This window comes from Heterocephalus glaber, unplaced genomic scaffold (genome assembly GCF_053883595.1).
Source record: "Heterocephalus glaber isolate CG9 unplaced genomic scaffold, H.glaber_assembly_v1.0 deba00001600, whole genome shotgun sequence".
Lineage (NCBI taxonomy): Eukaryota > Metazoa > Chordata > Mammalia > Rodentia > Bathyergidae > Heterocephalus > Heterocephalus glaber.
Genome location: NW_028258372.1, coordinates 36,426,471 through 36,697,216, shown reverse-complemented (window position 1 = coordinate 36,697,216; position 270,746 = coordinate 36,426,471). Strand labels below are relative to the sequence as shown.

Sequence of the window (270,746 nt, the reverse complement as noted above, 5' to 3'; positions counted from 1 at the left end):
TAGAACTAGCTCTGATTCATTGATTCTTTGTATTTTTTAGTCATCTCAACTTCATTAATTCCACTCTTTATAATTTCATTCCTTGTACTAGATTTGGATTTGGATTACTCTTGTTTTTCTAGGACTTTGAGCTGCATCATTAGGTTATTTATGCAGGCTTACTCTTTTTCTGATATAGGCATTCACATCCATGACCTTCCCTCTTAGGACTGATTTTGTTGTGTCCCATTCATTCTGGTATGTTGTACTGGTATTATTATTTGATTCTAGGAACTAATTTATTCCTTGATTTCTTCTGTGACTAATTGATTATTCAAGAAGATATTATTTGATTTCCATGTGTTTGTATTATTTCTGTGGTTTATTTTGCCATTGATTTCTAGTTTCATTGTGCTATGATCTGATATTCATGGTATAATTTTGATTCTTTCACATTTACTGAAGCATGCTTTATGGACTAGTATGTGGTCTATTTTGGAGAAAGTTCCATGTGCTGTTGAGAAGAATGTATACTCTGTTGTTGTTGAGTGAAACACTCTGTAGATATCTTCTAAGTCCATTTGTTAGAAGATTTGAGTTATCCCTGATATTTCTTTGTTGATATTTTGTCTGGTTAATATGTACATTAATGACAGTGGTGTATTGATGTTCTCCACTATAATTGTATTTATGTGATCTTTTCTGTCCAGTAGTGTTTGTTTTATGAAGTGGTGTGCACTGGTTTTGGGGGCATATGTGTTACTAATTGTTACCTCTTCCTGTTGAATTGTTCCCTTAGTTAATAAGTGGTGATTCTCTGCCTCTTTTGATCAGTTTTAGCTTGAAGTCCACTTTTTCTGAAAATAGGATTGCTACTGACACTTGTTTATGGATTCTCATTGTGTGGAATATTGTTTTCTATCCTTTGATTTTTTAGTCTGTGAATGCCTTTGGGATTAAATGTGTTTCATATATGCAGCATACTGTTGGGTTTTATTTTATTGATCCACTATGCCAATCTTTTCCTTTGATTGGGACATTGAGACCATTCACATTGACAGTTATTACAGAAAAGTATTGGTTAATTACTGTCATTGCATTATTTTTCTGTTGCTGATTCCCCTTTTTTGCTCTTCTGCCTAAGTACCCACCCTTCCTGGTGTATTCATTCTATGGGACATTTTGGCATTGTTGGCTTTATTGTCTCTAAAATATCCTTGAGAAGTTTTTGGAGTGCTGATTTTGTGGTCATGAATTTCTTTTTTTTTTTCTGGTACTGGGGATTGAACTCTGGACCTTGCGCTTGTGAGGCAGGTGGTGGAGCCAGTGAGCTAAATGCCCGGCCTGAATGTGTTTACTTTTATAAGTGATTTGTTGCTTTTCTCTAACAGGTTTCAAGGTACTGCATTGTATTGGACTTCTGAGGTTTTGACTATGATGTGTCATGGTGAAGTTTTTCCTAATCCCTCACTTCAGTTGAAATGTTTAATAATGTTGGATGCAAGTCTACCATGCTTGCCTTGTCCCAGCTTCTTTGTTATTTCCTTCTTCCATTTTTGCCTTCTTTTGGGTAAACTGAATATGTAACAATAATCCATTTTGTCTTCCATTGAGTTTTTACCTCTACCTCATGTGTGTTCTAGTAGTCGCTCTAGACATTCCAATGTGCATCTCTAACTTATCACAGACTACCTTCACATAATGTTATATTATTTTTCCACCATCAGTTCAGATAGTTAATTTTTCATATGATTATGAGGGAAAGAAATCAATGCTGTCCCCATTAAATGTCTGTGGAGATTAGCTGCATTTGGATTTGCATTTTACATTCAATGTGGTGCAGATTTTCCTCTGCCTAATCACAGGATTTATTATGTAGGTCACATACATTCGTATGGTTGTTGGTTGTGGGTTTACTTGATAATTTGATTTTTTTGGAGAAAAATTCCACTTTAGTTTTTCTCTTTTGAAATGAGTGCAAATTAGGAAGGAATGGGGAAATGTTAAATACCAATCTTTTCTTTTTCAATCTTTTTTTTAACAGAAGCTGAAGGAGGGCTGATAAAGTACATGGCACCGTGTAATGACCCTTTTTACAACAAATGTGATGAGAGATTTTTCCTCCTAGCCACTGGTACCATTTTACTGCAGTTTAAGTTGACTAACTCAGTGTGGGAATGCAAATGGATTTGCAAGACTCCATGTAAGGGTTGCTTTCCCTTGGCATGGACATGTATGCCTTTTGTAAATGAGTCTCTTCTAGTCTTCCTGCAAGGGATGCCATGTCTCGTTTAGCACCTCTGTGTGTACCTTAGCAGTCAGTGTCTTATGGGCCGGAGGCGGGGCATGGCTGGGCCTCTGGCTCATGGCATGCACACTTGACCTGTTTAGTACCTATTAGTAATCAGAAGTGGATCCTATGAACCCACCATTCCCCTGGATTGCCTGAGATATTCTCTATGCACCGGCCATCTTTGGAAGCTGGTTCTCTTGACCAGCAAATCAACAATTAAACAAACTAGGTGCTGATACAAATAACATGGTGGAATATTGTTCTTGCTTATAAAATGCCTGGCTTGAACCTCAAGTATTAAATTTTGTATTAAATTTTGTAAAATTTCACTTACAATGAACAGAAATTCATGGTCCATGTCATGGAATGTGCATTTAATTTCTGGGGTTCCATTTCAGCAGCATGTCTTTAGAGCAGTTTATGTGTGAATGGTTACTTTCACAAAGTAACATTTTTAGCAAAGTTAAAGGTAGAAACATCATGAGTATGTTGACTAAGAAAGGAAAGAAAAGCATATTTATTATTCACAATTAATTTTCAAAGTATGTTTACCTGTTTCACACATGTACATATTTTGAGTCCTAATCTCATTTGATTAGTCTTTTGCTTTTAACAATCTGAAATAGTTGCCTTCCAGGTTCTATCGGGGAATATAATCTCAAACTCCCTGCCATTAATACCTCTCCAAAACTCTGTCAAGAAAAACACTATTTATGGAGCATAGCCTGAAGCATTTGTTGTCCATCCATTTTTTAGATAAGTCATCACCAGCCTGTGGTCTTGCAGACCCCTGGGAGAATGTGGAGTTATTACAGGGTTCTCTGCAAAGCCTCTCCTGCAGGTATTATTGTTTCTGTCATAGTTATCTGTAGGACACAACAGCGACATTGAAGAGTCTGTTTAAAGGAACAGAGCCTTTTACAACATCAAGGTCTTTATTCAGAAGGAGAAAATCATGTGAAAAATGCAGTCAGTATCCATATTGGGATGTGGAACGGGAGTCTGCAGGCTTGAGCTTCACTGCTTGTGTTTTAGGCACCCCTGTGGCACCATAGGACCATGGAACATTAGTGTTGTATGTCAGTCTCACAACACCTGCACTGCGTGTGCTGAGCCGCATTCAATGGGAGAGCGAGGTGTTTCCCTGCGTGTGCGTGGTTGCACACTTTCTGGGATGCTCAAAGCTGTTCTTTGTAGCCCCATAGGATGAAAATACATGCTTTCAATATCTATTTTTACTATATCAGTAAAGAAAGTAGATTTTTAAAAAATCCTACATTTGAAATGGAGCAGAGAGAGCAGCACCTTCCAAGGGGGAGTTCTGTACAGATGCCCAGTGACCAGGTGCTCAGGGGCCCCACTGTGACCTGGCTTCCAGAATGGAACTACAGGGTTTTGTGTGGCCACACTTCCCTCCATTTATGCCCAGAGGGGACCATGCATTAGAGGAGGGAAGCTGAAGGAACATGATTTGGAAAAAAACATGTTAAAAGGAGCACAAAAATGATGGTAATTCTGCAATTTATCTCCAGATGCTCCTCAACACATCTGTAAAATTGCATCAATCTGATCTGCATTCTAATAGCTGCACTGAGATGCTTCTGATTTCTCAAAGCCAGTGGTCAAAAGGGGAAGCAGAATGGTGATCATATTCAATTTAGTTCTTCATTTACTGAGAACGAGAGCTATCCACACAGGCAGTGTGGAAGTGCTTGCAATTCATAATGCAAAACCTTCTTCACCTTGTCATTTAGAAATAAAATAGCTTATAAACATAACATAACCGTTTTAATCTGGGCCTGGTGGCTTATGGCTATAATCCCACCACTCTGTGAAGACTGAAAATTCAAACCAAGCCTGGGCAAATTAGAGACTTGGTAAGAACCTGTTTCAAAAAATATAAAAGATATGGGGATGTAACTCAATGAAAAGGCCCTGGATTGAATCTCCAGTACTGCAAAATCAAAAACATAAGATGCAAACAACAAAAAAACCCCTAAAAGCACAGTAAACTTAATTGAGTGGTATTTTTTTTTTTTGGTACCAGGAATCAAACTTGGGACCTTGTGCTTACGAGGCAGGGGGTGGAACCACTGAGCTAAATCCCTGGCTCCGATTGAGTGGTATTTTCTAAAAACTAAGATCCTCAAGAGTCTCAAAATTTTTATATGTAAATGGATGTTAGGCAGTGACCTTTTCACAAATATTTAGCAACTAATTTGGAGAGGGGATGGATATGCAAAAATATATGTACAGAAATTTATTATAAGTTTCACTGATATAAAAGAGGTATAGGATATAATTTAGAAATAATAATAAAATATCAATATTCTTAATTGTAAACTCCATATAGCCAGTTGATTCTCACTGAATACTTTCATTGATTTTTTGCCAAACTCTCCTTTCTATGGCTAGTCTGATTTGAGAACAGGACTTGTATCCCAATCTAGTAACATTTTTCCTAATAAATTTATTGTCATTGCATCTCAGATGTGAGCCATTGTCAGCGTATTTCTCATTCTTGGACAACTAGTACTCATTAAACTAAAATCATTTGGCATTTAGTTTTTGAATTTAATCAAAAGCACTATTTTTGAGTTTAATTTGCATTATTAACATTTTTCCTTCACTTTCTTAAATGTACACACTGAGAGAAATAAGTCAACCCCTGATTTGTAGTGTTTGCCAATTTCCATAGTGTAAACACTCCCTTGATTTCAACCTAGCAACATGGCGCCACCATGTTGTAGCTCACCATTATGTACCACTGCCACCTTATAGAGTGATAGCCCTGCACAACCTAGAGCCCACAGATAATCATAGATAGTAGTAAAATAACTAAAGGTTGATGAGTTTCGAGTATTCTTTCTCTTCTTCTTTTAAATATGCTCTATCTAATTGTAAGTATTCGTAGTTTATTTTACTTATTTATTTATTTTTGTGGTACTAGGGATTGAACCCAGGGCCTTCACACTGAGCTACATCTTCAATCCTTTTTAAAATATATTTTATTTTTGGGCAAGGTCTTGCTGAGTCAAGTTGCCCAGCTGAGCTCAAACTTGTGATCCTCCTGTTTCAGCCTTACAGAGGGCAGGGAATACAGGTGTCCACCACTACACCTGGCACATAATTTACTTTTTAACACTGGCTAGGTATAACTACGAGCTTGCAGACATCTTCTGAATGTACCCACTTGTCTCTTGGGAGCTGGTACAAGTTTACACCACTAATAGGAAAGGATGGGATGGCTTGAGTTTTAGAGAAATACAGTGAGCCAAGGGCCCTGATGACTAAAGAGTGGCCCAGAGGAGGTCTACCAGTGACAGGAAGAGGCTGCAGGAAAGGAGACTCAGCCAGATGCCAGGGCTCCTCAGGGAAGCTGAGGTTTGGTGGAGTCTCACTTTCCCTTTTCAGTGCCACTAACATTGGTTCCTGGTGTCCATCGTTGACACCTGACTGATCCAGAGCTAAGCTTTCAAGGCTGGATTGTTGTTCTGCCTCTCAGCTTGCTGTCCCGGCACCAGATTCTCCCTACACTAGTTTACTCTACACATTTTCGCATGCATTCTTCTCCGTCGGCTCGGCCCCATATAAGACGAATTCTATATGAAGAAAACTGGTTTTTATGTTTTCAAAACCACACACCAGCTTTCCCACTGTGCCTCTATCTGTGTGAGTCCCTCCTCACCCCTGTGATGCTTAACTGTGATGTGCCAGCCTGACCTGGGCAAGAACTGCCCAGCACACGTGTAGAGCTCTGGGTGTGTCTGTGAGTGACTGATGGGTAGGCCACAGACAGAGGAGGGAAGACTCACCATGGAGTTGGGTGGCACCAACCACTAGGATCATAGCCTGCATGGAAGAAAAAGGGAAAGAAGAAGGAAACTGTTCCTTTTTTCTTTGGAGGAACTCCAGTCTTCAACATTGCCCTTGGATGTTGGTCTCCAGTTTCTTTAGGCGTCCAGTGCAGACTCTCCAACCTTTCAACACAGCCCTTTTGACTTTCTGACTCAGACTCCCACCAGACCCTTCACTGAGCTCGAGGCCTTCAACCTTTAACTGGATCCTCTGGGCCTCCAGGGTGCAGGAGGCCATTTTGTAGTCTTCCATCCCTGATTCCGCAAGTGTCCATTTTAAGTCCACCTTGTAACTCCTTTGCATAGTGGATATCATGGGTACCTCACCCTAGATGAGGAAGTGGCCTTTTGGCTGTTGGTTATTGAACGTGCCAGTCACATTGGGCTGCTTATGCTGCACAAGTACCACTGGCTTGTGTTGTCTCTCACTCATAGGACAGCTTATTTGCAACCCGTTCCTCCTTTATGAAGCACATCGAGTCCCAGGTGCTCCACTAACCATAGTGGGGGTGAAGGGTCCTCCTCTGACCACTTGTGCCACTCTACAGACTTGTAAGAGCCTTGCAGCCTTCGATGTACAGAGCTCCCAGCTCACATCTTGCCGAATGTATGCCTAACCAGACCATAGACTCCTTGGGGTCAGAGAGAGTAGACATTTAACAACTATTCCTTGTTGATTACAAGAGGGCTGGGGATTTAGCTCAGTGGTTCCAGCGCCTGACTCACAAGTGCAAAGTCCTGAGTTTGATCCCGGGTACAAAAAAAAAAAGTGACATCTTCTTGGTTACAAGAAATTGATATGCCGCCAAATGGAGTACTCCCTGATGGAGGTGTAAAGTTTGACCAAACTAGTTTCCAGCACATGCTTCTTCCTATTGCTTATTTTTCAGTGTGCAGCTTGTATTTGTAGTAGGTGGAAACATGAAGCTTGCTGGCACAGTACACTTTGTATGAGTTTGTTTGGGCTTCCTTAACAAGATACCACAGACAGTGGGTTAAACTGCAGGTAGCTCTGGAGGCTGGAAGTCAGAGACCAAGGTGCTGTCAGGAGAATTTCTGGTCAGGGCCACCTTCCTGGCTTGCAGATCGGCACCTTCCTGCTCTATCCTCCGTGCCCTTCCTCTGTGTGTGTAGAGCGAGAGCATTCTCTGGTATGGCTTTCTCTTCCTTCCTTCCTCCCTTCTGCCTTTCCTGTCTCTCTCTGTCTCTGGGAATGGTCCCAGTTGCAAAGGCAAAGCAAGCTCTCTGACACTGAATTATATCCCCATGACTTTTTTTTTTTTTCCCCCAAGTAGCTAAGATGACAAGTGTGTACCAGCACACCTAGTTTTTTCCTTTTCTTATAATGACAACAATCAGAACAGGGTCCCATGGTTTGGTCTCATTCAAACATTACCTCTCTGAGGTCCCCATTTCCAAATATGATCACTTTTGAGGTGACCATTCTTTCTTTAAAATTTTATTGGTACATTTTAGTTATACAATATGATGACATTCATCATTGGAAATTTGCACATTTGCATAATCTCTCTTGGTTCTTATTGTTTCCCCATTCCCCTGCCCTCCCTTCAACCCCTCCATCCCTCCCTATTTACAAAGACTTTGTGTTTCCATTTTCTCGTATTAATTCCATTCCCTTCCTTCCCTTCCCCTACCCCTCCCACTTCCCCTTCCCCTTTGCCCCTCTTCTTCCTTTTTCACCTTATCTATTATACCTTTTAGTCCTTATTTACACTTTCAGTTTCTCATTCTAGAGAAACTATTCAGTATTTACACATGTGTGTCCTATTTATTTCACTTAAGAGTGTGGCCTCAATGTGCATCCTTTTAGCTATAAATGTCTCTAATTTTTCATTTTTTATTGCTGAGTAGTACTCCATTTTAGAAAAAACCCCACATTTTCTTTATTCAGTCTCCAGTTGATGGACATTTGGGCTGTTTCCAAGTTTTAACTATTATAAACTGTGCTACTATGAACATGGGTGCACATATCTCACTGCGGTATGATTCTTTTAATTCTTTGGGGAAGATACACAGCAGGGGAATAGCTGGGTCAAATGGGACTTCCAGTCCTAGTTCTTTGAGGTATCTCCATACTGATTTCCACAGTGCTTGCACAAGTCTGCACTCCCACCAGCAGTGGACCAGGGTTCCTCTTTCCCCACAGCCCCACCAGCTTTTGTTATTGGTTGATTTCATGATAGCAAACATTCTTTCTGGAGTGAGGTGAAATCTCACCTTTGTTTTCATTTGCATCTCTCGAATGACCAGCGACGTTGAACATTTTTTCATGTATTTATTTGCTATTTCTACTTCTTTGTGTGAGAAATGTCTGTTCATTTCAGGTGCCCATTTTTGGATTGGGTCTTTAAATTTGGGAGGTCTGATTTTTTAAAGTTCTTTGTAGAGTCTCGATAGTGGACCTTTGTCTCAGGAACAGCAGGTGTTGTCTCTTCACAATGCTAGTGGTTTCTCTTGCTGTGCAGAAGCTTTTTAGCAAGAAGAGATCCCACTTGCTGATTGTTTGTGCTAGTTCATGGGCAACTGAGGTTTTGTTCATAAAATCTTTTCTACACCAATGTCTTCAAGAGTTCTACCTAATAATAGATAATGTGAAATAGGAAGAAAAGAGGCAAAGGGGAAGGGGAAGTGGGAGGGGTAGCGGAAAGGAAAGAAAAGTGTGGAATTAATATGAGAAAATGAAAAAATGGAAACAAAGTCTTTGTAAATAGGGAGGGATGGAGGGGTTGAAGGGAGGGCAGGGGAAGGGGGAAAAAATAAGAACCAAGAGAGATTATGTAAAGGTGAAAATTTCCAATGATGAATGTCATTATATTGTATACTTAAAATATACCAATAAAATAAATTTTTAAAAAATAATAAAAAATAAAATACCTCCAACTGAAAAAAAAAAAAGAGAGATCTACCTAACCTCTGTTCCAGCCGGGTCAGCAGTTCTGTTTTACTATTTAGATCTTTCACCCATTTTGATTTTAGTTTAGTGCATGGTGAGAGATACAGGTCTAGTTTTAATCTTTGGCAAGTTGAAATACAATTTTTCCAGCACCATTTATTAAAGAGGCTATTTCCTCCAGTGAGGGTGTTTGGCTCCTTTGTCAAAGATGAGGTGGCTGAGTGTGTCTGGAATTGTTTCTGCATCTTCTAATCTGTTCCACTGGTCCTCAAGTCTGTTTCTTTGCCAGTACCATGCTCTTTTTATCACAGTAGCCTTGTAGTAAAGTTTCAAGTTAGGGGTTGTGATACCCCCTGCCATGTCTCTGTTACCTAGAATTGCTTTTGCTATTCTGGATCTCTACTTGTTCCAAATGAATTTTTGGATTGTTTTCTCAAGGTCGGTGAAGTATGCTGCTGGGTTTTCAATTGGGATTGCATTGAATCTATATAGCAATTTTGGAAGTATGGCCATTTTCACTATATTAATTATTCCTACCCAGAAGCAGGGGATGTCTGTCCCTTTTCTGATATCATCTTCAGTCTCTCTTTTCAGAGTGCTATAATTTTCAGAGAAGAGGTCTTTGATTTCTTTTGTTAGGTTGATTCCTAGGTATTTCAGTTTTTGGATGATACTGAGAAAGGAATTGTTTGCCTTATTTCTGTCTCGGTGAGTCTATTGTTCATATAGAGGAAAGCTATTGATTTTTGTGTGTTGACCTTGTATCCAGCTACTTGACTGAATTTGGTTAATAAGTCTGGAAGACTTTTGGTGGAGTTCTTGGGGTCTCCTATATAGAGTATCATGTCATCTGCAAATAATGACAATTTCACTTCTTCATTTCCTATCTTCATTCCTTTTATTTATTTCTCTTGTCTAATTGCCATGGCTAATGTTTCCAAAACAATGTTGAACAGGAGTGGTGATAGTGGACATCCTTGTCTTGTTCCTGATTTTAGTGTGAAGGATTTCAGTTTTTGACCATTTAGTATGATATTGGCTATTGGCTTTTCATAGATGGCTTTTATCAGATTGAGGTAGAGACCGTCTATTCCAATTTTTTGTAGGGTTTTTATCATAAATGCATATTGGATTTTGTCAAATGCCTTATCTGGATTTATTGAGATGATCATATGGATTTTGTCCTTGGCTCTATTGATATAGTGTATTACACTGATTGATTTGGGTATGTTGAACCATCCCTGCATCCCTGGGATGAATCCCACTTGGTCAGGGTGTATGATTTTCTTGATGATCTTCTGCATTCTATTTGCCAGTATCTTATTAAGGATTTTTGCATCTATGTTCATTAATGAAATTGGCCTATAGTTCTCTTTTTCAGTTGGGTCTTTCTCTGCTTTAGGAATCAAGGTTATGCTTGCTTCCAGGAATGAATTCAGGAGTATTGCTTCCCTTTCAATTTCATTGAAGAGTTTAAACAGTAGTGGCAGTAGTTCCTCTCTAAATGCCTTGTAGAATTCAGCAGTGAAGCCATCAGGGCCTAGACTTTTCTTAGTTGGTAAGTTTTTAATTCCATTTTCAATTTCATTGATTGATAGTGGGTTGTTTAGAATTTTTATGTCTTCTTTTTTCAACTTTGGTAATTCATACATATCTAGGAATCTGTCCATTTCTTCTGTGTTTTCCATCTTATTGGCATATAGGTTCTCCAAGTAGGCATTGATGGTCCTCTGGATTTCTGCTGGGTCTGTTGTCATTTCACCCTTTTCATTTCTAATTGCATGGATTTGGGCCTTTTCTTTCCTTTTTCTGACAAGGTTGGCTAAAGGTTTGTCAATTTTGTTGATTCTTTCAAAGAACCAACTCTTGGCTTCATTGATTTTTTTGTATTGTTCTCTTAGTCTCAATTGCATTGATTTCTGCCTTGATCTTTATTTATTTATTTGTTGGTACTGGGGATCGAACTCGGGTCCTTCCGCTTGCGAGGCAGGCGGCGGAACCACTGAACTAAATCCCCGGCCCTGCCCTGATCTTTATAATTTCCTCCCTTGTATGAGCTTTGGGTTTGTCCTGCTCTTCTTTTTCTAGAAGCTTGAGGTTCAGCATCAAGTTGTTTAATTGGGCTCATTCTTTTTTCCTAATATGAGTATTCACTGCTATGAATTTCCCTTGTAAGACTGCTTTCATTATGTCCCATAGATTCTGCTATGGCATATTATCATTGTCATTTAATTGCAGGAACTGTCTGATTTCTTCTTTAATTTCCTCTCTGACCCATTGGTTATTCAGAAGTGTGTTGCTGTTTATGAAGTTTTCACAGTTTCTTTTGTTATTGATCTCCAATTTCTTTGCACTATGGTCTGATAATATACAGGTGATAACTTCAATTCCTTTGCACTTACCTAGATATGTTCTATGAGCTAGTATGTGGTCTATTTTGGGGAATGACCTGTGTGCAGCTGAAAACAATGTGTATTCTGATTTTGTGGGGTGGAAGACTCTGTAAACATCTGTTAAGTTCATGTGTTCATGAGTTTGATTGAGTTCTAGTATTTCATTGCTCGTTTTTTTGGCTTGTTGATCTATCTATTTGTGGCAATGGGTAATTGACATTTCCCACTATTATTGTATTAGTGCTTATATGATTTTTCATGCCCGTTAGTATTTGTTCTATATAGTTGGGTGCACTGGTGTTTGGTGCATAGATATTTATAATTGTCATCTCTTCCTCTTGGATTGTTCCCTTTACAAGGATGTAGTGTCCTTCTTTGTCTCTCTTAATCAGTGTCAGTTTGAAATCCACTTGATCTGCAAAAAGGATAGGTACTTCTGCTTTTTCTCATGTTCCTGTCACATGGAGTATTGATTTCCACCCTTTAACTTTCAGTCTATGAGTTTCTTTTTGAATTAAGTGTGTTTCTTATATGCAGCATATTGTTGGATCTTGCTTCTTGACCCATTCTGCCAGTTTATTTCTTTTGATTGGTGAGTTGAGACCATTAACATTTATGATTATAAATGATATGTATTGACTTATCATTGTCATGGCTTTTTTTTGTTGGATTCTCCCCCTTTGTGTTTAATTTCTTGTCATGCCCAGTGGATTCATTCTGCTGGGTTTCCTGGGGTTGTGATCCTCATTGTCTTTTTCTAGGGTATTGTCTAAAAATTTGTGGAGTGCTGGTTTGGTATTCATGAAGTTCCTAAGGTGCTCTTTGTCATCAAAGTATCTTATTTCTCCATCCATTTTGAAAGATTGTTTTGCAGGGTACATCAATCTGGGTTGGAGGCTGTTTTCCTTTAGGGCTTGGAATACATCACTCCAAGCTCTTTTTGCCTTGAGGGTTTGTGTTGAGAAGTCTGCTGTGATTATGATGGGCTTTTTTTGTATGTGATTTGTTTCTTTTCTCTAACTGCTTGCAGAACTTTGTTCTTCTGTTGGGTTTCTGGAATCTTAACAATTATATGTCTATATGTAGATTTATTTTGATCCAGGCTTCTTGGAGTCCTATATGCCTCACTTGTCTGTATGTCAAGCTCTTTTCCCCTGCTTGGGAAGTTTTCTGCCATTACTTCTGTGAAGGGGTTTTTTATGTCATCTGTACTCTCTTCTGTTTCTTCATTGACTCCAATCAGTCTTATATTACTCTTCTTTGCATTGTCTAGCAGCTGCTGGATTGATTTCTTGTGGTTCTTACAATTTTAAAGCAATTTTTCTTTTCCTGGTCACTAATTGCAATCTTATCTTCTATATCTGAAATTCTGTCCTCACATTGGCTCATTCTGCTGCGTAAACTTTCAATGGAGTTTTTAATCTCCTGGAAATCTATTTGCATCTGTTTTATGGATTCCATTTGTTTCCTATGTTGGGATTCCATCATGTTCCTCAGCTCCTCTCTAGATTTATTAATCATGTCTTGAATTATGGGCACAATCTTTCCCGTTATCTGAGAAATTATTTCTGATTTCATTTTTTCCAAATCCTCTTTTGTTGCCAGTTCAGGGAGTCCAGGTGGTTGAATATTACAGCGTTCCATCTTGTTTTCCTTTGGGGTTGCTGTAGGTGATCTGGAAGTCTGGTTTTGAGGCTCGTTTATGTGTCTTCTCATTTCAGTGTGGGGTGGTGGTTGCTGCTGGCACCCGTGCTTCTCACCTCCTCTGTGCTTGCAGCAGTGGTGTGTCTGCCCTGAAGCCTCCTCCTCTGTGCTGGGAGTGGTGGCACCGGCGATGACCATTCTCAAATGAATTTTAGAGGGACACAGTTCTGTTTATAACACCTTCCAAATTAAGTTTTTATTTTCCTTTTATTCAAAAATGATACTGTATACTCTTCCTACCAAAAAAGGAACCCAGTAAGTGAATTTATTATTGCAATTAACAGTCCACAGGTGCTGGCTGTGGGAGCAGATGCACCCCTGTGGCAGTAGCAGCATTAACTCGATGGTTTGGAGCTGAGGCTTCAAGGTGAGCTGTGGTGGCTTCAACCTGGCCCTGCTATTAGTAACTGTGTAACCTTTGCTTCAGTTTTCTTATGTGCAAAATGGGGATGATAGCAATGCTTTTATGCCATATGAAAGCCGTGACTGCTGTTGGGATGTTAATGAGATAATGTGTGTAAAGCACCTGGCACATTATTTGCCTTAAAAATCTTTTTTTTCAAATGCCTGTATTGGTATATAAGTGTGAGGCTGGGTGTAGTGGTGCATGTCTGTAATCCCAGTACTCAGGAGGCTGAGGCAGGAGGATGGCCATGAGTTCAAGGCCAGCTTGAACTACAAAGTGAGATCCTACACCTCACTGAGGTCCCCAGTTGCATGGAACACACGCGTAATCACCCCGCTGCAGACAGGCAGGTCTGCCCACACCTCACCGAGGTCCCCAGTCACGTGGAACACACGCCAAATCAGCCCGGCAGACAGGCAGGTCTGTGTATGCCCTACCGAGGTCCTGAGTCGTGTGGAAGATGACTAATCACCCCGCTGCAGACAGGCAGGTTTGCCCATGCCCTACTGAGGTCCTGAGTCACACAGAACATGCCGAATCAGCCCACTGCAGACAGGCAGGTCTGCCCACACCCTACCGAGGTCCTCAGTCGCGCAGAACACACGCCAAATCAGCCCCCTGCAGACAGGCAGGTCTGTGCATGCCCTACCGAGGTCCTGAGTTGCGCAGAAGACACCGAATCACCACGCTGCAAACAGGCAGCCACCTGATTCCACAATACAAAGATGCAGAGGACACCAGACCACCAGACCAAGGTACTGAGTCCCACTGTTCCGGGCCCAGAGGAAGGGGCTTCTGAGCCAGCATCCCACTGCTCCTGGTCCAGAGGAAGGGGTTTCCTGTCCAGCATCCCTCTGGCTGCTCCCAGCCCGCAGGAAAGGGCTTTTGGGTCACCATCCCTACCGGTGCTTGCGGCCCCTGTCCCACCTCACCCAGATCAGAGGAGGTAAACTGTGCAGGCAGTAACAGCCCCCTGCCCCAGTTGAAATGAGAAAACATGTAAATAAGTCTCAAAACCAGACTCCCAGATCACCTACAGCAACCCCAAAGGGAAATGAGATGGAACACTCTGATACTCAAGCACCTGGATCCACTGAACTGGCAACGAAAGGGGATCTGGAAAAAATGAAATCAGAAATAATTTCTCAGATAACAGGAGAAATTGTGCCCCTAGTGCAAGACATGATTAATAAATCTAGAGAGGAGCTGAAGAACATGATGGAATCCCAACATAAGAAACAAATGGAATCCATAAAACAGATGCAAATAGATTTCCAGGAGATGAAAAACTCTATTGAAAGTCTACACAGCAGAATGAGCCAATGTGAGGACAGAATTTCAGATATAGAAGATAAGATTGCAATTAGTGACCAGGAAAAGAAAAATTGCTTCAAAATGATAAGGGAACATGAGAAATCAATCCAGCAGCTGCTAGATGATGCAAAAAAGAATAACATAAGACTGATTGGGCTCAATGAAGAAACAGGAGAGAGTGCAGATGACATAAAAAACCCCTTCACAGAAATAATGGTAGAAAACTTCCCAAGCAGGGGAAAAGAGCTTGACATACAGATAAGTGAGGCATATAGGACTCCAAATAGCCTTGATCAAAAAAAATCTACACATAGGCATATAATTGTTAAGATTCCAGAAACACAACAGAAGAAAAAAGTTCTCCAAGCAGTCAGAGAAAAGAAACAAATCACATACAAAGGAAAGCCCATCAGAATCACAGCAGACTTCTCAACACAAACCATCAAGGCAAGAAGAGTTTAGAGTGACATATTCCAAGCCCTAAAAGAAAACAGCCTCCAACCCAGAGTGATGTACCCTGCAAAACTATCTTTCAAAATGGATGGAGAAATAAGATACTTTGATGACAAAGAGCACCTTAGGAACTTCATGAATACCAAACCAGCACTCCAAAGAATTTTACACAATAGCCTAGGAACAGACATTGTGGATCACAACCAGAGGAAGCAAAGCAGAATGTACCCATCTGGCATGACAAGAAATTAAATGTAAAGGGGGAGAACCCAATAAAAAGAAAAAGTCATGGCAATGACAAGTCAATACATTTCAGTTATAACCATCAATGTTAATGGTCTCAATTCACCAATCAAAAGAAATAGACTGGCAGAATGGGTCAAGAAGCAAAATCCAACAATATGCTGCATACAAGAAACACACTTAATTCAAAAGGAAACTCATAGACTGAAAGTTAAAGGGTGGAAAACAATACTCCATGTGACAGGAACTCGAAAAAAAGCAGGAGTAGCTATCCTCTTGACAGGTCAAGTAGATTTCAGACCAACACTAATTAAGAGAGATGAAGAAGGACATTTCATCCTTGTAAAGGGAACAATCCAAGAGGAAGAGATGACAATTATAAATATCTATGCACCAAACACTAGTGCACCCAATTACATAAAACAAATACTAATGGACATGAAAAGTCATATATACACTAATACAATTGTAGTGGGGGACCTCAACACCCCACTGTCACAAATAGACAGATCAACTAGACTAAAAATAAGTAATGAAATACTAGAACTCAATCGAACTCTTGAACAAATGAACTTAACAGGTGTTTACAGAGTCTTCCACCCCACAAAATCAGAATACACATTCTTCTCAGCTGCACATGGGTCATTCTCCAAAATAGACCACATACTCACACATAGAACATGTTTAAGTAAGTGCAAAGGAATTCAAGTTATCCCCTGTATATTATCAGACCATAGTGCGATGAAATTGGAGATCCATAGCAAAAGAAACTCAAAAAATTTCATAAACATGTGGAAATTGAACAACACACTTCTGAATAACCAATGGGTCACAGAGGAAATTAAAGAAGAAGTCAGACAGTTCCTTCAATTAAATGACAATGACAATACAACATATCGGAATCTATGGGAAACAATGAAAACAGTCTTACAAGGGAAATTCATAGCAGTGAATACGCATATTAGGAAAACAGAACCATCCCAATTAAACAACCTGATGCTGAACCTCAAGCTTCTAGAAAAAGAAGAGCAGGATAACCCCAAAGCTCACACAAGGGAGGAAATTATAAAGATCAGAGGAGAAATCAATGCAATGGAGACTAAGAGAACAATACAAAAAAATCAGTGAAGCCACGAGTTTTTTCTTTGAAAGAATCAACAAAATTGACAAACCTTTAGCCAACCTTGTCAGAAAAAGGAAAGAAAAGGCCCAAATCCATGCAATTAGGAATGAAAAGGGTGAAATGACAACAGACCCAGCAGAAATCCAGACGATCATCAATACCTACTTCCAGAACCTATATGCCAATAAGATGGACAACACAGAAGAAATGGACAGATTCCTAGATTCAGATGAATTACCAAAGTTGAACGAAGAAGACCTAAAAATTCTGAACAATCCAATATCAAGCAATGAAATTGAAAATGGAATTAAAAACTTATCAACTAAGAAAAGCCTGGACCCTGATGGCTTCACTGCTGAATTCTACAAGACATTTAGAGAGGAACTACTGCCACTACTGTTGAAACTCTTCAATGAAATTGAAAGGGAAGCAATATTCCCAAATTCATTCCTGGAAGCAAGCACCACCTTGATCCCCAAAGCAGAGAAAGACCCAACTGAAAAAGAGAACTATAGGCCAATCTCACTAATGAACATAGATGTAAAAATCCTTGATAAGATAATGGCAAACAGAATGCAGAAGATCATCAAGAAGATCATACACCCTGATCAAGTGGGATTCATCCCAGGGATGCAGGGATGGTTCAATATATGAAAATCAATTAATGTAATACATTATATCAATAGAGCTAAGGACAAAAACCATATGATTATCTCCATAGACACAGAAAAAGCATTTGACAAAATCCAATATGCATTTATGATAAAAACCCTACAAAACATTGGAATAGATGGTCTCTACCTCAAACTGATAGAAGCCATCTATGAAAAACCAACAGCCAATATCATACTAAATGGTCAAAAACTGAAATCCTTCACACTAAAATCAGGAACAAGACAAGGATGTCCACTATCACCACTCTTGGTCAATATAGTTCTGGAAACATTAGCCATGGCAATTAGACAAGAGAAAGAAATACAAGGAATAAAGATAGATAATGAAGAAGTCATATTGTCATTATTTGCAGATGACATGATACTCTATATAGAAGACCCCAAGAACTCCACCAAAAGTCTTCTAGACTTAATAACCAAATTCAGTCAAGTAGCTGGTTACAAGGTCAACACACAAAAATCAATAGCATTCCTCTACACCAATGACAGACTCACTGAGAGAGAAATAGGGCAAATAATTCCTTTCACAATAGCATCCCCAAAACTGAAATACCTAGGAATCAACCTAATGAAAGAAATCAAAGACCTCTTCTCTGAAAACAATGGCATTCTGAAAAGAGAGATTGAAGATGATATCAGAAAATGGACAGACATCCCCTGCTCCTGGGTAGGAAGGATTAATATAGTGAAAATGGCCATACTTCCAAAACTGCTATATAGATTTAATGCAATTCCAATTGAGATCCCAGCAGCATACTTCATAGATCTTGAGAAAACAATCCAAAAATTCATTTGGAGCAAGAAGAGACCCAGAATAACAAAAGCAATTCTAGGTAACAGAGACATGGCAGGGGGTATCACAATCCCCAACCTGCAACTATACTACAAAGCTCCTGTGATAAAAACAGCATGGTACTGGCAAAGAAACAGACTTGAGGACCAGTGGAACAGATTAGAAGATGCAGAAACAATGCCAGACACACTCAGCCATCTCATCTTTGACAAAGGAGCCAACCACCCTCATTGGAGGAAAGATAGCCTCTTTAATAAATGGTGCTGGGAAAATTGGGCTTCAATTTGCCAAAGATTAAAACTAGACCTATATCTCTCACCATGCACTAAACTAAAATCAAAATGGATTAAAGATCCAAATATTAAAATGGAAACTCTGAACCAGTTGGAACAGAGGTTAGGTAGAACCCTTGAAGACATCGGTGTAGGAAAAGATTTTATGAACAAAACCTCAGTTCCCTGTGAACTAGCACAAACAATCAACAAGTGGGATCTCTTCTTATTAATAAGCTTCTGCACAGCAAGAGAAACCACCAGCAGTGTGAAGAGACAACCCACAATGTGGGAAAAAATCTTCACCTGCTCTTCCTCAGACAAAGGTCTATTATCTTGAATCTATAAAGAACTTAAAAAGGTCAGACCTCCCAAATTTAAAGACCTAATCAGAAAATGGGCATCTGAAATGAACAGACATTTCTCACACAAAGAAGTAGAAATAGCAAATAAATACATGAAAAAATGCTCAACGTCACTGGTCCTTCAAGAGTTGTAAATGAAAACAATGCTGAGATTCCACTTCACTCCAGAAAGAATGGCTGCTATCATGAAATCAACCAATAACCAATGCTGGCGGGGCTGTGGGGAAAGAGGAATCCTGTTCCACTGCTGGTGGGAGTGTAGACTGGTGCAAGCACTGTGGAAATCAGTGTGGAGATACCTCAAAGAACTAGGACTGGAAGTCCCACTTGACCCCGCTATTCCACTGCTGGGGATCTTCCCCAAAGAATTAAAAGAATCATACCGCAGTGATATATGTGCACCCATGTTCATAGCAGCACAGTTTGTAATAGCTAAAACTTGGAAACAGCCCAAATGTCCATCAACTGGAGACTGAATAAAGAAAATGTGGTTTTTTTATAAAATGAAGTACTACTCAACCATAAAAAATGAGAAATTAGAGACATTTATAGCTAAGTGGATGTACATTGAGGCCATACTCTTAAGTGAAATAAATAGGACACACATGTATAAATACTGAATAGTTTCTCTGGTGTGAGAAACTGAAAGTGTAAATAAGGACTAAATGTATAATAGGTAATGTGAAATAGGAAGAAAAGGGGCAAAAGGGAAGGAAGTGGGAAGGCTAGGGGAAAGGATAGAAGGGAATGGGATTAATATGAGAAAATGGAAAAATAGGAAGAAAATCTTTGTAAATAAGGAGGAATGGAGAGGTTGAAGAGAGGGCTGGGCAAGGGTGAAAAATAAGAACCAAGAGAGACTATGTAAAGGTGCAAATTTCCAATGGTGAATGACATTATATTGTATACCTAAAATGTACCAATGATTAGAATGAATAATGGATAATGCAAAATAGGAAGAAAAGGTCCAAAGGGGTAGGGGTAATGGGAGGGGCAGGAGAAAGGAAAGAAGAGAAAGGAAAAATGGTGAGAAATGGAAAAAATGGAAATAAAGTCTTTGTAAATAGGGAAGGGTGGAGGGGGTGAAGGGAGGGCTAGGAATGGGGAAAAAATAAAAACCAAGATGCATTATGTAAAGGTGCAATTCCCAATGAGAAATGTAATTGTGTTGTATACCTACAATGTACCAATAAAAGAATTTAATACAAAAAAACCCAAACAAAATGAGATCCTTTCTCAAAAAAAAAAAAGGTATATATGTGTGTATACACTGGTCCAGCAGAGAGCAGAGTGGAACATTAATGGATATTTATGTTGCTTTCAACAAAGACTCAGCCAGAAACTGACCAAAAGGATTTGGGCAAAGGTCTTGCAAGCATGACCTGCCACTTATGCCCAACAACCCTGAACTCAGAAAATATTTATCTGTAAGATTATGGCCACTGCTGAGAAGGCTCTTTGCCCAGTTGTCAGTGAGGATGCAGAGAAGAGTTCTTAGGCTTGGACTGAGGTGCTGGTGGCTGAGAGGGCTTCCTGGGAGTGGTGACATCTGATTTGATATCTGAAGAAAGAGTACAAATCAGAAGCAAAGTATCTATTATCACTGCCCATGATATACTGAGCTTCAACGGTAGTTATGTATAAGGCAGAGGATTCCAGCAAAAATAGTGGAAACTATGACTTCTAAAAATACTCTGAATTTTTAAGTTGACTTATTAGAATGAATCCATATCTCATTTTTAAAGATGAACAAGAAGTAACCCCTAGTTAGGTGATAATTTTAGATGCCATTCAACCATGAATTCGATGTATTTATTTACTCAATGAATACTTTGGGGGTGCCTTTTGTGAATCAGGGGATGAAGATACGGTGAGGAGTGGATCAGATATGTGGTCTTAGCTCCATGAGACTCTGGGAACTGGAGGAACACAGGTTTAAAAATGAATGTAGTGATAGCTGGGCATGGGGCCTATAATACCAGCAAGTTTGGAGGCTGAGGCAGGAGGATTGCAATTTTGAGTGCAGAATGGGCAATTTTTTGAGATTCTGACTCCAAATTAAATGAATGTGCCTGGTGTGCTGGTGCACACTTGTGATCCCAGCCCTGGAGAGCCTGAGGCAAAAAGATTGTGGTGATCTAGAGTCCAGCCTGGGCTTCAAAGTGAATTGAAGGCCAGCTTGAAAAACATAGTGAGACCCTGTTTCAAAATAGCAAACCAAAAAAAAAAAGAGGAGGGCCAGGGATGTTGCTCAGTGGGAAGATTCCCATCTCAACTTCCCACTACCACTACACACACACACAAAAGTGAATAAAGGTGCAGAGATTCTGAGAAGCTGGCAGCCTCTCCAAGATTTGGGGTCCAGATGCTGGAATACAGGAACTCAAGGAAAAGAAGAAGGAGGGAAGTGGGTCCCCAGGAACCAGCAAGGATCTGAAGTGAGAACTGAATCCCACTGAGAGAGCAAAGAGAGACTTCAACAAAGAAGAAGGAGGTGGCAAGTGGTGCTTTCTCCCTGAGCCCTGAATTACGAGTGGGAAGGGCAGCATGAACATGCAGACACTTGGTGACTACTGGCAATTGCAGAGGCCTACACAAAGAAATGCACCAGTGGAATGAAGCAGTAGATGCAGTGGACTGCAGTGCATGTTGAGTTATTTGGGTTCAGACATCCCCTAGGAGAGGGTGATTAGCTGGTAGCCATCTTGGAGAAGGGCCTATTGAGCTCAGTACTCAGAGTAACTGCTGGCTCCATCTAGCATCTCCCAGCATCAGGATGAGGCAAAACTGAGTTCAAGTTAGCAAGAGATCAAGGAGCTGAGTTCAACCTGACATGAAGCCAAGTTCAAGCCAGCAGGAGGCACACGGAGTGCTGGAGTCTGCACAAAATGGGTTCTAGCCTCACAGCCAAAAACCAGCCTGAACTTCAGTAGGACTGGAGGTTGCAGTCTTTCTGGGATTGTCCACTACCCTGCCATAAATCTATTGATGGATTCCTCAGAATAATCAACATGGATCTGGGCTCTGTTTGCCTATTTGCCTACTGGTGACAGAAGAGACACATCTTGAAGTAGGCATTTCCCCCCTATTTTCTTTTCTTTTCTTTTGTTTTCTTTTTTCTTGTTTGTTCTTTCTTTATTATTGTTCTGTTCTGCTCTTATTTATATTTCTTCATTCTCTCTTTCCCTCCTGTCTTCTTCATTGGTTTCTCAAAGTTTGCATAATCTTCCTTTATCCTCCAGTCTTGCTTCTAATTGCTTCCTCCTCTTCTTTTTCTCTATTTTTCCCCCAACCCCTTTTAAATTTTCTTCTTTGAGGGTAAAATTGCCATATTGAGGGCATGTTTACTGTATATGATTTTCTGGTTTGTTTTACATTTTGTTATATTTTTATATATATATATATATATTTCATATAGTTAAAGGTAGCAAATCAATAGTTACCATAGTTTGTCATTTTCTGGGCTGTGTTTGATGCTATTTTTATTGCTGATTGTACTACATTAGTCAAGGTAACATAATTGATTTAATCAATTCTTTTTCCTGGTGTGGCAAGACTGAGATTGCCCAGGGTCATAAATAATATTGTAGGCCAGTGCCAAAAACCCATGGAGTAGGCCAAAGAAGCAGCAACTTCTCACTCCCAATAAATTGAAGAGGTAAGATCTTGCAACAGACTCAAAACCCAAAAACCAGCTACACCTGGTAGACATCTCTGAGAAGCAGTCATTCTCTAACGGTTCTAAATACTAGCAATAAAGCTACTTTATCTAAGCAATTTACAAGTATCAATGCAGGAATTAAACTAAAAAAAAAAAGAAAACAAGAAGACACTTAAGCAAAATCCAACCCCAGACTTCCAACTCACCAAAAGCAAACCCACAGGGCAAGGAAGTGGAACAATTCAAAAACCACTCACCTGGACTCTCTGAAGTGGTAATAGTGGAAACAACAAAGCAGAAGAATGATGGTCTAGAAAAAAAGCAAACCAGGAATAATTTATCAGATGAAAACCTCAGAGATGGCAACCATATAAAAGACTTAGTGACTCTAGAGAAAATGCAGATTAAAAAAAAACCAGGAACTTAGGGAAATGATAGAAACTATGAACACCCAGCATAGGAAAGAAATGGAATCCATTAAACAGATTCACAGACATCCAGATTAAAAATTCCATTGAAGGGCTGGGGATTTAGCTCAGTGGTTTCACCACCTGCTGTGCAAGCACAAGGACCTGAGTTCAATCCCCAGTACCAAAAAAAAAAAAAAATTCCATTGAAAGTATGTGCAGCAGAATAAGCCAATGTTAGGACAGAATATCAGATACAGCACAGGATTGCAGGTAGCAATCATTAAATATTTCTTAAAAATAGCAAGCGAGCATGAAAAATCAATCCAACAGATACTGGATGATGCAAACTAGTATAACATAAGACTTATCAAAGTCAATGAAAGTAGGAGATAGCACGAACAACATAAAAAACCCACTGACAGAAGTAATGGCAGAAAACTTCCTAAGCATGGAAAAAAATTTGACATATAGATAAGTGAAATATATAGAACTCCAATTAGCCATGATCAAAAAAATATCTACACCAAGGCATATAATAGTCAAGATTCCAGAAATTCAGCATAAGAACAGAATATTAAAAGCTGTTAGAGAAAAGAAATGAATCACCTACAAAGGAAAGTGCATCAGAATCACAGCAGACTTCCCAACACAAACCTTCAAGAGAACTTGGAGTGAAGTATTTCAAGCCCTAAAAGAAAACAACCTCCAACCCAGATGAATGTATGCTGCAAAACTATCTTTCAAAATCGATGGAGAAATAAGATACTTCCATGACAAAGAATACCTGAAAAAATTCATGACCACCAAACCAGCATGCCAAAAGGTTCTGAAGGACATTCTAGAAAGAGATAACAAGGACTGAATCTCCATAAACCCCATGGCAAGGAATTAAACAGAGGGGGAAAAAGGGAACCAACAACAGGAAAATAATGTGACAAGGATAAGTCAATACATATCAGTTATAACCATCAATGTAGATGGTCTTAATTCACTAGTCAAAAGAAAACAGACTGGCAGAATGGATCAAGAAGCATGATCTAACAATATGCTGAATACAAGAAACACATTTAATTCAAAAGGAAATTTATAGACTGAAAGTCAAAGGATGGAAAATAATACTTCATGAGAGAAGAACATGGAAAACAGCAGGGGTAGCTTTTCTATTTGCACACAAAGTGGATTTCAAGCCAAGACTGATTAAAAGAGACAAAGAAGGTCACTATGTTCTTATAAAGGGAACAATCCAAGAGGAAGAGATAACAATCATATATATATATATCTCAAATACCAGTGCACCCAAATATATAAAACAAATATTAACAGACATGAAAAATCAATTAAGCACTAATGTAATTGTAATGGAGGACCTCAGTACACCACTATTACAAATAGATCAACTAGACAAAAAAATCCATAAAGAAATATCAAAACCAAACCAAACTTTTAAACAAATGGACTTAATAGATGCCCACGGAGTGTTCCACCCCACAACATCAGAATACACATATTCTCAGCTGCACACTTGACTTTCTCCAAAATAGACCACTTACTAGCTCATAGAACAAGCTTAAGTAAATGCAAAGGAATTGAAAGTATCCCATGCATAATATCAGACCATAGTGCAATGAAATTGAAAATCAATGGCAAAATAACCCACAAGAAATTCATAAACACATAAAAATTAAACAACGTCCTCCTGAACAACCAATGGGTCACATATGAAATTAAAGAAGAAATTAGACAGTTTTTACAGTTAATAATGCCAGTACAACATTCCAGAACTTATGGGATGCAATGAAAACAGTCCTATGAGGGGAATTTACAGTGTTGCATGCCCATATCATAAAAATAGAGTGAGCTCAAATAACCTAATGTTGAACCTCAAGCTTCTAGAAAAAGAAGAGCAAGTCAAGCCCAAAGCTTGTATGAAGGAGGAAATTATAAAGATCAGACCAGAAATCAATGCAACGGAGATTAAGAAAACAATGAAAAGAATCAATAAAATGAAGAGTTGGTTCTTTGAAGGATTAAATAAAATTGACAAACTGTTAGCCAACCTTACCAAAAAAGGAAAGAAAAGGGGCCAGGATTTAGCTCAGTGGTTCTGCCGCTTGCCTCGAAAGCACAAGGTCCCAAGTTTGATCCCCAGTACCAAAAAAAAAGGAAAGAAAAGTCTCAAATCCATGCAATTAGGAATGAAAAGGGTGAAATTACAACAGATCCTGCAGAAATCCAGAAGTGCATCAATACCTACTTCAAGAACCTGTGTTCTAATAAGATGGAAAACACGGAAGAAATGGACAGATTCTTAGGATACCTATGAATTACTGAAGCTGAATAAAAAATATATAAAAATTCTAAATAAACCAATATCAATCAATGAAATTTAAGATGTAATTAAAAATCTACCGACAAAGAAAAGCCCAGGCCCTGACAGATTCACTGTTGAATTCTATAAGAAATTTAGAGAAGACCTAATGCTACTACTTCTCAAACACTTTAATGAAATTGAAAGGGAAGCAATACTCTCAAATTCATTCCTGGAAGCAAGCATTAACCTGATACCAAAATCAGAGAATGATCCAACCAAAAAAGAGAACTACAGGCTAATCTCCCTAAAGAGCATAGACACAAAAATTCTCAAAAAGATACTGACAAGCAGATGCAGCAAATCATCAAGAAGATTATACACCACAACCAAGTGGGATTCATCCCAGGGATGCAGGGATGGTTCAACCTATGCAAATTAATAAATGTAATACACTGTATTATCAGAGCCAAGGACAAAAACCATATGATCATCTCAGTAGATGCAGAAAAAGAATTTGACAAAGTCCAACACCTATTTATGTTTAAAAAAAAACTACAGAAAATTGGAATAGATGGTCTTTATCTTAATCTGATAAAAGCCATTTATGACAGAACAGCAGCCAACATCATATTAAAAGGACAAAAATGGAAAGCTTTCATTCTAAAATCAGGAACAAGACAAGGATGCCCACTGGCACCACTCTTATTCAATATACCTCTGGAATTTAGCCAGAGAATTAGACAAGAGGAAGAAATAAAAGAAAGAAGGATAGGAAAGGAAGAAGTTAAATTATCAGTATTTGCAGATGATGTGATACTCCAAAAATAAAAATACCCCCCAAATTCCACCAAGACTTCTATATTTAATAACAAGATTCAGCAGCACAGCTGGATACAAAGTCAACACTCAAAAACCAGTAGCATTGCTGTATAAAAATAACAAACTCATTGAGAGAGAAATTAGGGAAACAACACCTTTCACAATAGCATCCAAAAAATGAAATATCTAGGAATTAATCTCATGAAGTAGGTAAAAGAACTTTACATTGAAAACTACAGTATTCTGAAAAAAGAGATCAAAGAGGATATCAGAAAATAGAAAGATACGCCTTGTTCTTGGGTAGGAAGAACCAATATAGCGAAAATGGCCATACTTCCAAAATTGTTATCAGATTTAATCCAGTCCTGATCAAAATTCCAACAGCATGTCTCACAGAATTAGCAAAAACAATCTTAAAATTCTTTTGGAACCAGAAGAGACCTAGAATAGCAAATGTAATTCTGGGCAACAAAGGCAAGGCAGGGGGCATCACAATCCCTGACTTGAAATTATACTACAGAGCTACCATGATAAAAACAGCTTGGTACTGGCAAAAAACAGACCCGAGGATCAGTGGAACAGATTAGAAGATGCAGAAGCAACTCCAAACATACTCAGCCACCTTATCTTTGACAAAGGAGCCAAAATGCCTTCACTAGAAGAAAGATAGCCTCTTTAATAAGTGGTGCTAGAAAAACTGGTGCTTTCCACATGTCACATGCTGAAGAATAAAACTAGACCCATATCTTTTGCAATGCAGAAACACTAGGGGCCGGGGATTTAGCTCAGTGGTTCTGCCACTTGCCTCACAAGCAGAAGGTCCCTAGTTCGATCCCTGGTGTGAAAAAAAAAAAAGTAAAAACAGAAACACTAAATCTGCTGGTAGATAGAAGGTAGAACTCTGAAGACACTGGTGTAGGCAAAGACTTTATGAACAAAACCCTGTTCACACAAGAAATATCACAAAGAATTAACAACTAGGATCTCATTGTATTAAAAAGCTTTTGCACAGAAAAAAAAAATCACACCCAAAACCAAAAACAGAGTGAAGAGACAACCTAGAGTGGGAAAATTTTTGCCAGCTGTTCCTTGGTCAAGGACTAACAGTTAGAATATATAAAGAACTCAAAAATATCAGACTCTAGGGCCAGGGATTTAGTTCAGTGGCACTGTGCCTGCCTAGCAAGCACAAGGTTCTGAGTTTGATCCCTGGTACCTCAAAAAAAATCAGACCCCCCCAAATTTAAAGACCCAATCCAAAAATGGGCATCTGAAATGAATAGACATGTCTCAGATGAAGAAATAGAAACTGCCAATATATATATGAAAAAATGTTCAACATCATTGGTCATAGAGAGATGCAAATGAAAACAACACTGAGATTCCACCTCACTCCAGAGAGAATGGCTGCTATCCAGAAATCAACTGATAACGAATGTGGGTGGGGCTGTGGGGAGAAAGGAACCCTTCTCCACTGTTGGTGGGAGTGCAGACTGGTGCAACCACTGCGGAAATCAGTGTGGAGATTCCTCAAAGAACTAAAACTAGAGGTTCCATTTGACCCAGATATTCCCCTTCTTATTATCTTTCTGAAAGAATTAAAAGCATCATACCACAGTGATATATGCACACCCATGTTTCTAGTAGCACAGTTTGTAGTAACTAAATCTTGGAAACAGCCCAAATGCCTGTCAACCAATGAATGGATAAAGATGTGAGGGGTTTTTTTATACAATGCAGTGCTACTCTGCCATAAAGAAGGATAAACTTAATACATTTCTAGGTAAAATGATGCACCTTGAGACCATACTCTTAAGTGAGATAAATGGGATGCATATGTTTCAATACTGTATTGTTTCTCTAGTATGAGAAACTGAAAGTGTAAATAAGGTCCAAAATGTATAAAAGACATTGGGAAATGAGAGGGAAATGTTCAAATGAGAGGAGAACAAGGGAAGGGGAAAGGGGAAAGGAAAGAAGGGACAAGGAAAGAAATGGAAAGAAGGCTTTTGTAAACAAGGAGGGGAAGAGACATTGATGCAGAGAGAGGAGGGGAATGAGGAAAAACGCAAGATATGTCATGTACAGCTACAAATTCCCTGTGATGAATGTCATCATTATGTGTATCTAATTGTACCAATAAAAATAAGTTGCAGGGATGTAGTTCAGTGTGAAGGCTCCAGGCTCAACCCTCAATTCTGCAAAAAGAAAAAAAAGTGGTGGCTGTTCAGATAGTGGAGTTCAGCTCAGGGAAGCCATCTCTGGGGCCGATGTTCCTCAAGTCTAAGTGAGGAGTAGGAGATAGTGAGACAAAGGGAGGGTGTGGTGGTTGATTGATTGTGTCAGCCTGAAAAGTTTAGTGAAGAGAAGCTTAACTAAATCGGCTCAGCAACTCCACATCCTAGGGCGTGGAGGACCCACGCTAGGGCAGCTGGTCCCCTGGATGGTACAAAGGGGAGATGAGGAAGGCCAGATCTGCTCCTGCTTCTTGGGAGAGCATCCAGCCTTCCCCTTGGACGTCATCTCCTGGCTTCCAGCCCCGGCTCTTCAGCCTCCATCCCAGACCCATTGGCCTCCTGATAGGGACTCGCAGAGGGCACTGCAGTGAGCTCCAGGCCTTCCACTGAATCCTCCAATCTCCAGTGTGCAGAAAGACCCTCTGCACTCTTCCTCATCCAACTCTATGGGCAGTCATTGTAAGCTGATCTTATAAATTCCTATATATTCATATGTCTTGAGCTGTATCTATTTCTCTAGTAAACATGGACTGATACAGAGGGGAAAAGTTTTTCAGAATATGGAACAGCATTCTAGAAAACTTGAGAGATGAGCTGCTGATTAAACAAAAGCAGGCAGAAGGGCTGAGCTCGGTTAGGGAAGGAGGTGCTGACAGACAGGTCGGAGGCCAGCCTGTGCTGGTGAGAAGGCCCTAGTGAACCTCAGAAAGGAGGTTGGACTCCAGCTCGAGAGCAACAGCAACCTTTGAAAAGTCCTCAGTAGGACGTGACATGATCTGATTTACCTTTTCTTTCTTTCTGTCTTTTCTTTTATTTCTCTCTTCTCTCTCTTTCTCTCTCTTTTTCTTTTTGTGTACTGGAGATTGAATCCACAGCCTTTGCCCTGAGCTATGTCTCCTACCTTTTTTTTTTTTTTTTCTGAGACAGGTCTCAGTTTGTCCAGGTTGGGCTCAAATTTGTGATCCTCCTGCCTCAGCTTCATGTCCTACCAGATTTACATTTTCAAATCATCACTGTGGCTGCAGGCTGGAGAATTGACTGGATATTTACTGCACAGGAATGTGAAACTTTAAAATAAATAAATAAATGAATAAAACACCCTTTCCTATTTGAGTTGAGAGACTACAAAACCACAATGAAGGAAATTTTATTTTATTTTATTGTTTTGTGGTGCTGGGGATCAAACCCAGGACCTTGTGCATGCCAGGCAAGTGCTTTACCGCTGAGCTGTACCCCAAGCCTACTAAAGAAAATTTCAAAGCATGATGATAAAAATGACTTATAATTCTCTTGCCTTAACTACACTCCCTTTTTTCCCTCTCTCTCTCCATTTATTTTTAGTATTTTTTCCTTCTTGCATTGTCACACTCATGGTGTAAGGCTTCCTTGGCATGTGTTACCATGGTTAAATAAATCCCAGCTGCTCCTCACCCCTGAGCAGGCTGCAGAGTTGCTGAACTGAGAAGCATCTCGATTGTAAATCAATTTTCAGGAGCAGCTCTTATTTGTGACTTTGAATTGGGGGCTTGCATTTGATACTATTGTTTATTTTTTCTGTTCACAGTGACTTCATAATTGTCTCTCTCCTAGCTGGCGGTGGCCCGGGCTTCTCGTTTTACCTTAGAAGCAATCGCTGTGGGGCACGACAATCTGGGAGCGCTGAAATGATTGTTTGACAACAGCCCCTCCTCTCTGCTCCCGCTGTACGCATCGTGTACTTCCCTGTCCCCTTGACTCTGGAATTGGCCGTGTGGCTGGATTGCCCTGAGCTGAGGCCCTGCATGTGCTGCACACTGAGAGGACTTGGATCCTGTGGTGTGGGACCCGTGCCATGCTGGGTGTCTCTGGAAGCCTCGGTCTGGGGAGGATGAGGAGCCCATGGAGCAGGCTTCCCCCAGTCCACACCCAAGTCCAGCTGATCTGCTTGTGGAGCGGCCACTGGGTAGCTCAGCTTTGGCCCCTCTTGTCATGGACACTGAGTTTGTTCTACAGCATGATAGTGGCAAGAGCTGCCTCAGTTCACTGCCTTTTGGATGGGCCTTTCTCGGGCTCCTCTAAGTGACTCTCACATATGCTGCTGAGTCTACATATTAATACGATGTTTGAAAGCAGTCTCGCCATTTCCATGCATGCATTCAACAATTCATATTAAACATAGCGCGGATGATAGCTTGTCTCTAAAAGTCAATCAGTCTAAAATAGTGAGAGGTACAGCACAGAAGCTGGCTGATCATGCTTCTAAGATCTGTGGGGAACTATTAGAGTCATGGATGTCCTGGCCAAATAGCTGGAATTGGCGAACTTGGTTACTGTTCTGGACATGGCCTTTACTAATGCTTCTTGTGACCTTATTATTCAGATCTTACATACTTGATTGCTTGATCAAATTTGTCTCTTCTTGTTTGACAGCCTTCAAACTACTGGGGATGGCCCAAGCCCAAGAGCAAAGTGTGCCTCCACATTCACAACTCATCAAGAGACCCTGGGGGAAGAACTCAGCCCCCTTGATCTCATAGATTAGACATGGAGAGAGCCTGTGGGTCCCTATGTAGGTGGAGCCAGTGCTCCTACTCAGCCAGAAGTAGTCATGGAAGACAGCTCACAGATTTGGGGGACCAGGTCTCTCAGAGAGGAAGAGTGCAAATACAACACTGTGGCTGAGGAGAGCACTCTTCTCCACCCACTTGAGCCCAGGTGACACCCTAGCACCATCCTATACACCCCAGACCCAAGCACATGTGGCCCCCCTTTTGGACCCTTTTTCCCCTCTCTCATCCTGGCATTGCTTTTCTATAAGTGATCTTCAATAAATGTAGCTGCTGTCTTTCACCACAGGGCATAAGCATTGCAGTTATTTGCTCATGGTCCACAAGAGCTTGGAATCTGTCGGATCCACCACACGGTTACAAACATACAAAATCCAGATACTATGGTTATAAGAGTGATGATGACCACCCTTGATCTCTAGGACTTTAAAGTTTAGTAAGAGAGATGGCTTTAAGTGACCACATAAATAAATGCATAATTATAAATTAAGATAGAATTCCTTGAACACAATTCTATGCATGCATTAACAAGCAAATTTGATCAAGGCTGAAGAGTCGAGGCTTTGCTACCGACATCTAAGGGGCTGAGTTCCATATGCAAGCATGTGGGTGAGCTGGATACTGACGTTACCAGAATCCAGTGCCCCAACTGTCACCTCGGAGTACCCACATCAGGAGACAGGGCTGCTTGGAAGGAATTAGGTTTATTCAAGGCTGGCCCTGGAGAAAATAGAGGTGGGCTAACTACTCAAAGTTCCATTTTCCTGGACTCAGGGGTCTGTAGGGTTTTTATGGGGAGGGAAGGATGCTGCAGGTTGGTGGGACCTTCAACAGCAAGGGAATGTGTTTTGCTGTGGCCTCCTGGGGCGAGTCACCAAGGTTAGCATCTTAACTATCCAGGCGAAGCTTCTGGTAGTCTGGAACGACAGGTAGAAAGGAGGAGATGGTAAAGGGTTAAGAAGGGAAGGTGAGAGTAACCCTGAGAGGGGCAATTTCCTGAAGAGGCTGCCCTGTTACTCTCATACCAATACCAGTAATAAAGTTTTCAATGGAACTGGTACCAATTTCAACCCCAGACTGGGACCCTTTTCCCTCTTGGGATTGTGGAACCAATAACAAGACTGAGCAAGCACCAATTGAGAAATAAAGAAGACCTTTCCCCTGTACTAAGGATGGAACCCAGGGGGTGCTCTACCACTGAGCTACACCCCCAACCCTTTTTATACTTTATTTTGAGACCGAGTTTTGACAAGTAATCCAGGCTGGACTCAAGCTTGCAATCCTCCTGCCTCGGACTCCCAGGCAGACATGAGCCACTGTGCCAGGCATGGAGACTAATTCTTTGCTGAGAATAGGAGAAGTGGGAGATAAAACTCATAAATCTATTTCCCAACCAGATAGGGTAAAAGAAATGACAAGGAGAGATAGGCTAATAAAGGGAGGGAATTGTCATATATTTTGGAGGATGAGAGGAGATTTTTCTGAAATTGGGTGACAGCTGTTTTTACTCCTTTCTTGGTTCTTTCCAGTCATTGCCATGACTGTCGTCAATTTAGGCAGAGGCTTAGATCTACCCAGTTTTGCTGGCCTATCTGGAGAGGGACCACTGGCCTGCAGGGATCCCGTCCTCAAAGATAAGCAAGATTAGGGCAAGAGAAAAACTCAGCTGGGTCAAGTAAACTACAAGATTAGGGCAGAGTAACATAGCTTGGCACCAGGAGCTCTTCTAAAGGCTTTAAGCATTCTGATTCGTTTAGTGTTCACAACTCCTCTGCCATTGGTGGTGGTCCAGCAAAGAGAGGGGGATCTGAGGACAAATCCTCCAGCTGAGAGAAGGAACAGCCCAAGGAAGGGTCGTGGGATGTGTGGAGACTCACACATTTAGGGCGCTGAAAGGTTCCAGCATTGCTAGAGAGCTGAGAGCCCTCAAGGAGAGAGGAAATAGTGAGGACATCAGGGTTAGCCCTACAGGGCCTTTACTGGCTTTGGCAGGAATTTCAATCTTACCCTGAGAACAAGGGAAACCCTGGGGAATGTTTTAAGGGAGGTGCGGAGTAACTAATGTGCTTGGATTCACATTTAGCTCAGATAGTTCAGGCTGCTCTGTGACTGAATTGGAGAGGCCAAAGATGGGAGGAAGAGATGGGTAAAGCGGATTTTGCAACAAACCAGGTGTGAAATAATGGTAAATTAGATGAGGGTGATGGGCTCAGGAATGTAGGGAAGGGAACGTATTTGAATGGGGCCAGCAGGGAAGACTTAGGGAGGCTGCTTACACAATAGAGACCCTCAGATTTATTTATTAGATTCCCTGTCTAAATCTAAACATTATACATCTGTGTAAGCCCCGTTAGGTTTCCCAATGGAGGCACAGGCGTGGAGAAAGAAGCGGCTTCTGGTTCTAGTTTGGAGGCCGAGCAGGAGCCTGCTGCCCGCCGTGGAGGACGCGCCCGGCGCGGAGGCGATGAGTGTGTCGCCTCCTGGTGTGAACACGCTTTGACCCTGCATCTGGAGAGCGCCGTGAGGAGCTCGCACGTATGAACCTGACAGCAGAAGTGCGTAACAACCCTCGATTCAGGCACTGAGCACTCCAAGCTCGTAACTTTGGGTCCCGGTGGGTGAAGGCATCCAAGTTTGACTCGGAGAATACTGAGCAGGCGAGAAGGCTGTCTGCGGGCCCGCTGCCTGCCAGCGTGAAGGACGGATTCCTTGTTGCCATCCCAAGGCTGAGGAGCGGATTTGGGGCTTAAACGTGCCCCAGTTAAGTGTGAAACCTAGAATGAATACAAATTTAAGCGAATTTGTTGTGTTCTGTTGGCCTCTATCCTTATTGAAATCTAATTTGGGTTTTACAAGGCCTTTGGGAATGTATTAGAATATTTTAGGTAATGAATAGGCTAGAAAGCGATACCAATACTGTTTCATAGAATACTTTTTGTTCATGGTTCTAGGGATTGAACCTGAGCCCTTCTCACTGAGCTACATTCCCCCTCAGCATTTTTTTATTTGAGACAGGATCTCTCTAAATTGTCCAGGCTGGACTTGAACATGTGATCCTCCTGCTTCAGCTTCCCATGGTCCTGGGATTACAGATAATAATGTAATACTTTTAACCCAATGACTCCTAAGAGAGAAATAGTACTATTTTCCCACCTCAAGATGTGTTATTGAAGCCAGGCATTGCAGGACACGCCTGTAATCCCAGCACTCTGGGAGGCTGAGGCAGGAGGATTTCAGGAGGTACTGTTCCATTCCATTAGAGTGTGTACTGAGGCTGACTCACAAGTAGACACATTTTTAAAAAAATTGTGGTAACAACACATAAAAATTATCATTGTAACCATTTTAGGTGTAAAGATAGTGGGATTAAGTATAGTTTACGCTGGTGTGCAGCCAGCATCACCATCCATCTCTGGAATGGTTTTAATCTTCTCAATATCAAAATTCTATCCCCCAAATACAACAAATCCTTATTCTTCCCTCCCTCAAGGCCTAGGAACCAGCATGCTGCTGTCAGTCTGTGAATTTGCCCACTCTAGGTACCACATAAAAGGAGACTCACAGAGGTTTTTGTTTTGTTTTGTTTTTATACTGGGGATGGACCCCAGGGCCTTTGCATCGAGCCACACCTCTGGCCCTAAGATATCAAGATCCCCAGACCAGGCTGGAACTTGGATCCTCCTGTACCAGCCTCCTAGACCATGAATGTTGTGCACTAATCACGCCCTGAAGGAATCACATAGTATTCACCTCTTCTCACACTGTGGGGTGATTTTTAAACTTGCAGATCTTAATAGAGTACTCTCAGATCATGTAATTTGCAGTGAGTGTTCATGTGGCCCAGATAACCTCCAATGTCAAAGTGAGACACCACTGTGATAAGCACCACTGTCACTGGCCGTTAGAGTCTGCAGGGATGGCAGCTGGAATCGGCAGGAGGCTCTGACTTCTACCACTCCAGTAATAAGAAAAAGTATTAGAATTTCCTTTTAAAACACAGGGCTGATGTCAGTGGCAGTACTGTACGTGATTACATCTCCACAGTCCTTACATCCTGCTCTCTCTTTCTCTGTTCAAAGAATTGAGTGGGACTGGCATTGGCCTGCAGCACAGATGCAGAATGAATAGCTGCAAAATAAGCAGAGACTGTTCCACTATTCCTCACGGTTGCTGGAAGCGTGGAGTAATTATACAGACGTGCTCATGAACACCCTTGGCTGCTGTTCCAGTAAGAGGAGAGATGGGAACAATTTTCTCACCTCTTGACTAAGCTGCTGTTGTGGGTTGCTTAGAGACAGGGCTATGTTTTGAGAACTATGTTGTCAGGTAGTTTCATTGTTTAAACATTAGGAAGCATTCCTATGCTGACTAAGTGGCTGCAGCATCATACAAGGTGTGATCAAAGCATACTGTAAATATTTAAATTTTTTAAAATTTATTGTTGTAACAGATACATTGCCATTAATCTCCCTCAAGATACTTCCCCCAGCTTCAAATACACTCTATTGCATTGTTCTTCCACTTTCTGAAGTGGTTCTGCAGTCCTCTTTTGTGTGCCTTTAGTTGCATTGCTGTGGCTGCCTAGTGTCCTAAATTGATTCAAAAGGTTTATCTCTCATGATCATTTTGCCTTTGGGGAAATGCCAGAAGTCACACACTGCCAGATCTGGTGAATAAGGTGGCCGAGGACATATTACAATGTTTTTATTTGACCAAAATTCCCATAAATGATCGATGAATGAAGGGTGATCATAAAATAAGGTGAATATTTTAAAAGTTTATTACAGTAAAAGATACACTGCCATTAATCCACAAAATATTCCTTTTTGATTCAGGCACACTAATCCCACCATTCTAGGTAACACGTCTTTTACTGTAACACTTTATTTTTTAATGTAAATATTCCCTGTGTCTTTCTATGCCCCTTCTGCATGGTATACCCCTAGGAACACCATGGGAAAGAAGTAGAGGGAACGTGTTCCCCACCCTGCCTGTCCTGCCCCTGCAACTGCTTAAAAATTATTACTGAAAAATCGCTAGAGATAGACCACCCAATTGTAGCTCATGTAAAAATAAAAAGTGGGTATCTATCAACTGATTAGTCAGCTGCTCATTGCTTCAGTAATTCATTCATCACTTAGGTACTGGAGCATCAGAGGAGGGGAACGAGGCCAGGTGGGAGAGAGTGGCTGCAGTCACATCCGTCTATTCATTTGTCCATCTGTCTGTATTTATCCACCCATCCATTTACATGCTCTCCATGCCAAAAATCATTTGGGATAACTTACAGAAATATATAAAACAAGATGGAACAAATAAATGAGAGGAGGGGAGGCCAACTAGAAAAATAAAGCTGGGTGGGAAGAGATCTGCTAGCAAAATGGCTGTCATAGCACTTGTAAAGTTAGGAAAAGCAGTCTGCATGTTTAGTTCTGAGTTTCCTAGCAGTCAAAGCAAAGAGAGAAATAAGATCAGTCACGTGATTCATGGTGTCCAGCAGATGAAAGCAAACTGTTCTCTTAGAAGAAGCATTTTCCTCTGTCCTAAGGGTTGAAAACATCTTCCTCTAGTGTTGTAGAGCTTTTTATTGTGTCGACTTGGCTAAGTGGAACTATGACTCAGCATTCCCTTCCCTAGATGGCTCTGGGTGGAACTGGCTGAAAGAGAAAGGAAGTGAGACAGGATTTAGAGGACAGAAGTGAATCAACAGATTTACTTTGTGGAGCTTGGCAAAGTTAGCTGTAGGGGAGGGACAGTCACAGGGAGGCCAGCAGGTTCTAGTTTGCATTTGTTCTCCTCTGCTCTCCCCTCTGGCTTTTCTGCCACACTGCTGTCTGAAGACAGAGCAATGCCACACTTGTCACCAGGTGCAGCAGCAGCAGACTGCTCCCTGCAGTCTTTACGCCTGGCCTGAGCACCACCATGTGCCTTGCTTTCTTCAGCACCCAGTGAGCCCTGAGTGGCCACCACATCAGTGCTTCAGCAGAACTGGTTAAATTAAGTGCTGTCTTTTGAAGACCTTGTATGAAATAAAGCCATGCAGTGCCTCATTGTTAATTTCATATATATATATTTGGATTAAATAAAATGAATTTACAAGATTTCATGGGTTTCTTTTCCACAGGACGGCTCAGCTCTAGAACTCAAGGCCCATGGACACAGCCTGTCATTTGTTCATCTTCTGTCATCAGCAGGGACTGAGTCACCTCTTGGAACTGAGTCTGGAATTAGTCTGACACTTTGAAGAGGCCCCAGGCCTTGGTTCTCCTGGGCCAGCCAGGCTGGGTCGGACCTTGTAAAGCGTGGAGAAATTGTTCTGCTCTGGACCTGTGACACAGGTGAGAGTCGGAAGTATAGGCAGCTAAGGTTTCACAGGGGAGGCCAAAAAACCCCAAAACCCATCTCACTTTTTTTCCCCTAGGAGAAATGTTGCTGGGGATTCAAAATCTCCGTATCCACAGCTGCTTCGGAGAGCGTTTGTGTGCAACACGCTGTTCTCTGCTCTTCTGAGAGTCCTCAGGTCTTCGTGGGAAATCTCAAAATTCTGGGGGGTCAGAAGTCCTTCTGTGTTGAAAAGAAAAAGAGGCTCAGGGCATTTTTATCAATGCTGACATGAAGTAAGCATGAATTATATGCCAACGGATCCCTCTGGGCATGGAACGTGGAGGCTGGAATCGCAAAGTCTGCGGTGAAGGTCGCCACGCTAACTGGTACTTGCAGGATCAAACTGAGGCGCTTGAAAATAAGAACACAGCTGCCGCCACTTCTGAAACTGTCTGCATTAGTCAGTGAAGGCTCCTCGTCCATGGTGGTCGGGAAGGACTGTGGGCTTAGGATCGTAGGGATAGGCACAAGATGGCAATGGGCTCTCCGCTCTGCTCGAGACCTCCTGGGACTCTTATGGGGATCCAGTTGGTGACAGGAAAAGCAGTCCCCTTATGGCCTGTGTGGAGGCAAAAATGGACACAAGCCAGGAGAAAATGTTGCCGAAAAGGACATTGTACCACTTAGGAGTGGTCTCGCTGTTACCTGAAATCACCACTCATTCATTTGCCTCTTTATGGTTCTTCTTCTTCTTATTGTTAGTATTTTTTTTTTTTCAGAAAAAATGTGGCTAAGAGTGCAGGAGGAATTGGCTGTCAGGGCTGAGGGACAAGCCATTTGTGATGAATGGTAGCTGTTTGTGGAAAGTGCTTTACCTTACAATTTTCAGTGCACTTCACTGAGGATTTCCAGCAAAATCATACCCTTTATCCATGCGTGTCAACCTTCTTTGCTCCTCTCTTCACCTGGCCTCTTGAGGGTAACACAAGTCACTCTGGGAAATAAATTCTTGACCCATGCTAAAATGTGACCATCAGAAACGAGAAGGGCAGGTCAAGCCTGTAGAAATAACCGTGGTGTTAATCTCACAGGCTTGGAAGAGTTTTTGCAAACACAAAGCTTAAACTCTAGGAGTGGGGGGCACCTCCTCCCAAGTCATTCACAAATGAATCCTGTTGGCAGAGGAAATGTTCCTTCAGTTCACTGTGCTTATCTGCATGTCGTGGTTCCCTCCTCGCTTGTCTCTTCCTGATTATTACTGTAAGTCTCGCTGTGCAGGTGCTCAGACAGCACAGGATCAGAGGGCAGAAAAGCCTGGCTTGAGTACTGGCTTTTAACTCTAGACAATTTGCAGTTGTGCATTTTCCGTAAGAGAATGAAGAGAAGGAGACCCCATTGGATATTGGGCTGCCATTTATTATTTATTTATATATAAATTCATTTTCCTGTACTGTACATTGAATCCAGGGCCTTTGCACTGAGTTACATCCCCGGCCCTTTTTATTTTGAGACATAGTCACACGAAATCACTTAAGTCACCTAGCCTGGGCTCAAATTTGTGACCTGTGCCTTAGTCTCCCAGAGTGCTGGGTTTATAGCGTGGTCGGTAATCCGCCTGCACCTACCTGAATGGGTGTCTAACTATTGACAACCTTTACTTAAAGTAATTAGTGCAAATAATCAGAACACTTATACATTTCTGTGCAGAAATTCTAATGTGTTTCACTGTGTGGCATAGCCCTAGACCCCCTACTGGGTGTTACATAGTACATAGGACATGCGTGCACGCTACAATCTTGCTAAAACTGGAGAAGTCAGAGGCACATTTTGTTCCGAGCCTGTAGATATTTGGGTGGTCTGTTTTTCTTTTTCTTTAGTCAGGGTTTCACCATGTTCCAAGCTGGCCTCAAACTTGCTATGTAGCCCATGTTGTCCTTCAGCTTGAGGCGTGTACCACCACACCTATCCTGGGGGCCTGTTTTAGGCACTTTCTCATTGCTGGGACAAAATACCCAACACCCACAACTTAAAGGACGTGAGGTTTATTTGGGTTCAGGGCTTTTAGAAATTTCAGTCCACAGTCAGCTGGCTCCGAGGCAGAGGGGCCTGGGGGTAGAAACCTGCTCACCTCATGGTGACCAGAAGTAGAGAGAAAAGGGAGGAGCAGGAGAGGGCGATGAACCCTTCCGGACCACGACCCCAGTGACTGCCTCTTCCAGCCAGGCCTCATCTCCTAGTAGTAGTTAGCTGCGAGCATCGGTAGGTGAATCCACTAAGAGTGCAGCACCTCAGAATCCAATCACCTTCCAAAAGCCCTAGCTCTGAGCACGTGAGGCTTTTGGGGGACAATCTAGATCTAAACCCTAACGGGACCTGGAATGGTGTATAACTTGTAGATAAATAGTTAATTATTCATAAATACTGTTTATAGGTAAATACAATAGCGTGTGTTGCGGGTGTGGCCCATATGCTTCTGTCACTGGTAGGGCCATGTGGTCACCGTGGTGACTCTGATGGTGACCTCTGGGAAACTTGGCCCTGTCACTCATTGGGCAGTCGCACCAGGCACTGTCTGGGGACTTCTCCTGAGCACTCATTGATGGCTCTTGAGTAGAGACAGGTATGGAGAAGGACAGATGAAAGGTGCAAACCACCCAGAAAAAGATGCTAAGATCTATGTATCTTCATCACGAAGTCCTGCACCCTAAAGGCTGACCAGATATTTCTTAGGATGGGGGACTCGGGGATGAATTCTAGAAATTAGTATTTATTGTTTTAACCATGTAAAATATTGTGATTTTACAACTAATGGAAGCAGCTATTCACATTTTGAATGTGCGTGTGTGTGTGTGTGTGTGTGAGAGAGAGAGAGAGAGAGAGAGAGAGGGAGAGGGAGAGAGAGAGACAGAGAAAGAGAGAGTGAGAAAGAGACAGAGAGAGAGAGAACAAAACCATGGGCCTATAATTAAGAATTAGGTAGAGATTTCCAGTTTCCTGACTGTCAGGATGTAATGATAAAATCACTGCCAAAGAAGGACCAGAGTTTATAACCATATGAGCCGTGGTACAGCATCCCAAACCTCTTTAATGAGCTCTCCTCAGCATGTTCACAAGTTGTCCCATGTTTATTTCATAGTCGGCACCTTAAAGACAAACTGGCTATGATTCCGCAGCATTTTTCCCACAGACATTTGCATTTGCATTTTCGGCCAAGATGTCGAGATGCAGTGGCTCGGGTCCTTTCGGCTGTGGCACTGGGACATCTGTCGTGGTATCTACACCTCGAAGACAGAGTGGCCCTGCAGCATTTGCTCCTGGAGTTTTCCTGTTGACTCTGGGGACACTGTGTGTCATTCTGACTGCAGTAAGTAATGCCAGAGGCACAGGTAGATGGGTCTGACAGGCCGAGGACTAGCAGCATCTCAACTGCCTTTCTCCAATGAAGGCTATACATCAGCGCTTGGAATCTGCTGGAGCTGAAGAGGGTGACAAGGGAATAACATCCCTTTCTCTTCCATCGACAGGGGTAATAACTCCTCACTCCCTAGGGACAGATTGTAAAAGCCAATAGCCAGGAGCTGTGAAGCAGGAAGGGTAGAAGAATTGAAAATTAAAGAGGGAGTGGAAATTTTGTGTAAGGCTTTAGTGAGATGGAATAAACCATCAGATGTCAGGTTTTTAATTGCCTCATTGTTGACATGAGGTTTTGCAAATGTTCATTTTGATTGCTTAATTATTTTAAATAAATTGTTTAAAGTAATGTGCGTTGCCTAAATGCGGGCTTATGCTGTATGTGTGTGTTTTCCTGGTGATAATATGCTGCTACTTAATACCTGGAATTGTTGCAAGTCATTGTTGAAAAGTCCTTATGACAATATAGTTTAAGATGTCCCAGTGAAGAAAGATGCACCGAATGCATGAGACTGCTCAAATTGCTTAATTTGATGTCTTTATTTCCACTTGCATACCTGTGTATTTATTGTGGCTAATCTCTAGGGGGCTTAGTTTATGCATATCACATACACTGCTTTTTAATGGTTAGTAAGGATTTGTATTTTGAAGGAACCTTCAAAATGACTTCTGCACTCCATGGACATCGGCTTTCTCATGGCCACTGGTGAGAAACAGTTCCTAAAGTCCGCAGTATTCACGTTGCATTCGTGGCACTGCATGAATAAATGAGTCTCAGGCCCCAAGTGTCGCTTTGAATTACATGTAGCACCATGAAAGACTGAACTTTTTAGGAAGTCAAACCCTTCAGAAACAGATGCCTTTGAATGCCGCCTGGTTTATAGGAAACACACTTATTTAGTTTTTAAACTAGGACTGGTGTTTAGTTAAATCTCCTCTGGACTCAGTTCACTGAAGGTGACAGAAGTACTCACTTGAGCTCAATGAGAAGTAGACGCGACAGTAAATTTTTCAGGCAGCGACAGGAGATCTTGTTATAGGAGTCAGAACGGGGGTCAGGGCAGAGCCTGTTGATGATTGAGGAAAAGAGGAGTAAATTCATTCTGCTTCAGGCTCTTTGTCAAGTGCCAGTAGCTTACCATTGAGAACTAGTCACCCGTTCTAGTCTTACGGCCCTAGAGGTCACTCATTTGATATAAATCATAGCACCGCGGAGGCGCAGCAACCTATTGCCACTTGGGATGAAATAAAAAAGAGGAATGCTGCTTTCGGAATGGAAATGACGACGAATATCCCACCACATGTTGCTGTTTAATGCAATATGTGCTTAGATATTGATCTCCTGAATCAAGTCATTAAAATGTGCAGTTTTTGTTTATTGGAATGAAGCAATTAAATGGTTCAGTTATGCCAGACCTTACCTTTTCTGATGAAAACTATTGATTTCTTGCCACAGCTTTATAAGCGACAATGTTTTTGATTACTCTTGACAAACCTCCTTGGAGTGTTAATTAAAATTGTACCAGATGAGCAAGTGTGGGAGATCATTAGATCGCTGGGATCACACGTCTACACTTCATATTCTGCAGCCTTGCATAATGAATAGGGCACAAGAGGGGAAAAACAATATCTTCATCAGCAGAATAGCATCTTCACTTTTTACAAAACTAGGTGACATTACAGTTTATGGTACAGATGCTTTTGAATCATTGGACCACTCCTACCACTACACTGGATCAAAATTTGCACTTTACACTTTGTTTTAGTTTCTTGAGTGCCCTAATGAGGTACGGGTTTTGTTCTGAGGTAGCAAATATTTAAACACATATTTATACAGAAAATTGAGGAATCAAATAAGGCTCTTCCCATGGTTATTATGCACATAAAGTCATGAATATTGATATGATTTCCAGTTAACATTTTGAAAACTCCCCTCAGTAACATATCCTCAACATGCTCTTTAAAAATGTTTTACTATGTATTTTTGAGACCTGCATGAAGTGTGATTATTTTAGGAATATGCTTGTTTGGAGACTGCCTTCCTTTGCTTTATGATCATACGTTTTCTGTGCCTCTTTCAAGATTGCTGTGTTTGAAAAATTTAAAATATTCAGTGGTAATTATAAAATTGGAGGCAAATAATATTCGAGTTTTTGAAAAAGTAATGATCTTTATATTGGTGTTATTTATTATGAAATGCAATTTATTACTGTGTTAATATAGGCACCAAAGTGGATTTTTTCACTTTTGTATAAAGCACAGAATTTAAATAATTGAAATCAGATTTTAAATCCTCTGTGATCCGCTGTCTATAGATAGCAGGAAAGCTCATATTCCTCACATTCATAGGCCCTGAAAAGAACTTTAAAAGGTCATCTAATCCAATCCCCTGCTGCCAAAGTAGCTGTTTAAAAATGCACTATTTTTCATTAGTCTGGAATTTTAAAAAGGATTAATGAATTTATGAATGTATTATTTACAATGTTCTGAGCATGTATATTAACAAGAGCTAACTGCTAGTCTTTGAAATAAGATTGTATGTGTGTTCTAAAATCTTCTCTCAGGATAATTTATGGTTTACAAAGTGTTTTTCCATTTATATTCTTTAATTCAATCAATGACTGAGCTTTAGGCCTCAGGAAAATGTCTTATAGTTTTTTAAATGAACCTCTGGCTCAGTTTACTCAATTGACTTAATAAAAATCTGTATGCTCTAATTATTGGAAGCTACATTGTTGTTTCATAGCATCTCTTATGGCTGAGTTCTAGGATGAATACATCCAAGTTGTAGTTGCATTTTATGGGTGAAATGCAACATTCAGATAAAAGCTTCAATGCAATTTTCTAGTACGAAAATTAATCCACTATTTCTAAACCCCATACATCCTAATTGTGCTTTATCAACTGTTTAAGCAAAATGTTACAAACTAGAAACATACTTGATGTTTTGAAGAATGTAGAATTCTAATCTTAGAAACTATAGCTGCTTATCTATTTCTGCAAAGCAGTGTTTTACAACAAAGAGTTTTCATTTTGCACATGGCTCTCCATGTGAGCAGGGCCAGCATGGGATGACAGTCAGGGCAGCCAGAGGGGCGCTGGAGGACCCACTGTCCAGCGGCCCTTGACAGATGCCCAGCAAGTTGGTACAGAGGACCTTGGAGGAGATGTCCAAGTGGCCTCCCCAGGGCCAGGTGAGTCAGCCTTCAGCCTGATGACCATGTTCTAACAGCAAGAGTTCTAAGGGAATGAGATGTAGATGACATTTGAAAAGTCTAGCCTCGAGGCTGGGTATGTATCTCAGTGGTTTATGAGGCTGTGGGTTTAATCCACAGCACTGCAAACAAACAAGAAAAGAAAAGAAAAGAAAGCCTCAGAGCTGAGTGTGGTGATGCATGCCTGTAATCCCAGGTACTAGGGAGGTTGAAGCAGGAGGATCACATGTCCAAGGCCAGCCTAGGGAATTTAGTGAGACCCTGTCTCAAAATAAAAAATAAAAGGGCTGGGGATGTAACCAGTGGTACAGCACTTGCCCAGTGTGTGCAAGGACCTGGGTCCAGTGCCCACTATGAAGAAAAAAGGTCTAGCCTCAGAAATCACTCAGCATAATTTCCATGACGCTGTTGGGTTAGGCAGCCACAGAGGTCCCAGGGAAGAGACATAGACCCCGACCACTTGAAGGAATGAATGCCAGGTCAGAGTGTTGGAAGCTCTGGTAGAAGGAGAGGTCCAGCCATCTATGGGAGACACAGACAACACTTGTCCAACCCTGTTGTGTAATATATATTATTTTGGGGCCAGGGGTGGCGATGCACACCTGTAACCCCAGTATGTGGGAGGCTGAAGCAGGAGGATCACTGTGAGTTTGAGGCCAACCTGGGCTATGTAGTGAGTTCAAGGCCAGCATGAACTACATAGAGAGACCTCGTCTCAAAAAAACAACAAACAAGGACTGGGGAATTAGCTCAGTGGCAGCATGCCTGCCTGACAAGTGCAAGGTCCTGAGTTCAATTCCTGATATAAAAACAGACAAAGAAGCAAACAAACACAAGCCCAAAACCAAAAAAAAAAAGCCTCCAAACATTATTTTGAATATGACTTAATTTAAGAGAGGCAAAAGTAAAGGGGAAAAAAGCAAATGTGATCCTAATAATCCAACTATAGATATTCTTTAAATAATATACTTCTAAATATCTCTTAATGAGATGATGAGTGTAAAAGCATATATGAAATCTATAACCTAGCCTGTAAGATGTGATGTGAAATAAATACCATGGATTAAATACCTAACAAGCAAGGCATGGCCCTGCAGGGTGGTACTCCCAGCAATCTGGAGACTGAGGCAGAGAGGTCCCAACCCCGTCTGAGCGACCCAGTGACTTGACTGAGTCCCTGCCTCACAATCAAAACCAAAACCAAAACAGAACAGACGATCTGGGGATGGAGTTCAGTGCAAAAGCCCTGGGTTCAAGCCCTAGCACCACAAAACAAAAACGCCATTAGTTATTTATTCTGCGTTTACTTCACCATCCTTCGAAAGATTGTTTAAATTCTGATGAAAAGGAGCCATGCATTCAGAAGACCTTAACCACTTGGTTGGTGTTTGGTGGCAGCGTTACCTGTCTGCTGCGTAGAAATTCATAGCTCTACTCCCTGTGACGACTGCGTTTGATGTTTGCTGAAATTCAAGGCTGCTGTATTGTAGAGCTGTGTATCTGAGATCTTTTAAGAGTTCATTCATTCACTGAGCATTTATTCTGCGTCTCTAATGTGCCAGGTACCATTCCAGACACGTAAAAAATTACCCTCAATTACACAATAATACTCAAGTAAATGTTATTTATTAGACGTAATAAAGAACGCACTTCTGGTAATCCTTTCTGTATTCTTTTTATTTTTTGAGCTATTGAATAGGATTTCTGTTTAATTTGAAGTCATGAAAAAAATTAGGATAAAGACAAGTTTTAGAAGCCATGGGAAAGTTTATCTTGCTAATTTATCTTAATCCTTAGGTGGAACTCAGAATCTTGAATTTGGTGGTACAGAGGTTTCTCCCCCAAAAACTTACTTAGCTATTTATTATTTTTTACAGTGCTAGGCATGAACGCAGGGCCTCACACGTGCTCGGGAAGCCTGCTATGCCTTAGCTATATTAATGTATTTTCTCCATTAAAAATTATAATTATTGGCACACCTTAAGCATCCAAATTAATGGTCTTCACAGTGACTTTCCACCCTTGGATATAACGGTGCTCTGATTCCGTCCAGCCGTCCTGCCCCTGTCCTGCCCCTGCCCTCATGGGTCCCCTTCGCCTTAGATGTCCTGCTGCTGGGAGGCGCCCGCGCTGAGCATTAACAGCCCCCCTTCACGCAGGCTCTTCTTTGCCCGCTTCGCGCCGGCCCCAGGCCAAGACTGAAAGCACAGGGCCGTTTGTACAGCCACAGGGACCTAAGCCGTGTGCTCGGGCTCTCCGAAGCACAGGCTGCACTCAGGCATGGGAGTTCTGCCTTCATTTCCACTCTCCCTTGAGTCTCGGCAGGACTCTGAGCCCTAGAGAGACCGTGTTTCCAGCAGGAACACGAAGGGGGCGTGGCACGCACCGGTCATCCCAGCGCCGAGGGAGGATGAGTCAGGAGAATCACAAAGTCAAGCCCCGCCCCACTTGGGCAGGAAGGAAAAGACGAAGAAAAAAAAGGGAGGAGAGGGCGCCCCTAGGTTCCGTCTCCAGCATCGCAACACAAACGCCAATCTGAGATCAAGTTGTTCCTCACACGTTACCTAGTTTCTGCGCCTCCCGCAGTGAAACCAAATTCCGTTTACTAAACTGTTTTTAAACTGACACTGCTTTCAAAAAAATACTCCGAGCTGCGTTTTCCTGGGCAGCAGAGCCGGCTCCGGGGACCGGGGGCGGGCGGGTGAGGTGGCCGGAGCGGATTTCTGAGCCTTTTCGGGGCGCTGCCGAGAACCGGCTGTGCTGGTGACCTTAACACGCAGCAAGGTCGGTCGGTCGGTTTCCTTTTGCAGCCGCATTTCTCGTTCGGAGCCCCCGCCCCGCTCCACCGCGAGGACCAGAGAGGCCGCGCGCAGCTGCTGGGCTGCACAGCGCGCCTGGGCTGGGGGAGGGCGGACGCAGCGCGCCTCTGGCGAATCCCGCTGGGCCGCTGCTGAGGTTCTTCCGTGGTGTTTTCACGGCTTCTCGGCCGTGTTGCATATTCAACAAGCACGTCCTGGATTCTCTCCGCATCCGGGGACCCTTTCTTCTCTCCTCCGTCCCGAAAATCACTCCTGTGCCCGAGCTCTCCGGGCTGCCTGGAGGAACTTTGGCACAGTTTCCCTAAGCTCTCAAACAGTAAAAGCAAAGCCGGAGGACGTTGGCACGCAGCCACTAAGGATGCAGGCGACTCGGCTGAAGTCCGACCGAGTATTCCACAGAACGCCTCAAAGTTCCCGAAGGTCCCCAGAGTGGCCTGGGCACTTTGCTGGAACCTAACATATATCAACTGTCAGCCGGCGGCGGTCGGTGTTGGGCCGGACACAATGGAACATCCAGATGGTCTAAACAAAGCGAACAAATGCTCGCTGCTATTAAAAGCCGTTTACATCAACTTCCAGGATTTCATGCAGTGCAGTTTACATTGTGTCGTTCCTGGGCCGCTCGGCCCGGGGCGGCTGCGCCTGCTCCTCGCCGAGCGCAGGGCGCGGTCAGCTGGAAAACTGAGGTCGATCAGTCCTGCGATTGCGGACGTGTTAGACGACACCCCTCACTGGCCCCGTCCTGTTGCACCGATCGCCTGTTCCCCCGGTCTCTGCTAGGGTGTGTCGTGGACGGACGGATGGGTGGGTGGACGGGAGGACGGAGCGCTGACCGCTATCTGCCTGTGCAGACAGGGCCCGTCTGCCTGGCTCCTCCCGGGGGATGTTTATGTGGTAACGGTCGAGTTAGCTTCCTCTGAGCCTGTGCTATCAGGGCCGTCTCACTGGGGATTAATATACACGAGTGATAAACGAACATTTTTCTGTCTTCTTCCTTTGACCTCTTTATGGCGTCCACTTACGAATTCCAGACCCGCAGCCTGTGTTGTCAAAGGTTCGTCGTTGCCATGAGTAAGGACGCCACCCAGGGGGGGGCCCGGCTTATTCCGTGTTGAAGGAGAATCTAGAAAAAGTCCCTGGTGTCAGGTTGCTAATCTCTACCAATTTCTTTTACCACAACACACCTAAATAAATGAGTAAATACTTAAACGTATGTATTTAGTAATTTGCCCTAAAATGTAAGGAGTAGAAAATAGCCTTACAAGTGCAAGCTCAGTAATTAATTTAAAGAATTATTTTCTAAATACCCAAGTAATTTAAATACAATTTGGTCATTTGTTGGTTGTTTTATACATTTAAAAATAATTGTACATCATTCGTTGTATCATTTTTAAGTTATCATGCTTCAAGCATTTAATGAAGTCTTTTTGAAAATAGGTGACCCCATGAATGATTAAACTCGGATGATTTTTTGGTCTTATTTTCTGCAGAAATGACATTTTTTTTTAGGTTAAGCTCAGGATGGGTATTGAGCCATGCCATAGGCCATGCCAGAGCTGAATTTCACTCAGAGGAGAACTGGTGTCGGGCTGTCTGTGAGCGCAGTAAAATTACACGGGGAAACTTTCATCTTCACCGTTGTTCTGGTAAATCGGGCCATATCCATAAGCTCGGTAAGGAACAGGTTCCTAACTGAATTTTAGGGCTGCAAGGCTTTCTCACGTTATCACACAAAGTTCAGAGTTTGAGCTCCTAGGCTCAAGTTTGAGAGAAATGTATCACCCACAGTCAGCTCTGCACCCTGTACTTGGTGTTCACAAAGATACTCAGCACAAAGAACTCAGCCGCCCTCCCCTTAGAGCTTTCACCAGTTTGAAACTTCGCACTAATAACGGTTTCGTTAAATGTTGGGCAAGAAATCCACACGGCAGGTGGAGCGGCAGCGCCCTGTAACCCTAGCACTTGGAAGTCTGAGGATTCAGGGTCTTGAGTTCGAGCCTACATGGTGAGCTGCTCCAAGTCTCAAAAAGCCACGCACAGAGAAGTATCATATGAATCTCTGTAATTTGGACGGAGATGATTTTGTTTTGTGGGTTGTTAAATGTGTATGGTGTTTTTCCCAGGCATCTCAGAGCGATTGGATTGCACTTTGTAAACCTTGTCCCACAAATGTGCAAATAAAATATAACAAAACAAGAGCTTCAGCTTTTGCCAAGGGTCAGACACTATGGCCACTTCAGAGCGGCCATCCCTGCGCTCCTGACTGCAAAGGGGAGCTGCGAAGCTTCCTGTTTATGCCTGAGCAGAGTTCCACGTCCGGGCACGCTTGCCTTCTGCCCCAGATTTTTCCGCACACCCGGGGAGATCTCTTCCTTGAAATGGTTCATTATTTATCGTCTCAGTAAGCCATTGGAATTTTGTTAATTCCTGTTTTACTTAGCACATGCAAAATGCTATCATTATCTGGGCGGAGATAATGTTAACTTATAACTGCTACCCAGAGTACCAATTAAATGACCTTTCCAAACAAACCTGATCGGGGTCCGAGACAGAGGCCAAGTTTATAGTCTTCCAGGCCTTTGGGGGTATTACAGCAATTCAAACCAGGTTAGTTTTTTCAAGTAGTTCCAGCACTTTATTTTTGCCCTATGGCTCGGATTTAGAAATTGCTTTGGCTCCAGCCAAATGTGTAATTAGCAGAGGTTAGCTGGCATCCTCCTTTCATTTTGCTTCTTATAGGGATCTAGGTTCTTCATCATTTCTGTCTGTCCCTTAGCAACACTTTGCGACATTATGATAAACTAGCTCACACTCACATGTAAGTGACACTCTGCTTAATAGTCACACTTCCCTAGGATTATTTATAAGACAAAAGTCCAAGATAAGGAAATAAAATTCTGGCATTTATAGGTTTGAGTTTACTGCGCAGAAGTTTCTGGGGATGAACAGAAACTTCCCGGCACCCCTGTAATCATAGCAACTAAAAAATTGTGATCCTTGAAGTCAGATCTATATTGTATTTTCTTGGATTTATTAGATGGTGTGGTATACTTTTTTTTTTAGTACCAGGGATCAAACTCAGGACCTTGCGTTTGCAAGGCAGCAGGTACCACTGAGCTAAATCCCAGCCTGGTGTGGTGCACTTTTAGAAACATTCAGACTTAGACAAGTTCAGGTTTAGACTATGTTGTGAGAAGCTATGGACCTAAGGTTTCTACTCTCTCAGAAGTATTTTGTTTCCTTTTTCTTTTTATTCCTACTAAAAATACTAATTCAGCTTAAACTACATAAAATTATGCATATGTATGTATATATAATTGTACTGGCTTTTAAAAAAAAGTACCTATTTTTCTTTATTTATTCATTATTATTTTTTAAAGTACCTATTTTTAAATAAGAAGATAATTGCAGTTTCCAACTTGTTCCTGTTCACTGACTCCTAAAAGCTGGTAGAGAATGTCCTGGACATGAGATGCCATTCAAATATTTTTGGAATGAAAGTATAAAAAGTATATAAAAGAAATGCATATAGGCTGTTGTTAAGAAGCAGGCAAAATTGAACATTTTGATTTCTTATTAATGTTTGTATTGTTGCTTATTAATGTTTGTTTTGTTGCTTATTAATGATTTTGATTCTGTTTTAATTTTATGAGTCTAAATATTTATTTGCGGTGTCTGCTTTAATTATCACGCTAACAGAAACATTTTAGCTTTGTAGCAATTGATGGAGAAATCTTTCAACCCACTGTACCCTGATTTATAAAAGAGCACAAGATTAAAGTTGGGCAGATTGTATTACTCTGACACTAGGTCTTTCTGTACCACACCTGATATATGATGTGATCACAGTAAACATGTAATAAAAAGTCAAGGGAGTACAGTATATTCCAATACAACTGAAAACAATGAAAGACTTAGTGACTCTGCAAAGCATTACAATGCAACACTTATTTACCCGATTAAGGCTAAAGAACATCCAATAGCTAGAATATCCTTGTACTTCATCATTGTTTCACTGGACCTTTGGAATGTGTTTAGTCACTGAAGGCTTATGATCTGTAACTGGGTCTTCTAGTTCTAACACTGTGCCACTCTGTTCTTTCCCAAATTGCCTCCCTGTTATCTTTAGATGTATCCATAAGCTTTTTCAGAGAGTCCTCATTGCATGAAGTTCTCCCATAATCAGTAACTAAGACCTATTTTCATTTAGCATACTGGACAGTATTGCTTACCTTTTCTCTTTGTTTTTCCTTAAATAAATTCCTTATGAATTGTCATGATTCTGTGTTATATGGCTAACTGATTTAAAGGCAGTCAAAAGGCAATCAGTATCTCAGCAAGGACCCCACAGTCAGCCATATTCACAAACACAGCTTCATGAGAGGAGGGCGTGGTATTCTGCTGGACATCAAATGACTAAACATTGAAACCCTTGGAGAATCATGCTCATGTTGTGAAATACATCAGCACACATGTTTTATCTATCATCAGAAAAGCATCCCATTTAAGGCTTTTCCCCATGGTAATCAAGGTTGAAGTCAGAGAAAAATTGCATTCCCTTCAGAGGTACAGCGAGATGAGCTGAACAGTTTTAGAAGACTGGCCTAGTGGACCAATTCCTTTATATGATAAAATCATTTTAACTAAATTTGACTTTCCTGACTCACTACAAAGACATTTATTGACTCTTTTCTTGAGAAAACCTTGATTTCTATAACTTTGCATAGAGGCGGGAGTATACTATTTATTTTATTATTATACTTCATCTTTTTTTTTTCGATTGCTTGTCATAAAGGTTACTGCGAGATTTATTTGGTTCAGTGGTCACAGTTTCAACAGATTTTTAAAGGAATTTTTCAACCATTGTAATCATTTCATTGATTTTTAAAATGTTAGATGCTATAAAATAATTTTTAATATTCTTAGATTAATTCTTAGGAATAGTTAGTTCACTTAATATTGCTTCTAACCCTAGGTGCTTGCTTGGACATCAGTGAGTGGAATACATTCATTCAGCTCACTAGCATTGATTTAGACCTACCGTGTGTTATTCACTCAAGGCACAGTGGAGTAACTCATAGTCCTGGAAGCTTAGGATATAATAAGGGAGGCAGTGACATGCCCAGTGTCACAAGATGAGCAAGGGAGGGCTGGCTTTTGATCCCTGGAAGAGTTGGGGAGGAATTGCCACTTGGCTGAATCTTACGGTATGAATAGGAGTTGCTCATGTGGATGTGCAATAAGCCTTCTCAGTGGAGGGAAGAGCCTGTACCAAAGCCTGAAGGTAAGTGTGCAGTTTAGGAACTAACCACACACGCTGCCTATGGGAAAGGAGGGAGGAAGGGCTTCTGTTGGTAAGGCAGGGCCGGGATTGTGAAGGCTCTTTAGGGAAAATGATGGAGTTCTTGAGTCCTTGGAGTCCTTGGAGTCCTTGATTTTTGGTGACCAAGAGATGTAAGAGAGGGACAACTTGGTAGTGAAGGATGATGTTTTGTGGGTTCAAATCTTATTTCTGCCTGTCACCTAAAGGCCTCTGCTTATCTGTTTACTAGGAACAGCCATGACTCCAAAAATTATGAGGATGAAATGAGCTAATACATATAAAGTGCTTTGGTGGCACCTGTCACTCATACTCAACACATGGTTGGTATTGCTGTTAGGACTCTCCACTGGGGCAGGGAGATGAACTGACTTGTGTATTTGTGCAGGAGAGAAATGATGAAGATTAGAGCCAAAGACAATGGCATTGGGGGTGGTAAAGGTATAAATCATAGGGATTTAGAAGATACAGAAACAGGATCTGGTGATCCCCTGCAAGTGAGAGAGAGCATGGGGAGGATCTACTAGGAGGCAGGGGGATCATTGAGGTAGGTGGTGATGTTAATCAGCTGGGGTTGAGAAAGTAGGAGAGGCGCGGATTTTGGAGAGAAGATGATGAGTTCAGCTTGGCTTTGAAGGATTGATGGTGATCAGCTAATCTGATATATGGGGCTGGGGTTTAGGAGGAAGATTCTTGATGGAGATGGAAAATTGATCATCAATTTATGGGTGGTAACTGAAGCCATATGTGTCAGTTAGAACACTTTGGATTGAAAGTAATTGTAGATAATCTGCTGAAAATGGGGGCGGGGAGGGGAACAAGCTGGAGAAGATGAATTCACTCAGAAAAATGAACAGACCTAGAGGCGAAGGGCTAGCCAGTCTAGTTTCACCTGGGGCTCCTCCCTGGTTTTTCGGGTGCACCCTGTGTCTGCCCCTGACGTACTTGCTCCTCTGGCTGGTGGCTGATGGCTCTATCAGCTGCAGGTTCACAGTTCATTCAACGATGACCCCAAAGCAGAGAACATTTTGAAATGTCTCTCTGGAAAGAGCCAGATACAGAAGACTTTCTAGAACAATGGCCACCATTAGGTCATGTGACCACTTCTGAATCAGTCCCTGGATCAGCTGATGATTATGCTTTCTGAACCAATCATTGGCAAGGAAGATCTGTTCATCTAAGATCAGGGCCACCTCTGGAGCTTGGGTCTGGTCAACTGCTCTAGAAGCAATTGAGGGAGAGGTGGATACAGTAGTTGGATGGGAATTGGGGCTCTGCCCGGTAAAGGAACATGGTAGGTAACCAACTAGTGTCACTGTACTACAGAAGGGCATGAACCTCCTCTAGGAAACTGAATTAGGAGGAGACAAGGAGGCCCAGGACTGCATCCTGGAAATGATGTAGACTTCAAGTGTGTTTAGAGAAAGAATCTAGGATTGTTTTGAAAATGCATCTTAACTTTTGTGTGACTTTCTGGTTAAAATGAGAAGGGTGATGGCATGCTACAGAGTGGGTAGAGAAAATATTGGAAATACGTCATGGATAAACAAGGGTCTGTGGGGTACAGAAGATCATGATAACTGGAAGAAAATAATGTTAGGTCATATATGAATAATATCAATAATGATTGTCATTTATGGAGCCCTTCCTTTATGCTGTGTTCTATGTTGAGTTTTTATTTAGTTTTCTCACTAATTCTTGTGAGTTTTGTACTTATAGGAGTGTTACCCTTTATAGCCTCACGGAGACTGTGTAGCTCATGGTCTCACGTTTAGTGAGTGGTAGGGGGGCCCTTGAACCCAGCCTGTCGGCCACCAATATATGTCCTTAAGGGCTGCTCTTCAGTATTTTTGTGAGTAGAAGCTGGCCCATTACTTAAGATTTGCTGTGTCACCTTAATGTTCCGATCTCTTTGGAGCCTTTACCTCAGCCAATTATAGAGTAAGTTGATTTGTATCTATTGGACCTTTTAGGCATCGTGCTCCTTTTCAGGAAGCTCACTAAAGCCCTTCAGTCAAAGGGGAGGGAGGGACTACTGGCAAGAGAAGGATGGAGTGGGGATTTCGGGGTCTCTTGTAACTCAAAAAAATTTTAACATAGTTTCAATCAGAACAAAAATTAGGTTGCAAGGTCCCGGGATTCAAGCAAGAGGCAATTTTGCAAGGAGTCTGTGAGTCTATGTGTGGTAAGCATCTCATGTCTAGAAATGAAAACTCATGGCTTGGCACATACAGTGCGCTCAGGAAATGGTAGCCATGGGTCCAAGACAGTGAAGAAAGTTTGGTTCCATTTTCTGTTGCTATAACTAAGTACGCTAGACCAGGTAATTTATAAACAATTGGAGTTTATTTGGCCCATGATTCTGCAGGTGCTAGTATCTGGTGAGGACCAGCAGCTCATGAAGGACTTGCAGGTGCAGTGTGACATGGTGGCCAGCATCATGTGATGAGACAGAACAAATTTTTGAGCTTGGGTTTCCCTTATAAAGCCACAATTGCTATCACGGGACCATACTGTCCTGACCTCCCCAAGGTCCCTGCTGCCAATATAATACCATTAATGTATGAATTTTGAGAGCGTGTCTCCAACACACTAACTTTGGGGGACACATTCACAGCATAGCTCCGTGTATCACAGAGGAACTGGGTTGTCCTCTGAGGGGACTAACACTGCTGGAATCCCACAGGATTTTGCTACAGAAGAGCATGGTGAGCATTTCTTTTGAGTAGAACATTTTGGGGTCAGAGTCTATTGTGAATATATGTGGCCAGCTGGAAGGCAGCAAGGACACCTAGGGGAGCTATTTATTATAGTCTAGAAGAGCTTTTGAGGGCTACTGTCTTGCTGGAAAGATAGAGTTGGGTGTCAAGAGGGTACAGATTCTGGTGCTATTTAGAAGTTAAAAGGATTCCAGGCTGGTTCCTGGAATTCTGGGCCTGGTTACCAGGGAAATAATGGTGCACCTGAGATCTGGTACACCTGAGCAGAGCAAGAGGCTGAGGAGCTGGCTATGAGGTCAGATTTAGACAAAATGAAAAGACCACAGGACAGCCAAATGGAATGTAGGAGGTGGGATGTGCGGACCTGGGACAGGGTGGAGAAAAGTGTTACAGTTGCTGGGAGTTGTGACACAGAACTTTAATCCTAGTACTTGGGAGCCTGAGGCATGAAATCACCAATTTCAAGGTCATCGTAGACCTTGTTTTAGAAAAAAAAAAAGAGTATGTTATGTGCATGTACAAATTTGCCTAAACGAAACTCATTAATCTGTATAACCAGTATGCACTAATAAGAAGGTGGGGGAAAGAACTACGGCAATTTCAGCTGGACGTGAAGCCAGCACCTCTGATCCTCATTCCTAGTCAGTTCTTGAGTTGGCTGGAACTCTTCAAGGAAAAATACCTGGAGCCTAAACTGAGTGCCTTTTTGAGAGGAAGCAGAGCTGCAGAAGAGACTGTGTTGTTGGTTCGTCAAGCAACAGGGGACAATCTGCCACTTCTTTAAAAATGTGAACCATTACTAGAGTCCGGCATAGGAAGTAGGGGGTGAGCGGGTCGGGATGTGTGACTGGCTCTGAAGCCAGGCTTGTCCCTTGGGCATGAGGTCAGTTTCTTCCTCTTCCTGGTACAGCTCAGGCAGCCTTGCTGCCGTGGCTCATCAGCCTCCTGGGCTCTCCACGATCCAGGGGCTGGTGATCTTTCCGGGGCAGAGCCAGTGAGAACACTGAAGAAAGACAGATGGTGAAAAGCCTCCTCTTTTGTTTCCCTTTCAGGCTCCTTTCCACAAGGTTGCGATTCTTGCAATGCCATACTTTAGCATAATAAAACTTTCCTGTGTACTGGACCCTAGCTTGGAAAATAAAAACATCTTGCAGCTCAGGTCTCTCCTCCAGATTTGGGGATAAATAGAATCCTCCACTAGCGCTGACATCTGTGTGAGAAACAGTCCCACAGGATGATGGAGCGCCATTGATTTTTCATAAAAGTTTAATAAGATGATACAGGCCAAAAGCTTTGCAAACTTTGCTATAAATTATAATGAGGAACAGAGCAAGATGTAATTTGATAAGAAAATGTAAATGAAACTCATTCATGTTTAGTGGAGATGATGAGAGGATCCTAAAAAGGCTTTCCCCCATCTCGGAGTCTCAAGTGAGAGTTTCTTTGGCTCCGGCAAGTCCCTTGTCACTGATGAGCTGGTGTAGTCGGGGGTCTCTCAGACTGGGGAACATCATGAAAATTCATCAGATATGCTCTAGTGCTGCAGATCAGATAGGACAAACAGTATGCTTTGCATCTAACTCAATTTTTAGGTCATGCTTGTGATCATGTTGTTTAACATCCTATTAAAGGCAGTGTAAATTGCCTTTAAAAAAACTGCTGCTCAGTTTCCAGTATTTGTAATTTATGTGATATTCATTAGATTTTCTAAATGAATACAAATATATTTTATTTTTTTGAGATACTATTTCTTTTTTTAAATGACTGCTCTGCTTTTCACTTTCATAATGTGTGTAGATGTAAGATTTTTGAAAATCTCTTTTCTTGCAGTTGCATCAAGAGTGATACCAACCTAGTTTTCTTTTTAAAATTAAAAGTGATGTGGGGTCTGGATGTGTAGCTCAGTGGTAGAGCACTCGCCTATTATGACCAAAGTCCTATGTTCCATCCCCAAGAACTGGAAACAACAGTAACAAACAAAGTGATGCTGATCTCTCTTAAGGCCTTTGGATGGTGTCTGCCATTGATATAAAATTTCTTGCTCAACAGTGCACACTGTACCAGATTAATCTGTTTATAATCAATTTTATGTCATGGAATCTCACATAGAAAGGAATGACATTTCTTACAACTGTTTTTCTGAAGAGGTAGAGAAAAGAGCGATTTGTTCGAGTTAATTCCATGTGAGCTCCTGTCCCTTATGACTTTCCTAGTTGCTACATAAACTTTCTCTTTCTCTTGCTGGTGAAATTTAGGATATAGTTAGATGACTTCAGAATCTCTCCTGTGATATGCAAAAAGCAGTGAGTTTTCATGCTGGCGTAAGAAATCCAGACTTCAGTGAGACGAGGAGGGAAAAATGACACAGGCAAAAACATTTTCAAAAAGCAGCCTTATAATTTAGGATACCAGTAAATTACTAGGAAATTGTGCAACTGCTATTTAATGGACATGAACTAATTATAGCCCAAGAGAGGTGAGTCTCATCCTGCGGATATACAATATAATTCCTTTTAGAGAAGCAATAACAAGTTGTTAATAACATGCCATATTAGCTCATATACCCGAAATTTCAAAGTGATTTCTTTAAAAGGCATGTGGAAAAGAATTGGCATGTGTAATATGAACAGTAGACTTTGAACTGTTCTTTGATAGCTCCTTTGTAATGCATTCACACAGCTAAACATTCTGAGCTGTAATTCTGTGGTCTTCAGCCTTTGCATCTCCATAACAATTCTCTTTTATTTGTGATGATAGTAATTATAATAGCTACCATTTATTGAGCCTCTTCTCTTTTCCAAGAGCTTTATATATCTTTGGAAATTTAATTTACCTCATTTAGCTCTGCCAATAATCCTGAGATAATATTATTCCATTATAAAATTTTTGTGGTTTTAAAAAATTTTTTATTAGTACATGTTTACAGTGCATAACGATTACATTCATCATGGGGAGTTGGTACCTTTACATAAAACAGAAGGATTATTCTATTACTTAACAGCAGATAAGTAATACTACTTAACAGAAGAATAGTAGCTCTAAGAGGTGAAGGTATTTGTCTCAGGTTACACAGTTAACAAGTGGAGGCCCCAGATTCAGACTCCAGTCCGTGTGTGCAGTATCCCTCCTCTTCTTCTGGAATGGTTAATTGTGATGTTGGTAGTCCTGAGGCTCAGAGTGCTGGTGAATTTTCCTGTGCTTTGTAGTTCTCAAGAGTACTGGATGCTTTTGGAATGACTGAATCAGATTGCCTCTGAAGGTCTAAAGTGATGTACTTTGTACACTTGATAAAGATTGTGCTGGGGAATTGAGAAGAGGTCTCATGCCCATGGTGATCTAGGTTTTGCTCCGAGCCTTGAAACCTGGAGATGTTCCTGGGATCTCTAATGTCTCTGTAGTGGGGAACATATTTATACTTCCTAACATCCAGGAAACACCCAAGTGTGCAAATCTCTGAGCTCAGTCAATTTGAGATATTCTGGTAAAACACAAATCCCTTTGGGTCCTCTGAGAACTCAACTCCATCTCCACAGCTGTTCTTACCAAGACCCTTGCCTGCTGGATTTTGCTGCTCCTCGGGAGCTGGACAGACTCTGGGTCTTCATGTGTTCAGGGAGAGACAGGTCCTCCTCTCGCCAAGAGTACTCCTCTTCCACCAGGCCAGCTTTCCAACCATCAACTGGACAGGCACCCCCGTCACCTAGAAGCTGTTCCTTCTTTTCAGAAGATCACGGCCCTGGTGTATGTATTCCGGGACAACTGGGGTGTGCAGACAACATAGAGTGAGTAATTTTACTATTGGTATTTGTTAGGTCAACCCAGCAGAGTTTCTAGCTGATTTTGAAGAATTTTCTGAGGATTTTCATGATAATTTTTGACTTAGATATTTTAGTCATTCATTTATTCATTCAACATTTACTATGTGCCAATGAGGCTTTAGTCTCTGGGAACACAGCTATGAAGAAGATGAACAAGGTGTCCACCCTCCTTGAGCTTCTAATGATGGCAGAGTGACAAAATAAATAGAGAAATAAAAGATCAGATGGCAGAAGGAGCCAGGCAGGGAAATGTAACAGGTGTTAGGTGTAACAGCACCTGATGTTAAATTCTTAGGTAGCTCCTTTAGACTGAGTGGCTGGGAGAGGCCACTCTGAGTAGTCAGATCCCACTGATAATGAATGACGAACAGCCTTCTGCCCCCATGCAGCCCTGGAGGGTGAGCTTTTAGGGAGGAAGGGGCTGAGCCTGTTCAAGGAATAGAGAGCAGACGGTGGACTGGATCGTGGAGACAGGGTCGATCAGTTCCACTGTTGGCACAGGAGCAGGTCCTCGTGGTCTTCTGTGGACAATAAAAGTGTTGAGAGCCTTAGAGGCCGTGCTCACGTCCCCATTCCACGGAGACACCGTGAGCACATCTACTAGAGGCCAAGCACTGTTAGGTGCTGGGTGTGCGGTGAGAAGAAACAGGGACGAGTCTCTGTCCCCAAGGAACCTCTGTCCTGGGAGGAAGTGGAGGCGGAAGCAGCCGTTTACAATGCGAGGTGATAAATGGCCTGATAAGGGGACATGCAGTGGGCTGTGGGAACCTAGAGGAAAAGCATCTGCCCTGGTAGAGAGGGATGGGGGCTTAGGGGAGGCTTCCTGGAGTAAGCAGCGCCTAACTTGAGAGCTGAGAGGCCACCGTGACTGGTCAGGCACAGGGTGGGGAGAGAGTTCCCGGCAGGGGCTCTAAGAGAGGTCAGGATTTGCACCAGCCCAGGCTCGGCTGGGTACAGAGCCTATAGTAAGGGGGGAGGGGGCTGGACCAGAGATGCTGGATCTAAATAACACACGAATACATTTAAACATTTTGCGATTTTCAGTAATTATAAAGTGAGATGGGAAATGACAGAATTTAAAAACATGAAAGAAATTTGAAATAGCTGTAGCTTTCACAGCAAAACTTGACTCTGGAGGAATTCTTGGATCTACAGAACAATTTTAAAAGTTCAAATTCTCTTCCTAAAAGAACTCACAGTCGGGAAAAAGAGCAAGAGCTAGTTTCTCGCTCAGTCCTGCTGTTTGCTTTTGCAACGCAGCCCAGGTAGAGCCTGTGTCACTTGTTTTCAGCGACTGATGGGAGCTCTTTTGTAAACAAGTTATCTTGGTAACAAAGGATATGGAATAGCAGGAAGGAAGGTCCAGAAGAGACCACGGTTACTAGGGAAACATAATGCCTGGCCACATTTTTTTTTTTCCTGGGGAGAAGTGTTTTGCTTCAGAAAAATGTCACGTGGGTGTCATTTTGTTCCATTAATGTATGCACTGAAGCTGAAATTTCGGAAGTACTGAGTTTTATTGTTTGTATCTGCCCGGCACACACCATCCCTGGAAAGTGAACAAGGAAAGGGTTCTGCTCATTGTATATGAAGTAAAAATGCTACATCCTGACCCTGGGGGGAAGCTGAATTTTCTTGTTGTTCCTGTCAAGTGTTTGAGTGCATTCAAATACTCCAAGGGAGAGAGGCACATACTCATTCTGGTTGGTGGTGTTAGGGTTAGTGACGTCGACTTCTTGGGTAGACTCGCTGGGTTGGTAGCCATGGTATCCCACCTTCTGTTAAGATATGCAGTGCATTACATTGCCGATGTCCTCTCCTAAGGATGCATTTTATAGACTCTAAAGATGAATACTTCGCAAGGAATGTGCCTTTGCTTCTATTGTCATAATCCCGTTGACTTTGAATGGCTAACTGGATGGTTTACAAGAAAAGTTAGAAGAATTAAGGTGCAGTCTTCTTTAGATGCATGTGAACTTGTGTTGACAAAGTAATTACTATTAGTTTGTGTATGACCATAATGACAAGTTTCCCGAATTGACAATATAATAATAACTGCTTCCTTATAAGAGTTTCAGTAAAGCCATCAATTTCTAATTTTCTTTAAAGCAGTAAGATAAAAGTTACCAAGTACTATGTAGTTTCTATTTGTGTATGTGTTTCAAACTATTTTTTAAGGTAGAGAAAGCTACAGACTGCATACATCTCTCTCTCTGTAACTATAACTCTATATGCATAAAGCCATATATTAAGATGATAGTGTGCAAATTCAACTTAAACTTTAGAAAGAAAAGATTGTAATCAAGAAGTGAAAAGAGAGGCCAGAAGTTCTGGGACAAAATATTTTATTTTGCATCATCCTTTAAGGGCCTGATGGCAGAGCTTCCTTCAGCTTTGCAAAGAACCAACACGGCCAGCTGGCCTATGGAGTAACACGTACCACAGCACTGAGAGCATCTTCAGGGCTTACAGAGACTCATATTAGGGAACCTGCTTCCTGGCCCTGTGGACACTCTGTATTAAAGAGAGGCTTGGTGAGTGCAGAGCATGCTGCTGGGGTGCTCTTTACCACCTCCTCTCCACACCTCACCCTGCCCAGAGCAGGTGCATGTGACCCCAGTGGATCCCCTCTCTGACATTCCTAAAGTTGAAGTTACTGGACATAAAAGAGAGAGGGCAAATAACAATACAAAGTAACAGTGACGAAAGATAAAGAATACTCGGCTCTGAGAGATCTAGGGGCACCGAGGGGAGACCTTACAGGCAGGGGAAGCCAGGTTGGCTTCCTGGAGGAGGTGGGGACTCACGTTGGGCCTTGAAAGGAACCGCTTCCGGGACAAGTGCTGCAGATGTGGACGGGGCAGCCACCCTCCCGTTTGACTGTGGCAGAGTGGAGTCAGGAGCGCCTCTGAAAGTGTCCTGAACTTGCAGCACTTTGTGTGCCTCATCTGGAAAGCCAGATATTCTGCAGCCCTCAGTAGCTCTGTGGTTAATTGTGGTTCATAAGCAACCAAGCTATCTTGCTCCAGCTACCTTGGAGAACAAAGTAGAAAAACATTTGGCACATTTTGTTTTTCCTTCAGCCCAACCTCATCACAAATCCCACATTTCTGATTTGAGGATCTTTGTCATTCTTCCCTTTTCTGCTGTGAATCTTCTTGGCTCTTCCCCAGGCCTTTTCTTTCTCTGTCTGCTGATTGAGACTAAACTGATCATTTAGCACATGGCAGGAAGCAGTGGGTGCTGAATCATCGTTTCTCACCTAATCTATTCTCTGCAGCTGGCTCCCCTCGACGCCGCTCAGCCTAGATGAAGAGAGAAAGAGGGAGAGAGAATTCAATTCCCCAGTTAGGCATTTGAAATGAGAAAAGGCTTTCCTGGCCCCGAGTGGGGTTCTGAGGGAGCTGGTATGACAGATGTGCACCAGGCCTATGCAAAGGGAGAGAGACACCACAACATCACATTCGTGTCATACAGGAGGTGACTGCTCTTGACACACGAACACCAGGAGCATAAACTCTCCCAGGCAGTGTTCAGAACCATGCTCCTGCTGCTGTCTAGAAACAGGTCATTCCATTCCTGATCTCAGGGTCTTCAGGAGGCCTGTGAAGTCCAGCTGTGGCCCAGTGTCTGGTCTGGTTTGTTCTCTCTCTCTCCCGTCTCCAAGTAAGTGGAACCCTTATTAAGGAGTTGAGATTTGGCAAGAAGATACAACCTAAAAGATTTTTCTACTCTTATTGATATTTTTCTCTTACAGTCCATTCACTTACACGCCTCTCACTCTTCATCAGTTGTCATTGTGCCAAAAATAGTGAAGGCTCAAGGTCGCCAGAGGAAAGATTTGGGTTTAGATCTATCTCTAAACCCTCTGACATCCTGGCAATCTCTCAGAGAGGATGTGTAATCTTATAAATAACATATGTATTCAACATATGTGTGTGTGTGAGTGTGTGTTATACACACTTGTGTGACAATCAGAATTTACAGATACAGGGCTGGGGATTTGGCTCAGTGGCACCGTGCCTGTCTTGCAAGCAAAAGGTCCTAAGTTCAATCCCTAGGTCCCAGATACAGATGATTCAGATGTCTTGTCATATAAAAAAGTGAACTTGCCCGACAGCTTGCTGAAGGACATGTCTTCCCAGATGGTTTAGGGCCCTTTGGAAAGGTGGGTGAAAACAGTTAAGCAACCGCTAGAAGAACAACCGCCATATAAATGTGTAATTATAACATTACACTGGAGTTCTATGGGAAACCCACAGAATTTCTTTTTTTTGGGTACCGGGGATTGAACTCGGGTCCTTGCTTGCACAGCAGGCAGTGAAACCACTGAGCTAAATCCCTGGCCCCCCCCAGAATATTTTTATAATATTAGAGCCGAGCATGTAGTAAACAGTGGGAGAAGGATAACCAAGGAAACATCTTGATGCTTCTTTATCACCAGAGCTTGTATCCTTTTATTTCCTTTGAACACATATTTTATTGTGGAAACTTAAAAAAAGTGTATTTACTGAGAATAAGTTTAAAAAATACAAACTTATCTTGATCTTTCTAGCTGTTGCTATGGTTTTGAGTAATATATCATTAAAGCTGTGGCACTCCAATGATGTATTAAAGTAATATATCATAACAATGCCATGGCTTTGATGATATATTAATGTAATACATCGTTAAGGCGCCATTGGTCACTTGATGTATTACTCACAACACTACCAATTGGTTAGATCAACACACAGGTCCCTGTGTGTTAGAGACAGGAAAATGGCAAATGATTTTGGACCAAAGCACCATTGAACTTCTCAGAGATGCCTCACCCACAAAAGCAGTTCTGTAAGACTGGATGGGCTTCAAAGCCTTGCTCAGGAGTGGCGGGCTTGGATTTCAGGGAAGAGCCTCAAAGGCATCTGCTCCAACTTCGTTAGAAACCCATGCCTGGAGCCAAGTTTTCATGTGGGGAAGAAGCCCAGGCCTACGTTTTGCCTAGCAGCACACTATATGCTTTCCTTGCATGATTTTATTTAATCCCCACTGAAATGTGACGCAGATATTGTGAACCAGATTTTCGAGGTCAAGAAACAGGTTCTGAGACGTAAAGTGTGACCTACCAAGTGGCCGAGCCAAGGTTTGAGTCCATGTCTGCCTGCCTCTGGAGCTGGGTATGATGGGATCCTTCTGATTTTGTGCCCCTAGTTGAGGAAATGCCTTTTCTCTCTTTGTAGAGGGAATATTAAGAGTGAACTGGCTTTCAACCTTCACCCTTTGTCAGCCTCCATTTCCCTGTCTATGCAATATCAGAGAAGGCGTCTGGAGAAGCACATCTAGAAAGAATCCGGTAATGCTGGACAGGCATCTGGCTGCTGTCTCATTTCCTCAAGGTTCTGCCAAATGCCTGATCTGGGGTCAGAGGAGAAGTGGCCCCCGAGAGGGTGGCTCTGCTGATCACCAACGCCTCAGCTGCGTCCCAGTTCTCCTCATTCTCCTCACGATCTCCTCCTTGCTCTCTCTCAGTACAGATCCATTGTCTACACAGAGACCAGAGTGACTATTTAAAAATGTCACCATCATGACACCATCATGTCACCATCTTGGTCAGTTCCCTTCAAAGGCTTTCCCACAGCACTTAGCATCAAATCTAAGCTCATTTCCTGGCCATCATCGAAGCCCTGAGTTTCTTGCTGGGCTGCATCGGTCCCCTTTTGGCTCCTTGAACAAGCTCGTTGCTTTTGTACCAATTGATGAAATTTGCATTAATCTGAGATCTTGGCCAGCTCCATAGCTGCTTCTTTCTTATTCCTATGGTCTCAGAGCGGCTGTCCCAGATCACCCAGTCATTCCTGACCACGTTTCCATGCTGTTCTTGACTTCTTACTCTCTGATATTTGATAATTTGTCTGCGCACTGTGTTTCTCCCAGTGCTCCCTTGCGAAGCCTGGATCTTACCTCTCCTGTTCTTGGCTGTGTCTCCGGGGCCTGGTGCAGCCTGGCACATGGGAGATCCTCAGTAATGATGACGGAAACCAAAGACTCCATGTTTATTAATTACAGCGAAGGCTGTTACCGAGCTTCAGGAAAGAGACCTAGATAATAACATCTACAGGGCCTGGACATGACAGCTGACACTTGCGTTCAAGTGGGCTCTCTCTGCAGAAGTCAGAAGAGAGCAAGCTGGCTAGGATCTGGTGGACGTGGAGATGCTACAGATAGTTCCCTCCAAGCCTCTGGTGCGATGGCATGTGTGTCACGTGGTCGTAGATTTGGGCAAAACTCGGAGAGATGAGAAATGTTAGCCTCTGTCATTCTCACTCTTCTGTGCATGTGGGGTGATGTTGGAGTAGCTGTGGGTGTGTGTGAGTGCATTTACATGTTTTTCTTACCAGATATCATACATTGTATTAGCTCCTGGTCCCCCTAAACCTAGATCCATGCCAGCTTGAAGGTAAGTTATGGGAAAGTTAGAATGAATGAAAGGAGTGTGATTTGTTTTGTTTTTTCCAGTACCGGGGATTGAACTCAAGACCTTATGGTCATGAGGCAGCTGCAGTACCACTGAGCTAAATCCCTGGACCGAAAGGAATGTGTTTATACACTGGCTTCTTGATCAATCTACCATATATAGAAAAGTAATTAATTATAAATAATCCTTTATTTTACTATGGAAAGGAATTACATCTTATCACTTATTATACCCATTTCTTGTCAGAGAAAGAGCCCAGAGCTTGGAAAAAAGTTGAGAAATCTCTAGGAGTTTTTTCCCCTTTGTAACGCCCTTGCTCTTTGTCTTATTTTGGGGAAGTCTTATAAGGCAATTCGCTTTCAAATCTTGGATAAATTAACTTGTATGAATATGATACTAGTTTACAGCATTACCCTTCCAGAGGTATTTTGATTTAGATGAGTACTGAGGGATAACAATGGAATATGGGAAATTTAGGGCAAGAAGAGAGAAGAATCTAGAGGCAAGAAGCCTTTAGTGTTCAAGAAGGTCCTGACTGAACTGGCTCTTAGTTAATAAATGAATGAAGCCAGTGCGTGCTCAGTGTCTTCCTGCACTAACTGTGGGAAGCCTAATGGTGGCCCACTTAGAAGCCCTTTCTGGACCTAGGGAGAGTCCAGTACAAATTGCCAACCCACCCTCACCCCACTAGACCTAAAGATGTGTGATACAGACCTAGGCACAGCTGGGAGGGGAGAGTCCGGGCAGGATTTTATCTGCAGGACACAAATACAATAGATGTAGCTCTGCTCACAGTAAGCTGTGGGAATCTGTGAATCAAATAATTACGCACTCAGCTGAGACTGGGAGGAAAAGCAAAGTGTCCCGACCATCCAATGACCATCAAATGCCCGGACCAAGGCACCAGCAAATCTCCCCCAGGGACTGCTCTTGACACTGAGATTCAAGGAAGAGGATGGGAAAGTGCAAGGGAGGATGTGTAGGGGATGTCACTTGAGTTATCAGACAGAGAACGCATATGCAAAGGCCCGGGTGTGGGAGGATTCAGGACAAGCTGGGGGAACTTCAGGAAAGCCAGTGTAGGTGGACAGCACAGGGAGGCCATGGGGACAGGTAAGGAAAAGGCCGGGCCACAGTCCGAAGGCCTTGAAGCCCTGCTAAAGTCCTTGGCTTCTGCTGAGGAGCAAAAGAATATTTTTGAAAGCAATAGCGACAGACACTTGAATATTAAATAATTTTGACTTCACTTTGAACATAGATGGGCAGAGAGATTTGGACAGACTAGTTAAAGGCCCCTGTGGTAGGCTGGATGAGAGATGGCACCAACAGCCTCTTCACCTTTCTTCTGTCACAACTGTTATGCATGTCCTGGACTCCTTCCAAACCAACCCAGTTAATAAAAGCTAAAATAAGGGCAGAATGGTGTCTTACTGTGTTGCCTAGGCTGCTCTCAAACTCCTGGACTCCAGGAATCCTCCTGTCTCAGCCTCTGAAGTGCTGGGATTATAGGCACATGCTACCATGCCCAGTATTTTGGGAGGTTGCATTTTAATATATTTTCTCCATATTTCAAATATATGTTCATTCACTCCATCTCACTGTAGGAAACTCAGTTTTCCTGAATCGTCTTCCCCCGCACAACCTTCATCTTGTGTTCTGTACTTACAATGATCTCGTTGGTCACAGGAATTCTTATTATTTATTTAAGAAAAATTTCCATGCTCAGATATATTCGTCTTACACTAACATGCAGCATGACCCGCTGCCCATAATACTAAAGTAGGAAGATATTTATTGATAGGAAAGCTCCTGACGGGCAAGAGGGGGCCCGAGCGGTAGCCCTAACATACGTTATCTTGTGAGGAAAATGCTAAGATTGACTCCAGATCTGTCTGAGTCCAAGGACGATGTGGTAAGTGCATTCCAAGTAAGGGTGGTGTCCAACGGGATTAATGGCCATGTGTCCTTTCTTGTAAAACTGGTTTTAAAGTGAGCATTCACAGTATAATTTGCTTGCGCTCCTGTACCTCAGGAGAAGGCCCTCTTGGAACCTGGCCGGTGGGCAGCTCCAGCTCGACTTCTGGCCTTCGGAGCTGGGCCTCTCCTCACAGGTGCTCATCAGGCTAATGTGCAATTTTTTCCCCCGTCCTGGGGGTTGAACTCAGGGTCTTGGACTAGAGCGTTTTCCTATTCCTTCATTTTGTGGCTGCTTCTGAGTTTCTTGAGACCAAAATATCTAACAGTGAGACGGCCCTGTGTGCCTGAGTCCTGCGCATCTCGGCAGGCAGACGCAGTCGGGCACTGCTGCCACGGGGCACGGACGGCCGCTCAACAGCGAAGTGGCAGAGCCAGGAAGTGACAGGTGTCTCCTCGCCGCTGTCCCCTGTGATCCGTGTCACAGCTTGCCCTGTGTCTCCTCGGAGCTGTCACTTTCCGCTCGGGCCTTGCTGGATGGGTGAGAGGCTGCAGTGGGTGGCAGAGGACCGAGGTGTCTCAGAGAGCGGGCTCCGGGAGAGTCAGGCTGCGGGGAGAGAGAGTGGGCTCGGGGTGCCCAGCAGCAGCACGACCCTGAGCTCGAGTGCCACGAGGTCCTGGCCACCAAGGGGGACATGCAGGGGACCCTAGGAGGAGAGAAACGTGGAGCCCTGCAGTGTGACTGAGTCTCCTGCCGGTCACATGCTGGGACGGCAGAGTCTGGCGAGGGGTCACCGGTCTGGGGCAGCGGAGTCCCGCCCCACCTGCTGCACGATCTTGAGGACTCGTGAGCGACTGGGCCACTGAGGGCCCTGGAATTTGTACCCCTGGCTCTGTGGTTGGCTCGAGGCTTTTGGACCGCGATGACACAGGAGAATGGACGGCGCCTTGCAGACATGCCGTTTCAGTTGCATTTCTAAGGCCTTTAAACTACTAAAGTCTTTTATGAATTTTGTTACAAACTAGAAAAAAATCAAGAACAAGAGAAATAAACAAGTGGGGGCTGAAGGTCTAAATTATTTTCTGTCCTTTTAATTTAATATTAAATCATCATCATCATCATTATCATTATTTGAGATAAGGTCTTATCTTGCCAGGGCTGGGCTTGAAGTTGAGGTCCTCCTGCCTCTGCCTCCCTAGTGCTGGGATTACAGGTGTGCAGCACAGTGCCCCGAACGTCACAGGCAGCGACAGACTGCATTTTGTTTCTGCTCAGGGGCCCACACTGGCTGGAGGGTTTAGAAAGGCGCCTAGGGCTCTGCGACCTGCTGCCGTTCCACAGGGGCTTGGGACTGGGGACGAACGTGAAAGAAGCCTGCTTCACACCAGCTCGAGGAAGAAGAGTTCATAAACTCAAGTAAAACCTAAGGCAGCGGAGAGGCGTGGGGACCCAGGCGCCCAGTGTCCGTCCGCAGGAATCGGTCTCTCATCCCATGAGCTCTGCTTTCCTGAGTTGTCCCTGTTTCCAGGGAATCTCCGCCCCGGTGCGGGCCCTGCTTCCGGGGGGCACGGCCGGGGCAGGGAGGACCCACCGCTGGCCCGGACGGAGGAGGAGTTGCCAAGCTGAACCAGGCCGAGGGGCGGAGGGAGAAGGACCTTGCGCAGCGCTTGCCTGTTCTCCTCACCTGCTGCCACCACACCCGCCAGGCAGCGAGCTGCGAGCTGCAGCGTGGTCATTCTGTGACACAGCCTCCCCTCCATTCCTCAGGGCTGTTTCTTTCTTGTTTTAAGTAAACATTTAAAAACAATCAAGTAAGCAAACAAATAAATGTAAATAGTTACTGGAAAAAAAAAAAAGTTCAGCCAGGTGTAGTGACACAAGACTACAATCCTAGCACTTTGAGAGGCCGAGGCAGGAGGGTCACAAGTTCAAGCTCATCTCGGGCAGCTTAGTGAGACCCTGTCTCAAAATGAAAACTTAAAAAAGCTGAGGATATAGCTGAGTGGGGAAGGCCTGGGTTCAATCCCTAGTACTGAAAAAAATTCAAATAGAGAGTAAATCGGGAAAGCATGCGCATAGCAGCACAATTCATAATAGCTAAATCTTAGAAGTGCTGTACATGTCCATCAACAGATGAACAGATAAAATGTGGAATTTATGCACAATGGAGTACTACTCTATCATAAAAAAGGATAAACTTGAGTCGTGTGTAGGAAAATGGATGCACCTTGAGACCACAATGTTAAGTGAAATAAATCAGACACACAGTTTAAATATTGCATAGTTTCTCTTTTATGAGAAGCCCAAAATATAAATAAAGAGCAAAATAAAAGATAGATAATAGGAAGTAGGGAAATTGATCTTTTGCAAATTGGAGGAGGACTAAGAAATGGAGGAAGGAAGGAAAGAGTGGATAAAAAGGAATGAAAAAAGAATTAGGATATGTATGTTGTCTAATCATTATTTTCTGCAAACATGTACTAATAAAAATAAAGATTGAAAAAAGAAAGAAAATTTAAAAAGAAATCTAATTGAAAAAGAAGTCTCCCCGCCCCTAACCACAAATCTTCAGTCATTAACATGTCCAGAAATGGTACACAGTTCTAGAAGAATTTTCTCTAAAAATGAATATCTACCTATCATTTACTTTTTTCCTTTTTTTTTTTTTTATAAAGAAAATGTATCATATTATACATGTTCTTCAACAGGCTTTTTCACTTTGTAATATACTTGGAATCTTTCCATATCACACACACACAAAATGCATGTGAAATGTTTAGAAGCTGTATAATATCCCATAAAACAGACATGCTATAATGTATTAAATCATTTTCCTGTTAATGGAAATCCACATATTTATGGTTATGTCCACACAGCTTTGTCATGGACATCCCTGCACACATATCTTAGTGTGCTTCTGCAAGTCTATCCGTAACTAAATTCCTCCAGGCGCAAGCGCCCAAGGATACAGGATTATAGCTTTGGATACATTTTAACCAATCAGCCCCAGCGAGACTCCCATCTCCACTCAAGCAGCTGGCTGGGAAAGTGCTGATGTCCTCAACACCTAATCACCAGGGCAATCTTTAAACTTTACTTGTTGCTAATCTGAAAATGGTGTATCTTTTTCCCCCTCAGGACCTTTCGGAGGCAAGCAGCCTCGCTAAATCCCTGGCCGATGTATCTTTTTATTTCCATTTTAAAATGACAACTTCTTGTGCCCGGCATGTAGCTCGGTGGTAGAGCATGTTCTCCACATGCATGAGGCCCTGGGTTTCAAATCCTGCACACTCACATGTGCACACACATACACATACATGCAGAAGGAAGCTGCCAATGACATTAACATATTAGCATTTGGGTTACTAGATCCTGTATTTTCCCCTTACAACTCATTTATTCTTGGTCATGTAATATACCAGTACTTGTAGATTTACCATTCCTTGAAATCTCAGAATCCTTAGTGCTGGGAAAAGTCTTGAGGTGATCCCACCATACATTCTCTCTGTCTCTCTCGCTTTTTTGTTTTTGTACGGGGGATTGATCTCACAACCTTGCGCTTACAAGGCAGGCAGCAGTCCCACTGAGCTAAATCCCCAGGCCCTCATCATACATTCTCTTTGATATAAAGTCACTAAGGTCCGAGCCAGGCATGGTGGCCACGCCTGTAATCCCAGCGCTCTGGGAGGCTGAGGCAGGAAGATGTCAAGTGTGAGCCCAGCCTGGACAACTTAGTGACACAGAGAGCCCTTTTCTTATTTTGAGGGATGTAGCTGAGGATGTAGGTGGGTCCAAGGGCCCTAGGTTCACTCTCCAGTACTGGAAAAAGAAAGGAGTGAAGAAGGGAGAGTGAGAAGGAAACAGAAAAAAATGAGTTCTTGGAGAGCAAAGGCCACACAGTCAGGAATTGGGCTAAAGCCAAAATCAGGCTGCCCTAGGATTACCCCGGTCTTTTACTCTTCCGTTTACCAAAATGAGAAGTTTGGCCTGAACATAAACCACTCATTTAAATCTGTTACCATCCCAAGGAGCTCCCTGTGTGTGATGCCACTGCTGCCCGGATGGAGGCTTCTGAGGCTGAACTGCTCTTCCACAGGGGCCCCCGCAGCTCAGGGTCCCCACGAGTTCCAGCCATAGCCGCCCGCTCCCTCCTATTCAGTCAGCTCTGGCTCAGGGCAAGCGAGCAGGAAAGACCAAAGGTCTCCTCTGCCCATGCTTGCGGCCCTCAGGGATTGCTCACCGCAGTGGGACAGTGACAGAGGACCGATTCTAAACTCCACACCATGGCCTCATGCCTTCACTGAGCCCCTACAAGTTCTCCGTGGAATTGGACCCACTCAGTTTCAGCGTGGGAATTGGAATTTTATCTTCTTGAGGAAGGAGCTCTCAAATAATTACTAAAAAGGAAGTTTTAGTCATTAGAAGAATTTAAGAATGAGAATTATTCTGTCACAGATTTTTAATCCAAGGGCTTCTGAGTACTGAGCTCTCAGTCTTTGTGGCCTCTATTTATTGTAGTATATTATATTCTCCATCCTACTAAAGAAATAGACTTTTTGTAATACTTGTAATTTAGATGATCTTGTCATCTTTTTGTAAAGAAATTATTACTCTTTGACTAGAAATCTACTGATAGAAATTTCCAATTGGTGGAAAAGACCTAAGACTTGGAAAATAAAAATTGAAAAATAAGCAGCAACTAAATAGTTACTCTAACTACATGTTGCCAAGTCATCTGCAGGAGAAAGCAAAAGACAAATAGAACTTACAAGTAATGAGGTTGAAATAATGAAAAAATAAGTCGAGCATATGGATCTCCTAAATCCTGTAATTAATAAAAAACACTTTAAGGGCGGGGATGTAGCTCAGAGGGGCTGTGCCTGCCTTGCAACCACAGGTCCTGAGTTTGATCCCCGGTACCAGAAAACAAACAAACAAAAAAGCTTTGGTATGTGGGCTCCAATTTTTCTCTTTTTCAGCCAGATGTGTGCAACTCCCTATAGTTCTGAATATCTGTTTGCTGCTTCTGCATTTGAGAGAAATCTCCATTTTTAAATTTTTTCCTCTTTTTCATTTCCAGATTTTATACAATTATTGGAACGCAGAACATTCTGTCCTCATACTTGAAAGTTCCTGACTTCCATGCCTAAGGGAAACAGAATGGATACAAGGAAACGATTCCAGCCCTGTTTTACTGACTTTCTTCTCTCCAAGTCCATTCCTAAGAGGTTGTGTTTCAATAAATGGAATTGTACCTTTGATTTCAGCTAAGTGCAATTTGGGACTGCCTTATTAAATACTAATAAAAATGTTCTTGCTTTCAGAAGTTAACCTTCTGCCAAATCGAGGCCAAATGTGGGCTGTTCAAATACAGACTGACTTCCAGAGGAAAGGCCCAGGTGGGCAGTGCATGGGCCCCCACAGTCGAGGGTCCCCCTTCTGCCCTGGATAATGCAGCAAAGACTAACACACTGACCTTCGAGGTGGCACCTAAGGAAATGCTAGAAACGTTTACAGAAAGGGTTTCCACCCTCTCCACCCCCAAGCCAGCCAGGGCCTGAGATTGATACTGACTGACAGCACTGGGCTCACCCCTGTACTGGGGACACTGAGCATCCAACCAGGGAGGAGGGGCTTCAGGTAAGTCGAGGCGGAGGGAGGGAGCTGCCTGGAGAGCAAATGTTCGCTCCTGTCACTTGTATAAGCCGTCTTTTTCAAAGAGGGAAGTTCAATTGATTATTTAACTGGGAATACAGGTAAAAGTTTGCTATGAAATGATTTTTTGATCAATTGTTATTCAAATCTAAACAAAGCGGGAAAACGCATGCTTCTGATCCTAGCTGCTTGGGTGTCAGAGGCAGGAGGTCTGCAAGTTCAAGGCCAGCCCGGGAAACTCAAGGAGATCTTCTTTCCAATACTATTTCAGGAAGGGCTGGAGGCACAGCTCAGTGGTACAGCACTTGCCTAGCATGCTCAAGGCCCTGGGTTCAACACCCAGTATTGAAAGCCAGGAAGGGAGAGAAGCTGCTGAGGCTTAACTAGCACCCCCCCTGCCCCCGCCTCTGGTCCCGCCCTCTCCGACTCCATCCTCCCTGCAGCCACACGGTGATCTTCTTCAGCCCAGAACATGTCAATCAGATTGCGGGTAAAGTGTAAACTCCTGAGTGCACCAGAGCAAAAGCCTGTGCCCTCATGCTGGGTTACCTCCCACCATCGTCTCCAGCCCTGCTCTCTGTCTTGGGACACCTCCCTGCCTTTGGACACATGGATGTCTGCATGGGTACTGTGAACTCCTACATATGCTTCAAAGCCCAGTTTGCATGCGACTTCTGTGAATTTTTGCTACCTTCTCTTTTCCCTCTTCGTGTTCATTGAATGAATTTTTTTATTACTATGTGTTTACAGTATATAATGTTTATGTGTGGAGTTGGTAATGGACATAACACTTCAATCTTTCTTCATCCCCTCCCCCTCCCTTCCCTCCCCTCCCTTCATTTCTTGATCCCTTTCTCTTTTGAGAAAAATCTACCTGCCTACTTTCTATTATCTTCTATTTTGTTCTTCATATTTTGAGTTTTTCATGTAAGAGAAACCATGTGGTATTTAAGCTTGGGTGTCTGATTTATTTCACTTAACATTGTGATCTCAAAGGTGCGTTGATTTTCCTACTCAAGTATATACTTCTTCATGGCAGAGTAATACTCCATGGTGTGTAAATACCACTTTTTTTATGCATTCAGCAGTTGATGGACATGTAGGCTGCTTCCAAGACTTAGCTGTTATGAGTTATGCTGCTGTAAATATATGTATCATGTATCACTGTAATATATGTCTTTAACTTTTGGGAAGAGGGCCAGGGCTTTAGCTCAGTGGTGCCTCTGCCTGCCTCTCAAGCCCAAGATCCCGAGTTCGGTCCCCGGTACCAAAACAAAACAAATAACTTTCAGGAAGATGCCTAGAAGGGGAATAGCTCGGTCAAATGGAGTTTCTAATTTTAGGTTTTTTGTTTTGTTTTGATTTTTGAGAAAAGGTCTCTGTATGTTGTGTAGGCTTCCTTGAACTCACTGTGTAGCCCAGGCTGGGCTCGAACTCACAGCGATCCTCCTGCCTCAGCCTCCCAAGTGCTGAGATTACAGACATGCACCATCATTCCCAGCTTCTAATTTTAGTTTTTTGAGGACTCTCCATACTGATTTCCATGGCAGTTGTACTAGTTTATATTCCCACCAACAATGTGGAAGGGTTCCTTTTTCCCTGCAGCCCCTCCAGCATTTATTATTTGATTTCTTGATGATGGGCATTCTTTCTGGAACAAAATGGAATCTCACACAAGCTTAAATATTGCATAATTTCACTTATGTGAGAAACTGAAATATATATATATATATATATATATATATACATGGAGAGAGAGAGAGAAGGAGAGAGAGAGGGATTAACAGAAAGTAGAGAGATCTTTTTCAAATGGATGTGGGAACAACAGACGGAGGGAGGAGTGAGGGAAGGGAGGGAAAGGGGATGGGAATAAAAGAAATGGAGAAGGAAAAAATGACAATAAAGCTTTGCAGATAGGAAAGGACCAAGAGTTGGGAGGAGCAAGGAGAGAGGGGTGGGAAGTGGATAATAGAAAAGGTCAGGAAGTGTGATGCCCATGTGCCAACTCCCCATGAGGAATGTAAACATTATGTACTGCAAACATGCACTCATAAAAAAAAGATGGACTCTCAGTGCTGTTTTAATTTGCGTTTCTCTACTGGCCCATGGTGCAGAGCCTTTCGTGGTAGATTTGCTGGCCATTTGCCTGGTGTTCGTTAGCTCTGCACTCCCTGAGTTAGAACGTGCCTCACTGTGTGGGGTACGTCAGCTATTTACGTCTTTTTCTCTGGCTGGGTTTGAGCTTCTTGGATAGGGACTTCATATTTACCCCTCCATCTTTTTAGAATGTTGTATATACAATAAGAGATTTTTTAAAAGAAAGGGGCTCTTGCCAGGCATGGTGGCATATGTGTGTAGTCCTGGGTACTGGGAGGCTGAGACAGGAGGACCACAAGTTCAAGCTCAGCCTGGGAAATGTAGCAACTTAATGAGATCCTGTCTCAAGGGAAATTGAAGGGAAAGAGTCAGAGTACTCTTTCCCATGTACTCACAGATTTGTAACTTTCATTTTTCTATAAAATTGAGGTTTTGTAAAATATCTGGAAGATGAGATGCAATCTGAATTCTTTTTCTCAATTTACTAACTCCAAAGCCACCTCCCTAAATCTTCCTTTAAAAATTTTTTTAATTAAAAAAAATTTATTGCATACCCTGCAAGGCTAAGGCAGGAGGATCACGTTGGAGCCCAGCCTGGACAACTTAGTGACCTAGCAAGACCCTGTCTCAAAATAAAAAGTAAAAAAGGGCTGAGATGTGGCTCAGTACAAAGGCCCTAGCTAGGTTCAATCTCCAATACTGAAAAAAACTGTAGACATGTAAGGTTTACATATTGATGCTATGAGATACAAAGATGCTAAAATGGTTACTACAGTGAAACAAAATTATATATCCACAATTACACACAGGTATCCATTTTCTGGTGAGTAGAATAAAATGTATAAAATGTATTCACTTAGTAAAAATCCCAACTGCAAGGTGATGTTAGTAGCTTACAGTCCTCTTCCTGTATGCTAGATCTCGAAATTCTTCACCCTGTATATCCTCTGCTTTGTATTCTCTGACCTAAATCCCATTCCTGCCATCACCTCCCTCACCTGGTAATCACTACTTCAGTCTCTGTCTCTGTTATCTGTGTATTTGACCATTTTTCTTTTTTAGATTCTACGTACAATTGAGATCATGAAGTATTTTTCTTTCTGTGTCTGGTTTACTTAACTTAGTAAGTAGAATGCCCTTTCCAGCATCATCTATGTTGTGGCAAATGGTAAGACCTGCTTGTAACGACTGAATAATATTCCCTTTGGGCATACTCCCCAGTTTCTTTATCTGTCGACGGACACTTAGATTGTTTCCCATCTGGGCTGCTGTGACTCATGCTGCAGTGAACACGGGGTTCAGATGTCTGTAGAAGGTGGGCATATACTCAGGAATGGTGTTGTTGGGCCATATGATCAAAAGTCTCAATCAATGAAGAAAGACTAAATTATTTTCATCGTGCCGTGTTAAATAAGACAGAAAAGCATACAATACATCGTATGGCATTTTGAGTAACAAAGTGAAAAGGTACCAGTTTGGGTGGCCATTATCACTAAGATGAGAGATATGGGCCCGAAGTGTAGCTCAACCCCAGCACCCCGCGGCCTTGGGCTCCGGCCCAGCCCTGCCTCCCCCGAAAGGCAAGAGAGGACAAATGCTGGTGAGGGTGTGGAGAACACCTCTTTCTCTTGCTCTGCTCATCTCTAGTCATCTAAAGAATCTGCTTTAAGCACAGGGAAAGACTTTTAAACAAAAAGCTGAGATGTGGGGCAGCCACAGGGGGGCCAGTGGCCTCCTTTCCAGAGGGCCTGGGCCACAGAAACTCAGGTGGCCTCCAGGTGCTGTGGCTGCAGGATCCTCCCAGCGTCCCCCAAGTCTGTGTCCCCCAGGCTGCCCGTGGTCACCAGCCTGGCCGAGACCGTCAGAGCCGCACTGTGGGCCAGCACGCCCTCTGCATCCCCTTGCTTTCTTCTCCTCGTGCCCATCCCTGTCCCTGAGTGACTGACCCCTCCAGGCTGGGAGCCTCCTCAAGCGTGGTTCGTCTTGCTCCCCTGACCTCTGCTTCTCACAGGGCCCTGGTGATTCTCCTGCCCTTCTCCAGCTGTCTTGGTCTTTGTTTCCTGAAGACATGAGGCGATCGAGCCCCAGGGTGACTAAGTCACTCAGGCAAAAGGGCTCCTTGGTAGAGTCCACACGGAGGAGGCCACCTGGTGAGCTGAACCCTGTGTGTTCTGAGCAGAGCAAGCAAGGGGCGGGCACAAGGTGGAGGAAACCAGCAGGGGTGGCGGCATCCACACCGTCCAAGTGTGAATTGTTTACCGTGTCCTCTCAGCAAAGTGCTATTCGGATTTCAATCAGAGGACCATGAGGTTTGCATTTTGAGAATATTACCTGTGCACCATTGCAGCAAAGGTTCCAGTTCACGAGGCCAGTAGTGCAGCACTGTAAGTGGGAGTCAGGATGGTCAGAATTCGGGTCGTTGGAGAGGAAGATACAGAGACGTATTTGAGAGCATTTATGGAATAAAATCCATAGGGATTGGTGATGAATCAGAAACAAGAGGATGGCAGAAGGAAGTGTAAAGTCTTCCAAATTCTACCTTGAATAACTTGATGGACCTACAGTGACCTACATCGAACTTGGAAACCCCTGAAGAGAACTATGCAGAGGAAGACTGTGTCCTTTGAATTTGGACTGACTGTGTTTGAGATGCTCAAGAAATAGTGTTCAAGAAAAGAATCAAAGCTGGGCATGGTGGAGCACACCTGTAATCTCAGCACTCTGGGAGGCTGAGGCAGGAGGAATGCAAATTCAAGACCAGACTGGGCAATCTGGTGTATTAGCAAGACCGTCTCCAAGTAAAAAATAAGAGAAGGGCACCCAGTGTTGAGCTTAATCTCCACTACTGAAAAGAAAATGAAAGGAAAGGAAAAGCAGAGAAGGGAAGGGAAGGGAAGAGAGGGAAAAGGAAGAGAAGGAAGAGCCAAGTAGGCATGTGGTGTTGCACCAGACTGGTGAGAACAACAACCAACCAACCAACAACCCACAAGAAACATGTAGCTGAGGGCAACTCAGCTGCATCTGGAGATGCAAAAACGTGAGCTCCCAGAGCCCGGAGTTTCTCCAGTGCTGCTGCCCTGTGACCGAGGAGCTTCCAGCCTCTGTGGCCACGTGGATTTCCCAGTCAACAGCCCCCACGCACGGGAGCCGGTGCTCAAAACCGACCATACACACGTGTGCACACACCTGGCCGCTACTCCAGACCTTCGCTCCTTCTCCCTTCCCGCAGCCACACCAGGTCCTCTGCCTACTTCTCTGCCGCCCGCTGTCCCTCACTGATGGCGCTTTATGCAGAGGGGCAGGAGGCAGAGCGGAAGGACCAGCCCTGGAGCACGCAAGGGTTTGTCCTCCTTGCTGTCTTTTCGTGTTTGTCTTTCTGCCGACTGGAAGAGGCCCACGTCATCACATCAGCCAGCCACGGCTATTAAACCCTGCACACCCCTCAGGTCAGTGCTCCAGTAATGGGCTACCTGGCTGCACTGACACATGAAACCGACCAACACGAGGGCCTCAGGACAGTGAGGGCATGGAGTCCTGGGACCTGGGTTTGCAGTGAAGGCCAAAGGGAGGAGGGACATCCTGCTAAGTTAGGGGCTCAGGGAGTGGTGGGCAAGGACGGGCAGTTCCAGACCACGCAGGGGAAGGGTGCATGAACTGCAAGAAAATTGAAGAAATGGAAGGGGCCACGGAGAGCCTCGGGCTTCATACCTGCAGGTACATAGGTACACCTGTGTCTGCGAATCTGTGCCTCACCGGGCCCCTCTGAGATCGGGCGTCTTCCGAGGACTCTCGTGGAGTGGTGGGAGCGTGGAACCCTGGCCACCCTGCCACCCACCAGCACCCGCTGCCCCTAACCTTCCCGTTATGCAAGGCTCTTCTTAATCCCACAAGGCTTATTTTTGAGCACAGATGGCTATGTTTTTATATGGTTCTCTAAACTGTTTACTATCTATTGCCAAGTATGCTATGGTCCAGAAAGGAAATGGCTTTTAGGAGTGTGGAAGCCAATTAATCTAAGCAGGAACTGCCACCTGTGGGAAAGCACCATTCCAAACTGCCAGTGGCATGAATCTGTTTATACTTTAAAAGTACAAACTGACTTATAAGGAGTGAATATTTACCCTGTAATTTCTCAAGAACGAAGTGTCACATGGAGCCATGAATAGGCAATAAAAACATCTACCACCCCTGTGTGAAAAGTGCAGGTTCCTTATCTTTGTACCTCTGTTTCTTCCCCATGAAGTGGGTGGGGAACCACTCCTGCCTGGATTACTGCAGATTACTATGAAGACCTGATCCAATCAATTCATTAGAGGAGGTTAAAATACCAGGCAAGTGGAAACTGTTGCTATTGTTACAACTGTTGTTACTACTTTTATTACTGTTCTTATTTACATAGTTTCTAAATCAGGTTTGGAATTCTAAGGTGGCTTCAACAGGAGAGAAAACAATTCAGTTGAGATAGTGCCTCGCTCTTGTACGGCTTACCATTGATGTGCATGTCTGATTTCTGAAGCAGACTAATGTTGATTTGGCCTTTCTGTGCACACACCATTGGACACCAGTTGGTTGAAAGCCCAAGGTGGCCAGCTCTTTGACAGCAGGTCACACAGGGGTTTCTCTGGGCCTCCCTGTCCAGAGACTGCTCCTGTCTGCTGCAGATTGCATGGCCTGAGGATACTGACCCTTCGCCTGGCAGGTTATTTAATTCTTTCCTCCGATTATAGGGCAGAATTTGTCTCTATCACCTCTAATTTGATAAGCAGAATCCAGTCTCAGAAATCGGAATTATTAACCCTTACATAAATGCATCATACTGAAAAGTCACAGGCATTCAAATCGTCACACGTGTGGACATGGATCCATTTTCTGGACTGCTCGCGGGTTTTGCTGGTGTTGGTCGTGCTCTGTGATCACAGCTCCCCGTGCTGGGGTCCTGGTCCCACCCGCTGGATGGCACTGACCACACGCCCAGTCTCTGCCTGCAGTCCGCAGAGCAGGCAAAAGTTGCCATTGTACATTGCTTTTGATTTCTGTGATCCATTTGGAATTTGTGATTTGTAGGGCAAGCGTTATTTTGAATTTCACAAAGCAAACTAAATGTGGCAAAGCAAACAACCCTCACTAGATGATGGCTTGTGAATCGCCAATACCACACCCCGCTTACTGCACACCGTGCTGGCATCAGAGTGGCGGTGCCTGTGTTGGCGACGCCTTCTCCAGCCCAACAGCTCATAGAAACCTGACCCTGTCCTCCAAACCCTCCCAGGCCCCTTCACTGCCTTCCACCCCTCCCGCCATTGTCCCCCTGAGGCTCTACCTTCATCTTGTCCCCCATGCTCCCCCTACTGCACCTGCTCGCTGGTCTTGATGGACAATTCACAGTCTCAGGGGGGTTTACGAGCTCTTGGAGCTGTATCCCTCCTGGTGGGTCTCACAGGGTGCAGGTTTCCCTTGGTGTCCTCTTCCCTGTACCTCTCAAGATGCCACAAACCTGTCAGGTTCCACGGCGGGCTCACTAGGTCCCCGGTACATCCCGCCCCTCCCTTCCTCCAGGTTCCCCAACCTATCCCTTGGGGCTCCACGGTTACCACCATTGTTTATGGGCGCGGTCACCAGACTGGGGAGTGCTGTCCCAGAGACGGGCTTCCGTCCTGAAAGTCCAGCATCTAACACAAGCTCTAAATCAGTGGTTCTTAACTATTAACTAAGCTTGTTCTAAAAAGAGCAGGCCTCTCCCAGGCCCTTTCTCCTCCGCCTTGGCTGACAGGTCTGTCAGTTAAAGCAGAGCTGGGGACCACTTCAGCCCCCCTGGGTGCTTGTGAGAAACGCAGCCTGCAGGCCCACCCTTGGTGGCCTGTCAGTGTCTGTATCTGCTGGAGACCTCTAGGTGATCTGGGCCGCGCTGGGGCATGAGAAGCACTGCCACAGGTAGCTGAAAATGACAGTTTTGTGTCTCATAATGATTCTGCATGCTAAGCCAATTTAAAAAATTCCATTAAAACTCTAGTATGCTCATTTTATTTTGTTTGTTTGGTTTTTGGTACTGGGGATTGAACTCGGGGCCTTTCGCTTACACTTTTGAAGCAGGCAGCAGAACCACTGAGCTAAATCCCCGGGCCCTAGTATGCTAATTTTAAAAAGAATTTTTAATGAAAATATAAATGGTCATTTACACTGGATACTTCCGCAGATCTCGGAACTTCCTGCCCATACAGGGGCCTGCTGACTGAAAGCTCGAGGATGTGGCCCCCTCCAGAATTCCCTCACAGAAGGGGCGGAAGAGGCAGCTGGACAGCTGGTCTTCGTTTAGGCCCTGTCTCTATGACGGGGCACTCTTTTGCCTAGATTATTTTATCAAGTCAACGCACACATTTTTTGAAGATTCATTTATCCACATTTATGTAGAATGGGGGGAAATGTCAATTGCCTATAAGAAGGAATAGGTTACTTCCTTCACCTGCTTCTTTTGGTTAAAAGCCACCATGGGATCCCTGAGCGAATCCCTGGGATGCATGGGACGGTACCAGAGACGTCGCTTCCTGCCACTTTTCCTGCCACCCCTAGCCCAGGCTGCCTTCACCTCCCATAGGAGTCAGTCCCAGTCTGGCACCTTCTATGCTTCCCTCTCTCCACTCTGCTGCCCAGTGGTTGCTTCTCTACCCAGCTGCCAATCATGCCCTTTCTGCTTGGCCCCGCCGCCAGCGGCTCCCCAGCTTACTCGGAAGGACAGTGAAGTCCTTGCTGGGGCCCACAAGGCTGCCTGTGGTCTGGATCCTCATCCTCCCGTCTCCTCTCTCCCCTCATTTCCGGTCATTGTGCCCACGGCTGTTTCTGCCTGGCCCAAAGTGCTCCTGCGCAGGGCCTTTGGGCACTCACTCCCTGCTAGAGCCCTCCCAGGACACTCAGGTGGCTGGGCCCTCTTCCTGCAGGGCTCTCTCCCCTGCCCGCTTCCACTCCCTCCCTCCCCACTCGTTTTCATTCTCCTTTCCCCTTCATCCCGGTACCTGGCTCCAACCCCTAAGATTGCTGGGGGCATCTACTATTTGACCTATTTTTGTCTCTTCCCATTAAAATCCAATCTCTATAAAGTAAAAGATGTGTCTCGGTCACTGCTTTATCCCCAGGGCTCTGAACTTCGCAACACATAGTGATCGCTTCACAAATGCTGGCTGAAAGAAGGTGTGAACAGCCTACCCCAAGGTAGCATGGCTGGTGCAGGACAGGAGACAGAAGGGCTCCGGTGCCCTGTCCTGACATCTGATGTCATCTGCAAGTGTCCAGCTCCTTCTTTATGGAAGGGGGCGACAGAATTGCTGACAAACGGCGGTGTTGTCTCATCGGCAGGTCTTTCTCTCCCTTGTCGGAAGATTACACGTGAGAGGCAGAGAGAGAAAGTGAAGGTCTTAAATAATTCTGTTTCTTCCCCTCTATGTTTTTTATTTCCCTCACAGTTTTCCTTTTTAGCAAGTTTGTTCTACTTGGAGCTGATGGGATATTTCTTTTCTTTCTTTCTTTTTTTTTTTTTTTGGTACTGGGGATCGAACTCGGGTCCTTGTGCTTGCAAGGCAGGAGACGGAACCACTGGGCTAAATCCCCGGCCCAATGATGGGATATTTCTTTTAAATTGGTTTATATTTAGGTAGCCCAGCTATTATCCCAAACTTTTAGCCAAACTCAAAGATCAGCAAACTAGAGAAAACATATTCCAGGCTTTACAAACGATGTGCAGCCTGCTCTAATCACTCTCACTGTGATATGAAGGCGGGCAGAGAGGGCGCTTCCTTCACATGTGGGTGAAATTTTGTAAACTTCAAAGAAAGTTTGTAACATCAGGTAGGTGGAATTGGCCAGTGGGCCATGATTTGCTGACTCCTGGCCTCAGCTGGAGTCACATCTTTCTAGACTGAGTGCTTGAGGGCAGGTGTCTAACACAGTTAGTGGGTTCTGAGGAATATCTAGGAATGTGAAACAAACACCTAGATCCCATGGCAGATCCAGTGGCGATTTTCTGTTGGATGCTGTTAGTCACAGGGGAATGTTCGGTGCTCTAAGCCTGTCGTGGCCCCAGGATCCTGGACTCTGAAACATGGCTATGAATAAACAACCTTAGCCATGGAACGAACTTCTCATCCTTCCCCACACATTTCTTTATCATTTAACTTCTCTCAAGTCAGGTTATGACTTTCAATGATATCAGAAGCACAGTTTGTAGGTCCTTTGAGGAAATGAGGTGTAACTCCCTTGGATTTTCAGATTGAAGAGTGACTCAGCACAAAGCTCACCAAATAAGAACTGTGTCATCTGTGATGTCATAACTGCAGGGGTCAGTGAAGTTCACAGTCCCTGGCTCTTAAGTGTAAATGTTATCACTCGCTAAAACTTTCAAACAATGTGGACAGGATGATTTGATCATGGAAAAGTGAATAGGGTTTTAAGTTTAGGGTCATAATGAGTTTAAGAATTTTTCCAATGTAGAATCTTTAAAAGGTTCTATTTTCTTTATCCTAAAAACCAATCATTTATTGACCCAGAAATTAGCAGTGAAAAAAGCATGATTTTAAACTATTAGATTTTCTTTTAAAGCAGAAAAATGAAAAGATTTTCACAGAAATGAGGATGTATATTCTTTTCAGAATTCAAAAGATAGGTCATTAATACTGCTTTTCAAATTATTTGCATTTTCAAATATTGTCAATACAGGAGAACGGTGCCTGCCTGCAATCCTAGCACTCAGGAGGCTGAGGCAGGATGACTCTACATTCAAAGCTAGCCTAGGCTACATAACAAGTTTGGCCTGAATTATGTAGTGAAACCTTGACTCAAACAACAAAACAAAAAACAAACAAACAAAAAAAACAAGGAGAAAAGGAATTAAATATTTGATTCACCCAAGGAAAATGTTTTGAGCACCTATGATGAGTATAGGTATTTGAGTTAAAAATAGGTGCAGTGTGATCAGAACTTGGATCCTTGGTAGAGAGCCTCCCCTCGCTTTTACGATGAGGGGCAAAGGGGATGTTCAGTAGACTTTCATTTCCCTCTTAATTCCGTAGGCGGATGACACAGCACATCACATCACTGGGATGGTGTTTTGTTTTGCTCGCACATCTGTGACATATTTTGTAAATTTTGTCTCTTTCTGAAAGCACAGCAATGCATTCAAAAGGAAAGTGGGGAGAAAGGGAAGGATTTCTGCCTTTGGCCTGTGGGTCAGGACCCAGAGCACCAACCACAGACTATTAAACACCCTGTTTACCTTCCTCTGCCCAAGAAGAGCACATCTCTGGAATGGACCAGGCAAAGCAGAATCAGCAAGCCGGGAGGGAGCAACACGGGCTGGCGTAGGCGACACCGTCAGCAGAGTAGAAGGTAGTGGGTGGCACAGCTGGGGCTCCGGGCATGAGGTGGGGAGGTGCGGCCCCCCACTGCCTCTTCCTCCCCTCATCCTCCATCCCTGGGAGCCTGCAGTGTCTCCGGGGGTGCCCAGATGTGCCGGTGGCAGATGCCCCTCCCCGCTCCCCAGGCCACGGTCATGCCGTGCAGTGCTGCCTGCGGAGGCTGTGGAAAGCTCTCCTAGCTCGCCCTGGGTCACGGGGCCCATGCTCCCACCCTGGGTCAGCGCTGATGGGAGGACAGGAGCTGTTTTCCATTCCCGACCACCTGGCAAACACCTGGTGAAACAACAGAAGGTAGCACAAGGCTATTTTATTTGGAGCACTCAGGGGCAAAGAGATCAGGAATAATAAAATCGTCCACTAACTGATTACAGAATGAGCAGGCCTTGGGATTCCGTAGTCCCACCTCCCTGTTGTCAAACATAGAAACATACAAAGCCCTCGCGGCCTCAGCTTTTCTGAAGTCTCCACTGCAGGCTGCAGCAGCAGCACCTGGCTCGTGTTTTGGAGCCCCTCGTGGATCCTTGCCTGGGTGACGAAGCTGTTGTAGTCAGATTGTAGTTGGGAAAGTTTTCCACAGTGCTTGGAAAACAGGAAGTTGGCATCCTGGAGGACTGTGAGTCAGTGCAGGTGGAAAACCCCTTTCCTCGATTCTCACAATAGCTTCGAAGTTGTTACTGCCCTAGAGGACAGTGGAGGCCGCAGGTGCCGCTGATGGTTCTGCTGATGCTTCCGCAGTGCTCATGCAGAGGCCGCATCTGCTGATAATGACCGGGAATGGGTTGAAGAGGGTGACATCTGATGACCTCAATGTTGTCACTGTGCGAAGACCATAGAATGCACTCACACAGACTAAGGCAGCTGTTATGCTTGTCACCAGGCGACACAATCTCATGGGACCACCATGGGACATGGTCTGTGCTTTGACTGGCATGTGGTTAAGTGGGGCACGAGCGTAATCATCTAATACCAACCAGCTCCAAACAAACTGATTCCTTATTTGGCCTCACAGTTTTACCAGAATGAGGCAAAGCAGTGACAAGTTTAGAATTAGAAATAAGCAAACAAATAAATGAACAAACACAATTGCTTTTGCGCTACTGGGGGTTGAGCCCGGGGCCTCTGCACTGAGCCACATCCCTGGCCCGCTGTGGAGACAGGGTCTCCCTGAGTCACGGAGTTGCCCGGGCTGGGCTCCGATCCCAGCAGCTGTGGGCCACCACACACAGAGAAGAACTAGGTCCCTTACTTTCACCTGGTTGAGCCAGCTCGAGAGTTTTTGTTTCTCAAGGTGACAGCCCCAGCACCTTCCTCATTTAAGTTTCTCCATGCCCTGGGCTCATTCTTTCCATTCTAGCATCCCTGCTTCCCTCCCTACGCCTCTCCCTTGGCTTCTGGCTCCTGCTCCTCACCTCTCAGTAGTTACCTATTATTCAGCCTTTTTATTCCTCCACAGATGGAAATCCTACACCTCACGAATTCTCTTCGGCCAGTAGCTCTTGAAGCACAGAGATGGCTGTAGCAGGCTCTGTGTTCTAGTGCTGAGGACAAGCCAAGGCCTCACTGAGTTCCCTTTATATTAAAACAGAGTAACACAAAAGCAAGGGGAAGTCAGCATGCAAAGCAGAAACCAGAGCTTAGTTCTGCCAAGATGATTCTTTTTAAAGGCATGAAGTAAACCTATGATTTATTTTCAAATGTTTCAATTAAAGTTGAGAAAAGGAAGATTCTTTCTCGAGTCAGGCAACAAAATGAACACTCCCATGGAGTTTAACAATCCATCACTTTGATAGTTTTTCAGACCCTACATTAATCCTTACTAAAATATGTGGCTCAGTGGTTAAAGCCCGACCGTGGGGTCAGGCAGAGGTGGGTTTGTCCTGGCCTTGCCACTGAGCAGCAACTTTAAGAAACAAACGGTTTTCTCATCTATGATGTGACTGTAATTATGGCCACCTTGGAGGGTTGTTGTGAGAATTCAAGGAGATGATTTAATAAAATCAGGGCTCAGCACTGCTCAATCATTATTAATCATCCTGCTCTCTATTTTCGTAAATGACAATGGCTGTGTGGGGTGGGGGGACAATCTTCCCTGTTTTGTGTGTTGCCTGTGTCGTGATGTGCCCCTCCCCAGTGGTTGTGCCACTTTAAGATTTCTTTGAGGTAGAGAGGATAAGTGGGTACTGATTGGGCATTGCCCGGGGAGCTTGGCGGGGATCCAGGCCACACAATGGTCACAGGGACATCTGACACTCAAATAACACAAGGCCACATGACAGGAACAGAAGGGAAATAAAACCTGCTAGAGCAACACTGGGGGAATGTAACACGTGTTTCCACGCTTATTTATAGAAGCTCATTCCACCGCTGTAGCAGAGAACTTCTGATGGTCCTTATTTATCTCTGGGAAAAATCTTTGGAACAAATTTTTAAAATAGAGAGTGCTTTACTAACTATGCTGGGGGCAGTGGGATGTGGGCAGAAATGATGGAAAGTGTGTTCTCTCTGTAAATATTGCCAGTGGATTTGCATATTCCCAGGTAATTAATGCATGTAGATATCTGTCAGACAATTTTGTGATAAAATAAACAGGAAAACTATTCATCAAAATGAGGCCTGAGAAAATTATCAGAGCTCTTATAGTTAGGACATGATCAGGACTTATTTTGGGGGAAAAGATAGTGGAGTGGGTATTTCCGGCCAAGATGGTACATAAAGAAGGGATTCGAACACCAGGTATGTAGGACTCAAACAGTGTCCGTGCTACGGACATTCCCAAGGCATCGGACAGTTGATGCCTATTTTTGATGTTAGTGGTTGTAACTAAGCTTGTCTAGGGTCTTATTGAGGCAAAGAATTTCCAGGATTTCTTGTTTGTTTGTTTTCTTTTATGCTGTAGTTTTTACACTTGATCTTAGCCAAAAGATCCAGAAGTGATGTGCTGTAGTTTTTAGAAACACATCTGTTACTGTTGCTCCTTTTCCACCCTAGAGGAGATCCCCTCGTGATGGCAGATTGGCCCTGCAATGTGCCATGCATCGTGCTTTGGGGAAAACTCCATGGCAAAGTGGTAGGAACCTGGGCTGTGTGACTCGTGTTCTACCACCTACAAGCGGCAGGATTTGGGGCAAGTTTTAAACCTCTGTGAACTTTGGTTTCTTTAGTTACTAAGAAGGGATTGTTGTAAGGATTACATGAAATCATGTCTGTATATTAGAGCAATGGCTAAGTTTAGAAATAGAGCGACCCTAAGATACAGAGCTTGGATAGCAGCACTTCATTTATTGCATCTGAGCTGGTCCATGACACTGCTGCACATGGTCACTCAAGGACCTGGACTCTTCATCTGCTGCTCATCACTGTCCCATCTCCTGGGCCACTGTCCACACTGCAAGTCCAGTCAGGATATGGGTGAAAAGGACAGATGGGGGGAGTGGCTGTCGCTGCAGCCTGAGGAGACTGACTGTCCTTTCTGCTCCTGTTCTATTGCCACAACCCCCATCTTACTCCCGTGGCCACATCTGGTTGCAAAGAAGACAGAAATGTTGTCCATGTGTCCAAGGGAAAAAAAGGACGATGGCTTTTGGAAAAACTTCTAACAACTTATCATCATAGGTAGCACGTTGCATATAAACAGATACTGTTATTTTCATGAATTATCTTTAGTGTGTGTTCTTTGAATTATTTCCTTGACTGGAACATTGCCTGGGGCATTATGGTCAATATTTTTCAAGTGAAATATGGATGTTAGGTATCTCCAGAGCACTTCACTCTTCTCCCTGCTGTTGGGTGTAGAGGGAGCTGTGAAGAGGGGCTGGCAGACCACGTATCTCCAGCTTTGCTGTGTAACCTCAATGGCCAAGGGGCATTTTGATCTTTCCACAGCAGGGTAAGCTGTCTGTCTCCAAATACAGCAGATTCACGGAGAAGCAAGGTCTCCTCTTCTTCTGCTTCATCTTCAGTACTGGGGATTGAACCCAGGGCCTCCATGCTAACCTTCATCCTCAGGGCTCTCTCTCTCTTTTTTTGAGACAAAATCTTGCTCAGCTGCTCCATTGCCCAAGCTGGGTTCAAGCTTTTGATCTTCTTGCCTCAGCCTCCCAGGGATGTACCACCACACCTGTCTTGGAGAAGCAGTTGTTTGCTTTGTGCAGCTGGGGATGAAACCCAGGGCCTCATGCATGCTAGCCAGACTCTGCACCTGAGCTATACCCCTGCCATTCAGAAGCAGTTTTGAATGTGTGAATATTTCTCCTTCAGTAAGGAAGAATTGGTCTAAGATGTTTGGCAGGCTATGGTTCCTCTCCTGTGTTATAAATAAGTACTAAAATGAGCTTTCCTTTCATATATCCAGTTTTTATACATTTAGATCTCTGGAGTTGGAGCATGCCTTCCAGTCTCTCCTCATTCTAGCAGACTTCAAAGGCATGAGCAGATTTTACCTGGAGGGAGGATTTGGGAGGCAAAGTCCTTCCTGAAGTTTTGAGCCAGTCTGTGTTGGCTGGCCATGTTGAAATCATAGACTCTTTCCTTGGAGGTTGTTAACGGTTACCTTGCTCTCCTATACAGGTGTCACAACCCCAGCACTGTTGTCCAGTCCAGCCTTGGGTGGAGAAGTTGAAGGGAGTTCACCAACCTCTAACAGAGTTGGATCCTTCAGGGGTGGCTTTGATTGTTAGGCACTCATTCATTCACATTGTGTTAAAATCTGTTCTACTGGAGTAGCTACCCATTTTACAAATTTCTATTCTCTGGAGACAGTTTTAATCTCTTTTGCGGGTAGCTCTTTCTTGACGAGGTGGGCAGCAATACTCAGCAATATAAGCCACCTTACATTAATAGAGTAGTGCTATTTTCACTGCCTAGCACTTTGGGTTAACAGCATGCTTGTGGTGGGAGCTGCTATGCAATCACACATGTGAAAAATCCCTACAGGAGAATGAAATAATAATCTGATATTGGGCGTGGAGTGGATGAACATCCTGGGTGGACACTAGGTTATTCCAGTCTGGGCTCCACTGTGACATCTGTGGTCAAAGTCAAGCGACAAATGCAGAGTGCTATGGTTTAGATCTTGAGCGTCCCCCAAAGCCCGTGTGTTAAAGCCTTGGTCCCCAGCCTGGGCCTTTGGGAGGAGATGGGGCCTTCTGCGAGGTCCCTAAGTCATCGGTGTTGTGTCTTTGAAGGAGACTGAGGGACTCCAGCCTGCTCCTCTTTCTCTGCTGCCTGCTGGCCATGGCGCGGGTGGTTTGGCTTTGCCAAGAGCTCCTGCCATGGTGTGCTTCATCGCCAACGGTGAAAACAATGGGGTCAACTGATTGTAGATGAAACTGTGGGCCAAAGTCACCCTTTCTCTTTATAAGTTATTATCTCAGGTATTTGTTAAGTGGTGGAGACCTTTCATTCTGGTGGCTGCAGGGTGCAGGGCAGATCTTGGAAGCGCCTGAGGTGCTGCCTTGCCCTTAGGATCAGTTTAGAGGGCACCTGGGAAGTGAGCAGGATGAGTCCCAGGATGCTGTACTGGGCAAAGGGGACAGCCAGGGGGACCCTGAGCGTGGTTGCCGTTTGCCAGCTGCTGGGGACCAGCACGCATGGAAGCCCAAGCTGTCAGTGTGGTCAGTGCACAGTGGGTGTGGGAAGGCCTGGCTGAGAGGTCAGGAAGGCGAGCAGAAGCTGCGTGAGGAGAGACCTCAACACCCTGTCAGGGACTTTCCCCCATGGTAGTGGGCATCAGAGGACTGCCACTGAGGCTGTCAGGAAGGGAGCCCGCTCCAGTGTCAAAGGACAGTGTTGGCTGCTGAGTGCGGGGAGCTTTGGCATTTTGGGTTGCAGGTGCCCAAGGCCACCAAGGATGGGAGCTTCCATTGGATCTGTGAGTGTAACTGTCAAGCTGAAAAGTTAAGACCCTAATCCCGTGGCCACACATCCCCATGTCTCTTCTTGGCTCTTTCTGCTCAATGGCCTAAGAAGAGTCTCAGACCTGACCTGGTGTCCCAGGGAGCTGCCTGGAGGTGTCCCAAACCTCCCGGGGCAGCCTTAGGTCTGATCTGTGCTGGCATCAGCTCCAGAGTGGAGTGTGGCCGGCCTGGCCCTGTCTAGCTCGGTCGTTTCTCCAGTTTAGTTTCAAACTCACTTCAGGGATACTCAGCAATTCGTCTAATGACAGCCCCATCTGCCCTTATCCTAGCAACAAACATGCAAAGCTTTTCTACAAACAAAACCACAATCACAGCCTGACACCAGTCACTGAGTTATTAATTCCTAACTTAACATAAAACAAATGCCTTTGTGAGATGGTTAAAGTACTGCAAGAGTATTTATTTTGAGTGACTAAACTATACACTTCCTGTTCAGTGTTAAGGAAAATTGGTCTTTATTATTCCAGGGAAATGTCAAGATCACTAAGTGTTGAAGCATTTTGACCTGTGTTATGTTGAAGAAAGTCTCCACATGTTTCTCATAAAAATATACATCAGAGATGGCTTCAGACCGAACGTCAAACTTAGTTAAAGGTACAAGCCTCCTTGAAGTTATTTTGAATATCAAATATAACAATCAAATTTGTATCAGCGTGCGCCATGTTTTCTCTGCTGTTGGATTTAGCGACTTTCTGCCTATGATCCTGAGTGACAGAAGGCCCTGGCCTCTGCTCTCAGTGCTCTGACCCATACTGCTGCTGAGTTGGGCTTTGAAAAAACTCTCCATGAGTAATTCTTCTAAAAACATAGATATCCACTTTAACAAAAAGTTTAAAAAAGAGGCCCATGTTTTTCACCTTGTTTGACCTGCGTGATGATTACCTGTGTGTATATATATTTAGAAATGTATCAAACTTTACACGTCTCTGCATGTTACAGTCCAACTGAATGTGAACTGTTTCCATATTTCATGTCATATCAGCAGAACAATTTTAAAAGTTGACAACAAAGATGGGTTTCATAGGCCACTATTTAGTTGCTTAAAAATAGTTCCATGATCTACTAGCCCTTCAGCTCAAGGTTCTCGGTCTGATTCTTTCTGTAGGATCCAAAGAAAAATGAGAGTCTGCTTGGCGAAGTGCTAATTCCCCTTGCTTGTCTCAACCCAGGGTAAGGATAGGAGAGTGAATCCTAAAAACCCTACAGGGCTGGACCTCTCTGTTTCACAAGCCTTGAGTGTTTTGTGGCTCTTGCGATATATTTTTCTTCTTGTGATATTTTTTAATGCAAGTTTTATTTATTTCCAAAATAGATTCTACAGCGATTTTATTGGTTTAAACTTCTCCAAAGATTTCATGGTACTGAAAAAGGATACATTCTAGAACACGGTCATCCTATTTTTTAGGGTTAAACTGCTGAGTATAAACGCTTTGATATTTCCATGTTTTTGATAAACATTTGTATACTGTATGGTGAACTGTTGCCTGATTTTCTGTAGTATCTTTTCCTTTTGGAGTGAGTTGGAAGTGTCATATTGGTTTGGAGCAAGGATGGGACAGTGTTTAAAAGCACTGATCCTGGGACTTCTAATGGATCCCAGCTATTCCCCTGCTGGGTATCTTCCCCAAAGAATTAAGAGAATCATACCACAGCGATATATGCATACCCATGTTTATAGGAGCACAGTTTGTAATAGCTAAAACCTGGAAACAGCCCAAATGCCCATCAACTGGAGATTGGATAAAGAAGATTTTTAAAAATAAAATGGAGTACTACTCAGCCATAAAAAAGAGAAACTAGAGACATTTATGGCTAAGTGGATGCATATTGAGGTCATACTCTTAAGTGAAATAAATAGGACACACATGTGTAAATACCAAAGTTTCTCTGAGGTGAAAAACTAAAAGTGTAAATAAGGATCAAAATGTATAGTTGATAATGCAAAATAGGAAGAAAAGTTCTAAAGGAGTAGGGGAAGTGGGAGGGGAAGGGGAAAGGAAAGAAGGGAAAAGAAAAAATATGAGAAGAGGAAAAAAATGGAAACAGTCTTTGTAAATAGGGAAGGGTGGAGGGGGTGGAGGGAGGACAAAAGAATGGGGAAAAAATAAGAACCAAGAGACTCATGTAATGGTACAAAATCCCAATGATGAATGTAACTGTATTGTATACCTAAAGTGTACCAACGAACTTAATGAAAAAAAATAAAAGCACTGATCCTGGAGTCGAACTTCCTGGGCACGAATCCCTGCCCCTGGGCTGTGGGCATAGTTCAGTGGCAGAGTCCTTCCCTCCACGCATGAGGCCCTGGCCTGGGTTTGAGCCCCAGCAACATAAAACCACCAAAAAACCAATCCCCACTTCTTCCTAGCTCACATACCAGTTTGTGCAAAGAGCTTTAAGATGTAGATAATACCTCATGAAATTCTGAGGATCAAGTGAATTAACATGGATGGCATTTAGATATTAGGACACCATTTGGTTGATAAAAAAAATGAGAAGCTATTAAGACTTTTCTGGCAATCAGTTACAATGGAAAATGACAAACTCCTTCTCTCATGCACGGAACTACAAGGCTCAGATTGTGTATAACACTTCGGGCATCCAGGGAAGGACAACAGACCGCTCTAGAGAATGTTCACAGAGGAGAAAGTATCTGCTCTTTACCACATTCTTTTGATTTCATTCCTAGTTAAGTACTTAATTACTTAGAACTTTTAGTACCCAACAAAATAAGGACAAAAGACTTTTAAAAATTATCAGGCTGGGCATATCAATATTTATTGAAATACTGAAAAAAACCCTCCATTTTGTTGAGAAATTCCTGGAAAGAACTGACATGACAATATGTTTTTCACTGATACAGTAAGAAAATGTCAATGTGTAACTGACTTCACACTCTAAACATTGCTTGATATGTAATATAAATATCCAGACATTACAGATTGTCTGTTAACAAACATAGACCAACTATCACAAACCAAGCTAAGCCAAAAACCTTTGTTTGAGTCTGCTTTTACTAATAAGTCCTGTGATTGATAAGGCAGTTGGCTAAGTCAATGTCTGATTACAAACTGGTTAATGATTCACATCAGAGAAATTCACTGGCCAGTTTTGGAAGGGGCATGGACAGCTGTAGCACTATCTTGCTTATCAGCCGCTGTCCTTGTTTTCACCAGCAGTGTGGGTGTGACTGTGTTATGAACCACTCTCGGGGTGTCAGCCACCTGCTGAACAACATACCAGTATTGTACATTTTTCAAGTTCAAATTCAGTGAGGAGTATTGTATGTTTAAAGTAAGGAAACACAGATTTTAAGAATCCACAGATTTGGCATTTCTTTGATGTTAAAGACCTTCCCAATAACTATTCTAATCTCCAAGTCGCCTCCCCATGCTACACACACGGCACGGAGCCCTTTCATTAGCCACTGACTGCACTGTTCCTCTCCACCTGCCGTTAGCCAGCTTGGTCCTCAACTAAGGGAAGCAATGCGGCTGCCATTCTCGTAATGCTTTGGATCTGAGCTCTGATCAGTGAGTTTTCATTGCCCTTTGAGCCATGAAGACAAAACAGGTGACCGAGACCCTGCACAAGTCGATGCCCAGCTTGGCTAGGGTGTACCCTTCATGTGGACGAGCTTCAGAGGTGATTAACAAAAATAATAAAATAATCTTCTTTGTACACACTGAAGTAATAACTCATATCTTTGGTATACAACTTACAATGCTTGAAAGGAAAACCAGGTAAGACTCCACCTTGTTAAATGTACTTGAACAGAGGAAGCTACGAGTCACATAATTTACAATCGATATTAAATAAGCTACAGTAAGAATTATAATTATGGAGCTTTACAGACATTTAATCAAGTGGATGATTTTAATTCATTAAGACCCTTCTATGTCCCTGAACTATGTTCCACTAACTTGAAGACATGCTACAGTAAACACATATATTTGGTTTCTTCAGTCTTGGCTATCTCTTCTGCAAAGGTGAAACCAAGGTACAATAAATTAGCATCATAATTGTCTACAGTTGAAACTATGATATACAATATAAATAAACTATTCAAAAGCCAGAAACATTTATGAAAAAAATGAAGGGGGGTAGACTTTTATTTTTTACAGTTTCTACAAGTGATTGTGCTGCCGATCATCTCAAAAAATTAAAGTCTAAATGAGATTCCTGTTTTTGATTTTAGTGTCTCACGACATACAATAACTAAGTACTGTTAAAAATAATTACCAATCAGAAAAATAACATTAAAGAAGTTACTGCTTTTGCTATTTTGCAATATCACAGTTCCCCCCACCCCTCCCAGGACCTAAAGAATGTAAACACTATATTTTTTTATTTGACTTTAAAGTATTAATACTTTATTTCGAACAAATGTTGATCCACATCTGCACAGCTACCTTTTAGAATCATGAAATAAGGCAAGACTTTCATATCTGTGGCATTTCGTGTTAATAATACTGACAGCGTTGTTCCGAGAGGTTTTTTTTTTGCAATTCTTTGTCCTCCAATATTTGTTCTGCAGCAGACTTTGGCCTATGACTTAGAAAGGTCAGTATCACTCTCTTCCTTTCCCTTTTGGGAAAGATTTGAATGACTTTGATATCTTTCCAGGCTACATGTAAAAAATCACTGTTTCTATCCCAAGTTTAGGAGGTTCTCATTTGCAACTAGAATGAACCCTGGGTCAGTCGGTTTATCAGCTCATCCTTTTCATTTTGCATAGCTTCACATGCTTCAATTTTTATGTTCAACTACTTAGAACTGTGACTATTTGACATCCCAGCAAAAGGTGTTTAATATCTTACTTTTAAATGAATACAAACTTTGACGATTAAAAAGACAGATCCTAGTAAGCCTTTTGGCCAGAAATTCTTATGAAATTCAACAATGCCAAAGCCACATTTCAGCAACAGTAGCAGAAATAAGATCTAACTTGCTTTAGTTATGGAGTATTTGCTTAAAAAATTTGTAGTCATATCCCTTAATATTAATTAATGCTTATATATGATAGAAGAGGGACACTGCCTTTTTTTTCCAATCATGAGCACGTGACAAATGAACCGGAACATTTAAAATGGCAAGCTGACGTATTTATAGACTGTTCTTTTCTTAATAGCTGTTTGCAGGTCTACAACACAGACATTCAGAATTCATGATATAGTGGAGCTACTACTGGGTGTGTCTGACCACAGGACCTTAGTACAGATTCCATGGTCACAGGGCAGAAGGTGCAGGGGGCCTTCGGAGGAAGAGGGAGGAGCAGTCACAGGTGCGGCTGATGCATTCTTGAGAACTGTTTTAGTTCAGCTTCACCATGGAGGAATTCTGTAAACGCAAACCCCACACTGAACAAGCCTAATTAATAACACAGATTAGTTTCTAAATTTCTTCACAGTGGAGATCAGCTTAAATATACAAGAATTGTTTTGTCCGTTTTTATTCTGACACAGTGTTGGAATCCGTCTGTGAGTTCAATCCACTCCATTACAATGTCTTTCGTATGAACCCTTTGGGGATGTGAAGCCTTTGATTCACAGTTTGCAATACAAATACCCTGATACATCATTTATTTGCTATTAAGTATTTGATTATTATGCTTTTTAAAATTCAATATCTTTAAACCAAGTTTTTATTTAGTGTTGCTTGGAGCAGTTCAGAGTATTTATTTTCTCTTCCTGTCCTTCTTCCCCTCCTCACCTCAACTCTTTTTGTTCTGAAAGCAGCGCTCCTAGGGTTGTAACTTACGCTCTTTTTGCATGCAACATTTCGATGAGAAGGTTATTATAGGGGACATCCCCATTCAGGTGCTTGTAGTAGAGGTATTCTTCAGCCTGCATGCTAATCGCCCGGATTTCCGGTAGTCGAAGTAGTAGCTGCCCAAACTTGTCTCCTTGCTGTGGGTAGTTGCAAAGTGTATAGTCTAGCAGGGCCGTGTTGACTTGTTCCTGGACACCTTCTACCAGCTGGAAGTTCTCGAGGTTTTTGACATCTGCATTTAAAAAACAAACACAGCAACAACACTTCAATGGCACTGAAATTCCTGTTTATAAAGGAGTGTGTTCAATTAGCGGGTACATTTTCCTCTTGACATAAAGCATACTTTATGTGCTGCTGAATATTCAGTAAGCCCAACGCACTGAGCTTCCTGGGAAAATGATCACAAAAGAGCTTTAGAAGAATGTCTTGTTGAAATTCTGCATATACCTCAAATCAATTAGACACCAATGGATTTTGAGCAAGGTCAACTCTTTTCATATCTTACAAAAGGAAAGGTTTGAGGATTCTTAAAGTAGAGGGATCATAATATATTGCCAGCAAATGAGTCCCTAGAGAAAGACCTATCTTAAACCAATATATTACACAATTCATATAATTCTGTATTAATTTTTCTGACCCAAGGTGAAATCTGTGTCCAGGGTATGATGTAGTTAATTCTAATAAAAAGTGACAGGGTTCTTGTTTCTGTTTGACATTTTCTAAATGATTCTGAAAGGCTTTGACTTGTCTAGCCTATGCTAATGAACCATCTGGTACACTCCAGTGACTGCCAACGGAATAGTTGCTACTGGGAACTCTCTAAAATATATATCTTGGTGACTAATGATCTTTACCAAATGAAAGCCTTGTCCTTTAGGCAGAATACAAGCCAGGATGGTTGGTGCCCTTTAACCTGAATATGCTTTCTAAAATCTGATTTTTTTTTTCTTTTTTCTTCTGGTCCTGAGTTACTTATAAGGAGAAGCAGAAAGCAGGCAATTCTTTCTGCCTAACTCCTGGTGATCATCCAATTGTTTTAAGACATCTGCCCCAGAGGTGATCATAAATTATGAATAAGAGAGAAACACAGAATCAAAAAGACAGACTGACATACAAATGCACACACAGACAATGGGCAAGAAAAAATGAGCTGTTGGAATTTCTCTCTGGAGTTTATTTATGGTAACTGTGCACTTTGATACAACATGTACATAGAAGCCTCTGGGAAAAATGCACAGATGTGTGTACATGTTTATATAAACCTCTGGACGAAAGCAAACAGATGCAGATGGCCCCACGTTTTATTTTCTAATTGGGCAAAAATAAATAAGAAAGATTCTGAAAACAACATAATACTACCAGTGAAAGGTTACATGCATTAAATAAAGTTAATGGCTACCATTGTAACTCATATGCAATATTTCGGGCACCTTATACTGTTGAACTGGATGTGTGTATCCAAATGGATCTGCAATAAGTTTGTCTTACATTTGTTGGTGAAATGTGTTCAAGATGATCTCAGTGTTTGCATTTGGGCCACACATTGCATTAAATATTCTTCTTCTTTCTACCCCCAAATCACTGACCCAAATTCAGAACAACAAATTTATAGGGAAATAGATATGGAGTGTGAGAGTTGGATATCACATCTATCTCAAAGTGAGATGCGAGACACAGAAATATCTGATTACTTATTAATGACTTCCACAGACAAATGCTATACTACTATGAACTCTCCATCTTCTTGTGGCAGTTGAATTGGCAGCCAAGTCATGTCCATTTGACATTTTCTATATGTAGCACTTTGTATTTAAGAAAGCATTTTCCATCTCCTACATATGAAATACTTAAAAATGGTTTTAAATTACTTAAAAAAATTATAAATATGAGGCCGGGTGTGGTGGTGCATGCCTATAATCCCAGCACCTAGGAGGCTGAGACAGGAGGATCACCATGAGTTTGAGGTCAGCCCCTGAACTACATCACAAGACTGTCTCAAAAAAAAGTTTTTATAAATATGGATGTGGGTCTACAGTTACACTTGTTTCAAAATTATAAGATATAAACATTCATATGTTCAATATGTTGTACCTCAGTACAAAAGAAAAACCTATGTGAGTGCTGTTGCATTGATTTAAACATAACTATAAAAAATTTGAAAGTATTATTTTATACTACAGTGAAAGGGTTTCACAAGAAGAAAAACTAACAATAGTCATAGAGATTAATAGGAGGATGTAGGAATTCGGACAGTAAAAAGTGTAGAGTCAATGAAGAGTAGCTTTTTAAGAAAGTTGTTTTTGAGCCTTTTTTAGGATAAATATATTCTTTGAGAACCAAATTTAACACTCTGAGATGTTATGGCACTTTATTAAGAACCCTACCAATAAGCATAAAACGATGGCTAGATAAACCATTAAGTTCTGTCTTATTCACATACTATTTATTTTAGAATAATCATTAAAGTCTCTGATTAACATTTGTGGATAATTTGAGTATGACCCACACCAGCACCTTTCTCCCAAAAGTTTAAAAACACACACAATATTCCTGTTGACAGGAAAATATGCAGGTTTCTCATACTTGGGCGAAATATCATGTTTCCCTTTAAAGATCATCAGAGCTGAATTCACTCAATTAAATTAATTATTGCATGAGTTTATCACTAAATAGAACAAAGCTTTTGTTGCTAACTGCTCCCCCCAAATATTTACTTGTTGGGTGTCTATTTTGTTTCTGTGCCTATACAGCTGACAAGGATCCTGATATTTAAGCTACAAGGATAAAAAAGGAAAAGAGGAGGAGACAGGGAAAGCAACATAGAAGAGGAGGAACTTTTGGTTGATAGATGCATCTGGTGGCAAGTAGTTGCTGGGTCATTGCTCTCTTGTCTACTTCTCTACTGTGACAGTGAATTCCGTGGGAGTTAGCTCTATGCATTGGTAAAGGCATCCCAAGAAATACACCATTACTGTCGACTCCTTATTGCTGGTGTTTGTCCAAAGATCAATATACCCTTCATTGTGAAATGTTCTTTTCAATTCTTATAAGCCAATCTTTCTTTTTCTAAATAGAAAATGATTTTCAAACAAATAATATGTACAATAGATGTCTTCCTGAAATAAAAGATTTTAAAGGTATTTTCTTTAAAGATGCTGTAGAGTTAAAGAATCCTAGAGCAAATCTGGCTGTGATCCAAATAATGGAGTCTCAACTCACATGTTTTGCAGATGAGGATGCTTCCCTGGTGTGTACTGCTTGGGGAAGGATGTCTGTATTCTTGTCGGGACTGGAATTTGTCCCTGGGACACCAAGTCGCTTGAATCTCTGGGTCTCACCAAAAACCTTGGTTTCACAGCCTAAATACTAGTTCACAGACAGAGCTCAGAAGGCCCTGAGAGGAATGGAGAAGCGCTAAATGCAGGTGACAGCCTCTTCAAAGACTAGGGATTTTCTTTTAGGTGGTTTACATTTGTTTCCTTTTGAGGAAGAGTCTAGAAATCTGAGCATATTCTCATAACATGCCAGGAATTAATTTTTATGTAAATTGAAACTCTGTCATGAACATTTGAAGATGAAAGCAATTTAAATAGAAATTTAAAGTCTTCACCATTTTTCCCGGAATGGCTTTCCTCCAAAGCAAGGTCTACGCTAAGTAAGGAATGATAGGCAGTTGTTATATTTGAAAGCTCTCTTGTATTTGTCAAGAGATCCACGCACTCCTTTGAAAAGCAGGTTGGCATCATTTTAACACAATTGGAAAAACTAGTTAATGAGTTCTAGTATTACAAATTCTAGGCTGGAAATTGTATGTAAACAGACAGCGGCATCACCCATCCTTTCTCTACCGCCTTTAAATTCTGACGACTGGCAAGAGCATTTTGTGCTTTCCCTCTAAGTATCAGTCTCTTATCATCTATTCTACTTTATTCACTCAGGGACTAATTACCAACTTTTTATATGAAACAACATTACGATAAGCTCACAGTGGGGTGCTCAGACCTTTTCCGTCCTTATTGGAAAGTAAACCCTTAGGTCTTCTTGAATATATTAGTGCTCAGGCCTCTCGTTCCTGCACAGCATTCAGGCTCTCTCTGAAGATGGAGATTTTTATCTGTGCTTCCCTGCTCACTGATGCAGCCCCAGCCTTTCCTGTTGCACACACGGCTTCAGAGATGGGTCCTCAGCCGAGCAGGAGCAGGAGCAGGAGCAGGAGGGCTGGGGGTGCCATGCATGGCCTTTTGCTGTGCACGGGCTGGGGTGGGAGATCCTACATAGTCTTTTAAAAGGCACAAAGGTGGGGAAAAGGGGTTCTCCTTTACACCTCTTTTCCTCAGGGTTTGGCGAGGACCACAGTCTACAGATTGCCATAACCTGTCCCCCAAAAGCCTTTTGACACGAAAAGGAGACAAGAAATGAATTTCTTGTAAGGAATTAATTTTAAAAACCATTTTTTTGCAGGGATCAACATGAATTAATTTGTATAAATTTTGCAAGAATTTTTGGAGGTCGGAGAGCAACATGCTAGTTCTTCTCCTATGAACAAAGTTCACTTAAAGGAAAGTCTGAGCTGTTTGGGGTTTGGGGTGGGAGCTTATGTTTGCTGTTGAAGTTTAGGATGAGATTCTATCCCTAGTTTCCAGTAAATTATGAACCTGAAGATTTCTAATTCACTTTTATAAATCCTTAGTAATTAACATAGGTACGCAACAGATACTATTGTCTACCTATTAACCCCAGAGCTATTTTTTCCAATTAGAACATACAATTGAGTGCCTTCATATACAAATTAGTAACAAGAAAATGCAGTGTTTGGCAGGGGCTGTACACACACACACACACGTGTACATAAAGCATACGAGCTTTTATATGCATAGAAATAACAAACTCAGATAACTTACAAAGCACTCTAGCATGCTTTATTACCTCACACCATCATGTATACACAATGCAAGATGCATCACTCATTCAGGGCTCTGAGCCCTGGGCCAGATGTTCAAGACATGGAATAAAAGTCTCTGTGTGAAATGGCTTCATTAATGTGATACAGACAAGCAGTGGGTGCCTTGGGGCCACTCGGGATGAGCACCTAACTCAGGGCCCAAGGGACAAGAAGGGTTCCTGGGGGAGCTGATGCCTAAGGAATTTTAAAAGGTGAACAGGAATGAGCCAAGCAACAAATGGAAGAAAATGAGTCCTGGCAGATGATGGTTTCCTACATACAAAGCTCCAGAGCAGAAGTGGAGGGAGAGGTCCTTAGGACCATGTTAAGCAGTGCAACCTTTGTGAAGGGGAGCAGGTGGGTCAGACAAGGATGAACCACAAGGTATAAGACTCTGTGACAGGCGTTGTGCATCATGTTAGCTTGGATTTTGTTCTGAAAGTAATGGAGAAGCATTGAAGGGCTTTCGGGAAGAAGGAAATGGTTAGCTCTCTCATTTAGAAAGAGTACTGTACTGAAAAGTGTGAATAAGGGATTGATGTGTACACTGGGAATGAGGAAAGAGTAAGTCTATGAAGGAGAACAGACAGGAGGCCATTACAAGAATACATGTGAGAAACATGGCAGCCACAAGGGCAGAGATGAATTTGAAAAGCATCAAGAATTGCTGACCATGGGTTAATAAAGTAGGAAAGAGAAAGCCAATCCTGGATGATTTCTAGGCATGTATTAAAGAAGGAAGGCAGTGGCTGACACTAAGGCACATTGGAGGAGCTTAGGTATTGCCAATTTGAGTTCAAGGAGCCCACAAGATGTTGGGAGATATTTAGGAAAGGGCCAGGAATAAAGGTCTAGACCTCAGCAGAGAAGCCTGGGCTGGTGGCCTAGATTTGGAACTCATCAGAGGACAGGTGATAGGTGAAACCAAGCAGTCTGTGTGAATGTGTAGAAGATAACAAGTCAAGGGGTGGGATTTTGGCGGAAGGCTTCTTTTAAAGGATTCCACGTAGAGAAGGTGTTACACACATTACAAAATTAAGACTCAAAGAGATTAAATGGCTTTTCCAAGATCTCAAACTTAGTAAGTCCTAGAGAATGAAGGAAAAAAATATTTATCAAGCACCAATCAATGCACTGTTGTTTTTTTTTCCAAATGAGAAAACTAAGGTGTAGCTGGCATCTCAACGCTAGTAAAAAGCAGATCATGAATTTATAAACAGTCCTCTCCCCAAAGCCACTTCAATCCCCCACCATAGGACTTCTCTCAGGTAGGGCTGGGACCAGCAAACCTGATGGCTCATGACTTTGAACTCCTAAAGCTCCCGCCCCCTGCCACAGCCTGCAAGTTTTTGTCACTTGTTGGAGGTGGAGAATAGGACACGCTGCTTAATCACATAGTTCAGTTTCTAAACTGCCTCATTTTATTGTGAATGAATAATCTTCAGAGGCTTGGAATGAAATAATATTACCAGTATTGACATGCCGTATGACCCATTCCTTGATGTTGATGATTGTAGAGGAAATTTAACATCTCAAATGCCACATACCATTATGCACAGCGGTCACAGCTGAGACTGTGTGCAGCCTAGTGTCAAAGGGTGTGCTTGTGGTGAGTTCTCTGAACGATGCCCATGCCAGCCCTACCCATTTGGACAGTATAGGTGGGAAGGTTCCTCTATCTTTGCTCTTTTTATATGCAGGGTTTAGAATAAGGGGTCTTGCTAATCAAGGAAGTCAGAAATCCTGATCTTCTGGTACAACATCAAAGTTAGAAGAAAGCAAGTGCAGTGGTGAGCTGGCCTGGTCTTGGCACGCAACCCCTGAGTCTGTTTCTCCATCTGCAGAATGGGGGAAATAACTCACCTATGTTTTAGAACCACTTAAAAGTAAAATGACACTAACAATGAGCAAACTTTAAAAAAAAATGTAAAGGTATTATATTCTCACAAGGCATTCTTCTTATAACTGCTCAGGTAGAATTTGGAGATTGTGTTTGCTTCTAGTACACAGACGGATTTTCTCCATCTCATGGACAACACAGAATCAACACAGTGAGCTTTCCCAAAATTTGAAATTCATGGACAGTAGAGGAAATATTTGTAAGCATATCCCACTTCCAATCAAAAAGGCTATCTGAGAAAACACAAGCAAATCTTACCTTTCAGTCAAACACTTCCCATTAATAAATTAAACACCTGTTAATTCTGGAGTGCAGGCCACATGGCACACACACATTCTACATGATGTGCTACTGATCCCGTGCCTAGCACGGTGCTCTGAAAGCAGGGCTTGAGAACCATGCTGCGTGGAGAAGAATGTCACCAGCTGGGGTTCCTGACCTTTTGACAGTCTTGTGATCAAGAGACAGCAGCGTTCCCAGCAGGAAGGAATATTCCTTAGTATTCCTCTCGATTTCCTGTCATAGTTTTGTCTCTGTGAGATCACTGACAGGTCACTACTGTGGGACTTGGGGTTCTGCACCTATGAATAGCAAGGGTTGAACTTCAAGGCCCTATTGTCACCCACAGCCTAATGTTCTGTTCTGTACAACAGGGAATGAAGTTTTGGGAAGAAGACAGTGGATTCTCGTCGTTGGCCAACAACTCCAGGCACTGTTCTCCATGCATTTCATGTGTCCACCACTTGCTTTTCATGTAACCCTCTGCATAACCCTTCAATTCTCCATGAGCGACCTGAATTACAAAATATTTCAAACACTATCTAGTACACAGCTATGATTTAACACAATGCACCATTCAAAAATGCCAACTGAAACTCAGCATGGTGGTGCACACCTGTAATCCCACTACTCTGGGAGGCTGAGGCAGGAGGATTGCAAATTCTAACCCAGCCTAGGCAACTTAGTGAAACTCCATTGTGAAAAACAAAAATTAATTTTAAAAGAGCTGGGATGTAGCTCAGTGTAAAGGTCCCGAGTTCAATCCCCAGTACCACAAAAAGAAGAAAGAAATATGGCAATTGAACTCATTTCCATAAAGGGAGTTCCCTTTTACAGAGATTCATGTAGCTTTTGTGTATGTGAAGTCAAAGCTCGCCAGGTTTCTAATGTATCTCGTGTGTGCTATGCCATGTCAGACAGCTTTGCTGTGATAGAGAATACCACACTGAATACAAATGGCATCACTTCAGTGCTCAGAGCAAAGCAATATTTCACACATCTACACACCTTACTAAAACCGATTCCCTACACACTCACCCTGAACACATCTCTGCCACTCCCACTCCTGCCTAGACACACAGGTCTTTCTTGCTGGTTCTTCAATTTACCGAGCTTGTTTCTGCCTCAGGACCTTTCCACCTGCTGCCTTTCACTCTGTCTGGTTCCTTCCCTGTGTGTGAGGCCCACTTCTGCTCTGCATTCCTAAAGTCATCCCCTGTGGAGAAGACTTTGCTGACCGGCCTTCCTAAAGAAGTTCTGTGTTCCTCCCAAACAACTCTCCGGGCCTTTGCTTAAAATCTTTCTTGAAAAACACATGTAGTCTATTGAAGAAATATATACACTCCTATTTAGTGTAGCACTATTTACAATAGCCAAAGAGTGGAAGAAATCCAAGCGTCCATCAATGGATAGAAAAATGGGAGGGAGGGAAGGGGGGGGAGTTTATTCAGCTTTAAGAAAAAACAACACAGGAGGCGGAGGCAAGAGGATCATGAACTGAAGCCAAATCTGGGCAACATAGCAAGACACTGTCTAAAAATAAAAAATAAAGAAAAAGGGCTGGGGATGTAGCTCAGTGTGAAGGCTCTGGCTTCATTTTGTGCTACTGGAAAAAAAAGAACAGAAAAAGATTAAAAGGAAAATTCTGGCAGATGCTGCCTGGATGACATTATGTTCAGTAAAATAAGCTAGAAACCAAGAGACAAACATTAGTACTCAACTTACATGAGTGGCTAGAGCTGTCCGATTCATAGACACAGCAAGTAGAATGGGGGTTGGAACTGTTGACTAAAAACTTTAGTTCCGAAAGATGAAAAGTGATTGGAGATCAGCTGTGTAACAGTGTAATGAACTGAACACCAGTGAGCTGTATATTTTTTAACAATGTTTACACTGAAAATGCACATGGATGTTTATAAAAGTTTTGTTCATAATTATCTGAACTTGGGAGCAATTAAGATGTCCTTTACTAGGGTAGGCAAATGAATAAATAAATTTTGGTACACTCAGACAAGAAATATTTAATTCCAAAAAGAAATGAGCTATTAAGCCATGAAAAAACATTAAGGAACCCTCCCCCCTCTCTTTCCTCTAGAGATTGAACCCAGGGCCTCCTTCACATGACCTACAATCCTCAGTCCACCATTTTATTTGGAGAAATGATGTCACTAAGTTGCTAAATTGCCCATGTTGGGCTCAGACCTGGTATCCTCCTTCCTCAGCCTCCCAGAGTGCTGGGATTACAGGTGTGTAGCCCTATGCCTGGCCATGTGGTGGAACTTTGAATGAGTATTATGAAGTGAAAGAAGCTAATTTAAAAATGCTACCTACTGTACAATTCCACTTACATGACATTCTGGAAAAGTCTAAACTACAGAGACAGAAAAAAGATTGGTGTTTTCCAGGGTAGGGAGCAAGATGAATGAGTAGGTGGAGCACAGGGCATTTCCAGGACAGTGAAATGACTCTATCATGGTGGATCCATGTTACTATATATTTGTCCAAGCCCACAGAAGACAGAACCCCAGGCTTGAGCCCCAGTGTGAACAATGTGTCAAGGTAGTTTCATGAACGTAACATGCGCCACTCCAGTGTGTGTTGCTGTTGATGGCAGGGGCCCTGTGTGTGTGTGTGTGTGTGTGTGTGTGTGTGTGTGTGTGTATAAATATGGAAAGTCTACACTTCTGCTCAACTTTGCTATGAACCCAAAGTGCTCTAAAAAATAAACCTGAAAAACAAACCAAAAAATAAGGTCGCCACATAATAATATTTAAAATCTACAGAAAGATGATGCACTTTATGCATATTTTAGCATAATTAAATGTTATTTAGAGCTGAGACTATGGCTCAGTGGTAGAGGCCTTGCCTAGCATATACAAGGTGTGATTAAAAAAATATACTGAATGTTTAAAACTTTTTAAAAATTTATTTCCGTAAAGGACACATTGCCGTTAACCCTCCTCAAAATACTCCCCTTTTCTTTGCAAGCACTTATGCTATTGTTCTGGCCACTTTCTGGAGCAGTTCTGAAATTCTTCTTCTTCGGTGACTGTAATTATTCTCTCGTGGCTGCCTTGATGCCCTGAACTGACTCAAAACATTTACCTTTCATGGGCATTTTGACTTTGGGGAAGAGCCAGAAGTTGCACAGTGACACATCTGGTGAAGAAGGTGGACAGAGACAACTGTAATGCTTTCATGAGCTGCCTTTCTGCTGGATGCCTCTCAGCAGCAACATTCACTGTAGTTTTTATCACACCTTGTAGACACTCACAAAACAGGACTTGTAGAACTGCTTCAGAAAGTGGCAAGAACAACGGGATAAGTGTCTTCAAAGCAAGGGGAAGTATTTAGAGGGAGACTAAGGGCAATGTGTCTTTTACTGAAATAATTTTTTAAAAATTAAACATTTACCTATATCTCAGTCACACCTTGTGTGAGAACCAGTTCACAAAAAAATTTAAAATATAGTGTATATGTAAGTTTTAAAACATAATGTAACGATTACGTGTGGATCTACTACTCATCTGAAAAGGTTAAACACCACCAGCCCCTCAGACACCTGTGTGTTCCTCCCACAAATGGATTCCTGGTGCCCTAGAGGTAACTAAGATCCAGAAGTCAGTATTTACTTTGCTCTGTCCTTAAACTAAACATTCTTAATATTGCGCTTTGACTGCCCTTACATTAGACATGTGTTTGTCAAATGTTTTAATTTGTCCACCACCCTACTAGATTGGAAACTCTGAAGGCAGACTTGGCCTCATCTGCTGCTGAGGCCCCTGCACCTGGCCAGCACTCAGCAAACAGAAGATCCTCAATAAATGTCAGTAAACTTCAATTAAATGTTCTGTTTTTCCATTTTCTTTATTTTTGCTTTTGACGTGCTATTATTCTCCCATATCAAATTCATGACAGAATTTATTTTTGTTTCATGTAGAGTTGTTTCATAATAGCAAGCAAAAAGTACAAACTCAATTATGTATTGTGTTTTCTTGGGAAACATTCGAACAGGAATCTTGGCCGGGTGCTTAGACTGTAGTGGCAAGCTTGCTGTTCTTCATGAATCCTTTGGACTTGTCTGTGTGCAGAATATTCTGCTCTCCCCTTTTCAATGCCTTCCCCGGTGCACTTCCTGACCTTGTGATATACTGGATATCGCTACTTAGATGGCACGAGAGCATCTCAAATACACAAGGTCTAAACCTCAGCGCAATCTCTCCATGCTCCAAACCCGCTCCTTCTGTTTATCCTGTACCAATGACTGATCAGTATCCATCCAAATTACCCAATATCTACCTAGGAGCTCAAGCCACAGCCCTAAAATCATTGACGACTCCTCTCTTCTCTTCCAATCCAATCATCACTGAGCCCCTCAAAATCTGCTTTCTAATCAGGTCTTGAATGCATCCTTTACTCCCCATCACCACCACCTTCACTCGCCTTTATCACTGCAGCAAGCTCTTGATTGTTCGTAATTCTTCCAGTGTGGCCCCTCCGATACATTTTCCTTGCTGCAGCTGGAGTAGTATCTTTAAATGCGAGTCTGATCGTGTCCTCTGGTGCCCTCTGCTTAAAATGCCTCAGCGGTGCTGTATTGCTCCTGGGTTATGGATCCCAGATATTCACCCGGCATTTACCTCTCCAGTCTTATTTCACTGGACTCACCAAGTTCTGTCAGTTCCCTGTGCGTTCATCCCGGGTGTTGGCACATGCACATGACGCATCCTCGTTCCTTTTTCATCCCCCTCCCCTTTCCTCCAACCCCCTGCCCTCCACCTCTTGGTCGTCTTCCCTTTTGCAGAAGATCGAGCTCCCTGTTTCCTATTATCTATCTTTTATTCTACTCTTTAATTTATTTATATTGTGGGTTTCTCATATAAGAGAAATCATGTCATATTTAAGATCATGTGTCTGATCTGGCTCGCTTTACCATTTTGTTCTCAAGGTGCATCCATTTGCCTACACAGGTCTTAAGTTTATCCATCTTCACTGCAGAACAGTACTCCACTGTGCATAAACACATTTCCTTTATCCATTCATTCACCTGGTGACGGATTATATAGGCCCTTTACAAGATTTAGATATTTTGACTTGTGCTGCTACATGCATGTATCACTGTAGTATGTTTTTACCTCTTTTGGGAAGATACATAGAAAGGAACTAGGTGGTCAAATGGATTTCCATCTTTCCCTTTTAAGGAATCTCCATAATGATTTCCATAGTGGTTGAACTAGTTTTCATTCCCACCAACAATATAGAAGTCCTCCCCCCTGCTTGGGTCATCGATTTTTTTATGAGCGCTTTACATAGTCTAGATATTAATCTTCTGTCTGAGGTGTCGCTGGCACATTTTCCCCCCATTCTGTAGATTGCCTCTTCATTCTGTTGATTGCTTCCTTCACTGTGCAGCTTTTAAATTAGGTGTGATCCCATTTGTTGATTCTTGGTACTATTTCTTGTGCCACTAGGGCTCTGTTTAGAAAGTCTTTGCCTATATCTTCAAGAGTTTCCTTTTTTTTTTGTACTGGGGACCAAACTCGGGTCCTTGCGCTTGCGCAGCAGGCAGCAAAACCACTGAGCTAAATCCCCGGCCATGAGTTTCCATTTTTAACATTTGGATCTTGGATCTATTTTAATTTTATTTTAGGTCACGGTGAGATGTATGGTTCTACATTCAATTTTTGGCATGTGGACAGTTTTCCCAGCACCATTTATTAAAGAGGCTCTCTTTCCTCCAACACATGATTTTGGCTTCTCTGTCGAAGATGAGACTGAAAGTGCCTCAGGTTGTTTCTGCATCCCCTGCTCTGTCCCACTGATCCATGTCTGTTTATGCACTGGTGCCATGCTGTTTTTATCACTGTAATTTTGTAATATAACTTGAAATCTGGGATTGTGATGCCTCCTGCTTTGCTCATTGCCCAGGATTGCTTTTGATATTCTGGGTTTCTTCTGGTTCTGTATAAAATTTAGGATTATTTTCTCTACTTCTGTGAGGAACACTATTGATATTTTGATTGGGATTACATTAAATCTGTATATCAGTTTTGGAAGTGTGGCCATTTTCATGATATTGGTTCTATCTATTGAGGAATAGTGGATATTTTTGCCATTTTCTGTTGTCCTCAACCACCTCTTTTTCAAACTACTGCAGAGTTCATTGTAGAGTCTTTCATTTTTTGGTTAGGTTCATTTTTAAGTATTTAATTTTTCTTGATGCTACTGAGAATAGTATTTTTTCCTGATTTTCTTTCTCAGTGATTTAATTATTGATATATAGGAGTGCTATTGTTTTTTTGTGTGCTGATTTTGTATTGTGCTACATTACTGGACTTGGTTATTTGTAGGAGTCTTTTGGTATAATTTATGGTCTTCTGAGAATAATGACAATTTGATGTCTGCTTTTCCTATATGTATTCCTTTTATTTCTTTCTCTTGCCCAATTGCTCTGGCTAATGTTTCAAGCATTACATTGAACATGAGTGGCGATAATGAACATCCCTGTCTTGTTCTTGATTTTAGAGGGATAGCTTTCAGCTTTCCCCGTGTAATATGATGTGGGGAGTGGGTTTTGGAGTTGGGTAATGCCAGCTCCCAGGAATGACTTCAGGAGTACTCCTTCCTTTCAATGTCATTAAAGAATTTCAGCAGTATTGGCATTAGATCTTCCCTAAAGTTCCTGTAGAATTCAGCAGTGAAACCATCAGATCCTGAGGTTTTCTTAGTCGGTAGGTTTTTCATTATTGCTTCAATTTCATTGGCTGTTATTGGATTATATGGGGTTTTTGTATCTTCTTGGCTCAGTTTTTTTTTTTTTTCCAGACTGGGTCTTGCTCTGTAATTCAGGCTGGCCTTGAACTCATTTGGCCTCAAACTTGCAGCAATTCTCCTACATCAGCCTCTTGAGTGCTAGGATTACAAGCATGCACCATCCACACCTGGCTTGGCTCAGTTTTGGTAACTCATACATATCTAGGAATCTATCTACTTCTGGATTCTCCAATTTATTGGAGCTCAGGCTTTCAAAGTAGTTGTGTACTTATGAATCTATACTTATGATCTAGATTTTTGAGGTCTCTATTGCAATTTTGCCTTTTTCATTCTTAATTGTATTGACTTGGATCTTTTTCCTCTCTTCCTTGCTCTCTCTCTTTCTTTTCCTTTCCTTTCCTTTCTTTTCTTTTCTTTTTTCCTGTAAGATTGGCTTGGCTAAAAGTTCAGATATTCTGTTCATTCTTTTGAAGAACCAGCTCATTGATTCTTTGCATTTTTTGGTCACAATTTCAGAATTATCTGCTCTGATCTTTGTAATTTCCTTGTACTAGCTTTGGATTGTTCTTGTCTTTATAGGAATTTGAGGTGCATCATTAGGTTATTTGTGCTTGCTCTGTTTTTGTAGTGTGGGCATTCACAGCTACAAATTTCCTTCATAGGGAGGCTTTCAGTGTGTCTCATTCATTCTAGTTTATTGTACTAGCATTATTGTTTGATTCTAGGAGCTGTCTTATCTCTTCCTTGATTTCTTCTGTGCCCATTGATTATTGATTATATTCATATGTTTGTATTATTTCTGTGGATTCTTCTGCCAATGATGTGCAGTTTCATTGCATGATAATATGCAAGGGGGTAGTCTCTTCTTTTGAATACTTAAGCTTGCTTTATGGGTTAGTATGTGATCTATTTTGGAGAAAGTTCCATGAGCTGCTGAGAATTTGTGTTCTGCTGTTGGGTAGAACACTCTATAGATATATATTAAGTTCATTTCTTCTAAAGTTTGGGGCAAATCTAATGTTTTTTGTTCATTTTTAATCTAGTTGGTCTATTTTTTTGACAGTGGGTTATTGATGTCCCCCACTATAACTATAAGATGATGTTAACTGATCTTTTATGTCCAGTAGTGTTTGCTTTATGTGGTTGGGCATGTCAATGTTTGGTGCATATATTTTATAAAATTGCTACCTTTTCCTGTTAAATTGGCCCCTTTACTAATATGTAGTAACCTTTTTTGCCTCTTTTGATCAGTTTTTGCATGAAGTCCACATTATCTAAGACTATGATAGCTGCTCTTACTTGTTTTCGGGTTCCCATTGCATGGAATAGTTTTCCATCTTTTGACTTTTAGTCTATGAATTTCTTTTTTGATTAAATGTGTTTCTTGTATGCAGCATATTGTTGGGCTTTGTTTTTTGATTCATTCTCTCAATCTGTGTCTTTTGATTGGGAAATTGAGACCATTCATATTGACAGTCATTACTGAAAGATATTGACCGATTTCTGTCATTGTCTTATTTTTCAATGCTGATTGCTCCTTTTTTTACTCTTCTGCTTAATTACTTGCTCTGGTGATGTATTCATTCTATTAGACTTTATGGCATTGTGGGCTTCACTGTTCTTAGGATATCCTTGAGAATATTCTGAAATGCAAGTTTGATGATCATGACATTTTTAAGGTGCTCTTTGTCATGGAAAAATACCTTATTTCTCCATCAATTTTGAAAGCTAGTTCTGTGGGATATATCAGTCTGGGTTGGAAGGTATTTTAGGGCTTGAAACTTCACTCTAAGCTCTCCTGTCATTTAAGGTTTGTGTTTAGAAGTCTGGTGTAATTCTACTGGGTTTGCCTTTACAAGTGATTTGTTGCTTTTCTCTAAAAGCTTTTAAGATTCCGTCCTTGTGCTTGACTTCTAGGATTTTTTGTTGTTGTTGTTGTACTGGTGATCAAACTCAGGACCTTGCACTTGCAAGGCAGGTGGTGGAACCACTGAGCTAAATCTCTGATCCTACTTCTAGGATTTTGACTATGATGTTTTGTAGAGAAATTCTTTTCTGATCATGGCTACTTAGAATTCTATATGCCTCACTTATCTGTAGGTAAAATTCTTTCCTAATATTTGGAATGTTGTGTACCATTATTTCTGTAAACAGGTCTTTATGTCATTTGTGCTTATCTACTGACTTTTCACTAATTCCAGTTAATCTTAGATTTTTCTTTGTACTATCTAGCAACTGTTGGATACATTTTTCATGTTCCCTTTTTACTTTTAAAGTATCCCGAATATATGGTCACCTGCATCAGCCCTTTTAGATCTGACCCTCTGTCCTCACACTGGTGACTTCTGCAGCCCATACTTTCAATACAGCCTTTTTATCTCCTGGATTTATCTTTCCATGGATTCCAATTCTTTGCTAAACTGGCCATTCATGTTTTGTATCATTTTGTTTAGTTCAGCTAGCTTTTTATTAGTGTCTTTGGTAAACTAACTGATCATTTTGTTTAACTGTATATCTAGTTATATCTTCTGAGCTTGTTGAGACCCATATTGACCTATTTTTTTAATCTCCTGTTCTGTCATTTCAAATAATTCACCTGTATAGCTTTGATTTCCTCACCATTAATGCCCTATGGCACAGCTTTGGTAACACTGGAGGTTTATCAAGGCATTTTGTTGCCTTATCTTCTCATGTTTGTTTCCTTGTTTTTTTTTTTTTCTTTCCTTCTTATGGGTGAATTATAATGGAAAGATTTATTACAGTATGGAGATCTCTTTTCAGTGATGCACTCTGGGTATATCATCCCAAGATTTAACCACCACTGTTAAATTGGGGGAGAGTGTGCAGTGTAATTGAACCAGCACCCAGTTCTCCAGAAATGGAGTGCAGTATTGTTAATGTCACAAAGACAATACAGATACTGCCATACAGAGAAACAACTATATAATGGTAATAGCAACAAAATCAGCAACAATAATAGAGTCAAAGATGAATTGGATATTGGCATACCATAAGAAGCAATAATGTACCACTCAATCACAGAAAAGAGATCTATAATTATAGTATAAAAACAAAGACAAATCTTATATTTGTATATGTAAATATCTACTACATGCGACCAACTATACTTTCACTAATAACAGAAAAGAATTATGCAGTACTACATAGAGTGAACTAAATATCTAAAGATTAATAAAGTTTAATGATTATATTAGTAAAGATAGAGTGGAGTGGGGATCAGGATAATGAAAGTAGTAAAATATGAAAAATAAAGAAAGATGAGAATGAGGAGAGAAAAAAAGTGAGGTAAAGGATCCTGTTAAGGAATAAATGATATTAATAAAATTAGATAAAAGTAACAGAAAACAACAAAGAAAAAAGGAAAAGCAGGGAGAAAAATAAAGAAAAAAAGGAAAATTAAGAAAGCAAAAAAAAGACCCCAAAGTCCAAAGGAAAAAAAATCCAAAACAATTCCCCTGTGTTTTTGAATGAGCGATTTCCTTCCAGGGTCTACACAGTCTTGGGGTCTAGCAGATGTGGGGGAGGGGTGGTCACTGCTAAGACTTATTTTGTTTCCACACTCATGTTTTTATGTGTAAATGCTGGATCCTTCCCTGTCTTTCCTGCTGGGAGTGATCTGTCAATGGTGTCCACCCTGTAGCTATAGTTACTCAGGTAACTCCCAATTTCAATGTACCTCTCTGCACCCAAGGTCATGGTTTTTTCTGCCTAGCTTTATGGCCTGTAGGTTTGTGAGGTTCCCCCCTCCATCCCCATCCAGAGACCCCTCTGTCCATATACCTCAGACTGTGGCAACTGCTCCAGCTGAGCGGTATCTTTGCTCATGTTGGTTAATGGGAAAGCAAAGAGACCACTGAATTCTGTGCTGATGTAGGCAGTGAGGAGGACGGGGCGGGGGGGCGGGGTCAAACTGTCTGCTGGACTTGATGCCAGCACTTTCAGAGCTAGCTCTCTTCGAGCCAACACGTCCTGCCTAGCTTCTTACCATGAAGGACAGGGGCCCCTGTGTCCCTCCTGGCTGAGCTTAAACTTCTCAGGGGGTCTCTGTCAAGCCCCCACAACCTCTTTACAACTTCTCTGATGACCATCTCCACCCGGTCACTATGGCAGGGCAATACCAGAAACCCTGGAGTATAACTGTTCTGCAGTTGCTCTACAACTCAGTCCCAAACAATTAACCTCTTCCCCAAGTAGTTCCTGATTAAACACTGTCAAATGTGGCAGGTCCTGCCATGGGCTTCCTCCTTAACTCCAGGCTGCCTGTGGTAAGAGTTACTTTGAGAGTAAAACGCCACACTGTGTTTTGCAGTTTATGATAGTTGTATGCTTCTCTGGGGCCAGCACCGTCAGCCTGGCCCACTGTCTTTCCCTGGAGCTGCTGTCCCTATCTGGGTTTACCCTGCATCCACAGACACGGGTCACCCTCCCCAGGAGTTGGGGTGAGCCTTCCAGGCCGCCTCATTCCTTTCTCTGCACTGTCCTCTGTCTCTCCGGCTTCTCTGAAATTTCCAGTCCTCCTGTCAGCTCGCTCCCAGTTCCTGGAGATTCACTTCTTTCCCTCTCTTCACCAGGTTGTTGTCTTCCAGAAGAACTGCCTCCAGCTCCCTGAAAGGCTGCACCATTCTGCCATCTTGGTCCCTCTACTTGACTTAACTGTGGGGACAGTGCTATGTCTGCCTTGCTCATTGTGGCCTTCCCCAGGCCGGGCTTGGAGCCTGAAAAAAGTGGGAAACCTTTTTGCCTTTGTCAGAAAAAAGAACATGTTTCCACATTTATGTCATATACCAGCTTTCCCTCTTGCTTATGTTCAGAAGATCTTCCAAATACATCTTTCTTATCCAAGCTTTCCTTGATTCTTCAGTCTCTTGTATATTCTGCCTGTCTCCCCCTGCAAGACTTCATTCTCCCAGAAGGCAGAGGGCTCTGTCTGAGGTTTCTTAGTTCCCATACAACACAGTGTAGCACCCTACATATACAAGATACCCAATGGAGGTGTTACAGAGCTTGCTGATTTGCATTAAGCTCCCATTAATATAAAGCATATACAAAATTTGACAGAAATACATCAGAAGCTAGACACAGCGGCTCATATCTATAGTCCCAGCACTCTGGGAAGCTGGGTCAAGAGATCCAAAGTTCAAGCCCAGCCTGGGTACCTCAGCGACTTAGCAAGACCTCGTCTCAAAATTTAGAAAAAAAAGAAAAAGGGGTGGTAGGGCTGGGGCTGTAGCTCAGTGTGAAGGCCTTGGGTTCAATCCCCAGAACCACTCAAAACAAAGTACACTGGGCACTTTCTGTGTGCCAGGCACCTAATCCTTACATTCTTAACCAGTTTTTAAAGTGCATTACCTTATTAAATTCAAAATCAATTTCAAATATAATAATAGAACCCAACTCCTATAATTATCTCAGGAAAAGTATAATTTGAGCCAAACTTATAAGAACTGAGTTCAATGAATAAAAGGAAATGCTCTTTATTTGTTTGGTATTATAAAATGGTAATCTAAATATTTTTCCCAGAAAACCTATTTTGGCCCTGTGTTTTGTGTTAGGGATCATCACATCACCGATAGAGCATTTCCTTTCATATATCTATGCTCAAATTTGCGGTTTATTTTCCAGAATTCTTAGGGATAAAAATGATACATTAAAGGAGTTTTAAGGCCATGAAATAGATCATATCTTGAATCAATCTCTACAGAACTGATGAGAGTGAAAACTGCATTAACATGCATGGAAAATAAGAGAAAAACAAAGTCTCTGGTTCAGAATCAATCAAATACTCCAGGCAGGAAACAGAATTTAAAGGAGCATAGGATTCAACATGTTCCCGGTTGTCCCTAAACTTCAAATACATTTGTGTGCATAAAGCCAAATACACACAGTGCTTGACAAAATAAGTAGCATGCAGCACTTCCAGTGCAAGTCTCAGAATTACAGCTGCCCTGCAGGTCCTGGGATGCAGTCCTTATCCTTTTATAAAGACCATCTGTCCCCACAGAGTAGGAAACAGCCACATTTATAAAAAGAGGCCCTTGGTCAGGGAAAAGTCTCCCTCCTTCTTGGAGTCACGTCCTGAAATCGTTTTTGAGCCCTAAGTTTGCATTTGATTTTCATTCAGGAACTTTTGTGGTTTTTTGCAAAGTTTTCTTATTTTCCTAGAATAAGATATGAGGTCGGGTTTGTTCAGGTGGTGAGGCAAGACCATGAATAAACCAACGTTATCATATGAAAGAGAATTAAACAGGCAGATCCAAGTGGGGATATATTAAGCCAAATTTAAGCTCCAGTTGTTGGGTTTAGCTGGTACTAGATGTCTGGTTTGCCTCGGGATAAATTCAGCTTTCCAGCTAATCGAATGAGGAAAACTGCCTCAGGTATGATAAAATTTACAAGACAGCGCTGTGGAACAGTTCTTGTTAAAAAATATTAGCTTTAAGGCATTCTTATCATCTTTGGGATGAAGATCGCATTTGCATTTAATTATTTGATTTCAAACTTTTATGAACTTGGATCAAATATTAGCTTAGCCAATTAAAATATTATTTTGTGTGCATGTGGCTTAGAGGCCAATTCAGTTCAACTTTCTCATCTTTGGTAGTGCTCTACAAACACTATGGACTTGCTGCGAGATTATTTCTAAGAGGGGAAAAGGGGAACATTTGAGACTATAACATACTGTACATTAGTAGACAAGGTGTTACTTTCAGAATAAATGGTTGGCTTGAGACATTTTTCTGCATGATAACAAATCTAGAATACAAAAGATGAGTCTTTTAGGTATTCCCACACAATCAATATTCCTTCATAATTCAGTATTTTACAGAAATCCTTTCCTTTTCAACTCATGTTAGTCTCCGGGCCATGGTGCAATTCAGATCGCCAGAAGCAACTCCCTGTTTCTTGCTTTGTTCCTTACCGAAAGCTGTTTAAAGCCCGCTGCGCTCTATCCTTTGGGTCTCGCATAGTAGCAATGGACATGGGGGAGAAAGAGGAGGATGTCGGGAAAGAGAGAAGCTTCCAGGAGACTAAAGAACAGCGGAACAGTCTTTTAAAAAAATCTTCTCAAGATGATAATGTTGAATAAAGGTATTCAAGGCCCTCTACAAAATAATTCCAAGCCCTTTTGCATCGCTTGTATGACTGTTGCCGCAGTGCCAGTAGTTGACCGAGCAGGAAACTTCATAACATGTTTTCTGGGCTTTCACCTCGGGAGGTTGGAACTACGTGGTGTCAGACAGATGCAGGTGTGGGCTCCGCCAGCCTCTGTCCCGACCTGGCCTCTAGCCCCCTGCGTAGGGGATCGGTGCAGGGAGGGGCCATCTCTGCAACCACAGGTTTCCCTGCTTCAGGTGGAGGGAAGGGGCTTCGGCGGGAAGCAGTGGGCCGTGGACGGCTGGGAACCGCTATCTCCTCAGGCCTCAGTTCTCACCCTGCTCCATTCCACAGAACCCGGACCCCAAGACCTTTGTAAGCCGACTTTACAAAATGTAGGCTCATTGTGAGTTACAATTTCTGTACTTTGAATTTTTGTCAAAATCTGTTCATCTATTCTATTTCACATTTTCCAACACTTCCGGCAAGTCTGGTATTATCCTTTCTAAGAGATACGCGGTGAACACATGATAGCATTACAAGCAGAACTAGGTATTTTACTGCTGTATCTGATGCTTTCCATCCTTTGAATGTATTTGTTAACTACATTACATTTGCCTTTATATTACTTTACATAACTGCATTTACCTTACCTACTGTGTTAACTACATTACTTTAGAGAAAGCTTTGGGTTGAGGTCACTAAAATTGCATTTCTTTGATTATATACACATTCAGCTTTTTGTTGCCAACTTGAAATGTTTTGAATTAGTGAAGTTTGTGTACTTCATATATTCTGTTTCTACTTATTCTAAAAAATAACACAGAACAAGCAGTAAAATTCTTGCAATTTTAAGCTCATATAAGAACTGTTATTATATACATGGATTCTAGATATCTGAGGTTTTTTTTTTTTGGTACCAGGGATCGAACTCGGGTCCTTATGCTTGTGCAGCAGGCAGCGAAACCACTGAGCTAAATCCCCGGCCCATGATGTTTTTTTTCTTATTTTGTAGAGTTAAAATAAAGCTGCTGTTTAAGAGCTAGATATACTTATTACTATTACATTATTTCCCTTAGCTTATTAAAATTCTGCTCAGTAAGATCAGAGGTCGAAATGAAGGGAAAAAAACTCATTCAGCAAACCAATACTTATTCTGAATTATTTTGTTTGAAAAAGAAAAAAGAGGGTCTTTGGGGTGGGGAACTAAAGGGGAAAGGAAACTGGTTATATCACAAGATCATTAAAGTCAAATACATATCCAGTTTTTGGAGAAAACCTATAAATTATTAATTCATTCAATTGCTCATGGATTTGTATTTGGACGTGAAAGACAGAAAATCCATATTACCAATCTGTTTTGTATTTGTGTAGCCACGTGGCAGAGGAAATAACAGGAAAGATTAGTCTGAGAACTTTAGGAGCTTGTATTTTCCAAAGGAAACTATTCTCTGAGTGAGGGTACGTGCACACATAATTGTAGACATTGCTAAGACTGTGATAATAAAATACCTTATATCTGTCCATATTGGTTTTGAAAATCCTATGCTTATTTCAAAGCCTGGTTCAAGGCAGAAATTAAGAATGTGTGATGGGGCCAGGGATTTAGCTCAGTGGTTTCGCCGCCTGCCTCGCAAGTGCGAGGACCCGAGTTAGATCCCTGATAACCCCTGCCCCCCAAAACAAAAAACCCACAAAAAACAAGAAGGTGTGATGACCATACGTTCACACACATATCAATATGTATGCGTGGGAAAATGTTTATGTTCATACAGTTTTATTATACTCGACTCTTGAGTATTTGGGGAAATTACTGTTACTTTTGTCATCACAGCTCATAAGAAAGATAAAAAGTAACAAGGTGTGGTGATACTTATCTGTAATCCCAGTTACTCTAGAGGCTGGGGCAGGAGGATTGCAAATTCAAGGCCAGCCTCTGAAACTTAGTGAGACTCTGTCTCAAAAATTCCTGGTTTCAATTTCTAGTACTGACAAAAGGAAGGGAGGGCAAGGGGAGTGACTTTAAATTTGTGCATACAACACGGGCCACAAGATCCTCAAGTTAGGAAGCTACGCTAAGTTTCACTTTCCTTATCTTTACAAAGTATTTTAACAGTAATTATCATAAAGCCAGACAGTCTTTGGCTCACGAAATACCATTAGCTAATTTCACCATCCTGCAGCAATGACTTAGTGAACAGGAAATGTCACCACCGTGTAGTCCAACCCAGGTGTCGTCCAGCTTCCAGAGCGCAGCTGTTAGGGGACACCAGGAACATTTCAATACTCTGAACTGTGTTCGGGAAGGGCACAGATCCGTGGGTAATGCTCAGCTCGCTGCTTCTTGGGAATTTCAAATGTTAAGTGTTTGGGATGTAAGACAAACCACCAGATACTCTTCTGATGAGTCCCGGCAGAAGGCGAGTCAGCAACTATACCCACACTGGGGTCCAGGGCAACCTAGGACCACTCAAGGCTCTCCAGCTTGCAGAGTGCAAGATGAGTGAAGCTCAGCTTAGAGGGGTACAGGATTTAAACAGCCGTTCAGCACTGAGCCACAGCCTCTACTAGCAGAGACAATTGGGGGTAGTGAAATGTGTACAGACAGCTCCTGGTGGCTGACCTGGCAGTGGGCAAGTCACTAAAGATGTTACATGGTCTCACTTCTATACAAGTAAACTGAGGTGTGGTTATTCTTTGTCTATGAAGAAACAAAATGGCTCCCCTTTCCCACATTTTAAACACTTCTTCAATGCTGTAAATAGAGTTTTTAAAAATGATTCTTGAGATGCTGGGCTGTCTTTCTCCAAGTCTCTATGGAATAATTATCAAGTGAGAGCCCCATCTTTTGAGCTTTCTTTTAAACTCTACAGAAACATCATTCAGATACAGAAATGTTTTAGAAAAATGTGTAGGTCTTAGATTGGATGAGGTAAGTAGAGCAAATGTTTATCTTTCCCAATACTTTCAAAGCAAATTTCTGATCATCCAACTGATATCTAATCAGGAACAGTTCTTATTTCTAATCAAGAACAGTTCTTATTTCTCAGACTGAAAAGTCATGATGGAAGGAAAACTATTTTGATGTACAGAAGTATGTATTAAATAGCAACAGCTATCTAAGCATTTTGTGTTTGTGAAAGATATACAATTCTGTTTATTATTAGTGATTTACTAACTAATATCATCAATGAACATTTCATTGCTGTTTCATTTAATACTTGAGACAACTCACTGGGGTTGATAGTCTTAATATTATTCTATTATTCTCACTTCTACATTGGCTGGTGACAGAACTAAGAGTAGAAGCCAGGTCCATTCGATTCTACACTTCCACTTTCCATGTCTTTATTTCTGTTCTGCACCTTGGTATTGGGAGACTAATTTTGTGATGGGGGTGGAGATTCAGAAGATAACTCACAAGGTGCACATCTTTACTGAGTCTTGGGCCCAGAACTGTGTGCACAGGTGTTCCAGAAGGCGTAGGTGTGCAGCACAGGAAAACACACCAGCTGGCCACAGGACCCTGCCACATGAGCGTGCTTGACCACGCTGATGCCATGTGGTGTCAGGACCACAGATACATCTGAAGGGGCCATGTGGGAAGCAAGGAGACAGAAGGAACCCAAGGACAGAAAGGTGCTCGTTCCTGGGAAGAATGCAGCCAAAGTATATTTCTGAGACATATTAAAGATCCTACATTATTTTGTAAAATAATTTGCTTAAGTAATGTACCAATTTAAGAACTTAAAGGGATTACAGAATAATATTTATGCCAGTGAAATTCAGAATAATTTTTTCACATATGAACTTCATTTTCTTAATTAGGAAGAAAATTCAAATCTTATATGATTAGGGAATAAAACATAATCATAATCACCTTTGCTTTAGCGAATGCTTGATTTGTTGCTAAGCTACCTTTCTATCCTTCTTTCTTTGCTTTTTCTATGTACTTGCTCGTCTATTTCTGCCTTGTTTTTAATATATCCTCTCAATTTCTGCTGAAAATGCATACCGTCATTGTACCTATTTTTAAAACCTACTGAACACCTACTACATGTGTGTCTGACTACCGACCTCCCTGGCAGGGGGCCACATGAGTTATGGCAAATTTGCTGTCATTCTGGATTTCCCCCCATCAACCTGACCCTACAGGGCTAGGCTGGAAAGCCCCTAGTGCACACAATATCCTGCTCTGGGTTTTCCTGTGGCCGACTGCACCTCCTGACTTCGATGTACCAGAGCAGCATGAAGACAGTAGAGGTACCAGATTAATTGGTATTAAGATTCAATATGTTCTGGAAGGAAAGATATTCTCTCTCTCTCTCTCTCTCTCTCTCTCTCTCTCTCTCTCTCTCTCTCCTTCCAGTGCGTCAGTTTGAACTCAGGACCTTGTACATGCTAGACAAGTGCTTTAACACAGTCAGATCCCCCAGCTCCAGGATTTCTTTTTAACTGTGTAATAAGAAGGTGGAAAGACTGTACTTTTAACACAAGCATGAACGCTCTCCAGAAGGAAGTTTTAACTAAGCTCACAGAGATGCTTTGAGCATCCAAATGACATTTATTCTATTTAGATCTCCAGTGGTAATTAGGGTAACCACATCTAAAGTAGATTTTTTTTAAAAGCACTGCATGTAAATAACACACAAGATACCAAACAAGAAAAGTGTAGAAGAAATAAATCAAAGCAAGAATGTAATTGAGATAGGGATTATGGGAATTACTTTAAGTTTTAATTGTTAGGGGACAGTGAGCAATAAAAAGATGAGCCTGGTGAATGTCACTGCTACCTAGTTAGCTGGGGCCAGGAGGCTCTTCCTCCCAGGCAGGGGTGCAGAAGGAGCAAGAGCCTGTTTATTGCTAGTTTCTCAGCGTCCACTGATACGACCAGCATGGGCTGAATAATCTTCACAATCCTTGTGCAGCAAACTTTTTGGAACATCAAACACTCCACGCGGTGCCTACAGCTGAACAGCACTTTGTCTCATTGTTAGCATCTCAAAGGTAGAGTTAAATGTCTCATGTCACTTTTGACTGCATAAATCATGGAAGAAACAACCCAGATGTTTGGAAAAGTATGAAACAAGGGGATAATTTAGAAGTTCATCATTGAAATATTCTTCCCTTCCCTTCAAGACAAGACAAACCTAAAGATATCAAACCATTTATTCAGCGTCATCAATATTTCAAAATGGTCTTTTGGGGGCTGTTGATCTGGTTCTCAGTGATTTAGTTTGTTTTTTAAGTGTTTGTTATATGTTCCTGTGATATTTCAAAAAATATTTTTTACTTCCTTAAGATTAAAGATTAGATGAACAAAATTATGGAAGCTGAAGTTTCTTCCCTCCCCTCACTAAATACATTATCACCAAAGATAAAAATACCTGGGAGTTTGGGGTTGGATCATAATAATAAAATATGAGTATTCTCTATGTAGAATTCTGCTATCAAATTAGTGAACAAATTAAATATATAGACTTGAATATATATTCACGATACAGGTTTTGAGATCGGGAATTCTCTGGGCTTTATGATTCATGTGGTGCAGAATGAGGGCGTTAGGATTTGCTTTGGAAACTTCCTCTGGATGTTGGCCAAATTGATGCTGAAGTGCTAGGGAACTTCTGAGGTCTTGACAGTCCCCCTGACTCCTGTGCCTGTGTTTTGCTTTGCAACAGTCTTGATTTACATGCACTAATTGGTAGCTAATGTGCTCCCAGAGGTCAATAAAGGTATTTGTTGCTTTAAAACCCTAAGTCTTGCTTGTTCCCAGCATGTGCTTTGAAAGAGAATGAAACTTCATACACATGTATGCCTAAGATTGCAGAGTGTAATTAACACGGCGGCAAAGTCACGGGCCGCCCTTCCCATTGTTTTCAGGGCCCTCACTGCTTACCTGGGTGTTGAGCACAAAGCTACCACACCAGAATGCTAACTTTGAACTTACTCAGGTTGTCCAGAACACCTTAAAACAACTGCAAAGCAGAACACATGGCGAGTTCACCTCTATGCTCATTTGGAAAATAACTGCTTTCCTTTTGAAAAATGATTATGCCTCCTATCAGTACCCTTTGAGAGATTTTTTTTTCCCAGAGTTCTACACTTTCATTTAGAAGATGACAATAGTTCAAAACTTCCCTACGTTTTAAATTCCTTAAGGTCAAATTTTCTGATTCGCTCAGAAAAAAATAGTTGAGCAGAACCCTCTCCCACGGGCGAGTATCTAACAAGGTGTGCTCTTGCAGCGCGGGGCTCTTTACTTGATGTCCACAGTAATGAAAGCTCCCTATTGATTTTTCTGTAGCTGCTTGTAACTATTACAGTTGATACATCAATAGAAAAAGAAAGCACAATGTTTCACAGGAGGCAGAAAATCAGAGAATATGTGATGCTCTGACAGTAAATCATGGCATAATCTTAGGAATTGATAGATGGCCCCTGCTCAGTTGAAACCCATGGCTTTCTCTAAGGAGACTGTCTTGGAATTGCCCAATATGTCCTAACAGACTGGTGCTAAAGGACACAAGGTGATGCTTCATCTTCTACAGCAGGTCTTTCCTCTTCCTGGGGGTGGGGAGCGTTTTAGTTAGGAGGAACAGCTTCTTTGACACACCCCCCCCCGAACTGAGGAACCATAGACATTAATTCCTCTAAGAAAGTTCAGAAAGCAAGTCATTTTTTCTTTTTGGTACGGGGGATCAAACTCAGGTCCTTGCACTTGCAAGGCAGGCGGCGGAACCCTGAGCTAAATCCTTGGCCAAGTTAAGTCTTTTTTTTTTTTTTTTTTTTTAAAAAGCAAACAGAAGGAGAACAAATGAACAGATAAACAGAACTATTATTAATTCTTAACTCCCAAGCAGGTGGAATCATACAGAGAAGTCTTGGGGAACTTGGGTGTTGTTAGTGAGAATGTTTTAGTTATTGGAGCATAAAAGGTAACTGAGCTAGAAGGGCTGCACACTTAGCAGTTTCTGACTTCTAAAAAGGAACCGAATCCGGTGATTTCTGGGTAATTCTGTCATGTGACCAGCGGCATGTCAGTGGGAAATTATTTGGAATAGGAAGGTCTGCATTCTTCCTTTGTGGCATCTTTGAAATCTTAATAGCTGAGACCTCTAAACTGGTATGACATCTTCTGAAGTCTCCCTCCCAGGCTCACACATCTTCTTTGAACACTGGTTGACTCTGAAACAATTATACCTATGCAGACTTTTAGTGTTTAAGCCATTTTACAAGCTTCTTATAATCAGTCCATTAATTACCGGAGCTTGGAGCATTGTCTGAAGCTTTCCTCCCATCAAATATATTAATTATTTAACAAGGAGTCATATTTTTAAGTGAGGCTGATAATCATCCAGTTTCACTGGAAAGCAGAGAGGCATTAAATATGGATGATTCGTCCTAGTGCCCAAGATTGTTTTTGTCTTTACACCAGGCTGATGTTACAAAAACAACTTGCTGATGGTTTATCCATTAGCTGCTGGGATAAAGAGTAAAATTTCACCTTTCTTCCACTAAGTGTCCACCAAGGTTGACACCAAATGGTATAGGCTCTTAGCTTTGAATTTTCTTTTGTTTGCCTTATGTATCATTCTGGGGATTGAATGAGTTAAAATAGCTAGGAGGAGGAGGATGAGCAAGTGATGGTGGTATAGAGGAAAGTAATCTTCAAATTCCTCGACCTAGCTTTTAATAAATCAAGATAGGTCCTTTTACCTATCCATCCATTGATTTGTCTGTTACATGCTATGTTACATGAACACCTATTATGTGCCAAGCTTCGAGGTTATGAACTTCAGACGAGTGACGTAAATCCTGGTGCAAACAAAGGACTTTCACAAGACAATTACTGCATGGAGTTAAGTACAAAATGGTGAAGTGGGGTCAATCAGATGTCTTTAGAGAAACAGTATTTAGACAGGCCCTAAAATGATGACCAGGAAGGAGTGAACAATGTGGAAATGCAGCCACCACAGGCAGGGACATGACGGCACGGCTAGTGCTGTACCCGGTGTGGTTGGGACAGGAAAGTGATGTGGGGTGGGTCCTCACCACAAGTGTGCTTCTGCTGTGTGACGCACACCCACTGAGACACAGGATTCTCGAGTCTGGGCTGCTCCTGAGTGCTCCAGGGTCTTGCACCCATGGGCCCTTCCTTGGTAGACAGGTCCTTTTCTCCCTGGTCTTACCCCCCCCCCATTGGTGTTTGCTGTATGCTGATGGGAAAACGCGGATGTGACAAAGTAGCTCTTGGCCTGTGACTCAGTGGCTAAAAGAACTCACTTGCTGGCCAGCACTAGAATAAAAAAGAGGCTCTGAGCCTCAGCACTTTTCAGGCCACCCCAAGGGCTTGGAAGGGAAGCACAACTGCACTGCAGCCAGTACTGAAGACAAAGCCTCTCAGTTCCCCAGGAAAGCCAGGGTGGTAGGAACCCTTGTTTGAGTACGGGTTATCAGCTTTCACCCTCACTTGCCATAATGACTCTTGAATATGGGTAGGGAGTAGACAGCAACAAGACTTGCAAACAAAACAGACTGCCTGCAGATGCATTGTGTATCTGGAGCTGGAGCCAAAAAGAAGAGAAAGATAAGAATAGGAAATGCCCAGAAGCCCCCTCATTTTTCCATGTGCCTGGAGATCAATTTTTTGTTTCATTTTTGTATATTATTTTTGAGCTGATGAAATGTATAAAGAAAGAGAAAATCCTTCACATAAAATAATTTCAATAAATTTGAAGTTTACCAGGGAGATTTATTTTATTTTCAGACAGGCTTCACTACGTTGCTCACGCTGACTTTGAACTTGTATCCTCCTGCCTCAGCCTTCCAAGCACTGGGAGTACAGCCATGTGCCACTGAACCTGGCTGAGATTTTTGCTTTTAAAAATGTTTTTGCTCAGATTTGCAGCTCATTTATATTAATTTTGATTTAGACATTTTCCCTGTATCAAAACTCCCATTTTTTGGGAAAGACATCCCTTGTTCTTGGATAGGAAGGACCAATATAATGAAAATGACCATACTTACAAAATTGTTATACAGATTTAATATAATCCCAATGAAAATTCCAACAGCATATCTCACAGAATTAGAAAAAACAATCCTAAAATTCATTTGGAAGCAGAAGAGGCCTAGAATAGCAAGGCAATTCAGGGCAACAAAGGCAAGGCAGGGGGCATCATAATCACTGACCTGAAATTATAATACAAAGCTATTGTGATAAAAACAGCATGGTACTGGCAAAAGAACAGATCTGAGGATCAATGGAACAGGTTAGAAGATGAAGAAACAACTCCAAACATACTTGGCCATATTATCTTTGATAGAGGAGCCAAAATACTTTCACTGGAAGATAGCCTCTTAAATAAGTAGTGATAGAAAAAAGCTTTGCAAATGCCAAAGATTAAAACTAGACTCATATCTTTCACCATGCATTAACCTAAAATTGAAATGGATCAAAGATCTAAATATTAAAACAGAAATACTAGCTGGGAGTGGTGGCACATGCCTGTAATCCCAGCACTCAGGAGCTGGAGGAAGGAAGATCACTGAGTTCAAGACCAACCTGAGCTACATAGCTGGACCCTGATTCAAAAAAAATAAATAAAAAATAAAGGGGTGGGGCAGGGGTGTAGCTCAGCATCTCCCCACCTTCCTGGCCAGTGCAAGGCCCTGAGTTTGATTCCCAATACAAAAAAAAAAAAAAAAAAAAAAAAGGAAGGAAGGAACAAAGAAAGAAAGAAAGAAAGAAAGAAAGAAAGAAAGAAAGAACTAAAACTGCTGGAAAAGAGAATAGGTAGAACACTTGAGGATATAGGACTAGGTAAAGACTTCATGAACAAAACCCAGACCACATGGGAAATACAACAAAGACTCAACAACTGAGATTTTATTTTATCTTATTAAAAAGCTTTTGCACAGCAAGAAAAACCACAGCACAGTGAAGAAGAGACAACCCACAGAGTGGGAAAAATTTTTTACCTCAGAAAAAGGACTACTAACTAGAATATATATAAGGAGCTCAACTCCCCCCATTTAAAGACCCAATCCAAAAACGGGCATCTGAAATGAACAGACATTTCTCAGATGAAAGAGTAGAAACAGCAAATAAATATTTGGAAAAATGTTAAACATCACTGACCATCTGAGAAATGCAAATTAAAACAATGCTGGGATTCTACGTCACTCCAGAAAGAATGGCTGCTAACAAGAAATCAAACAATAAATGCTGGAGGGGTTGTGGGAGATAAGGAACCCTTCTCCACTGTTTGTGGGAGTGTAGCCTGGTGCAACCACTGTGGAAATCAGTGTGGAGATTCCTCAAAGAACTAAAACTAGAGGTTCCATTTGACCCAGCTATTCTCCTTGGTATCTTCCCAAAAGAATTAAAATTATCACCAACAGCGAAATATGCACACCCATGTTTATAGCAGAACAGTTTGTAATAGCTTAATCTTGGAAAGAGCCCAAATGCCCATCAACTGACAAATGGATAAAGATGTGGTTTTTTAAATAAATGGAGTACTACTCTACCATAAAGAAGGATGAACTTCAGACATGTATTGCTAAATGGATGGACTTTGAGACCATATTCCTTTTTTGCGGGGGGGGGGGTTGTTCTGTTTTTTGAGACAGGGCTTCACTATGTAGTTCAGGCTATCCTTGAACTCACTATGTAGTCTAGCTGGTCTAGAACTCATGGTGATCCTCCTGCCTCAGCCTCTCGAGTGCTGGGATTACAGGCGTGTGCCACCACACTCATATTCTTAAGTGAAATAAATTGGACACACATATTTAAATATTGTCTTGTTTCTCTGGTGTGAGAAACCGGAAGTGGAAATAAGGACTAAATATATAATAGACATCGGGAAATGGGAAGAAAATGTTCGAATGAGAAAGGGAACAATGGAGGGAGGAAGGGGAAAGAAAAGAAGGGACAAGAAAAAAAGAAAATCGAAGGAAGAAAATGGAAACAAAGCTTTTGTACACAAGGGAGACAGGGAATGGGGGCAAAAAGAAGCAAGATGTATCATGTACTAGTACAAATTCCCTATGATGATTATGTATATCTAAAATGTACCCATAAATGTTTTTTCTAAAATTAATAAAATAAAGTGAAAATAAAATATATAACAGATCTTGGGAAATGGAAAGAAAATGTTCACATGGCAAAGGGAACAAGGGAGGACGGAAGGAGACAAGTAGGCAGGGACAAGGGAAAAAATGAATATAGAGGGAAAAAATGAATATAGAAGGAAAAAATGCAAACAGCTTTTGTGCCTAGGGAGAGGAGGGGGCTTGAGGGAAGGGGAGAGGAAAAAGAGGCAGGATCTGTCCCGCACAGGTGCGGATTCCCTACACTGGGTGTTATCATCATGTATGCCTAAAGTGTGCCCAGGTTTTGCTATTTAAAAACTTCCATTTTTAAGTCTATAGTAGCATTTTCTCTTCACTTTTGAGATTCTTTTTAAAAATTAACATGGGAGAACCAGAATGTAGCTCAGTGGCACCGCACCTGCCTGCCTCCACATGAGGCCTGCCTGGTGCCGCCTCCACAGAGTTTCCTACAGTGGTCACAGCTTAGCAACCCAGAGCAAAGGACCCGTGGAGGAGCTTAAGTGAAGTGCAACCTTGCTATTTCTTCTGTTTGGAGTGCTGTGGACAGCTCAGGTGCCTCTGGAAGAATTCTCTGTATATCAGTGCGAGACACAGCTAGACACACTTGCCTGGCATCCAAAAGGCCCTGGGTTTGATCCCCAGCACCAGAGGGAAAAGAACAGGAAGTACTATGTAAATTACTGGTAAATTAGAAACTGAAGGCTAATATTAGCAATCTGGTATCTTGTATTTAGTAGTTTTCAATGTTTAGTCATCATAATTTAATTTTTCATATATAAATATATATTTTTGTTTTATACTAAACTAGGGCGTTATAGAGGTTGCCAATAAATTTTTATGAGTAAAATGACATTTGGTATCGGGTCTTTGGTAAAGCTATTTATCTACTCTACTTGTGCCTTAACTTGATTTCTTTTGAACGTTCATATTCTCTCATGCCTACATTTTTCAAGTCAGGGAACACATCGGTGTGGTGGTGACCTGCATTTTCCAAAGGGCTGAGGATCGGGCACTTGGAGGGGATCTTTGCTTAAAGCAGAGCCTGGCGTAGACTCAGGTGGGGCTCCCAGGCAGGGCTCCTTTCTGGAAGGAGCCTGTGAAAGACAGAATGGCAGCAAGGCCTGGACCAGGGAGTTGGGTAGGCCACGTATTACCGATGACCAGGATCGTCATAGCACACAAGCTTAAATGTCATTACGGGGTTTAGCTCTGCACTCAGGATCTTGTGGAACTAGGTGAAAACAAATTCGAGAATGCTGAATAAGAAGAAATAAGCACAGAGTGGAAAGACAGCAAAACAAGAAAAGAGACAGATAAATGCAACCAACAAAAATCTCACTCAAAAGAAGAGAGCAAGTCATAACATGAATGATCATAGAAGATATATTGCTAAGGATGAAGCCAACAAACACAATTAAGATATCAATTCCCAGGAGAAATTATTTCTGGGAGGAATCAGATGAAAACTTCAAAACTGGTACCCTTTTAGGTATCTTCCTCAGAGAGTCAAAGACATCGTGTTACAGTAATGTCAGCATAGCAGCACAGTTCATAACAGCTAAATCTTGGAGTCAGCCTGTATGTCCAGCAGCAGAGGAGTGGGTAAAGAAAGCGTGTTATTTATACACAGTGAAGTACTACTGTCCCTCAAAGAAGATAAATGAGTCACCTGTAGGAAAATGGATGCACCTTGAGACCACAAAGTCAAGTGAGATAAATCAGATACACAAATTTAAATATTGCCTGGTTTCTCTTCTATAAGGAATCCAAAATATAAATAGAGAGCAAAGTAAAAGGTAGATAATAGGAAATAGGGAGACCAGTCTTCTGAAAGTGGGGAGGGGGGCCAAGAGGTGGAGGGAGGGAGAGGAGGGAGAGAAAGGGAACCAAGACGTGTCACGCGCCAAGGACTCCACACAAGCAGTGTGAACATTAGGTACTGCAAACATTTACTGATAAAAATTTTAAAATGAGTTTTTCTAGACTGTTCAAGAGACAAAAGGTTATTATTATGTACAATAAAATGTATTATTTAGGCGGGGGATTTAGCTCAGCGGTTCCGCCACCTGCCTCACAAGCGCAAGGTCCTGAGTTCAATCCCTGGCACTAATATATGTAATTTAATTTAAGTATGGAGAAAAATAGGCAAAAATTAAGCCCTATTAGGTACATATGAAAAAGAATCTGTCTGAAATGTTTAACATAAAAAGTATATAGTTATTCCAAGAAAAAAAGTAATTGACGGAATACATGCTAGAGTAGATATCCTTGAAGAGGGACTTAGGAGATATTAATACAAAAATAAGCACAATGAGACAAAAAAAGTGGAAGATACAGAAGACAGATTCTAATGTATCATTAATAGGGATTAGCAGACTGATTTATGTAGAAGTAATATAGTAAATAATTACAGAGTCTTTAAGTATCCTCTAGTTGGATATGCCCTTCTGGCATAAATCTATACTTAGACACTTTGTGGTAAAAGTGTAAAATAAAAGCAACAAAGATCTTAAAAGCTATGGAAGAGCAAAGCAATAGACTTCTAACAGTCTTTCCAAGTGTTGAGGGAATGTATTGTCAGTCTAAAGTTTCATAGCCAACTAAATTATCATGTAAGATGAGGCCAAACATACAGTTTATCGGTAAATAGATCAAATTCACTTCTTAAAAAAAATTATAAACTTGTTGTATACTGAAGTTTACCCAAAAGAAATAAAAATTTATATTTGCACAAAAATTTGTACATGATATTCATAAGTTTTATCTGTAATATGCCCAGCCATAATAACCTAAATATCTTTCAACAGATGAAAAGTTAAACTGCAGTACATCCATACCATGTAATACTACATGGTCATAAAAAGGAATAATCTAAGAAGATATTCATGGGTGGATATCAAGTGATTTCGTGCAGTGAAAAAAGCCACACTCAAAAGGTCACATAATATATAATTATATGTATATGATGCTCATGAAATATCAAAATTACAAAGAGAAGAAATTTTGTGTTCCTTTAAATTAGAAACAGATGAGTGATTGCCAAAGATTAAAAATGAGAGGGTGAGGATGAGTAGCTATAGAGGGACAGCTCAAAAGAATCTTGTAGTGATGGAAAAACTCTGTATCATGATTGTATTGGTGGTTACACAAACCTGTACATGGGATAAAATGATAGGAAGTACACAGACACAAGTGAGTGCATGTAAAACTGGTGACATCCACAAACTTAGTCTCTCTATAAATTTGTTGGGATATACCAACATCATTTTCCTGTTTTTATTTTGAAAAGTTAGATTACTATTGGAGGAACTGAAAGAAGGGTATGCAGGACCACCCACAAATCCATAATGATCTCAAATTACAAATTAAGAAGAAGATATAGGCAGAATTCAAGAAAAGCAAAGTGAAATGCATCCCCATGCTGCTTACAGGAAGGCCACCATATCACAGACACACAAAAAGTCCCACTCTGACACATTCACTGCAGGCTAGCACTGTAAAAGAGAAACTACACCCTCATGCTTCCTTTAGGGATGAATAGAAGTGATTGATATTCTAAATAGGTATCAATCATGTGAGTGAGGGACCAAGACCTTAACCCATCTCTTCCAGGAAAGATCCCTGTTCATTCCTTGTATGCTTGCTACTTGAGTGACTTGCTTCCCTGTTGGATCCCCACCTAATCACTATTACCTAAGACTGTACTTGTCATAATCTTATTGGTTTATCATAGTTTTGTCCCACCTTGTCATTTCCCATTGGATCAAGATTACCCAAGTGGCTATACTTGTAATCTTACTAGTTGACTATAGTTTTGTCCCACCTTGAACCCGCCTCACCTCGTGGCTTTGTCCCATAAAACACCTTTGAGAAGCAGGGTGGGCAGGCAACCCATTTTCAGGTCCTGTTCTGTCTCACTTAGAAAGAAGCTATCTTTCTCAATAAATTTTTCCTACTCTTCAAAAAAAAAAATCCTACTCTATCAACAATGGAAAATAAAGAGATGGGAAAGTGCCAAGGTTAATTTTTAAAAAGCTGATAAAACTTTCTTAACAGCAAACAAAGTAGATTTTAAGATATGAGCATTAAAAGGAAAAAATATTAGGGAATCACTGTAACAAGAGATCCTTGTTGGCTTCCAGTCACATTATCCAGTCAATACAATAAGACAAGAAAAGGATCAGAGAGGTAAAAGATAAGTCTGTATTTATTTCAGACTGGTTCTTTACACAAGGTAAACTATGGGAAAGCCATTTCATATAAGAGAATTCACCAGGTTTGCTAGACACAAGTTCAATATAAAAACGTACAGTTATGTGGATATCTACTTATTAGAAAATATAACAAAAAACTTTCCATTATAACAAACTTTACAAAGTAGCTTAAAAAAATCAAGATTAAATGATGAATAATATTTCTGTGGAGAAAGGGGCAGGGATTAACTTTAGAGCATAAAATACCACCAAGTAAAGGAAATATAAACTATGTTCATGAAAAGCAAAACACAAAAAATGTTCATGAATGACAAGAACACACTCTGTGAAGAAAATAACTCTCTAAATACAATGCAGTTCCACTAAACCTCCATCTGGTTGGAATGACAACGAGCCAAACCTAAAGTGTATATGCACGAGTAACTAAGAATAACTAAGTGTGTTTTGAAAAATAAGGTGAAGGGACTACTCAATCAGATATGAAGATTTGTTGTAAGAATTCTTAAAATGGCAAGACTAGCACTGAGATAATCAAATAGACCAAAGGAATAAAACAGAAAGTCAAGAAAGAGACCCACACAAATATGGATCTTAAGTACATAAAAGAAGAGGCATAAAAAAAATAGCAGGAAAGGCAAGTTACTCAATAAATAGGGTTGGGACAACTGAATACATATAAGGAAAATAAAATAAAATAAAAATTGTATCTGTGCTGAACACAGTGGTGTACACCTGTAGTCCCAGCCACTTGGAAAGTTGAGAGGGAAAATTGCTTTTGCCTAGGATTTTGAGACCAGCCTGGGCAACATAGCAACACCCTGTCTCGAAAACACACACACTCCAAAACCAAACCAAACCAAGCCAAGCCTAGCCAAGCCAAGCCAAGCCAAGCCCATCCAAAACAAACCTGTCTTGAATCTCCACATCACATCATACACAAAAATGAATTCTGGGCATATAAAGATCTACATATTAAAAGCAAATATTAAATACATTGAAAAACAGCTAAAGGGGAATGCATTTAATGACCTTAAGATTGGGAGTGATTTCCTAAAGAATATACAAGAGGCAAAAGTCACACAAAAATATATTGACTTCTGTAAAAGAAAAGGTAAAGTGAAAAGAATGACCAAATTATTTTATCCATCCATCCATCAGTGGACCAACACAGAAAGACAAACAATCCAACTGGTGAGGCACACAAACAGATATTTCAGAGAAACGTAAAAAGATGCTCAATCTCCCTGGTAACCAGGTACAAAAATTAAAACAGAATAATGATAGCTATTACAGTGCTGCTGATGAGGGGGGAGACATAGGAGCTCCCATTTACTGTAGATAGGAATGTAATTTGTTAACAGTCCTCTTAAACAACAATTTGAAAGTTCTAGAATTGAAAATGACTGCCCAGCTTTACATTAGAGAAAGACATGGAGAAAAATGTTCTTTTAACATGTTTGTAATAAAGATCCATCAACTGGAGACTGAATTGATAGATTGTGGGATGCATCACACCCTAAATTGGGACAGTGTAAATAATGGTCCAGGTTCTGGATTTCTTAAGGATTCCAGAGCTACGTGAATCCAAATACAAATCTGCAAAACATGACACAGAACAACAAGGGCACATTGAGATGTTTTTAAAACCTAAAAGACTGACGCTTTTGTAAGACGAGAATAAGTTTTTGCAGCTATCTCTTTGAGAGAGGAATTTCCTTGAAGTTATAATTAGAAATGATACTGTTACAGTATTCATAGGCCCCGATGCTTTTTTGATATGGGTTGTCCTGGACAAATGCCAGCACATGTGGTTATTCAATTTGCCCCATAATTACTTGTGGCCAACAAAAACAACTTTTTTAAAAAAATTGAGAAGAAATTGCTAATTACTAAAACTCCTGATACAAGTATCAGGAACATACTAAGAACTTTACGGTAAAACACTGACTTTGATATTCTTGAAAACTATACAAATGCAGGTTTTAATAGCCACTTCCTCTCGTCCCACACTCTAGGGTCCAATCCTTTCAGAGTGAAGCTGGTACTCTCAGGAAAGAAAGGGAGAATCTGCTAATAATCAGACTTAGAACCTCTGACCAATGATCCGATTCTGCCCAGAATAAAGATTTGTAATAGGATAGGAAGTGAATGCCGGATGCTTCTTCACATTACCGGAAAATGTGCAGAGAGGGTGCAGGTCGGCATGGGATAAGTACCCTATCTATCCCCTCCCGAGCACTCTGGCTGTGCCCTGACAAACTTGCAATTCCATTCCTAAAACTGGGAAACAAAGAGCCTGTCCGGCTGAAATCACGGTTGCCAGTTTTGAGTGGGAGGTCAGTGATGAGAACTGCTAAGCGCCTAACAATCTAGGACTGGTACTCGGCCTTGCAGTTTCATGTAAGACCCAAAAGGATCAGATTCCCCCCAGATCCCTGACTGATCTACTTAGAATGAGTTACCATCCTCATAAATGACGAGCGACTGTACAGTGCCTGCAGAGTACGGACCTAATTGATTAACCACAAAGGAGCAGTGAACAGAGGAGAAAATCTGGACTTTGGCATGAGAAGTGCGAAGATCTCAGTTCTATCACTTCTGAGCTGGGTGACTCTGTGTAGTCGTTTGACATTTCTTGATCTGAGGGGAAAATGGCCAAACAAGAATGGGTAACGTTGTCTGCCATCTAAGGATCACTGTGAAGATTAGAAATGTGTATAAGCTGCTCTGTTCATAGATATCAATAAAAGGCAGCTATTATCATTGTATACACTACCAAGCAGACATGTCCCAGGCATGATGCTAAGTGCTAGGAATATAGAAAGGAAAACAGAGCTGGCATTTGAGCTGTACAGATGTACAGAACAATTACAAAATAAAATTATCAAATTACAAAATAGTATTATCAAATTACAAAATATAAATTACAAATAATTACAAAATAATTACAAAAATTAAATTACAAAATAATATTACAATTATAAAAAAATATTATCAATAGAAACTTGTGTATGGAGCAATGAGAAGTCAGACGAAGAAAGGCATGTGTATGTGTGTGGCTAGGGAGGACTTCTCTGAGAATGTAACCTCGGGTGAGCTGGGCCGTGAAGGGCAGACCCCACAACATGAGCCCCCTGCATGGTGGACCCTGGGTGCACATGTGCAGCAGAGGGAGCTGGCGTTCATGTGGCACACGCGCACCGTCACTCAGGGGGTGCTGCAAAACCAGCCGCGTCTCCCCTGGGCCCGCTTCTCTGCTTCTAGCTGGCAGAACTCGGGACCTTGGACTTCGACGTCCACATCTTTGAACTATGGGCATATTTTAGAACACGTAGCTTCATGTTTTGTTCTCTGCTCCTTATTCGCCAGCTCTTCTTAATTACTTGAGATGGAGGCTGGCAATACGAGGGACAACAGAATCTGCTGATTTATTATTATTATTATTAATTATTATTAACAACAATTAGCATAAAGAATCACATCATTTCGGGTTATTTTTATTCACACTAGGTTAAAAAACAAAATTTCTCTATGCGGTTTCAGTTCTCAAATTCTAACAATTCCCTTGAAGGAAGTTATCTAGGGTTTTAGTTCCAAAAGACACAAGCTTCTCCACGAGAGAGCTTCCGATTTTGTATGTCTGAAACAATGTCTAGTTTTGGAGACTAGGAAGAATGGTAATCTCTTAGGCAACTCAAATTAAGTACGAAGTGGTTACAATTCTAAAAAGCTGAAAAAGAGCCCGGACCATTTCCGGGCACAAGCAGGTGGGGGCGCAGCCGCTCCCCTCTGTCAGTTTCTTCAGCTTCCAGGGCCCGGGTCAAGGAAGGAAAATTTACTATTTGACTTTGGGGTGTATGGTAGATGGGAAAAAAAAGTATTTGCTTCTTCTGACAAATTTCCAAATATCAAAGGTAAGAATAATGCCTTTGGTTAGTAGATCAAAGATTTTAAACTCCGTCTTGGTACAGAGTTCACAGATCAGCTCTGATAACACAAGAAGGAGCCTTTTCGTAAGCTCTGCCTCGGAGGATTATACCTGACAAAAGGCATTTATTTCCCAATAAGCAGGCTCCATTTATGACTCTCACTGGTGCCAATATAATAGTCATTGCCTCGTATAATGTGCCATGCATTGCCCTAAAGTCTAACTACATTTAATCCTCACAATGATACTTTAGGTAGATCATTATTATTATGATTTTACAGATGGGGGATCTGTGGTGGTAAAAGTTCCTAAGGATGAAGCAGAAGAAGAGCCTGAATTCAGCTGGATGTACTGTGTTCTGGGAGGCTCAGTCTCAGCAGGAGGATCCCAAGTTTGAGCCCACCCCGGCAACTTAGCAATTTAGATTCTGTCTCAAAATAAAATTAAAAAGGGTAGGGAATGTAGATCGATGTGAAGGTTCTGGGTTGAGTACACAGCATTGCAAAAAAAAAAAAAACCTGAATTCAAGCCTGCACTGGTCCCATGATATGACACGGCCTCGATACTTCAGTACAAGAGCTAGTCATGAACGCCTCTCCCCTCCCTCACTCCCCACTTCATATATTCCTGCAGATGGAAAGGAGAAAACTTCCTTTGCTCTGTGGTACAGAGGGACAGTGTAGGAGTCGGTGAATCTGGCTGGGGATTGGGCTTTCCCAGCCCCCTAGCTGTGTGGCCTTTGGTATATCAGCCATGCACATTCTGCAAAACAATGTAACTTCAATGTTATGTTCCACGCAAAGGATAATATGAGATGTAAATAGTACTTCCTAAATCAAGTCCCACCTGGAAAACAATGGCAGCTGTACAAGCTGGAGGGAAGAGGGCCCAGTGGGGAGTGTGGGTTTTGTGGGTGCAGTTTCAATTTGGGGAGGTAAAGAAGCTCTGGAGTAGATGGTGGTGACTGCACTTACTAGGCAGACTGTCCAGATTTGAGCTTGGCATTGTCAGTCGGGTCACACTGACCTTCATAGGCAGCACAGAGCCCCGTGTACTTGGGAGAGAGAGTCCAAGGGAGAGAGCATAGCAGAGATGTTCCGTTCTTTTCCAAAGATCAGGCTACCAACTTACACACCCACAGTTCTAGCCGTTACGTAATAAAATGCAACATGCATGGGGTCTTTTTCTTGGAAATCACATTTAAACATCACAGTGATGACAAATTTAGATTTAGTTAAAAATGACAACCAAAAAAATATCCAGGTCTAATTTTGAAAACGCAACAGCATATAATACACGCACACACACACACACATCTCCATAATTATGGAAATGTAGATCTGTATGCCTTGCCCACACAGAGTCCAAAAGCTCCACTTGGAATCCTGACCCGTCTGACTGCACACAAGGCGCTTAACTTACGTTCACATGGATTTCCTTACCTAGACGTGGCAGCACTTGGAGGCCACGGTGTTGCGGGCTCCGTATATCGCAGGTTCTTTTCTAGACTAAGGTTCTAGAGCTCAGTTTCTCCCGGGCTGAGGGTGAAGCTGCTGTGGGACATAAGGGACAGCGCCTCCTGGAGACACAGTCCCTACCCCTTTCTCCATAGCTCGGATAACGGCCAGGTCTGGCCACACGGCCTGCGGGTGCCTTCTCAGTGACAGAAGGGAATGGAGAGAACAGCACGTGTCCAGCCATGCATCGGGTGAGTGGAAAGAAGAGAAAGGAACACAAAGGGTGTGTGCCATGTCCGGGTGGCCAGCAGGTTCTGCACTGTCTGCTTGGTGCAGCCTTGGAGACAGCAGAGTCCCCGAGTCCAACACACGGTTCTGCATCATACGGAGTTTCCTTCTCTTGGGAAAGGCTGCATGTTGCCTGACACGATGGTCTGGCCGAGTGGGTGCTCAGTGTATTCTGTGGAATTTAATGTTTCAAAATGATGCAAAGTCTCTTTCATAATTGTTCTTGCATTGGATCTGTCCATCTGGAATTTAACCCTTTTAACCAAACACAGCCGGAACCTAAGATTGGACTCCTCATATTTTTTCAGTAAACTAGGGGGAAGGTTTAACTAATGATGCAGTGTGAGTCACTCACTGCTCCATTGTAGAATAGACTCGAGGCCCCCGAGAGTCCAGAGATCCCCGGTGTGCAGATCTGAGCTGACTGCTACTGCTGGCTGCTTCTGCACAGTACCAAGATGCCTCTTCATTGTGGGGCTTTAACAGAGCGGTTTACACTGCTAATGTGGGGAAAGCGGCCACCAGAATGAGCAGCACCTCCCTTCTTTTCCTTGCTGGTTATTCCCAACTTGCCAGGCCAATCTGCCTCTGAAAAATCACCTCACTGAGCAGCAGCAATTAGCAAAATGACAATATTAGTGTGAACAACCAAAATATGATAAATATTTTTAGGCATAAGCCACTCAGAAATATGCTTAAGTAAATGCTATCTGAGCAATTACATTCTCGTGGCAACAGATAACAAACGATAGTCACTTCTTCCCTGGCTGTGAATGCTATTGATTAAGTTCAAGCTGAGAACCCCAAAATGAATTATATCTGGTCATTGCTAAACTGCTTTGCTCACTGAAAGAAAAAAAAACCCCACACAATGCCTATTATACAGCATTTAATTAAGACAAACATCAACTTTATGTGGCATTATTTGCCTCTGCCAAATCTCTATGGTGTAAATATTGAGCAGTGGCATCTCTTGAATGCTAATCAATGCTTTCTGAATTTCAAATGATTACATAAATTTTAGGAAATGCTTATTTGCCAGCTTTACCCTCAGCGGCCAACACACAAACAAGGTATTAGTATGAAGATAACACGTGGTTATTTGACAAGTGTCTAGTGAGTGTTTTTCTAAATTAGAATATCACAGATGAAAAGGCAAAAACCAAGACTGCGTGCTAATGGTAAGATGAACCCCAGGATGGTTCTTTGTTTATCTGACTTCATGAGGAACAATTTAAGTAATGTACTCGGGCAACGATGTGAGGGGTGTGCAGCTGAGTAGACGCAGTAAGGGCAGATGCCATGGTGCTGACAAGTGACTGTGTGGCCACAGTTAAAGGAAAAGCTGCAATGCAGCGAACACTGTGATGGGCCCAGAAAAGGCGATTGCTTCATAGCCAGATGGCTGGGCTTGGGTTCAAGACCACCTCCTATGAGGCTCCACATCAGAATGGTATGACATTAGACTCTTATGTTTGCTTCCGAATAATCTTAACATTCAGCCCCAAATGGTGGTGTATAAATAGAAAGTTTTGCTAGTTTTCAAGCCGTCTGAAACCCTTCAGAGAACTTCTGGAGTGAAGCAGCTAAGCAAGGCACGGAGACAGGATGTCTCTCTTGCTTTCTAGATTGGCTTTCCAGCAAGGGATACACACAGCGTCACCATCCTTTGATTTATACAGTGAACAAATGGTTCATTTTGCTTTAGACGCTGCAAACATAGAGTTTACTCACTGTGATCAAATTTCTCTGTTGGATTTGTGAACCACTTTTATTAACTGGGTTTAATGTTTTTTAAAAATTCAATCTTTGTTTCTGTGGCTTTTCTTAGACACAACAGAGATACCTTGTATGACAGCAAAACACAAATAAGTGAACCCCCCATCAAGGTGCCAAGCCTCTTAGTGTGCAAAAAATGTCCTCTTTCTTTATGTAACCCCCTTGGATTCCTTCCTCCAAAGTTATGTCTATGGTATTTGCAGGTGACTCTCAAATTGCTGAGGGGAGGGAACCGTGGGATTCCACCTGTGCCCCACGCACACCCCTCCTGCAGGCTCACAGCTTAGGAAGGGACAGAATGCAGAGCCCTGAGCATAGCCCATGCTAGAAAATGCTCCTTTCCTCTTCCAGATAACTCTATAATTAGCCAATCATCAGGTGGCCCGGAAATCCATTTCGTGTGCACAGAAGATGGGAGAAAACCTTCTCATGATTTCCCCTCCAATGACTGCCTCACTGACATCCGGACTTGGATAAGCAGACAGAACTGCAGCTGAAGCACCAATTTAGGCCCAGGGCTGCAGGGGGAGCCTGTCCTTCCAGGAGTGGATAGCTACAGACAGGGGGAAGAGGATGTGCACAGTCCAAGTCTTTTCTCCTCACAGGACAGCATGCAGCAGCCTTAGCGGCAGCTTCTTGATGGCCTTTTCCAACCAGTGAAAAGGACGGGTCTTTGCCCATTTATAAAGCCTTTACTTTTCAAGTTTTTTATATATATGTGTATATATATCATATATTATGGCTGATGCTGGAATCTTAAGCTCTGCAGAGATGGTAGAATCTTAAGCTCTGCAGAGACTAACCGGGCCCCTCGAAGCCAGTCTCCTCCACTGGCATTGTGCTTTAACATCTGCTCTTCAAAAAAGCTTTGCCAGTGAATTTTGCCAGGTTGATTATCGAAAGTCAGGGGACAAATGGTGTCCTAAGGTAAAGAGAAAATGAACACTAGACCTTCATTTGCTTGTTGAAGAGGAAGAATTACTGGACAAAATTCAAATAAGCAAAAACCCCCTATCATATCAGAAACTAAAGCTTATTGGAAAACTAACCCATGGAAATAAATTTCCTTACCCCAATGGCTAATGTCATCCACATTTTCTGGTCAGTAAATGTCCAGTTTTATTTACTGTTAACAGTAAATACTGTTGTTTATTTACTGTTAACAGTAATGTCAACACCATGGCATCAGTGCAGTCCCAATCAACCCCCTCTTGGGCTGGGTGTGGTAGTGTACTCCTATCATCATCCACTCTCTGGGAGTCAGGGGGATTGCAAGAAAAATTTCAAAAGGGGGTGGGGTTGTAGCTCAGAGCAAAGGCCCTGGGTTTAATCCCTAATTCCACCAACAAACAACACAGAAACAAACAATGAAAAAAACTTTGAGAAGGTCAAAGAGTATCTGAACATAAATTTGCAAAACACCTCCCCATTCCCTCTCCCCACAAGGAGCTCCATCCACCTGCATGTACAGATAAGTCTCTCTTCATTTTTTTCTAACTTTGGGTTTTTATAGACAATGATCACCAGAGAGGAAGAGGATGGCTATCAAGTTACTTTTGCCAATCACTGCAAAGAGCCTAAAAAGATGCTAAAGTGGATACATAAGTAATTAGACCCTATGATCAGTTAGCTTTCCTCATGTCTAGTGCCTGCCCCACGTATGTATCAATCCTAAGAGGCAATAAGCTGTATAAAGGAAGTCTTGGGAGCAGGGAGGACCAAAGCTTTGTGGCAAATGCTTTCTACAAGCTCTGAAACACGGGGTTCAGGTAGAGAGACAAAAACTTAGGCCATATTCTGAAACCAAGATAATTCAAAGCAATGTAATCACAGTCAGTCCTTAGTACCCAGAGATTCCACATCCTCTGAAAACCATCTGTATCCGTATTGAGCGCAAATACACTTTTCTTTTTTTTCCCATTAAACAATATAGTACACCTATTTACCTATAATTTATACTGCATCAAGTATTGTAAGTACATACTCTAGAGACGATTTGAAGTATTCAGGAGGATGAGCTTAGGTTATATGCAAATACTAAACCTTTTTATGTAAGACACTTGAGCACACTCAAGTGTCTTACATAAAAGAGAAATCAGTCTGTATCCAGGATCCTGAGGACTGACTGCACTTGGTATCTTCAATAAGGATTGGAATTCATGTCAAGTGGTTCCCTACTTTTACCCAATAGAAGTTGGCTTTCTCTGTGGTCTACTTCTGATGATTTTCTTAATTCCTTGCATCATTTTGCCTGTATAAAAATGCACCTTAGGGCCAGGAATTTTGCTCAGTGGTTCCTCTGCCTGCCGCACAAGTGCAAGGACCCGAGCTTGATCCCCGGTACCAAAAAAACCCAAAAAACAAAAAACAAGAAAATGCACCTTAGTAAGTAGGTGGGATTTAAAAAATCCTGGTGTCTGTGAAGAGGACAGTGCTGCAGCAGAGAAAGCACTCACTGGCAGTTAGTTAGGATTGTTGGAATTGGATCCAGCTATTGAGGCTAAAATGTTAACTAAATCACTAGTTTTGTTTCTTTGATTACAAAATCAGAAGGAGATGTTCTGCATCCCTTCCCTCTGTTGGGAAGGAACTAGTGATTTACTCACATAAAGACACTGTATTAGTACCACTATTTAAGGAAAGTGTTACCAGCTCTTCTTTCTATGGATCATTTTGGCATCTGACACTCTAGTGTCACAATTTCAAATAGGACCTAAGTGCTGGTCAACAATAATTAATTCCACCTAATATCTTCTTTATAAATGTAAAGAACAATGTTTAATCTCCATTTTCTTTATAATAACCTCTTTCATAATATTGAGATTAATATCTTTACTCTCTAAAATAAAGAGGCCAAATCCTCTAATATTATCCATAAGAACTTTTTCTAGCTTGGCTTTCTCCAAATTGTTTGTATTATTATTAGTAGTATTATTATTTGATTTTATGACTATCTTCCTGTTTCCCATCATATATATATACCAGCAGTTGGGAGGAAAAGCATACTTTCATTAGTAAATGCTATAAATATTTGTTAAAAACCCATTATCTGTCAGGGAGTATATGAGGAGTAAAGCGTACACTGTTTGTGGACCTTATAGTTTATTAATTTGATAAAAGGCCTGTACTTCCCATACAGCCCCCCTTTGTTTCCTGCTAGACTTGAGTAGTTTAAAGGAACCACACCAGACAAGGTAAAAATTGTTCTGCTTGGCCTTACGATGCCTCATGTTTTCCTTCCAAATTATGATTATAGAGGTCTTTCAACATCTTAAGGTCTATTTTGGAACCCTTTCCGACTTGTTGATCAAGCTTCATAAACACTGTTTATTAGGACCATTAGAGTAATTGTTTAGATACCATTTATATTTAAGATAATGCACTTAATTCCTTCAGGTTACACGTTGTGCTCTGAAACTACAGAATGGGCATGTGAAGGGAACCATGTTTCCACCAGCATCATTATGGCACTATGTCTTCGCACCTCAGGAGGTGCCCCAGAGAGGGCTGAGGGGCAGTCAGGGGAGGGCAGCTACCAGGAAGTAGCTTTCCCATCTGAACAGTTGAGTCGCTCCCTGGCCATGGCCCACCTTCCTGGGGCATTTGCCTTGGTGTGGAGGACTCTTAGCCAGGCCATGTGAAGGTATAACCAAATGCCATCTCCGCACAATGAAGAGCTGGTATGAAGCAAGGAGCATCCACATGAATAAAGCTAAGATACCTCCCATTCGTTGTACTAGAAACAAGACTCTGTCCAGGACAGGGAGAAGGTGTCAAACACCCCTCAACTACTGTTTCTGATCACAGGCTGAATGAAAGGCTCTGGTCCTTCATTCGATTGTAGCAGAAGTACGATGTCACCCGATTTTAGCCACCAGTATTTTTTCTGCAAGTCAGTACTCCACAGACCTTACACACAAACATGTCCTCTCATAACCTGGGAGAATGAGAACGGACAGCAGAGGTGAGTCAGAGAGCTCTTTGGAAAAAACAGTCTCAGGAAACTCGCCTGCACTTGAAATGCGACTTTTTGGCTAAATTACCTTTAATCCCCTACCATGATTACTTTGGTAAAGGCTTGGTTTTGAGTTTAAATAAATCCATTTATTCATGTATTTTATTAGTTAACATTTTGTGGGTCCTTACTCTGTACCAGTGTACCAAGCAATGTTCTAAAACCTGGTGTAGTGAGAAAATGTAAAGGACAATGTCCAACTTCAGTGGAGGCAGAGCACTGAATTCTACCGCACAGAACCAGTTGCAAAGCAGACCAGTGCCATTCAGTGGATCTAGAAAGTGTAAGTTTAAAGGGATGTGAACCGGGCTGGGTATTTAGCTCAGTGGTTCCGCCACTTGCCTCGCAACCGCAAGGACCTGGTTCGATCCCCGGTACCAAAAACAAAAAACAAATATAAAGGGATGTGAACAAAACATTAGCCACTTTCTTGACTTGGGAAAACTCCTCAAAGAAAACAGCAGTTGGTGTAACTCAGTTACATATAAGACATGCTTTCAGAAGTACTGGCTGACCAGAAAAGAGAATTATTTACAACAAATCAAAGATACTCATTAGAGAAAATAGGATATAATGTGCTTCTAGTTCTTTCTTTTGCCGCCTGGGATATTTAAAATAAAAGTCCAGCAACATCCAGCTATTGAGTCTCCAGGCTAAGAAAATCTCCAGGCCAAATAACATCTGGATGGCATCTTAGCTGGCACACGCTGGTTACCTGTTGCTTTGAGTATTGAAATCACATTAATATTCTTGATGGGCTTGAACATGTAGTGACATTATTCAAGATGCTGCCTTTTGGGGGGAGGGTTTTTTTAAGGCAGGGTCTTGCTATGTAGTTCAGGCTGCCCTTGAACTCACCATGTAGCCCTGGCTGGCCTTGAACTCACTGCAATCCTCCTGCCTCAGCCTCCTGAGATTACAGGTGTGAGTCTCTGTGTCTGGCTGCATTTTAGAACTAAGTCATTGCTTTTCCATTGTGCCCTTGTTTGCAGGAGGTAACAAATTTGTGGGAATTCTGCTTATCTGAAATGCATACATAATGACAGAGAATCACGACTGTCACTTCCTCTGTAGGATTTATTTTTCCACTGATGAGTGACAGACTGTAAAGTTCCTTTCATCAGTCACTTTGATTCCTTGTGTGAGGGTGGGAGTAAAAAAAATGAATGAATAAACATTAAAAACGATATTTTGGCCTCTCTTGGGTCATGAATTTTAACTGGCCAACTCAGAATATCTCCTTTTCCGCCATGTTATCAGTGAACACAATTCAATGACCTCAGCCAGGCAACAAAACATGGTAACTTGGCAGAACCCAAGAACACATTACAATAAGCACAGGCTGAGGCTCCCGGGTCTATTACACAGAGCGCTGTATACCAGGGAGAGGGAGGGAGAACAAGAGAATGTGTGAGAGAATTTCTTACTCTTCCTTTTTGAACAGCTTACCCAAGTGATGTTTGGTCACTGATTCAGCTGGGAATCAGACAGGAGGGAAGACTTTTTATTTGAGCCCTGTTATTTAGCTTCTCCTAGAACTGGGAGTCAGGGTCAGTGAAAAATGACTGCAGGGGATGAGAAGAGGGCTGTGCCTGGAACTTACTTTGCCTCAACCGTCAGCTGCTGTTTCTGCAGATTTTTCTTTCTCCCTAAGCATCCAGAGCCCAGAGGCCCATCCTAGATCTCCCGCCTCCAACCCTGTCACATCGTGTGGTTTGTAGCCTCCAACGAATCCATCTCCCTCACCTCATTCCTGTCCCCATGAAGTGGTCGGATCTTTCCACCTCACTACCAGAAATGCAGATCAACCCCAGCCACCGCTGCACCTGTTTTAAGAGCCCCTGTCTCCCCGGCACCGACCTGGGCATCTGACATATGGTAAGTGCTCCGTGAAGCATTTGTTGAGTGGATCTGAGGCCTGTGCTCCCTTGGCCAGGCTCTTGCCTGCCCTCCTTGGCCTCTGCCCTTCGCTCACTCCGTCCCTCAGGCCATGTGCATCCATGAGCTGCTGCTCCCCACCCATCCTGTGCTCCTGCCTTCCAACACTGGCAGGGCCACTGCTCAGGCTGGGAACTCTATACCTGCTCAGGATTTCACCCCACCCTACCTCCTCTCAGCAAACTGTCTGGGGAAGGCTGGCTCGTCGTTCACATGGAAATACCGCCTCGGCAGCCATCTCAATGTGGCTCCGGCCTCTCATTTTTTTTCAGGATGAACGCTGAAGGGTGACTTAAGATCAGAACACACCTGGTTTCACATTCAGGAGGCTCAAGATTCATGGGACAGACAGCAGGCTTAGGACTTGGACTGGGCTCTTAAGGGTGACTCTGTATGGTTCTTTTTCATTCACAGGTAAAACAAGCTTGGGTTTCTAAAGGTTGACTACTATTCATGAAGCTCAATAAAGTTGAAAGTTTTGAAAAAGATCAATATCTATTGTTTCTATAGGGAAGAGAGTTTTTGACTCATAAGTTGGAAACTACCTAAATTTTGTGGCCAGTTAGTTTTCCCCTGCTTCTTTAAAAACAAACTCTTGCCAGGTGTGGTTGTGCACGCCTGTAACCCCAGCATCAGGAAGGCTAAGGCAGGAGGATCACTTCGAGTTTTTAGGCCAGCCTGGGCTACACAGTGAGTTCAAAGCCAACCTGAACTACCTAGCAAGACCTTGTCCCAAAAAAATAAAAACCAACCAAACAAAAAAGACCCAACCCTTGGTCAAACCCTCATCCTTAAACAAGTGTAGAACTCTTTAGAGAGCGAGGATGTGGCTCAGTGATAGAGTATGCACTCAGCATGTGGGAGCCCTTGGGTTTGATCCCCAGCACCACAAAAAAGGGGGTGGGTGGGAAGGAAGAGAGAAAGACAAGTACACATGGTTTTAAGCGACATTTCGGCTGCTGATGCCCCACTTCCCTGACCCAGTCGATATACCCATTAAGTGACAGAGTGTGTGACTGAGGTTCGGGTCAGTGCTGTCGTTTAGGAAGATGATCAGTAAGGTTCAAAGGCTGAAAGCATATCAGATCTACCCCCGACTGGCAGAGGACATAATAATTTTGGGAAAGAGTGAAAGCCAACATAGAAGTGATGAGAACTGACGGTGGCTCGTGCCGCATATGTACATCTTTAGCTATCATCCAGTCCGGGAGCTGATTTAAAATACCTTGGAAGTGGGAGGACTCTAAATGTTTTATCACTAAGATGCTCTGAGATTTCTGACACACCTATTACCACATTTTCCATTTAATTACTGATCAAATGTACCAGTTGAAAAGGCTAAGATTTGCCATAAACTGGAATGATTGCCAGATTACAGCCAAGCTATTTTACTCTGGATTCGCTAGCAGCGGTTGTTGGATCAGGGGCAGACTTACTTGAATGGAACTTTCCTGTTTATTGTGATGGATGCATAAACCACACAGGATCCAGTCCTGGCACTGCAAACTTTTGAACACCACATCTATAAAATACTGTTGTCTTTGTAAATTTTCAGTAATATTTTTTTCGCTATATTTATCACACTTTCCAAAATATGAAAATGTTCTTTTTATTTTAAATGTTGACTACATGTGAAAAATTAACTCTGTTTCTATGACTTCAAACTATTTCTTTATTAGCAACAGTTGTGCAGTGCTGTCAAGAGGGATTTTTAATCTAAAGTGCCCAATTTGGAGAGCAGACACATCTGTTTTACTTTGCAATTTGTTTTATTGTTTTATTTCTTAGGATATGAATTTGCAACTTTCTTATAACTGAAGACTAAAGAAAAAACATATGTTGGTAAATCTGATTTCTGCATTTTTTTTTCATTCAAGGGAAGTTGCCTCCCTCAGCTGTCTGTCAATGGAGAATAAATGGACTTGGCAAAAAGTTTATTTAAGTTGGCTTTATTAAGCCAACAAAATACAGAAATCAAGCAAGGGACAGGCAGAAAAATCTGTTCCTTTGAAGTCAATAAAAATCCATCTCCTTAATCCTTTTTTTATTCCAAGCAGTGGTGATTTTTCTCAACTGGCTCACTGAGAACCTTGATTTAGCTAATCTGTCTTGCTTAGTTATCTTTCTTCTCCAAAGCTTTGCTAAAGAAGCATCTTTCCCCTTGACAACTGTCATCCTTTATTCTTGCATCATGGTGCATCTGGCTATAAACGTGCTCTAGTTAATCCTGATAGAGATTTTAAAAACAGGCTTCTAATTATTATCCATATTTTAGAAGAATAAAAGCAGCAGAAGGTAGCAAACTGAAACAAAAGGCACGCAGACACAATCAATAGCAGCAAGATGGCTAAAATCTGATACCATGCATTGTTCCTACACTATCTCCATGGATTCTCTGTCGTACATTTACTTGACTATTGCTTATCTGCCCATTATGGAAGAAAATCCAGGACTCCAACTGAATTAACTCTTTTTCCACATCCCAACCTATCCACTGACAGGCGAAGAATCATATAGAAATATATATGAAGACAGACTCACCCTTGAAGATTTCATGATTTGAAAGAAAAGGCATTACCTTGACCGAACAGAAACATAACTATTGACTTTAAGACACTCAGTACTTGGCCCCATTTAGAAATGTTTGGTTGTACTTAGTATGAGAAACAGATTTCTTACCTAAACTAAAGAGCACCAAGAACTTTAGACACACAAACTCTCGCTGATCCAACTGTAGGTTCCGAAGTTTTCCCACCAGCTCCTGTGCATGACTCATGAGGTTGGTGAGGGTGGCGCCAGCTTGTGATGCTATTATAGAATAGTCCACCTGCAACACAGAATCGTGACTGTAACAACTAGTATCAGAATCAGAAATGCATACTTCACATTGCACTTGGGATTAGGAATGGTGGGCACAGTCATGCTGTGATACAGACTTATAACGGAGGGTTTCCTCTTGAAAGTCATTTCTGATGCTTTCTATTCACAAAATATGTACCACAATTATTCTGATAAAACCTAATCATGTGGTGAGCTCTGTAGGGAATGGGTTTTGATTGCTGGATTTTACAAATTATATGTGTGTGTGTGTATATATATATATATACACATACATATATATTCATTACCATAATATATATATGTTATGAAATTACATTGTCACAATGAACATTTTTAATTCTCAAGATAACACTGAAAGGAAGAGATACTGTCCAGAAAAAGTGAACCCAGAACATCATTCTATCTGTACACAATGACACTAAAGAGTACATGAGGAAAATAAAGGCAGAGATACATTTCCATTTGTATTATGAGGCTGCATTTGAACACAGTTCATGGTGCAAGGTGCTTGGCAGTGATGCAAGAATATCATTCTCAGCATCCTTTCTGGTGCTGCTTCCTTAAAAGCTTTAATATAAAATCACTAGTTGCAGGTGATTACATCACAGTCCATCAAATTAATACATCTCTCTCTAATGACAACAAGGATGTTATTTATAAGAATAATTCCTTGATCTAGAAAATAAGAAAAGGCGTATTTCCCTTTTCTTAAAAAAATAAAGTGCTACAAGGCACCCAGCTTGGGTTGTTGTGGGGACACAGAAGTTCCATTTATAATAATAAGTTAAGATATTGGGGTGGATGTCAGCAGTGGTGCTGGCTTTGCTGCTGCACTTACAGCATAATGGGAAAGCCCGGCTGCTACCTGACGCTCCCACCCTTATTTTCCTGGAGAGCTCTCAGGCAACCAGATACTCTTTTAGGTGCATTTAATATTTGCAGCAGCAGCAAATTTGTCTGGAAGGCAAGTCCTCATCTGCCACTCACCCAGAGCAGACTGTATTAAATTTTTATATTTATTGACATTTCATTACCATAATTGACTGTGTGCGAATCTCTAGGAGAAGGCATGGGGCTGCCTCCTAAGCAAGAGAACTAGTCCCCTGAGTAGAATTTGCAATTAAAAACAAGGCAGAATGGATTTTGTTTTATTGTGTAAATATGATGAGTTGAATTTTCAGCTCTAACTAGAGAATACCGAGTGTACAGAAACCTTTTTCGAGAGTGAGAAAAATTACGAGTCCGTGGAAAGACGACCCCCAAAGGTGTCAATCAGATTACAGAGAGTCAACTATGCATGAAAAAGCCACAGTTGCTGTATGTTCTAGGAAAGCTCCTGCCCCAGGCACCACGCTGTCCTTCCACTCTGTCCATCGGCGGGCTGGCATCTGCCCACTAGACTCAAACATCAAGTGTTCTAAGCGTTCTTTCGGGTTCTCTTTGAGAATGTGTGAAATGGTCAGAGCGTGTGCAGGCAGCCTGGACCCTGACTGGGTGGGACATAGACAAGCTTCAAGCTCTGCAGGGGACAGGAGGAGCCATGCTGAGGGTGCAAGGTGACACCCATCATCTCTCTCACAGAGGAACTTCAAACTTCAAGAAAGATGCTCCCCCTTAAAAGTGGTGCCTAAACTCTAAATTCTTTAAAATCTGCCCAAGTCTTACACATTGGGTAATAACACAGGCTGATATCCTTGATTCAAAAACCTGAAATCCAAAATGCTCCAAAATCTGAATTTTCTGAATGCCAGCGTGACCCCACAAGGAGAAGGAAGATCCCACGCCTGACCTCGTTGCTGGGAAACATAGGTTGCTGTCAAATCATAGACTCGCTAAAGATATTGTGGGAAATAATCATCAGACCAGGGGCATAACATGTACAGTATGAAAGAGCAATGAAGTTTGTGTTTAAACTTTGGTCCCATGCCCAGGATCTCATTATGGATATGCAAATATTCCAAAATCTCAAAAAATCTGAAATCCCAAATACTTCTATTTCCCAGCATTTCAGATGAGAGTCATAAACCTGTGATACAGAGTTTATAGAGACAAATGGGCTCCATGAGTGAAAGAGAGCAGGCCTGAGGAGATGCCTGGGCAGGTGACACCTGGGTCAGGACAAATCTGGACCAGTGCGGCCCCTGGGGAGCAAAGAAAGGGCCTGGGCAGTTCAGGCAGCATCTCCATCCCCTGGTGTCTGTCTTCTGTAAATAAGGCAGCTAAGCTGGATGAAGACAATGAAGTGCCTCCTACTTCGGTGATCACTAAGATATAATCAGAGTTGAAACAATACTACCAATTTAAGCGTGGAACCAGCAACACTGGGTGTAGCTTAATATGTAAGTGTACATTTCAATAAAAATCACTAGTGAAGGCCTACACCAGAAAGACTGAATTACAAAACAGCGAAAACCTATGGAATCCACTAATTTGGTATTATTGAGTAAATAGCACTGCAGGGTGGCAGGTGCCTATAATGCCAGATACCGAGGAGGGCGTGGCAGGAGGATGACAAGTTCAGGGCAACTTAGCAAGACCCCATCTCAAAATGAAATATAGAAAGAATGGAGATGGAGCTCAGCTGAGAGTGCTTAACTAGCATATGTGAGGCCCGGGGTTTGATATCCAGTCCAAAAAGAGTGATGTTAATTAAATTTCGATGTGTGTGTAGTTCCAACAGTTCCATAATAAATGTGGATACTAAAATTTCACACGTGAGAGTGTAGCGCACTAGAATTGAAAAGAATCTAAGTTGTTTCATAATATTATATATGTAGAGAGCTGGGCCTCAGGAAATCAACTGGTATACCAACCACTTTGTAGCCATACATTTATTTGAAGGCTCAAACATGCTTATTAAATGGGGGCTCCGATAAGGTTTCTTTCAAGGGTAATTTATCAAACTGCACAACTCTGAAGGGGGACAGGTGATTTATTCCTGAAACAGCACACAGATCTGCAACTTCCTTATATTTTATGACAAACATAATTATATTTTCATTGTTGAATGCAGAGTTTGTGCTCATTTCAGGAGCAGCTGGCCTTGTCTTTTATGTACTTAGTAAAATTAATTTACTGCCCTCTTACATGTAATCTTCATGCCATTAAATTCAAGGGGGATATCGAAGAAATACTCTCTAAACTGATGTCCCCTTTGGATAAATTTCACTCATCACGAAGGTAGAAACGGTTTTAGCTAAATTACTTTTGGTTCTAGTCGCTGAAATTTTGATGACTTGTATATTGTAAGATGCCTGTCATTTTAATGATATACAATAATAGAAGATAATAAGTTGCCACTAGACCTTTCCCTGAGGAAGACATTACAGTGGTTGTTAATTAGTTACAATATGCAAATACTAAAATCTGACCCTATGTCAGAGTACCTTACTGTTATTTATATACAAAGATATGTGCACGTAGTATGTATTTTTTTAAATACTAGAAGAAAAAAGTCCTGTCATAAATACAAGATACTAACTATATAGAATTGATTTGACAGTGCTGGATGCTACTGATAATCATTATTTTTGTTTTCCTCAGTAAAGTTACATGGTGTACATTTATGTAGATGTCTGATTAAGAGACACAATTTAAAAATAAAATTAAAATGTAATAGCACACTTCGGTGTTCATTAAACAATTATGATGTGAGCCAGGCTGAGTGGTACATGCCTATAATCCCCGCTACTTTGGGAGACTGAGGTAGGAGGATCATGAGTTCCAGCCCAGCCTGGGCCACAGGGACTTAATGAGACCCTGTCTTCAAATAAAAAAGGCATGGGGATGTAGCTCAGTGGTAGAGAAGCCCTGGGTTTGACCCCTAATACCATAAAAACAAAAACTAACCAAAAAACAAACAAACGACTTAGTGTAAAACACACAATCCTCATTTCAATGCTGGGCACTGGTGTGCCGGAAGTACCCTGCAGTAACATTTATTTCCATTACTCTAAGTCTGGAGGGGACTCAATTTGGGCAATAACTATCAAGCAAACTCGCTAGCCCCCAGGCTTAAGAGAAAACTTACGTTCTATATCAAACGTTCCTGTCTTTCTTTAAACTCTACAGCAGCATGTCTGAGATACCTCGTCTCTCTCTGTCTCTCTCTCTCTCCCCTAGGGCCTCATGCATGCTAGGTTAAGTACTCTATCACTGAGGTAGAGCCCAAGCTCACCTCTCTTTTTAAAAATTCAATCTAGTCTTTTTCTTCCCCCTCTGCTTTAATAAACTTGCCACATTGCAGTAAGCGGCCTTCATAGGAAAAAGTCAGGAGACCTGGCTGTGGAGCCTGAGGCCCTCAGTTTGTCCGGGGGTGGGGCTGCCACAAAGCCACAGGGGGACGCCACCACCAGGTTTCGAAGTGGTATTACTGTTTGCCAAGTTAAAAATATTCCCGATGAACATTTTCATTTGTTCCAGAAATAACCATCGTGGAACAGTTCTATGAGCAAACGTGGAAGTTTGTGATTGACTTAGGAGTGCTGCACTGCTTTTCTTCGGGGCGTGGCTGAACAGTTGTGAGGTCCAGTTAAAGCTCTATCCAGCCATTCCTTGTCACTTCACAAAGATCTGAAGCCCTGGTGTCCCCTCCGGTCTGCAGGGAGAGTGTGACCTCCCGCGAAGCCTCTCTTTCCAGCAAGCGCTTCCTCATGGGAGCTGAATCATCAGGCAGCCCAGAAAGCCTGAGCCCTCGGACTCCTCCTCCTCACCTTGGAGACCCCCTTCTGCCCCGAGCTGCGGGGTCCACCTGTGAGCGTGCACCGCGCCCCAGGTCCCATGCAAGGGGCGTCACTGTGGGCATCCTTCCGGGGCGATCGTGTCTCTCATCACTCCTGACTGCAGGGCTCTGCCTAATCTTTCAGCCCTCTCGTCTTCAATTTCCCTTCGTTTACCAGGCTCTTAGAAATACTTTTTAGCTAAACCTCCTCCTTGCCCACGGAGGAGTGCCCTCGATCTTCTTGGAGGAATGCGGTACACTTTATTGACACAATGACACTTACTTTATTTTCTCTTGACACAGTGCATTACAAAAACAGGCTTTTATCATTGCTTGAAAGTTCGTGCTCCACACAAATCCACAGAAGCAGGACAATGTGTCTCTCTGGCTGAAGATTATTTTATTTTCAAAAAGTCGAAAAACCTTCATTTAAAGTATACATCATTTCCAAAGATTGGAAGAGAACTAACAAAAACAATCGACCTAGAGTGGCAGCATTTTGAGTGATATTTTCTTTTCTCTCTGCCTTTCTTTTTCCCTGCCATGCTGGGCGCCAAACCCAGGGCCCTGTGCAGGCCGGCCACGTGTTCCGCCACTGAGCTGCACCTCCAACCCATGGTATTTTATTTCTAGTTTTTTCTTGTTGCTGAAATAGCTTTGCGATAGTAAGTGGTGATCACATTAAAATTGCTTCTGGATAATTTATATTTACCATTAGAGTATGTTTAAAATCCTCCCCGTTGGGCGAAGGATTTAGTTCTGTGCTTCCACTGCCTGCCTTGTAAGTGCAAGGTCCCAAGTTCGATCCCTGTACCAAAAAAAAAAAAAAAAAAAAAAATCCACCCCCCTCGCAAAAAAACAGAAACAAAAAAGTTTATGCACTTATTTCCAACAGAAGAGAAATGAATTATTATGTTTAGAAGTCCCACAGAGGCTCTAACACACTGAAATTATACACAAACACCAAACTGCAAGCCTGAGGCAAAGATAAGCTGTGTAGTATCTGTGAGTTACACAGAAAAGCAGTAGAAGGTGCCGATGAAGAATACAAATTCCCAGCCAGGTGTGGTGGGATTACACCTGTAATCCCAGCATTCGGGAGGCTGAGACAGGAGGACCACATGAGCCCAGGGGTTTGAGACCCCATCCCAAAAGCCAAACAAAATAAGAATCCAAGCTGGGTGCCAGAATGCCCAGACCCCACTGTGAGTTTTGACCTTGAGTCAATACTTAATCTCCCCTTACTTAATCTTAATCTCCCCTTACTCTCCTCATCTCCAAAAAAAGGAATGGTAATATTTCCTTTCCATGGTAGTTGACATCATTAATGTCAGACTAGCGCGTGATGGCTTCTAATTTTCATTGTCAGTGCTTTACAGAACTATACTCCATAATTCTCTCATGTGGGTGGCATTCTATCCCCAAGGGACAGTGAGGACACAGAAGCTTGAAGAGTAAAAGCCAGTTGGTTCTGGATGGAGACACAAACACAGGGTGTTCCGGCTCCAAACCAGACTCCAAATGCTGCTTTACACATAAGTGTGTATACACACACATACACCATTTTCAGACCCAAAGCACGCAGTCTGTGGTAGTGACAATAATATACTCTTCCTATAGCTCAATTATTATTAGGCGTTAAACGTACCAAAGAGAAATGGTTTTCTTTCTCTTTTCCATTATTTCCATATATTTCTGTTTGTCAAAATAATTTTTTTCAGAATATTGCTTTACTCTTACACTCGATATTATTCTTTTCCTTCCTTTCATCTGTGTTTTAACTATCTTATCATTGGTGTATATACCAAATAATTTAATATTATTGCTACCGATGCTGATCTGATTAAAAATCTAGTGCCCCTACCCTTACCTTCAGGGAAATATTTACCATTCTAAGAAAATTAGAGTTTTTACCCATCTCCCTGTGCCACAGGGCATGAAAATAGTCTGCAGCAGTATGAAGGTGATTTCTTAGTGGAAAACACCATGAGTATCCCAGATTCATGGGAGTAAGGTAGAGAGGGTATGAGAAAGATGTAGGAACGCAGTGCAGGTGATTCTGTGGGTCCCGAGTCTTTGTCAACCGTCTTGGTTGAGCATTTAGGTAGAGATGTGATAATTGTCATTGAGTGCAATCAGGTAGCATTAATCAAATGCCTAACATATTCAGCTTTATAGTAAATGCTATGGAGATATAAAAAAGGTAGATCTGTATGACCTTGCTTTCAAACATCTTTGGGAGCCTGGGGGTGTACTCAGTGGATGCTTCCATGCATGAGGCCCTGGGTTCGATCCCCAGGAGGTGGGGGGGAGGAATCAAACATCTTTCTCCTTGTGTTGGATAGGTCACCTGTGATTTTGCTTTCATTCCATGGGAAGCCAGGAAGCCCAGACACACTCAAAATGCCTTGACTTTCCTATTCCACCAAGGAAAAAAGATTTCTTCTGTAATTTCTCTAAATGAGAATGTCTGATGATAAGGCGTCATCCTTAGGCCAGCAGTCCGTGTGGACTGGATGAAAAGAACTCTGGTGTACTAGGGAAGGAGGGAGCTGGAAGATTTGGTGTGGGCGGAAAGGTGCGTGGGAAAGACTCCTTTTCTACCAGGAGGGTCCCTCTTTCAGTTCTGATGCAACATACAAAGCAGCAATAATTGATACTAAAGACTGTGATACTATTTAGCCCTTGATTGTTCTTGGTTTTGAAAGTCAGAGTGGCAAGAAATGCACTTTCTCTACTTCTTAAGTAGTAATTACCTTTACCCAGGGGCAGCACTTAAGGCAAAATGAAATGTGCAAAAAGGAATATTTCTAAAGAGCAGGGATGGAAAGGCACAAGCCCATTTTATTTCTTAAAACTCTGAAGGAAATGAAATTGAATTAATTTGTGAGCCTGGTCCTTCTAATGCAGCTTGCGGTGGGGCGAGGGTGAGGGGAGGCAGCAGGCACGTGCACCCAGATTAGACTCTGACAATGGGTACATTTCTTCCAAAGACCTGGGTCACAGGCTAAAAATGCTAAGCAAAATCTGAAAGCACAAGACACGTCTAGAGAGCTTTTCTCGAGAGGCTGAAACCAGATACTGATGGAGATGGTTGAATTGATCCAATCTGCAAAAACTCTGAAAGGCAGCCTGCCTTTAATTTGATTGGGAAAGTGTGATTTATTAATAACACAGCAAATGGTGTGGAGACAGCCTTTCATTTCTGAATATGCACTGCTGTGGTTTCACAGCACATAAACATTTATGGCTGGATGTAAAAGCGCATAGTGCCCAAGTTCTGAAGTCATCACTGCTGAATGAGGCAGTGGTGACCTGCATCAGGATGACCCGACAGGCTGCAGCAGTCTCGGGGGGCCATATGTGTGTGTGTTTCACTAATCCATCAGGTACAGGAGAGAGGGAAGAAACTGGAAGGATTTGCCCATATCCTGTACAGTTGAATTAGGTCCATGACATAGATTCTCTCTTCCCTGAGATGATCCACATGGCTGTCCCCCTCCTTTAAGTCTGCTCAAATGTCATCTTCTCAGAGGGCCTAATCAACTCTCCTGTTTAACACTGCAGTCCAAGAGGCTGGCATGTGGCTCAGCGGTACAGTGCTTTCTTAGCATGTGCAGGGTGGTCCTGGGTTTGAAACTTGATACTTCAAAAACTAAAACATGGATACAAAAAATCTACTGTGACCCATGGATCACATCACAACATGCATCTCTTAATGTGTGCTGAATCCCCCTTTCCTTTCCTAGCACTTGGGCTTCTTAGACACTGCACGTTTGTTTAACTAGGATTTCTTTTTCTTTCTGAGACAAATTCTCACTATGTAAACCATTGGCCTTGATCTCACCATCCTCCTGCCTCAGCCTTCTGGGTGCTGGGATCACAGGCATGAGTCACCATGCCCAGCGTGTTTATAAAGTTGTTGATGGTGTTTATCCATGAGGAAAAATGTTTTTGTTTTGTTCACTAAAATGTGTCAAATCCCCAGAATACTGACTAGCACACAACAGGATGTTCTATAAATACTTCTTGATTGAATACCTATTCAGAAAGTAGTAGTTTAATAATATTTTCTTCCTATTTTCTTTCTGAATGACTGGCTCTTGAACACTGGAGGTGCTGGCCCTTATGCCAACTACTTTGACTGTATGTGACATTTGACTTGCTATCCCACCAATAGCATTCCCACATGGTAAGGACTCTACAATTTTTAAGGTTTTAAAGTGGTCAGCAAGCAAACACGGCAGGTTAATGCAGAAGCTCGAGGGGAAAAGAAACTCGGTACTAATCACTGAATTTGATTTAGCAACCGTTCTGACCCCTGGAAGCAGAACTTTCCATCCCCACATACTGGAAGCAACAGAATGCTTGTGATTATGTTTGCTTTTACAAGTTTATCTGTAATCATCAGAGCAGGAACTGAGTGCACCAAGTCATCTTTTCTAAATTATTCCCAGCCAATCTCTTCCTTTCAGAGCACAAGAGTGCTTCTGACCTAGTTACATTCCTGCCATTCTGAACATGCTTAATAACACGATGTTGTTGCGGGTGGCGGGGGGGTGGGGTGGTGGTCCTCTGTACTTACTTGTTGCCCAGTAACCAGGAAGATTGAGCCTTCCTTTCCATGGACCACTTGCCGGTAGATGTGGTCGAGGATTAAGAGCTCACTCCAGCAGTTCTGAAGCAGCTTCATTTGGTCATCAACCTGTAATAGAAAAGGAATAGTTATCCACTACCTTTTTGTTTTTGCACAATACTGTGTGCTACAATAGAGAACAAATAATAAGCAAGGAGGTCTCCACCAATGAGCACCAGAGTACAGACGCTCAGAATTTACAGCACTGCTAGTGAAAATTATTTTCATTTAGCCACACACTTTATAGGAAACATATGAATACTTAAGCTAAGTATTTATAATCTATGAGCTTTAGGAAAAGGCACTCCATTAGATTGCTTTATCTAGCATTAATAGGACTATTTCAGTGAGGTTGTGGGAGTTACAAGTGCTTTGCCTTGTCCTCAACAGATCCCATTAGAGTGACCCCAAGTAGGGTGGGGGATTTAGCTCAGTGGTGCAGCGCCTGCCTCGAAAGCACAAGGTCCTGAGTTCAATCCCTGGTACCAGAGAAATAGAACAATAACGAAAAAAGAATGACCTCAAGTAGCCAATGCTCACATATACAAAAGTTAATACATTGAAGCTGAAATTGTACCTAGGTGTGATAAATATGGTGATTTTAAAAAAATTATCAGGGAGGCCTGGTGGCACACACCTGTAATCCCAGCACTTGTGAGGCTGAGGCAGGAGGATCATCACAAATTCTTCAAGGCCAGCCTGAACTTACATAGTGAGACTCTGTCTCAAACTAAGTAAATAAATTTATTTATCAGAGTAAAGAAGACATTGCCATTAATTGCCTTCAAAATATTCTCCCTAGAGTTAAAACACTTATTCCATCATTCTTTCTACTTTCTAAAGTAGTTCTGGAAGCTCTTTTTGTGTCTTGCGCTGTTGTGGCCACCTTGATGTTCTGAATTGATTCAAAAGGTTTTAACTTTCATGGTCATTTTGACTTTGGGGAAGAGCCAGATCGCAAACGATGCCAGATTTGGGGAATAAACTGGGAGATGACACACTGTCTTGTTTTTATGTGACAGAAATTGCTGTAAAGATTTTGAATCAACTCAGGACATTGTTGCATCCATGACAGCACAAGAACACACTCACAAAGGAGGACTTTCCAGAATTGCTTCAGAAAGTGACAAGAAGGATGGGGTAAGTGTGTTTGAAACGAGGGAGAGTATTTTGAGGAGGGTTAGTGGCCATGGGTCTTTTACTGTTGTATTTAATTTTAATGTTCATTGTACTTTTTGATCACATCGCGTAACTATTAGCCATCTCGAAAACCAAGAGCATGTATGAGAAAAAGAACTACAATGAGAGCCTCGATGGCTTTCGGGGCTTGAGGCACTCACTGCCGCTGTTTGTTGTCAGTCCTACCTGAGCCTGGCTGTGCAGTCTGGACAGAACGAGTGTGTTCTCGGTGTTGCCCTGCACTTGCTTGATGATTCAGACTGTTCTCCCACAAACCCCCTAAACTTCAGTGTCCTTGCACAAAGCAGACCAAGCTCAGAGTCTCCTCTACAGGATGGCTATGAAGATTCGAATGGAAACTGCTGTGTCACAGAGGGCATACTGCATCCGCATTCTTCGATTAAAAAATGAATCTATCTCACGTACAGGCCACACACCCATAGTGTAAGTGTGCAGGGAACACTGATCCCTTTCCATAGCTTTTTGTAATCGTTCACTTTTTCCTTTTGGGTGTAAACCTGGCAAAAATCGGTTCAAAGCTGATGTTCATAAAATAACACCTGAGATTCATAAGTGGTGGAATATCTCCAACAAGTTTTGGGTATTAATTTAGGTTTGACTTGCAGAATATGCTTTGGAAGATAGAAGAACTGGTACCATTATAGTCAATTTTCAGATGAGAAAACGGAGTCTTAGGAGCCTGGTTATGCCTGAAGAATTCTCTTTCTTCTCAAGACCTAGGCTGTCTCCAAATTATATCAGAATTTTTAGCTGAGCGTGCCTATAATCCCGGTATTCAGGGAGGCTGAGGCAGGAGGATCATAAGTTTGAGCCCCACCTGGGCAACTTAGTGATTTAGCAAGACTGTTGCAAAATAAAAAATAAAAAGGGCTGAGGATGTAACTCTGTGTGAAAGCCCTGGGTTCATATCGCCAGTGTGGCAAATATATATAAGTAAATAAATAAATATAAAAATAAAGGTTCTAGAATTTTCTAGACTAAATTGATTTCACTCACTAACAAATTCACTTTTAAATTTTTATTAGTACATGTTTGCAGTATTTAATGATTACATTCATCCTGACAAGAGCGTTCCTTTTTTTTTTTGGTACTGGGGATCACTCAGGACCTTGCACTTGCAAAGCAAGCAGCGGGACAATTGAATCCTGAGCCCAACAAGCACTTTTTAAAGAGGCTGTTCAGTGGGTCTCTAGATCGTTGCCACTGATACACTAGTAGTGACAAGAGGTCATGGTTGACTTATTTCCACAGGGGCCAGGCATAGTGAATGTAGTCAGAGCCCTGAGCGTGGATGAAAAGCAAGGATCTGAGGCCCAGATGTCCACCTTCTGTCTGTGAGAGCTTGGCTAAGTGACTTAATTCTCAAGCCTTACTTTCTCAACTGAAAATGTGTGAAGTGGGTCTTTTGGCCAGGATAAAAGGAGATAAAAGGTGGAAAAGCCCACACACAAATGAAAAATAACAGAGGCTCCACACTGGGAAGCCATGTAAGTTCTCTGTAGAAGGAAAAAAGCAATTGCATAGATTGAAGCTACAGCCTAGTTCCATGATTAGCAAAAGGCATCCCCAAGCTGTCTCCATCAGAAACATCAATAAATCTGTTCACAGAAAAGAATGTTGTGCTAATTTGGTTTCATTCATTTTTTCCCCATATAATATGAAGCTTATTTATTTAGCACTCTTTTCAGGAAAGGCCAGAATGCTGTACTTTGAAATGATTTCCCAGAAACAATAACTGCACATGTGTATGTTACACAGAATTTTCAGATGGGCAGGGAATATAGACTTATGGATGCAGAAAAGGAATTCCAGCCTAAGGACACCAAGAAAGAAAGAAATAAAAAAACAAAGAAAGAAAGAAAGAAAGAAAGAAAGAAAGAAAGAAAGAAAGAAAGAAAGAAAGAAAGAAAGAGAAATTTATGATCCTCATTTTGTAGGTAGAAAAGTGAGAGAGCTAAGAGTATTTGCTGGCCGTGAGGAAAAGAAGAAAAGCTGAGTGAGCATTAAGAGATGCATGCTTCTAAAGTTATCTCATCAGTGCCTTCCTCTTTATTTGCACTGAATGGTGCTTACATTTTGTGTACATCATACTAACAGAGTTTGCCACAATTAAGTCAGGTGCTGTCACTACCTGTTCACGACAGCTTGCCCTCACGCTGTAGGGTGTGCTTTTTTCCTGCTTTCACTTGGCCTAAACTTGCTTTGCAGAGCCTTTTTCTTTCTGTACCTTTAATAAAACTTTACTACCATTTAAAAAATAAAATAAGAATCAAACTTTTTGTATCCTTTTCTTTTAGAATGTTGAGGATACACTTCCAAAATCTGCACATTTTCCACTCTCTCTGCTTCCTTCAAAATTCTGTGAATAAGTAAAATTGACCATGTCTATCTATACCCCAACATGAGCAACTTCTTTTTTAGTTTGTATCGTGTGCTACTCGTGTCATCATTTATTCCTCTGTGTTCAAAAGAAGGTCTCCAATTATTTCTGTTTCACTCAGAATTGTGAGTTTATCTGTCTACCTTCCCCAAAGCTGTAGCTCTGACAAGTGCCTTCCACCGTGCTTGGTAGTAATGGAAGTACTTAATAAAAGATTATTAAATGCAGAGACAAATGACTGAATTACTTCCACCCCTGCACTTGGGCTCCTTTCGTCTGTGTACCCGGCCCACAGTAGAAGCCAGCATCTCCTTGGTGCTGGAGAAGCCCATGATCTCCTTGCAGCAGTGAATGATCAGCCTCTGACCCTTGTCCCAGTGCCCTGCAGGGGTGTGCCCACTGCTGGCCTTTGCTAAAGACCCCTGGACTGACTCTTTGACAGAATGTAGTGTTAATACTGCTCCTGAGCAATTCATTTCTTGTTTGAACACTCTCCGAGGAGGTTTTCCACACCAACATTCCATTTCATTGTTTTCCATAATTGATTATGTGATATTTTATAGTATCTTGAAATTGGTGAGAGGGCAGCTTCGAGGGGCTTTGGGTGACATAGATTTTGTGCAGTGCTATGAATAAGAGGACAGGACAAATGTGATGGCTGACTTGTTAACCATCCCTACATATGAAAGGGGGCAATTTTGAAGATATTTTTTTCTTTAGAAAATAGAGTTTTATTGTGTAACAGGAAGAAAAGGTCTAAAGGAGCAGGGGAAGTGGGAGGGGTAGGGGAAAGGAAAAAAGGGAAAAGAAAAAATATGAGAAAAGAAAAAAATGGAAACAAAGTCTTTGTAAATAGGGAAGGGTGGAAGGGGTGAAGGGAGGGCAGAGGAAGGGGAAAAAAATAAGAACCAAGGTACATCATGTAATGGTACAAGATCCCAGTGCTGAATGTAACTGTATTTTACCTAAAAATGTACCAATAAACTTAATGGGAAAAAAAATGGAGTTTTAAGGGATGTCAGCCAGAGGGAAGAGGGGAAAGCTAATCTAGTTTGGAGCAATTCTCCTGGTGCTAATGCCACTGACGAGCAATTTAGGGGGGATTTGGGAAGTCCAAAAGGGGGGCGAGTGGAGTAGAATTCCCATCGCGTATCAAACGCTGTCACTAACAGTTAGCAATACCATCTCATACAATTCTGGTTATCAGCTGTGATAAAAAGGGGCCTTATCTCAGAATCCTGGTTACTCACCAGAGAAACTATTTATACCAGTATTATAGAGGAGAGCATAAAGGAATACAATTCTGATATTGTTATCACACACTACTTCCCACAGCCCAGAATGTTAATAATTAGAAATGTGCGCTTTCTCATACCTAGACTGATCTGGCAAACAATTAGAAGAAAAATGTGTAGCACTTTCTCAAACCCACATTCAACTTATCAACACTTTTCCTGCCTCCTTCCCTTTACCTTCAAACAGTCCAGCAACTGAGCTGTTCTTTCACTTTCCCTCTTGCAGAGGCTTTTGAAAACTGACATAATGAATCATTGTGTTCAAGCTTTTAAAAAGATACTTTTGGGAAAACATTCTCCTGAATTGGACTGGTCATTTAAAGTGGACATAACCCCATTTCTTATTTCTGACTATTCGACTTGGTGCGCCAGGCCCTGTGTTAGAAATGTGGGTGGAACAGGTGACTATGATATAATCTCTGCCTTCAAGAACTCACATGATTGAGTTCACAAGGTTGAACTCAGTGAGACCCTGTCACAAAATAAAAAGTAGGCAGGGGAGGCAGGGGATTTAGCTCAATGTGACAGCCTCGGGTTCAATCCCCGGTACTCACACTCTAATAGGGGAGACAGAGGTGTGAGTCTCTTATGTGCAAAATAAGCTCACCAGGGCTTCATCCCACTCTGTTTCTTGGGGAAACTTCAGGGGGGGTCAGACAAGGGTCTGTTTAAGCAATGCTTCACTGTGTGGAGCCACTTAACAAGACCTTCCCTTTTTTCCTTCTCAGGAAATATCTAATAGGAACCACTCTTGGATCAAAATGTAATTGAAAACAAAACCAATGATTTGAAGATTATTCAAATCACTGTAAAAGAAGCCCAGCTACTATTTAATTTTATTTTTCTTTCTAGTAGAAAGAAAAACATCCCTGAATGTGGGTCATCATTACTTTTGGGGACAATGATGACATTTACTGAAGTAGATTCACAAGTAGCAAGAGAAAACTGAAACTCCCCAAAATCCAAGTCTACTTAAAGAAATCTCAATGAGAAGCTGCTTTGGGCAAGAAAAACACAGCACTGCTTTCTCATTCTTTCGTGTTTTTATAAAGAACATTGGTGATTATCTGAAACCTCTATAATGAACTGCTACAAAGTCCACGAAAAAATGATTTCACATTAACAATGATTAAACAAGCACTAAAAACAACACTGTACAAGAGAACTAACAGCCAGTAAAACTCCCAGTCAATTGTTGCAATACTCAATAGATTTATAACCGCAAATTCTTCCCTGCTCCAAGATAACAGCCAGAGATGCCAGAGTGCTTTCTACCTGGGTGGCTCTTGTTCTGCAATACAAAGAGAGCTCAGCTACTGTTGCCCCTTTCTGTTTCTCCATGGAGCAACAAGGGACTTTGCCCCCTCGGGATCCGAACTCTCAAGACGGGGAAGCAGGGGACAGAGGGTTTAACTGCATGATACTTGCCTCTTCTCTTCCATTGCCAGCAACCCCTTTGGGGTTTTCACTCAACTCTCTTCCCATGTAGGTCAAGACTGATAATCTCTCAGAATCTAGGACCAGCATTGTCAGCACCTTCTCCTTCTTGCTGTAATCCATCACATATACAGTTACTCGAATTATCTATTTTGGTCATGTGATTCCTTTGGGATATGATCACCTCCCAAATTCTCCAGAGACTTTACTTCAAAGATCTCCAGCAAACCAGAGCTCCCTGGCCAGGCTGCCTAGGGTGGTGAGGCGTTGCCAGAAGCTGGAAACCATGGCAACCTGTGTGGTTACAATGAAGTACCGAACAGATATCACCGTTTCTATGGGGGCCCAGTAATGAAAGATGGAGAAGCCTTCTGTAAATGGTCATTTCCCAGCAGGGTGTGAGTGATGGTGCCTGCCTATAATCCAGATCACAAGTTTGAGCCCAACCAGGGTTAGTGAGTGTGAGACCTCATCTTAAAAAGGTTGAAAAAAAGAAGGCTGGGATAGTTCAGTGCAAAAGCCCTTGGTTCAATCCCTAGTACCACCAAAAAACCCAAAAAAACAAAAACAAAAAACCAGTCCTTTCCTTCATCAACTGTCTTAGTTTTTTTTTTTTTTTTGGGTACCGGGGATCGAACTCGGGTCCTTGCACTTGCGCAGCAGCAGGTAGTAAAAGCATTAAGCTAAATCTCCGATCCCTTTCATCAACTTTCTATCACCTTGCATCCTACCCACCCCCACCCCGTAAACACCATCCACATCTGCCACGGGAATCCTCAGAACTTGTTGCTACCATTGCTCCTGTTAGAAAGCATGATTCTCTCCGGCACTGTCTTGAAAGTTTGCTTCTAGAAGCTTCCTACATCCTAAGAGGTAGGGAGGGCTTTATGGCTCTTGCCAACACATTTAAAAAAAAATAACAAATAAATAAAAAATAAAAGCTTTATATGCATGAACTCATTTAGTCTTCACAACAACTCAGTGAAGCCGGACATACGATGATCCCTATTTTACCAATGAGGAAACCGAGGCACAAAGGTTAAGTAACTTGTCTAATGTTGCTCAGTTAAGTAACAGTACCAAAATTTTAAAAGTTCAGGATCCTAGCCACAAGAAATGCAGAATTTCCCCTACCTAGAGTACCCATCACTACCTGATGCCATCCTAAAATCTGCCTCCCTCAGGAAGTCCTTCCTGGTCACTTCCACTCACACTTGCCAATCCTGCCTGTCCGCTTGTAACCTTTGTAACAGGTTAACCTGACATTGGGTGATTTCAGTTCTGCTTAAAGTCTTAAACTAGAGCTCAACACTTCAGTCTGTGGACTTAAGAAAATTAAATTGTGAGCAATAATCTTTCATTTAGAGACCAGATTTTTGACAGCTCATCTATTGTGACACCATAAATCAGAAGTAGAGGGAGGTAAGTGGCTGTCTGATCTTGGACATCTCTATCTTCATTTCCAGGGAAGTGTGGTGCTTTAGTCCTGCCCCGGCCTCCCATGATTGTTTTTATTTTGTTTTCTGTTTCCTCAGACAGGGTCTCACTATGGAATTCAGGCTGGACTTGCACTCACTGTGTAGCCCAGGCTGGGCAGGAATTCATGGCAATCCTCCTGCCTCAGCCTCCTGAATGCTGGGATTACAGGTGTGCACCACCACACCTGAGTACCTTCCCATGATTGGCAGTAAAGTGTGGAGTGGAATAGCAGCTGGGAAGCGTCTGGCAGAGCTGTCAGCAGAGAGGGAGACAGAAAAGGGAAGAGCCTTGCCCCCGGATTACTTAGCAACTCCATCTTGAGTACCAGGCACAAGACACTGCAGGCCTAGACCTCAGGAATCCAGGAGTCACTCTGTCACTCAGGGCACAACAGTGAGTGTTCACAGCCACAGCAGTCATCAGCAATGGGGCTCCTCAAATCCTTTGTGTAAGGGCTCAGGGCCTGTTTGCAATTGGGGTTATAGAGCTTGCCTCAAAACTTGCACAAGGCCAAGCAGGGCAACTTAGCTGTAAACCGTGTCAAGATAAAAAGTAAAAAGGGCTGTGGATATCATTAACTAGCTTCTGTGTTCACTCCCCAGTAATACATGAACACACATGCATGCACGCGCACACACACACACTTACATTTCTTTCAAAGTTCAGTGCCTCCCTGGGACGTTTCATTTATTTAGGAGATTCATATACTTTGTAGAGGGCTGGGGATTTAGCTCAGTGGTTCTGCTGCCTGCCTCACAAATGGAAGGTCCCGAGTTCGATCTCCCCCCAAAAAAACCACACAAAAAAATATACTTTGTAGAACTTACTTTCTAGAGATGTGACTACAATATTCCTCACACAGTATAAAGATGTGTGATTACTAGAGAGGAAATGTCACTTTTTTCACTTACCTAAAAGTGAGGTAATCACATAAGTAGAAACATCTTTGAAGTTTAGAGATAAAACTCCAGTGCCTGTGTACATTGAGTATCACTATTGAGAAACACATCATCAAGAGTATCTAATTCAGCCAGTTTCTCTAATAGAATGGTAGCTCTGTTCTCTGAATATGTCAAAACAAAAAGACAAAATTTTGGCCAGCTTTTAAAAAATCTACCTCTTAATTATATTTCAAAAAACTTCTTGTTGAAATATCAGTTCATTATACGGTAACTGTGAGTTCATCATATTTAATGGCCAAATTGAAATTTTCACGTAGCTGTCCTGATTGAATTCTCTGTTTCCTCAGTCACCATGTGTGACCACATCTCATTCTCACCATCTGACCATGTAGGCACTAAAAGGTAGAGAGTTTTCTGCTTGTGGTTTATGGAATCAATCCTGTTCATTGCTTCAGTCAAAGCATGACTGTATGCAAAGACAGAAAAGGGGAAGGGAGGAGGCTCTTCCACTCCCTGAGGGTTAGCTATGTGCACCTTTCCCATAAGAGCTGTCATCGGCATGGTGGTCTGAGGAGCTTGATGGGGTGATTGATTGGTCTTTTTGGTAATAACAGAGCTTGAACCCAGGGCCTTGAACATGCTAGGTAAGCATTCCACTCTGAGTTACTTCTAACCCCCCCCATTCCCCCCCCCCCAGGGTCTCAGTACATGCTCGGGCTGGCTTCAGACTTGAGATCCTCTTCCCTCAGCCTCCTAACAAACTGGGATTATGGGCGTGCACCACCATGCCTGACAATAAAGGTGTTTCTTGCATGAGTCTGCAGTATTTTGCAAAATAAAGAACACAGGTATTAGCATATTGATGGACTTAATGGTCAATCTAGAACTAGTATAAAAAGTCCTTTTAGGTTTAAGGGCAGGGTTAACCTTAGAAAGTTGTGAGATTATACCAACAATAAATAAAACAACAGAAAAAAGTGATGTAAGATGGGCGTGCTGGAACATGCCTGTTATCTCAGGACTCCCGAGGCTGAGGCAGGAGGATGCCACAAGTTCTAGGACATCTTGGGGTATATAATGAGTTCAAGGCCAGCCTGAACTACAGAGTGAGACCTTGCTTCAAAAAAAGAAATTAGTGGGGCAGGGATTTAGCTCAGTGGTTTGCTTCCTACCTCACAAGCACAAGGTTCAGAGTTCAAACCCAGTACCCTCCCCCCAAAAAAGAAATTAGTGGTATATGCTATGAAAACTTGAATGAATACATAATCTAGTTCTCATCTTCAAGAAACTTACAAATGTCTTGAAGAAACAAGACAAATGCAAACTAATTAGTCCATACAAAATCTTAAACTGTGGAATAATTAGAAAATAGGGGCTATAGTATAGTTCGGTGGTAGAGCATTTGCCTAGTGATTGTGAAGACCTGGATTCAATCCCCAGCACCACACACAAGAAAGAGAAAGAAACTCAGAAAGAGAGAAAGACAGACAGAAGAAAGCAAAGAAAAAGGCAACTGAATGCACAAATCCTTAAGGGCCGGGGAGGAGTTTGATCCCTGGTACCAAAAAACCCCCAAATCCTTAAAAAGCGATGTGAAAGCAATTTACAGCCGTGTATATGTATATGTAGTAAAAGACGAATAACCAAACACAAGTAAGTGGGTATAAAGGCAAAATAAAAGTAGGAAAATAAGGTAAGCCAAGAATTGGATCAGTCCCCAAGCTAGGCACCCTAAGTATTGTCTCAGATGTGGGAAATAGTCCATAATTTGGCTCCTTGTAGCTACAACATTATTACTAATGTGACTTATAGTTCACATGAAATCAAAGCAGTTACTGTCAAAATAGCTTCTCCTCCTAAGTTCCATGCTCCTAAGAGTAGCTCCAGGGACCTCCCTGGAGGTACTGAGAGCCATCCACACTAACGCCCTCACAGTAGGTACAGTGCTGAGCTTCACAGTGTTCCTGTTCATGCCCTTAGTGGAAGCAAATGGCAAATGTTAAGAGGAGCCAGGATAATGGGACCCTAAAGCATGATTCTTTGCTGGTCTGTTGTATTTCAAAAGTGAACTGAGATCATCTAGAGGCAGAGAGAATGTGTATCACTAGTGGCAGTGTTAAACACTAGAATAAGATACCTGGCCACGAGACTCCCAGGCCTGAGCTCCAACCCGGGGAATGGGTACTTTCCATGTGATTCCTTAGGCAAAGAACTCAAAGGCACTAACCACCAGCTGCCCTCACAGACATTGTTTCTGTCAAATGAGATGAAATAAATGTGCCCGGCCTGGTGAATAGAATAGTCCACAGCCTACAAATGGTAGGGAGAGCTCCATCTAAATAAATAAAAGAAGGAAAAATATACCAGAGGAGCTAAACAAAATACAAAGGAAAAAATTTCAAGTGATGGAAAAGGTTGATAAACTAGAAAAGAAATATTTTAGAGTAGATTAATGTGATCTGTTTTCCAGTACTTTCCCTTGCTGGGTTATTTGTTTTAAATGACCGCCCCCTCCCCAACCCTGTTACCTGTTCCCCAGATCAGAAATCTATGTGTAAGTAAAGCAACATCCTCATATGTCTGAGCTGGCAAAGAATAGTCAAGCAATAAACAGAATTCCTTTTAAGAACGACACATTTTTGTTGATTGGCTTGGAATATCAAAAAAGCATTTTCGAACACGGTGGTCATGTTCACAGCATGGTCATGGAGTTATGTTTATAATTCATGTTTTCTAGTTACTGCCGACTGATTAGCAAGGCACCAGCTACAGGAGAATTCCAGGTGTGCAGCAAACTCATGCTCTTAAACACCAGTAATTAAAGCATAAATTAAGGAAGGTTCTAGCACCCTCCACCTTCTGAAATGCACCTACAATCCAGTTTCTTGGGATGGGAGGATGGAGAAGGAAGGAGAAGGTGGAGGGTAGTCTATAGGGCATGTTCTGTGTGCCGTAAGGTCACTCAATACAGTTTCTTCCTTTCCAGAGTGCATTTCAAAACCTTAAAAACAAAAAATGTTTAGAGGCTAAAATGTCCTTGGTTCCTTTTTGGCTGGCTGCTTCAATCAGGCAGTTGGCCAAAGGAAGAAAAAAAAAAAAATCCCAGTGGCCTAAATATCACTCACCAAAAATATAACTAAAATTAGGGCAGAAGTAAAGATGAGGTCCCTAAGGACTGGTTAGTGATGGGAATTCTCTGGGTACAAAGGCTCCCCAGAGAGTCCCTCAACCCTGCTCCTCCGGGACGGACTTGTTCCTTCACACAATTTCAACTCCCCAGGCTGAGGGTGGGCTTAGTCTGTACCTTCCAATACAGAAGATAGTGGCAATGGAGTGTAGAGCTTGGGGAGTCAAAAGTTTGGTCTCAAAGTGCAGAAAGATTATTTCTGGGTAAACCAAAGAGTGTTTGCATTGTGAAAATGTTTCAATAGCATGTATTAGGAAATATTTATAGTGTCCCAAACACAGCATGTTAACATTAATAATTCCTACAGAACTTCCTGTCCTTGGTACTGGAAATGGCATCCTCTCTCAACACCCCGACCGAAGACACCCAGCACTCAGCCGCTGAATCACACTCTGCTCTGGTCCTGGGTGCTTAACTACTACATTCTTGATTAATGCTGAAAGGATCTGACAATTATCTTTAATTCACCTCTTTCATTTTGCAGAAAGGGAACTTTGGGGTGAGTTAGCTTGATTTCTTTTTTTTCTCTTTTTATTCTTTTAATGTTGTGATTTGATCTGAAGTACTTCTCCAAGGTTCCTGTGTTAAAGGCCTGGTCCCCACCCGGCTGCATTACCGGAAGGTGGCAGGACCTTTGGGTGGGGGGATCTAAGGGGAAGAAGATAGCTCTTGGGGCTGTGGCCTAGAGCTGGATATTGGGACCCTATCCCCTTCTCTGTGCTTCCTGGCCACCACGTGGTGAGCAATGCTCTGCCACATGCTCCTGCTGCTGTGCTGTTGTCACATCACAGACCCAAAAGTAACAGGGCAACCACAGACTGAAGTCTCTGAAGTCATGAGCCAAAATAAATCTTCCTTCTCTTGACTGTCTCAGGCATTTTGTCACAGTGACAGAAAGCTAACAATAATGTTGTCCCTATTTATGTCCTGCTCAGATCTCTCAGTCATCCACTGCTGCACTGTGACGGCCCTGGCTTCTTGGGGTTCCTTCCAGTTCTGGCTTTGACCCCAGAAGACCCACAGGTAGACTCCGCATTGCCAATGTGCCCAGTTACAACTGCTTGTAGCGTGGCACAGTGGAGTAAAGGGCTCCTACATCCCCAACTAAGGGCCCAGACCTAGAAATGAGGGACAATACTGTCACGGAGACACTGCTTACCCATATTGTACAGAGCAATTTTGCCCAAGGTTTTGCTTACCCTAATCAGTGAAAGGAAGTTCAAGGTAAAGATTTTAAGTCAAATTACATGTGCTAGATTTTTAGCAATATCGTATTTAGCTCTATTGCCATGTGCATCAAGAGGGCCCACCTTATAATGTATGTCCCATCACCTCCGCTTTCCTTTTCTTTCTATTCCAGCATCAGGGGGAAGAACATGTGGGCTGTCCTAACCTCTTCCAGCCCCCTCACACCCTGCACCCACTCCCTTCTTGAGATGGAGCACGGTCCTGCTGAATCTCTCCCCAGCAGAGGAGGACTCAGTAGGTTAGTCCCAAGCCAATCGCTTCACATCTTGCAAATTTCCAGGATGTCTTTTTCATTCAGTCTTTGTAAACTTCACAGCTATTGGGTTTATAACCAAGTGCGATGATGATGGGTTTATAACCAAGTGCACCTCAAGATCTGGAAGAGTCTACACCTGGCATAGATACCCTGATATGCAGAATACAAGTTCTGGTTATTTTCATGTAAAATGGGAGACCCTCCCTTTATACCAAAGGACTGTTTTTCTCATGGAGATGAGTGGAAAGGAAGCTCTACTTCCCTCTCTAGAAAGAAAGGAGAATCCTCTCCATTGCCTCCAGGTTTCACACAGTGGAAGTCATCCTCAATTTAAGTGGTTGGTTTGCTTTGTGTTTTATTCCAAGTGTGGAAACACAGAAAATGGGTACATTCTTTATGCAAAGAAATTGCCTACATTTTTCGTGTGCATATGGCAGTTCCTGGAGGGAGAGTATTCGGAGACAGAGAAGTACAGCTCTTGTGTTTTCACAGGTGTCTTTATGGTCCATCATGCACACGCATACTCATGCTTGGGTGCTACATGCTTGGCTGTTTGACAATGTGCTGTGTCCACAGCCTGAGCTGGGTGACTGTTGGCTGGAGTAGCTGCTTCATTTGTGTCAAACAAGAAGGTAATTCAGCCAACTCATTAAGTCAGTTGATGTTTTAATTGAAGCAGCTCATGGTTTCTAGACTGTGTAGGTAGATACAAGCCTAGACAAGGCTGTAAGAACACATCCATCACGGCACAGTTCTGTTTTTACGCAGCTTGCCATACACACTCCACTGCACTTGAGTGTTAAGAAGCATTATGGGATGGGAGGGATTCTGATCTTTGGAGTACCAGAAATGGCAGCAACACGAGCATAAGATTATAACATCAGTTTATCTGATGTCCTGGTCATAATGATGTTGCTCATCACAGCAAGCTACAAAGCAAAGGATTTCCAGGGCCAACATGCAATACTTTTTCCTATTATTTCTTTGGACCAATTAGGGCTCTTTCTTGCCAAAAAAAAAATCTTATAAATCTCTGTTGACAAAGATTCAGGACCTTTCCCTAGAAGATACCAAGCAATAGCCATAGCCCATGCATAAGAGAGCGTATCTAATAACAGCCCATCAGTGCAGACCCATGGTGCTGAGCTGAGTGGCCCCTGGGCAGCATTGCTCAGTACAGCTCCCTGGACACAGCAGTGGACAGAACACAGCAGTTCAAACTGAGGACTCTGGGCCTCTATCTCAGTACTATTTAGTTGCTCAAAAAGAGCTCACACTGAGCCTGACTGTGAAAGAAACTACTCCTCTTCCTTACTGTGATCCGCTCGCTGCCTTCAAGAAAGGAGAGAAGAGTTGAACCCTAACATCTACGGACCCTAAGATGCCCTCTCTGTGTGTTAGGTTTAGTATACTCCTTTATGCTATTTTCTATCCACTAGGGTTCTCCACATGAACTTCTGAAAGTTCTTCTATTGACCAGTATAAATCTGACTCAATCATCTAAAAAGACTTCAGATTTTTAAAACAGTCACATTTTCACATTCCACATGTGGCATTTCAAAGAAACACTCATTTAAAGAACGAAGTTTGGGTTGGAGCTGGAGTTATAGTTTTTGCCTAGTGTGTGTGAGGCCTTGGGTTCCACCTCCAAAACCACAAAAATAAAGAATGAGGTTTGATTTCATTTTGCAAAAATTTGGCCTCAATGTACTTGCCTCAGACTTGAACTTTACACATTTTCAAAATGTGGTTTGAAAGCAAGGGAAATGAAGTCTAGGAAGAGTCCAGAGCGCAGGGGCATTGCTGGTCACCTGCATGGCACTGTGCCTGGCAGAAAGGCTTCCAGGTGAGGCGGAGACAGGCCCCTCTCTGCCCACAGGCAACCAAGAGAAGTGGAAACTGCAGGTGGGAGCTGCAGAGCTGCTGTGGCCCCAACATTCACATCTGGGAGTTGGAAGCGCTCCGGGTGTGCTTGGAGCCTATTCTTTTTTTATATATATAGGAAATGTTTAGCTTGTTGACTCTTAGTTTTTACCTTATTTCCAGGACCCACGTAGCTCATTAGCTCAAGGAAGAATGCATAGCATTTTATGAGCTGGATGCACCAAGTTACTACTTCCTCAGCAGTTTGATCATATCTTTGTTTGTTTGTTTGTTTGTTTCTCTCTTTCTAGTTTTAGTTCAGTCCTGGGGATTGGACCCAGGGTACTCTACCACTAAGCTATATTCCCAGTTGTTTTGTTTTGTGACAGGGTCTTGCTAAGTTGTCTAGGCTGGCCTCAAACTTGAGTCCTCCTAACTCAGCCTCCGAAATCATCGGAATTACAAATGAGTGCCACCATGTCTGGTCACAGAAAGTTTTGACAAAAGGAGGAAGAGCAGGTACTTCTGATTCCTACAGAGCACAGCTAGTGGATGGACACCTTTTAATGCAGACATCACTAAGCTGGGAGCGGCGGTGCAAGCTTGACATCCCAGCTCTCTGGGAGGCTGACTAGACAACTTAGCAAGATCTTGTCTCAAAACAAAAAGGGGGACAGGGAGTAGCTCAGTGCAAAGGCCCTGGGATTCAATCCCCGGCAACTGCCCACACCCCAAAAAGACACGAACTGGTTTAGTAACATCAATACATTATACTTTAAAGCAAGTTATCTGCCTGTATTCAGATGAACTGAATTCTACTTTGAACACATATGATTTATAAAACTATAGAAGAAAAGCAACACTACCCATAATAGAAGAGCTACCTATTTTTTCTAATGCTTTGGTTTCCTGGGAACTGCTGAACAAGCACAAGATTCTAACACTAGGAACGAGAGGCACCAGGAAACCATCGGTCCTGACACTGCAATCCGAAGGCCAGGGAGCATCCGTCTCCATTCACACTTGAGCTGAACAGTTCAAGGCGGGAACTGCCAATGAGCTCCCGGATCAATATGGTGAACTATGGAAACTGATCTTATCCCAGAGAGTGCATTAACGAGCTCCTCTCTGTGACCTTTGCCCGCTGGTATAAATTAGACTCCACCGCAAACCACATTCTTGAATGGGGACCTTCAATATTTGCTTGCTTTTAATAAAGCACACTGCAGGCAGACCTCAAAGATGACTACCAAAGACTACAGTGCATCTTTTTACAGAGGAGCAGGTCCTGCAGAATTAGTATATCATGTTTGAAATTATAGGCAAGATAACATAAATGCAAGCTTTAAAATAAGGCTTAAGAAGCACTGTTTTTTTCAATAAAGGCGTTGAATGTTTCTAAGCAAGATGCCCTAATTCTCTCAAAAAAGTTCAGGAAGATACAATGTACTTGCTTCTTGAACTTCCCCCTCCTACACTTCACCTAGGGATCTTGTGATAAAGCACATTGTGCCAGGTTGGGGGGCACATACCTTTGTAAACCTAGCTACTCAGGAGGCAGAAGCAGGAGGGTCACTAGTTTGAGGCCAGCCTGGGCCACTTAGCCAGACCCTGTCTCAAAATAAAATTTAAAAAGTGTTGAAGATGAAGCTCACTGGTAGAACATGTGCCTGGCATGCTCAAGGGCTGGGGTTCGGTCCTCAATTTGGGAGAAGAGCAGTGTGACTCAGCAGGTATGACACCTATGACTTTGCATATCCACTGAATGCCATTTGAATAAAAACTCAAGGAAACTCCAGCAAATAGATGCCCCCCATGTGCGTATGTACGACACACAGTCTGGCACACACACGCACACACCAGGCATATCGAGTGGAACCCTACACACTCCAGTGGCCAAGCTGTGGAATGAGACAGGCCAGGCGCAAGAGCAGGCTCCTCCAGAGACAGTCCAGGAGGCCTGTGTGTACTCATGCCAGGGACTGAACTCCCTGAGTCTTATTTTCTTCCGGCTCAGCCAATTTCTCAATATTGGCATAACTCACCCCCCAGTGGCTGTGAGGATTAACAGAGCTAATGCATATGTAGAACTTAAGGCAAGACTTGGGCTCTCTAAATAATAGCAATTGTTAGACCGCATCACTGCCCTACTGGTTAGAACCAGCTCCTGACCTATAGCTCAGCCCAGTAAGACAAAGCCACTCGTGTGTGTGAGTGCGTGCCCTGGGAGGGAACGCAGGTTCCCGTGCAGGGAGAGCCGTGCCTGTCAGTGATCTGCACCCTCCTCCTTGCTGTCCCCATGGCCACCCTGGCCTCGAGGACCCCAGCCCCACCAGGATGGCACCCTTGACTCAGCTGGATGAGGAGAGGGGTCCTCACTCCCCTGGGAGCTTCTCTCACCATTCTGTGTATTTGCTCATTTGAAAATTCTAATTTGGGAAATGCATTCAGTTGGTATGAAACTTTAATCCTTAGGAAAGAGTAGATGATTATCACAGGAGTAACGATATTTAAATCGGTGGTTTTACAAGTGTGGTCAGGGGGTTGGCGAGGTTAAAACTATTTTCTCAATTATACCAAGCCGTTCCTCGCCCTCCTGACCCTCCACCTCTCTGGAGTGTTCAGAGGGCCTGGAATGCGATGACATCATCACTCTGGCGGCAGATGGAATGTATGCTTGTAAATCCTGTGTTTTAACTATTTCTCTGTTTTAACTCCTGATACATTAATATTGATAGATAAAACTCACGGAGGGCCGGGGGCATAGCTCAGTACTAGTGTGAGTACTTAGCCTGGCCTTGGGCTCCATCCCTCATATAACCAAAAATATATTTAATTTTTAAAACATGGGGTCGGGGGGCTGTAATCCCAGCACGCTTGGAGGCTGAGGCAGGAGGATCACAAGTTCAAGCCCATCCTGAGCAACTCAGTGAGATCTCGTCTCAAAACAAAAAACTTTTTTGAAGGGCTGGGAACGTAACCCAGTGTGAAGTCCCTAGGTTCAATCCCCAGTACTGCAAAACAACAATAACAACAAAACACATAAACTAAAGGTCTTTGGAGTCCTTTATCATTTTCAAGAGGACCAAGTGTTCTGAGACAGAGATGTTTGAGAACAGCTGCATTAAATCAATATCCATCATTTGTAGATCATCACAAATGAATTTTGGTTAAGTTGAAACTTTGGCGGAATAACTACTGAGCTCAAAACAGCAACAATAGGGAGCAGGGAATAGGTGGTGGTGGGGGAGCCAGCCATAAGTAACACAAAATGGGCTGGGAGACAGGGCAGCTGCAATCACTGTATGCCCCTGATTTTGTCAGATGGCCGTTCCCTGCCTATGTTTAGATTTGCCAAAGCAATGGCTTTGAGTCTGAGAAGAAGGGATGGAACAATGACAGGATAGCTGGCGGGGGGTGGGGGGGGGCTTTTTCTGAGTGTACAAGGGAAAGTTGTGAATGATCTGAGCAGATCAGTAGGCCCAGGACAATAACTGGAAAGACATATGGGACTATGGAAAAGAAAAAAATTGGAGGACTACAAGACGCTTCCTGGAGGTAATGCGTATTTATTTATTTGTTTGGCAGGCAACTCAAACAGCTACTATGGCGTCTGGAAGAAAGGGACTGGACAGCCTATGTTCACAGGCAGCACAAGGAGGTGTAGGGTGCAGGGGAAGCGACAACAGAAACTTGGAGAAAATACTCTTCAAGGATTGGGAAGGAGCTCAGCAGAGATAAGTAGAATAAGTAAGAACAAGGAATTCTGGGGGTGTGGGGACAGCCGGGGAGGTCCAGTGGGCAAAGAATGAGGCTGAGACGTGCCCAGAAGCCCATGTACAACGCGGCAGGCTGTGGAGACCCAAGGGGAGGAGGCAGGCACAGGGGCCACGTTCAGAAAGGGCAGGGTGGTGGCAGGTGGTCAGCCGGCTGGGGAGGGGCTGTGTCTTGTGTGTGGACTGAGGAGAGCACCAGTGAGCAGGGAAGACTTAAGATCTGGCAGGGGATGAAAACCTAGATAAACAGAGAGAGAAGTGGGGTGTGGGCCAGGGTGGGGGCCCCGGAGAGGAGGGAGGAGAAAGCTACTGAGCTGCAAGCACAAATGCAGACCTTCCTGGCCAGAGGGCCTGGAGGGGCAGCGCGTGCACACGTGTGTGGGAACAGCCGTGTGTGCGTGGGTGCAGAGGGTGTGAGCCAGTAGGGAAAGGAACGTTTGTGTTTGTGAGTGTGGACTGGAAGAGACAGGCTGGGCGCAGGGCTGCAGCAAGGCCGACATGGGCTGAGCCACGGGGCAGGAATCGCGTGAATAAAGCCCCTTCAGCTCCTGCAGAAGCTGAAGTCTACCCTTTGTTTGTATGCTCCCAATTTTAACTCAGGTCAGGGTTACAGAGAGAACAGGGACACCAGTTTGCTGAGCCCATATCCCCCTTAGGAGACTTCTATTATTGCACTCACCATATTGTAAAGTCATTAAGTGGACTCTTTAGTTCTAAAAAAGTTTCCGGAATACATTCTCTCCCCACCCTCATACCTTTCCATTAATAATAGACTCAATTATTTGGCATAAATAAGACTTGTTTGGCATCCTAATGAAAGGAAGGCTGAATGTCACTTAAACACAGTGAGTCATATGGGTCCTTGTTGCTCTTCATTTTCCCTACCCTAACTCCAAGCAACGTGCCAATACCTTCACTAAGTAGTTAGTGTTTGACACAACTACCCATGAGTAAAACCATCACTCCTGTCTCCTTCTCATCCTTCACGGGTGATGAGGGACCACACAAGGCTCACCTTAGCATCACACCCAAGAGGAGGTGAGAAGTTACATAGGCTCAGATTGTGTCAAAGAACTGTTTGGTGACAGATTATCAAATGCATACTGATTTCACCTATTAGTTTAAACAATAAATTGTGTTGGTTTTCAACGGATGTTTCTGAAATGTAACTCCTCCTGCCTCAGCTTCCCAAGTGCTGGGATTATAAGCATGCACCATCATGCCTGGCCTATTTTTAATTTTTATTTGTTTGTTTGTTTGTTTGTTTGTTGGTACCAGGGATCGAACTCAGGACCTTGCGCTTGCGAGGCAGGTGGTGGAACCACTGAGCTAAATCCCTGGGCCTAATTCTTTATTTTGAGACAGGGTTTCACTGTGCTACTGAGTTGCCCAACCAGGGCTTGAATTTGTGATCCTTCTGCGTCAGTCTCCCAGACTGCTGGAGTTACAAATGTGCACCACCACACTTGATAACAGGAAGGGCTTTAAAGCATTAGTTAAGTAAGGAGAAAACTGACATTTCTTGAATATATGCTATCCAACAGGAACTTGATTCGTGTTCAATCATTTAATTCCTGTTAAAATCTCCAAAAGACGTTAACACCGGGTTTTACACCTGAGGAAAGCAAGCCTTCGGAAAGCTGAGAGTCCTCTTTCCACCCTTTAGGCAGAAGCTTTGCTGGTTATCAGGAGCAGCCCCTCCTGAGGGCAACACCTGGGCTACTCCTGCCTCCTATCTGCAGCTTCAAGTCACCTGTCCGGATGCGAGCCCCTTCAGATCGGGCCCTGTGACAGAATTCGCACTGTGTTAGATTTTAGTGCTGTTTAGCGCTGGTAGTATTATTTTATACCTAGAAAACCTAACTGTCTTGTAGTAAATGTATTTGGTTTCTTGTCAAATTTCCTATTTATGAATCTAGACCATTCTGATATCACATTTTTGTTATGACAAAAATGTTGATTTTTCTCATACTATCAAATCAATGAATTAGAGAGAGGTACTACAAAGGGTTTAATCCACTGCCAATGAAATTGCTTGCTATAACTTGTTCTTCACTAGGAATAATGGCAGATCTATGACGTTTATGTGGATGAAAGCTTTGAGTTTGTCTGAAAGCCCACCTAATAGGGCTCATTTAGATGTTAAACAGAAATAACATTCTTAGAGATTCTATCAAACTGCACGTCATTTTCACACATCTGTGATCAGCTCACTTATGTGAAGTTACAAACTAATTTAATCTTTAAAAACTTAGAATTTTCCCCTTGAATCTGAGCTTCAAAAAGAACACTATTAAGATAACCCTTGAGCATCCATGGGAAATATTCGTGATCTCACCATTATCTATGGCGTAGGGAAACAGGTGTGATTTCCTGAGGGCTTAACCAGACGGGAGCAGAGAACCACTAGCAGGGGATCGTACTACCTGCTGATCCTCAATTAAGCTGCTTGGCTACATTACTACTGCTTTTTTATTACATTTGCACAATCATTTAAAATAAAGATTTATAATAAATATATAATATGTAATAAATAAAATATGCTCCTCAAAAGCAGAGGTTTTTGTCTATACTCTTCATGTGGAATTGCCAAGCTCCCCAGAATGTTACCTGACTCACAAGTGACACTGGAAATGTTTACTGAGTGAAAAATAGAATCTCTAGCTGGTGTTGTGGTGCACTGCTGGGATCCCAGCACTCGGGAGGCTGAAGCAAGAGGATCGATGTGAGTTGGCCGGCCTAGGCTGCATAGTGAGCTCAAGGCCTGCCTGAACTAGGTAGTGAGACCTGCCTCAAACAAACAAACAAACAAAAAAATCCCTGGAATCTCAAGAATATCTGACCAGCACGATGGTAATTAAACTGTAAAAAATACATACAAAGATGTCTGGATTTCGTGGCACAGTGACAGTTATCAGCCTGTACAGGAATCCTTACAATGCATTAAAATTCTTCATCTTACCTATTTGAATTGGTTAAAAATCATGTACATTCTCATATTTAACTTATGAATTACTTAAGACAGATAAGAGAATTTAGAGGAAACATCAAATGAGCATTATATTGAGAATTGCTTGGATAACAAGAGAACATTTGTTGCTTAAGAGGCAGTTTGAATAAATTCTTTGAGATAAAATGAATTGATTTGAATTTCAGAAATATAGTAAGTTGAGTTATTGTATACCTTTCACCTTTCTTTAAAAATTTTTTCATACTCTGCTTCTACCATGTTTTTAGGTAAACCAACAGAATTAAAGTTGCTTACCTAATGACATTAAAGTCATAATTTACTGTTGTATATGATTAATTGCTATATGCAACCTACTGTCTCATTTAAATCTGAGTTTTGTAAAATTTATTAACTGACAGAAAAATTCTGACTTTTTGCTTTCAAGTGAAGATATTATTTTAAAAATCATAATTTCAGTCCAAAATCATTTACAGCAGAAAACTCAGAGGAATGCAGACTAAGTCTAATTTTTACAGTATAGCTTTTGTTAGAAGGGTTATCCTAATTCTGCAAAAAGCCATCAATGCTTTCAGGTAGTTCACATACATTGTTTTATATTAAAAAGAGATTAATAAGTGCAAAGCTTTGGGGGTTTACAGCCAATGTTTTGAGGGCTTAGGTTGAGAATCTGACAACTAATTATAAAAGCCTGACTAGACTAATCAATTATTCAGATCAACATTAGGTACCTATTATACACAGGAACATGGGAATTGTGTCTCCCTGAAGTAATGTACTAAAATTATGAGTCTAAAGCACTCTAATGCAAAATGTGAAGACATAGCAGTCTTATTATTAAGACTCATTCCAAAAAAGGAATTGACTTTCATGTGTACATCAGACACATAGCAGGTATTTTTGTTTGACTCCTATTTTTTGTAATTTGTGGGGGTTTTAATTTTTAATTTTATAGCATTGTGGATCGACCCCCAGGTCTTATGTGTGTTAAGCAAACACTGTAGCACTGAGCTACACCCCAGCTCAGTTTTATGTTTTAAAAAGAACATGTTTGTGTACAGTAGCCCAAACACAGCACAAACAACAGAAAATCATTACTTTGCTCTTCATAAGGAAATTCTAGAATTATATGATAATAACTTATAGAATGTAAACATATTGGGCTTTTAAAGAGTGTATCTATTTTTTTCAATTCTGTTTTCAGTATTTCTCCCCTAATCCTGATATTTTTCTAGACTCATGAAAACAAAAATTTCCTATTACAAACAAGCTTTTGAGGATCAGTAGCCTGTGAAATAAACACTGTTCCTTCCCTCCAATGATATTTTCTTCCTCTCTCTCTCTCTCTCTGACATGTAGAAAAGAAAGCAAGCCCTTAAATACATTCAAACCATAAGAAAACCAGAAATAGACACAACCAGACATCTGCTGACAAACAGTGACAAATCCCACTGACACTGCAGTGACCCCCCAGTTAGTCAAGATTTAATTAAGGGGCATAATTAAGTCAGTGGAACAGAACACTAATGAGTGCTTTTTTAAAAATATGGGCAATTACACAAAAAAATACAAAGTGTGATGGAGACTTAAATATATCATTAAAATAACAGTATAGAATAACAGAGTACTAAGTATGCATTTTCTATTGTTGGTTAAAAAGGGGTTGAATAAAACTGGTAAGTTTATGTTGGCTTCATGCTGGGAACATTTGTTATTCTAATTTTGCAACAATAAGCGACTATGTGTATTGAGATCCTGTTTTCAGTGCCAATTCCATTGGCTTTGAAGTCTTTCTGCATTTAGCATTTTGTCTAACTGCAAATGAGCAATTAAGAGGCTGTTTGCAAGTATTTGGCTTCCTATGGATCGGCTTATGGAGGTGTCCATCTGAGACAGGAGACTGACAGATGTAGAAGCAGGCACCATTATTTACTAATGCTGCATAAGCTTCCATTTTAACCACTTAAGTTGGATTCTTTGCTTCATACACTGATACAACCCACGTGACTGGGGTCTACCAACTAGGAAGTATCACAGAGAACTGTCAATTCCACTGAAATAAACTGGTAACTTTTCAAACATGCAAATGAGTCGTTTTGATCATAAGCAGAATGACTAAAATAACCCATTATATTCTGTGCCGCCTGTGAGCTTTGGGACCCTACCTTCTGTCGGGAGTATTTTATCTCTGGTATGTACTCTCAGCTGGTGGCTTGAAGTCCTCAGCAGCCTTTTATCCCTTTATCTAAGCAACAAGTGGAAAAGTGGATTCTCTTGACTGCTGACTACTCCTCATGCAGCTTTATGTGATGAGGGATTTGGAATCTTTCCTTTTAAAAAGTTTATTATATTTTCTTCCTACAGGTACAAAACACGTCTCCAGTTTTCCAGCTTCTGGTGCAACCTCAGTGGTAGAGAGAACATCTTTATGATTCCATGATTAACAGAGGCTGCACCATTCTTCTGAGAAGTGGGCTGGTTATTTGGTTTTTATTGTTTGTTTTGAGGTGTTGGGCATTAAACCCAGGGCCCTGTACATGTTAGGCAGGAGCTCTACCTTCAGCTACATCCTGAGCACTGGTCTTGATTTTGTATTAATAAGGACTGTGGTAAAAGCCTCTTGTAAATATATGTGAAAGTATTCATAATGAGTTGCATAGCAGTGCCTCATTCAAGAATGAAATTTCTACTGATACTCAGACATTATCAGCTCAGTTATCCAATGATATCTTCTAACAGATAACTATTAATGAATCTATGATGACAATGGAAACTTTCTCCATGTGAAGAATTTAGTTTTTGACAAAACTACTCCGGATAAAAATGTCCATGAATAGAATTTTGACATTTTACACAGTGCTGTGTGAATTCACCAGACACCAGGACAGTGAAACACCAAAGAACTAGAAAGAAAAATCACTTTTTGTTTAGATAGTGACTTTATAGAGCTTATTTTTCTTTAATGCTTGCCATAAAAATAAGTACTATCTCTCTGACAAGGGTAGTATACCATTTATCAGGAATTATAAATTCAAAGATTTCATATATATATATATATATATGCGCACACACACACACACCCCAGCCCAGAGTTAATAATTAATTTCAAAATGCTATAAATCAGGGCATATTAGAATTACAAATATTTTCATGAATACTAAATCTATGAACACTAGAAGGCTGTGGCCTTAGACTCTGTAGTGCAACTTTTGGTTAATTCAAGGTTAGTTCAAGTGACTGATGCCATTAATCTGGTGACCAATTCAATTCATTTGCAACATTTGAGCCATTAGATATTTGGGGGGAAGATTGTCTGGAGGTTCTTTTTGGGCAGATTAATCACTGGTCACAGAGTACAAAGCATCTTTTTACCAATTGTTTGCTGGCATCCTCCAAATCACCTTAAAACTTTTTGAGACAATGAAAGTAAAACAGTGAGCCATGTGTTCAAAGCTTGGGGGCAGTGCAGAAACAGTTATATACTCAAAAGCTATTTCAAGAGTATCTGTCTTTTAAGTAAGGAACTTCTGAAACCCAAGTGATGGGATTTGGGACCAAGCTCTTCTTACTAGACGGATCCACATGTTCGATTCCCAACAGCCCTTTCACCTTCCTCCCACCCCCTCCTCTTTTTGCAAGGCCACTCTTATCAAGTTCTGTATGAATGAACAGAAGTGTCTTTCATCCCCCACTTGCCTTGCAGTTCAAAAGGAACTACTAAAATAGCAGCAACAAAAATCCAACAGCCTGCCAGCAGACTTGCACACGGCCCATTCTTAAAGGCATGTGAAAGGTTGGAGAGCTCAGCAAAATTTTTATGTACGGGAGCAGGCCCAAGGAAAACTCACACGCCATAACCCATTGTGGACAGAGGATCATCTATCAGCAGACAAATGCAGGAACTCCAGAATGTCTCTCCTCAAATGAAATAATATATCTTTGAAAGCCAATGCCCGTTTTAGGCTCGAGGCCCATATATCAAGCCTGAGAGGCTTGTGGAATCGCTCCAGGGCCATTAACCTTCCACCTGTTTCCCCTTGTCCTTCAGGATGAGACCCTGCCCTTGGTTTTACTCCCTTCCCCTGTTCATCTTCCAACAGAGTGTAAATGTAAAGCAGCGGGCCTGTGAAATAATTCAAAGGCAATGGACCAGGGGCATGGTTACAAATCTCTGCCACTGGCACTGTGACTTATGCAGGCAGTTTGTCACACATGAGCCAGGTGACCTCTGTGACATAACAGAGAAAAATATCGCCAGAGATCAAAGATGGGATTCAGAGCGTTCTAAGTAACTCTGCTCCACAGAGTGAGCGAGTTACCTGGTATCCAAGAATTTCCCCTTATACCAATAACATTTGTTCTCGTGAAACAGAAAAGGTGGCCCAGGGACTCCCTAATTGAAATCATTTCTGTCAAGTAGAATTGGGGCTTCTCCTGTAACATCGAGATTAGAATTTCTGTTTTCTTGATCGTGCCTGATAGTCGCTGTGAATGCTGGGACTACTAGGCAACATAAACCCATCCAATTCCACCTCAATATGGAGAAATTAAGAGGATTGGAAAACTGTGCGAGTCCGTAAAAAATCTGGTAGCTTGAGTACTTAAGACCTATATCTATGAAGGTAAAAAGAAAGTTTTATTATAGCTTATAAATTTGCTAGGTCAAAGCAGTGGTTGGGTAAATTTGTGATTCATTAAAATGAATCACACATGTTAATTGTGCATTGTGTGTAATGATTTAAAAGAGTAACTGAAGGATGTAATGAGATCCCTTGCATGAAGTTACTGTTATTTATTTGTGTGTGCAGTGCTGGGGATCAAACCCAGGGGCTCATGTGCGCTCTGCTACTGAGCTCCATTTCCAGACCTGGGGGTTACTTTTAAGAGTCCAAAACTTTCTCAAAATATCAGAATTTAGAAAAATGTAGAATAACCTATGAATGGCTTTAAAAAAAAAAGAGGAAAAAATCTGACTGTATATTAGAAGGAAATTATCAGTTTAAGTATCTTAAACTGATTTTAAATTAATTTCTAGTTTGAATCTATAACTTCCATTATGACTTTCCCCAGTCCTTTTGCATATTCAAGCATTCTCTGTTGGATCCAGGACATAAAAATTGCCCTGAAATAGTTCTTCAGCGCTAGGCCCACTGTCTCCTTGGAAGAGCATTTCAGTTGGAATTTCTCTTAAATTAAAAAGGCCAGTAACAACAAGCAGTCTTGAGAGACACAGGCACACCTTGCCTGCTCCTTCATTCCTATCCTAAGCAGGGAAGGCTCTTGAGGATGAAGGTGGCTCCGCTCCCGGCCTCTACTGCAGTGCCACACACAACAGTGTCTCTCCTCAAGTGCTGTCCAGATCCTCAGAGGCCCAACAAGTGCAGCATGCTTTTCCTTCTTCAGGCTGGCTGATGCCAATGCCACATTTCCAACATGTGGAAACGTTAGAAAATAATCAAGCCGGGTCGGTATGGTGATGTATTCCTGTAATCCCCGCACTTTGGAAGGCTGGGGCAAGAGGACTGCAAGTTCAAACCCAGCCTGAGCAACTTAGTGACTTAGCAAGACCCTTTCTCAAAAAAAAGCTTTTAATAATTAGAAAGTTCTCCCTGATTGGGTCGTTATATATCGTATACATGGTCTATACTGTACCCTATAAGTATGTACAATTAGTATGTTTCAGTTAAAATTTTTTAAAATGATTGGGAAAATCTGATGCCAAAGTTTGGAGGAATTTCTTTCTATGCCCACTTACATTCTCACTTAAAACAGAAGGATGCCGACCTTCTTTAGCCAGCCACAGCATTCTGCACCTGAAAACATCACTGGGCTCTAAGGGGTGGGTAAAAATCCCAGGATTATATGAAAACTTTTCTATGTATGCATTTTGCTAGGAAGATTAACAGTAGCTTTCATCAGACACTCAAACATGTTTGTGATTCCAAAGAATGTTAATGGTGACTTCTACAATCAAAAGCTGCGAAAGCCCAGGAGTAATTTAGAGGTCATCCAGCCTGACCAAGCACCTTGAAGATAGAAAAAGATGCAGAGCAAGAGGGAGCCACACCACCAGAATGCAGTGGAAATGAGTAAGAGGAACTCCATATTCTTGCTTTCTAATCTAGGATCCCTTCCACTACACCTGATACCAGTCTCTCCTTTGCCTGTTGTTCAAAAGTCCGATTTTGTTTTATGTCCCTTAAAATAATTTTTCTGTGATGCAGAAACCTAATTAGGAGAAATACATATGTTTTTAAAGGAACATAAAACACTTTTAATTATGGCCTTAGGCATCTGTTGGTATGAATAAATGTTAAAAGGTTTTCATTTGTGGATTTAAATTTGTTCTCATAAAAACAGCATTAGAATAATAGATTTTATGCCTTGAACTCGTTAGGTTTTCTTCCTGAAAAAGTTCATTTGTGTACATGTCATACGGAGTGGTGCACCTAATTTTTAAGTAGCTTTGTTGTATGTATTTCACTGTCAACTTGCTTAGTGTCTCTGTAAAATAATATTTGACATAGATAAATCCATTGCCTCATATGATAAATACGAATTAAAGGATGGTCCTTTGTAATATTTATGAAAACTCTCAACCAAAGATCATGCGAAACTGCCCACTTCCGATAAGTATGTTTCTATTTAATATTTGATTTTGAATTCTATTTCCAAATGATTGAAAAAATCTTAAGCAAGGTATGTTATTTATTTAAGTGAAAACTCTCTGCTTACTAAATAAAACACTAAAACACCAAATCTAAAATACTAAACCTGAAGAAATGGCGATTGTTCTAGAATTCTCAAATAAAAGTAAAGGATTTATTGCTTTCAAAAGGCCACCTAAAATAGTTACTCTTTTTTAGAAGCACTGGATAAAAATGGGACAAGAGTCTCTGATACTAAATTCTCCTAAAATTTTTAATCCACTCATACTTTATGATTTAAAACAAATAAAGTACAGTTAGACTGACTGCAGCAACCCCCCACCCCCACCCCGCCGCAAATAAAAAAGTCCTGGCCATGAATCACTGCTTACATTCTTTTCCATCCACAAACAATTTCATTTGGGAAAGTTGCCACATAGTATCGACAGTGACAACAAATGGCATTGTCCCGTGAACATCTGTTTCCGACTCCCACACTGATACTGCAGGCTGGGTACTTAGGACTTAGTTGATCTTCACAAACTGCTGACCCACAAAGGAACTGGAAATCACTGGTACGCTGAGGTTTATTGTTGGAACACAGGAAAGGTTTATCATCATGCTGGGAAGTTCTGTATCTTTTGAAATATTGGAACCGGGGTTATGTTAGCACATTAAACCATGCGGAAGGCTACTTCTGAAGGAAAGGGGAGAAAAAAATGGTTTCTTGTCTATTATGTCCTTGGATTGAGGTTCCCACTCAATCTTCATATAACTTCCTCACCCGCCTCCCACTAAAAACTACTTTGTTTTTTAAAGATGTTATTGAGTTTAGTTTCTTGTTAAAATTGAGAGAACGGAATACCAAAGAAATTCTAAGCCAGGATGATAAATAAACACTATTGTTTCTTAACAAAAAAAATCAAATGCAACCAGAAGAGCTTTTATATACACTTTTATTTTTTTCTAAGTTCACACTAGCCTGCTTAATTTCTGAAAACCTACCATCAGCAGGCTCATAAAGTCTCCTGCAGGCATATCCTCACCTCGCCCCCAGTGTTAAAAGAGAAAGAGCAAAGAGCCACTGAGATCTCCAGAAAGGAGAGGAGGTGACAAGACACAGATGTGGGACTTCTGCCTTCACAGCTGGAGCTGCACTGTAACGGAATGGGCTTTCAAGTGCTGTGTATTTATGAGCATGAGACAGATTCCTACTGTATTAAGAACTCCACTCACTTCTGCACCTTTGCTTTGTGTGGCATTTAATTTTAAAAAAATTAACAGTGGAAATGAAAGTTATTCACAATGGTGATTCTACAGAAACATATGCTCAAACTATTTGCATATTGCATAGTAATTTGCATATTGCTTTGGCTAGAGGCTTCGTCATTTGGTGGTTAAATGTGGGATCACATATTATACAAATGTTGAGTGGGATATGCAATCAATGTCTAGCTTACTTTAAAAAAATTTCTTTTTCTTGGGCCGGGGATTTAGCTCAGTGGTTTTGCTGCCTGCTGCGCAAGTGTAAGGACCTGAGTTCGATCCCCGGTACCCCCCCCCCCAAAATGTTTTTTTCTTAAAAGGCATATTGGGAAGGGCCGGGGATGTAGCTCAGTGGAACAGCGCCTGCCTGGCAAATGTGAGGCTTTGAGTTCAGTTCCCGGTACAAAAAAGAAAGAAAAATAAACATATTGGGACATATTCTATGAGATGTTGTTTACCTCTTTGGTATTACATGTACTAAGCACTCAAAAAAATTGTTAAACAAGTCTCTAAATAAAATCTCCCAAGCTGTCTGATGGAATACAAGGCAATAATAAATTTCTATTGCTAAGAAATAACTCAAATATTTACTCTGCCTATAATATGATCTTTCACCAGAATACACATATGGTTTTTTACTTAAGCAATATATCTTTCAACAAATAATGTAATGATTACAAAATTCCACCTCTGCTTAATTTCACATGCTGATAAACCACTAAAAATATATTTAGAAAACAATAATCATTCAGGCCAGGGGTAGTGGCTCATGCCTCTAGTTCCAGCACTTGGGAGGCTGAGGCATGAACGTTGCCACGAGTTCAAGGTGAGTCTGAACTACAAATCATGATCTTATCTCAAAAACTCAATAATAATAATATTAATGATAATAGTAACAGCCTATCATTACTATAGCTATATTCCTATTTGGAGAAGCTGTTTTCTTTTCATTTGTTTTGGGGGGCAATGCTGAAGATGGAATAGAGGGCCTTGTGCATGCTAAGCAATTGCTCTACCACTAAGCATATCCACAGCCCTCTTCATTTGATTCTGGTCCATACTAATTTTTCTTTTCACACAAAGTACTTGAGATTTATATTACTCTCACTTTTTTTTTTTTTTTTTTTTTTGGTAACAGGGATCAAATTCAGGACCCTGCACTTGCAAGGCAGGTGCTGGAACCACTGAGCTAAATCTCCAGCCCAATATTATTCTCACTTTTAACTAAAGGCTTAGAATCAGTTCTCGAATACTTGTGTTCAGTTATTGACAAAAAAAATTTAATAAACAAGCAATCAGAAATTAGAAGGTCTGTAATTTTCATGCACATGAATCCTTTCATTATAAAAATATGGTAAATCGAAATTTTGGCCTATGTTTATATTGTCGTGCTTTCAACATAATTTTATCATTTCATTGCTCCCCCAAGGCTCCTGTTAGATCAGCATAGCATTTCAATCCCTTTTTCCATATGCGGTTTCCTTCAGATTGAGCTGATTCAACTGGCAATGACTCTGCAAAGTTTTCCCCACTGTCCCCTCCATCCACAGAGAAGCTCTGCCCTGCATTCCTACAACACCATCATCTCTTTTGTACACCCTTGTGCATCCTAGCTATGACCTCACAGTGGATTTCCCTTGCCATGCATGGCACGTGGGCAAGGACTAGTATTTTAATTTACCTTGTATCCCTGCTGCTTAACTTCACGTTATGCCTGGGCTATGGCGGCTCCATATATGTTTGCTACATTAGTTAACCAGGAAAACAGGCTCACATGAACCCTAGACCTGGCTCTTGGTCCAAGACTGCCTACTATGCACAACTCCTTCCAACTTCAGCTGCATGGACAGATCCTCTAGCCATGTCATCTGATAATAATCAAATAAATTAACAAAAGGCAAGCTATTAGTGCTGATTTTAGTAAGGAAGTAAAGATAAAATTCTTCATCACACCTTGTATCACCCAGAGGAAACATCAGCCTGCCAATTTTACAAACATGCCAGTAAAAGAATTTCCTTGGCAAACTGACAGCATGGAAATGTCCTTTTTAAAAATCAATTAACCCCCTGAGTTCATGAGCTTGCTCGAAACATTTCCTATGCCATGGAATACAAAGCTTATGGAGATGCTGTTCCCCTTTCTATTTCTGGACATCTTCTTTTGTTCCTTCTTGCTAAGAATAGTGGCAAAGCTGGGGATGCTATTTATAGTCCTGAAAGCAGCCTGACTTTGTGAACACTATTCATTTATAGTTCCTGTGTTTATTGTCACCTTACCTTTTTAGTAATTAAAAGTGTTCATCCAAGATTTTATTTAGTAACAAATTAGTTGTAAATAGCTTTTCTTTTAATATATAAAAGCCTATTTTTAGACTCAATAAAATATTTTACTTCCATTTCCGTATTAACTAAAAACAGATTTCAATGGGGGGTTATACAACTGTGCTTTCTTTCTAAATTTTATACAAAATCTAATCACTTGACCTTACATGTCTTGATTAAGAGTCTCACTTTATATGGTAAATCTTGTAATCTCCCATCACTCATGCTTTTTCTTAGACATGGAAGCAAAATAGCCATTATGGCCAATCCACCATGTGTATATTAATCCACAGTCTATGACTTGAAAATATAATTCATCATTATATAACATGGCTAGAAAATACAATACTTAAAATATCTCCTCCGCCTCACAATAAATTGTTTGCTGGAAAACAAGGTCTCTAAAAATGGTCCCACCTAGGATTTCCCTATGAAACTGATAGGATTTTTTCGTTTAAGAAGCACCCCAAATGAGAAAAATCAATTTTGCCAGCCACTCTGCTACTCTTTTACCTTGATGTTTGACAAGTGAGCTGGACCCTATTCTTTGATTTCTTGTGAGCCATACCAAACATAAATCAACTTCCACACCATATCTAAAACCACAAAAATGCAGATTCTGCCAGCCTGACCCTATATCTACTGGGTCCTGTGTTGTACAGTACTGACTGTTTTAATCACCAAGTCAAACTCAACAGAGTGTGTGTGTGTATCTGTTTTAAAAGTGATCAATTTTGAAGATATTCAGAAAAACAGAAAAACTGCTAAGTCCTGTGATCAGCCTGCTGCTGACTAAGGAGAGGCGAGTCCACAGGTGGTGGTGGTGTCTGGGGTTCTGACTGAACATCAGCTCTGTTTTCATCAAACCTCAAAAGTTCACTAGAATGGAGACAATGAAGTTTTTAACCTAAAATACTCTATTAGAGAGATAATCAGCAGTTAATTAGAGCACTCATTCTCAAAAGCTCTCTTGCGATAAAAATATTTTTTACTCCCCTGCTCTAAAACTGATAGAACTAAGATCCAACAAATTATGCATTTATTATGTAAGTGTTTATTTGCCAGTTCTCAATAGAGGGCAGTTTAACTCCTGAATCTGCCCTATACTCAAGCGTAATGGAACAATAGAGTTTGGGCACTGCTATCGTGTTAAGTACCATTTTGATGTGTTTTTACATAACGTTTTGTTTTGATTAAGCTAGAGTGAAATAAATACTCCTCAGCTCAGGAACCTATTGTGAAGAAGCATCGCATCTGTGCAGCAAGTGCTTTCTAAGCTAATTACTGATTTTAGGTTTTTTCCTCTACCTGCAGACATGAAGTGGGAGAGGACTCAAAGCTGTGGAAAAACTTACAGCAAGAGCACATGAAATAATATTTTGCAAATATTAGTTCTTCTCTTTGAAAGTGTTTTGTCCGGTACATGTGATTTAGAAATCAACAAAATAGTTTAAAACAAATGATTTGAGTGACTGAGAATTCACACTGGTTAGCTCTGGATAAATAACTCCTAACCAAAGATGTCAACTGCTCCCCAAAAATCTCATAGAAGGAAAGGTAGCTGAAAAGGTAGACAGTTTAATTCTCATGTGAAAAAATGACCTCACTTTCAGTGGCTCTTACAAAATATGCAACATGTTTCTGCTCTTCCCTCAGCTTCTTCCAGGACCCTCTCAAATTGAGGCACAAATTGACACTGAGCTAGGCATCAACATGGCACCTACACATACAAACATGCAGCTATGCTCACAGGGCAGAAGCCAGCAACTCAAGTCAGCTCGTGTTCAGGCTTATTTATATATTCAGTCTGTTGAACAGGTTTTCAATGAAATGTTATCAAGTAGGAATACTCAGTGAACTCTCTCGGTGGACCACTTCATTTCAAGGATATATTCTTGAGTTCTAGAGTACGTAAAAATGAATCATCCGATAATCCAAAACGTGACTGGCTTACAGAATTGGCTAGGCAGCCTTCTCTCCTTGCTTTGTTTACTCCTCAAAAGGCCAAGAAAGCCCACGCACGGCAAGTGTGTAGAGACCTCTGCCATCCACGCGCTCCACTAACTCGCACCAGCAACCTATGAGGAACCGGAAAGCCAGCTGTGCACACAGCGAGCTTCCAGTCCTGTGTACAATCTGTAGCAGTCCTGCTATCTCACCACCAAAAAGTACTTGAGAATTTCACTTCATTTTTCTAGCAAAATATTAGAAGTGAATAAAAATGACTTGAAAAACACTTTCTCAAAGCCATTTTAATTTCTTTAACTTTGAGCGCTGCTAGACAGTGAGCACTTCCATCAAAGGGATCACATTTCACTTAGAGTCCATTTTTGGGGAGACTACTCATGGACACGTGTCCATCGTCAGAGAAAGGCTTTCAATGCACTTCTTAATTAGTCACTTAATTCCCTTTCCTTAGATGTGGAGGCAAGACTGTAAATAAAACCGGATAGGAACTGTGAGATTAATACAAGCTGAGCATCCTTTATCCAAAAATCTGAAATCTGAACTGCTGCAAAATACAAAATACTCCAAAGTCCAAAACTCTGAGAGCCAATGAAACTCCACAAGTACAAAATTTCATAGCTGAGCGCAGGTCATATGCTGCAATTGAAACTATTATATAAGATTGCCTTCAGTCTATGTCTATAAGGTGCATGGGAAACAGAAATGAAGCTCATGTTTACACTTGATATCATCCATCAGAATCACGTATATGCAAATCTTCCCCAAATCAGCAAAAAAGTAAACCCCAAGTCTGAAGCTTTTCAGGGTGCAATCATTTTGGATAAGGCAAAGTCACCCTGTAATTTATTACGTGACTCTTCTTCAGAGTAGAATAATTTCTATAATATGAGGATCCCCCAAAACCTGTATAATATGCTTCATAGTCTTTCCAGAGGAAACCCCACATTTTTCTAAGAAGATCACTGTGAAAACTGTATCGATAAGCAATATTTTTATTGTAGAGTATGAATTCTTTATGAATCCTTTACTGTAAGTGAAGTAGATTTTATAGCACTTTTAAATTTTTCTTGATATACGTATTAGAAATTCCTTAGGTAAAAAGAGCAAAATGGAACTAATGGAGCTGTGCCCGACACCACCAGTGAAGGCGAGGAAAAGACACCATGGGATGATTAAGGCTGAGCAGCCAGAAATAGTTAATGAAGCTATAAATACCAAGTGCACAGAGAAATTTACTCTTTAGTCTATAGGCATGGCTGTTTTGATAGTCCTGAGCCCAGCGAGAAATTATTAAGAAGAGAAATTCAGTAAAGGTGTCTGGGGTATTCGCTAGGTCAGTCGATTTGGCTAGTTCAATCTTAAATCCTATTAGATTGAATTTCAAATATTCCCTATGTGGATTTCTATCTTTATTCCCATCCCCTCCTACCACATGAGGGTCTACACAAATGCCTTACCAGAACAGCAAACCAGATTTTCCTGAAACTAACGAGCTTAGGCTTCAAAAGCCTTTGCTGGCACCCAAGACTCTTTGAGGGACCTGGGCGAAATGAACAAACAAGGACTGATATTTTGTAAAACAGCAAAAGAAAGAGATTTTGCACTATTTATCATTGACAGTTTCGTAAACTTCAGGGTCTACAAAGCTGAGATCAATCTTTGCTCCAAGGAGTTCCTGACTTGGAGTAATAAATGGCTTTGGAGCTGGGCATGGGGGCACACACCCCTCATCCCGGGACTGTATGAGGCTGAAGCAGGAAGATAGCAAGATTGAGTGAGTTCCACCTGGGCAATTTAGTGAGACTTTGTCCCAAAATGAAAATAAAAGGCTGCAGATGTAGACCAGTGCAAAAGTCTTGCGTTCATTGCCCAGTACAGGTTAAAAAAAAAAAAAGTGGACTAGCAAGAAGCTTTTTCCAATAGACATTGTGAAATAGGAAGCAAAATTTCAAATTAGTTGGGGAACTAGGGAGGGGGAAGAAAGAAAAAGAAAACGAAAAAAGAGAATAGAAGGAAAAATGGAAACAAGGCTTTCGTAAATAAAGAGGGGAAGAGGGGTGAAGGGAGGGGAGAGGAAGGGAAAAAAAGAAGAATCAAGACATATCATGTACAGATACAAATTCCCTGTGATGGATGTGATCATGTATATATAAAATGTACCATTACAATTAATTTTTTTTTGGTTTTTTGAGGCAGGGTCTCCCTTTGTAGTTCAGGCTGGCCTTGAACTCACAGTGATACTCCTGCCTCAGCCTCCCAAGAGCTGGGATTAGAGGCAAGCACCACCATTCCCAGCTTACAATTAATTTTTTAAAAAGAAGATTTTTTCACTACAGAGATATTAGACATGTATCACAGTTTGTTTTTCTTTCCTTGTTTTTTTTTTAAAAAATCAAATGCCTAGAAGTTAAGTAAGATACAAAGTACCAAGACCTGAAGTCCTGTTAAAATATTGGAAGATATAGAAATTTCGATAAGGGACTGGGCAGTAGCTCATCCTTAGCGCCTGTGCCTAGCCTATGAGGCCCTGGGTTCGATCCCCAGAACCACAGCAAAACAAAAGTTTACCACAGGTAGAACATTCATTGCTACTAGGGCCATTAATTCTGATAGGCATGACATATTTATGCTAATCTATAATTTTGTAGATAAACTTGGATTTGTTTTATAATCCAAATAACACCCACTTTTTTGCTCTTGGAGGTAGAGAAGCCCTGGGAAGAGTACAGCTTGAATATATTATGTTACTCTAGGAAAAGAAAGCTGAAGTTCTTAAAAGAAAAGAACAAAGATGATCAAAGTATTGAAGGTAAGCCTTATCAAAAAGGATTTTAAATTACTAGTGCTTTACTCTCAGTTAAAAAAACTATGGGGGGAACAAACCAGGTCGGTGTGGATACCCTTGTTTATAGCAGCACAATTCACAATAGCTAAGTCTTGGAAGTAGTCCATATGTCCATCATCAGGTGAACAGATAAAGAAAATGTGATATTAACACCCAATGGAGTACTACTCTGCCATAAAGATAAACTTGAGTCATTTGTAGGAAAACGGATGTACCTTGAGACCATCATGTTAGGTGAAGACAGACAGACACACAGGCTTCAATACTACATGGTTTCTCTTATATGAGAAACCCAAAATATAGATAAAGAGTAAAATAAAAAAGAGAGGGTAGGAAATAGGGAAGCAGACTTTCTGGAGATGGGGGAGGAGATCAGAGGGAGAGAGAAGATGGGGAGGGGTAAAGGATGGAAAATTATCCCAGATCTGATACATATGTGCACGGATTCCCCAAAGTGAGTGTAAATAGTATGCATTGAGAGCATAAACCAACAGAAAGTTCAACTGGCTTTTCCTCCACATATTTCCTGAGTTGGTCCGCTTCTCCCCAGGCCACTCTCACCCAGGTCTAAACCCCTGCAATCTCTCCCCTGGGCTGCTCGATCTCCTAGGCCCTCTCTTTAGTCCCCTCAACCCATCTCTGCAGCCGGCAGTAATTTTAATAGAATTTGCTAAAGTCAGTCCATTGCTTAAACTTTTATTATTTTTTGTTCAAAGAGAATAAAACCCAATACCCCCATGAGCTGGACCTTAAACGCTTCGGCTTCATCAAGAGCCACTTTTCTGTCTCAGCTACCAGTCTCTCCTGTCTTGTGTCTCTTGAAAACATCAAGCTGGTTTCTACCTCAGGGCTTTCTACATGTCCTGCTCTATGCCTGCCCATGTATCTCCGGGTTTATCCAGCTTGTCAGTTCCTGCAGGGCAGATCTCAGTTCAAGGCTCAGCTCCGCACACTGGTCTCTGAAACCCTAACTGCCCCCTCTCTCCTGCCACGTGCCCTGCTCACTTGTTTGTTTTATCGGTGAACACTACCCTTGCTTAGTGTGTGCTTTCCTTCCTCCAGAATGTGAGCACCAGCAAAGACAGCGCCTTGTTGATCTCGTTCACTGTAACATACCCTCACCCTCAACAGGTCTTGCCCATCGTGGGTAGGTGTCTGATCAACATATATTGAATGGGGCTGGGGATTTAGCTCAGTGGTTCCGAGTTCAATCTCTGGTACCAAAAAATAAATAAATAAACAAACAAAACCCCTCTCACCCCGCGCCACAAGTTGAATGCACATTCAACTAAATACCATGCTGGCAAACAGGAAAAACCTTTACCAAACCAAAATTGTGAAATTATACGGCAGGCACGTGTCCAGTAAGTACTAGGGCATGTTTCCAATCCCTCAAGTCTCCCCTGCTTAAATATCTCCCGTGGCTTCGCTTTGCCGGAATCCAATCCACGGGGTGTGTAAGAACCTTCTGGAAGCGGCCCCGAGCGCAGTCCTGCTCTGCCTTTGCCCCTTCCCTTCCCCACACCTGCTGCTCAGCATAGGAATTAAGCCAAGCTCCCAAGAAGTAGGACGCCAACGCCTCCATGCTCTGCACACTGTTCTGGGCTCGAGATGCCTCCTCGGCGCCCTGTCACCCCGCCTCCTACTCCTCCTGCCAGGCTCTTCTGGGGATCACCTCCTCCTGCCCTGGCCACCGTCCTCTCCCCCATGCCGGTTAGGGACTCTCCGTCCGAAGAGCTCGCACCGCAGTCTGCACCAACCTCTAGCTTCTGTTTTAGTTCTTATTGGACTATGCCGTGAGAATTACATTGCACCGAGAGGGGGATTTAGCTCAGTGGTGTCGCCGCCTGCCTCAAAAGCACTAGGTCCCAAGTTCGATCCCCAGTGCAAAAAAGAAAAAAAAACATTACATTGCACTTCTCAGTTCCAATGCAATCTTAACGAGTGATGTAAGTGCAGGCAGGATCACTCGCTTGCCATCATAGCCAAGCACAGTACTCGAAGAAGGGGCCAGTGCCAAGGCTGCCCTTGGGTTTAGTTCTGCATCGCTATGGGTGGGTGGGAGGGAGGGGGTCTTTCATTGAGAAAAGTGGCCAGGAGAACTTAGCGCCTCTACAGGGAAGACCGCTTTATCTCTAGCAATTTAGCGCATGGATTAATGCATAGTAGGAGTTCAATGAATGTTTGCTGTATGGCTGAGTGAATAAATAAATACATGAATAAAATCCCATTCTTGCCTAATTCTAGGTCACACATATTCTTTTATGGCATATTTTTTTAAGGGTAGCTTTCAACTCTAAAGAAAAATGCGAATGTGGGTCTGGTGGTGCATTCCTGTAATCTCAGCTACTAGGGAGGCTGAGGCCAGCCTGGGCAATTTAGTAAGACTCTGTCTCAAAAATAAAATTTAAAAGGGCTGGGGAGGTAGCTTCGTGGTAGAGCACTTGCCTAGAATATGGGAGGCCCTGGGCTCAAACCCCAGTATAACCAAAAAAAAAGAGGAAAATACCACAGACTAGTGAAGTGCTGTCCTAATGTGCTTTGATCTTTTTCAAAAGCCGAGATGACAGTTAGACTATTCCAAATATGTAACTGGAAAGAAACCATGTTTTCACAATTGCAATATTTCATTGTTACAGCTATAAAAGTAATTTTCAATAGTCACATTAAACTCCTTTGAAAATATTCATAACCACTGATCCCAATTTCTGAGTGCAAATTATGAGCATTTTTTTAAAGCACATTATTTGTCATCAAAGTGAGGCCAGAGGTTCACTGGAGCTGTCTGATGTGATTTGAATCTAGTGTAAATAGCAATATCATTGTGCTCCAGTATCTCTCCTCCTTTGATTTATGTACCAAATAGAGCCAGACTTTTTTTCTTCCAAAGCTAGAGCAAGAATCAATTAAAGTACATAATCAAGTGTTAACTAGCTAATACAGCAGTTAACATTAAGGGGCACCTCAAGACTGAGTTTTTGGCAGGAGAGCTGTTCTTTCATTTGCTCTGTAAGATCTATAATTGAAAGAGTACTGTGAGAGATGCCTTTCATCAGCTCCTCCAGTTACATTTCCTGCTTTGATAAGTACACAAGGACAATCTAAGTAAGGCACTTCAAGCTCCCCGTTACATTTGATTAGTTAGTCAAAATAACGTGGTAGCTTTTCATCACTCAGAGGAAAACTTTTGAAGAATTCTGTTGCCGACACTTCTGCATAAACACTAATCTATATCGTTATTTTAAAAGGGGAAATGCAGTATTTAGTAAGTTTTTTTAATTAGGCAATAAGTAAAGCCTCTTATTCATCACAACTGTAGATCAAAAAACCATGACTGTGATAAGATGTGTGTAGTAAAACACACAGGGAGGTAGAGGGAGAGGAGGAGGCGGTGGAAATGAAAGAATTAAGAAATGTCATGTACAGGTACTAACTCCCCATGATGAATGGAATCACTAGGTACTACAGACATGTACCAATAAAAAAAGAAAGAAAAAATTATGAAGAGGCAAAAAATGCATTTGTGAAGCTTTCAGAATTGACAGGATACAGTAGCCAAAATAAAACACATCTTACAGCAAGTCAACATTCCAGAGGACCTATCTAAAAACAGGATATGTAAAACTCTGTGATGTACACACATGAGATCTACCAGGGAGAATTATTTGGACTCCAAACTTATTTACTCACAAATCAGGGTGAGAGAGCCTGCATAAAAATGAGCAACACAAACAAAGAAGTCATTTGAAACATCGCAGAATTTTCAGATTACGGAGAATTATTTAGTGTTGCTTAAAAATAAAGAAAAAGGGGTATGAGTGTAAGTCAGAGATAAGTGCTTGCCTAGTTAATATGTGTAGGGCTCTGGGTTTAAAAAAGAAAGAAAAGCCAAGACAAGATGTATACATATTCCCTTTACCATGAAGAGTCTGTTTCCCTCTTTTAAGTCTTAAGGACAATGATTCAACAAGTATCCCATGTCTATGGTGTTTCATTCCCATAAAATATGTTCTTAATTTAAATGAAATGATTATACTGTTCTCTCAGGTAAAGCATTCAGTAAACAGGGCATTTAGAAATGAGATTGTCAATTCCTAGGATGTGGTCCTGCTGTAGATGGCAAAAACCAACATCATGAAAGCATGGATTGAAACGAATGAAAGACCCAGAACAGACCTTCAAGAGTGCTGGTCTGAAGTTCCATTCTGCCTTCTCAATGTTCTTCTTTCGCAATAAAGGTAGACTTTAGACCTGTTAGCCAATTATTCCATCTGTCATGTAAAACATTCTTACAGAGTTAGAAGTTGGATCAAGTTTGGCTGTAAAGTTAATCCTGAATGTTGGGCAATCTGAGTGACATTGCCAGATATTCAAGATAATGTGGTTTTCTTTCAGTTTTCTGAGAAAAATAAAGATAGCAGTGGCTCTTGTACTTCAGGTTTCTGACTTTTCTCCTCTTTGTCTATTCCTTCACAGTACATCATTTATGAAGAGGTCATAGAACTGGTCCTGGTGTGTCAAGCACATGGCACTTGAAAATATGGAGGAGGAAGTTAAGTGTGAGGGACACAATGGTGACCACCTGTGTGACCGTGTGGGATGTGGCCAAGGGACCGAAGTAGAAATGCCTGGCTATACCCAGAAACTCTCACAACTACAAAACAAGAGAGGTATTTTGAGGTTGCTTTTCTTTGAGAATTACATGGGATCATCCATTCCCACTTCATTAAGCCTGAAGCCTCAGTATTCTCTCTTACCATCAAAGCAGACCTTTGGCATATTTGGATCAAAAATGTCCACTAAAATGCCAGCCCTCTAGTGTTCAGAGGTGGGGCTCTTGAAGGGTGATTGGATCCTGGAGATGGTAACCTCTCCCCTAGCTGAATGGCCTATTAAGCAGGGGACGTGGTGCAAGGGGGGATTGTTGCATTTAAAGGAATTAAGTCACTTTAAAGGGTTTATTAGGGCCCCAGCCCCTTTTTCTCTCTTCTTCCTGGCCACCACAAGGTGAAGAGCTTTCCTTTTTTGCCTGGTCACAGGTCTAAAGCAATGGAGGCAGCTGACCATGGACTGAGACTTCTGAAACCATGAGCCAAAATACATCTTTCTTCTTTTAAATAGTTTTTCTTAGGTATTTTGTCACAGCAACAAAAATCTAAAATGCAACTGTGTGAGACACACATCCTATACAGTGGAAAGATTGGAAAGAAGTTCTCTTTACTATTAAATATAGTCCATCTCTAGGGACTTCTTGCTAAAATGTTTCTCTTGTCTTCCCTACCCATCCTCACTCAGGCCTACAAAGTACATGGCCTGTCCTCCTTCCACAGCTGCATTTCACTTGAGAGTAAATGCTAACTCAGACAAGCACAGGAGTTAGCAGCCACTGGGTCCCCAGAGCTGCACTGCTGCAAAAAGTAACACTTACAGCTTCCCGGGATCTTGAGGCATAAGGAGGAAAAGGAAAAAAGTAAATTGAGTAAGAGAAGAAAAAGGGATTGATTGGGTGAGGCAGGGGATCATGAACTCAAGGCCAGCCTGGGCTATATGGCAGGACTCTGTCTCAAAACATAAATAACAGAAAGAAAAGGAAGGAAGGAAGGAGGGAGGGAAGGAGAGCAAGAATGGGCAAGGAGGGAGGGAGGAATGGGCAAATGAGGAGGGTGAGTGAAAAGTAATGAGAAAAATGGTCAGATGAAAACCAGGAGAAAAGAAGCTGAGGCAGGAAGATGGCGAGTTCTAGGCCAGCCTGGTTAACTAAACAAGACCTTGTCTCACAATACATTTCAAAGGGCTAGGGGAGTGTTGCTCAGTGGTACAGCACCTGCCTACCATGGGTGAGGCCCAGGTTCCATCCCCAGCACCCCAATATGGAGCAGGGTGGGGAGGAAAGCTTATTGTAACTCAGCAGATCTGAAGCCTATGACCAGTGCAGGAGAGCTCATGGCTCACATACCATATTCTGAATAAGAAGCCCAAGAAACTTCAGCAAGTAGATAACATACCCTCAATATGTGCATGCCTCAAATAAATAAACTGAAAAGGGGTGGGAGCATAGCTCAGTGGTAGAGCAGTTAACTAGCCTGCATGACATCCACAGTATTGGAGAGAAAAAAAAAAAAAGGAAAGGAGGATAGAGAAAATAAAGCAAATGATATACAAGGTTGGAGCATCTCCCAGGGAGTGGCCAGGACCCCTGACCCGCCAGCTCCTGAGCTTAACCTGATAGATGCATTAGAAGAAAAGAGTATACATTTGAGAAACACCTGGATGCTGGAACAGGTCTTTTTGTTTTGTTTTGTTTTGTTTTGTTCTTTGTTTTATGAGACAGGGTCTCACTATGTATTCCAGGCTGGCCTCGAACTCAATGCGATCCTCCTGCCTCAGCCTCCCAAGTGCTGGAATTGTACAGGACTGTGCCACCATGCCAGGCAATAGGTCATTTTTTGGATTGTGGGTTGTATTGCTTGGTTAGAGATTAATGTCTTTAATGTGAAAAAGAGTTCCAACGCCCAATTTCCATGCAGCCATTCTGCATATGGATGTTGAACTCTACAAGATTTGTACCATCTACTCCTCGGGCTGTAGAAGAATAATAAGTCAGAAAAAAGTCATGCTTTACTTTTTCTGGAAAATGAAGAGATCCTTTTACCTCACAGATTCAGAGGGCCAAGTCCTTCAATAGTGTATGAAGGGATGTCACACAGAAGTCGTGTTTTCTAGCTTTCTTTTAAACCCATCACCTGACTTTGTGCAACAGTAGAGTCTGTGCAGACAGGGACCAGGGAACCAGACTGAGAGCACCACCTCTCAGACGCTGAGCTGGCAGCTTTCTATAGGCCTATGAGCAATCTGTGCCCTGCAAGTATCACAGTAACCAAGGACACTAGGTGTTCTCAGCAAACAGGCATGTGACTACTTCTAAGCAGGCACGTTGACAAAGCTGCTTCTACTGTTTGTTCCTGGCCTTTGGGAAGCCGGAGGGGGTGGGGGAAGCCTACCAGGTCTCTGCCTGTTGGGAAGGACCAGACTGCTGCTCCACACCTGCCTCATTCTCCACCACCCGGGCATAGCCCAGTTTGCAAAGTACGTCCTAGACGAAGAGGTCTTTGCAATCATCGGTACACTTTACTTCTATTCTGCCATCAACTTCGTCAATTGTTCTGTACCATCTCCCACTGTGTTCTCTCCTAATTAAGGGAATCCATAATGAATGTATATACTGTTGCACCAAGTTATGAAAAGGGCTATCTGTGTGGAAAAGTAACAAGTCCTTTGAGACCTATTGGGACAAGTATGGGCTTAGCCATAATAGCGACAGTTTAAAGTACTTTACTGCTTGGAAGGGACTGCCACGTGCAATGTTTGCTTTAATAACAGCATTGTCACACAGTTTCTATGTGACCTGGGTCAAGTCAGCAAAGGTCTCCAGGTCTTGGTGTCTTCATCTTCACAGGTGGGAAGAACTCGCAGTGCACGGGGATCAGTTAGTACGAGGTTAATATTCTATGAGGCAGCACACGCAGAGCACTTCATAGATGCCTGACTCGTAGCTCAGTAAATAGCAATTATCATCATCATCTATGGTTCAAACTCGGTGGTCCAACAAAAGTCCGAGTATTTTCTGCTGACCCTGAATTTGCCCCAAACCTCCAGCTGTATTACTCTGAGCCTTGAGGGATCTCCTTCTTCTTTTTTTTTTTTCCCATGCCAGTCCACCTTCTATATCCTAAACTGATTTAATTGCTTTGGTTAATTTCACTAGCACTAACAAATTATTTGACTAAAAGGGTTGGTTAGTTAAAAACTGAGTTAGACAGTTTTACTTGTCAATTAACTCAATGTTGCCATGGGTCAGCACCACTCTAAGAATTATGAGGAGGGGTAGACGATGGATGTGTCTTTTGGAAAGCACATCCCACGTGAGAAAAAGGGCCCAACTTTCTACCATCACTCTGAGCAAGGAGGTCACCGGCCTGCCCATTTCACAGGGCTGAAAGCACCCAGCACCACAGCAAGAGCTTAGCGGGCACCCATAAAGGTATTCTCTCCTCCTTCACCATGGGAACTGGTGTAGATGAAGGAAAATGCTGCTTTTCTTCCTACTCTCATCATTCATATTCACACGTCTGAATAATAAATGTAGATTTCTTGGGTGTGGCTGGTTATCCCCATGATTCTAGTAGAGCACACGTAGAATAATAGGAACAGGAAGCTTAGTGGATGTGTGAACAGGCAGACCCACTACGAAGCCATGACCCTCACTGGAATCCTCTCAGCCCAACACCCTGACTCCCACGAAGGATTTGGACACCTAACAATGACCAGGGCCCCACTGTGAGGAAGACGGGAAAGCCAAGGAGTTTCAACTGAACCTGCAGTTCGCAAATGTGACTCACTGAGTGGAGCAACTGCATCCTTTTTCAAGGTAACTAAACACTGTAAACACAAAAACAAATCAAGATCGACAGGGACTGGGGTACAGAGGAGCTTGAGGGTGCTTTGCCGGGTGATAGAATTGTTGTGTTTGTGTGCTAAGAAGAGGCAAAGAAAGCTTAAGGAAAGTTATACCTCAATATAAAAAAGTATCGGTGCGTGGAAGCTTCAGGGTGCCTGGAGTTCTTTCAAGACATCCCTTCGAGGAATATAAAAGGTAAAGAATATACAACCATGAGCAGATGGGCCCATCAGTTAATCAAGCAGAGCACAAACAGGTACTGACTGCGAAGAGCTGGCCACGCAGCAAACAGTGAGCAGGAAGAAAACTCAGAGATCGAGTGGGCTCCTTCATGTACAATACACATGTATGCACGACATATCTGTAGGCAAGTAACATAAACTCTCAACACCATCAGTAAGGTTTCAGATCTGGAGCAGAGGAGGAGGTCATGGAAACAGATGTTTAACATCAGCAGAGATGCATAAGACCGACAGATTCCAGTGTTCTTTCCAATTCCCAAAGACAGAAGCAAACAGCCCTGTGGAGGTTTCCTCCACCTGGAAGAAAAGCCAGTTTCTTATTTCCTTCTAAACCTATGTAGGACAGATCTCCTTCCATGTGCTATCTTTTGGATGAGCAGGAGAGCTGGCAATAGTTTGATTTAATTTGCCTTTCTATCAAATTTTCATTGGATCATTGGAAAACAAACTTTTAAAGTTCTTTTCAGCCACCTCCCCCTCTCAGATGAGCCGCTCTGCATCCAGAGAAGTAAGGAAAGTGGTGGGGCGGTTGTGGGAATCACATCAGCCGGGGAAATGCTGAGATTGGCCTGGACTTGAAATTCCAGACCCGTCATTCAGGCAAAGGCAGAGATCCATGTAGTGGGTCGAACTGGGAAGTCCCTGCTTGCGTGCTCGCTCTCTCTCTCTCTCCCTCTCTCTCTCTCTTTCTCCCCCCCATTCTCTCATTCTCTCTCCCACAGAGGGAAAAATGATTACACAAATTTAGTAAAGAATATAGCCTGAAATCCCGCCAAAGTCTGGATTATAGACGGCATCATTTGGGAAAGGTGAGCTACAATTTGGGAAAGGCGAGCTAGAACGTCACAAATAAGTAAAATTCTTCTCAGAAAGCTTCTGTAATGGATCAGAAAGGAAGGTTTGTCTCTCCCCTGGCTGCCGTGCTTCAGAGAAAACCACACTTAAAAACCAGCTTCGGCGTGGATGAATTCCTCTGACAGGAACTCCCTGAGTGCCTGAGACCTATTTTCCACAGAAACGCTAGTTATAAGTTTCAGTCAGGATTAATTTAGACTTTTTAAAAAGTCCTACATGCATCAGATCATTTGTGGAGGGGAAGTTCTTATGTATCCATTCCCAGAACCCTCTGAAGACCTCTGGTCTCATTAGAAGATCAAATAGATCCTCTAGGTTTATTAGTTGTTTAACAAAGTGGGAATTATTTTTTTGCTGCTCTTGTGTTTATGAGATATTCTAGTCACAGATGAGAGCAAAATAATCGACAGAAAACAAAAACTTCTCCACTCCCAAGGATAGCTCTTTCAGCAGAATGGGATATCTTGAAATTGCTCTTAATTTCCAAAATGGCAAGGAAAAAGTAAGGTGTGTAAATTAAGACAGATTTTGTTTAGACTTGTGTGGTCTCAGCTACTTGGGAAGCTGAGGCAGGAGGATCACTTGAGCCCAGGAGTTCAAGACTAACCTGGGCAACATAGTGAGACCTTGTCTCAAGAAAAAAAAATTTTTTTTGTTTAAAGATTAGGAAATGCATTGAAAATAAGGTATTATCTCAGAAAATCTTTACGGCTCATCTCTGACCTGATTATAATCTTGCATTCTCTTCCTGCCCATCTTCACAAACAGACATTTGGAAAAAAAAATTTAAAGCTATGTTGAGCACAGGACAGAATCCTGTTTGGCCTTTTCCACTGGTGAAAACTTCATTTATGTTGTTGCCAACCCAGGGTTTCCCTCAGAGGAAATTCCGCAAAGCAGCAGGGCACTACAATCCTTAGCGGTCTTTTAAGGCCCAGAAGTGCTAGCAGGAGGATCCACCACACTGAACAGTCCCTCAGAGGCCTGAGAGAGTCACCAAAGCTTTCTGAAGCGACTCATTCACTCCCTGGGGTGGGTGCAGGAAAAAATCTGTCTCCCTGACTATTAGTGATTTAGAATTTGGGGAGCAGGGATGGAGGTCTGATAAACTGGAGCTTTGGCTTCAGCCTGTCTGGCAGAGGTCTGTGGCTTTGGAGTCAAAGGTTACATGGCATGCGTGTGTGTGTGTGTGTGTGTGTGTGTGTGTGTGTGTGTCCACGCACGTGTGTTAATGAGAGCATTGCGGGGAGGGAGGGCTGGACAGAGAGACAGCTTCTGTGAGCCTGAATCTGCCATCCCAGTTCTGCTGTTCCATAGCTGTTGAATCTTGAACAAGTCAGGCTTCCGGTCCTGCCAGTTTCTCCCTCTGCAAAAAGAGGTGGAGTCATGTGATTTCCACCATCTCTTTTGCCTCTGCAAAGCCTGTGGCCTCCAGCAGTGGGTGTTCTCTGATGTGCGTGTGGTGTTTCAGAGAAGCACACAGTAACTTCACCTTTCTCTTTCCCTTACTTTGCTTGGGGACCAGAATTGTCTTTTTCAGTTATTAAAAAAACAAAACAGCTCCTCAATAGCCCTCCCTCCCCTTTCATCTTCCAGCTTTGAAATTACATGGTTTCTATAAGTATGCTGCTGTTGTTTTATTATTTATCTTGTGTGTATGATGCCAGGGTTGGTACCCAGAGCCTTGCACGTGCCAGGCAAGCACTCTACCACTGAGCATCCCAGCCCTGTTATTATTTATACTTTTGTTGTATGCTGCTTCACAAACTGAAAATTTGGGAGCTGTAGTTTCCTCTTTCTCATTCCAATATTTCGAGTGGAAACCAGAATCACTTTTGCATCATGTAGATGTGTGGAAATACAAAACGTCCCACCCAGGGTCCTCTGGCCTTTCTGCTAATAAGCAAATGAAATCTGTATTTTCTCCTTTCTACATGGCAGGGAATGTAACTTGTCCTGTTGCAGTGATCAAGGGCTCTTTTGCAAATTTGTTTTATTTTGCTTTCCTGAGCAAGCATGTGGCTTGCCATCTTGGGGTACAGCAGTATAAGCAATCTTCCCTTCAAGGGTATCACTTGATGGACAATGTGCTTGTTGTAAAGTTGACAAGAGAAAGACAAATGCTTAAAGGAGGGCATCCTCCTAAAGGATATTTAAAAGCCACGCCTTTAAGCGGAGTGCAATTCGCATGCCTGTAATCCCAGTTACTTGGGAGGATGAGGCAGGAGGATCACATGTTTCAGGGCAGCCTGGACAATTTAATGAGACCCTGTCTCAAAATAAAAAGGGCTGAGGTTCCATCCACAGTATTGCAAAATAAACATTTAAATAAATAAAATAAAAACTAAATAAACAAGAGCAAAAAATAAAGCCAAAACTTTTCAAAATGATAGGACAGGGACTCTACAGGTTTCAGGGGCATCCAGGAGGTAGTGGCAGGAGGAGTCGTTCTTAATGGTGACCACGTGACCATGAGGCACTGCCCAGCGGGTGGCCCACAAAACCTCCCTTCCAGAGATATTTCAGGAATTGCAGGTCATGCCTCATTAGTAGGTCATGAAATCAATTTAGTGGGTCATGGCCAGAAGTTTTTAAAGGACAAGAAGTAAATGAGACTAAAGCAGAAGAGAATAGAAAATATACTGCATAGCATGTAGGTCATATACTATCTGGCAAAACTTTGGTTTAGTTGCGTGTCCGTGCATGGTTATGTCGGTGCATGGGTGTGTCCACGTGCGTTAGAGATGTGTCTGATACAAAGTTCCAATGTAAACTGTATTTCTCACTGCAGCTATGACTAAAAAATTTCGAAGCCACCGTTAGTGCTGGCTTCAAAGGACTTACCCTGTTTTTTGGATAAAGTAAATTTACAAATAAAAGGAAAAGGAATTATTCCAATGTGAATATTCACCCCACAAGTCTCTGCTTAAACCATTCCTATATTACTCCGAATCTTTTTCTTCTCCAAAAACTACTTAAACGGAATCATTCTTGTTCAGTGTGAGCCCAGAGCAAACCGTGGAGTGAGTTCAAGATTTTCTTCCCTTTGGGGACACCTCCAACCTGCATAGGCACCTCAGTATTTGTATTTTTAAACCTTTCCTTTGTCAACATATATTTCCTCTGAAAGACTGATAAATTGTACTTCAAAAAAATGGTATACAGATTTAATATGCCTATTCCTAAAGGTGTTTATATTTTAGCCAAATATTTAACCCCATGCCATATAAAAAAATCTAATTGTAGAATTTAGTTGCAAAGGGAGAAAATTGTAGAAAGAGTATTTCCCCAGCACTCCTACGTTGACTAGCTATGTTTGCTTAGTAACATTCTTTTTCACATGTAAATAACATGCGTGATTTATTTCCTTGTGGATTTGTGAAATATATCTCTATTCTCTTTAACTGTCTTTATTTTAAAAAGTAATTAATGAAGCTATCCTATCACAGACTCTAAGAAAAAATACACTTTTCAGCTTTTATTTTTTTTTGCCCCAGTACTGGGGATTGAACCAAGGGCCTTTCACATGCTAGACAAAGTCACCACTGAGCTACATTGTCAGCCCATTGTTTTCGTTTGGGGCAGGGTCTCACTAAGCTGCCCAAACTGGTCTCAAACCTGTGATCCTCCTGCCATTACCTCCCAAGTAGCTTGGATCACAGGTGTGCGTGAGACCCCAACAGAATTCAACTTGGTGCTCACCTTATACCCAATTCAATGCCTAGCAAACTAAAGTCTTGAATTTATACTGATTGATGACTGCTAATGACAATACAATTGTGCTGTCCTGTAACACTTGGTAATATTGTTTCCCAGTGGCACACTACTGAGACTACATCTGCATGGTTTTTTTCTCAATATAAGATTGTATTATGTAAGTTTGCAGTTTTCATCATTAATAACAATTTAAAGAAAGCACCCCTTAAGGCTGGGGTGTAGCTAAGTGGCAGAGTGCTTGCTTAGCATCACAGGTACTGGGTTCGATCTCTAGCATTAGATAAAGAAAAAAAAAAAGACGCCAAGTGCACTTTACTGCGAGTGTAGCATACACCAGATTCCCCGTATTAGGTGCTTTACCTACAAATTCTCATTTTCTTTTTTCCTTGCAAAACCTTCTCAACTGAGTTTTGCAAATAAGAAGGGGACCACGAGGTAGGGAACATAAGAATTAAGATGAGTTATGTACATGGACCAACTGCCCGCAGCGAATGTCATCATTATGCACTGCAAAATAAAATAAAACTTGGAAAAACAAACACTTTCTCAATTAAAAGGACAACTATTCCCTCCACACTGTTCCAGGATGCCTCAAACCCAATTTCACAGATAGATGCCAAGGCTCAGAGACACTGACAGCCTGCCTGGGAAGATGCAGTAGTTCAGGGGGAAGACCTAATTCGAGCTGAGTTCTTCTAACTGCAAAGGCTGCTTTCTCCTCACTTCGACGTTCCGTAACCTTTCAGGTGTATCTAAAAGTATCATTTTTCCTTTCCCAGTACTTACTCCCTAAGGACAAGGTGGTGAATGTGAGAATACCAGGAAAGCTGCTTTTGCTGTTGCCGTTTTTGGTTTCTGAGTGACACAGGCTCTGACCACTGTGCAGTGGCTGCAGGCACAGAGCGGCTCTGTCCCGTGACGCCTACCTGATGCGATCTGCTTGTCCTCCACACTCCATGGTGATGTCTGCACCACCAGCCATCTTTCAAGGAAATAATAAAGGCCATGGGAATAAAAAACTGGGTATGGCAGCAGTCTTACCAGCATGCTGTGGTATTTCATAACTTCTTTAGATCCATTCACACAACTTTTTACAAATAGCAGTGTTTTAAGACTTCTATGAAAAGGATTATTTTCCACTTGCAGATAGCTCCCACATTCTCTAGTGCTTCTGTCTCCTGCACAGACCATTTTAAACACTAATCCTTTAAATTAAAAATCTGCTTTCCATATTTTCCATTTCTCAGAGATTTAAAGATCTCCAAAAAGATCACCAGAAGCCACTGAGATTTACCAGCCACATCTATCATGACAGCAAAAGCAAGAAACTGATTTTGTAGCAGAATATATTTAGAAGTCAATCTATACTTCATTTTTAAATCAGGGATGAGCCAGGCAAAGTGATGGATGCCTATAATCTCAGCACTGAGGCTGAGGCAGGATGATCGCAGAGGCAGGTCAGCCAGGGCTACATGCTGAGTTCAAGGACAGCTGAACTACACAGTGAGACCCTGTCTCAAGCCCCCTACCTAAAAAAAGAGCTTAAATTAAGTCAGGGATGAAATTACACTCTGCCAAATGTGGCTTGGTAGCCACTCAGATTCCAAACTTCTAAATAACTTTCCCATATTAATTCAGTCTAAAGTTTCAAGAAATAAAATAATTATGTAGTTAACATAGATCCTTATACAAACAAGTACTGTGTTTGCAATGTAGCAATCCATTAAAATAAACAGCAGACACACATCATGCGAGCTAAAACCCAAGAGAAGTAGACTAACACCGTTTGGCATTCCCTATCTAATGACAGTAAATACTCTATTGGAATCTGCTCCAAAAACAAAGGCTTTACCACTTAATGTCAAGGTAAACAGGTAGTAAATACCTACTTGATACTACTAACCAGTGGTATTTGCATTCTTTAGGGTGTAAGCACACTAAATCATTGGCATTTTTTTTCCTTTGAAAATACTTTCAATGAGATACCATTTAATATAGCTCATTACTTTTAACTTTAAAAAATACATTGCCAGGTACTGTTAGACATTAAATTTGTTTTGGCCAGGAACCTTCTGAGTTCAAGGAAATATATACATTCTGCTATATAGGAAAAAATCTGCTTCATATAGATTTTGTGTTAAATGCCATCCCTCAAATTTAGAGCTACACAGAATAAAATCCATAAAGTTAAGCCACAATAATCCTGAATGATGTAATGCTCATAGAATACCTCTACTCTGCAAATCATACAAAGAAGAAAAGCAAAATCTATTTTCAGCACCAAAACCATATTAGGATATTATGAGTTGTAACAGCTGTGAGCATACCTTAAGTTCTCGGAAGAAGATGCTACTCCTGGCCCACTCAACAATGGAGAAGAGGGTTTGGTCCGCCATTTTGCACATCAGCCCAAATGTGCTCAGCTTTTCGTGCTTGCTGCGGTTAGCCTGCTCTTGCTGCAGATAGGCCATGATTTTGGCTTGCACTTGAGGCTCGTCTGGCTCACACTTTAAAAGTTCCAGTATCAGATGTGGGATGCTTGCTGGAGAGCTGGTCTGGTAACCATCCATATAGGAGTAGCCCATGATGGACTCAGGAGAGCTGGTGTAGGGGTCTGGGTACTCAGACTTGATGGCCCTGCTAGGAAAATGGCCATATGTTTGGTAACCTTGCAGGCTGCCATGAGGTGGCATTGTCATGCTAATGGGGGATGTGACAAAAGGACTTCTGTCATAGTCTGTAGGAGGCAAGGCAGCATGGTTCAGAGGTAGGCCTTTGGAGGCAGAGTGGATGTTCTGAATTGCAGAGGAGATGGTCAGGTCGGAGGGCATTGCTTGGATCACCTGAGACATGGCTTCTAGCTTAAGTCCATTGGCTCGGATGAGGGCTTTTTTCTGTTGCTTCAGGGCCCTGTCTCTCTTATACATTGGTCCAAACTTATTCCTTCCTCCACGCATTCGGTCAGCTCTAACCGCTGTAGGGGAAAAAAAGAAAGGGAAGAAGGGTATGTAAATGAAATGTAAACTATTAGCATTCTCCAGGATCTCCAGATATTTGAAATGTTGAAAATTGAACAGAAATGGTTGTGTGGTTGTTTTCATTACAATAGCCCACAAAGATTCCAAGAAAGAAACAAAACAAAACAAAAACATGTCTTCTTTATTTCCCTATGAATTCTTCCAAGTGTATTTTGCTATCAAAAAATATTTTGAACAAAAAAAAAATTTTGAACACATAGGGGACATATTAACCTTTTTGTGAACGGAAGAAGTTTCACAATATCTGCTATACGTGGAGATATCTACTAAGAGAGAGCACACTTTCTTCTTTGGTTTCTTTTTCTTTTTGGGAGGAGAAGTTTGAGACAGGTTCTGGCTATGTAGCCCAGACTGGTCTCAAACTCAGGACAATCCTCCTGCCTCAGCCTCCCTTGCTGGGATTACAGGCGTGCACCACCATGCCCAGCTCATAGGAGTATAGTTTCTACAATGCCAGGCATGTGGTAATTCTTTATGGAATCCAATCTGCTTAGGGTTTTTGTTTGTTTTAGGGTTTTGGGGAGGAAAAGAATAAAACAAACCACTTCTGGATTAAATTGTGAATATTTTTTTCCTTAGGCTATTTTCCTCTCATTGAGCCATTTTGGCTTCATTGTAGCAAAAGTGTTGGGTACATGTCCTTCCTGGAAAATCATTTTCACCTGGACTTATTAAGTGCCTATAAGGTAACAATCAGTTATTGCTTTTAATTTCAGCAGAATTGGACATAATTAAAGCAAATTCCTTGCAAGGCTGTCCAGAGGTTCCTCTGCCACCATGTGTGCAGAGCCTCGGCCAGGCCTAATAAGGCAGTTAGCTGCTTCTCCAGGTACATAGTGGCCAATGGCAATCAGAAAGTGGGGGCCTCTGACAGCTTGTGACACATTGAAATTGCTGGAGGTTAAGTTTCTGAGCTTTTCATCTTAGGATTAGTACCACATTAAACATTTATTGTGAATTCTAGGTATGTAGAATGCTGCATGAGATCATAAAGAGTTTTTCATCTGGATGATAATTTATTGAACATTCAGTTGTCTCATAACCACTGTTAAGAAAGTATGAGTGTGCTCCATGAGATACTTATGTGCAATTAAAGCATGATTTCAAAGTAAAAAAGTGCAACTTTTTTCTTTTGTTTAAAAAAAAATCAAATGACATCATTTGAAATTATAGCATCTACTTTTTCACATTTTGTCTTCTAAGTCTCATATTGCAGAAAGCATCTACCAAAACTTTCTGCTGTTTAGTAAATAATAAAGTGACTGATAAGAAAATTAATAAACATCAGTTACTTCTTTTCTCAGTCTCTTCTTAAAAGCAATCAGTATTGACTTTAACAGTCCCCATGATAACCAAGGTGGGTTCTTCAGTACGGAAGGAATCTGCTAGCAATCCAGCAGATTTATTTGAATTTTTTTCTTATTTCTACTGAGTATGAATTCCAAATAACAAAAAGGCTCCAAATAGAAATAGCCTGTGCCTCACTGATCAAATAAAATGCAGTCTTGTATCTAGCACCATCAGAGAGATCTATCCCTTGTTATTACTTTATTTGCAGTATATTTAATCTGTGGAAAGCCAGTAGGTCAAAGGCTGAAAAACAGCAGCACGCTATAACAATCTATGAACTACAAATTATTTACAGCAGTCACATATTAACTTTGCAGCCTACCAATCTGAACACAGTGGTGTAGATTTTGCTCTTTCAACAAAGTTTAGTGTATCTTTTGAGGCTCCATCATTATCATCATTCTCTTGTTCTTGTCAAACCATTGCTACTGATTTAATAGTTATTTTTCCTGTTTCTTGCTTCTCATTTATTTTATTTTGCAGATACAGTCATTATCTTTCTAAGAGGCTGGGGATTTAGCTCAGTGGTTCTGCTGCCTGCCTCACAAGCCCAAGGACCCAAGTTCGATCCCCGGTACCAAAAAAAAAAGAGAGAATCATAAAAGAAACATGCATTCCTACATGACAAAAACATTAAATTCTAAATGAGAAATTTCTCTTCATAACTAATGACTAAATGTCACTCAAGAATCATGAAATTAATAACAATTATGACAACACATTTATTTTGAAGGATTGAAATCAAACTTCTATTATGAAATCCTGATTTGAAAATGTAACAGGTATCTTATTTTTTGTAATTTAACAAATTATTTTTGTGTTCAGTTGAATCACTTTAGTCTTGTCTATGAACTTGGTTGTTTTATTGATCAAATATTTCTGCTTCCCAAATTTACAAGAAGGAACTTTAATATTTAAATTTCTTTCCTACTGGATGTTACCATGTTTAAATGAGACTCAGACTATTCAGCAGAGAAAACATAAAGCAACCTTACATTATTGTCAGTAGTGTTAAAAGTCTAGGAAAATAATGTTACTATGTTATAAGTAAGTACAGTGTTGTTCTAAAGTCATCATCCTTGGAGATTGTTAACAGGCAGTAGTAGTCTGTAGAAGAATCTTACCTTCTAGTTTCATTCCAACACTCAGACATTTTTGAAATCGACAGTAAGGACAACGTTTTCTCTGTGTTTTGTCAATTTGGCAATTCTGGTTTTCTATACATGTGTACCTTTTATTATTTTGGACTGTTCGCTTAAAAAATCCCTATAAGACAGAAAATAGTGAGACATATTATAAATCTAACACCATTTTTTTTCCATTGTTTCATTTTAAGGAAATCAGCAATAAATCTTTTCATTGTACCGTTGGAACCCTTATGTGGTTCTGTGGTTTATTTTACATTTCAACAAGATCAACCCTCCAAAATAGTGCCAGGCCATAGTAGAAATGTTTCTGGTCTCAGCTATGTTCCTGAAAAATTACGTCAAATCTTGGGGAGATTTGGCTACACACCACTTCATTCTAATAGTCAGAAAAAAATACACTCTGTATTGACCAGTGATTCTTTAAAAAAATCTGTTTTCCTATTAATCTTCATGTTCCAGACAAGAATACTCATGGAAGTCTACATTGTTTTTAAGTAGTCTGGTACAATTTCAGTGACAAACCATTGCAAAAATGCCAATGGAAAAACTGAATAACAAAATGCTTCAGGTCTTTGAAAAATGTCAACACTGGATAGTTTAAAGTAAAAAGATTTAAAGAGTAAAATGGGAAAATGCTCATAATTCCATTGCAATGCATTCAAGTATGAGAACTGTTTTAAAAAAGTGAAACTAATGGGAAAGAGAATATCACAAAACTGAATTATAGCAGAGTTTGTGTGCTCTCCTTATATTCACTCAAAAGGATTAATCAAAAATGAAATTTGTAACTTTATAATAGAATAACAGCTTTACTAAAATAGCATTCTTGTTTATTACTAGCCATGAAGGGAAATGATCTTACTTTGTTGCAGAGAATAAAGAGGTTTTATTGGCAATGCTTTAATTAATTGTACTGTCTTCTACTTTAAAAACAAAAATGTTGAAAAATTAGACACTGAATTAACTAGGACTAATACAAAGTTTGACATAAATCCTTAAAGTATCATTGATATTCGTAACAATAGAGTACCTTTTACATATTCAAATTCCTTGCATTTAAATATATCAGATGATACATTTTTAAAAACTCAGGAAACTAAAATCCTGTTTCTTGATCATTATGACACAAATTTCAAAAATCTTAAAAATTATTTCAGGATGAAATCACCTAGTTGGGAATTTAGGCTTTTAGATCTGTGGATTAAAAAATGCTTACACTTGTAGCGCAGAACACTCTGAAGTTAAAACCTATTTGGAAAGTACTTTGTTATGTTCCTTCTGAAGATCAACAGTGCTTTAAATATATGTAAGTCAAGCAAAATCAATATTTAGGACTGTTAGAGATGGAAACCTTTCTGCAGCAATAGCACTTTACTACAATGAAGTATTTTAAGGCCATGAGACTGGCAAAGTTTTCTAAACAGCATAAATTTCTTTGCCTTTGAACTCAATCAGAAACCTATTTCTAAGAATCATCTCCCTAAGACCAGCTCTCTCTCTCCCTCTTCATTTTTTGAGTAAAAAAGAAACAACTTCAATTTAGCCTTAAAAAGTAACTCAGTGGTTTCTTTTGGTCTTGAACATTGTATCTTTTCAGGTAGCGACATATGAGCAAACCTTGCAGCTTTCACAGGTGAGCAGCCCATAATGGTACCCAGACACTTTATCGCCACACACGGGGCAAAGCTCTTCGAGGTCTTCATCGTAGGAGTAATTCACCATTTTAAACTGAGACACTGAAACAAGAAAATGTACACAGGCGTCCAGTTAATTCACTACATAGGTTTCAATCCTGCAAAGAGCAGCATTTTGCCGATTGGTGGGCAAATATCACCAGGTAAGTTATAAAATAAAAATAATTTGTACCCAGGTAGTACTAAAGAGAACCATTTTTACACAGTGAAAGTAAAACCTTTCTGGGCATCAGTGAGCGTGCACTTCCCATTTTTTAACTTTAAACATAATTCCAACTTCTGCTAACATTTTACACTGAGCACTATTGAACCCGTCTCCTAACTCTGCAAAGCAACAAATCAGAAGAGAGACATGAACTGTGTAAAGCAGCATTTCCTTTAAGTTTCTGCAAAGTTAAGTTCCAAAATGTCACCTTTGCCCAAGGAGAGAAACAAGCATGCACATTACTCCTCTCCTATTGCTGTTCGCCGCCAGTACACCTGGCTGGTCAGGACAGCGACACCCATTTGCAACTGCGGCTCAGCGGAGGAAGGGAAGCCCCACAAATCTGCTTCTCAGCACAGCCCAACTTTAACAACAGCCTGCGGCTCCCGGGGCTCAGGTCTGTTAGATTAACCGAAACAATCAGTTTTCTATCGACAGTACTCCGGTGCGGATTACTTTCACCTCCTCGCGTTTAGAAATTTCCTGTGAAAATAAAAGGAAAAGAAAAAGAAAAGACACCCGACGGGGGTGGGGGAGGAATGCAGCAGAGGAAAAGAAAGACCCGAAGGTTTGGTTTCGTCGCCAATACTGAAGCCCCGTAATGAACCTCAGTTCCCGATCATCACTGCAGAGGGCTGCGCTCACTGCCCGGCTCGGGGAACCGCCTTGCGCGGGACACTAACCCGCCAAGCGTCCTCGCAGCTGAAAGATGAGCCACGCGCGAGAGGAGCAGGGCCTGGGGACCCCAGAGGTAGCCGGGCAGCACCTCCCGAGTCCCGGCGCTCGGCGCGGGCGGCTGGGGAGCGCGGGTGGGCGGGTACCGAGGGCGCCGGAGAGGTCTGCTCTGGGCTCCGCTCCCGAACCCCGAGGCGCACCGCACCGGCTCTGGCCCGGGCTCAACTTTCTGCTGCGCAGTGGAGTACAAACAGCAGGCCAGTTTGCTTTAAGTTAATCAGTGGCATCGCAGGGGGTGGAGCGGTGGGCGCCCGGGGGAGGGGTAACCACCGTCCCGCAGAAGTTTGATCTGATTTGTTTACCAAAAACGTGGAGCGGCCCCCCCCCCCCCGCCATCGCCAACCCCCGCCCCGACCAGGCTATCACCACAGGGACCTCTGCCCGCGACGGATTTTTCCAATAAGGTTCCTTCTGGGGGCCTCGGAAAGGGCCTCTGGGGTAGGGGTGGAGGGTTTGTCCCTCCCAAAACACAGGGCCCCGGGCTGGGGCTGAGGAGGGGACTGGGCCAGGGTCTGGGAGGATCCCAGGGAAAGAGGCCGCAGGAGAGGCCAGGGCCTGGGCCGCGCGGAACAGGAGTGAGGGATGCTGAGCGCCGTTACCGGCGGGGCGGGCTCGAGTCCCGGCCCTCCCGGCCCTAAGAGCCCTGCCGGGTCTGGGGAGAGACCGAGAGCTCGGGAAGTTCGTTTAAGCCTTCCGTTTAGAGCACTCGGACAGCTCGTGACTACCGTCTCGCAGCGTGTTTTAGGGACAGGAAAAGACCGTATTTACCAAGGGTGTTCGTTCTTTCCTTCCTGCCCTTCGCGCAACAAAATAAACTCCTCACGTTACACCTAGGGGCGCCTCTTACAGGATTCCGTGCCCACTTCTGGGGTCCAACACCGAAAAGACCTAGTCCTGGGTGGGGATCCTCTTGAAAACTCAAAAAAGAGAGGCTGGGTGGGAAGACAGACGCGGCTGCGGGAGGCTGGGGCACCTTCCAGGGTCACCCAGTGCCCTGGTGCAGCGGAAGCAGGCGACCAAGAAGTGGCCGGTGCCCCCCGCGGTCTCCACCTGGAGAAAGGAGAGGACTACGGGCCCTGGAGGCCGGGCCTCCGCAAGGGGCACGGAGTTCCCGCGAGGTTGGGGACTTCTCTCTCCGGACTCCCCGACGGGGCGGACTGAGCGTGAGCCCGGCTGGAGCCAGGGCACGCGTGGGATGGGGTCCGCGACCCCAGGGCGATCCCGACAGGCAGGCCGAGTCCGGGGGAACCGCGCCCCGGCGCTCCCCTCTTGCTCTGGAACCCAGACCTGGGCAAGCCTTGGACGCGCGGCAGGCCGGCGCTCTCGCTTGGGGGCAGAAGGTAGTACCAAGAAGGCGCCTCCCGAAACGTCGCCGTGGACCCCCATCCCATTAAGCCCGGGGGCTTCCCGTCCTCTACTTCTTCCAGGGTCTCTCAGAAACGCCCGCGCCCGAACTCGAAGAAGTAGTTTTCCTTTGGGACCAAGGAGCGCACGGGCCTGAGCGGGCGGCGGGAAGGGAGCCGCTCCGGGCTGGCAGCAGTGGGCCCGGTCACACCTCGCTTCCGCCCCAAGTGCTGGGAAGAAACGCCTCTTTGGGCCAACCGGGTTCCTCTGAGGCCGGACCTGCCAAGTGGGTCTCCGGGGCTTCCTTGGCCCCGGCCGAAGGCCCGGCGAGACCCCAGGTCGCCGAGGGGGTAACTGGCCCCATGTGCAAAACGCACGTCCTCCCGCCGCCCCCTTTCCCCGGGCGATGTGGCCACGCCGGGCCCCGGCCTGAGCGTCCCGGGCGCACAGCCCTGAACTCTGCTCTCAACACCTCCCGGCCCTTTCAAGTTCGCGCAAGGGGATGGCAGGAAGCGCCCGGGATCACAGGCCCGCCGGGAAGGGGCGAGGGTGGAAGAGCGCCCGAGACCTTTCCTAGCATTGTTCCCACCCCGGCCCGGGGCAAACGCGATAAACTTCTGACGGGCTTAATACAAGCCAGATCTGGAGTTGCTATTTTGGAATGTGGAGAGAATATAGCCAGTAGGATTTTGTTTTTTTCTGTTGTTAGCAATCGAGAGCTGGGAAAACATGGGCCTTGCATAGCCACCGCTCTTGGGCTAAAGAAGGTGCAGTAAGCAAACAGCCCCCCACCCTGGACACTGCCCCCGCAGGGGACGCAGGGTCGGTGACTTTGGCTCCCTCGAGCTCTACAGTTTTGAAGCTGCCCGCACCCGAGCCGCCTCCGGGGCTCCCCGAGCGTGGGGGCTCCTCTGCCCTCGAAGCCGCTAACCCAGCCCTCGCCGGCAGCCGGCTTTCTGCAATTGCGCTTCCCGGGCAGCCCTGCCCCCCACGCGGAGTGTTAGGGCGCCGCGGTTGCAGTCCGGGGAGACCGGGGGTCCCCTTCTCAGACCCAGGTGTTACACTAGCCCGGCACTTCGAGCCTCAAGCGCCCGCGCTCCAGTTGCCTAGATCTCGAAGCCTCTTTTTAATTAGGAGCGGCCGATGAGACCTTCCTTGGAAGCGCTGCCGTACGGCTCGAGAGCCAGAAACTTTTCCGCCCGCCCCTGAGGAGGGGGCCCGGAGCCCCGCGCCTCCCCGAGCCCGCGCCCCGCTCCCCCTGCGCCCGCGCGGGCCGGAGGCTGCAGCCCGCCTCGCCGGCCCGGGGTGGAGAGGCGGCCGCGGCCCGCGCGAGCGCCGCCTTCCTTACCTGGCATGTTTTCCGGCATCGGCCCCTGTTCCCCATGCGATCGAGCCGGTCCCAGGGCTTCCGTCTCCACTTTGGGCAGCATGACCGGGCGGCCGCGCGCGGGACTGGGGGTTCGGGGTCGGTCCGGGAGCCCAGCACCTGGACACGGGCAGACAGCTCAGCTCCGGCGGGAAGAGGGAAGCGGCGCCCGGTGCCCGCTCCCCTCCCGCTCGCCGGCGCGCGCCTCCGTCCGAGCTGCGAGCCGGGACCTTGGGGCCCGTCCGGTCCCCACCGGGCGAGGGCCAGGAGCTCGGGGCTACGAGAGCAGGCGAGGACGGCGAGGTCCCGGCGCCCTGGCGCGGCACGGCGAGGGCATAGCTGCCGGCCCCGGATAGCGCGCCGCCGAGCTCGGGCGAGCGGTGCAGGCGCCGCGGGGCTGCTGCGGCCGCCGCTCCCGGACGGCTCGGGGACTCCTCCGCCCTCGGCCGCCCCCGGCTCCGGACGGCGGCGCGGGTCTCCGCTCTCGCGCGCTCTCCTCTCCGCGCCTCCTCCCGCCCCTTCCCCGGCTCTCTGCCTCCCCGCGCCCTGTCGCGAGTGCGAGTCGTCAAGGTCCAACCTCCCTCTCCTGCCTGGTCCGCTCCTCTGGCGCGTCCGAGCGCAGCCCCTTCCAGCCCCGAGGGTGACCGTGCGGGGAAGGACGCGGGCGAGCCAGGAGGAGGGAGGTAAGCAGGGCCGGGGGCCGGGTGGGGGAGCTGCGACGAGGGGCGCGGACGGGGAGCCCCGGCGCGGGTTCCGGACTCGGCTCGGACCCCGGCCGCCAGCCAATGAGGACGCTCCCTCCCGTCCAACCTCTTCACCCCGCCTTCGCCCGCTCCCACCCACCGTGGCCTGGGGCGGGGGATGTAGAGGCTGCTGGGTCTCACAGCTGGCGAGCGCCGACCTCTGCCTGAGCGCCTCGGCGAGGGCTGGGAAACCAGGGCGGCCTCGCTGCGAGCTGGGGAGCGGCCTGGGGCGTGGGTGGGCGTGGGCACGTGCCCTCGCGGGCTGGTCCCGAGCGGAGACGGAGGAGTCACAACACCCACTTCAAATACCGACCGGGGAGAAGGGATGCTGAGCTACTCTCCAGACCTGACCCTCAGCGCTCTTGGCCTGCAGCCTGGGCTCTTGCAGCTTCCTTCTCCCGCGAGCCGCAGTGTTTCAGAGGCCAGCGCGTGGGTCCCTCGCGCCTTGGAGGATCCGAGCGAGGGTGGGTGCTCCGTGAGGGGGCCGCTGTGTCCCTGAGACCCCACTTACTTGCTGGGGATTAGGGGAAGGGGCTGCCATTCCGCTCCCCGGCCCTGCGCTCTAGGACTGGGCTCGCCGTGGACCCTAGAGCCCGCGGTTGTCTCGGTGACAGACTTCCTACTTTCAGTGAATAGTAGTATTTCCATATAGAATGCAAAGATCTGCCCCAGCTTGCCTTTTCCTTTCTGGTGTCTCTTTGGTGGGACAGATCCACAGGAGGCCCAGAGGCTCAGCTTTTAAAAACAACCAAAAAAAAAAAAAAAAAGTTTTAAGGAACCATCTGTTAGGCAAGCTCTTCGGAGACCAGCCCAGCCACATCTCCAAAGTTTTCAGATCTCATCCCAACGAGATGAAAAACATTTTTTCCAGCCTCCTGACCATTCGAAAAGCCTCATATTCGGGGTCTGCCGTGCAATAGGGTAATTACCAGTCTACCCACAAGGGGGTGAATTTGAATCTCAAAAGATCTGAATTTATTCAATTTAAATGGTGTAGAGATCACACATTCAAACTGCTCGGTCTACTATTTGATGAATTTAAAGTGATTCCGACCATTGCAGTGCATAATTTACACTTGTATATGAAGTGAGTTGCACACACCCACCTACGCCTGGCAATTCAGATACTATTCACTCTGAACTGATCTGTCATTTTGCCTATCTTCAGAATCTAAATTTTAAAACTTCTAGCTTTAGTTGCATTTCAGTTCCACGGAAACACTTAAATCTTAAATTTAGGGAGGCCCACCCATTGGTTTGTGTTGGGGTGTGGGGTAAAGTTGCCAAAATTAGTGACCCTTAAGAGTCTCAGATTTTGATGATAACATCACCTTACAGTGTCAACACTGGCTCAGTGTTACCAGTGGAAGATACCACTGGTGAACTATAATTACATATCCTCACATTGCTCAGAAAGGCCCAGGGTTGAAAAAATTGTTTCTCCAGCTTTGCTCGAGAGTTTAGATGAACTTGGAAAAGCAGTTTATGTCAAAGCCTTGAGAACAACTCAGCTGTCTCCCACTGTAATTCAAAGAGCCTCAGGGCACCTTACATAGGACTTTCCCAAACACCGGCCTGGCCAGGCTGCAAGACTCCAAACTCCAGTCCCGAGACAGCTCCAGCCCTCAGGGTGGGGTGGGAAAGTCCTCCGCTTGGTGGCAGGGAGATTAAAGAGAGCTGAAGGGAGAGCACAGGGGATTTAACAGGACCTTGAATTTGTACTGTGGCAAGAAATCTGTGACTTGAGGGAGAAGCTCTGGTAGAGAATTAGCTTTTGTGGTCCAGCTCCTAACCCCAGCTTCAGGCCCAGAAGGGACTTGCTGAGGCCACCCGAGTGACTCCCCCTGTTCAGTGCGGCCTTCGCTCCCACTACATCCCCCGGACAGAGAGCGACTGGCGACAGGCCAGCTGGCAGGGAGATTTCTAAGATAGAAAATGCTCCCAAGACGGCAGAGAGGCAAAGGCAATGGGGCTGGCAAATGAGCTTTCAAAGAACCCGACCTTTAAAAGTTTAGGTGTGAGGGGAAGGAAGGACCAGAGCTTTCCTCCCTGCAGGACCTTCGGCTTTGTAGCAGGCAACCGAAGGGGTCCGAAGAGCGGGAGGTCTCAAGCAGAGAGAAAGCGGCCTTTTCTAGCAGCCGAGCCAACTGCGAGCGCGGAAGCCCTGTAGCCTCAGGCGCTCCGGGCCTCCACCTTCAGGGCGGGAAAAGCTCCCCAGGCCAGCTGGGCTTGGATTCTCTCCGGGGAGGGCCGAAAGCCCCTCCAGCGGTTGTCGGAAAGGGAAATTTACTGGAGTCGGTTCTGGTCAGAGATCCAAGGGCGCATCCGCCTCCCCCCTCCCACCCCAGGAGTTCGGAAGAGGTGCGGGATCTCAAACCTGGGGCAGGCGGAAGGGAGGGGAGTGGAGCCGGGCTTCGGGCTTCGACGGCGAGCTCGGTACCGGTCTCCACACACCCTCCCCGGGGGGCCTTCCTTCGGAACCCTCGCTCTGGTCCCCCGGCCCTTGCATTCCACTGGGCAGAGGCCCGGCGGAAGCCCACGGCCCGCCCACCTGTGGCCTTGGCCGCGTCCCGGCATCCCGAGGGAACCGGAGGCGGCCGAGATGGACGAAGCTGGAACGGGCCCCGTGTGGTCTCTGCGCACCAGGTCTACACCAAGCGGGGGGCGGGGGTGGGCGGGGGGCAGACAGCCGTCTCCCGCCGAGTGCATCTTTACCCAGAGCCGCTCCGGCTCAGGTGCCAGCACTTGCGGACCCCACCCGGCCCTGCTCCCGGGGGTTAAGTGGAGGCCACCGGAGACGGGACCCGGGAAGCGGGGGGGGGACAGGCTTCGCTCAGCGCCCGCCGCTTCTTCCTTGCTCTCCCTCTGCCAACTCCTGGCGAACTTCTCCCTGTTTCTCACCTCTCCCGCCCCTCCTTCTTCCTTGCTGCTCTTAGGGCTCGCCCTTGCGCCTCTGACTTTGGCGTAGAGTGTTGATTGACGGTTGCAATTAGAAAGGCTGATGGCTTGGGGAGGGGAGGCTCCCTCAGCCTTGGAGTCCCGGAGGCGCGGCGTCTCGGGCCATGCGCCCCACTCCCCGCCGGGCTCGGCCTCCCCTCTGGCGCCTGCCTTTGGCCTGCCCGGGAAGGGCGCTCGCCCCGGAGCCCTTAGCCCCTTAACCCGTGCGGGCTGCGGTGGGACCCGACGTTCAGGTCTCAAGATTGGTTTCTTTCCTGGACGCGGGGACCGAGTGGAGGATACAAACTTTCCCACGCGCCTGGGTAGACGAAGCCTCGCGTGGTTCCTCCAACCTCTCAAGAAATTTGCAGCCCTTAATCCTGCAAACGCTTGCTAACGTTTCCTCCTCCCTGTCTACTTTTGGGTGCTTTCAAGAAACCAAAACAGTTACCTTTCTCGTCCTGCGCGTTTCTACTTTTCTGCCCCTGGAAAAAACCTAGATCCCCCCCACCCCAAAGTCTTCATCTCTCGGCCACGATAGCCCGAGGCTCGGATCTGCTTCATTTCTCCGCCCCTCCCATCCGAAAGCGGCTTTAGCCTTTTTCTGAAATTTAAGTTTAGCGAGGATCTCAGGGTTTCGCTCCGGGCCCAAGGGGCTGGGCTCCACACCCCGCCCCTAGGCTCCGCCGCCCCCACCCGGAGCGCTTTGTTTTTAAAAAGAAACGGGTTAAGTTTCAGGACAGCCCCTTGAACTATGGCCGAATCTTTGAAAAATTACACATAAATGAGAAATCGAGCCGTGTTTTTAAGACTCCCTTTCTGCTCCATGTGTTGAAGCACTCACTACTCGAGACACCACGAACAGTGCCCTGTGCGGGAGAAAAGCCTTCTGGAGGTGCACACACCCCACTCCCGGGGAGCTGGACCCGGGGGACCAGGCGAACGGCCCCTGGGTCCTTCCCGGTGGGGGTGTCTGTCCCGTCCGCACTGGTGCAGGCGAGGGAAGCCGCAGTTTGAGTAATTCAGGTTTTCTCTACTGCCCCGGGGAGGGTTTGGAGAACTCGGCCTGCACAGTCGGTCGGAATCTGAGGTTCTTTGCATAAGAAATAACTTCACTGAAGAACTTTTACCACTTTCTTTTCTTTGAGCACGTTTCCCAACCCAGGGGTCCGGGCGCCCCCCGGGTTCAGTGGGTGCCCCTCGACGGGAGACCTGGTGGGAGGGATCCGGGTGGCGAGGTCATCTCACGGAGGCTCCTCCTCCGTCCCTCCCGCAGCTGAGTGAGAGTGGGCCCGCTCGAGCTCACACTGAGGCCTCAGCCGCGGCCACCACCCCCCCCCCCCCCGTGCCCTGGGACCCGCAGGAGACGCGCGGAGCCAGGCTGCAAGGGCGACCCTGAAGCCTGCAGGCCCCGGCGCCCTTAGTGAAAGTAGGTGAACACTCGGCAGTTTCACTCCCCAGCCGCCCCCATCTCGACCTGGGGAACTACACCTTCCCCACAGCCCTCCACTACCCTTCCCCTAGGTCCCCCCCTGCCGATGAGGGAAACTTCTCCCATTGTCTCCGAGTCCCTTGGCTTTGGAAGCGCAGGGATACAACCTCGCAGGGCCTCCTTTGGGGAGAGGAGCCCTCGGGGGGTTTCTGAGTCTTAAGATCAAAGAGCGCAGGGCGGGCCCCTGGCCCTGCAAACTGGATGCGGGTTTGGGAAAGGCCAGACCTCAGCGGCGTGATCACCCGCAGACCTGGAGCGCGGAACTGGGGAAAGTGTTGCGAGCGTACGGCGGAAAGGCCAGGGCTTCGCCAGCCTCCAGGCGACTTTCGCGATCGGGAGGGGAGGCCCTCGGGCGACGAGACTTCAGGCAAATTAATTCGTTTTCTCTGCTTCTCCTGCCTGTTAGGTAGGAAGCTGATTCTAGGACCCGTGCGCGGATTCCAAGCGCTTTTCTTTGGGATCCCATGGAGATTTCCGGACGGTGTAAAGCTAGGGCTGGGGAGGGGGGCACAGAGATTTCAGACCTGCAGACCCTAAGCTCGGAAGCCGGGACTCCCTGGGGAACAGGTTGGCGCCCTCTGAGGGACCTGCACTCCTCACCTCGGGAGGCACCGCAGTATCGATCCCAAGTGCTTTTAAAAAAGAGCTGATAGCCGGACGTGGTGGCGCGCGCAGGCCTGTGGTCCCACCACTAGGGAGGCTGAGGCAGGAGGATCGCTGTGAGTTCAAGGCCGTCCCCGGCTACACAGTGAGTTTGAGACCAGCCTGAACTACATAGCAAGACTGCCTCAAAAAAAAAAAGTGCCTAAATTGTCCCTTTCCCTAGCCCCTCTCTCCACGGAACAACCGTGGGTTCGTTGCTTCTGTCTAACCTCAGTCACTCAGGTCGAGAGACCACCTTGGCCTTCTCGTACCCACCGACCCCGTAGGAGGCAGACCAGCTGCACCCACACAGTGCCTCCCTATAGGAGGTTGGTAGCCTTGTGAGTCCCCACGGCCCACCACACAGTTCCAGGTTTCATCCGAACTCCCGAGAGCCTTTCCAGAGCAGGAGACCAGAACTGCTTCGAGCCCCACCTGCTCTGACCTGAACGCTTCCACACGTCCTCCCACTTCTGCCTCCTATACACGACTTCCCACCCAGCCTTCCGAATTCTATGGGGATTCAAATGAGATATCCTCAATGGGATTAGAAAAGAACCTAAGGAGCCATTTTAAAAGATCTCTCTCATCGGGGCATAGTGGCACGGACCTGTAATCCCAGCATCCAGGAAGCTGAGGCAGGAGGATCGCTGCAAGTTCGGAGCCATCCTGGGCTACCTAGTGAATTCAAGGCCAGCCTGAACTACACATAGTGAGACCCTGTCTCAAAAAGACAAAAAAGGGGGAGGTCTTTCTTAAGCCCCAATGTCTTTTGAAAGAAAGTCTGACCAATATTTTATTTTATTTATTTTTATTTATTTATTTTTCACCCAAGGCAGGGGTTTATTGGGAAAGGAGTTGCAGGGCTTTCTTGATCAATGGTGAGAAAGAGCTATTTATTTATTTTTGAGACAAGGTCACACTATGTAGTACAGGCTGGCCTTGAACTTCCAGGCCCAGGCTGGGCTCGAACTCTCAGAGATCTTACTGCTTCAGCATCCTGAGTGCTGGGATTACAGGTGTGCAGCACCCCTCGGGGCCCTGACCAACATTTTAAGTCATAATTACCTTGTATCAACAACAGCAGGTACATAGTTACTACACTGGGAAAAGAACATGGATTTCAAAATCATTTCTGACATTCTCTTTTCAGCTTCTTTCCAGACAGTCTGAGTAATCTTTGGTAAATTAAGTGAACCTTTTGGTTTTATTTTTTAGTTGGAAAATGGGGCTAATCAAGTAGGCTTTATACTTAAATAAATATCAGTTAATAGACATCAGCCTCCCCCAACTTCACCCAAACTCTTCCTGTAAGAATATAAACAAGAAGGGAATCACTATCCTAGGGCCATTAAAGGTAGGTGGATCCTTCAATGAGAGATGCTTGGTAATGATCATTTTATAGGCTTCACGGTCCTTATGGACAGTGAATTTTATTATCCACAGGAAAAAAATTGTCCACCAAATAGCTCGTGGATCTCTGTTTTCACATTACTTGGAGTTTACAAGTCTTTTCTTATTTATAATCACACAGAAGGACATCTAACAGCTTCCCAGAGACTAGAAAGAGGCAATTTTTCTCTATCTGTGTAGTCCACTGCAGTCTAACTGGTTTACCCAAGCTTCATCTCTCAAGCTCACACTGGCAGTGTTTCAGGTCTTCCCCTAGGCCTCCCCAGGAGCATGATGCCCCCCAAATTCCTGCAGTTTCTTGAGGCCAACTGTATTTGTCAGAGAAGTTTCTGTCCCAGTAAGGTGAAGAAGGAGGAGAGGTAACTCATAGAAGTAGCTCTGTCCTGTGAAGTTTCAGACCTGGGAGGTGAATCTGTTTGGGCTTGCTCTGACCAGAGAATCTGTCCTGGAGCCCTTTTCTTTCTTTTTTAATTTTTTAAAAAAATTATTTATTTATTTATTTATTTATTTATTTATTTATTGGTACCAGGGATCGAACTTGGGTCCTTGCACTTGCACAGCAGGCAGCGAAACCACTGAGCTAAATCCCCAGCCCTATATATTTATTTTTTCAAGACAGAGTCTCTCCATATAGTTCAGGCTGGTTTTGAACTCACTATGTAGCCCAGGCTGACCTCAAACTTGTGGCAATCCCCCTGCCTCAGCTTCCCAGTGCTGGGATTATAGGCACACATCACCAGGCCTGGTCCTCTGGAGCCCTTTTCTAGCTCAGTTCCAGCCTGAGTCCAGCATAACTAGACATTGTGTCTTGTGGAGGCGTCTAACAAAGGAGAAAGGCATGGCCAATCTTCGGCTGTCCCTTCTGCTGTAAATCTTTCTTGGCCTATTAAAGTAAATCTCAAAGAAATCCTGTTACCCTGGCCACCACTTGTGGATCCAGGCCAGCGAGGAGGAATCTGGGAAGTACTGTTCTGGAGGGGGGCTGGGGCAGGGAAAGGAAAGGAAGCTCCAGGGTTTAGCTTCCTGGAAGGAACTGCTTGCCTAAGCTCAAACTGCAAGTATCAGTGGATTAGGGTGCCTGGCATTCTAAACTGCAGTGCAAATACAGTTGGCTAGAGGTTAGGGCAACACAACAGGCTGTCACATTTCCCACTGCTCGACATCTACTTTCAGAGATCCCAGTGAATACAGAGCTTGCTAGAGGTTATCGCTGATTTAAAATCAGACTTCAGGAGTGTTAAGGTGACCAGATGGCAAGCCTCACATCACAGCCTCAGTACAATGTTTGTATTGTGTGTTGTGGATCCTTAGCTACGAAGACATGGTCCTGTGGATATTATGCAATAATGTATGGAAGGTGCATAAAATATTCTGTGAATGCACTTAAAGAATTAGGTAAATTTAGGGCTGGGGATTTAGCTCAGTGACACTGTGCCTGCCAAGGTCCTGAGTTCGATCCCCGGTACTGAAAAAAAAAAGGAATTAGGTAAATTTAATGTAAATCAAAGCAAGATACTGGGCATATTTAAGAGGTCAAGAAATACTTGGGATAGGACTTGTTTCCTCCCATGCCGATTTGGCTATTTTGTAGATATAAATATAAAAAGCCAAGTTAGTATGGCATATCATTCGCTACAACAACTGCTTGGGAGGGGAACAAAAGTTCTAGATCAGTAACCACGAATCCGGCCAGTGTCCCTGAGCTAGTTGCCTTGAAGGGAATGAGCGAGTTGTACCCCAAGCCTGGAGAATTATCCTGCAGGTAGTCAGAAGGAGCAGCTTTAACTCAATGCTGTATTTATATACAAGCACAGACAGCATTACACAGGTGTCATGTGACCCCCAATGCACAGAAGAGGATGTCTGCCCGGTTAAGACCACGCAACTGACTTTCTATATGGAGAGGGCACATTGGCCAGATGAACTAAATCAGATGTAGAGCTGGGAGGCCTCAGCCGTGTGTCCCCAAGCTGGACTCGGCTGCATGGAAGCTACACAGGGACCCGAGGTGCTCTCTCTTCGAGTTTCCCGGTGGGTTCTTCTCAGCAGGCCTGGCCTGGACATCAGGAAGACCCGTGCAAGGGCGATTTTCCCTCTGGAATGGGCTCTGCCCTTTCAATCCAGCAGTTGGGGCTGAAGACTCCAGGCTGCCCCTCCTCCTCTGCTCTGGCCTGTGGACGGCGAGCTGAGGTCCTGTGATTGATCCTCAGCACTCCCGGACAGCTAGTCAGGGAAGAGACGGGAGGTGGTGCCACAGCTGAGGGCTCCCTAAGGCTTTGCAGATGGGACGCCTCCAACCACGCAATGTAAGGGGAAAGGAGAGGGAGCATGCTTGGGCCCAGTGGCTGTGATTAGTACCGAGAGAACGAGAGCCGACTGCCATTCTGTCATCTGGGTCGGGATCCCAGCAGTGTCTGGGGAGATATAGGGTGGGGGGGCTCCAACTTGCCTCAGCCTCCCAGAGTGCTGGGATTCCAGGCCTGCGCCTCTACCCTCCACTTTGGGGGCTTTTTGGAATTTCAGACCGGGCTTAGGCCGACAGTCCTGGGGCTCCCAGCCAGCCCCCTGCGATGGGGCTGGTGCAGAACCGCAGGTGGTCCCTGCCCACCGGCAGCTGGTCCGCTCTGTTCAGCCACGGCCCTGCTCGGCGATTGCTGGTGGGGGCACAGTCCTCCCACTGAGCAGAGAGGAGCGCAGACCCTCTGCTCTCTCTGCCTGGCTTCTTTAATTCACCCCTGTGGTCTGGGACCCGTGTGCTGGTCCCGCGCCCTCGCCGGGTTCTCATTGGCCTGGGCCAGCGGAAGCTGGGATGGCTGGCGCGGGCACGAGCCCCCGAGCGCGCTCCCCACGCGGCGCGCGCACCCTCGTCCGCGTCCCGGGCTGGAGCGCTCTCTCTCTGCGCGCCCCCGACGCCGGCGGGATCCGCGCCGAGCGCAGCCGCCGCCCGCGAGGACGCTGCCCGGAGCGCGACCTGAAAGATCTGAAATCGTTTGTGCGCGTCGCTCTCAGCTCCCTTCTTGCACCTGTATTTTGGCTGTTACCCGCAGAGCAACTGATTCTCTGTTGCACTGTGCATGCCTTTCCAGTGTTTTCTTTTTCATAAATACAGAACTTTTTTTAGTACACATTTCCTCTATTGATATACTTTAGGGTGTAGTTGGCCCGTAAAAAAAGCAATCACGGCATTTTGTGGAGTCAGTTGACTACCTCGAGGGAACGAGGGGAAGCTAGCCTGGATTTCCCTTCTGGTGCTGAGCGAGTCGGAACTCCGAGCTTGGCCTGGGCCCTGGGAGTAGGGAGGGAAACTTCAGCCCGGGAGCCGGAGGAGCCTCACCAGACAGGGTTGAGAGCCTCAAAACCAGAGGAAAGCAGGACGCTAGTCCAGCACACTAATCACAGGCCGCTGGCAAGCTCTCCTCTCAGCTTTAGGATTAATTGGACGTAGTCTTGCAGTGAAACTAAGTTTGTAACTCTGCCTTTTTTTTTTTTTAATGAAAAAGTGGTTTATGGAGCTAAGGGTGTAGCTCATTCATACAGCACTTGTTCCAGGCCGAGGGTTGCATACCCAGCACGGGCTTTAAAATTTTTTTTTAAAAAAAAAGGAGGGAGAGAAAGAGAAGAAGAAACTTTATGTACTTAATTCTGTTCATGGAAACAAGACATGCTTATTATTTTGAAAGATGGTAACTCTTCTAATCCTTGAATTATGGTCTGATTTTTTCTTTTTCTTGCATGACTCACTTGTTAGAAAAGTAAACCTTTTTTCTACAGATTTCCACAGTGAATGGGACATCATGCTGTTGCCTAGTTTGAAATTTCACAACTGATGAAAAGTCCTCTGCTAAGGGGGTTTGACCAATGGTCATTTAGTGGGATCATCTTGTTTCAAGTTGTTCATCTCTCAGCTTTTTATGCTTGATTAAAAATTGCTGGGAAATGTTAAGGCTGCAGTTGATAGATTATGAGTTATATTTTCTGCCTATCTTAAGATAATAGAATGACATCCTAAAACACTGGATTTAATGAATAATCTATGTTGAAATATCCATTTACTGTTTTTGAACTGTAAGAGAGATAAATGTGTGGTACATGTGTGGGTTTGTTATGTAGGAAAAGTAGGACTTAAAATACAAAATCCCTCAATGAGATTAAATTACATGTATATTGTAGAGGCAGAATAATAACTAGTTGATAAATAGAGCAACTTCCTACTTACCAATAGGTGTAAGTCCGTGCTTTAGAGATTCTTGTATATCCCCAGTATCGGAATTAGAAGACATTCTTAGTGATTATAGGCAGTCCTTTGGCTTAAGGCAGAAATCATTGAGCATGAGAAAAAGTGCAGCTTGTCATATTTTGTGACCTTGGGGAGCAAACATCAGACTACAGTAACCCGTATTTCCTTAGTGAAAGTTAAGAAAAAGTTAAAAAAAATTCAGAATTCAGAAAGTTACGAGCAAGTCTTTCCCTGGACTCTGTACCTTTTCCAGCATCAGTGACCCGCTGTAAACCATGTAACCAGTTTCATGATGGTTTCTAATCACAGGAATGGAAACTTTCGATAGGCTTTTACTGGTCACATGACTCTGTGCAAGTTGATAAGAGGTCCCTGTTATAAAGTGACAGCAGAGGAGATAAGAACTCTTGGCAGATAATGGCGAAGAAATGATTAACTCAAAAGAGGAGAGGTGCTATGCAGCGCCCAGAGTGGAAAGTTGTAAAACTGAAGGGTCAGAAGATCATGCTGAGGGAATAAAACTCCAAACCAGCTTAAATCCACTAACTAAACTTCAGGTTGTGACATACCCTCCTGATGTCATTGCTTTTTGCAGGGAGAGGGACAGACAGCTCTTGGACCCTCTGTAAATACATCTTAGATGATAACATTGGCAGATGTTAATCCTTTAATTGATCCCCACAAATGTGATCTACACTATGAAACACTACAGCCTCATGGCCATTTATTTATTCATGTATTCATGTTTTGGTAACTGACTATTTTTTCTTAATCTTAAGACAGGGTCTCACTATGTTGCCCAGATGGGACTCAAACTTGTGATCCTCCTGCCTTCGTCTGCCAAATTGCTGGAATTACAGGCATGTGCCACCATGCTAGGCCTCAACTGACTTTTTTGAAACCATGCCTACTCATTAGATGAGGAGTTAACCTTAGGTTGTTTGTGCATTGATTATTTAGTGGGAAAGTCTATTTCTTTATCCTAATACAGTAAAACTTATGCTTTGGTATTAATGCCGGCAAAATGATGAATGTACTAGGGATTTTCCAAAATTTAAAAGTTATTATTCTTTGCTTGGATCCACAAAGAACATCTGAGTTACCTTTTACTATAAAAGAACTCTCACACATACGATTAAAGGAAGTTTTGAGTTCTTGGGGAATATTTCTATTGTCCTTCAGTGTAATAAAATCTGGATGAGTAATGAATGTCTTTCCCCACACCGTGGAACAGTATGCTTTTCGGGAGAAGTGCTAGGTATTGAAGCCTGGGGTGCTTTATCACTTGACCCTTTCTTCTTTTTAAATTTTTTTTCAGGTTTTTTTTTTTTTTTTTGGTTCCAGGGATCGAACTCGGGACCTTGCACTTGCAAGGCAGGTGCCAGAACCACTGAGCTAAATCCCCAGCTGTTTTTTCAGTTTTTAAAGACAGGGTTTCTTTATGCATTTCAGGCTGGCCTCAAACTCCTGGCCATCCTCCTGCCTCAGTCTCCCAAGTGCTGAGTTACAGGCATGCACCACACTGTCCAGCAGTTTTGAGTAATATTAATATCGACACCTCTTTTGTTGTTTTTGGTTTTTTTTGGTACTGGGGATCGAACTTGGTCCTCATGCTTGCACAGCAGGCAGCGGAACCACTGAGCTAAACCCCCGACCCTTCGACACCTCTTTTAGATGCAATAGTGGGGCTGTATGTGTACAGATCATTGTTAACTCAATATACTGACATTTATTCGAATAAAATTTCACACGTATAATAGATTGTCCGAAACTTTGAATCATGGAGTTTATGACCCTTTCTCCTTTGCTTTTAGCTCTGGTAACTGGCACGTTTTCATTTGCCCTCTCGCCTCATGTTGTTTCAGTTGAAAGGTGGAGTGTTGTGTCTGAACACTAATGTGCTGTGTAGAGAGAGACCAGCTGGAGGGAAAGTGAGCATCCTCCAGCCCCTCTCCCCTGTAAACCTTTGGGCTGGGCTGCTAGCTCTGAACTCTGCCTGCACACACTCACCTGGGTGCTTTGTCTCAAATTTTTCTTTATTTTAGAGGGTTGGGGATGTAACTCAGTGCAAAGACCCTGGGGTTCAATCTCCAATACTTAAAAAAAAAAAATGCTGCTTTTCACCAACTAAGATAACTGGTAACCCTGGCTCTTGGCGGAGCTGGGTAATAAACATGCTGATTTTTCCTTTGAGCTTTAAGTTCTTATGTACACATAACCAATGCCATCGATTTTGCATTAATGCTACATTAAGTATTATTTACTTAGATCAATTTTCTTTTAAATATATAGTGGGTTTCAAAACATCATTTTTGCTGGGTGTCATGCCTGTAATCCCAGCACTTGGGAGGCTGAGGCAGGAGGACTGCCAGGAGTTCGAGGCCACCCTGGGCTACATAGTGAGTCCGTGGTCAGCCTGAACTACATAGTAAGGCCCTGTCTCAAAAAAATGCTATGGCCTCTTTAATCCTTGAATTTTTTATAAATAAAAATGATGGAGTCCAATAGCTTTTTTGGGTAAGAAGTAAATAATCTACATAGATATGATACATGTACCTATTATATAGGTTTATATGTTCATATAGGTCTGTCTATACAAATAGATATTTATATATCTGTACATATCCATCCATATGAGCATATAGTGTTCAATACTCATGTAGATGTCAGTGAAAGCAAGCATTTATGGGTTGGGGATGTAGTTCTTCCCTGGCATGTGCGGAGCCCTGGGTTTAGTTCCCAGCACTGCAAAAAAACCCCAAACCCCCCCCCCCAAAACAAAAAAACCCCTAGTATTTCTGTGTGACTTCCTGTCTATGCGGGGGACACATCTTCCTGAATGGGATTTTGGAAGATGTACACCATGTGTGAGAATGATCCCAGTCCTATCTTAGTCACAGGTATGGCTGTACCCTAAAGAAGTACCATGGATTCATGAAACTTGATGGCATCAGAAAGTGATTTGCTTCCTTCTTTTTTGTATATGTTAACAAAACATGTAATAGCACAAATATTGAATTTAATGCTATGTTATCTGCCTCTGATTAGCTACAGTTATTTTGAGAAATGTACAAAAAAAGTTGAGGAACAATAGCCTTCCTAGGTTGCCTAATATCTCCTAATAGAAGCTTTAAAAATATTCTTTGCTGTTTGCCATTCTCTTACTCAGTTTCCTTTAAACCTTACTGGCATCCTGGGGAAATACTATATTAATGAGTTACTTTGGTCTTTTGAAGCTTATCTACCCAGGCTAATTTAATAGAAATAGGTAATCAGTGGTTTGTGAGAAAGGAACATGTTTTTCTGAAAGAGAGAGGAGAGTAATATTCACATGTGGTTCAAATAACAGGTGCTTGGGACTCAAGCCTCAACCACAATGAACAAGCTACTTAGCTCCCAACCACGAGGGAGGAAAAAACAGAAAGCAAATTACACTGTCTAGATCCACTAATTATTTTTCTCCATCAAGGTGTGTTTTGATCATTTCCTTTTGGCAGGTGTGAGCATTTTCCATGACAGCATCCTGGTTTAGATGCCTTCTCTAGCCATGGAACCCATGAGGTACCTCCATGGAGAGCACTCATAATGACTCACATATACAAGAATACACGTTTATAATGATAAAACACTATTTGCAAACTGATTGCAGAAGAGATTTATAAATGATTGACAGATAACTAATGACTCCAAGGCATCTTTGCCAAAATCCAAAAGGTATTCAACAATGTCATCTGAACCCATATTGCATGATAATGTTAAAGTTCAGTTAATGAGTTACAGTTGCTGTAACTTTCCGAATGCGCGCTTCCAAGGCATTGTGACTTAGGTGCCAGGAGCTGATAATCTTGTAAAATTGGATTTATGGTGAACACCTTACATGAACATGCCAGAAAGTCCCTTTAAGTATGTTTATAATCTAGGTTAAGAACAAGCTCCTCAATATCACTCATCATTCAAACAGATTGATTGCACCAGTATTGGTGAGATTGTACAGAAGGCTTAGAAATAGTGAGCCAGCCTGTCCCTACCAAATCATTGCTTAATAGTGCATTTTTGCTTCTATCCTTCACTAGAAATGTTATTGTTGCTGGTTTTATATAGGACCTGGGCTAGGGCTGGTGCTCATTTTTTAATCAGCTTCTTAATAACCCTCTTCCCTGCCAAATGACATATGATGGTGGGTTTTAAAGAGGAGGAACTGAAGATTTCTTCTTGTTCTTTTTAATAATGGTGGGAAATGTGGCACCTGGGTGGAAAGATAAGTGACTTTTACACAGCACTGTTGTGGCCAGGTAAATATCACCTACTTTTTATAGCACTAATAATTAAACAGAGCCTTAGTCAATATTTTGGCAATTGGAATGTTTAAGACTTTATTCTCTGCTAGGTTTATGCTGAGCTCCCCATGATTATCATGCTCTATGATCTGTGTCTGATGGCTTATAATCTGTAAAGATGTAGAATAAATGAAATAAACCCAGTGGTGTTTTGTTCCCATTGAAGGCCTTTAAAAACATTTAAGCAAATCACTAAAGGATCAAAATGTTGGGGTTTTTTGGTACCAGGGATCGAACTCGGGTCCTTGCACTTGTGAGGCAGGCAGCAGAACCACTGAGCTAAATCCCTTGTCTTCAAAATGTTTTTAAAAGGGAATGGCCACGTATCCAAAGTGATTTCCCTAGGAATCATATCTTTATTGTTAAAATACAGAATCACAAAATAGGGCCGGGGATTTAGCTCAGTGGTGCCACCGCCTGCCTCATAAGCACAAGGTCTGGAGTTTGATCCTCGCTACCAAAAACAAAACAAACAAACAAAAAAGAATCACAAAATAGATCTCAAACATTCCTAATCCATGAAGCTGAATGTTGCACAAGAACTGATAAGAAACACAGTGAATATGAAAATTAAAAAGATTTATTACAGTAAAAGCTATTACTTGGCAATTTTTTCCCCTTCAAAATCCCCCCCTCACTTCGAACACACTAATTACATTGTTCTCACCACTTTCTGATGCTGTTCTGTGAATTCTCTTTTGTGAGTGTCTTTAGGAAATGTAGTCAAGACTGCAGTGAGTGTTGCTTCCTCTGAGTGACATTCAAAGGAAGGCAGGCTTGTATAAACATTATGGTGTGTCTTCATCCACTGAATCTGGCACTGTGATTCCTGGCTCTTCCCCAAAGTCAAAATGACCATGAAAGATAAACATTTTGAATTGATTCGGGCCATCAAGGTAGCCACGACAGTGCAACTAAAGACACTTCTAGATTTCCTTTTCTTTCTTTCTTTTTTTTTTTTTGTACTGGGGATCAAACTCGGGACCTTGTACTTATGGGGCAGGCACCGGAACCACTGAGCTAAATCCCTGGCTAATGACACTTCTAAAACAGGACTCCAGAACTGCTTCAGAAAGTGGCAAGAATGATGGGCTAAAAGTGTTCAAATTGACAGAGAATATTCTGAGGGGGATTAATAGCAATGTGTCTTTTACTGAAAATTTTAAAAAATTTAAACATACCTAACATCTGGTAGAGCACATGAATAAAACAGTCATCTAAATATTAAATGTTCTTTTAGACTGAAATATTGTATATGGCCATATGTTAAGTGGAGCTACATAACTCAATTATGATTTACATTTCTGTTTTTTAAATAGAATTTTTTTAAACTTCTTAGTCCTTTGTGAAATGAGAAAATGTGTAATAAAAATGATAAAGCAGAATTTTAAATATTTTTTATTTAAGCAGTTTCTTAATGCATCAATCTGAATTTAGTCAAAACCTCAATCTACTGACTGAAGGCATAACATGAGGCCATAAATTCATGTGTTACATATTCCAGTTTATTGAAGAAAGAATAAAACAGGAAAAGAAAGAAGAGGAAAGGTGTGTGGCACTATGCCTAGCAGAAAGGAATAATTTTATTTTTGGTACCGGGAATCAAACTCGGGTCCTTGCACTTGTGCAGCAGGCGGTGAAACCACTGAGCTAAATCCCTGACCCAGAAAGGAATAATTTTAAAAGACACCGAGGACACAGAAAATTCTCTTTATAGTATATGAAATAGGAAAACTGAAGAGTTTCAGAGACAGGTTCACTTCTTAGCTGTTATCTTTATTTCTATGGGTCTAACAAGTTATATTCTCTAGTATTATTTATTTAGATACTGAATATTTACATTTTAGATTTTCCCAGTCCTTTTGCATGTCTCAGAAGTCCGCAATCTGTCCAATTTTCCTTTATTCACCTAATAATTAAGAGAAGAGAAAACTGAATTTATGAGTAAATAAATAACTTGGAAGTGTAAAATTTCTATTACATATTCTCTTTTTCATTAGTCTCCATTATCACAAAATTTAATTGTGGAGGCTGGAGGTACAGCTTATTGGTGAGCATATGTTTAGATTGCTTGGGGTCCTGTGCTCAATTCCCATCAAAACAAAAAGCAAAAAACAACTTAATTGTGCATGTTTAAATTTAGTGCATTCTTGCATTTTGTATTATCTGAAAGTTTTACTTATTTTAATATTAGAATATATTAGATTTAGACCAGCTCTGTTAGATATATGATTTTTTTTTTCGGTACTGGTGATCGAACTCCAGACCTTATACTTGCCAGGCAGGCATGGCACCACTGAGCAACATCCCTAGCCCAGATATATGATTTTTGACTAATTTCTCAACCTCTTTTTACATTTATAAACTCGTGTATTATTTCTACATTTATTGAGCATGTATTAATATCTGCTAAGTGCTTTACATATGTTCTATTATTTAATCCTCAAAATAACTTTTATTTACTTCTTCTTTACTTTGAAAAAAATTCGCACTCAGAAGTTTTAAATTGCCAGACATGGTGATGCACTTAATCCCACCACTCAGGAGGTTGAGGCAGGAAGCTCATCATGAGTTTGAGGCCAGCCTGAACTACATAACAAGATCCTGTCTCAAAAAACACAAAAAGCAGGATTATAAGATGGCGGCGTGTGGAACAGGGCCAGGCTTGGTTCAACCAGGACATGGACCTCGAGGTGGGCGCCTGCACCGCGGCTTCTTCTGCTGCAGACACTGCCATTCCCAAGGAGGTATGGAATATCAAACAAATGATTACGTTGACACAGGAACACAGAGGCCCTATTGGACAAATTCGGTGGGGAGCATAATCCACCATCAATATATCTGGAGATGACATGATACTTTATACAGAAGACCCCAAGAACTCCACCAAAAGTCTTCTAGACTTAATAACCAAATTTGGTAAAGTAGCTGGGTACAAGGTCAATACACAAAAATCAATAGCTTTTCTGTACACAAAAAACAGACTCACTGAGAGAGAAATGGAGCAATCAATTCCTTTCACAATAGCATCCAAAAAATTGAAATACCTAGGAATCAACCTAACAAAAGAAATCAAAGACCTCTTCTCTGAAAACAATAACACTCTGAAAAGAGAGATTGAAGATGATATCAGAAAATGGAAAGACATCCCTTGCTCCTGGGTAGGAAGAATCAACATAGTGAAAATGGCCATACTTCCAAAACTGCTATATAGATTCAATGCAATCCCAATTGAAATCCCAGCAGCATACTTCACAGACCTGGAGAAAACAATCCAAAAATTCACTTGGAACAAGAAGAGACCTAGAATAGCAAAAGCAATACTAAGCAATAAAGACAAGGTAGGGGGTATCGCAATCCTCAACTTGAAACTGTAATACAAAGCTACTGTGATAAAAACAGCATGGTACTGGCAAAGAAACAGACATGAGGATGAGTGGTACAGATTAGAGGATGCAGAAACAAGTCCAGACACACTCAGCCACCTCATCTTTGACAAAGGAGCCAAACACCCTCACTGGAGGAAAGATAGCCTCTTTAATAAATGGTGCTGGAAAAATTGTGTTTCAACTTGCCAAAGGTAAAAACTAAACCTATACCTGTCACCATGCACTAAACTAAAATCAAAATGGATTAAAGATCTAAATACTAAAACAGAAACACTGAACCGACTGGAACCGAGGTTAAGTAGAACTCTTAAAGGCATTGGTGTAGGAAAAGATTTTATGAACAAAACCTCAGTTGCCCGTGAACTAGCACAAGCAATCAATCTACTAAACAATCTTACTGAAAAGCTTCTGCAGGGCCAGGGATTTAGCTCAGTGGTTCTGGCGTCTGCCTCGCAAGCGCAAGGTCCCAAGCTCGATACCTGGTACCAAAAAAAAAAAAAAAAGCTTCTGCACAGCAAGAGGAACCACCAACAGTGTGAAGAGACAACCCACAATGTGGGAAAAAATTTCACCAGTTGTCCCTCAGACAAAGGTCTACTATCTAGAATCTATAAAGAACTTAAAAAAGAATCAGACCTGGGCCGGGGATTTAGCTCAGTGGTTTCATTGCCTGCTGTGCAAGCACAAGGGCCCGAGTTCAATCCCCAGTACCAAAAAAAAAAAAAAAAAAAATCAGACCTCCCAAATTTAAAGACCCAATCTGAAAATGGGCATCTGAAATGAACAGACATTTCTCAAAGAAGTAGAAACAGCAAATAAACATATGAAAAAATGTTCAACATCACTGGTGAAAATTTTGAGAGATGCAAATGAAAACAAGGCTGAGATTCCACCTCACCCCAGAAAGAATGGCTGCTATCATGAAATCAACCAATAACATGGTGGCTGGGCTGTGGAGAAAGAGGAACCTTACTCCACTGTTGATGGAAGTGTAGACTGGTGCAACCACTGTGGAAATCAGTATGGAGATACCTCAAAGAACTAGGATTGGAAGTCGCATTTGACCCAGCTATTCCCCTGCTGAGTATCTTCCCCAAAGAATTAAAAGAATCATACCACAGTGATATATGTGCACCCATATTCATAGCAGCACAGTTCGTGATAGCTAACACTTGGAAACAACCCAGTGGCCCATCAACTGGAGACTGGATAAAGAAAATGTGGTGTTTTTTTCTAAAATGAAGTAATCCACCTGCTGCACAAGCACAAGGACCCAAGTTCTATCCCCGGTACCAATAAAATAAAATAAAATAAAATAAAATGAAGTACTACTCAGCCATAAGGAACAAGAAACTAGAGACATTTATAGCTAAATGGATGCACATTTCGGCCATACTCTTAAGTGAAATAAATAGGACACACATATGTAAATACCGAATAGTTTCTCTATAGTGAGAAACTGAAAGTGTAAATAAGGACTAAAAGGTATAATAGATAATGTGAAATAGGAAGAAAAGGGGCAAAGGGGAAGGGGAAATGGGAGGGGTAGGGGAAAAGAAAGAAGGGAATGGAATTCATATGAGAAAATGAAAAAATGGAAACAAAGTCTTTGTAAATAGGGAGGGATGGAGGGGTTGAAGGGAGGGCAGGGGGATGGGGAAACAATAAGAACCAGGGTGGATTATGTAAAGGTGCAAATTTCCAGTGATGAATGCCATTATATTGTATACCTAAAATGTACCAATAAAATTAATTTTTAAAAAAACACACAAAAAAGAAATTTTAAATAATTTGATCAGTGCTACACAATGTTTGATAGATTAAAATCTGTGTTTTACTTTAAAGATATAACAAGATTCTCCCTTGAAAAAATATTTTGTGAATTAAATTATATGTATGCTTGGCAAATAAAAATCAATAAATATGTTACCGATATTTATTATTATTATCATTACTTACAATATGGGATTAAATCCAGGGCCTTCATACTGTACTTCATCCCCATCCCTTTTTCATTTTTTATTTTGAGACAAGGTCTCACTATGTCTCTAAATTGCCCATGCTGGGGTCAAACCTGTGATCCTTCTGCCCCGAGGCTGGGATTATAGGTGTAAGTTACCATGCCAGGTCTCAATATTAATATTAATGGCTGGGAAGGCCTATACTGGGGAAGCTTAAAGAATTTTAATTTAGAATTGATAATGTATTATGTTTTTAAATGATATAAAACACACACACACACACACTCACAATAGCAACATGCCAAACCAATTCATCAAGCTCCAGATGGAATATATGTCACTTACCTGTATGTCTATGTATCTATCTGCATATATCTGATAGTTAATTTTACAAAGTACTGGATTTCAATGTATATATGTTGATCATACTCATCCCCACTATACTTTTCTTACAGAATACTGCTTTTATTTTTGGTACCGTGTATTGGACTCGGGTCCTTGCGCTTGCGCAGCAGGCAGCAAAACCACTGAGCTAAATCCCCGGCCCTATACTGTTTTTTTTGATGATGTCACCAAATTGCTAAGAGATCTGAGTGTCATCCTAAATATTTCCTCTGGCTCTGGTGCTCTGTTTGTTCAGTTGACAGGTCCTCCTGTCTCCAACACACCTGTCATTGGCGCCTCTCCTCTCTGTCCCGGCCCTGTTGCTGTCTGCACTCAGAGAGCCAGGTGGATGTGAGATGCAGCCGGGACGAGCTGCTAATGCCATGACCCACGGCTTGGCCACTGTGTCGTCTGAGTGATGTGCCTAGTAGGATCCATCTCTTGGGGTATGGTGAGGGTCAAATGATAACAGACAGGCGTGTTATGTCTTGCCCAGTGATGGGCACATACACAGTAGCCCTGGTCATTTCTCACTGTAGCCACTTCTGCTGCTTCTAGATGGTTCCTGGCCTGAACGCTGGTTTCTTCTAGGCCACCTGCTACACTCCTGCCTGAAACAGTGTCACTAAGATCTGGGATAGAGCTCAGGGGTACAGTTTGTGCTTAGCGTGTGGGAGGCATGGGTTAAATCCCCAGCACCATAAAAACAACATAAAATGAATTGAAAAAGAAATAAAAACGATATTCTGCTGCTTAAACTTTTTCAATGGCTATCCATACTCTTTAAGAGAAATGTCATACTCTTAAATTGGATAGACAAGATGCTTTAGGATCTAACCATTTTACTTCTCTAGTTTATCTTTTCCCACACTTTACACTCCTTCTAAGCCCTAGCCGAATTGATGACTTGCCGTTCATGGAAAATATCTTGATATCACATGCCTCTGTTTAGTCTTTTGTCTGCCCACCCCCCCCATCCCCCCATCCATTTATTCTTTAACCAACTTGTGCTGGAGTCCATGACTGGGGCTGATGAGGCAGTCAGCCTGGTGAGGTTCAGTGTGGTGAAAGAGACAAAAGATGAGAGTTGTTTATTAGAACTAAGCTCAGGAGCACTCAGGAGAGCACTCAGGAGAGCACTCAGGAGCTGCCAGTCCATCGTGGGAGAGAAAAGCAGAAGTGGCCCAGAGGAGGTGGAGCCTGAGCCTCTGTAGGGCAACTTAAAGTCGCCAAGCAGCAGGGCATTCCCAAGAGGAAGCTGCACTTGGGAAGACACAGACACGCAGTGGCTGGGCAACCTCAGCACGTTCCTGAAGAGCTGAGCCTGACCTGTGCTGGGTACATGGCTGGAGCATTTCCGTAACAATAACAGTAACATTAACACAGAGAATGACCAACAACAAGGGGTGGTTGCATAGATTACAGCTCCTGCATTTCTTTGGCTGTAATGTAGCCATTAATAAAAAGATTGAGTGGATGGCTCAGAGGGACTCATGCGATATTCATTGTTGCATGAGCAAAATAAGGCAATTGTGTGAGAGAGCCAAGCAAACAAAGAAAATACAGACATATATTCACATTTTTCAAGGGAAGTGTGCACTTGTGGATATGTATACTGGATTAAGGGATTAAGACAATTTCAGGGACAAGTAAAAAAGGAAAGATATGAGAATCACCTACAATTCCAACATCTTGAGGTTTTAATGTTTTGAAGTATTTCTTCTAGGATTTTTTCTTTTTCTTTTGTGCTATTGGGGATCGAACCCAGGCCCTCGCATGCACGTGCTAGGCAAGCTCTCTACAGGGAGCCACATTCCCATTCTTTTGTTTGTTTTCCCCTCCCCCCTCCTCTTCCTTCTCTTTTTTTTTCTTTTTGTTTTGCTTCATGGGGTTGGGATTGAAGCTGGAGTGCTCTGCCACTGAGCCACTGAGTTACATCCCAGCCCTTTTTATTTTTTAATTTAAGATTCATTCTCATGGAGTTGCCCAGGCTGGCCTTGAATTTGTTATCTTCCTGTCTCAGCCTCCCGAACAGGTGGAATTATAAGCTTATAGACACTTAAGCATGTGTGTATGTGTGTATGTGTATATGCTGAACCGGACAGCCCTGGCCTTGCTACTCATTAGCCGTGTTACAGTTCTCTCCTGTGTAAAATGCAGATAGTAATAACTAACATAGGGCAGTTGTAAAGACTAAATGGCTTAAAATGCATTTGTTTATAACTGAGCGTGGGGAATAGTAAATGCTCAGGAAATGTTCAGTCTTATGAAATTCCCTTTGGGAATACATGAGAGTTTCTTCTACTCTAAAATAAAGATGCTGATGTCTATGCCATGTTACTGTCGTGAGCTCTAAGTACTGTACTCCATGTGGCTAGCTGGGTCTCAGCACAGGGTGAGCCTCAGTGCCCGGGCTGGGTGTGGCAGCTCTCCTGCCTCCGCAGTGCTCCGGCAGCACCCAGCATGTGGCTTCCTCTGTATTCCATGGCTCCTTTTCTCCTTCCCATTTTTTTTTTTTTTTTTTTTTTTTTTCTGCTGGGGATTGAACTCAGGACCTTGTGCTTGTGAGGTAGGTGGTGGAACCACTGAGCTAAATCCCGGCCCTTCTTCCCTTCTTCACCAAGATGTGAGTTCCTGACCTGTCCGCCCCCAGCACAGTGGCTCACACTCTATGGATGCGTAGCAAGTGGTGGACAAGGGACAGTTGAGAGAGGGAGGGTCTGAGAAGAAAGTTCTTTGAGACAGCAGGGAAAACAAAGACAAAAGATCATGTGGAGGAGGATTTGATCATTAAGGAAACTGAAGGTGAAAAGGGCAGGACGTGTAAAGATAATGGAAGCAGTGAAATTGGCCAGGGTCTCCGAGTGTGCTTGGGAGCTGACCACTTGGGAGGCACCAGAGAGGGGTCACATCTGGACCAGGAGGGTGCAGGTCCCGACTGTCAACAGGGCAGTTAATAGCTACCTTCTGATGCAGCTTGTCTTATTTAATCATGGATGGTAGTGATTTTCCCATGAAGGAACTAGACTTTCAGCCTGCCTTCCCTTTTTATTCCTTTACACTGAGCTATATCCCCAGCCCTTCTAAAAAATTTTTTTTAAATTTTGAGACAGGTTCTTACTAAGGAGCTAAGTTGCCCAAGGTGGGCTTGATCTTGGGACCCTCCTGCCTCAGACTCCCAGAGTGCTGGGATTGCAGCTGTATGCACCACCACGCCCAGCTCCTCAGACTTGTTTTCAGGATGAAAAACGAGAAGTTTTGTGAAGTTAAATTATCGGCCCCAGGCCAATCAGCTGGTGAAGAATGGAGCTGCAAGTGAGGGCTCGGTCTGGTGTCACAGCCCAAGTCGCATCGCTGATTTCCTCCCTTCTTTGTGGAGCTTGGACCAGACTCAGCTTCACTGCTTGTCAAATAAGGTCAAGTACGCCCATCAGTTCCGGTGGTAAATTGCATAGCCAGCCTGGCTCTCAGTATTTCTTCTTTAATAGTTTGGCAGACGGTTATTGACATTTTCCCAGTGCTACCCAGTGATCTATAAGAATACAAAGTCTGGCAGTAGAAACCAAATCAAGAAGGTCAGAGTGTCCTCAGAGAGATGGCAGCATGAGCCTAGGGTCTGTCTGCCCCGTGCAAGGTATGCAGTGGTCGTGACCTTTTCCCTCGAGTCGTGAGCCTTAGACTCCAGAGTCACATCTGTCACCAGTGAACAGAAAACTGAGGACAGTGAGTGGACACGGAGGACAAGAGGTGGGTGGAAATACAGCACACGGTCAGACAGGTAGAGGCAGGGGAGCAGCCTGGCTGCTCTGCAATCCTGGCTACTAGGGAGGCTGAAGCTGGAGGGTCATAAGTTTGAGCTCAGCCTGGGCAACTTAGTGAGAATCTGTCTCGAAGTAAATGTTTATTTATATTTATTTATTTATTTATTTAATACAGGCTGGGAATATAGCTCAGGGGTAGAGCACTTGGCTAGCATTGAGAGGTTCTGGGTTCAAACCCCAGTAGTGCAAAAGAAAAAAGGGGCAAGAGGCTTTGAAATGGTAAAGCACAAAGCCAAAACTTGTTTTATCTCAGCTGGGCACAATGGACCACGCTTGTAATCCCAGAACTCAGGGGGATCATGAGTTCGAGGCCCGCCTGGGCTACATAGCCAACTTAACGCCGGCATGAAATACATTGCAAGACCCTGCTTCAAACAGTTAACAAAAGCAACAACAAAATTTGCTTTATCTCTAAGCAGGAGATATGAATCCTGACACCGTCAGCAGCTGAGAAGCTTACATACTTGAGAACATATTATTATTATTATTTGAGGCAGGTCTTACGAAGTAGCTGAAGCTAGCCTTGAACTTACAGTCCTCCCCTCAGCTTCCTGTGTGCATACACCATCATGCCCAGCTTGAGAATATATCTTTGAAAATCTCAAATTTGTGAGCTTTAAGCAGACAAATCATAGTTGAGAGCGTCAGGAGCAAACAGACTGCTTTAAAATAAAGATGAGAGGGCTGGGGATTTAGCTCAGTGGTTTCGTCACCTGCTGTGCAATGACAAGGACCCGAGTTGGATCCCTGGTACCAAAAAAAAAAAAAAGAAAAGAAAATTTAAAATAAAGATGAGAGGGGCTGGGGACACAACATGTGCCGAAGCCCTGGGTTCAATCCCCAGCACAAAGAAAATTAAAACATAAAGTAAGGACTGGAGTTTTTTGACGAGGATGTGCATGCTTTCTAACTGGGCTCTAGGGAAATGTTCCTGGTGCAGGGATCACAGCTGATAAATGACTACAAGTTTCCCTTGGCCCTGATCCTGCAGCTCTTGGTTGTGGTATGCTGGGAACTTAAATTCTGGCACAGAGACTGGCAGGGGTTTGGCAAGCGCTTTGCCCTCCTGCAAGCTCATTGAAAGCTTCCCACATGTGGAGTGCATACCTGTAACCTCGGCACTCTGGGAGGCTGAGGCAGGAAAATCACAAGTTCCAGCCCACCCTGGGCGACTTACTTAGCAAGACCTTGCCTCAAAATAAAAAATTAAAAAAGGGCTGCGAGTGTAGCTCAGTGTGAAGGCACTGGGTTCAATCCCTCCGACCCTCTGATCCCCGCCCCCCAAAAGTCATTCAGTCTCAGGGTTGGGGATTTAGCTCAGTGGACCTGCACCTGCCTCAAAAGCGCAAGGCCCTGAGTTCAGTCCCCGGTACTGGAAAAAAAGAGTCATTCAGTCTCAGTAAGGGATTAGTTAGGTCTGTCTGCAGTCAACAATTGTGCCAGAAATTTAGGGTGCCAGTTCATGGGAGTCAAGGATCTGAACAAGTGACATTGATTTTTCTTTTCTTGATAATGCCCAAGATAAGCTCCATACTTCATGGTGAGGGGTGGATCCCAGATTTGATTTCTACTTTGGCTATCTGATGAACTTGAGGCATTTAACAAAATGTTTAAAGTGCCTTAGATCTAGTCCATCTTTGGAGAAAGACCACAGTTTTATATTCAAAATGAAATATTTTTCTATCAAAGTTTGCTGAGGGAATATTAAAAATCAGCTTTTATGTAAGTAAAGGGTTAGGCTATACTTACAATTAAAACCATAGATTAAAACATATTTTGAGACCATCATTAAACAGCTCATGTTCTCTGACAGCTTCTCCAGGTGTATCTTTAGATTTTTTTTCCTCTTAAAGATACGGCTTGGCCAAGTGTGGTGGATCACACCTGTAATCCCAGCACTCGGGAGGCTGAGGCAGGAATATCACTGAATTTTAGGCCAGCCTGGGCTACATAGTGAGTTCAAGTCCAGCCTGAACTGAACTACATATCGAGACCCTGTCTCAAAAAAAAATTTCTTAAACTTTGGTATGGATAAGCTTTAAGCTTGACCCAACAAGCTTCCATAAGAAGGGCAATGTACCCTCTCACACAGGCTGGCTGAAGCTAGTCTGTGAATCACTTTGCACCAAAAGAAGACTCCAGGACAAAATGGTTCTAATTTTATCTTTTTGTCAGAACAGAAACTCACCCAGTAAAGTCTGGCAGGTTTCTCCTTTAGCACTGATAGGCACAAGTCATATGCCCATCCCTAGACAAGACACCAGGAAAGGAGGTGATGGCCATGGCCAGTTAAAATACTCAGGATTTACTCCTGAGCAGGCCCCACCATAGGGTCACTTCTTCAGAGAGGAAAAATGAGGGTTCTGTTGGCAAGGAGGGGAGAAAGAAGGGGTCAGAGGTCAATACTGTGTACTGTGTACCTTAAATATTGTTCCCTCTACAACACCCACATCGTTTTAGCAATCATTAATTTCCCATAAGTAGACAAGACAGACTTTGCAAAAGTAGGATGGAACTGTCGGAGTGTGGATGACTGAACAGCCTGATGTAGAAAGGAGAGCCACAAATAAGGAGGGGAGAGAGGTGGCTGGCTCGGTGGTCAGCGAGGCAGGTTAGTTGGAGGTTATCCGCAAAGCACAAGCCACCATGTCCTACCTCACTGGAATGCAGTAAAGTGTTCGAGAGGCCCAGAGCCATACAGAAGTTCAGAAACCCTGCATATCCCTGGGGATTTTATACCAGCAAGACAGAGCGGTAACAGCTGCCACCGACATGGGTCATCATTGTCAAGATGCACAGTCGCAGTGCAGAAAGAACGTAAAATGGGGCTCAGAGCAGCCTTGGGTAGCTGACAGAGCATAAAGGCAAAATGTACATGGTGCTTTTATACATAATTTAATCTCCTTTGAATGTTCCTGTCCTATACTCTATCTCATTAATAATAATAGCAAACATGTAAATACTAATTCCTAGGCAGCAGACATTCTTTAATTATATTAATATATTATATTAATTATATTGATATATTAATTATATTAGTATATTAATTAAATTATTTGTCCAACAACCCTGGAAGGGAAGTACTATTATTAGCACACCCACTTTAAAGATGAAGAAGGCCCAATGACCTAGGATAACCTGTAGAAGGTTGGAGAGATTATGAGTGGCAGAAACTGAGATTCCATTGGTAATACTTTAAAAAAATTTTGTTTTGGTTTTCGCAGTGCTGAGAATGGAATCTATGGCCTCTATCAGTGAGTTACACCTCTGGTCCTATGACTCTATTGTGGCCACCACCACTGTCATCATCATCATCATTTGCAGTACTGAAGGGAGTTTGAACCCAGGGCCTTTGCACTGAGCTACATTTCCAACCTTTTTGGTTTTCTTTTTTTCTTTTTTCTTTTTTTTTTTTGGTTTTTTGAGGCAGGGTCTCCCTTTGTAGTTCAGGCTGGCCCTGAAATCACTATGTAGCCCAGGCTGGCCTCAAACCTGAAGTGATCCTCTTGCCTTAGACTCCCAAGTGCTGGGATTACAGGCATGTGCACCACCACATCCGGCTTAGACCTTTTTGTTTTTTATTTTGAGACAGGGTCTCACTAAATTGCTATGTTACCTGGGCTGGGTTTGAACTTGTGTTCCTTCTGACCGAGATTACAAGTGTGTGCAACCATGCTTGGCTGATTCTACTATTTTTATACCTGGCCACTATCCCCTGTCCATTTTAGGAGGATGGACCCTGCCAAAGATGCCAGCTTGATTTTTGTTATGTCAAGTGGTTTCTCTCAACCTTAGTAAAGGATATTATAATATATGAAGATGTAAAACAATTTGTTGACCATTTTATTTTGTTTTGTAGAGGTTGAACCCAGGGCCTCCTGCATGCTAGGCCAGTGCTCTACTTCTGAGCTATATGCTCAGACTTGACTATTATTTTTTCACTGGTTTTTATTTATTTATTTTTTTTAGGAAGAAAGGTTTATTTTGGCTCACAGTCTGTAGAGGTTTCAGTGCATAGTTGACAGGCAACAAAGCATGGCAGCACGGCAGAGGAGAAACAGTCCATGGCAGGGTAGGCAGAAAGCAGCAGCAGTGAGCCGCCCTTTCCCTTTCTATTCCATCCAGGCTACGAGGCTATTGGTAGGTTCCACCTACATCCAGGGTGGGGCTTCTGACTTCAGTAAATCCATTCAGCTACACTTCTTTTGGTGCTAGGAATTGAATTCAGGAACTTCACACTGAGCTATATCCCCAGGCCTATTTTTATTTTTTATTTTGATACATGATCTCACTAAGTTGCCCAGTGTAATCCTCTTCTCTCAGCCTCACAAAGTGCTGGGGATTACAGATCTATGGCACTAGGTCTGGTTGATAGATTTGCTTTTAAAGATTAAATTACAGTCAGGCATGATGGTATATGTCTGTAATTCCAGCATTCAGGAGGCTGAGGCCAGAGGGTCATGAATTTGGGACCAGCTTAGACTACATAGCAAGACCCTATCTCAAAAAACTAAAAACAAAAAGGTGTAAATCAAATTTAGCAAAGTAAAACCATCATATTTGTGATTCACTGGGAACTTGTATTTTTTTCTGTAAGAGGATAAACCCTTCTGCACTGTCAACATCCACTCTTTCTCACATAAAGTTTGCAAGACTGGATATCAAGTCCTCTTTCTCTTACTCAATTTTCATCCTTCTCCAACTTTTTTCTATTCACTCACTCACTCACTCACTCAATCATATGAAGTACTATCTAAACAAGTTTCCTATGATTGGTTGCCATAACTTTGAAGCCACTGAGTAACAAAAGCAAATTGCAGTCTCATCTTACTTCCTCACTCCCAGCGTCTCCTCTGGGCTGAGTTTTTTAAAAGTTCCATCACCCGAGATCCAATGATTAACATCAAGTGTAGGTGTAGACTTAGAACCTACCTTGTCCTCTCAGAGCTGCCATAGGCTTTGTGGGGATACAATGAGCCTGGACAACAGAGCAGTGGGACTCTGATCTGGAGAGAGCTTCACCGCTTGAGTCCAGCCTGCTGAACTTATAGTTGAAGAAGCAGAGAGGTGTAGGGACTCACTGCAGAGCAACCTGCAGTGCAGAGCCAGGAGTGGAGCCCACAGCACTGGTTCTCAGGCTGCTATTCATTACCTACCTGGTTAAGTATCTGCTTTGTCCCAGGCACTGTGCTAGCACTGGAGGTTCAGAAATAAAACACCTTTTCAGAGAAAGGTGAAGACTTTCCTTCCTAGGAAAAACAGGAAGCCAAAGGACTCGGTGCAGTGAGGTGTTATAAGGATGAATTCAAGGCGCTGAGCACAGGGACAGGCAGGGAGGGAGCAGGCGACACACGACCTGAGGCTGGTAGGGTGGGAGGGACTAGGAAACAGCCCAGGGAGGAATGGCATCTTCCTTATTCCCCAGGGAGCAGAGACGAGTTATAATAAAATAGTAGTGGTGATGTACTAGGCAACATGTAGTCAACTTTCAAATGGACTGAACACCAGCCTTGGCTGGTGGAATTCAGAAAAAGGAATACGTGGATAAATTTGAAAAATGGCTGAGGCTGGTGGTGTCTGTCAATGGTAGGGTGCTTGCCTGGCCATTCAAGGCCTTGGATTTGATCCCAGCACTGAAAAAGAAAAGAAAAGGAAACAAACCAAACCAAACCAAACCAAAACAAAAGCCTCCCAAACAAGGAACATGACTCAAAGCAGGCCAGACAGGTGCAGGTCTTGAGAGTGTGATAAGGAGGAATTATGAGGAACCTGGCAAAAAAACCAGAGATCTTTGCTGTAGCAAAAGAAAGTAAAATCCTAAAAAGAAAAGTTTTCAATTTGGAAAAATGAATAATCAATTTGCCGATAGGTATTTACTCATTGATATTATTATTTGTGTGTGTGTGTGTGTGTGTGTGTGTGTGTGTGGTACTGGGGAGTGGACCCAGGAGGTTTTAGCTCTGAAATACATCCCCATCCCTTTTTATTTTTTATTTTGAGACAGAATCTCACTAAATTGCCCAGGCTGGGCTTGAGCTTGCATCCTCCTGCCTCTGGCTGCTGGTACTGCTACTTTATATTTATTGAGTATTTATCTTGTGCCTGGCGTTGTGCAAGGTGCTGAAAACAGAATGGAAACCAAGATGCATCCACACCACAGGCACATCTTTGCAAGCACTGTGTGGCCAGCAGCATCACCGTACAAATCTTCACAGTGGGCAAGTGATTACATCCTCTCTACCTCACTCATTTTGTTCGTGTTTAGAGAAACAGTACAGCACACATTCAGGTACGAGCATGTTTACAGAACTCTCTATGACAGGTTAAAAATGTATCAGACTGTGTAGCTTATAGAATCCAAGTGTTAGTACACATTCTATATAGCACATGGGTGGTTTCTATGGAGAAGCCAAGCCTGGACCTCCTCCTCATTCCTGAGGAACTAAACACATTTGAAGGCAGACATTTTTTTTGTGTGTGCTTGCCAGGCAGGTGTAGGCTTCTTTTTTTTTTTTTTTTTTTTTGGAGGTTTTTAGTTTGATATTTTGCTAAGTTCATACTTCCTTTTCTATTTTGTTTGGACTTGGTCACTGTGAAAAGTCAAATTTAAACATATCTAAATACATATTTTACTTACTCTGAGAGCTTTGGCTTATAATTCTTCTGACTCAGAATGTACAGTAAAAATAATTCCTGACATACATAAGCATGAATGCAGACCTCTTTCATACCATATACATAACATACACCTGAAAAACATTCATAAAAGCTTTTATCTCTCATATCCAGTTTTTATTATTCAATTGCATGTGCTTCATGAATCTGAAATATGATAGAATTGCTCCAATAGTCTTTCAATTACTCTGCCCAAGTTCCCAGTTGCATCCCTTTTACCTATCTGAACCTAAAATATTCTTCTTTCAAAAATAAAATAAAATATTCACCTTTTCCAAGTTGCTGCATACTTTGTGCCTTTAGTCTGACACCTGCCTAGCTGTGTCTGCTCCCTTCCGCCTACAGAGCTGATCTCACACAAAGGTTCCGGGTACCCGTGTGAGACCCATGCTGGGTGTGGTGCAGGAGTTGAGAGGACAAGGGGACAATACCTGGTGACATAGACGACAACAGTATATGACAAAGGCTACCATTGTATAAAATATAGGTTTCCCAGACTCCAAATGACTAGAGATGAAAAACTTTAATTTTTTACTATAATTTTATTTTATTCTTATTAGTACATGTTTGCATTACATAATGAACACATTCTTCATGGGAAGTTGGTACACATGCAGATCACATCTTAGCCTCTTTACTTCCTCCCTCCACGCCCAGGACCCCTTCCCATCTGCAAAAGGTCTGCCTCCTGCTTCCTATTGTCTGTCTTTTATAGATGTGACAGGAATTTGGGAAACAAAAATGACAACACTAGGGGCCGGGGATTTAGCTCAGTGGTTCCCCCCCACCCTCCTCGCAAGTGGAAGGACCGGAGTTCGATGACAACACTAGAGATTATTTATATTCTTTTCTCCAAGCCATTCCCTCAGGGCCAGGGATATCGTTCATTCACTTAGCTAGAACTTGGCCTTTTCCAGAGCAAGGTGAGCAGCAGCGGTGGAGCTGCTGTGTCAGGAGTTAACCAAAACTCCGGTTTGGTTCTCTGCAAGTGTCCACCCTGGGGAATATTGTTTACACATGGACATTTCTGGGTCAGCAGCGCTGAACCTGGGGGAGAGAAGATTAGAATCTTGAATGACACAGTTTTGCCCCGAAAGAAGCTGGCCCCAGGCGGATGAGTCAGGAAAGCTTTTGCTTTAACCTAAGTTTTAGTTTGGGGCAGGGTTTGGAGGCTGGGAACACAAGGAACCTTGCCCGTCAAGCTTTGTCTTTCCTTTTTTAAATCAATCAGACACATTGTTTGTCCCTTTGCGTTTGAGAGACATGTTGTAATAAGGTCCTGAACTGCTCACTACTTCTTTATGTACCTTCTGTCTCAAGGCTTGTTACTATTGTGACCTATATTCATGGAACCACAAACAGTGGGCTTAACCATTAACTTTCTACCCTCCTTAAAAGGATTCTTTTATAAGATGGGAATTATATAGGTTTCCACTGGTTGCTTAGAGGAAGCAAGAAAAGGATTCTTATTAGAGTAGGTTTTGAGGAACCGGAAGTTGATGTTAGGATGCCCGAGAACAAGCAGATACTGTAATTTGCCTCGAGCCTCTGCTCAGGTTACACTGGTCAGCAAACATTCCAGTGCCCCTGGAAACTGGAATGCTTGCTGAGGTTGGTCTGCCTGAGACTGAAGCGTGGCGGTATCTTGTGTTCACTGAGTTCAATCTCCCAATTTATCCCAGGACCTAGTGTCTAGGAATGTATTAGCTGATATTAGGGGTCGATATTCAGGACCCTTTCTGGTGGGCCTAGGGAAGACTACAAGCTACAATGGGACATCTTTTTCTTTTTGAGATATAATGGACTGAACGGAGTGAAGCTGCCTTCTTTGATTTATATTATTTGGTGAATTTTCTCTTCTATTATCATTATTATTCTTACTCTTGTCATTGGCTCTGGGGTTTGAATACAGGACCTGTGATTGCTAAGCTACACCCATAGCCCCTCTCCTATTTTTCCCCCTTTTATTTTCAATAGGGCAAGAATGAGGAGAAAAATGGGGTTGCCTCCTAGGAAGTGAAACAATCCAGGTAATGGTCAGGGTACAGGCTAATTTTAAAAATATTTCATGAGAATGAGATGGATCGTCCTGGTAGAAGTGAGTCTGTCAGTCCAGCTGACTGTATTCAGATCACTCACCGATACCATCATTACATAACATCGAGTCCATTTGGGGTCTTCTGTAGTTCTATTTTGTGCTTTTTCATGAATTGTAATTTCCATGTGCTGCTTTGAATCCTTTGAACTCATACTTAGAGTCAGTTTTCCTCTTAATGCTAGAAAAGGCTTTTTCCATTCTTCAGGTAGATTAATTATTTTTCAGAATCTATCTGTAGGCTGGTTTCACCTACTGGCCCCAATTTTCAGAGCAGGAAATAGAAGTACTGTGAGACCTGGTGATAGCTGTAGCCCAATGATCCAGGAGTCAGCAAAAGCCATTGTCTCCTACTTCCTTTTCTGCCATGACTGTGAGGCAGGGGCAGTTCCTGGCTAATTGCTTTTAGAGTCCAATCTCTGATTCAAAAAATATGAGATGCTTCTGATTCAGTTATTTAGTCTGCTTCATCAAAGTTGTGAGAAATTTGTCTCTCATCTCACAGTCATTTAAAATGTGTCAATTCGTTGTTATGTCATATTGCTATTTATCCTTTTTTTTTTTTTTCAGTACCAGAGATTGAACTCGGGACCTTGTACTTGCCAGGCAAGTGTGGCTCCACTGAGCTCCATCATCCCAGGCCTGTTATTTATTCTTATATACTTAAAAAAAAACCCTGAAATCCTTAAGAAGGACTATGCTATGGATAGATCTCTCTAGGAAAGGATCTCTGACCAGTAAGGCCTTGCACCCACTGTACTACATTAAGTGTAACACACATTTGTTATTTTGCATCAACGTATTTGCAATTTGAGAAAATATAAGATTTGAAGGTTCTAGAGTATTTCTCATCTAGTATTAATGAGTGCATCACTGAAGTTAGCTGTTTAGCATTATAGTGACCAACGATGACTTCGTAGTCAAGGGATGCAGAAAAATCTAGTTATTGCAGGATATTTCCTTACCAACCTATCATAATGCCTATGTTAGGAGTTAATAGGTAACTCTCACCAAGACTTTTTTAGAAGTCAAGGGCATAACATACCAACCCATTAGATGTTAGTCTGGATATAGCTCAATGGTGCTGTACCTGTCTGGGAAGTGGAAGGTCCTGAGTTTGATCCCTGGTGCTGGGGAAAAAAGAGAGAGAGAGAGAGAGAGAGAGAGAGAGAGAGAGAGAGAGATTAGTCTATAAACAATCCTCTGAAGACAGATTTTTTTCTAGGTACAGACTGCTGGGGATGGGAAATCAAGATGAGTTTCTCTCTCTCTCTCTCTCTCTCTCCCTCCCTCCCTCCCTCCCTCCCTCTCTGTCTTTCTCTCCTTCTCTCTCTCTCTATCTGGTGGCACTGAGGATTGAGCCCTGCTCTCTACTGCAGAGATACAGCCTCAGCTCTTTTTTTGTGCAGGTGAGACTTGAATTTGTCACCTGCCCGGCCTCCCTCAGTGCTGAGATTACAGGAATGTGCCACCACACCCAGCTGACATTTCTTGATTATTATCATACATCAGACATAGTTCCAAAAATATTAACTCAATGCATCCTCGTGACTTTAAAATATCCCTATGAGGTAAGTACTACATTGCTGTTAGCTGGCTTTTGTACATACAATAAAGTTTAAGATGCTGGGCAGCTTGCCTGAGATCACAGGACTGGTTAATATGAAGTCAGTAATCAGGCAGTTTGGTTCCAGGGCCTGATGCAAAGTGCAGATACAACTTAGCTGTCCTTTAAATTCTCAGCTTCGTGTCTAGGGTAGGATCTTTATGTATGACATCTTCCTTCAGTGTCAGCTCTAAGGCAAATGAAGCCATGTGTTGGGGAGAGGAAGTCGGGTCTTTCCAGAATATATATGTTATGGCTTGTATCTAGATGACCCCCCCAAAGCTTCATGTGGTCAAAGGTGGGGAGTTTCAAAGGTGGCTGGATTAGGGTGAGTAGATGTGGATTAAAGGTGTGTCTTAGTTACTTTTTCTCCTTGCTGAGATAAAATACCTGATACTCACAAGTTAAAGAAGGCAAAGTTTATTTTGACTCATACTTTGTCCAGATTTCAGTCTATAATCAGCTGGCTCCAGGTCAGGGAGGTATGGCAGAGGGGCAACACAGAGGAGAAACAGTTCATGGCAGGCAGAAGGCATCAAAGCAGCAATGTATCAAAGCATCAGCAGCAGCTTGCCTTCTTTCGGTCCCTTTATATCCATCCAGGCTACCTGCCCTATGGGTGGTGCCACCCACACTCAGGATGGGCCTTCCTATTATTCACATCCAGAGCTATGCCAAATCAGAGGACTAATTTAGTAGCCACACACCCTCAATCCCAGTATCACACACCCTAGATCCAGCCACCTCTGAAAAGCCCCACTTGTGATCACATGAGGTTTTGGAGGGACATTTAGACACAAATCATAACAGGGTGTGACGCTGGAATTAAAGGTATGATCCTGGGAATAAGAGTGGCTCACCTGGGTGTGGGTGGCACCACCCAAAAGGGAAGATAGAAGGGAGAGGCAAGCCTGCTGCTTCTGCTATTTTGCTGCTGCAGCCTGATGCTTGTTGTTTTCTGCCTGCCCTGCCATGCCATAAGCTGTTTCTCCACTGCAATGCCCTTCTGCCATGTGCCACTCTGCCTTGGAACCAGCCAACTATGGACTGAAACCTCTATGAACTGTGAGCTGAAAAATCCCTTCCTCCTTTAACTTTGGGTGTTAGGTAATTGTCTCAGCAAGGAAAAAAGTAATGAAAAATAATACATATATATTATTTGTAACAAAGTCTTGCTGGTTGGAAATAGGCAATAACTCAGAGGAGAGGATTCTGGCTCCCTTTCTGATTCCATCTTCTCCCAGCAGAGATGTCAGGCAGAAAGGAATAAATGTTTAAGTAGCCAGCATAAAACTACTTCAGTGGGAGCTGGGCATGGTGTTTCATGCCTGTAGTCCCAGCACTCTGGGAGGCTGAAGCAGGAGGATCCCAATTTCAAGCCTAATTAGAGCAACTTAGTAACTTAGCAGGACCTTGTCTCAAAAAAAAAATTTTTTTAAAGGACGAAAGACATAGCTTAGTGCAAGGCCTTGAGATGAACACCCAGTACTGCAAAAATAAAATTAAAAACCATTCCAGCTGGTCCTGGAAGTTCCAGATATGGAAAGCTTACCTGAGGCAAAGCTCATAGTATACCCCTCGCTTTTGCAGTGCTCAGCCTCAGCTATCGAGAACCCCAACATTTGCGATGTGGATCTTCCCCTTCTCTTTATCTTATTTTTGTTTTCTACTCCTATAAGTGAAAATCCATCCTGAAGTATTTATGCCAATTAGTTGGCTTCATTTGTCTGCTCTGAATTTTCCTTGAAAATCATGCCAATTTGATCTGAACAAAACATTGGAGATGAGCTTAACCTATTCCCCTCCTTTTCATGTGTAGGGACACAAAGCAGAGAATAATAGAGTCTCCCACACACGCACACCCAGGGAGAATCTCCCACCTCTCATTCAAGGGCTCCTCCAACACAAGAGAGTGAAGAATGCCAGGGGGAGTCTGGTCTCCTGGTTTGACAGAAAGTTCCATTGAAATCACTCTTTCACCACGAATGAGTTTCCTGTCTAACACAGCATGGTCACTCTGACCAGGGCTTCCACGCACAGACATGGCGTTTCCCCACCCCTTTGAAGCTGGCTAATGTTATATGAGAAATGACCATGATGTGGTCATGGGACAAAACACAGTGGCCAGCGCTAGGCTTTCCAGAGCTCTTCGCCCTTTCCACACTGACAGAAGAGGCCACATTTCCTGGCTTGTACAAGGTGGCCACGGTCACCTCCGCTTCAGAGGCAGAGTAGCAGCCTGGATGACATTTACTCCTGGAGAATCTCCCAGGCCCCGTGACTCTGAGTGAAGGGAAAGAAATTATCGCTGTGTTAACTCACCAGGATTGTGGCCTTGTTTGTTACCATGACATTACCCAGCCTACTTGGGCATCTACATTAACTGCATCAGTGGGTGTCTGCTAAGGGGTGGGGACTATGAGAATATTTAATATGAAGAAAGTTTGTGTCTACATCCCTTACTAGACATGGAGTGTCAAAGAATGCAAATAAACTCCTAAGTTTATTCCACTCATAAGAACCAGTGTCCGCCCCAAGCATACCTGTCTCTAAGGCTCCTGCTTTTTCCACCACACTACATTCCTAGGGTTTAAAAGTACCACTGAAGCTGAGCACGGTGGTGCATGTCTATAATCACAGCACTCTGGGAGGCTGAGGCAGGAAGATTGCAAATTCAAGCCCAGACTGGGCAATTTAGTGACCCTGTCTCCAAATTTTTAAAAGTATATAAAATAAAAGACGAGGAAGACCTAGAAGTTTGTCATGAATGCCAAATACCAAGCCATGTGCATTAAGATTTACATGGGCTTTGTCCCCAGATGTCGCATGTTGACACTGGTCTCCAGTGGGGAACATTTGAAAGCTAAACTAGGGAGCAGCAATCTGACGAAGGGCGTCCCTCACTCACCAGTGGACTCTGGCGAGTGGCCCAGGCCTGGTGGGAGTGACGAGTCCCTAGGAAGTGGGTTTTTAGAGAATGAGCAGGTCTGGGTCCTCCTGCTCCTGGCTTCCCAGCAGATGACACCTTGTTCCCTCCCTGGGCCCTGCCCTTGAGTCCACCTCTCTGCAGACCCACAAGGGCACCAGTTGCTCCTGAAGACCCTCGCCTTCCAGAAGCGTGAGTGAAATGGACTGCTTTTGCTCAGGGTTGGCTTGTTTGGTAGGGTTTTGTCTGTTTGTTTTTCAGTTTGTTTTGTTTTGTTTGGGGACAGACTTTCACAACTTGGTCCAGGTGAGCCTGGGACTCGCTGTGCTTTTGCCTCTGCCTCCTAAGTGCTGGTCGCACAGGTGTGGGGCACCACACCTGCCTAAGTATTTTTTTGTGGTTTTTTTTTTTTTGGTACCAGGGATCGAACTCCAGTCCTTGCGCTTGTGCAGCAGGCGGTGATTTTTTTGTTTGTTTGGTTTTTTTCTTCTAAGTATTTTTTTTTTTTAAACAGCAATGGAAAATTAACAAAGACAATATGGAAAAAGTATATTGTAACTTTACTCCTATTCGTTTCAACCGGCCAAAGACCAAGCGCACTTGGTTCCTCCAGGCAGCCGCTTTCGGCTGGGGGAGGTCACAGGTGTGATCTCAACACTTGGGAGGATGAGATGGGAGGGCTGTAAGTTCGAGGCCAGCCTGGGCTGCACAGGGAGGTCAGGGTCAGCTTGCCTGGACTTCATAAAAATAAACCAGTTTTAACTACTATTTCCCACCTCTTCCTTTTTGCTCTTTAGTCTTGACTCACAAAACTGTGACTGGGCAGGCGGTGAAGTCACGCAGGGTCACCTTGCTCTCCGTTCCTGATGCCAGGCTGGTGCCTGAGGGAGGGAAACTCAGAAGACTGTGGTCTTCCCACCATGCACTCACACCTGCAGCCCAGAGCGAGCAAGCGCCCAGCTGAGCTTTGAGGTTCGTTGGCTGCAGAAGGATCACTCGGTGGAGTATTTTTTGCTGTTTAATGGTTTCTGGAATATGCTTTCATACACAGTCCTTGTCTTACCTGTTTGTGCTTTCCGAACGGACTTCTCAAATTTAAACTTATTTAAATGGCCCTATTTAGCCTTCATTTTGGATACTAACCAGGACCTTACTTGAAAGAGGGAGGGCAAAGACTTAAGATAAAAGGTTTCTGTTGCCTTGTGGTTCATTCGTGTATTTATTTAACCAATATTCATTGAGCACTTACTCTCAGTCAGAGTACTTACTAGGTGCTGGACAGACTGTGGCAGATAAGACAGAAACCCTGGCTTTCTGGGAAGTCTTGGGTGCAGGATGAGATCTGGGCAAGTTAGCCGCAGTTAATCAGAAACGAGAGGACACCGGAAGTGGGGTGCTCACAGGCACTGAGGTCCGGAGCTGTACTGAATCCCATCCCTCATCGCCCTCTGCCCTGTTGTCTTTACCCTGGACCACAGTCACAGCTCTCTGAAGGCAAGGACCTTCTGTAGCTCCGTGGTTTCCATCATGTCCAGTGCAGTTACTCGTAAATAATAGCTGCTCAGCAGATACTGAGCGGATTAAAGTGCTAGCTCTGCCTCATCGAGTTATATATATAATATATATATATATATGTATATAATATATATATATAAATTACAGCCAGGCCTCCACATTCTCAGGTTCTGCATCCATGGATTCAACCAAACTTGGATAAGAAATATTTGAAAAAGAAGATTGTATCTGTGCTAAGGATGCACAGACTCCTTTTTTGTGTCGGGATTACCCAGACAATGCAGCATCACAGTCCTTAGCACCGGGAGTACTGAGTGCTTAGTCATCTAGGGATGGAGTGGAGTGCCCAGAGGATGTGCCTAGGCTCTGTGCAAATACTAGGCTGGTTTATTTGAGGGGCTTGAATACCTGTGGATTTGGGATGGGGGGTTGATACTGATCCTCCATGGATACAGAAGGAAAACTATTATGCAAATGAAGCCAAACTTCCAATTTCAATATTATAAGAAGCCTGGTGCAGTGGAGCATGGCTCTAATTCTAGCACTCTGGGAGGCTGAGGCAGGAGGGTCACAAGTCAGAACCCAGCCTGGACAACATAATGGCCCTGTCTCAAAATAAAAGTAAAAGAAAGGCTGGGAATGTACAGGGTGAAGGCCTCGAGTTCAATCTCTGATACTTGAAATAATAATAATAATAGTAATAATAATAATATAGTGTCATAAGATGAATATCATAACATCATAAGACACAGATGTCATAACCCACAGAAACCTACAGAAACTCATTCATTAATGACCTGAAATGCAGGAGTACATTCAGACCCTGCTTCTGAGCTCCCGCCGTGTGCAGACACTGGTTTAAGCACAGCGATGTGCAGTAAGGGCTCCAGCCCAGTGCCCTCCCAGGCGCAGTGTGAGCCCCAGGTAGGGACAGTTCACAATGGCACCGTCTGCTCCAGGGAGTTCAGTCCCCTAGACCAGGACCAGCTGGTGTGGCTCAGCACTCCTTGGCTTCTATCTCCGTGACTGGGGTGGAGAACTTCATATAGACCGAGCAGTTGTACTGCCTACTGCCCGCATTGCAAATAGTCTGCTGACTGCTTGGGTTCATATTCCTATATGCCAAACTGGGCAAGGTGGTGCACACCTATAATTCCAGCACTCAGGGGGCTGAGCCAGGAGGATCACCATGAGTTCGAGGCCAGCCTGGGCTACATAGTAAATTCAAGGCCAGCCTGAACTATGTAGTGAGACTCTGTCTGAACAACTGCAACAACAACAACAAAACATATTCCTGTGACCTTGGGTATCTTAGTTACTTCTCTCTCACTGCTGAGACAAAATATCCAACACCCACAAGTTAAAGGGGGAAAGGTTTATTTAGCTCACATTTTGTAGAGATTTCAGTCCGTAATCAGCTGGCTCCAAGGCAGGGTGGAACATGGCAGAGGGGCATCACAGAAGAGAAACAGTTCATGGCAAGCAGAAGGTAGCAAAGCAACAAGGGACAGGCCTCTTTCTGTCCCCTATATTGTATCCAGGCTCCTGGGATTACCAAACCAATCTGTGGACTGATTTAATAATTGCTCACCCTTAATCCTAGCATCGCATTATGAATCAGTCACACACTCTAGATCCAGCCACCTATGAAAAAGCCCCACCTGTGACCACTTGAAGCTCGGGGAGACATCCAGACATAGCTGTAACACTGCGTTACTAATGTCTCTAAGCCTCAATTTCCCTCTCTAAAATAGCAGTGAGAATATGTACTCTCAGATTTATTGTTCGGGTTAAATAACACCTATTGTTTGGGTATGGAGCACAAGCCTATAATGCCAGCACTCGGGAGGCTGAGGCAGGAAGACTGCCATGACTTTGAGGCCAGCCTGGCTCCATAGTGAATTCAAGGCCGGTATAGACTGCATAGCAAGATCGTGTCTCAAAAAAAAAGAAAACCTAACCCTAAATAAATAAATAAACAACACCTATAAAGTATTTAGTCCAGTGTCTAGCACCTGCTAATTATTATTGCTATTATTAGGATTTATTATTTCTTTTTTTTCTTTTTTTTGGTACCGGGGATCGAACTCAGGTCCTTATGCTTGCGCAGCAGGTGGCAAAACCACTGGGCTAAATCCCCGGCCCCAGGATTTATTATTTCTTAAGCTATTAACAGGCTGAATAGTTTTCATGTGATATTTTATAATTTTTATTTTCTTTTGTCCTTTCTTTTTTGAGATTTTTTTGGAGGAGAGGCTGAGAATTAAACCCCTAACTTTGTGCACGAACAGTGTTCTATCACAACAGCATCCCTTTGTGTGTGTGTGTGTTTGTGTGTGTGTGTGTGTGTGTGTACACCAAGGATCAGCATCTTTGTACTGAGGTACATCTCAGATCTTCAAAAACTTTTTTTCTTTTTTAGACTAAGTCACTCACTGTCCAGGCTGAGCTCCAACTTGTGACCCCCCTGCCCCTGCCTCCCAGAGTGCTGGGATTACAGGCATGCACCACTGTGTGTAGCTTGTTATTTCTAAATCTTAAAATGCGATATTGATGTCACTTTTGGCATTACTACTGACTTTTTTCTATTCAGAATTTTTATTATCTAAAACTATAACTGTTTTTTTTTTGGCACCGGGGATTGAACTCAGGACCTTGTGCTTGCAAGGCAGGAAATGGAACCACAGAGCTAAACCCCGGTCCATATAACTGTTTTTATTTATTTGATCCACTTATCTTTTCTTTCATACTTTCTTTCACGAAATCTGAAGAATTCGTTATCATTGTCTCAAAGCTGTGTTTGTTTTTCTGCTAATTTGTAAGGATTTAAAAACTAATTAATAGATTATATTTTGGTCTTAGATTTCGTGCATTAAGATAACTCATTGCTTTGTCTCCTATCTCCTGTCAGCAGTTATCTGATTATCCCAACACATTTACAAGCGACCACCTCTTTCCCATTGTTTGGCAGTAACCTCTTTTCCACACATTAGGGTTCTGTTCATTCCTGACCAGGATTGGACTGTTTCTCTGAGGCCATTAGAATGCAAGGTGTGCAGGAATTTTCACCGTCTGGGAGAGTCTAACCTTTCCAGAGAACCTTGACGACCATATTCAGTGTCACACAGTAATTGTGGGCAGTGCACCAGAGTTTAGTCTTATTTGGAAGCTATAAATCTTATCTTAGTAAATAAAATAAAGCTGGCTAATGATCACCAACCATATTTCCTTTTCTTCTAAGGGACAGGGCTGAAAAAGAAAGTTTCTTACTAAACATGAAAGCACTAAAACAGCTTTTAAGGAGAAAATGGCTTTCTGTCACCCAGTGCTGGGTTATGCTCAGTACACAAAAGCCCTTTCTCAATTCACCCCTTTGTGTCACAGTTGTTTCTACACACATTGACCTCTGTGACAAATGATACCAAAATTATATTTGTTTCAAAACAGTTTGTGTTTTCTTTTCCAAAAACCACAGGATCTGGCTTTCAGTAAAGCATGAAAGGACAGGGTGGTTTCGTTGGCAATGATTTAAGTGTTGTATACAACCCCAATAACCTGTCCGTAAGACTTGTGAGCCAGCAGAGCGTGGAGACGGGAGGCCAGCTGGGCTGGCTGCAGACGGTTTAACTAGTGAAGGCAGAATCAACCTGTTAGATCTTGGCTAACAAGCTTGGCTTGGAGATAGGTCTGGATTAGCCTCAGTGAACTGACATGATCCTGGTTTATGGTTCTGTCCCAGTTCAACTGGAGCCTGACGAGTAGCTCTTTTTTTTTTTTTGTACCGGGGATCGAACTCGGGTCCTTGTGCTTGCGCAGCAGGTGGCGAAACCACTGAGCTAAATCCCTGGCCCTAGAGTTGCTCTTTATGATCTTCTGAGCTCATGAGCTTTTCTTAGGGTGGACTGGGATAGATGCCATGTAGTCAAACGTCCAAAGAAGCCAGGTGGCATGGTACATCTCTGCACTCTCCAGCACCAAAGGAGGCTGAGGCGGGAGGCTTACGAATTCAAGCTTAGCCCGGGGAAACTGGTGATTTTGCAAGACCTTGTCTGAAAACAAAAAATCAAAAAGGCTGGGGAAGTAGCTCAGTGCAAAGGCCCCAACATGTGCAAAGAATTTAGAGAGCTACATCCCTAGCTAGGGAGCTATGCCTTCCTTTGAGGAGAGAATAGAGCCATTGTGTCCTGTGTGTTTACAGCGCAGTGAGAGAGATGAAACCGACACATATGAAAATTTAACAAGCAGTAAAACCAGGGTATAAATGTTGTCAAATGATGGAACAGTCACAGATAACAGTTCAGGGGTGCAGTGGGGAGCAGCGAGGGTAGGAGGAGGCAGCAGTAGGAGGGGAAGGACAGGTGGGGAAGAGGGGAGAATGGAGAACATTGGGGGGAAGTGGCCGAAAGAAAGCCACAGCGATGGACACGGAATGTGCTGAAGAAGCCGTGGGTAGATAAGGCTGCCGGAGGGCTAGAGGAGGGAGGAGCTTCGGGTTTCACCTTGGGCGGCTTCAAACTGGGGAGGTTTCATCCTGAGCAACCAACAGGAATTAAGTGTATTCATTTATTGGTCTTATTCAGTATTCAGTAGCTGTTTGGATGTGAATGGGACATCACTGTGCACACTTGGGACTCTGCCTTTATATTTATATCCAGAGCCATTTGGATTTTTATGAACATGGGAAAGGGGAGGCCCAGGGGGTTGCTAGGAAGTGAAACTATCTTGTGTGGTGCTGTGAGGTGCGCAGGGTCCTTCCACATTAGTCCAGACCTGGAGAATGTACAGGAGTGGGTCCCAGTGTCAACTGTGGGCTACGGGGCGTGTGGGTCAGAGGAGGTTCATCGGTTGTAATCAAGGGACCAGTCAGGGGGACTCAGTGCCAGGGTTTAGGTCTGAAGTGGTCCCCAAAGCTTCGTGTGTTTGGAGGGTTATTGGACTGTGGGGCACCACAGCTGACTTGCTGTTAGAGAGGGGTCTGTCAGAGGCGCCGGTCCCTGTGGGTGTGACCTGGAAGGGGTCTCCCCTTGCGGCTCCTCCCTTGACTCTCTGCTTTCTGGCTGCCATTGTGTGAGCAGCTCCCTTCTGCCCATCCCCTCCACCATACCTTTTCTGCTGAGAGCCAGCTGGCTACAGCTAAGAAAATGGGCCAAAATAGACCTGTCCTCCTTTATGTGGCGGGCATCACAGACTGTGTCTCAGGGATGAGGAAATCGACTAAGACACTTGGTAACAGGGGAGACCATGTATGTGCTGGGGTAGGGGATGTATGAGCAATTTCTGTACCTTCTGCTCAGTTTTGCTATCAACTTAAAACGACTTTAAAAAATAAAATCTATTAAAGCGATAATGGAGTATAAACTAGGTGTGGCAGTGCACCTGTAATCCCAGCACTCTAGGGGGCTGAGGCCGGAGGACTGCAAGTTTGAGTCCAGCCTGGACAGTTTAGCAACTTAGCAAGACTTTGTCTCAAACTAAAAAATAGAATAGGTTGGAGGGCTGGGGATTTAGCTCAGTGGGGCTGTGCCTGCCTCAGAAGTGCAAGGTCCTGAGTTTGATCCCTGGTACCAAATAAATAAATAAAAATAAAACAAGTTGGGGATATAGCTCAGTGTGAAGGCCCTGCATTCAACCCCCAGCACCTCCAAACAACAACAATAAGGGCCAGGGATTTAGCCCAGTGGTTCTGTCGCCTGTCTTGCAAGCTCAAGGTCCTGAGTTCAATCCTCAGTACCAAAAAAAAAAAGTACTATAGTTTCAAAAAGCTAGAAGAAAGGATTTTGAGTGTTTTCACCATAAAAAAAAATGACAAATGTTCGAGGAGATAGCTAGGTTTACCCTGATTTAAATATTACCCAATGTATACATGAATGGAAACATCACATGGTACTCCAACAATATGTATAGTTTTTATGTATCAGTTAAAAATGAGTAAAATATAAATAACAAGGGAAAATGATTAAAAAACAATACGAGAGTAATAGACACACTAAGTTCCTTTTTATTTTAAAAATTTATTTATTTTTGTATTAAAAATTTAAATTGAGGTAGCTGAGGCAAACTTTTAAAAATGGACATGTAGGCCAGGCATGACAGCATACGCTGGTAATTTCAGCTACTCAGGAAGAGGAGGCAGGAGGATCACACATTTATGGTCAGCCTGGGCAACTTAGTGAGACCCTATCTCAAAATGAAAATATAAAATGGGCTAGGGATGTACCTCATTACTCTCTGGGGTAATTCCCAGTACAGGGGGAGGGGTGGGGTGGGAAGCACACTTTGGAGGGAGAAAGATGTGAATTATTTGGTTTTTCATTAGTACCTTAGTTACTTTCTTGCTGCTGAGACAAAATACCCAATACTCACAAGTAAAGGAGCTCACAGTCTGTTTCAGTCACTAGTTGTTGGCTTTAAGGCAGGGTGGATGGCAGAGGGGTATGGTAGAGGAGAAACAGTCCATGGCAGGGCAGACAGAAGGCAGCATGGGGGATCAAGAAAGGAGGAGGGATATTATACCCTCCAGGCCTCACTCACGTGATCCACCTCTTCTCACCAGGCTTTACCTCTCAGCATCATGCCCAGCTGTACACCCATCAGTGAATTAATTCAGCATCACACACCCACAATCCAGTCACCTCCCCAAACCCCTACCTCTGAGCACTTGAGGTTTTGGGAGGACTACTAAATATAAACCATAACAATTAGTGAGTTCAAATCTCATCTGCTTTTTTTGTTTTGTTTTTGTTTATGTATTTCTGTGTGTGTGTGTGTGTGTGTGTGTGTGTGTGAGATGGGGTCTTGTTAAATAGGTCAGGATTGCCTCAAACTTGTGATTTTCCTGCCTCAGCCTCCCAAGTGCTGAGATTACTGCCATGCACTACCCCACCCCCCAGCTACCCCCAACTACATCTCCTCCCTCTCTCCCTTCCTCCCTTCTTTCTTTTCTTTTTTTTCCCCCACCAAGAGCTTCACCCTGAGCCACATCCCAGAAACAGGGTTTAGCTAAGTCATAAATTTGCCCAGGCTGGGCTTCAATTTTTGATCTTCCTGCTTCAGACTCCCAAATGCTGGGACGTGCCACCACACCCTACGACATCTCTGCTCCTTAAATTGCACTTTTAGAAATAATCTGACTGAAGTAAACTAAATGTTTTATTTTGGTTTTTACTAGGCTGTCATTTTTCAAATATGCCTTAAATTACAAGGGGCAATCAAAAGATACTGTGAATGTTTAAATAAAAAAAACTTTATAGGGCCGGGGATTTAGCTCAGTGGTTTCAATGCCTACTATGCAAGTGCAAAGACCTGAGTTCGATCCCCGGTACCAAAAACAAAACAAAACAAAAAAACCTTATAAGCTGAGTGTGATGGCACACGCCTGTGATCCCGACACTTGGGAGGCTGAGGCAGGATGACTGCACTGAGTATGAGGTCAGCCTAGACTACATAGTGAGTTCAAGGCCAGCCTGAACTACATAGTAGTTTGACTTTGTCTCAAAAAAACAAAAAAACCCCCAAAGACCAAAAAACTTTATAGTAAAAGACACACTGCCAAGAACAATAGGATAAATGCATTAGAAGTGAAGGGGAGTATTTTGAGATTCTGAGGGATATTGATGGTAATACAGTCTATCATTTTAAACATTCACTATATTTTTTGTTCAGCCCTCATCGATCAAATGTTTGTGGCAATTTCGGTGAAATAAAAACATCACAGTGTGTCTGCATCTACCCATTCACTGGGTCTGGCCCTGTGTGACTTCTTGCCCTTACCTCGAGTGGAAACGAGCACGGGCAGTAAACGTTCTGAATCAGTGTGACAATGTGACTAAGACACGCATGAAAGAGGGCTTCCGGAGCTGCTTCAGAGAGTGGCAAGAACCATGGGATAAAAGGGCCGAAAACCAAGACCAGAGCAGGCTGCAGCAAGCCTTTATTGTAGGCACGATCTGCTGAGCTGTCTCTGAACAAAGGAGAGACAAAAGCAACGTGGCGGGGATGAGGAGTGGCTTTTATAGGAGCTGAGGTGGGGTTGAGTGAGGTAGTGGCTAGGGAACTGGAGGAGCCTGTGACTTCACCAGTTGCTACGAGGAGAGCAAGTATTAGGTTACTCTTTTGGAGGGAATAGGGGCATGGTGGGAAGAAGGTTGTCCTGTGGTGGGAGAAGCCATCTTGGGTTGGCTTTAGGTAGGGAGCAGGGCATTCTGGGAAGATGGCAGTTATATACAGTAGCCGTGTTAGGGTGAGGGAAATCTATCATAAGCGTGTTTGAAGCGAGGAGGAGTACTGGGGGCGGTTGATGGCATGGTGTCTTTTACTGTAATAAATGTTGGAACCCACGTGTTTTCTGCTCACACCGCCTCTCTCTTCTCAGTCGTGGGTGCCTCAGTGGGCCGCAGGTCCGGTGTGTGGACAGCATAGGCCCAGACCGCGTCCCTGCCACCCCCCGGTTGGCTCTGCCTTCCGCCGTGAGGCCTGTACTGGGCTGGTGGTGTGGATCTCCGGCACTGCGGCCTCGCCCTGGATGAGGAAATCCGCGCACAGTTCAGGGGCCGAGGGCCCTGAGAAGTAGCAAAGGACGCACTTGATTTATTTCGTCTATCTGCTCTCTCTCACAACAGTCCCCTCGACTCACAGTTCTTATAAATATGTGGACACTGGGTTGAGTTTCCTCTAGCTCCTTCCATCTGGAAAAGGAAAGCATTTTGAGACAGTGGCAGTCACCTCGCTCCTCCTCAAACTCTGCTGCACTCTGCTGTGGACCTGGAAGGAGCACAGTGAGTTCAAGGCCAGCCTGGACTGTCGTCTCAAAAAACCAACCAACCAACCAAACAGTGAATAAATAGAATAAGTTTTAGGACTTGATAAAGAGAAAGGTCCTTTGAGGAGATGAGGGTGACTGTCACCATGTTCACTGTATATCTCTCAAGTATAGCAGCAGCTGTATGTGGTAGCACACAGTTGTGACTCCAGCTCTCCAGGAGGCTCGGGTAGGAGGGTCACAGGTTCAAGGGCAGCCTGGGCCACTTAATGAGTCCCTTGTTTCAAAAATAAAAAAGCTTAGGGCTGGGGATTCAGCTCAGTGGTTCCATTGCCTGTCTCCCAAGCACAAGGTCCTGAGTTTGATCCCCAGTACTAAAAAAAAAAAAAAGACTGGGCATATGGTTCAGTGTGAAGACCCTTGGCTCAGTAATGGAAAAAAAAATGATCTTATGTACACGTGTTCATAATTCACAACAGTTTCACTAATTTGAAATGCTCTAGTTGTTGTTGTTGTTTCTTTTAGACAGGGTCTCGCTATGTAGCCCAGACTGGCCTGGAACTTCAGCCTCCCAAGTGCTGGGATGACAACCATGTGCTACCACACCGGGTTGAAATGCTCTAGTCATTGAGAAAGGAGAAAAATCTATTGCCCACCATCACTGGTGTTAAAAAATGTAAGCAAGTTTAAATAAAATAAAGTTATTTGACGGGGGGGAAAAAGTGGAGAATTAAGTACTTCTGAGCTCCAGGACAGAGTCTAGAACTCCAGGGCTGTGATGTGGTGAGGCAACATTTGTGGACAAAAACCCCACATGAGGTGAAAAGAATACGTTAATTGGCTCTAGCTCATTGCATTAACTCACTGCCCTGGATGCCACCGAGAAGTGAAAGTCAGGGTGCTCCCAAGTTGGCTTCCTTAATGTGAATGAATCCATTTTGGCTTGGTTGGTTGGACTAGTGCAGGGGCATTGTCCCAATCAGTAGACCCCAGCAAATTTTGTTTAGCTGTAGGCAAGAAGCCGTGTAGCACGACGTACACATCCAAATCAAGAACTGGAGGCACTTAGCTGACGGACGCTGGCACTCCCAGTACATATTTGGGAGACTGAGTCAGGAAGATGACTACAAGTTCACCTGAGGCCAGCCTGAATTATAAAGTGAGCCACCAGTCTCAAAAAGCCAAACCAAACCAAACCAAAGAGAACTGAAGTAATTTGGAAGATTAACTTTCTCTTGAAACAGGGCTTTTGAAGTCAAAGTGGATATTTTGTATCTGAATTCCCTGGATAATTGCCACCGTACTTGCTTTTGACTTGCTAATGACAGATGGGATCCAGGGCCATGGATCAATTGAGAAATGATCTTCAGACTTTAGCTATTGTAGACCACCTCTTGGGCAATTCAGGTCCTGTGTTCCCTTGATAATCTCTTCCCACCCCTGTACTGGGGATTGAACCCAGTACAGGGCCCTTGCACTGAGCCACATTCCCAGGACTTTTTTATTTTTTATTTCGAGAAAGAGTCTCACTAAGTGATTTTCCCAGGCTGGGTTTGACCTTGTGATTTTCCTGCCTCATCCTTCCAGAGGGCAGAGGCCAGCTTGAAGATTGACATTTATTAGGCACTTACTGTGTCTGTCACTCCCTGGATTGTGGTCTTGGAACAAGAAACAGATGAGGCACTTGCCACAGGGAGCCCATGTTCAAATGAGAAAGCAAAACTGAGTGGTCAGCATCACCTCCGTGACAGCTGCCGTGACCACAGATGTGAAGTGTCATCCTCTGAGGCGTGGGGAGGCTGGGGGTGGGCAGATCCTGGTCAGGAAAGGCCAGTCCGGGGTGCAGTACGAGCTGGGGGAACTTCCATGAGGACCAGGAGCTGTGTATAAATCTCAGGAAAGCGGGTTCCCGGCAGAGAGCAATGAAGGACCACGCGTGTGAGACCTGGGAAGGGTGGCTGTCTGATCCCTGGGTTTCCTCTATGCTGCTCAATATTCAGTTTGCTCATCTAGGCAGGTATGATACAGAATTATCAGGGGAGCAGATTCTATAGACAATTTTAGCCACAGTCCTTGTAGAGGAAAGTAGGCTTTGCTTTCCCTTCCATTACCCTGGGGCTGTGTCCGCCCCATCTAAGAGATCGGGAGGAGGAAAGCTTTTAAGGGGTCTGACAGCCCTAAAGAGCACATTTTGATTTTTCTTGAGTGTGCTAATGTTAGCGCAGGTACTGGCTGTGCTGCCAGGGTATTTCCACACATGTGGCCGCAGGGAGGAGGGAGGTAGTCATTTATTGATGTGAGTAGTTGCAACATTTTTTTCCTTTTAACTACTAGAAAAGTCTCATTCTGGCAATTTTCCCCTGGGAGTGCCCTGGAGACAGAAGTCTTGTGAGAATTATCTTCCATCTTGATTTCTCATGAGGTGATGCTCAAGAATACATGGCAAGGGCCGGGGATTTAGCTCAGTGGTTCTGTCGCTTGCCTCGCAAGTGCAAGGACCCAAATTCGATCCCTGGTAACCCCCCCCCCCCCCAAGAATGTATGGCATTGGCTAACTGGTTCTCATTCTCTGTTAAATAATTAAAAAACAAAGGCCAAACAAAAATCCAGAAACCTTGCTGGGCATGGTGGTGCATGCCTGTAATCCCAGCACTCAGAAGGCTGAGGCAGGAGGATTTGCCATGGGTTCGAGGCCAGCCTGGGCTACATAGAGAAACCCTGTTCCACCCCCTCCCCCAAGTCCCCAAAACAGAACCCTGTTTGGTAGAGCATGGTGGCACATGCCTATAATCCTAGCTACTTGGAAGACTGAGGCAGAAAGAACTGGAGTTTGAGACAGCCTGGGGCAATTTAAGAGATCTTGTCTCAAAAACAAACAATAAACAAACCTTTTTAACAGCGACTAATTTCTAACAACCCTTGAGAACGCTCAGATTTCCAGTTCTGCTTCGGATGAGTCCATGTGCATAATTGTAGAGGTGAAGAATATTAAACACCTCATAAAGGCAGTGTTTTGTTCACTTTTCTGGCCTAGAACTTGTTGTGTAACCAGGGTTGGCCTCAAATTTGTGAT

At 42.8% G+C, this 270,746-nt stretch overlaps 1 protein-coding gene across 8 annotated transcripts; it reads right to left on the bottom strand.

Moving 5' to 3' along the window:
* Positions 1–92,842: 92,842 nt before the first annotated feature.
* Nr5a2 (nuclear receptor subfamily 5 group A member 2) lies at positions 92,843–230,539 on the bottom strand. 8 transcript variants are annotated; one of them, XM_004860118.4, is made up of 9 exons: positions 230,451–230,539; positions 230,186–230,332; positions 218,725–218,862; positions 215,016–215,134; positions 213,375–213,516; positions 210,190–210,836; positions 157,501–157,620; positions 148,034–148,181; positions 92,843–95,835 (listed from the first exon to the last, which is right to left on the bottom strand). In XM_004860118.4, the coding sequence occupies exons 2-9, from the start codon at positions 230,247–230,249 to the stop codon at positions 95,588–95,590; spliced, it is 1,626 nt and encodes a 541-aa protein (XP_004860175.2). In that variant the 5' UTR covers positions 230,250–230,332; positions 230,451–230,539; the 3' UTR covers positions 92,843–95,587. The 8 variants fall into 8 exon arrangements, with proteins under 8 accessions (XP_004860175.2, XP_021096313.1, XP_087049999.1 ...); XM_021240654.2 differs by lacking the exon at positions 218,725–218,862 and having other exon boundaries at positions 230,451–230,538; XM_087193873.1 differs by having other exon boundaries at positions 230,186–230,485.
* Between the last annotated feature and the right edge of the window lie 40,207 nt (positions 230,540–270,746).

Bases quoted from the DNA above. Each gene is read 5' to 3' on its own strand.
- Nr5a2 (XM_004860118.4), bottom strand. From the start codon at position 230,249: ATGTCTTCTAATTCCGATACTGGGGATATACAAGAATCTCTAAAGCAC. The intron at 157,621-210,189 runs GTATGCTCACAG...TTTCTATTACAG, and splicing joins TCTTCTTCCGAGAACTTAAG to GTTGATGACCAAATGAAGCT. The intron at 95,836-148,033 runs GTAAGAAATCTG...TTTTAAATGCAG, and splicing joins CTTGGTGCTCTTTAGTTTAG to ATGTCAAAAACCTCGAGAAC.